Raw genomic sequence first — 287109 nt, 5'->3', positions numbered from 1 at the left:
ACTAGTGCACTCACTGTCAAGAGGATGTACTATTAAGCCTGAAATACAATGATGTAAATATTCAAATCATAATCATACTTCCTACGAGCTCCACCAGGGCGGCTAGGTTCTAGTTTTATTCTTTTGCCAGCTATGTCACACTTGTTCAATGATCGCAGGGCATTTTCTGCTGCTCTGACATCATAGAACTCAATAAACTTGTGGTGCCTCTTGTGAGGAGTTTCTCTAATCTGCTCCATATCAAAAAAGTAACAGTTTTTCATAAGCCCCAGTCACATGGAACAAGAATCATTTGGATATTTTCCTTATAAAAGAAAAAGATCCCACCTCTTTAACTTCTCCGTATGCCCCAAATATTTGCCTGAGTTCATCATTAGATACTGAAGAATCCAAATTAAATATCACAAGTGTTCCTTGGTTCATATCTTTGTCAGATGGGTTATCCTGAAAATTAGTGAAGAGGAGGATAACAAACAAGATGCAGAAAAAAGATTGTTTTATAGAAAATTCAAACAGGACGAGCAAAATATCTCCTTCTGACCTTTGGAATCGAAAAATGAATGTCAAGCTTTCTACGTCTTAATGGCTTGTTTTGTAATGCACGCATGGCAGTTCTAGCAGCTCGTATGTCATAGTACGATATCATGACAAACCCCCTGTGTTTGCATGCAGTATAAAGATTTCGAATATCCCCATATTGCTGAAAAAAGCACACAAAAAATCTCATATCAGGGGGGAAAACACAATCACAGTTCAAGAACTGGAAAAGAAACAGCAAGAAAATAGCTTTATAATATTAAAGAAAAATTTAAAGTAAGTCCATAACTTTTTACCATGTATATTATTGCACTACCTGACTTTCCTACTCTTGGAGTTGTAGCGTGTGTACATGTGCATGTAAATCAATTTTAAATTAGAAAATAAACTCTGATGACAATGACAACAATGATAATGAAGACAGCGATGATCTACATAACAGATCACTAGGTACACTAAATATTCACCGATCATTGAACATTCAAATATCTCAATGGCACACTCTACTGTTGCCTTCAAAAGTAGAAACAAGATAGTAGTATAAAATACTTCCAAGGTTTGCGGTAGCTCCTCTCAAAATTGTACTGACAATTTACCTTATCACATCACCCTAATTACCTCAACACATTAGCTCATTCTTCGAGCAGTCTTGTCAGGATGCAGGTCAAAGCATGCCATGCTTTCCATCCTCTAGCAGATTCCCAGAACTAGCATCTGGTGATAGAGCACCACATATAGTTGCAGATGAATTATCATAAGACCAAACTGAATTTACAGATTGACGCTACGAACCACAAACTTCCATATGAAATGGATTTGTGGTATCACTTACCAAATTCTCAATTAACTGTCCACTTTAAATCAACAGACATGCCTGTTTTGTAGCTACTTCTCAGCTTTTCAGTTGATTTCTTCATTCATCAACCTTTGAGATGTTAATACGGAATAAGACTAAGACTTCCATGGTGTTGGCTCACATGTACATTCTTTTCTACATCTGATCCATTCTTTTCCTACTAGCCTATTTCTTTACAGTTGTGTAGATTTCTTTCTCAGACATAAAACACTCTATAAAACTCTTTCACATCAGCAAGCCACCAGATTTAAAACCAAATGTTTCACATCAATTTCCAAAAGGACCACAAACAACATAGATGACCTGCAACTACTCAATTGGTTCAATTTTTTTTTCCATTTGTTCTCATTACTTATTCTCCTTTTTTCCCATCTTCAGAAGGTAGCACGGATTTCAAAACATTATGGCTTGTTTCGTAAGGCTGGAAAAGTTGACGATCGAAAAAGTGGAAAGGAAAAAGGCAAGGAAAAATTCCAGTGGCAAATAAAATCCCTCCAAATCAGCCGAAACCCGCCTTGGAGAAGGATATGGCCTTGTGACAAAGCCGGGAGTAGAGGTTGAGCGAGGAGGGATAAATCAAAATGGAGAGGTCATGGTTGCTATTGTGGATGCATGAAAGCCAGCACTTTGTTGATCGCCAACTCCTCCAAATATTAGTGGTGCCAAAACTTGGTTTTTCAACCTTTATTTTATAGGAAACATGTGGATTATTTTTTCTATATCATTTATTCCCTTAGAGGAAACACATGGAAGAGAATATTTTCAGTAGTTTTCTGCAGGTTTTCGTCTACTCTGCTAATATGTTTTTTTCACCTTATTTTCCTTCGCCCCTAGGAAATAGCCTAAAGCTTGGAAGCATTCTCAAAACTAGTTAACCTTGATAGAGCAACTTTATGTCTTTTCTTATAATCCTTTTAAGCTTAATCAGTGTTATGTTCAATCACACTTTTGGGTGCTGCTTGGATTACATTACACTGGAGAATGTGGGCAATGCACGTACCATACAAAACCAGGCACAGAACTACTATGGTTGCAAGCTAATTTCGCTATCTGTATTGCATCTCGCAACCTATCTAAAAATGATATCACTTGAACAGGATATTAATTAAATTTTACCACTATTTCATGTGTGTTACCAGGGCAATCATAAAACTGGTAACAAGAAGGGAAAAAGAAATAACATTCTTTCTAAAAGTGTACCTTATGATACTATGAAAGATAAAAATACTTTCAACTAAGAATCAAGCGACACATAATCTTAATTAGATAGGAAACTTACATAACCAAAGTAGAGATGCTTACCTCGAAGAGTGATCGAAGTTCGGAATCTTCCACATTACTATTAATGTTTCTCACAAACAATGTTCTTGAGGGATGCTCACCATATGGGTGCTCACCAGAAATAGTCCCAACACCATTAGGAATAGTATACTGATTAATCCCATTTCCTAAAAAGCCATCAGAGACGCTTGCCATTGTTGCACCAACTTTAGTGTTCTCTAGAGGATCAGAGTCCAATTCCAAGCCCCCCAAATTACCAAAAAGATCGTAGTCTTCCAAATCATCTATTTGATTAGGCAACCCACTCAGATTGAGATCATCCATTAGACCAGACAAAAGTGCTTCTTCGTCATCAGGTAATAAGACCCCACTCCCTAGAACGTCAAGATCATCTGCAGAAACCTTGCCTTCTACATCTTTGCTAGGATTTTTCAACTTGTAAGATGCATCACCGATTAATTGATCATCACTAAATGCATCTACAAAATTTACTGAATACAACAACACATCATTTAGAAAGTGAAAGAGTCATACATAGAAACAAGCAGCTAGTAAGTCAACAGCAACATACATTTATCATGACGAATAACCGGCAGTGAACTTGAGAAAAGGCTAACATCATTAGAACCATAAAGTGCTTTGGAGCTAGATGGAATTTCCCAGACATTTTTTGATTTATTTAAACTCTCACCTGAAAAAAAATATGAGGAACCTACAACGTAAGGTAAGAGATGTAAAATGCCAGCTATCAATGGAAGAAACTCAAGTCCCCAAGTTGGGCAATCATGATGCTAATTGACTTACGGATTGGATCCGAATTCTCCCAATTTTCCTCCATAGTATTTCTTCTGCAAACCATAAGAGAAACAACCTGTAAGAGAACCAGAACAAGAAAGGAAAGATGTGTGCAAATAAAGGGTAATTTTAACAGTAGTACTGCATACTTCAGCAATAGAGATAGAAACGGTAACTTCAGTTTAAAAGAAAAAGAAAGAGAGAAAGTGGCTCCTCTTGCTTTTCATTACTTGAGAATTGAGAACTCAAAACAAATGCAAACTCTATTACTCTTTCACGGTTTTACTTCAGCAAAACTACATGCCAGCGTCCACACTTGGAATTCAGAAGAACATAACACAATATGCCAACAAAGTAACCACCGCAACACATGGCATCTCACATCTGACACCCTTTTATCGTCTTCCTAACTCCTAATCGCAACCTTGAATAGTGCAAAGCTGAATAACGAAGTTAAAAAAAAATGATTTTGATAGTAAACCCAATATTCGTCAACTATACCTCAAAATAGTGCAATAATGAAACAACCAGAAACCAATAAGAAGAGCTGATGGGTAGAATTCAAATTATAACAAGACTTCAGTCTAACTACACCTCTATTCCACCTCCCAAGCGCCAAAGGAAGCAACTTTACCGCGTTAACACACCCAAAACCGACGAGCAGGCGAGGTAAAACGTAAAACAAGGGCGTCACAGCCGCTTACCCAGGGAGAGAACACCGAATCGCGCCGTGAACACTCCGAATTCCACCAAACTCGACACGCAGCACTAACGCGTGGCAAGATCTCTGCGTCCGCGGTCGGCTGAGCAAAATCACCGCCCGTCTCGCTTCCCTACGGCCACGCTCGCCGGCGCCGGAATGACACCTTCCCCTCCTGGCTGATACCCTCGTCGCGCAACAAGGTGCGATGATTGCAGAAGCAAATCAGAGAAAGCGATCTGAGAGACAGAGAAAGAAATAGAGAAAAAAAGGAGGATTTATATAAATATATATAGATATTCCGATATTCAACTGGATTTAAATGGTTTGTGGCGTCCGCCCTACTCTGGTTCTTTCTCTCATCCTTCTGAATGTTAATAATTATTAATTATTGCTAATCATTTGCCTAATGATGATTTGTGTGGATAATTTTTTTAATTTTGTTTTAAATATGATTTTAATGAAGGCAAATTTTCAAAGTAGTTCAAGAGTTTTAAATATATTTTTTTTTAAAAAATGAGATCACTTATGGGGTGTATTGAAATTTTCCTTATTAAACATAAAATAATTTGTGTAATTTCGAGGTGATTACGGATAATTGTCTTGGATGATGTCATGATGCAAAGCAACTGCCATAAATTTAAAAACAAAGGTCAAATTTTAATTTTTAATTTTAAAATTATACATTGGCATCAAACTTATATGTGGCAAAAACTAATTTTAAAAATAAATAAATGAAACCTTAATTTTTTAAAAAAATTAAACCTATGTAGTAATAATTAATTAAACACCCTATCAATAATTAATACAAATATATTACTCATAACATCTTTATCAATAATTAATAGAAGTAATTACTTGTGAAATTTTATGTAATTATTATATATATATATATAATTTATTATTAATAATGAATAAAAATTATTAAAAGAAAAATTATAAATTATATTCATTAATAAAAAAAATTCTATCATTAATAAAATTCTTACCAAATTTATAATAAACAAATAAATAAAATCAAAATAGATAAATAGATTTATAATATTAAGGGCACTAATAAATCAAATAAATTTGTATTATTTTAGTCGCTTTCATTCTATTTTTTTTATTTTATTATTACAAGTGTGTGTTAACGTAGGATGTGGAAACTTTGCCTTATCCATTCTAAATTTGACCCAATAAATTATAACATGTGTGTCCATCATGAACAATTGAAAATGAATATTATTAAAATAAATGGGCATATTGGAAAATTATGAGCTCAAGTCAACGCCTTAGTCAAGGTCAAGCTAGGCATTGTTGACATGGCACACTTCAATTGGCTGGTTTTTTTTTATAATTGTTTATTGTAATACAATTTCGTGGCAACTTAACTACTTCAAACGCGTTTTGAACTCTTAGATTTTAAAAATTATATTCGATATGAAATCTTCATCTCATTAGAGAAGTCATGCTAGATATTCTTTTGAAATCGTGAAAAAAAAATTTCAACATTAGTTTGAACTTCATCACTAGTTATACTTTTAGCTAGTGTTTCTTTTTTTATTATTGAGAATAAGTAGATATGATATTGGTGTGAGTAGAGGGTGTTGTATTATTCATTTATATAGGATTTTTTTATTATAATGCTCAAAAAGGTGTTTATTTTTTATTATTATCATATAACTGCTACGTAATTATAACAACATCTACATGATCATGTAATTACTGTATAATTGTAGTAATTATAATTCTATAATTGTTATAATTATACAGTTATAGAAGTTATTATTCTATAATTATTACAACTATATAATTATAACAGTTGTTACAATCTTAAAATTGTTACAATATAATGTAGACCCGTGCTGATTAAAAATATATCATAGTTATTATAATATAATATTAATCAGTGTGCATTAGAGATAGAAGTTTTTATATTGTAATGAATTATAACTACTATAACATAGTATCAATGATGTTAATCAAAATTAAAATATTTATCTTTAATAATTATGATCTTGTAGCTACTGTAATAATATTAAAAATAAGAATCTAATGAGATGGGATGACACAGTATTATAATAATAAATAAATAGTTCATTCTAATAAAAATAAACCTTCTTTCGATATTTTACTTTTATAAAATGTCATTATAATATTTATTTATAAAAAACAAAGGCATTTATATCCATGCATTTTGGAGTTATACCCTATTATTTTCTGATTAAGTCGAATATTTTTATTTTTTTTAAATTGACACGTGTAATTTCCCCAATAGTCAAAGGTTGGGGCGCCCGGGGGACGGAGGGGCCCATGATGGGCCAAGAATAATGGAAAGCCGAATCCAAGCATACCTGACCCGGTCCGGCCCAAACCGAGTTATTTCGTTTTTTACTTCCAGTATTCTGGACCGAGTCAATCTTAGACCAAATCCTAGTCCACGCCCCAAAGCTGTGGCACGAAATCAAGGCCCTACGATTCTCATCCGACGGCTGGAATTCAGCTTCATCAACTGCACGCAAGCCCACTGCACCGCGTGGGCAATCAAAGACCAATTCTTCTACCCGCCATTAAATGGAACTCTGCTAGCTCACACCTATAAATCAAAAGGCTCGCCCATCTCACACCAATACAACAAGAGCTAAACCACTAGATCGACCACACCGACATTTGTTTTGCCGCGCACATTCCCTACGAGAAAGCTGATCGAAGAACAACATACGCTTTCCATGGCGCTTCATGTCGGAGGGAAGCATACAATTCGCATACACCACCGTCGCCGATTGTCACAACAAGGAGGAACACACCCCCGTTACGTGCCAAAACGCGGTAGAGTTCTGAAGGGAATTCTAAAAACCCTATTTCGCCCGCTGCAAAGCTTGCGCGCACGTCACTGTGGATCCGTTAAGCCTAACTAAACCAAGGCTCCTTAGTTGATTGTAGTTTATGAATGTACCATCATTCTAATGTATGACATTCTTCGTACCATTATCGATAGTCACTAGTGATACGCGTAAATTATCTGAAGCTACAACAAAACAATGACTGATGAACCGTAAATAGAAGCACAAACCGAAGAAAGCCGAAATAGATGTTGAAACTTTAATAGCGATTCTAAGTGCCATCATCTATGTTTAGTACCTCTTTCTTCAAAACCAGGTGCCCCGATTCGTTTCTCGTAAATAGCCTATCTACCAATTCATCCCAGTTTGTCCTTCCACTCGACTTAGAACTGATGGATGGTAGTGTTGGATCCTGCAGTACCTCGGGAGCAGCCGCGTCGATGCTGGATTTGCTATCCTCTCCGGTTGCACTAACCTCTTCAGTTGTTGCTAGAGCATGCGCTATGTTTAAGCTCACTGCCCTTTCCAGTGCATCCTTGTGTTCCATTTCAAGGCTCTGTTTCCTACTCATTTGCTGCTGAGGCGGCGGCGAGGTGGGCTCCTCCTTCAACAACTGTTAAAAAACCATCTTCGATTTGAAAGTTGGAGATACACCAGTTGGTTAACTACGAAGGATGAGTCGAGGAGTATCTTACATCCAAGGCCTTTTGAGCTTCGCGTTCAATCCATACAATTCCGTGGTCGGATGTGGCACTGCATGATAGCACAATGTGTTCGAATCTTCCTTCGACAGGAATAGCAGTTTTTACGACAGGAGGATACCTTCCACATCTGCAACCAGTAATATCATGGAAGTTAGTCCTGCCTAGGTGTAAGGTTCATGGTATCGAACAAATGTTGCAACAGTCTAGGAAAGTTTAAAATAAACTGTTCTAGATCTCAAACTACTGAATTTCTTATTGGTATGTTTAAAAGACGAAAGTGTTCCTCGTATCAATAAAATGGAATACGTTTGTGTCAGCATATAGAATTGTTTCACAATCTGATTCAAGTATGAAATCGAATGAAATCATTTCTGTGAAATACAAATGATCTAGTACCTGCAAAACTTTCTCTCCACGATATGATACATCCGACCAGGAGCATAAAGCCTCCTCGGATCGTTAAGTTTTCTCTTTTCTGGAATAAATGTATCTCTCATGCAAATTAAAAAGAGCAAGCAGGGCAAGCTGTCCAAGTTAAGAACACCAAGTTAAAAAGAAACAGAAACTTTAGACAATAAGCAAATGATACTCACCAGAATATAGAACTAAAGATATACTCCAATGGTGTTGCTGTCCTTGGTAAAAAATCATCCTGGAAGACATTATATCGCAACAAGAGTAGTTTTTTAGATGCTACAATTTGTCTACACATAGCAGGTGTTGAAAGAGAGGAAGGATTGTAAAATAGGTGCAATTTATCTATTTAAGATGATGAAAGAAAGAAATTAAAACTAGAAAACAAATTTAAAAATAAGATAGTATTAGTTTGACTACACGGATAATAGTTTCAACCGCAAGTTGTTTCCATAACCATAATGTACTATGATGACTGACATCATGTGAGCCAATGATACGAATCAATTGAAGAACATACTGAAATTCTCTGAACTTTCTGAATGCACACACAGCAAAAAGATATCTTCACTCCCAAAATCGTGAAATCATGTTTCAAGAAATTTCAATAGCTATTACCACCAAATCACCAATTGCAAGAAATAGAATCACTTCAATATTATAACGATTAAAGCACTACATGAAATCAAAATTGAACAACTGATTCAATTGTTGATTTGTTTCCATAACCCATAATGTACTATGATGACTGACATCATGTGAGCCAATGATACAAATCAATTGAAGAACATACTGCAATTCTCTGAACTTTCTTAATGCACACACACAACAAAGACATCTTCAACTCCCAAAATCGTGAAATCATGTTTCAAGAAACTTCAATAGCTATTACCACCAAATCACCAATTGCAAGAGATAGAATCACTTCGATATTAGAACGATTAGAGCAATTGGGAGCACTAAGCGAAATCAAAATTGAACGACTGGTTCAATTGTTAATTGGGAAAGGAGAAAACAGTTGAAGGAGTAAGATGAGCACAAGTTCAACTACATGGATAATAGTTTCAACCACAAGTTGTTTCGATAACCCATAATGTACTATGATGACTGACACAATGTGAGCCAATGATACAAATCAATCGAAGAACATACTGCAATTCTCTGAACTTTCTTAATGCACACACAGAAAAAATATATATATATTCAACTCCCAAAATCGTGAAATCATGTTTCATGAAACTTCAATAGCTATTACTACCAAATCACCAATTGCAAGAATAGAGTCACTTCACTATTAGAACGAGAAATCAAAATAGAACGACTGATTTAATTGATAATTGGGAAAGGAGAAAACAGTTGAAGAAGTAAGACAAGCACCAGAGACAAACACTAGCCTGGAGGATGACGGAGTTGATGACATCGGCATACTTGACAGCGAGGTTGAGCGACATACAGCGAGCAGGGGCGAGGGCGTAGCATCGAATTTGGCTCCTGGAGATACCCCCAAAGCGGTCGAGGTGGTTGACCACGATGATGGTCATGAGGGCGACGATGCCGGAGCCGAGTGAGTGGCCGGCGAAGACGAGATTGTACTGGGGGCCGAGCTCGCGCAGGAGGCGGCGGAGGGTGTCGGACTCGCGGTTTAGGAGCCAGGTGGCAGCCTGGAGGAGCCCGTGGTGGACGTAGCCCCCGTCGAACATCTGCTGCCCAAGGCGGTTGTCGAGGAGCACCTTGTAGTCGCCCTCGCGGACGAGGTTGAGGCCGCGGACGGCGAGGATGACCTCCTTGTGCTCGCGGTCGACGTAGATGAGATAGGGCGGGCACCGTCCGTCGGGGATCTTGTCGTACGGCACACGCTTGACGACGTCAGCGGGATCCATCCGGTAGCCGCCGGCGGGGGCATAGAGGGGGTGGGAAAGATCCTCCTCGTATACGGCAAGGATGGCGCGGCAAATGCGAGGAATGGGCTCGATCTCCTCGGAGGAGGCCGGTGGCCAGGTCTCGCTGTCGTAGGCGCCCACGTAGGTGAGGCGCTTCCAAGCCCAGCGTGAGCAGCCCAAACAGACGACGCACTCCAGCCCGCAAGCCACCGACATGGCCGCCTAGCCTCCTACTCGCGTTTCTCTAGGTGGTGATGCTGGCGGCGACTGCGGCGGAAGCTCACGGCGGCGGATCGGCGTGATCGGCGAAGAAGACACCAGAGCACTCTTGACGTCACATGATTTATGGGGCTGCAATCGAAATCACACACAGTGGTAGGGACGGGGACAACTTCATTCCACCTACTAAATGTTATTATATTTTCTCAAACACCCTTGAGATCATCAGATAAACTTTAGAGGGGTCCATTTCAGAATTAGCTAAACTTATGAGGGTGACATACAAATTTCCAAAGGTAAGGGAAACTGGGGCGAATCACCTACCTTCTTTCGCCGCTGCTTTCCGGGTTCCTCTGCTGGCTGGGTGGGTCCCGGTTTCTGGATGATGAGCTGGATGGCAGGCAGGCAAGTACACTATTGAGTATTTTAATCGGACACTATTTGCCGGCCCTTAAGAATTCTATTTAAATTTCCACCGCTACTAAAAAATATGCAAGGAATTTTTTAAAATAATAAGTTAACAGGGGTCTAATTGAGTAATTTCCAATCGACAGGCGGTACAAAATTGTGGGTCAAAGTGAATATTTGCTCATTTAATCCCCCAATCATTGAAAATTTAATTTCTCAAAGCACGGTCAAAATTGGTCAAAGACGTAGAGTGCCATTAAATGATCAAATGGTCAAAAAAAAAATTTATGGATGAATATATATATGCTTCTAATAAATTAAGGGTTTCGAATTTATAAAAAAATTTACTTCAAATAAAATACGTAATTAAAGGATACTAGATTCTTGGCTATCCACTGTAAGTGTATTCCGATTTATTTTGATGGCCGATAAAAAATTTCTGTGGAATCGGATCAGTCACCCCAAACTCGATATTATCTAACCCGATTAATTATTTTTTTAATAAATTAAGGGCTTATTTGGATAAAAAACACTTTACATCCTTCTCTTTCAGACCGCCTGTCAAACCTTAGGTTTCAAGTTAATATTAGATGCACAACCATCTATTATTGTAGTAACATGAAAGCATGCATTTGCTTGTTCCTTTTCTTCTTGAGATTACATACGAAAAGTATCAAGAACATGATACATGCTATGTTTCATTCTAAGTGTCATTTTTTTTTTTGTCTATATAAAGTTTAACCTAAATTGTAGAGAAGTAAATGAAATGAATCCCGTGAATAAATTTAATATTCAACTATTAAAAATTTATGATACAAGATCAATTTAACATGATTGTTTAAATTTCAAACGATCATAACTTTTATTTTTAGACTCGGAATTAAACTTTATTACTATGTGTGTATAATTTAAAAATCTACACTAATTACTGGGGTAATCATAACATTAATTTTCAAACCCAAATTCCACTATTTAGGTTTTCATCCGAGCATCCGAAGATTTTATTACTATTTTTAGTAATTTTTATTTTTATGATATTTAGGATATTTTTAATATTCCTAGTAATTATGAATCATAGTTAGTCTAAAAAATCCTATTTTATTAATTTTTATTTTTATCAAGATTTTTTTTATAGAAAGATCTCTTTTCTTTTTCTACCCTATTAGAATTGAGATCCATATATTAAGATTTTTTTTTTCTTTGTCTTAAAGTTTAGAGTCTATATATATAAACATTGTTCGGTTGTATGAGGATCCATTCCTCAATTATTAATAAAGTTTTAGTTTTTTTTAGCAAACAATGATTTTTCTCCTTATTTTATTCGCTATCCTATCCAACAACAATTTGATTATGTTCATTCAATATACACAAGATTAATTAAACGAATAAATTTAAATAACTTGTTAAACTAAACGAATAAAGTTGAACACATATACATTTATCTTAATATTCATGAACAAATTAAAATTATGTTCATAAACAAAAAAAATAAGTTTAACTTTTAAAATAAAATTAATATTCATAAACAAAATTATGCATTTATCCACATACTAAATAAAAAAAAACTTTTAAAATGAACAAATAAGTTTATACTATCAAGATAATAATTAATCAAACAAGTTTAAAATATAAAAAAAATTAAAATATCAAGAGCTCGATAGCATTTAAATAAATCAAGCTCAAATCAAATTTGAACCAAGCTCAAGCTCATAAAAGAGGAACCAATTCAAACTTGAACAATGATTTCAATGGTTTAGTTCATTTTACGCTCGACTTGGCTTGATTCAATTATCTTATCAAATAAACTTGAACACAATGAAACTTGGCACGACTTGACTTCTATGTTTTTCTACAAACTAAGGCCTCCTTCTATGTTTTTTTTTCAAAATGAGTATCGCAGATCAACTTTGAAAACTTTTTTTTTATTTTGAGAGAATTTTTGTTCATGATTGATTGATTGCTAAAAGGTTCAATTAATGGAAAATCGTGGTTAGTGATCTAATGGTCCCTTCGGATGGGTTTAGTGGCTAGCGCATGAAATGTTGTCATCATAAGGTCTGGGGTTCGAATCTCGGCAAAATCGAGATAAATCCTCCCTTATATGTTAGTCATTATTTCAAAGACTAGTAGCTGTCCGTGATTTACCTCCTCCATATTGATCCTGGGACAGATTAATGTGAGTACTGGAGATGAGCGTATTTATATTTGTGCCACCGTGTTTAGTGACTGAATGAAATTGGTGTAATAGCTAGTCGGATGTGAATAGTAGTTGATCCTAAAAGTGGCAATTAATTCGATCGAGTCGCTTGCAAAATCGGGCACAACCTAAAGTTAAAAAGAGGTTGCCAAGTGTATTTATTATATTTATTTGCATCATTAATTACTTGCAAAATGGATTATTTGTTTATTTCTGCATTGTTTAATTTTTTTTATTAAAATTATTCCGGGTATTAATTTATTTAGGAGATAAGCTAATAAATGCAAATTGGAACGATGCGTTAATTTTTTAAAAGGAAAAAAAAAAAGAAAAAGGTCTTTTTCAAAGAATAAAAAGAATCAAATTATAATAGTTATTGAAGTTTATTGTCATAACTAAAATGTAAGAAAAGAGGAATTGTCACAGTTAATAATAATAATTTGTTTGTGATTAAAAAATATATATTTATTCTTAGATAAAAAGAACCAAAATTAATACCCGACAGGAAGAGTCAAATGAAAAATAAATAAGCCTTCAGAAAAAAAAAACTAAACGTTATATGTGAGTTTTAAGAATGTCACAACTTTAAATGTGACATTTGGTAAATTGCCAATTTTAATTTTTTTAAAAAAAAATTGAAAGCAAAATACTAAAACAGTAGTTTTGAGTGAATTTTCACTGAATTATCATTATTAATATTTTATAAATCACATGTGAAATTAGATCAACAGGTCTGGTACACAACATGGCATCCACTCGTAACCTAAAACTGCAAAACTAAAGAGATGCCTGAAGAAAACACAGCAGGTTGAACCCCTTCCCTCCAGGCTTCCTGCTCGAGTAAACACCTAAGGATTAAGTTAAGTTTGTCGATGATGAGAAGATTAGCCGAATAAATGATAGAAACATCGATGTATCACGCAAAGTGATTGCATCTGGGTGACTAGGAACACACTATACATGAAGTCTTCTTCTCTATTTTAACACCCAATGGTGATACATCATGAACGGGGCGACAAATGCTGGCTAGACCTGCGGAGTATTTTCTGGCAGCTTACTGAGTTCTTTATCGGCGTAATGTAGGAGCCTTCTGAGTCTGAGAAGCGTGTCGCAGTGAATAGGCAATGCTGTACGCCGTTCCAGGTAGACGGGGCTAACTGTCATCCAGGAAAGGGAGTGAAGCTCGGCTGCTACCGACTCCAAAACCATATGCGTCTCAAGTTCGTAGTCTTTGTTGCCTGCTGCTTCCGGAGTTGAGGCCCTAACTTGCTTTAACGCACTAGTGTTGCTACCTCCTCGGGTCATCCTCTCCTGCATGTGGTTAGTGTTGCTTCCGTAGTGATCGACAAGGCTGACTGAAAGAATAGAGGGCCAGTCTTCTCTCGTCTGCTCTCCCGAATCTTGCCTCATTGAAGGAATTGCTTTGGATACGACGTAACCCACTGCCAAGGGGATCGCAGATCCTTTGCTGTGCAGAAGGTGAGCAAGAGGCGGAGACTCGGAAGTAAGGCATGTCGGAAGATGCATGGGGAGCGGAGGGAGACAGCGCATGTTAGGCGACGGAATAAGAAGATACGATGCCTGCATTGATCCAAGAGACTTCACCGGGCTAAATCCTTCCAAGTAACTGTGGGCACTGGAGCTGCCGCTTTGTGGTGCACCTGCATAAACCATTAATGCATCACAATCAGTTTTATGAAAAATTAGGGAAATGAGTGTTATCGATATAAATATTTACAGCATTTTTTCTAAAAATGATTTTAAGTTTTATTTATCGCAGCAGCCAGCAGGTATTGAGTTTGACTACAAGCACAGATATGCTTGTTATAGACTAATCAACAACCTGAATCATGATCTTTAGAAGATGTTCCATGAAACCATTGTGAAACGTCTCTACAACTAAAAGTGACTCGAATAGGATACTCGATATGTAGATTAGGACCGAGTATGAAAGCCAAAGAAAAAAGAAAGATAAGGATGAAACTAATGGATTTGCAAGGATCTAGGTCATATGGACGCATTAAGAATATTAGCAGTATCAGTTTGAAACTTTCCAGACAAGGAATCATTTTTGCAGATTCATGAAAGTAGGTTCAATAAAAAAACAATTCTACCAATGCAGTAAGATGGACCATGCTATGATAATGTGCTTCTTTCCGGTACAAGTTTACCTACCTGATGAAGGAATATCTGACTGAAGAATCAGATGCAACGTGTGGTCAATAGAAATTCCGACTAAGCTGATGCTCTGTATCAGCTGCAGTGTACTCCTTGAGCTATCCGGCCCGGTTTGTCCTATCAAGAGCTGTTTTTTGGAATTAGGTTGTCCCATACCGCTCTTGTTAAAGCTGGACTTAGAATGAGGGCTGTACAGAGAAGGGCTAGGTGATGTAGGTAAATTCCTTTCTTGAATCATGACCAAATCATGCTGCTGTAGTGAAGATGAATTGTTGCTTGATGAAACTATATCAGGCGTGGCCCGTCGAAGTTGCAGTGGCCATTTCTTGATGTCATTTCCACCAAAGGAAAAAATAGCACTCTGCCACTCTGTACATGAAAGAAACAAGTTGCAAATATTTCTGAGTTAATAAAGAAGCCTAAGTTGTAAATATTTGAATACCTTGACATTCAAGCTCAAAGAAACATCCAAAACGTGTGATTACTATGTCCCTTGGTCGAGCAAGAACAGCATCAGAACAGGATGATAATATTTGACAGCCTTGTTGCAGAATTTGAACAAAAATACTTTGGAGAACCTTTGTGTCCTGACGGCTGCTGATGCCACCAAAAGGAAAGATGCAACTATCAAGAAACTCTCCTCTGGCATCTGTCCAAATGCAGACCAACCAGCGCCAATCCTCAGTCCACCCATAACAACAATGAAGACTTGGTGATTTATTGTCATGTTCTGATCCATCAACCACAGAAGTTGTTCCAGTGTCGGAACCGGAAACTGAAGTTGAACTTTGAGAGTAAATTCCACCAGCATCATCAGCAGTTTTCAGACTTGAAGACTCTGAAGCTGGACTGCCAAAAGTAGTAGGGATTGCTCCGTGCTCCACAGAGCCAGGTTCCGACAATATGAAAAGTGGTTCAAACATGTACCTAGCATCATCTACGCCACACATATCTAAAGATCTATTTTGTTCAAAATTTAATCCTCCAATCCTTGATGTTTGCCATGAATTATCCCATGAGCCAGGCCTCAATGCATTGTCAATTTCACCGTCTCTTGAAAGTGATGATCCTGACATGCGTGGAGCAAGGCAATCCTTTGAAAGTCCAGCTATGGAAGTCACATGCATTAGTGAAGACCTTCCCGAGAAAGATGTTTGAAACATGTCAACACTTGAAGTATACCGAGGAATCCTTCGAGCCTTGTTGTATACAGTAAAAGCTATGTCCTTCAGAATGGCAAGTTCACTAGTTGGCCGATAAATTTTTAGTAATGTTTCAACAGTAATAATTTGCAAAACAAGCTTGGAGACAGTAAATCCTGAGAGCATTAGGACATTCGAAGCTGATGCTTCATCAACAGCTGCAGTGGAGTTCAAGGCCTTGACAACTTGAGAATATAATAAGGATCGCCTATCCTTATCTGGTAAAAAAGCAACTGATCCAAGAGCAGCAGAGCACTCAACCAAAGTTTGGAGAATTGCCATAGGATCAGGGAAAGGACATACAACATACACCACCTACGAACATCACAGAGATGATCAAAGTGTCATCATCTCATGTAATCTAAAAGTTCCATTCCAATACATTAACACCAGCTAAAATGAGATAGCATGAATAACCAAAGAAAATACATTGCAATTAGTTCAAAGTTTATTTCACTTAACATTAAAAACTACAACATTGAAACACATTTCTCTTCCAAAACTATGAAGTTAGCCAAGTTAACCTGATGTAACCATTGATACATGCAAGTAACCATTGATGATTTTTTAGAGATGAATCCTAATTGTTATTTCAGCTGCATGTATCCAAGCAAGAAATCACATGAAACACAATCTCATGATAACTTCTAGTTGCGTTTCACATTTCATGGAAGGTACAGGAATGAGAAAAAGATGCATGAAACCATTTTTCACTATGCATATGTAATTTTGGATGGGAAACATGGTCAACAGTTAGATTCACCATGTCTTTGCTCACCAACCACCAAGGTAAATCCGGGAAGCGCGTATGGGTTCTGGCGGACGACCAGCATCACGAATAGTTCGAACACCGCGGGCATATAATATGTCCTGCGAGAGATTCGATCATTGCATGGGAACTTGTCCTACCTTTCACCATCACACCATGCCCCAAGGGCAAATATTATAATATCTTGAATATTGTCCAAAATATTTTTACCAATGATAGTGAGAAAAGGTTTACAAAAAGAAACACAATATCCTGCAAGAGATTCGATCGTTGCATGGGAGCTCATCCTACCTTTTACCATCACACCATGCCCCGAGGGCAAATATTATAATATCTTGAATATTGTCCAAAGTATTTTTACCGATGATAGTGAGAAGAGGTTTACAAAAAGAAACACAATATCACCAAATTTACATTATAACTTATACGACTTTTGACTAAAATATAGTGACAAGGGGAATCCATGTAACTGAGATTAACCAAGATGGTAGGGTTGGCAATTTATCATATTATACAATTCCAATGCTTTTAAAAGACACAATGTTGACTCACCTATACAAGAAGAGTTATTTTCCATATTATACCATTCTAATGTTTTTACATGATATATTATTACTAGGCTTTACAAGAACATGAAGCACAAATCTTAGATTGCCACTTATAATGCTTTAAACAAAAAGGTACGGGGAAAATAAATGTAATTGAGACATGAAAGCCAAGATGGTATTCACATGATACACTTTCTACTTGGCTTTACAAGATAGTATAATAATTTATTTTTAATTTTTTAGTTTATCCAGGTTCCTGGGTCTTCAGTCCAACTAGTGTTGGAGGTGGATGGTCCGACCCCACAGACCGACTATCAGGTAAATCCGAGAAGCGCAAGTGGTCCTGACATGGCACCCCAATGTCACCAGTGGTTCAAACTCCGCAGGAAATGCCCAACGTAAGATTTAAACCATCATTGCATGGGAATCATCCTTGCCTCTTACCATCACACCGTGTCCATGAGGCAAAGATAGTATAATAATATTTTTTTAATGATCCAAGTATCCAACTCTTCGAACAGACTATTCCTGGAGGTGACTAGCCAGACCCCACAAAAGTTTTCCACCGACCACCAGGGTAAATTATGAAGTTCTCATGGTTGTCCTATCCGGAGCGGCCAGCAATCTTAAGTTTGTCATCCTATTGGAGGAAAATGTACTACAATGAGCAGTAGCTAGGATTCAAATCTTAGATGCGCCGCTGGAGTATCTAACCACTGCACCATTGTCCCAGGGCAAAGATAGTATAATAATGTGGCATTGATCAAGATTGTTGGGATCCCATTATAGGGAGTGGAAGCTACATAATCCATTGATCAAGATTGAATCTTGACCTGATCATGTAAGTTTCATTCTCACCAAAAAAAAGCAATAGAAGAATAGAATATCAGATAATTTGATCTATAGAAATCATCAAATACGTTTAAGCACCAAAAAGGAATAAAAAATAAATAATAAATACTCACAGTACAAGATGTGCTGCATTCTTTTTGATTTGCTAATGTATTTGAAGAAAATTTTAGCTCCTTGATAACCTTTGTAAGGGAATTGATAAAATTCTTTGGCTTCCAACTTTTTGAAAGAGATAAGAAGTAATCATAAATTGAGCTGATAGAATTTATCTGATTGCTAGGGATCTTCACTTCTTGTGGACAATCAACAATGACAAGCCCAGAAGACAAACGGGTTCCAGGAGATGACTCTATTTGTCCCCCAGAAAACTGAGGTGAATGTGATCCTAATTTGCACATCTCATAAACTGTTGAAGAAAAACAAGAATGAGAAATGTATCAGTTACGCAAACCGTTAAACGGTTAAATCATAATTAAAGGTCCTGTCCTAATAAAACCTTTGAGATCTATATACACGTCAAACTTAAACTAGGCTAAGACTTTTCAATGCTTGGTTATAATCAGCACTACCAATCTTCAATATATCACATAGAGCAATAAAACTTCATATGGCTGAGAACCTCTTTTCAGACACAAATCATTAAGAGCTATATTTTGATTAATTTCTTTCTTTCCTTACATTAGCTTCACTCAAGTTATCCAAAGCTTCTTGCTTGTATACGAAACCTGATGATGACTAAACATGACTATCTTCAGATGAGACAGTTTTGGCAATCATGATTACTTAGCGATATATCAATTATATTTGGTTTAATGAAGGGATGATATTCATTTAGCCAACCTAAATAATTGACCTAACATGACTTTAGGATGACGAATGCACCAATTTAATTTATTTAACGTAGCAATCCTGATATGCGTTTTTCAAATACTTTGGCATAATCACATGCACATTTATCTTTTGTTTATTTGATCCTTTTTCATCCAAAAAGGGATACCAGCATGAAATTTCACGAGTCATGCAATATTATTGCCACATCATAATAGTGTGACTAATTTAAAGTAGATCATTTGTTAATGGACAATATAATTGTTAAAGATTCTTCCTAATGAAATTCATTTACCAGAAAAATTAAGCTCAGGTCTGCAACAACTTTAACAAAACAGATCATGTATATCTTCTATGTTCAACTTGTCACACACATCGAGTCCCACTAAGCAGCTTGAAAAAAGTACTGTTATTCAGAAGAAGTGTATGGCATGCTCAACACTTGCAGAGAGGGAGGAGGAGAAGAAGGGTCGTTGCAGCACAGAGTTCCCAATGACAGAGGATATACGACTATACACTAACAGATAAGGATATGAGACTATACAACTTATTTCAAACAAGACTAAGTTCATAGGCATGTCATATGCTTCCATATTCTCCTTGAAAACACATCTGGACCTCTCTGCTTCATATCTGATTGTTATGACCAAGTAACTGAATCTATGACCAATCGCCTTTTTCTTGGACAGCATTTCCATTAAACATCTTTCTAGATTTAGCATAAACTCTTTCTCAGGCAGCAAAATCACTCATAATGTCACAAATTTAATGACTCTAAAAATTGACAAGTGGATAAATGAAATCCATTGAAAGACCATATTCAGAAATTTATATCATTGGTAGTGACCTATGCTCAATGGACAAGAAAAACATTTCAACTAGTAAGACAATTAGGTTCACATGGTTATGTGGGAACACAATATTCAAACTAACAATTTGAAGCGCTCAAAGTGGATATAACAAGTAATATAGTCTCACATTGAGTTCAATGAATAATTTAGGATAAGATCCATGCAGCTGAAATAGTTGCAACAAACACGGGTTGATAATAATTGAATTACTCAAACCCATAGTTGATCCATGGATGAATTGTCTATTCAACCACGATTACCTGGTTTTTTTTTTATGAAATTATAACAGAAATTGCAATTGTTAAAGGATCCAGTCTGAGCTTAAAAAAAAATGAGTAAAAAAACTTACCACTGCCTAGCTGATGGAAAAAATCAACAGCTGCAGAAGTTAGGAGGTCTGTATCAGGACATATTGCATAGTAAGTAACCTGCAAATTCAATCATCCCTCAACATTTCAAAAACTTGAAGCATATAGCAATCTATAACATCTACAATAACTGCTACTGACTCACCGGCTTTGGTGAAGCGTAAGGTTCTAAAGGAGCCTTCTCCCATAAACGGAGAGAGTTTACCGATGTCTTAAGCCAATCATCCTGGTACCTGCGATAAACAATAAGTTTCCCAGTATGGACTCATAGATTTGCTTGAGATAAAATAAATTTGCCATATGCATCGAAGCTAGTCAAAAGCATACCCCACAAGTATATTTGGCAGTGGGAGCACCAAGGCTGTTGGCTTTATACGAGAAAAAATCTTCTGTTGATCAGACTCTGGGTTGTATGATTCTTGATTCAATCGCCGTTGTGATGACTCATCATTTCTTGCTCTCTCTATTTTCACAAATTTCAAGTAAGTGTTAAAGACAACACTGTGCATAAGTGAGATGATGAAGCTTACCTCTTGTGGAAGATGTAGTAGTTGATTGGGGAGGGCTTATTGGCTCTCCAACTAAAGAAAATGCACCAGAAGAATCTTTAGGTTCATTTCCATCCCCTGGAGTTCCTGAATCACTATAATGGTAACGACCTCTGCACCAATCAATTACAGATAATGGACCATCCAAACTTCCAAAAGCAGATTTCAAAGCTGCCTTTATATCCGACTGCAACAAACTCATAACAGAGGATGCTGGAATCTGTAGAAAGAGCATAAGTATATTAAAGCTCAACTTTCTGAATGACTACTCGCTCTATGTATTAAGGGAGCAGATTAACTACTTAATCTGTAATACCCAATTAATGACATATTGAATGCCTACAGGGCTTTAATCTAAAACAATTAAGTAGAGGATCAAAAGCTTCTAGAGAATTTGTTCATATGAGATCGTGTGGGTGGACAAATCACTTATTTCAAAAGCTCAGCTTGTTAAAAAGATATCCTTCTTAATATCATGACACCCACTTATGTGTGATCGTGTGGATGGACAAATTGGACTAATCTGACCTGAGTCAAATACCTGGATTGACTCAATTTAACTGGGGTTGTATTATTCATAATGGGTGTTTTGAAGAAAGAGGCTGCCATGCCATTCTAATTTGATTGGCTGACAGCTTGTCAATATCAGTTCAGTTGTTCAAAAACACAAAGACATGAATGTTAGTAAGAAAGGCAACTAGATCATCAATGCATGCATACAGAACAGAAGAATTATTAGTAGCAATGCAGACAAAAAAAATGCTGTGGAGTTTATCTGGAATCTTACATCAGCAGAAAGCGGATCAATTAAGTCTAAACCAGCAATATCCAAAGAATGGCATGTTGAAAGAAGTCCACCACATCCAGCATGAATCATGGATGGTCCACAAGAAAAATTACGCCTCCGTTGTTCTTGTATCCCGAGCCAGTAATAGGAGCCATAACCATCATTAGTATCAAGTGAGAAGTCTACAAGGGACACAGCTTGCTGAACTAAAAAGGTTATGGAATCAAGCAGATCCTGAAGAGGTTGCTTTTGCACATGGAAATTTATGCCTTCATCACCCAATGTATTAAGCGGCAACAAAGGCAAGCTCTCAGAGACACGTGAAGGTTTTGCAATTTTAGGCGCTCCAACAGAGCGCCAAACCCCTACTTGTGTAGTAAATGGTCCATCTTGCACCCCACCATCAAGATCACCAGCTAATCTCACGGTTATGTTATCCTTTTTCCTCAGCTCATGCTTTACTATATCTGATTTAACATTAGTGTCACCTTGGACTAGATCTGACAATGAATGTCTCAAGCCCAGGGGAATTCTGTTCTTAAGAGACAACAATGTATGTCTTAACTTGCACATGAAAGTTTGGTAGATCACACACTCAATATTTGTCGCAAACACTGTCTTTCCAGGAAACAAGAAACCACCAGTTTCCATGTCATTTTTCTTTTGGAGTGATATGACAGCAGTTGTTGGTTTCACGCCTGATATAGGAGACAGCCCTTCTCCATTGCTTGATGTCACATCATTATTAACTGGTCTTTTATTTTTATTTTCTGTTCCAGAGGCTACATGTATATATAACTTAGAAGATTTGGCTGAAGAAATAGCATCATGTCCCAATTCGCCTAATGGGAGATTTGTTGCTTTCTCAGACTTCTCTTCAGAAGAGTCCATGTAAATGGGAGGTGTCGCATTATATATATAAGAACTAGAACTAGAGCTGGAACTCTCAAGAATTTTTGATCTAGGTAAATATGGATTTTTGAAAATAGATGTGGCTAGCTCAATAGCAGGGGTCTCCACTGGAGCATATTCAGGAGCAAATGTCATTACAGCTTCTGCTTTCATCAGATAGTCAAATTTATCATTGGTCTGTACTGAACTTGCAAGTGGTGGCGGTCCAATATCCTTTAGAGCTTCTGCTTTTGTGGAAATCATGTCCTCTGCAGGGGTCTCCATCTGATGGTTCAAACCTTCTAAAGTTGGAATACTAGGATGACCAAGATTTTGTTCAGGTACTTCTGAAACTCCATTACAAGGACTACCAGTTATGTCTCCAAAGTCAGCAGCTGGAAATACAAGGGCCTGTGACTCTGCCGTACCTGGTGGCTAAAAGTTGAAGGAAATTATATGGTATCAAAAGTTCCCAATGTTAACAAGAAAATAATCAAAACAAAGGGCAAGACTTCCCCTTGCATAGAAATATGAATTTTGATTTACATAAAACAGAGACTGAATGCAAATCGTGCCAATTAAGCATGGCTCATATGTTACAGTAATAGGCCAACAATTGGCCCAAAGACATAGCCGAGTTAGTTATCACATGGTAGGTTTGCAGAATTGAGCAAGGATTGAATACTGACAAAGACCGAGGAATTACCCTCCCATGTGATGGCTAGCTTCGATTTCCTGATTTACTCCCTTCCAAGGATGTGGAGGCCAGGGTGACAGAATTGAAAATATTACTGAATTGAAAATATTACAATAAATATTTCCAATAAAAGAAGCATGCCTAGTCAAGAAATGTGCATAAAGAAGGGTTTTGGCTTCTATCCTCTATTTACCTAGGCAGAGGACACCCTTCCCTCAAGCACCTTCCATGGAATTTATTTGGCCCAATAAACTTCAGCTCAAATTCAGGAGGGTAGTCAGAAAAAGGCAAGATGAATTCAAGGGACAAGGTCAGAAGGAGAGGGCAAGTGCTGAGGTCAATGGCGACTGTGAGCCACGTAATGTGGGCAGTTCAAATGATGCAACTAAGGTCGCAACGGAGTTAGGTTTCAGTATCCAAGCATCAGTGCAAACTTAAGTTGGCATTGTGGAGGTCGGCAATGCTGGCAAGCATCTTGTGCAAGTCTATGATTAGGAGCCCATAGAGTGGGCGTCATTTGATACCGAGGAGATCGCAGTCAGGAGTGATAGGTGTCAAAAACTATCCTATCCTAGATACTAATGGTGATTGGTATAAGTGTTGCAAAAAATAATAATAAAAATAAATTTAACTACTACTTTAAAGAAGAAATTTTAGGAGATTAAATCTTCATTTTACATTGAAAGAAGTGAAGATGTGGCAAGAAATAAAGTAAGAAAAAATAACTTCCACCCCGAGAATAGATAGAAGTTGAAAAATCAGACAACCATCTAGATACCAAAAGATGAAAATTTAAACCTATAAAAAAAAATAAAAATTTAACAAATAAAGCATCTAAAATAGAACATCTACTTAGAGACAGGACAAAAGAGTCGAAATGTTGATGGCGAAGAATGAAAGTTTTGTATCTAATGCTTTTTACTACTGTCATCCTTTTTTATAGGAATATAATCTTTTTACGATCTAAACCCTCTTAATTTTTGATGTCGTCTTACATCTACTTTGGTCTGCATTTTTTGTGCTTACTGACCTTGATGGATAGTGATATTCCTTCAATACATACTGTAAGAAACACAAGAAAAACAACTCAGAGTCATCCAAGCAAATGTTGCAGAAAACAACAATGGAGGATAAGAGGACAAATGCATCAGCAACAGAGAAAGCCCACTTGACAAAGCTCACATCATTGTACTAGCAGCTAATATCAGAACTAGATATATTGATTTAAATTAAATCAAGCACATAACAGGACAAAGGATAATGAAGGAAATGGCCATTAAACCATACCTCACCAAAAGCCAAAATATCATCCTCAAAAAAGTCATCAAAAGCACCAAATTCGGATAGGAGAGCCTGGATATCCATGCCAATGCCTCTATCATCATCATCCCAATCCCACTGTGATCCAACATGTAATCCAGCAGCAGCCGAGTTGTCTACTTCAGCAATGCTATAATCTGATGCAAATGGATCCTGGATTGTTCCACTTAATAGTGTGCCAGTTTGAACTGAGGTTTCAGAGACAATAGTGCGGGGACGCTTAGAGGCCTAAGAACATATTGGCATCATCAAGAACAAATAAAGAAAACTCAAATAAATAATACAATTTAGAAGAAAACAAGAAAGCATGAAAAGTTACTTTGGTTGGACAATGCTTGATCTTTGAACATTATCAAATGGGGGTACAAAACATTGGTAATACACAAATAAATTCAAGGTTGAAATTTCTCTTCCTCATAACATGTCACATCGGCATGAAAATAGCATGTGAGGTGATATACATTCATGTGCCTTCAGATATTACTAAAGAAAAATACAAAAAGACTTGAAACAAGTTAGAGCTAGATCATCGATCTGAGATCAATGGTCATAGTAAAAGAACTGGTCCAAACAGTATCTTAAACCTTGAGTATACAATCTTCCTTCACCATTCCTAAAATGCCAACTTTGACAATTGGACTGGAAGTGGTATTTATGTGAAAATGTTTGAACAAAACAAGACTTAATTGTGTAATATGCATTGATAGAACCAGGTTAATATAGCTTAACTAGTTAAAAATCACATAAATTGGTAGAAGATACTTCGAACATAACAATTATAATAAATTCATTAAACCAGCAGAAAGTTGATAGTTATGACGGCATGCAAATGATGACAGAGACAATGATAAGTCATCCATGTGTGAACAGGTATCTAGATAAGAAAGTAAAAAGAGTAGTGATATCCAAGTATCACCAAAAGTCATCTAAATGAATTTTAACAAATATTAATTCCAGGTTATATACTATAAGTAAAAATTATGATGAGTTAAGAATACCTTTCTGTGACCATCATTCTCAATTTGATCATTGGTCGACAAGCCAGATTGTCTACATGTGACAGAGTCAGCATCAGCTTCAAGATCACCATCTCCAACAGCCATAGCATGCCCACTTTCACTTGATGTTCTACTTATGCTGCTTATGCTACTAGTTATGCTATTACTACTACTGTTATACTGTTTTTGTTGCGCCAAATGACTAAATTCTACTCCCAGCCCACTGAAAGGTTCAGCATTAGATGCATTTCCAATCGCCAGGCTAAGTAAAAGTGTACCAAGTTAGAACAAGCAGAAAAGCACATAAGAAAATATGTGAAGTAGCAATATATGAAGTTGTTTCAAAGTTAATTTCATAAATATAGAACAAGCAAAACTGAGGCTTCCATTCTACTAGTTCCTCCACGATTAATCTGAAACTAGTTGATACAGAATCTAGTTATAGCTCATTTCCACAGAAGATATATCTCTAATAAATACTAGAAAAATGAAAGCTGATCTGCATTAAGAACTCGACCCTACCACTTGTTGATTTTCCAAACTATAATTTAAATTATATTGAAAACATTAGACTGTAAGGCTGAACTGCAGAAGACTGCATCCAATTCCAAACCTAGATCCACATTACTGCTCCACAAAACTTTTAATCAATTAAAAAAAAACAGATTACAAAATATTTTTCTGGAATCATGATATCACCACAAATTACAAATGGTAGCCCCTTTTCAATAAAGGTGATTCAAGATTCATAAAATTTCACAACAAAATCACAATAGTGTTCGCTGCTGGTAATTTTGTATCAGCTATTGTACTTTTGACAATCACTAAATGGCAATGCCATTATATTACCTTTTCTATAATCATAGCATTGCTAGACATGGGACAAGGCAAGCTCTCAATTAACATTTTGAAAAGCTGTATATATCTAGACAAATACACCACATAAGTCTAACAAGTAAAGAAAGACACAACAGAGCTGATTATGGTTTAACCAATAAAAACAACAATCGATCTCCATAACGGAATCCACTGTCCCAAAGGAATGGTCAAATAGTGTGAATACAACAACAACAACAACAACAACCAAGCTTTATCCTACAAAATGAAGTCGGCTATATGGATCTTTTTATGTCATTGGACTCTATCCCTTACTATATCATCATCTATACTTAAATAAATTTTATTTTGTTTTATTGTTGCTAATCAAGTCTTTTTTTGGTTTATCTCTTCCCCGTTTGATGTGTGTATTTATCATAGTTTCACATCGTCTAACTGGAACATTTATTGATCATCTAAATACATGTCCGTACCATCTTAAACATGTCTCTCCGAATTTTCTCTGATACAACTTTGACTTTCTCTCTAATACTCTCATTTTTATTTGCCTCATCCTCGTATGTCCACACATCCACCTTAATATCCTTATCTATGCAACTCTCATTTGCTCTAGTTATAACTCAACATTCAAGGTCATATAACATAGCAGGCCTAACCACCATTTTATAGAACTTTCCTTTATATTTTAGAGGTATTTTACGATCTCATAAAATACCCGACGCTCTCCTCTATTTTAATCATCCTGATTGTATTCTATGTAAGACATCTCTCAATCCCTCCATCATTTTGTAAAAATGATTCTCAATACTTAAAGCTGTCAATTTTAGATAACTTGTCATCTCATATCTTAATAATTATCTCACTATATCTAATATAGCTAAACTTAAATTCCATATATTTTGTCTTTACTCTAGTAAACCTAAAACCTTTCACTTCTAGTGTCTCCCGCCAAGATTCTACTTTAGCATATACTCTTTCGCGTGTCTCATCAACCAAAAACCAAAATAATATCATCTACAAACAACATACAATAAGTACTGTCTTGAATGTGTTTAGTGAGTTCGTCCATAATTAGCGTAAAAAGATAGGGACTTAGAGTTGATTTTTGATGTAATCCTATTTTTCTTGGAAGCCCTTCAGTCAAATGGTGTGAATCTTAGTATCAAATTCAATAAACAAAACTGAAACATAGAATTTACATAAGCACATATGAAAGTTAAAAATAATGTATCCACAATAATAATTGAAGGCAGAAAACCTAAGAGAAAAGCTCAAACAAAAAAGTTTCTGATTTTGCAGATAAATCACTAGTTGAAAAGGAGAAATGCATGTTAAATAAGCAGTTTAACAATTCCATACGACAATTCATTAGTTTTAACAATTCATTTGACAAATAAATGCATGTTAAATAAATAGGATAAAAAGAAGAGATATAACAATCTGCATAGTTGGAAAAAAAAATTACAAAAACATGGCACCATTTATGTCATGCTGTATATTTTCATAGTAAAAACATTAACTAGAACACTGAAATGCAGTGCACCTATGCATTCAACAAGTTGAAAAGGTAGCAAAAGAAGAAAAGACTAACCAGAGTTCAAGTTGAGACGAATCAGAAAAATTCCATAAGTGCCACATCTCAGATAATGATGTTCCCACCCAATGCCTTAACCACAGGCTGCAAACAGAAGAAGATAATGGGACTGACTGAAAGCAAGTTTATGATCCCCCAAAAAAATGTGTTAGTAGTTAGTACCTCTTATTAGAGGATCGGGCAAAGGCCCTGTGCATTAGAGGGATCAACACAGCTTCTGCTGGATATATGAATGTCCTTTCAAGGGCTGGAAGTTGATCCACAAGTCCATTCTTCTGTTGGGTTCTACAGGCCTCAATAAGATGTGAATCTTCTTCATGAATATTGCAAGTATTGCTATTTTGATTGTTAGCTCCCATAATATTGTCACTAGACGAAGAACGGCAGCCGAGGGTAACTTCAACGTAAAATTTTTGCCCTCTGAGTTGATTGCTAGAAGATGGAGCCATATGAGACCCAATTGGAATGCCATTTGATGACTTTAGCTTGCTGACAATGTTGAAGGAGATTAGCGAACTCTGAAAACAAAAGTAAAAAAAAGCTAATCCTAACTTTATGACTATGATAACAGTGGCTTAATTGAATCATAACATGGTTATGCTATGTATGCCCCTTTCTACACTAAGGCTACTGTCAATTGCCATCTTTTCTACACATAAAAGCACAAAAGCATATAACTAACTTCCATTATATTCACTAAAAGTCTAGAAGACATACAAGAAATACTACAAAATCAAATGCACCCAAGTTATTCAAGAAATAAGAAAGAACATACAGCTTTTAAAGGCATATTTTAATTGTGTTTTGTTTTCCAACAGATCCCATGATTATAGCCATCAACTTCAACCTCCAACGGTATACATGATTTATCACGATGATTAATTAGTGGCCAATATGAACCTCTAAGACAAGCCATTTTAGGTCTAGGTAGTCAGTCACTTTTGATTTGAATTCATTTTAAAAATATTTCATCTTTGTCATAATTCCAACCATTTAAAAAGAACCCCATTTTAATGACTCATCCAGCAGCACCTACTATGTCATCTAATTTTTATAATAGCTATCCTACTAAGATTTTTTTTAAAAAAAAAATGACCTAATATGATATGCACCACAAGTAATGCTGAAACCTTTGCTTATTTGAGCCTAATTGGACATCTTTGAATCTACCTCTATCAATGACAAATTTTCATGCAAGTTGTGTACTATGACTTCTGAGATAGCATATATTTCATATAAGGTTTTAGATCAAATAATCCATTAGCCTTTAAATCAGATCATTGTCGCAATTTGGCTAGCTGGTTTTTAAGTTTTCATTAGTTCACACATTTAACTTGAGATATAAAATTTCAACTTGATCCAAATTCAATCAAATTAAAGAATTTTGAATAATACTTGCACAGTATCAACCTGTAGAAGGGATAGCCAACAAAAAAATAAACTAGAGATTTGGTGGCCAATGACATGGAATCCATGCTCGAGTTTTGTTTCCCAAGTATGCACAGCATGGCAGTCCAACAGTTGCAAACACCAAAACATGGCAAGATCAAGCATATGATCCCCTTAGTTGCAAACTTCCAATGAGTTTAATTATATAATCCTATTCCACGTACATTATTAATCAACAAATATAAGTATATAGAAATTAGGAAACCAATTGAATTAAAATCTAAGTATGTTCACTGTTCATTATAACCCATTAGGAAACCAATTGAATTTATAGCATTCTTCAAAACATGGGATTTTGTTAGCTTAGCATATGGTTAAAAAAAAGCCTTTAGCAGAATGGGAGGATGATGGAGAAAGCAAACTGCCCAAAATAGAGAATAGCAAACTACACAGTAGAAGAAAGTCTTTAGGACTTCTCAAATTATTTTAACCTTTCAATAAGACAAGATAGAACTTAAGGATGAAGTACCTGCCATATACTTGCTTTACCAGATCACTAGGACAGCATCCTGTGAGACTACCACGCATTCCAGTAGGGGAAACAATAACTGTCATGATTACCAAGTTCAGGCTAGCATAATAGTATCAGATTGGCAGATTGACAAAAATCATTCAAATAAATACTAGTGTGGCAAAAGGTGACTCGCTCACCCCAAGAGCCATTCAAATAAATACTAGTGCAACTATAATTGGTCATGAGCTGTGATTTACAAAAATAAATGGATGAAGAATGAAAGCAAGATGAAACTTCTGGAACAGCCAACTTATTGTTACATTTCATGACAAGGATCCCTCCATCAATATTTAGACCATAGATCTAGGGTCAGAAAAGGTTTTTGATCCTATTTGCCAATAAATACTTGAGCTTCCAGAAGAAAAACAATAGGTCCTTATCTCTCACTGGTCATCCAACTATTTGCATATTATAAGCTATCTATACCTGTCATGTTGACTGAATCCAGTATTTGAGATTTGTGGTCAAAATAAGAGGCAAAGGACAAGAAAACACAAGTAAAGATAAAGTAAAGTTGGGATAATGTCCTGAATCCAGTCAGGTCAAATTTTTAGATTTTGCTTCTCATGGAAGTCAAATGGCAATAATGCTAACCAAACAAGCACTGCTCTTAGATTGAATCAGAAGCACTTTAATCAGCACACACAAATAGCCGAGGTAAAGTGGTAAAATACCCATTCACTTGTCACTTTTAGCCAATAAGCAGAGTTGGAATAGAAAAGTATCACAATAAATGGCTCCTTGCTTTTAAGCTTGAAGTGGCTTTTGCATTTTGCAGTTTCTACTGAAACTTTGCCAACTGCAGTTTGATTCCAATTGTTACAGCCCAAACAAAATTGTGATTGAAGCTCCTTGTTATTCCAATCATTTCAGTCATTTTACTGGTAAGGCACTAATAATTGCCAGGGAAAATGTATAATCAAACACAAGTGAAAAACATAAGAACATAATTTGTAGATTTGGAATGGTTAAAAAGTTGGTAATCGAGGACTATTCTAGATTGGAAATAGTTAAGAAGTTGATGATATAGGATTGTTACCCGAATGTGCAATTAGCATTGGCAATCTAGAAGTTGTCAACAGCTGCCCATAGAAAGTCAAAATGCTCATAAACATTGACAAAGGAACCAAAGTGTATTAAAACCATATTAGATTGGTGTGTCCACAAATAAGACGTTCTTCTACTTAAGAAGAGAAAAAAGATTAGTTGAAAACTGGCAAATAGAAGATGTGTAAAGATTACAAGGAATAGAAGTTATCTAGCTAATATCCAAATTCTAAATTAGCAAAATGTGAACAGGTGAAGCCAGGGGCGAACACAAGAGAGGGCGAGCATTTTTTTTTTGAAAAAAATATTAATCATTTTTAGTACTTTCCACCATTGAAAAAAATGTTAATGAAATTTGACCCTCTCCTAATCTTGTGTCTGCCAGTGGTGAATATAAAGACAAATGCTAACTGCCTGGTTTACAAAAAATGAGCCAGTGCAAGTCAACAATGTGCTGATTCAACGAAAAAATATATAGAGAAAAGACAATCTGAAATACATGCCATGATGACATACATCAGTTTATTTTAAGAAAATATTATCACTCAACTAAGCAAATCAAATTAACATATTGTCAAATGAACGAAGATGGTATAATGCATAAGATAAACATCAAAATCACACCTGGTATCCCATCTTTGATTGAGTGAGAAGAGCAATGCCATAGCAATTTTTCAATGTCACTATTGCAAAGTCCTCGAATATGCCTTCATACCATGACAGAAACAATTAAAAAATCAATGTCAATTATATAAGAATTAAGTATCAAATAACCATGTAAAATGACAGTCTTGTGAGGCTAACTAACTTTGCAGATACAACAGCATGAACGTAGATTGCCTCTTCAGTCGCAGTGAAGGAGAATTCAATTGTTGGCTGCGGCCTCCTATAGAAATACTAGAGTATTAATGCAGAAGCATAACTGAAAGATAAGGATATATAGATATAGCAGAATCTAACTAGACAAATTCAGGAGCACAAGAAAACAGCACCAAATTCAATACTCCAAAAACTGTAGTATTTTACTAAAGAAGCAATAATATGTGAGCAAATATGATATTACCATCTGATTGTATTCAACTTTTGAAGGATTATAGAGAATCACAAAGTGCAGAAAAAATATGTAGTTGATTCTGGCAGATGGTGTTCCTCTGTCAAAAACTCAAAATGGAATAATAAACACCATTTCTGTTATTCTCTTTATTATTATGGAAAGATAGGTGAGTGATCTTGCATAATTTTCATATTGGGACAGATTGAAAAAATGGCCTGTTTGATTAAATGAACTGCTTAAATTGATTATCTTAAATCTATTACTGACAAGCAAGAGACCCCAATCAAAATCTTATGAGACATGATAACTTAGCTGACAAACCCGAGAAACTCAAAAAAACACTGCAGCAGTCAGGTATATACAAATACAAGCATCACTCTGCAAATACAATACAGCATATGACACCATTTTTTTTTCACCAACTAATGAGCATTTATGGGACCAATAAGCAGAAAAAAAAAATCACAGTGTGTTTGCAACTGCAGAAAGAGTTGCTGAAGGGTCACTAATAGATCTGGCCCCTTCATATCTCAAATTCATTGCCAAAAGACAACAACAAAACGGGTCCCCTCATTTCTTTTTTCTTTGAGCCAGGGTAATGGAACTCATCACTAATTCCGGCCATTGTAATCAAAGTAGTGGTGATAGAATCCAACATGAATCTAAAGTCATTGTAAACATTAATGAAATGTGAAATTAGTTATCTATTAATCAGATCATCATTTTGAATAGTAATTGTCTTCAAAAAAAAAAATACTTGTAAGGCTACATGTTTTGAATCCACAAAAAAATTCAGTCAAGTTAATTCTTCTACATGCAACCTTGAGCATTTGAAACTTCCTGTTACATACGATCTTCTGTACAGTATAATACTGTATTACCTAGGCAAAGAACAATCTGGCAAGTAGATTGTAGTTCATTGTAATAATCATGCTCAGCATCAAGAACAGCACAGTAATCAACAAAATGGCACTTTGCACAGTTATGTAGTGGAAGCTTTGTTAAGCTTACTAAGAGTGTGAGAAATATCAACTGATATTTCCACATAGTATAATAAAAATATAAAAAATATATATGTGGCAAAGGAATCCAGAGGTAGATCAGCAGAGTATTAAATTTCCAAAGAGCACAGACATCAGACCTAACATTTGATGTCAAAGGATGCAATCTGGTAAAAACATCTCCAAATCTCCCATAAGAAAGGCCTCCAAATGCTCTATCAAATAGAATGAAATAAGCATCAGGTCATATAGATATGAATGTAAATCTTACTAGTGATATAGATGTGCATAAAGCTCAATAGAGGAAGAAGACTCTTATAGCCAACCCCAAATAATTGGGAAAAACCATGGCTTGATGATGTTGATGGATAAATGAATATGCTTCCCAAACAAAACTAACAAGAATGACGAATAACCTTTCTATAGAGTTCCTTAAAGCCTGAACAAGTGCAACTCCAACCTCTTCTGAGTCACCAGGAGCCAACCAAAGTCCATTTCCAACAACTTCAGAGCAAAAAAGCATTGTATGACAAAAAAAATTAATAGACTGATCAAGATAATGGATTATTCTGACAGAAAGTAAGGAATAAAGATACTTAAGGAGGAAAAGAAATGTTAAGAAAACCTCTCAATCTGGAAACTGCAGCATGAGCACTTTCAGATATTGAAGAATGACGGCCAGGAAGGAAAAGCCAGAGTTTGATTCTTTCATCTGTTCACAACAAAACTTTTTTGCAAAACATGAAAAAACATTGATAAAAGTGCAAAACATATGGTTAAAAAACAACATAACACCAACCAGGGTTGTGTGCTCCTTGAGATGGGTCCCATGGACCAACAAAAGAGTTAGTCCATGTGCTAAGAAATCCTTCATTTTGTAGTTGTAAATGTGCAGACAGTATCAAATGATTTGCAGCATCTTTCTGATCCGCTTTCAACCTGAAAAAGGTTATGAAATGCAGCAAGAAAACATATGGATCAGTTCCTATACAACTATTAAGCAGTAAAATAATGATTTGACTATAACACCTTTTCTCGGGTAGAGAACTTGGTTCAAATTCACATGGTAAAAACTGGAACCATGAAACAGCTTGAAGTTCTCCCTGCAGAAAACAAAATAATAGGAAGGCATGAGTGAAAGTAGCTTAAGTAAAGCCTAGGAAGGATTGTGTACCATATCATAATACTATCTAAAGATCTTTTTTTTTTATGATACAAAATACCAGACACTTTTTATATCACCCATCAAATTAGCATCCAAATCTATTTAAGGGCCATATAACTCATTCTCACAATCCAGTGACAAAACAAGAAGATATATATGATGCTCAACTATATGCATTCCTAGTAAAGAATCATCAAGGATACAACAACAACAGGTGAAATAATAATCTTGTGTCCAACATTGGCATAATACACTAACTACTTCAAGGTGTATCCTATTAATCCAGAAGTTACAATCTACAAAAGCTCCCAACGAGTTTCCATTCTGTGTTTGGTGCAAAGCTAGGATTTTAATTTTATTCCATACTATTTAGCACAAGCGAAACATCTTGTTCCATCTGCCAACCAGCATGTGGAACCTCTGCAAAACTACTATCAGAAACCCAAAACTTCTAAGTATTTTAGTATTTTTCTTATTATCCTTCCTCCAGCAATATCATAGCAATATGTGCAATGTAGGACAGCAGGCTCTGTTTACAGGTGCAACACCCAAAATTGAGCAGTGGCCTACTGGCCACTTGTCGGATCAGCGAATAGTGGTTGTTAGTCTATTACTGGACATTACAGACTAGTATTTCAGTTTTGACTGAGAGCACCAACAGCTAATGTCTTTTTTCAAGGCAATAAGTAAATTTTTAATTAAAACACTTTATCATAAAACACCTTGCAATCCTAGCCTTCTGTGATAGGTTTCTCAAGTCATGGTTCAAGTACAAAAAAAGTTGTAGTTTAATCAAAAAATAAAGAATTTATAATCATTATTAGCACCGTAGCCCAACAACATAATTGTTCCAAATGAAAAAAAATGATATTCTACAGTAGTCATAGGTGAATATTTAACATAAAAGAGAAAACTAAGAAGCACAAGTTAAATACGTACAATCCTGAATACATTTGTCCACATCACTTAGTGATCATGAAGTTCAGCTCACAATTTTGTTTCTTCTATTTCAATGTGCATAATTATGTGGTTGCTGATTCCTGCAAAAAGAAAAATGGTAAACAATTTATAAGTGTATGGATCAAAGAAAACCCTTCCAAAGGAAATTGACATACAAATTTTTTTGGAGAGGTTACAAGAATAGAGTGCAGAAATTTTAGGAGAAAGAAATCAAAAGGGATTGTGGGATCCCTTCTATGGATGTACACATTTTCTTCAAGATGGCATATCACTAATTATTTGACGTATCGAACTTAGAACAGATGATTTTACTATTAGTCCAACAATGACCTTATCAAGCCTTATCAAGTGCACTAGGAGACCTACGTGTAGTTTACATTCAGATATGAATGGACCAATTATACAAGTTTATGCTACTGCTACGCACAATCCGCATGATGGCTGTTGTTGAGTTATATCCATTCCAGTTGAGAAGTTGGAACCAACCAAAAGGACAAAATAGATAGTTTTGACATTGAGCATAAAAAATTTCATAGTGAAGTTTGGCATACCACTAGGTGACTATTCAAACTGCCCAAGTAAACAGCATCTTTATAATGGCTGCTCCTTTGCAAAAATCAACAATTTCAATGGCATCAAAACCTCCTCAAATTGACTATACTTCATAGCAGCAATGCCCTGAAGAATCCATAGGAAGAAACTTATTGATAAAAAGGAACACATATATGTGAAATTCTCATTCGGTTTGTACTTGAATATTTCTGCTGCTTTAGCAGCAAAAAACATGGGGTTTCCATCCTCTCCAACTTCAAAAAGTTCACACAAGACAAAGCAAAGACTCAATAACAATCCCCTTAATCCCTGGGTTTCAGCCCTTTGGCTTGATCTGACACAGCTAAAAACACTAGACAAGAAAAATCAGTGAAGGTACATCAAAAAGTTTAACAAGAATATTAATACGGCAGATGATGAAGAGCCCCCAGGTGGGGTCCGAAGGTCAACAGGCCGGAGTAGGTGGCAGTCAAAGTCCAAGGTAGGTCAGCCTGAGTAACTTGCCCGGTACACTCCCCATGCCGATCGGCTAAATGCCGATCAGACCCTAGGGCCCAGCTCGCCACCCGATTCACCAATCAGGGCCCAGCTCCTTGCTCAACTATTTACAGGGCTCTGCTCCCCATCACACTCTGATCGGCTAATATCGATTGGACACCCTATGGCCCATTTCCTCGCTCAACTACTTACGGGGCTCTACTCCTCATCACACTCTAATCGGCTAATCGGAGGGGCCCAGCTCCCCACTCAGATACCAATCAAGGTCCAATTCCCTGCTCAGCTACTTATGAGGCAATGCTCCCCATCACATTCCAATCGGTTAATGCCAATCGGACACCCCAGGGCCTAGTTCCCCACTCATATACCAGCATCGTCCCACTCCCTGATCAGCTACTTACAGGGCTTTGCTCCCCGTCACAACCCGATCGATCAAACATCCAAGGAGCCCGGCTTCCTCACTCTTATGGCCGAATCACCCCTAACCCTAACGGGAAAATTGGCTCCTTGTCCAAGGGCCCATCTCCCTACTAATGGGATAGATAACCAGCGACCCATTAGGCCTCCTAGCCCATAGACCCATTTCGCAATTAATACCCCACGTGGACTTGTCATAAATCAGGGAGACAGTATCTCTACGAAGATACAAGATACTCGTTACACACATATACAATGTGACCACTTTGATACGGTGATAAGGGGAGATTAGAAATTTAGACATATTGTCTAGCAGTGATGTGATGTCTCATTAAATACAGAAATCACAAAGGCATTATAAAAGGTGTCCCTCTCTGCTGACGCAGGTACACGAATCTACCACCCTTCTTTTTAATATTCTATTGTTCTTCTTCTTTCTAGGATTCTGACTTGATTGTCGGAGTACCACGCCAAGGACCCCCTGCCTTCTTATAGCCAACCCCAAATAGTTGGGAAAAACCATGGCTTGATGATGTTGATGGATAAATGAATATCCACTTCCCAAACAAAACATAGAGTTCCTTAAAAAATACCCTCGGACACGATCTCCCTTTGCAAAACCACTAAGATGTTTAATTCACAGAGTTTTCTTTACAGTTAAAAATCACAAAATTTCACATTTTGGTTTAGTTAAAAAAAAAAATTCTAAACATAAATTCAAGTTTTTTACTGGCAATTAGAACATAACAAATTAGTGTATCCATAATGCATAGCTTACATACATGGCAATACATATTTGATATTTCATTCTAAAAAAATCGCACTTTGCATTATATATTAAACTTAAATCTACACAATCAACAGATAAACGAATTATACTCGCTACTATCCCCGTACCTTCTTACAGCAACCTTGGTCTACTAATTCGCTTCGCCAAAGACAAACCGCGCGGCTCCCTCCTCATTCGCAGTGACTGGAACGAGCCCCCACCGAGTGACGGAGGCGCGCGGCCGTGTGCTGCAGAGGAGACTCACGCCCAGGAGGGTAGCGCGTGTACGACGACTCAATAAGAGGAGGAAGTAGATCTTGCTGCAGGTGGAAGAGGCCGCGATAGAAGGGAGAAGGAGTTCGCCGTGCTTCGGCGGCAGCGGCAGGGCTCGAGCGAAGGAAAAGCGGAACGATCGTTCGATGAGCAGGGGGGAGAGAGAAATCGCGACCTAAATAACCAAAAGCCCTTTCGGGTTTCTACCGAGTCCAGCTGGGTTCGACTCGGTCCACTGATCCGGCCTGAACCGGAATTGTTTAAATGTCTATAAATTATCGAACTAAGTAACCGGAGTTCCGGAATATCACAATCAGGTTTTAAAATTAGCAAATCATGCATTCCATACCTATTTTACCCCTCCAAGTTTATCTTAATTGATTGATACACTAATACTATTCATATGAGGTTCCTAATTAATTATTATACTATAACAATCGATTAAAATTTTAAATTTATATTCAAAAATTACTATTTTCAATATAATAAGTCAAATAATATTTGAAGACACGAATTAAGATAATTAAACAAACATATTAGACTTGATTTCATATCATTCCGAACTCTCTAGGTCTATCAACCAGTTTTAGAATGATATGAAACTAGCTCATATGTGTTCATTTAGTTCTCCTGATTGTACTTATACCCTCAAACATCAATTTAACACACTATATTGAGAAAAAAATATTTTTTAAATATAAATTAGATTTTTTTGAACACATTCATGTTAAAAAAAATTAATGTTGGCATATGGAAATAACATTTGAGGACGTGGATATAATTAAGATAACTAGACGAACACATAGAACCTAATTTCATATCATTCCGAACTATTTAAGCCCATCAGTTAACTAAAACCAACTGAGGGACTTAAAAAATTTAAAATGACATAAAATCATGTCTTATGTGTTAGTTTAGTTCTCTTGATTATATCCATGATTGCAAATACCAATTTAACACATATATTAAGAGTAGTGATTTTTGAAATACGAATCAAATTTTTTGAACATATTTGTGTTAAAAAAATTGTTGCTATCAATATGACGTATGGAAATGACGTTTGAAGATGTGGATATAATTATGAGAACTAGACGAACACATAAGACATGATTTCATATCATTCTCAATTCTCTAAGTCTATTAGTCGATTTTGATCAGTTTCAGCCAAACTCGTTTAATGGATCTAAAGAGCTCAAAATGACATGGAATTATATCATATTTGTTCGTCTAGTTCTCATGATTATATTTATACTCTCACATATTAATTTGACATACTATATTGAGAGAGATAGTTTTTTAAACATAAATGTATCCGAAAAATCTGATTTGTGTTCAAAAAATCATTATTCTTAATATAGTTGGTCAAATCGATGTTTGACAATGTGAATATAATCAAAAGAACTAGACAAATATATAGAATATGGTTTTATGTCATTCAAAACTCTCTATATTCATGAGTTGATTTTGACTGAAATCGATCAAAATTGGTTGATGGACTTAAATAGCTCAGAATGACACCGAATCAAGTCTTATATGTTTTATCAATTCTCTTGATTATATTCATATTCTCAAATATTATTTTGACCCACTATCTTAAGAGAGTGTTTTTTTAAACATGAATCAAATTTTTTACATATTTGTATTTAAAAAATAATTGCTCTTAATATAGTGTATCAAATTGATGCTTGAATGCATTAATATAATAGGGACAACTAAGGTCAAAATTGACTAATGGATCTAGAGAACTCCGAATAATATGAAACTAAGTCTATGTATTTATTTATTTATTTTTATATTTATACCTTCAAATATCAATTTGACTCACTGTATTGAAAAAAATGATCTTTTGAACCGGAATCAAATTTTAGGATTTAGATTTAAGGTCGCATAATCATTTTTGATTGATTGCTAAATTTATCAATCAATTTATACAATGTAACAATTAATTGGTAAACCTACCAATATTGGGAACATTACAAGGGACAAAATGAATATGACATACCTAATTTAATAATTTGAAAAATGTTAGATATTCTAAAACTCCTAATTTACCAAAATATCGGTAATAAATTATTTTATTTTATTTTATTTTTAAAAAATAATTTAAACTGAAAAACTAAAATATAATTTGTAATATTGTTCATATTCGCGCTTATAAACAAATTAATATGTAACTAATGCTTCTTTAAATAACTTTAATAATTATAACGAATTTTAGTGTTAATAAAATTGAACTGACTCAATAGTTTTGATCTATTTTAATTCAGTTTATAGCCTTATTTAGTTCGATTTGACTTGAACTTAATGAACAGTCTGAAATTTTTTTCTCTTATTTCATAATAAATAAAAGATAAATAACAAAGAAAAGATTCAACACACAACGAATAAATTTTATGGGTTTGAATAGCTAAAAAAGTCTTAAACTTTCTTTCATGATGTGTCCGAAATTATGACGAATCTTCCTCTGCTGACATGGGCGAATCTACGAGAAATAAGACAAATAGAGATCCGACAAAATATTTTCAATGCTTAAGTTAGACTTCGATAGGAGAGCAAGTGCAAATTGTGCTGAAAACCAGCCTTCTTTGAAGAACTTACTTTCTTGATGATCTTCAATATGAATTGTTTTCTTATGATCCATTATCGATCGAGCTTCCCTGCAACTCTAGCTGCTGCTGAATCACCCCAACAATGTCAACAAATTGTATTCATTTATGTATCATTTTGAACTGATTTTGGAGATCAGCAGCTTCTTTTTTGCTGCTGCTGAATCACCCAACAATGTCAACAAATTGTATTCATTTATGTATCATTTTGAACTGATTTTGGAGATCAGCAGCTTCTTTTTGCTGCTGCTTTCATCAGTCACTCCCAGTTCTAATTTGGAGAAAGCAAGTCCATTTGAGTATCTAGATTAAGAAAATAAGCAAATCAGAAATATGAAGCGAGTTCATCAGAGTGGAATGCTTAGAAAGAGATGAGTTCAGAAGAATGAACCTTAACACTGACATAAGAGCTTTGCAGCTTCAATTCATGTGTACTTATGGAATAAGGTGTCCCCTTTGTCGATTCCTTACCAGTTCGATAACTAAATAGACTGCAACAAGAACTGAAGATGCTAAGAATACAGAGTAGAAATGCCATCTTCTACTAGATAAGCAGATAAATTTCTTAAAGCAAACCGAAGGATGTTCTGCTCAAGTAATTGTCTTCGGCTACTTGTATCAACTTTCGTCTTTAGAACCAATATTTGATTTATAGACCTATTAGATATACTTATTTGGACAGCTTTAATTACACCTGCACCAAAATCATTTACAAAAGTATGCAACAATCTCATAAACATAAATTTACTCATGGTAATATTTCATTAACGACCTCAAAAGCATTGGAAGCAGTTAACTTATCATCTATATTTACTGCAGAAATTCGTCAACTAACATATACTTATTGAAATCCAACCTTATCAAGTTTCTATCAAGTATGCATATTAGTAATTTGTCATATTCTGGACCATTTTCGGCTGGGGGACCAACCTCCCCTCTATTTTCGTAATGCCGGGAAGCTTCCAGTAGGGATCCTCTAGTCCGCAATTTGCGGACCAGGGGATGGTCCACTGTATGAGGACTATTGATTTAAATGGAGCCCATATTTAATTAGTAGGGTCCATCCAAATCAATGGTCTATAATAATGGACCATCCCTTGATCCGTAAATTACGGACCAGATGATCTATCCCCGGGAAGCTTGCCCTCTCAATGCAATTAAACCCATTCGTTCTCTTCTCCGCCGCGACTCCTTCAGAATGACTGCATTTGAAAGCCGCAGAAGGAATGATGATGATTTCCTTAGTTTGACAGAGATCACGAGTTTCAATGCTCCCAAGGTGTTTCATGTGTTATTGTTTATCTGAGAGAATTCGTATTTACATAATTGTTACACATTCCTATAAACCGTCTTGTTGCTCATGTGCTTAGAGGTCGTTTATTCTGGTTTTCCAGGCGGCTAGGAAATTTGAGCATTGCTTAAGCAACGAGTGTAATTATGTCTTCTTATATAGTATAGGTCTCGCATTTTAGGCAGTTATATATTTCTTTCTTATGAAGATCATGTTTGCTTCACGCTAGGTGAAATTCATAGTATTCCACGAGTTCGTTACAAAGGCTGTCAAGGCAACTTCCATGTCATCGTAATGTAATACTTGTTAACACAAAAGAATGCTAACTATTTTGCCTTTGTTTTACCAAAAAGTTTGAATGTAAATAATGTGAAATGCAAAGGTCATTGATATGTTTGGATCAAGTCTATGGAATGTATATGATCCTGTCTAGAAACAGTCAGGATGGCAAGCTGGGAATGTGACTTTGAAGTTGACGTGGTGAAGACTCCACGTAGCCCTGCAACACAAAAACGTCAGCATCGGGCTGGAGAAGAGTCCTCGGCGTTGGCCGTTCGGCGCAAGTCAGTCTCCGACGATCTCAAGAAATGATGAACTGTAGCTACAGAATGCAGAAGACGAAATTGCGCATACCTTTTTCTGTAGAAGGGAACCCCCTTTTATAGTGTCATTGTAGTGCTCGTGCACACATCCCAAAATGTAGACACGTTTTTCTAAGTGTCGTAGGAAAAGATAAGTCAAAAAGAATCACTGGCACCATTCCTCAAGCAGCCATGCAATTCTCTAATGTGACAGTCTGAAAACTTCTAAAGTACAATTGTCTGCTGGGCATTCCTTGCTGTCAACGACATAAACTCCCAAAATGATATGAAAAGATATTGTAGCGAGGTCATGTGCAGCTGACTGGAGTCTGCTCGTCTGGGCTGCCTCTGCTCGGCAGTGTCCTTAGGATCGGCTGACTAGTCTCTTTCCTTGCTTCCTAACCGTCATCGGTCCTCCCGCTCTGATCGGGCGTGGTACCCGATAGGCGACACCAGTTGTTGCTTACCTTTCTTTGTGGTCAAAGGGCAATTTTACCCGATCGGGGAGAGCCCGACTTAATTGTCTCTTGCGCTAGTATCATGCGCTCGGCCGTACCCAGTTCGCTCGAGCGTGCACCGTCCAATTGGCCGACTTGGATACCTCGCTTGACTCTACCTTCCACATTAGCTGGTCTTTCTTACTTTGATCTATCCCTGGTGGTACCCCTCATTATTATCGGATCAGTATAGAATAACAATTCTCATATGCAACTTACAGTTATGTCATTGTTACTTTGTCAGTTGTCTATCTTTATATGTACGGAATACCCATCGATATGGTTGTATGAATTGCTACTAAAGATATTTTTATCCTGAGAAATTTCACTCGAAAGGGTAAGTTCACTGGTAGGGGTGAGCATTCGGTTAATTCGGTCCATAAATTAACTGAATTAACTGAAAACCGATTTAATGTTGGCTAACCGAATCAAATCAAAGTTTTACTAAAACTGAATTAACTGAATTAACTATTTCAGTTAACACCAAATTAACTAAATTTATTTAAAATAATAATAATAAAAATTTATACAAAATTAATATTAAATTAATCGAATTAACCAAATGCTCACTCTTATTCACTGGGATGTAAAGCTAAAATACCTTTAACTTACTCCTACTAGAACTCGCAAGAAAAAGAACTCTTCCTAGTAAAGTAAGACTATGCAAAATGCATCTTATTGTTTGAGGACTAGTAGGTCTAGATGGATACATGAGGCCTATCGGCACACGAATTATGGTTGACACCGAAGTAACCCACAGAGGATTTGTTGTCACATAAGTAACCCACAAATTAGGGTTGAACTTCAACTTTGCATTAGTGATCTGCACAATTTCTACTCCCATCATTGAGCACAAGTGAATAAAAGTACAATGACATAATCAGTAAACAGAGAAAACAATTCTTGGAACTTCATTTAACATAATACGAGGCGATCCAATCGAAGACGGCAATTGGCCAAGCAATGGGGGAATACCATTAACCTGTAATTAGCATTATTCTTGAATATATATATCGTTGATAGATACGACTGGGCCTAATTTGAGATAGTAACGAGATGACCTAAGAATCGAAAGACACGATTACACAAGAACAGGATTTTTTTTAGAGCTCAACTAACCTGAACAGGGAGAGGGTTCGTATTAACGTATGAGATATGAAATGCCACCCTTGGAATGGCTTGGATCCATCTTCGAACAGGTTCCCGAGGATGATAAAGCTCTCTCTTCTTCGCCGTCGGATCGTACCAACGGCGACCGGATGTTGTCGGCGTGCTCGTCGTTCTCACGACGCAGACGCTGAGGAACCGGAGTGGCCGATGGGCAGGGATCCTCTGATCAAGAATCCCTGGACCATCCCTGATCCCTGTTCATTCATTGGTTAGATGAACTGGATCCCACCTGTTTAACAGGTGAGGTCCAATTCATCCACCCAATGAATGAAGAGGATATTTTTTGATCCAGAATTTTCTGGACCAGAGGATCTGGCCTCGTGGCCGATGCCCCTGTCCATTAAGGAAGGTTGAAATTTTTTTTTTTTATATTCAAATCTAAGAACAATAAAAAATACTTTAAAAAACAATTTTTTTGATAATTTAGTATATGTGAAAATTATAATATTTTTTTAATCCGAATATCCAGCTGCTCTACATAAATTTTCACCAGTCAACAAAGTAAATAATCCTGATACACAATCTAATGTTACAATAGATAATTGCCATTTTTATATATATTATGTATTCAAATTTTACCACTCAATTAATCTTGGATAGACTATTTAGCCCTATATTCTACCTTTCAAGGAAATTTAGGAAATACGATGACTCTTGACGAGGCACCCTGATTTAACTAGTAGTTCAATCATCTAAATGTGCATGTGTGAAAATTAAACAATGATTAGAAATGTATCTTTCTTTTTATCGTCACACTAAGCCTAAAAATAATAAATAATTGTCATCGTGCATTGTTAGTGTTGACCTAAGAGGTTTTTTTCCTTTTTTTTAAAATTTAATCCTATCCAGCTTAAATTGACTAATTCTAAAGGTGACTAATACGACCCTACAAAAATTTCTAACTAGTCATCAAGATAAATCAGGAAGATAGGAAGCGCTCGCGAACGCTCATCCAAACGGTGTTCTTTGATTTATCATCCCGCTAGAGAAAAATTTCTATAGTGCGTCAGCATTCGAACCTTAAATGTCTGATTAACCACTTAGAGGGCATAACCAAACTTAAGAGTCTTTTGTCGATTGCTAGATGTTGTTTTTTGATTGATGAGTTCAATTATCATTAAATTTATAAAGTTGAGTCTATGTTGATTTCTGACTAGACTTACATCGATATATTTTTTTTTGCCCCTGGGGCTAAGACATTAGTTGTCACCTAGACATTTACAGTTCGATCCTTAGCTACAGTATATTTGCAGAGATTTTTTCTCCAAATGGGATGTACAATTACGAGATGTTGGGTTTCTAGGTCGCACGTCGTAAACACGTCTCGATTTATGCTAACGACCGATGAGAAATTTCTGTGGGGTCGAGCCAGTCGCCCTAGATTCGGTGTTACCTTGTTCAACATTTTTTTTCCTATTGAGCTATATATATATATATATATATATATATATATATATATATATATATATATATATATATATATATATAATATGCTATGTAACTCATCTTGCGAGTACTCGAGTCACCTTTGTTAGGATCCTTTGTTCGCGGCTAGAGAGGGGGGGTGTGAATAGCCGCCCCAAATCGCTCGTTTCTTTCTATAAACTAGGGTTAGCGCAGCGGAAAAATAGATGCAGAAAGAATACAGGAGAAGAAAGACAAACCATATAACGAGGTTCGGAGATGAACTCCTACTCCTCGGCGTGTCCGTAAGGTGGACGAAGCCTATCAATCCGTCGGTGGATGAGTCCCCGGAAACCCGGCTAATAGATACTCCTTGTGGGTGGAGAAACCTCACCACAATCTTTGCAACAGCAATAGAAGTACAAATAGGAACAAGAAAACAAGAACAGAAATGTAAACAACACTTGCTTGCCTTCTTGAAGTCAGCAGGAACCCTGGTGAAGCAGCAGCTTCTGATCCAAGCCTAGCTAGAAAACCAAGAACGGGAAGAAGCTCACGCAAAGCTTTAGCACCCAACGAGCTCAACAAAGCTCAAAAGAAGAAGAAGCAAAAGCTTGAGGAAGAGTACTTCGAAAGAAGAAGAAGAAGAAGCCTAGAAGCCCTCACCCTTTATACCGCGAAGAAGAAATGAAGAAACTAGCGTTGCATCGCAACGCAGAACACCGATCGGTCCGGACCGATCGCCCCAGCGCGGCTTGTTTGTCACCGATCGGTCCCCGCATCGATCGGTGTCGCGATCAAGCCCCGATCGGCCTGTGGACCGATCGGAACCTCCGATCGGTCCATAGACCGACCGGTCTTCTCCTCTCCATCGGCCACTCCTGATCGGTCCGCCCGACCGATCCAGTTCAGCAGACCGATCCACGGTTTTCTTCTCGCAAGGTTGCGTTGCCTCGATCGGTCTCCGCATCGATTGCAACCGCGAGCCATCGATCTAATTCGATCGGTCACCGACCGATCGTGGCAAACGCAGATCACCGGATCGGTCACGGACCGATCCAACTCCTGCTTAGAGTGCCCTCTCTAACCTAGTTGAGAACGAGCTACCGAGCCCTCTCCGACTCCATATGCCAAGCTTCACTCACTTGGACTTCTCAACACCGGATGTCCGATCACCCTCGATCCATCTGGATTTTCCTTGCCCGGCTTCACTCACGGGACTTTCCAACTGCCTCACCAGGATTTCACACCGCCTAACATCCCGGTTAGGACTTTCTCATTCACCTAGCTTCACTCACTAGGATTTTCACCGCTTCACTCACCAGATTTCCAATCTGCCTGGCTTCACTCACGACTTCTTCGTCTGGCTTCACTCACCAGACTTTCCTTCCTGGCTTCACTCACCAGACTTCCAACCGCCTAACATCCCGCTTAGGACTTTCCACCGCCTGCTTCACTCACGGGACTTTCCAACCGCCTAACATCCAGTTAGGACTTTCCTTCTGGCTTCACTCACCAGGACTCTCTGCCAAGTCTTCATACTCGGACTTTTCCGTGCAAGTCTCCATACTTGGACTTTTCGCGTGCCAAGCTCCCTGCTTGGACTTTTCCAGTGCCAAGTCTCCATACTTGGACTTTCCGCGTGCCACGCTCCCTGCTTGGACTTTTCCGTGCCAAGTCTCCATACTTGGACTTTTCCCGTGCCAAGCTCCCTGCTTGGACTTTTCCGTGCCAAGTCTCCATACTTGGACTTTTTCCCGAATCAGGTCAACCAGGTCAACCTTGACCTACGGTTGCACCAATAATCTCCCAAACATCTATTCTTGTCCCATATCAAGAATAGAACTCTCTCACGAGTGTCAAACATCAACATGCAACACAACTAGGTCAACCTTGACCTAAGGTTGCACCGACAATCTTCCCAAGTCAAACATCAAAATACAACTCGAGTCAAGTCAACTCGAGTCGGGTCAACCAGGTCAACCTTGACCTAAGGTTGCACCAACAATCTTCCCAAGTCAAACATCAAAATACAACTCGAGTCAAGTCAACTCGAGTCGGGTCAACCTTGACCTAAGGTTGCACCAACAATCTCCCCCTTTTTGATGTTTGACAAAACCATAATCAAGTTAGGTTAACCCGATAACCTAACTTAGGTTTTCCAACCATCTTCCAATGTCCAATGTTCTTTCCTTGAACATTCTCTAGACATTCTCCCCTTAGGTTAACCTGATAACCTAACTTGGGTTCTCTAATAATTCTCCCCCTTTTTGACACACATCAAAAAGTATTCCAATGTTCTTCCTCGAACATTCCTTGACAATCTTCCCCTAGCTTAGGTTAAACCGATAACCTAACTTGGGTTCTCCAATAATTCTCCAATGAACACTCTCCCCTTTTTGACACACATCAAAAAGAATAAGGAGGGTATCAAGGTCAAGAGTTTCTTCCTAATGAAAGTCCCATACCTTTCATTGAAACTCTTATTTTCCCCTTGATACTAAGCTCAACAGTCCACTTAGTGATAATCCCATATCACTAATCCTCAAGGAGTAAAAACTCCCCCTAAAAGTCAACTCCCCTTGACTAATAGTTAAAACTCCCTAAAGGCCAACTCCCTTGACCATTGCACCAACAATGTCTTGGAGAGTTTCAAACCTTTAGAAATCTAAAACCAACTTTCAAGCTGAAATTTCAGACAATCAGGTCGAATATCAGCATTTGGCACGTACTGATCGGTCACCAGACCGATCCACTCCCTGGATCGGTCCAGTGACCGATCCAGCCCTCCCTGGATCGGTCCAGCGACCGATCCAGACACTGATCACAGGGATTTCTGATTTTTCCTCTCCCGAAATTCAGAAACCCCTAATAAATTCCAGAAAATTCGAAAAATTGTGAAATTTTGAGGATACATTCCTCATATCATACACTACCATGGAAAAATAATTTTCTATGAAAATAGTTTCCATTTTCAAATCTTGATACAAAGTTCAAAAACTTTGAAATAGTTCAAGTTTTAACTCAACTTTGTATCACAATGTTCAATGATGAATGCTATCACTAGGAAAGCTTCATCAAGGTTTTTCAAATCAATTTTAAAATGATTTTAAAACCATTTGAATTTAGGACCATAATCTTAGGGCTAAATGTACATGACTTGTACATAAGCTTTCCCTATGATCCTCCATTTCTTGAATTAGGGTCATCTAGGTACAAGAACTATGCACCTTGATCCTAACTCATGATCCTAATATCTCACACACATCTAAAGTGTATCAAACCACATTCAAGTCAATTTGATGTGAGATATGGGTTAAGGTCAACTTAGGCTAAGTTCTCATGCATTTTCTAAAAATCAATTTGATCTCAATATCAAAATGTGTTTTTCCTTAAATCAATTACATTGATTATAATGCAAGAGATGATGACATGGCATATAATGATATCATAAGTAAAAACATGTGCCAATGTCATGATGTCATGGCATAAAGTTTGAAAACTTAAATAAAGCATGACATATAAACTAGCCTAGCACTATCATGACATTTCAAATGATGATAAAACTAAACATGATGTCATGACATGTCATATGGCAAACAACCATGGTAAGTTAACACAAATAAAATACCTAGATTACCTATCTAAGTATCCTTAATCTCTTAGTTAACTTAAATTCTAATCCTAGATTGCCCATATATCCCTAAGAGAAAACCAAAATCCCAATTATGGTTTTTCTCTAGGTTTCCTTAAATTGTGCCAAATAAGATTAAAATATTCTCACTTTGGCACACTTTACTCTTCCAAGGAGTGAATGATAAAGATTATCCCCTTTCATTTTCAAAGGTTCCCAAAACCTTGAAAATGCTCCTTGAGTGTCAATTTCCTCAAAGTTGGGTTAACTACCCTTCTTATTGAGTTGACACTCTCTAACCCATCTATGGGTAGAGAAAATGCTCCTAGGAACCCAATACCTACTTGAGCTCATTGGGTTCACTAAAAATTCACTAGGATGACTTCCTAGCAACCTCCTAATGACCCTCTTAGGCTTTAAAGCCTTGGTCATTTGGGTCTCATCAAGATCAACTCTAGGGGTGACTTCCCTTGTGACCTTGGTGGTGGTCTTCCTAGCCCTAGGTTTTGTTCCATAATCGAATGGAACATTATGATAGGTGGGCTTGACCATTTGGGACTTAGGTTTGTGACCCAAACCTTTCTTGTCCTTGGGCTTTGGTTTTTGACCCTTAAACCCTAGAGATGACTTCTCCATGTTTTTAAGAGCCTTTTCTAAATTATCAAGTCTTGACCTCAAGACTTGATTTTCCCTCTCTAATACCTCAAGTTTTAATTTGTCATTTTCTCTTGAGATATTCCTAGGCATGTGTCTAGTCTTTTTGGGATTTCTACCTAGGTTTTCCTTAACTTTAGAAGCGTTAATCCTAGGGTTGGTATTTCTAGTGTTATCCTTACTTAGGCTAACATGTTTAGCTCCTAAGCACATGTATTGGTTCCTAAAGTTAACATGCTTATCATTATTAACAATTGCAACAAAACTACTAGCATGAGTTTTATTAGAATTGCAATAATGAACCTTAGAGGTTACCTTAGGGTTTGCCTTAGCTCCCCCTATCGATGTGCCCGGTCTCTTGCCCTTGTGAGGTTGCCTCCCCCTCGGACAATGGCTCCTATAGTGTCCCCTTTGCTTGCATTGGAAGCACACGATGTGCTCCTTGCCCTTGCGTTTCGGGACTCCGGCTTCCTTGACCTTTGGCGCCGGTGGAGTCTTTCTTACCCTCTTTGGACACTTACTCTTGTAGTGCCCAAATTCCCTACACTCAAAACACATTATATGCAATTTACTTGAACTTAAAGTGTTTGAGTTACCTAGGATTGAGGATGAATGGATGTTCTCTTCTTCATCCCTCCCGGAGGTAGAAGCTTCTTCTTCGTGCTCCGATCTTGAAGAAGAACTCACTTCCTCTTCTTCCTTGGATGTTGAGTAGCCCTCAACTCCCAACTCGCTCCCTCCATGATGTGAGCTACTTGGCTCACTAGGCTCCTCTTCATGGCTTGAAGTGGAACTCTCCTCATGGTACTTGGCCAAGTTATCCCACAACTCCTTGGCATTGTTGTATTCACCTATCTTACGCAAAATATTAGTAGGTAATGAAAATTCAATTGTTTTAGTTACCTCATTGTTGATCGTTGATTGATGGACTTGTTCCTTTGTCCACTTGTTCTTCTCTAGAGGCTCTCCTTCTTTATCCATTGGAGGAGTAAACCCTTCTTGTACACAAAACCAATTCCACATATTAGTCCTAAGAAAATACATCATCCTTACCTTCCAATATGCGAAGTTGTCGTTGTAGAAGGGTGGAATGGTGATGTCTTCTCCGAATTGATCCATCTCTAGCGCTTGTGCTCCCACGGGTGTGAATCCGATGAAGAGCGACCTTGCTCTGATACCACTTGTTAGGATCCTTTGTTCGCGGCTAGAGAGGGGGGGTGTGAATAGCCGCCCCAAATCGCTCGTTTCTTTCTATAAACTAGGGTTAGCGCAGCGGAAAAATAGATGCAGAAAGAATACAGGAGAAGAAAGACAAACCATATAACGAGGTTCGGAGATGAACTCCTACTCCTCGGCGTGTCCGTAAGGTGGACGAAGCCTATCAATCCGTCGGTGGATGAGTCCCCGGAAACCCGGCTAATAGATACTCCTTGTGGGTGGAGAAACCTCACCACAATCTTTGCAACAGCAATAGAAGTACAAATAGGAACAAGAAAACAAGAACAGAAATGTAAACAACACTTGCTTGCCTTCTTGAAGTCAGCAGGAACCCTGGTGAAGCAGCAGCTTCTCGGATCCAAGCCTAGCTAGAAAACCAAGAACGGGAAGAAGCTCACGCAAAGCTTTAGCACCCAACGAGCTCAACAAAGCTCAAGAGAAGAAGAAGCAAAGGCATCAGAGTATTTCGTAAAGAAGAAGAAGAAGAAGCCAGAGAAGCCCTCACCCCTTTATACCGCCAAGAAGAAAGTGAAGAAACTAGCCGCTGCATCGCAACGCTAGAACAATCGATCGTCCGCACCGATCGACCCCAGCGCTGAAGCTTCGCTTGTCACCGATCGGTCCCGGATCGATCGGTGTCGCGATCGAAGCCCCGATCGGTCCGTGGACCGATCAGGAACCTCCTGATCGGTCCATAGACCGACCGCCTTCGCTTCTCTTCCATCTCTTATCGGTCCACCGATCAAATGGGTGGATCGGCCGCCAGACCGATCCACGGTTTCTTCTCGCAGGTTGCGTTGCCTCGATCGGTCTCGACCGATCGATCGATGCAACCGCGAGCCATCGAATTACGATCGGTCACCGACCGATCGAGGCAAACGCAGATCACCGGATCGGCCACCACCGATCCAACTCCGCTTAGAGTGCCCTCTAACCTAGTTCGGAGAACGAGCCACCGAGCCCTCTCCGACTCCATATGCCAAGCTTCACTCACTTGGACTTCTCAACACCGGATGTCCGATCACCCTTGATCCATCTGGATTTTCCCTTGCCCGCTTCACTCACTGTGACTTTCCACCGGCTTCACTCACCAGGATTTCACACCGCCTAACATCCCGCTAGGACTTTCTCATTCACCTAGCTTCACTCACTAGGATTTTCACCGCCTTCACTAGGGTTTTCAATCTGGCTTCACTCACCAGACTTTTCCGCCTGGCTTCACTCACTGGGACTTTCCTTGCCCGGCTTCACTCACTGTGACTTCCCAACCGCCTAACATCCCAGTTAGGACTTTCCACCGGCTTCACTCACCAGACTTTCCAACCGCCTAACATCCCAGTTAGGACTTTCCATGCCGGCTTCCTCACTGGGACTTCTCCGTGCCAAGTCTTCATACTTGGACTTTTCCTGCCAAGTCTCCATACTTGACTTTTCCCGTGCCAAGCTCCCCGCTTGGACTTTTCCAGCCAAGTCTCCATACTTGGACTTTTCCCGTGCCAAGCTCCCTGCTTGGACTTTTCCAGTGCCAAGTCTCCATACTTGGACTTTTCGCGTGCCAAGCTCCCTGCTTGGACTTTTCCAGTGCCAAGTCTCCATACTTGGACTTTTCCAGTGCCAAGCTCCCTGCTTGGACTTTTCCGTTGCCAAGTCTCCATACTTGGACTTTTTCCCGAATCAGGTCAACCAGGTCAACCTTGACCTACGGTTGCACCAATAATCTCCCAAACATCTATTCTTGTCCCATATCAAGAATAGAACTCTCTCACGAGTGTCAAACATCAACATGCAACACAACTAGGTCAACCTTGACCTAAGGTTGCACCGACAATCTTCCCAAGTCAAACATCAAAATACAACTCGAGTCAAGTCAACTCGAGTCGGGTCAACCAGGTCAACCTTGACCTAAGGTTGCACCAACAATCTTCCCAAGTCAAACATCAAAATACAACTCGAGTCAAGTCAACTCGAGTCGGGTCAACCAGGTCAACCTTGACCTAAGGTTGCACCAACAACCTTAATATTTAGTACGTCACTTTTTTTAAATAAAATTTCTTAAATTCTAAATCCTAAATGATCCTGTCCGAATCAAGAGTCAGCGGATGCTGGGCACGTGGCGCTCTCTGCTGGATCCTCGAGTGCTCCGGCGAACCTGCAACAAAACCGAGCCGGGAGGGGTGTCCCGGCGACGGTCCTCCGACGCTCAAGTCAGGTAAGTGTTGGAGAAAGTGGCTGCCAAATTCGTATTCTGCGTACCTTTGGCGAAGTAATAGCCTCTTTATATAAGACGGAGAAGGAACCGATGCACGCCTACCGAGGTGCGTACGTGTCAGCAACCCATACCACGGTATGCACTTGTCAGAGAGCTTACCTGACTGCCACAGTCCGAGCATGTTCTTTGATGGGACGGCGGGACCACCCGTTGTCGACTAGAAGTATGACACACCATACGACTTGACGGAAGATGTCCCGCCTTTACCCACCGTCGACTGAGTCCGGTCGGCTTGCCCTGTCCGGCGACCCTTGATTCTTTGACCCACCCTCAGCGTTGACTCCTTACGGGATTACGCATTTTGACTACCGGTCCCTACCAGGTGCCTTTACTATCAGATTTTCCTTTCTTCTGAGTCCGGTCGGCTCGCCCTTTTCCGGCGAGCCATTGGACCCTGTGACCTCCTCACGTTGACTCTTATGGGGTTCCGGATTTTACGCCGGATCACTTGCCTTCCTCTCGAGTCTAGTCGAAGGAGGCAAAGTCCGATCGACTGGACCGCCGATCCGTCGAACAATGATCATTGCCTTAGGCCGCTCGGCCAGCATAAAGATGCTCATCCGAGCGGCGATATCTGTCCGTTCGGCGATACTTTGTCCATGCCTTGTATTTTCGGGAATCGATGTCCGTTGTTCTCCCATACTACCCATCACGTGCTCTGCGCGAGGTAAGGGGAGCTCATTAAATGCGGCTAGTACCCGGCTGACACGTGGCGACCGTACATTTGTCAGAGTATGGCGGTTACGTCACTTCCGATGGGACAGCCGCCGTTTGAAACGGACGATCCGATGACAACCTCGATATCGACGACCTGGATCGGACGGTGGAGGTTGCTTCCGGGCGGCCATATAAAGCTTGCGGCTCCGCTTCCGCCGCCGCCTCGCTGCTTCACTCTTCTCCGGCGCTTCTCTGCTCGTATTCTCTTCCGGCAACCTCGCCCCTCAACTCTTCGGCAAACCTCGGCCCTTCGTCGATCATCTTCTTTGTTTGTAAGGCCTTTTCTCTTGTTCCCAGCGCTTTCTTCTTTTTGTTACCCGTTTCCTTCAATCGGCTTCTTCTCCCTTCTTTGCTCACCCCTTCCCTCGGCATCCTATATTCTCGTCCCTTGACCATGACTAGCACTTCACAGTCGACTGGCGGAGCTCCAGGTCTATGGTACACGACCATGGAGAGCCGTTTTGATGAGGAAGACGCCTTGCGTCTCGTCCGGACTTATGACCTGCCGACCGACCACCAAATAGTGTTAGCCACACCAGCCGATCGGCCTCATGCACCGCCGTCCGACACAGTGCTTTTCTTCCGAGACCAATTTCTAGCCGGACTGCGTTTTCCACCTCACAAATTTTTCTTAGAAGTCTGCAACTATTTCCGCATTCCGCTCGGCCAAGTAGTTCCCAACTCTATTAGGCTGCTGAGCGGAGTGATAGTTTTGTTCAAGCTGAACAACATCCCCTTGGACCCAAAAATATTCCATTACTTTTACTATCCCAAGCAAGCCGAGTGGGGTACCTTTGTTTTCCAATCTAGGATAGGCTTCGTGCTTTTTGATCATATGCCGAGCTCCAACAAACATTGGAAGGAGCATTTTTTCTATATACGTTTTCCCGAGCGGCCGACTTTCCGCACCAAGTGGCAGACGGCTATGCCCGCGCAATCGGAGCTCGGCAAGTTTAGAGGTGACGCGGACTATCTCCATGCAGCCGAACGGCTAGTCGGTCAGCGCTATCATATTGACGAGATGCTCCTTCCGGGAGTAATGCATATATTCGGCTTGTCTTCTATCCCCGCCGATCTGCCCTACAGCATGAGTAAGTTTCCTTATCTTCCCATTTGTTTTGTTCTAACTGATTTATTTTTTGCTTCTGCAGCTGAAGTCATGTGGCGTGTCAAGGCTACCGAGAAGCTCAAACTGAAAGCTGCTCAGATTGAGGAGGTGACGAACAAGGAGGCCGCCGAGCGGGGCCTTGCTCCATCCGATCCGACCGGTGGAGAAAGTGAGGGGGCACCAACTGTCCCCGAAGCCTCAGATGTCCCTGCCTTTCACAATGAGGCCGCGGGTGACCAGGAACCTCCTACCGAGGCTAAGGTAGGGGGCCGTTCGGCCGATGATGTGCCGCTACGCACTCGGAAGCGCCGAAAACCAGAATCTGCCCCTGCCTCTAATCTTGATGAGCCACTGCCCGAGCGGAGCGCGGGCGCACCGGCGTTATCCGGGACGGTTTCCCTCGAGAGTACCCCAACTCCTCAGGGCTCTCCGAGGGCCAGCTCGGAGGTGCCGCCGTCCAGCCCTTCCAGAACTTTGCGCCGTATCAGGCGTATAGGTGAGCTTCCCTCCTCTTCTGCCGGTGGGCCGTCCGATAAGGCCGCTGATTCTCAGAGTGAGCCGAGCGGCCAAAACTTGATAAAGACCGTTCTGCGCCTCCCCTCAGAGGCGTACATGGCTGCTGCCGATAGGCCAGTGGTCCCCGAGCAGCAGATTACTCTGACGGGCCCTCTTGCCCAAGCTTGGCTAGATGCTCGGCGTCGCATAGCCAAGATGACTCCCGGGCAGCTCGGCGATAACAACCTTCAACAGGCCACCGGGGTATGCTCTCCTTTTCTTTATTTGCATATTCGAATTAGGTTTCTAACCTGTGGACATTTGTTGGTAGAACTGGGTGGAGCAGATCGCTATTAGCAATCGATTGGCCGAGCTGGAGGACGAGTTGAAAAAACAAAAAACCGTTGGGGGTAACGGGCAGTCGGCTGCCGCTCTGGCGAAGGCCAAAAAATCGCTAGATGCCGAACGGAAAAGGGCTAACGATTTGGCGAGCAAAGTCGTTCGGCTCGAAACAATGATCAAGCAACGAGAGAAGGAGCTCAAAACGGCGACCACTCAGAAGCAACAGGCCATCAATGATATGGACCGTATGAAGGTGGAGATCAGGGGGTTGGAACAACGCATCAAAGACTTGGACGCCCTGTTGGCCGCCGAGAAGGAGGGCCGCTCGGCGGATCTCCAAAGATTCGACGGAGATCTGGCCGAGCTCCAAGCCGCCAGCGATGCCGCCCATGCCGCGCTCAAGGAATACCAGGAGGGGGAGTTGGCCCGCTCTGACGAGGTGAGGAAAGCGTTCCTTTGTTCGGAGGACTTCGGAGAGAAGTTCACTGACAAGATATCCCTCACGTTCGAGGAGGCGATCAAGGCGGCGGTGGGATATCTAAAGACCAAAGGTCACTTGTCTGCCGAGTTGACCATCCCCCCCGAAGATATAGCGAGCGTGATGGACACCATCCCCGACGCTCTCTTTGATTTTGATGTCTGAGGAGCGTTTTTATAAACTTTTTTGTATTCCAGCCGTTCGGCCCGGACTATCTCTGTAATGACTTTTTTAGCTTGCGTAATAGATGATCTTCTGTTCCTTTCACCTTTTATTGTGGCAAGAACTTACTAAGTATTCTTTATAACCATTCCGCTCGGCACCTCGCTATGCCAGACAAACGAATTATCTTCAATGTCTCATTACGTGCCTGATCAACCGCTCAGCGCGCAAACTTGTTTGCCTCTTTAATTCCGATTAACCATCCTTTGCTCGTCTCTTGATATTTAACGATGGTGCTCGTCGGCGCGGATGTTTATAGTCGATCGGCGCGGCTCTCGATCTTTAACGACGGTGCTCGTCGGCCTGGAGGTTTATAGCCGATCGGCGCGGCTCCCGATCTTTAACGACGGTGCTCGTCGGCGCGGATGTTTATAGCCGATCGGCGCGGCTCTCGATCTTTAACGACGGTGCTCGTCGGCCTGGAGGTTTATAGCCGATCGGCGCGGCTCTCGATCTTTAACGACGGTGCTCGTCGGCCTGGAGGTTTATAGCCGATCGGCGCGGCTCCCGATCTTTAACGATGGTGCTCGTCGGCGCGGATGTTTATAGCCGATCGGCGCGGCTCTTGATCTTTAACGACGGTGCTCGTCGGCCTGGAGGTTTATAGCCGATCGGCGCGACTCTCGATCTTTAACGACGGTGCTCGTCGGCCTGGATGTTTATAGCCGATCGGCGCGGCTCTCGATCTTTAACGACGGTGCTCGTCGGCGGGGAGGTTTATAGCCGATCGGGCGGCTCTCGATCTTTAACGACGGTGCTCGTCGGCCCGGATGTTTATAGCCGATCGCGCGGCTCTCGATCTTTAACGACGGTGCTCGTCGGCGCGGATGTTTATAGCCGATCGGCGCGGCTCTCGATCTTTAACGACGGTGCTCGTCGGTCTTTATAGCCGATCGGCGCGGCTCTCGATCTTTAACGACGGTGCTCGTCGGCCTGGATGTTTATAGCCGATCGGCGCGGCTCTCGATCTTTAACGACGGTGCTCGTCGGCCTGGAGGTTTATAGCCGATCGGCGCGGCTCTCGATCTTTAACGACGGTGCTCGTCGGCCTGGAGGTTTATAGCCGATCGGCGCGGCTCTCGATCTTTAACGACGGTGCTCGTCGGCCTGGAGGTTTATAGCCGATCGGCGCGACTCTCGATCTTTACGGCGCCTCGGCACCGATGTTTATAACCGATCGGCGCGGCTCTCGGTGCTCGTCGGCCCGGTTTTTATAGCCGATCGGCGGCTCTCGATCTTTAACGACGGTGCTTGTCGGCACGGAGGTTTATAGCCGATCGGCGTCGCTCTTTAACGACGGTGCTCGTCGGCACGGAGGTTATAGCCGATGGGCGCGGCTCTTGATCTTTAACGACGGTGCTCGTCGGCCTGGAGGTTTATAGCCGATCGGCGCGACTCTTGATCTTTAACGACGGTGCTCGTCGGCCTGGAGGTTTATAGCCGATCGGCGCGGCTCTTGATCTTTAACGACGGTGCTTGTCGGCCTGGAGGTTTATAGACGCCGGCTCCCGGCTCGGATATAAACCTCCCGGCCAATCGACTCGGGGCCTTCGGTTTCGAGCTCCCGGCTCGGATATAAACCTCCCGGCCGATCGGCGCGGCTCCGGCTCGGATATAAACCTCCCTACCGATCGGCTCGGGGCCTTCGTTCGAGCTCCTGGATATAAACCTCCCGACCGATCGGCTCGGGGCCTTCGCTTACGATGATAATGCCTTATATTCGCTTTTTTGACTTTTCATCTCTGCATTTCAAGTATTTAGTCGAAAATGAAATACAGGGTGATCTGATGATACACCTTTCACCGCCGTAAGGAGGTGGTTCGTGCTCCACCTATCTAGGCCGTCCGCCCTCGCCCTCCGATAATACGCGGAGCTTTGAGCTGATGATTTTGAAAGGGCCTACCCATGGAGCTTCAAGCTTGCCGACGCCGCCGACCGGCTTTCTTCCGCACAAGATCGCCGACTTGGAACGATCTGGGAATTACGCTACGGTTGTAGTTTTGCTTCATCCACGACGGTATGCCATCACCGAACGGACGCCTTTGCCCTCTCCTCTTCTACCAGCTCCATGTTTCTTCGCTCGGCGTTGTCATCATCATAGCTCTGGATTCGGCCGACTCAACGCCGACTTCGACCGGTATGACAACCTCACCGCCATATACCAAATGGAACGGTGTGACTCCCGTCCCTTCTTTTGGCGTCGTTCGGATGGCCCACAAGACGCCCGGCACTTCATCCGCCAACTCCTCCCAAATGGTCGAGCCGAGCGCTGAATACGAAGAATTTCCCGGTTGGCTACTTCGGCTGCTCGAGGATAGGCCACGGACGTGAAATGTTGCTCAATGCCGTAGCTTTTGCACCAATCCTCTAACATCTTCCTGTGAACGCCGCCTGTTGTCGGACACTAGTCGGCGAGGGATGCCGAACCGACAAATGATGTGTTGCGGATGAATTTTTAACCATTTGTTCAGTGATCTTGCGGCCCGGCCTCCACCCACTTGGAGAAATAGTCTACCGCCACTAGTAAAATTTCCTCTGCCCATCGGAAATGGACCCACAATATCCATTCCCCATTGATCGAATCGGACATGAGATGGTTGATGCCTTCATCTCCTCTGCCGGTGGGAGAAGTTGTACTTCTGGCATGAAAGGCATGTAGATATTGTCGAGCGGCATCTGCTTGTAAAGTTGGCCAAAAGTATCCGCCAAGAGGATCTTCTTGCCAATGAGCGTCCGCCGGATGACCCCGCATGATCCTTGATGTACTTCCCGGAGGATATGCTGAGTCCTCCGAGCTTACACATTTCAAAAGGGCACGAAAGCTTTCTTGTAAAGTCGCCTCCGATGAGTAAACCGACTCTTCTTCCGAGGAGCCGGTGCATATTCATTGATGGTGTGGTGCGAACGGAGGAATTCTATAATAGGTGTCCTCCAGTCACTTGGAAACGCGAGGCCTTGCATCCGGTCGACATGCGCCACCAGCACGCTTTTTCAATTGGTTGCTGAATGGCGACCGGCGTTATCGAGCTCGCGAGTTTGGCTAACTCATCGGCAGCTTCTCCGTCCGGGGATCTTCTGAATAAGCACCTCTCGGAAAGTAGCTTTGAGTTTTCAAAGGCCTCGTAGAGTTTGAGCGAACACGCTTGATTTCAAAGGTGCTTAAAGTTGCCGAGCTGAACCGCGAATCGAATAGAGTGTCACCCGACCTCTCCCACATGCCGTCTGCCTGTAATCCGGCTAAGGGCCACATACTCCGCTTCATTGTTAGTAGCTTTGTAATCTAGCCGGACGGATAGGTGCATCTTTTCTTCCTGAGGTGAGAGTTGTAATATTCCGATCCCACTTCCAAGCCGAGTGGAGGATCCATCCATATATTCTCCACATAGCTTCCGGCTCCGCTTTTGCACTTTGGTCACAAAATCAGCCAAGGATTGGGCTTTAATCGCCGAGCTGGGCTGATATTGGATGTCAAATTCACTTAATTCGGTCGTCTTGATAAGCCGTCCGGACGCTTACGGATTCAACAAGACTCTTCCAAGTGGACTGTCCGGACAATAATGGTATGAGCCAAGAAATACGGTCGCAGCCGAGCGGCTAGAACTAAAGCAAAGGCCAACTTCTCGAGCCCAGGGTAACGAGATTCGACATCTTTTAAAATGTGGCTTAGAAAATACACCTGCTGCTCGTCGTTCGCCCTCACAAGTGCCGAGCCTACAAGATGCTCGATTGACAGATACATATAAAGTGACTCACCCCGACCGGCTTGGCTAACACGGTAGAGAATTAAGATATGTCTTCAACTCTTCAAATGCTCGGTCACATTCTTCATCCCATGGAATTTAGTAGCCTTGCAGATCTTGAAGAATGGCAGTTCGGTTCTCGAGATGAATCTCGATAGAGCGGTTATCCGACCGTCAACCTTTGCACTTCTCTTGTATTTCTTGGGGCGGCATGTCTTGCGGTGCTTTTGTTGGGATTTGCTTCAATTCCCGCTCGGTCACTATATACCCCAAGAAACGCCTCCTTTGGCTCCGAGCACTTTTGGGATTTAGTTTGACTCCATATTTGCGCTTCGGAAGGTTTCTTCCATATCCTTGAAAAGATCGGCCGCTCGGACGGATTTGATAAGAATGTCGTCCACATAAACTTCCGATTCCTCCCGATCTGCTCCTTGAACACCTTGTTCATCAAGCGTTGATAGGTGGCTCCGGCATTCTTCAATCCGAACGGCATCACATTGTAACAATATGTGCCGTCAGGTTACGAAGCTTACTTTCTCTTGATCTTCCCAGGCGAACTTGATGATATCCTTGGTAGCGTCAAGCATGCAACAGCCGGCCGTGAGTCCACCAATGATCTATCCGGGGCAGAAAAATCCTTGGGGCATGCCTTGTTCAAATCTCGAAAGTCGATGCGACCCTCCACTTGCCGCCCGCTTGAGACCAAGACTACGTTGAACTCGGACTCGCGTATGTGGCGGCCTTGAAGTTTTTCCACTTCCGCCGGATAATGGCATTCGCCGCGCTAAAGTCCCTTTTCTCGCTTCATCGCCGAGGCGTCCGGCGGACATGCAATTCATCTGCGCTAGGCTTGGGAAATTCTGTAATTCATGTGTCGACTGAAGACATCATGATTTCGCTGGAGGCATTGAATCGGCTTCTCCTTCGTTCTTTCTCCGGATCGAGGCGATAAAGTCGTGGCCTCCGATCGAGTCGGATGGATCGGACTTCCTCCTTTTCATCATAAATTAAAGCGGGAGGTTTCTCGGTTATGACCTCAATTGGGCGCCTTCCGAGCGGAACAAGCTTCCGCTCGGATCATCTCTATATAGCACCGCCGAGTTGCTAGATCTCCCCGCACTTCTCCTACTTTGTCCTCCACGGGAACTTTTATTCTGGTGGAAGGTTGAGACAACCGCCCGGAATTCGCCGAGCCCGTCGTCCCAAAATGACGTTGTAGGATGAGGGAGAGTCGACCACCACAGTTTATTGTCCTTGTCCTCCCGAGCACTCTTCTCCCGAGGTGGCTAGCCGGTTTGTCCGACCTATGAACTTCGTGCCGTGAAACCCGTGAGGCGGGTCGCTCATGGCAGCAATGGCTCGATCTATTTGCAAGGTGATCGAACGCCTTCTTGAATATGATGTTGACCGAGCTCCCTGTGTCAACAAATATACGGTGAATGGTGTAATTTGCTATTCCGCTTTAATGAGCAGCGCGTCGTCGTGGGGCACTTCTACTCCTTCTAAGTCCTCGGGTCCGAAAGTGATTTCCGGTCCACTTGCCCGCCGATTGCGTGGATCTGCAGCTGCCGGACGCCCGCCTTTCTGGCTCAGTTGGAATCTCCTCCGGTCGGCCCACCAGCAATAACGTTGATCTCGCCTCGGGAAGTATTGTTCTTATTTTCCTCCTCCGGAGCGGACGGTCGTGACCGTTCTCTGGACGTCCGGCGATTCTCCTGCCTTGGGGATCGGTGCCGATCGGGTGTCTACTGATGTCGCCCCTCGGTGCGGGTCCGGTCAGCTTCATGAGTCCTACGTCTCCTGTCGATGGGAGGCGACCGTCGTTCGGCTTTCCTGGGAACAGGATTGGACACAAAGGGAAGGCTTCGGCAATCCCTCGTGTTGTGCGTATCCGTCTGGTGGAATTTGCAGAACATAGGGGTCCACCTCTTCTTTGGCTTGGGCCGAGCGGCAGCCACTTCTTGTACGTGCGATCTGACGTCGAATTGCTTCTGCCCTCGGTCCTCTGGGTGGTGCTGAGCGGTGTGCTGCTTCCGCTCGGCATGAACAACGCTCGGCCGGAGTTTCCTTTTTCCGAGCGGCTTGCGCTTCTTCCACATTTATATATTCGTTGGCGATGTAACATGTGATCATAATCTCGGGCGGCTTTCGGAGCGACCGGAAGAAGTCCCCATCCACAAGGCCTTGCGTGAAGGCATTCATCATCGCCTCCGATGTGGTCGTGGGGATATCCATCGCCACTTGGTGAATCACGAATATAGCCTCAAGCGATTCTCTTGGCTCTTGCTTGATGGCGAATAAGTCGACACTTGTCTTTTGATAACGCCGACTATGGCGAAGTGGTGGAGGAAGGCCGCTCGAATTCCTTGAAGCTCGTGATGGATCCGTCCCAACCTCCGAAACCACCGCTGAGCCGATCCCGAGAGGGTGGTAAGGAAGACTCTACACTTTACTCCATCTGTGTACTGATGGAGCGTGGCTGTGTTATCGAACTTACCCGGATGATCATCCGGGTCTGTTGTTCCATTGTATTCGCCGATCGTCGGAGGCACGTAGTGCTTGGGCAGAGGGTCTCGTAGGATAGCCTCCGAAAATTGGCGATTGATCCGCTCGGGAGGAGTCCGGAGCTTTCCCTTCCTTTCATCCTGCCTTGGCATTTCATCCGAGGAAGATCCTCTATCTCTTCGGGCTGGTATGGCTTCGGGGTGCGAAATAAGGCCCGATGGAATGCGACGGTGGTTGGAGGTGCTTCCGCTCGGCCACCCGACGCAGATGTTGCTTGTTGCTCCGCCCGCTTGGCTAATGCTTTTGTTTTGCTCCATGAGTTTGGCGGCCTTCATCTCGACCAGAGCATCGAGTTCTTCTGCTGAAAGCGCCACTCGTGCAGGCCTGCCCTTGTTCTCCATGATTCTATTGATGCTAATACCTTGATCCTGTCCGAATCAAGAGTCAACGGACGCTGGGCACGTGACGCTCTCTGCTGGATCCTCGAGTGCTCCGGCCAACTTGCAACAAAACCGAGCCGAGGGGTGTCCCGGCGACGGTCCTCCGACGCTCAAGTCAGGGGAGAAAGTGGCTGCCAAATTCGTATTCTGCGTACTTTTGGCGAAGTAATAGCCTCTTTATATAAGACGGAGAAGGAACCGATGCACGCCCACCGAGGTGCGTACGTGTCAGCAACCCATACCACGGTATGCACTTGTCAGAGAGCTTACCTGACACCATGCTGCCACAGTCCGAGCATGTTCTTTGATGGGACGGCAGGACCACCCGTTGTCAGACTAGAAGTATGGCACAGCCATACGACTTGACGGCTGTCAGAAGATGTCCCCGTCTTTTACCCACCGTCTGACTAGGGTGCCCGGCCCGTCGAGCGGGCGATGAACGTCGTCCGGGCGGCCTTGATTCTTTGCGCCGTCCGGGTGGCACCTCCTTCCGCTCGGTCATTACGCACTGCTTTATTTGAGCGTCGGACCCCTGGTCCCTACCAGGGTGCCTTTTACTATCAGATTTTCCTTTCTTCTGAGTCCGGTCGGCTCGCCCTTTTCCGGCGAGCCATTGGACCTTGTGACCTCCCCTCAGCGTTGACTCCTTATGGGGTTCCGGATTTTTACCGCCGGATCACTAAATATTATATCCCAAATGTTGTACATAATTTTTTTGTTAGTTTGAACACTTTAACTCAACCCCTTTGTTTGGGAGGAGGTGAAGGAAGGAGAGGGAAGGGTAAACAAGAAAAAAGGAAATTTTTAACTTGTTTGGGAGGGGGTGAGCTAAGGAAAGGAAGTGTAAGGAAGGGTAAACTTAAACCTTCCTTACCCATGAAATGGAAGATTTGCTTACACCCCAAATTGGGGTGTAAGGAAGGGTAAGGGGAATCAAAAAAAATTTATTTCAATTTTATCCCTATTTCAGACTACTAATTCCTAAGCATTGTTTTAGGTATCATCTATTCGTCTTTGCGCCGTGCTTCATCCGACGAGAAATCACTCACACCACCCGACTAGGTGACTACAACTGCTCGCACTCCACGACGTCGGCGCTAGCGCCGACCCTCGTAGCGTATTTCTCCTCACAGAGTATCTCTCTGAAGACAAGTAATCCTAATCTTTTCTTCTTCTTCTATTCTATATTGTGGTAGGTTGTTTCTCGGTGTTAGAATCTGACCAAATGTAACCTAGGTTGTTTCTCAGTGTTCTATTCTCTTCTGTGCTAGGTTGTTTCTCAATGTTCTATTCTCTACTGTGCTAGGTTGTTTCTTTTCTATTCTCTTTGGATGTGTTTCTCAGTGCTAGGTTCTTTTCTTCTTTTCTCTAAAATTAGGTGCATGATTTTCGGCTATTAAAAACCAGACAGAATATGACAAATTCTACTATGCATGATCTTCTTCTTTTCTTTGGATGAATTTCTCGGTGTTAAAATCTGACAGAATCTACTATGCATGGCTTTCGGCTATTAAAAACCAATAAACATATAAAATTTAGGGTAATACTTGTTGGAACCCCAAGGTTGTTTTGGTGTGATCAACAAGTTAAGGTAGGTCCTGTTTGTTTTAACCTTGTGTCTAAGTGTGCAGGAGCTTAGGAACACAGGTAGTCGAGCGGAAGACGCAGCTAGCGAGAAGGACGGTAGTCCGAGGGACGAGGTGCTGCGGAAGAGTACACCGGCAGACGAGAAGGAAGTGTGCGGTGGTTCCGAGGGACGAAAGCTGGAGCGGAAGATTGCTCGGGGAGCAAGAGACGCAGCTAGCGAGAAGGACGACACGTGGTGCGTCCGAGGGACGAAGACTGCGGATGAGTACGCCGGCGGACGAGAAGGAAACACGCAGCGATTCCGAGGGACGAGAAGCCGGAGGGAAGCTCGCTCGAGAAGACCGGAAGTTGAGTTCGGGTGAGCCCTTTTCCGGATGGCAGAGATCACCCAAGCGAGCGGATCCGGAGGAGAAGAACCGGACCGAGGAGGGACTGAACCAGAGAAGAGGTCCCGGACAAAAAAGTCAACGCTGTTGACTTTGGGCTCCGGGGCGCCCGGAACCCTTCCGGGCGCCCGGACCCTGATTTTGACCAGATCGATTCACGACGCGATCCGAACATTGGGGATTTATCCTTTAGGCCCGGAACCCTTCCAGGCGCCCCGACCAAGGCTATAAATATAGCCTTGGTCCAGAAGCTTTTTATCAACTCAGAAATTTACATTCCAAACACTTGTGCGCTTCTGTTCTAGTTTAGCTTCTATATTTTGTGCTTTCACTGCTGTAAGAGGCTTCTCCGCCTGAAGGAGATATTTTAGTGCACGTTCATTCCTTGGATTAACAACCTCCTTGGTTGTAACCAAGTCAAATTGTGAGCCTCTTCTTTCTGCTTTTTATTTACTGCTAATTTACTTTATGCAAGTGTTCTGTTGAAAGGTCGAGAAGGGTCTTTTCTGTTTATTTTTTTTAGGCTATTCAACCCCCCCTTCTAGCCGGCCCAACGGTCCTACAAGTGGTATCAGAGCCGAGACGCTTCAGGAGGACTAACCGCCGAACGAAGCAACGAGATGGCCGAATCTAACATCCACCCACCAAAATTCGAGGGGGACTTTGCAAGCTAGAAGAAGCACATGGAGGTATTTTTCGGTACCGATTTTGATTTATTACTAACAATGGAACATGGTTTTGAAGCTCCCGAGGGCAAAGCGAAAAATCAATGGACAAAGAAAGAGCAGGCCGAGTACGTGGCAAACAAGAAAGCAGAATTCCATCTGCTAACCGTACTTCCGCCACAAGAAGTCAACCGTGTCGGCACCTACAACTCGGCAAAGGAGCTTTGGGAGAAGTTCCTTGAATTACACGAAGGAACATCCGAAGCCAAGCTTGCGAGACGGGACTTACTTCGCAACCAGCTCACCAACCTCCGTCTTGAAGAAGGTGAAACAATTGCACATCTACACTCGAGGATACAGGAGTTCATCACCGGACTTTCGAATCTCGGATAAGAGGTAAGTAACCGAGATTTGCTCCGGTACGCTTTAAATTCCTTCCCTAGAAATTCAAAATGGGCATCACTATTAGATGCTTTTTACATTTCGAAGGACTTAGAAAAAATTTCATTAGAAGAATTTTTTTCAACATTTGAAGTGCATGAGTCAAGATGTGTAGGAATGAGGGAGCCAAAGAACAACGTCGCCCTCAAAGCTTCAAGAGACGAACCTGAATCGGAATCTTCTCTCGACGACGAGGAAATGGTAATGATGGTAAGACGATTTAAGAAGTTATACAATTCTAGAAAAACTAATCATCCACGGGGTAGAAAGAAAAGAACTATCCGCTGCTACCATTGCGACGAAGAAGGGCATGTCAAGGACAACTGCCCCAAGCTGAAGAACAGAGACAAGGAAAAGGGTAAGAAGCCTATCCAAAAACGAAATGCCCTGAAGCCGACGTGGGACGATACCTCGTCCGAATCGGAAGTCGAAGCATTTTTCGGACTCGCACTGATGGCGAGTCATCAAGACGATGACTGCGATTCAAGCTCTTCCGAAATGAGCATCGAGAGCATCGATGAAGGGGGAGACACGTCGGAAGAAAGCAGCAGCTCAGGGGGAGAAACGGACAACGAGATCGACAAGGTAAGTCAGGTACGATCTCTTCCTCCCGATAAAATGTTCAAGTTCGTTAAACTTTTAACAAAAGATTGCTGCAAATTAGAAAGTGAAAATAAAAATTTAAAAGTAATTCTAGCTAAATCTTGTCCCTTAGAAGAATTAGATAAATTAAAAATAGCAAATGAAAAATTGAAATTTGAAAATGATGATTTGAAAATTCAAGTAGATAACTGAAAAACTATGCATGTTCATCTAAAACCAATTTTAAAAGATTTAATAATTTAAATTGGTACTTTAAATATCACCCGGGACAAATTAGGAACATTTCAAGAAAATATGTCCCTAAAAGCTTTTTAAATAATCCAGTAGGATGGAACCTATATTGGGTTCCTAAATCATGCCTAAACTAAATTGTAAAATTAGCGCTTTAAGTGAGAAAATTAAACAAAGAATTTCCTTATGATGCTTTGTCAAGGAAGTGGTTGTTGCTCCAATAACCAAGAAGGCCTAGTGCCTCGCCACGACTTGGAAGCCAAAATATTGAAATAAATGTTTAATCAACTTACTAATAAAGCATTAATACAAGAATTAATTAGTGCTTTAAAGGTTATTCAAAATATTTTTTTTCAGAAATTTACTTACTTAGAATTTTTTTCTTCCCTAAGTTTTTTTTGTGCTTAAAAATTCTCAAAAATTTAAGTTAGGATTTTTTTTTACTTAGAAAAATTCTCAAAAATCATTTCTTCCTAAGTTAAAAACTTTTTTCTGAAACGAGAAATCTCAGCTTAAATAACTTAGATTTTTTTTTTCTAAAATTTCTTAAAAACCTAGAAATTTTTTAAAAATATTCTTTCTATGTTTTTTAGATTGTTTTTTCTTGGAACCCCATTTTTTTTTTGTGATCAAAGGGGGAGATATAAGTCTAGGGGGAGGTAGATTTAATTTTTTTTCTATCTTTTTGCACTTAAATTGTAATTTAAGTTAATTTACTTAATTCAATTTTATGTCTATTTTAACCCTAGCTTAACTTGGGTTGATCACACCAAAAAGGGGGAGATTGTTGGAACCCCAAGGTTGTTTTGGTGTGATCAACAAGTTAAGGTAGGTCCTGTTTATTTTAACCTTGTGTCTAAGTGTGCAGGAGCTTAGGAACACAGGTAGTCGAGCGGAAGACGCAGCTAGCGAGAAGGACGGTAGTCCGAGGGACGAGGTGCTGCGGAAGAGTACACCGGCAGACGAGAAGGAAGTGTGCGGTGGTTCCGAGGAACGAAAGCTGGAGCGGAAGATTGCTCGGGGAGCAAGAGACGCAGCTAGCGAGAAGGACGACACGTGGTGCGTCCGAGGGACGAAGACTGCGGATGAGTACACCGGCGGACGAGAAGGAAACACGCAGCGATTCCGAGGGACGAGAAGCCGGAGGGAAGCTCGCTTGAGAAGACCGGAAGTTGGGTTCGGGTGAGCCCTTTTCCGGATGGCAGAGATCACCCAAGCGAGCGGATTCGGAGGAGAAGAACCAGACCGAGGAGGGACTGAACCAGAGAAGAGGTCCTGGACAAAAAAGTCAACGTTGTTGACTTTGGGCTCCGGGGCGCCCGGAGCCATCCGGGGCGCCCGGAACCCTTCCGGGCGCCCAGACCCTGATTTTGACCAAGATCGCGATTTACGCGATCTGAACATTGGGGGATAAAGTTTTATCCCCTTAGGGCGCCCGGAACCCTTCCAGGCGCCCCGACCAAGGCTATAAATATAGCCTTGGTCCAGAAGCTTTTTATCAACTCAGAAATTTACATTCTAAACACTTGTGCGCTTCTGTTCTAGTTTAGCTTCTGTCTTTTGTGCTTTCACTGCTGTAAGAGGCTTCTCCGCCTGAAGGAGATATTTTAGTGCACGTTCATTCCTTGGATTAACAACCTCCTTGGTTGTAACCAAGTCAAATTGTGAGCCTCTTCTTTCTGCTTTTTATTTACTGCTAATTTACTTTATGCAAGTGTTCTGTTGAAAGGTCGAGAAGGGTCTTTTCTGTTTATTTTTTTTCATGCTATTCAACCCCCCCTTCTAGCCGGCCCAACGGTCCTACAATGCTTTTTGTGTTCTAGATGAAATACTTGAGAAATTGACTAGAAATTACTAAATTATGAAATAATATCATAACCAAGTCAGACATACCATTTCTTAGATCTTGAAAACTCAACTGTTGTTGGATGTGGTATAAACTTCATTGATAGTTGATGCGGCGATAGGAGGAGGCCCACATGGCATAGGGTCAACCGCCAGGGTGGAGGTCAAAGTCAAGATGGTCAACGCCCAAGTGTTAAAGGGCCGAACGGAGGATAAATGCAACGGTCGGTAGGGACAGGTAGGGCTCGATCGGCGGGAGACATGTCTGAGCAGACAATCCTTCCGACTCAGAGAATACCATAGGCAAGCGCTCAAGTCATATTATCAAGACGCTAATGGAGATCGAATATTTTATTCAAACGGAGGAAGGCAGATTACTACACAGATACTGCACGGAAGGACAACTGAAGTTGATAGACTTCCGGCTGAGCAGCTACCCGCTCGGCCAAGCAGCGGGACCTGACTGTGGACGGAGCGTAGTCCTCGTCGAGCGACTCATTCACTCGTCCAAGCAGTAGGATGGTGGTCCTCGCGACATCATTTTATAGGACATAGTGGAGGACGTGGCCCCGAACATGTTGGAGAACATGGCCACGAATGTGTTGGAGAACGTGGCCATGAATATATCGGAGAACGTGTCATGCCTCGAGGAGCGTGTACGTCGCCCACCAGGGTTCTATATAAAGGGGGGGGTCCATCACCGACGAAGGTACGCGTGATTTACTTTTTAGGCATAATTCCACCGTTTCACTTCTTCTCTGTATTTTGGTGACTGACTTAAGCGTTGGAGGGCCAACACCGGGGTCCCCTTCCATGGCTCGGCACTGACGTCATCTGTTTTGCAAAGAGGAGCGGAATCCACATTCAGTCAGCAAAACCGCCATATCCTAGCTTTCCACTCGTCCGCTTTCGGACAGGATCATTTTGGCGCTGTCTATGGGAACATAGCCTGCATCCGAAACGAGGAGATGGAAGACGTTGGATGACACCACACGGTGACGCTTATGCAAGAAGAGCTCGATGCGTTGATACAAGACCGATCAACAAAGCTAGTGGAGCAACAACAACAATAAGCGCTGGTCGAGCACCAAGCACAAGAACCTGCAGCAGCAGCCGATCGCCATGCTGAGTGAGAAGATCGAGCAAAACGAGTATCCGTTCGAGGTCAGACCAAGAAACTGATTGGCAACTGTGAGGAAGCCCCTAACGCGCTAATCCCATTCCATCGAGCATTGTTCCGGACTCTATTAGAAGAGAGGAGCCGAACGGATAGAGACGGGGGATCTTCTTCGGATGATGCGCTCGTCAGGAATGCACGAAAAAGAAAAGCGCCAAGGGAAAATGATTCGCCCGAACGGGTCAATTAACAATTCTCGCAGGGGATTCTGGATGACCCTCTGCCGAAACATTACACCCTGCTGACGATCGGGGAATATAATGGAGCGACAGACCCGGACAACCATTTGGCCAAGTTCGATAACGCGACCACACTTCACCAGTACATGGATAGGGTGAAGTGTCGGGTCTTCCTCACCACGCTATCTGGATTGGGTCAACGTTGGTTCAAGCGGTTGCTGAGTGGCTCGATCCACAGCTTCAAGGACTTCCAAGCGGCCTTCTTGCATCACTTCGCCAGCAGTCGCTACCACTAGAAGATAAGTGTCAACTTATTTGCCCTGAAGCAAGGGCTCAAGGAAGCGTTGAGGTCCTACATCTAGCACTTCAATCAGGTGCCGATGGATATCCCGGCGGTTTCCTCGGACATGTTGGTGAACGCCTTCACGCAGGGACTCACTAAAGGGGAGTTCTTCTGATCGCTCATTTGCAGGCCGCCACGAGACTTTGAACATCTTCAGAGGAAGGTCACAGAGTACATTAACATGGAAGAAGCCCAAGCAGCAAGAAAAAGGGAGAGGCCTGCCGAGTTAGCAACCGCATTTGAATGGAGGCCACTAAGCAGCCATCAACCTCCGAAGGGGCCTCGATCGGGTGGACCCCAAGCCCACCAAAAGCCCAAGACTCACATCATACAGCATGTGGTAGCTGATCACCAGAAAGCTGCAAAAGGTAAGGTATGGACACCCCTCTTTTGCTCCTTCCACCAGTCGACGACACACAACACGCGGGACTGCTACGATCTGAAACCGATAGCTAGCAGACTATCCCCACGAGGATATCATCGTCGATAACCATCTCTTGATCGATGACATCGGGGACGAGATGCATGGCGAAGGGAAGAGGAGAGGAGGATGGCTAAGCCACGCCATCATTAATCCCCTCGGAGGACCGTCCGAGCTTCTCTCGAGTGGATCAGACCATCAGAACAGGATGAGGAGAACCGGAACAACGCCGCTCAGGGAGAAATAAAAATGATCGCCAGTGAGCCTACCGACGGTGATTCTAATCGAGTGAGGAAATCACACTCTAGGCGACTTGAGATCCATGCTGTTAGTTGCAGCAAAGAGAGGGTCGAAGGACTTGAGATTAGTTTCGGCCCGAGAGATTTAGAAGGAGTGGAAATCTCTCACGATGATGCATTGATCATCTGAGTAGTAATCGCCAATTACACAATTCATCGAACTTTTGTCGCAGGGAGTTCGGTGAACACTATGTTCAAGAAGGCGTTCGATCAATTGCAAATCGATCGGAGCGAGCTATTGCTGATGATGATCCCGCTCTACGATTTCACGGGCAATGAAGTGTTGCTGATCGGCCAGACCAAGATGGTTATCTCACTTAGAGATGAACCACTAAAGAGGACAAGGACCATAAACTTCATTGTGGTAAATGCACCGTCGGCCTATATATTAGGCCGACCGACCCTCAACGAGTTCTGAGCAGTAATATCTACTTACTGTCAGAAGATTAAGTTTCCGGTGGACGATAAGATGGGAGAAGTCAAAGGTGACCAATTGGCTGCTCGACGATGCTACGTCGAGATGGTCAGATCAGAAGCAAGGGCCACTCAGAAAAACCCGCGCCTGGAAGTAAACGCTATCACGGAAAAGTCTTCTATGCTGGTTTATGAAGAAAAGGAGATCCACCCCAATCGGTCAGAAGCAACTACCTTCATTGCTGCCAATCTAGGGAGCGAGAAGAAGGCAGAGCTGGCCACTTTCCTTAGGCGAAATCATGACGTGTTCGCCTGGTCGACCCATGAACTCCCCGGAATTTCACCGAGCGTGACGCATCACAAGCTTCATGTATGACCGGACGTCCGGCCAGTGAAGCAAAAGAAAAGGGACTTCAGCACAGAACAAAACTTGATCATTCGGGTGGAGATAGAAAAAATGTTAGAGGCCGGTCATATACGGGAAGTCCAATTCCCGAGCTGACTCGCTAATGTGGTGTTGGTCTCCAAGTCGGGTAACAAATGGCAGGTCTGCATCGACTTCTGTGACTTGAATAAGGCGTGCCCGAAGGATTTCTACCTGCTGCCAAGAATTGATCAGATAGTGGATTCCATAGTAGACTGCGAGCTGATCTGTATGCTTGCCATGTATCAGGGCTACCATCAAGTACCGTTCACCCGAGAAGATCAGGAGAATGTCAGCTTCATTACAACCGATGGAACGTACTGCTACAACGTCATGTCATTCAGACTGAAGAACGCCAACACCACCTATCATAGGCTGATGAATAAGGTGTTCTGAAGGCAGATCGGTTGTAATATGGAGGTATATATTAATGACATTTTAATAATTCCTCCAAGATGTCGACCTTTGTGTAGACATCAACGAGACGTGCCAAACTCTTAGGGTCTATGAAATAAAGCTGAACCCAAATAAGTGCTTGTTCGGCGTGAGGAGCGGTTGATTCCTAGGTTACATCATCACCAAGCGGGGGATCGAGGCAAATACGAGTAAGGTGAAGGTGCTGCAAGACATGCCTTCGCCACGCAGCTTAAAGGAGGCCCAACGGCTCATCGAACGAATCACAACATTGTCCAGATTCATATCCAAGTCATCCGACTAGAGCCTACCGTTCTTCAAGGTGCTGCGTTGAATGACAAAATTCCAGTGGGACACGGAGTACGACAGGGTGTTGGAAGAACTTAAAGAGTATCTTAACTCCTTGCCTATGTTAGCTAAGCCGAGCGCTGGGGAACCGTTTTGGATATATTTGTTGTCCATCGAGTATGCGGTCGGCTTGACATTAGTTAAGCAGAATGACCAGAAACAACAATCCGTGTACTTTTTAAGTCATATATTGAAAGACGCTAATGTTGGATCGTGACGCACGTGGGAGGGGGGGGAGGTGAATCACGTGGTTTTCAAAATGCTTCTTTTTTGTTTTAAAAACACGAGTATGCAGCGAAAAGTAAATAAGAAAACACCAGAAAAACATGAGTGGTTTTTACTTGGTTCGGAGCCTTCGACGACTCTTACTCCAAAGCTCAGGCTCCACGAACCTATCGATGGACAATCCACTAAAAACCTCTTCCTCTACCCCCGGAAGAGAGAATCGAGTACAAGAAAAGTTAGACCAAGTGCAACATACTACACTTGTCCTTTTATAGTAATTAATTACAAAAAGAAATGTTACCAACACTTCAAAGATAGAAATGACAGTGCTTTGTGTTGATGTCTATCTTCCGGGTGCGATCGGAACTCCTCGGAGTAGTCGTCGGACTCAGCAACTTCTCAATAGAGTTGCAACCGGAACTGGGAGCGGTCGGAGGCTCAAATATGCGCGCAGTAGCTTGTATATTGTTGTTGTTTCAATGCACACTCGAGACAACCTTATAAAAGGCTTGGAGGGCGCCTTCCATATGCATGGAAGGTGCCTCCAATGAGGTAAAATCAATCTGATCACTATGGCGCTTATCCAATACTTCAGCCAAGATTTATCCAGTGGAAGGCGCATTCCATAGCTATAGAAGGTGCATTCTATGAACAGTACCGAGTCACCTTCCATAGCCATGGAAGACGCCTTCGGGTACTATTCACTCGAAGGCAGATTTGCTTTCTTGCTTGCTTTCTTTCCCTGTAAACATGTGTTAGTCCAAATAACCTGCAAGACAAGTGTTAGCACAAAAATAGACAAATAATAAAAAGAGTAATTAGTTCCTGCCCTCCCAGGACCAGGAACTAGTCAAGGTCTCAGCTTAGGGATTTCAATTGGACTTAAACTGGATCGACGTCTACTATCCCTCAACTGGGACACATCCTCACAGTCACTCTCCTCTAGTGACTTATCTTTACTAACCTTTTGCCAGACATCCGGTCAGCTCGTCGATCAGTCTGGACTTCGTGCCAACTATCCTGTCAACCCGTCGACTTAGCCGAACTTCCCTGCAACACTGAGTTAGCATAGTAGATAAAATGGTAAGGTAAAACAGTGTTAACAAAATTCAAGATTCGCTAGTCTGGTCTACCGTGTGCGGTCCACCGAAAACTAGTCAGTCGCATATAACCTAGAGTTATCTCCCCCTAGGGTTGCCTAACTTCACTCACTCACCAGGACTTCCTCCACCTAACTTCACTCACTAGGGCCTGACTTCACTCACCAGGACTTCCACCATCTAGCTTCACTCACTAGGGTCTCGCTTCACTCACCGGGACTTCCACTACCGAGTTTCACTCTTTAGGGTCTGGCTTCAATCGCCAGGACTTCCGCTACCTAGCTTCACTCACTAGGGCCTGACTTCACTCATTAGGACTTCCACCACCTAGCTTCACTCACTAGTGTCCGACTTGTAACACCCCGCCCCTCTTGCTAAGGCGACGGGGGTTACTTTAACATACATACCTACTTACTACAGCGGAAGTCTTATTTATAGAAATTAAAAACTTTCCTTTTCTTTAAAATTCACCATGACTAATCACCTGGACATATAAAACCACATAGCATACTTGACATGATTTTTAAGTCATAATACCCAAACACATAATTAGATGTCATGGAGTCATAAAGTAGTAACATAAACTAGGCATAGTTCTTATTAAACAAAAGCAGGTCTTTCTCCTTTAGCCAAGCCACTACCACACACATCCTTCTAGCCCCTCTTGCTGCTCCCCTAGTTCATCCATTCCTTGCCTTTATCTGTGGTACAAGAAAGTAAGCTGTGAGCACTCATGGCTCAGTAAGTTCCTTTCCTACTCACAAAAACCGTATAGCATATCAAAATCACAAGACATAACGCATGGAGACAAATTCATCATATCATGCAGCATATCATGGCAAATCGTAACATAATCGTAAGGTATCATGGCATAACATAACATGATCATCAAATGCACCCTGACAAATCATAACATCATCATAAATATCATGGCATAATCATAAGGTATATGCAAGGTGAATTTCTAAACATGTATCATGAAAACATATGCAACATGTCTTTTGAAAACTTATAATATACATACTTAAACATAATCTCAACATAAGGGGGGCCCCGGCTTGTACCACATACATAAATGCACGCGTCCTATGTAGGTCCAAGGTAGCAGGTCTTGAACCCTACAAGGCATACATACTAGGCCCGTTTCTTAGTCCATCGACCTAAGGGCACTTAGGAGTCCATCCCTAACGAGGCCCGTTTCTTAGTCCATCGACCCCGGGGCGCTTATGGAGCCCACCCTTGGTACAAGCCTTAAAAGTAAAGTAGCATGTCATACATATCATAATTCTTAACCTATCATTCATGTCATATTCATATCATGAAGAGTGCTCCTAGTCCCAACTGATAGGGAGGCAACTCTTAGGCATAACATAAAGCATGTATAATTGGGCACACAGCATATCATGAATTTGGGCACACTGTACAGCACATCATGATCACATGCATAATTGGGCACACAGCACATCATGAACTTGGGCACATAGCATATCATAAATTTGGGCACATTGCATATCATAAATTTGGGCACATAGCACATCATCATGCATAGGTCATAAGCATACATAAATGAGTATAGTAGCATGGCATATTCTTATCATATCATAAAGCATTGCATGAGAGGCACATGGGAAATCATAATTAGGTCTCTAACCCTAATATCATGTAGTGGCCGAAACATGTAGTTGTAGCCTAGGTTAGCAAGCAACATAAAAGTATGTGAACCCTAAACCATTATCATATCCTATATCATAAGGAACACCTTGAGCATGCTTAGTTTGAGTTCTAAGCTTCCTAGGTCTTTACTTATATCATGGCCGAAACTCATCAAGCCTCAAATTAGGTTATAAGCAACATGCAAACATGTAAACCCTAAACTAATGTCATATCATATATCATAAGGAACAACTTGAGCATGTTTAGTTTGGGTTCTAAGTTCTCTAAGCTTTTAACCTTATCATGGCCGAACCCTAGCAAGCATGATTCTAGGTTACAAGTAGCATGAAAGTGTTGAACCTTAAACCAATATCATAACACATATCATGAGGAACATCATAAGCACATTTAGTTTAAGTTCCAAACTTCCTAAGCCCTTTAATCTAAGGTGGCCGAAACTTGTTAAGCATGGAAACTAGGTTTCTAGTGGCATAAGAGCATGGAAACCATAAACAAATTTCATAGCATTTATTACAAGAAACATCATGAGCATATCTAAGTTGGGTTCTAAGTTTCCTAGGCCCTTAAACTAATGGTGGCCGAAACATGTAAGACATAGACTAGTTTTCATGTGACATAAAAGCATGGAAACCCTACACAAATTTCATGGCATTTATTACAAGGAACAACATGAGCAAACTTAGTTTAAGTTCTAAGCATCCTAGGTCTTAAAACCTTGTGTGGCCGAAAGTTATAGAGCATGTAACCAAATTTCTATGCAACAAACAAGCATAAGAACATCAAGTTAGTTTCATATCATTTCATCAAGAAGGTCATGAGCATCTTAGACTTGTTTTAAACTTTCCTAGGCCTTAAATCTTAACATGGCCGAATCTTCATAAGCATGAAATAGAGTTCAAATCAACATATAATCATGGGCATATCATATTAGCTTCATATCTTATCCTAGGGAAATCATGGCATGCTTAGTTTTAGGATTAAAGCTCTCCTAGGCCCTTAGTTATACCATGGCCGAATGTTCATGAGCATGAAAATGAAGTTCCAATCAACATACAAGTAGGATAAAATGTTAACAACACCATTATCATAGAGCACATATCATAAGAACAAGGGAGCATGTTTAGTTTGAGTCTTAAGCTTACCTAGTTCTTTTGTTCATGCTTGGCCGAGAGTCTAGGATCATGAATCTAAGTTCTAACTAAACATTCTAGCATAGAAACATTAGGTTAACCTCCTACCATAAGATACATGTCACAAGAAATATAATGAGCATATCTAGTTAGGTCTTAAAATTCCTTAGATCCTCCTTTTTGTCTTGGCCGAAATTTCCATGAAGCAACCCTAGGTTTTTAAGCAATCTATCTTCATGAAAACCACATGAGCTATTGTACCACAGGTGAGGGGAAACTTACATAGTTTTCGCTTGTTGATCCTTAAGGAAGTGGTACCCTTGTGAGGAGGGAGGAGAAGTTTCTCTTCCTAGTTTCCCTTTTTGTTTTTCTTCTTCTTGTATGAGGTAGACCTTGAGACTCCTTGCTAGTATTTGTTTTCCCTTAGAGAGAAAACCTAAACTTGGATTTTGGAGATGAGGGAGGAGAGCTCTAGTTCTCGGTGGAGAAGAGAAAGAGGATGAGGAAGAAGAAGATTTAGAATTTCCCTTTCTCTTTTCTCCTCTAATCCTTTTTATTCATCATGGGAAGGATTCTTGTCCCCATTCATCCCCCCCTTTTAACTTCTCTTTAATTCCCACGAAAATGAGAAGGGAGAGAGGAGAGGAAGGCAATTCACCTTTTGCTTGCTTCTTCTCTTAACCAAGAGGAAGAGGAGGTAAGCCACTTGGTTTTCTCTTGCTCTTTTTCTTAGTTTTCTTTTATTTTCTCCTCACCTTTAACTAAATTTTTCATTCATTCCTATCCAAATATTATTCATTATTATAGTGGTTACTTCACACTAATTTAACTCTATCATTTGTGGGAGGTTCAAGGTTCAAACCTCAACCTCTCCTTCTTTTTATTTCTATTATTTCTTTTTGATTCCTCTTACTTTCATGCTCTAAAGAAAATACTATTCATATACTTATCTTATAATTTCGTAGGTGTTACACGACTTCACTCACCAGGACTTCCACTTTGCCTAGCCTTTCGTTAGAACTTACCTTTGCTAGTCATCTAGTTCTGACTAGACTTCTCTCTCACAAACATCAAGTCCTGTTTAAATCAACCCTTGGTCAAGTTGACAAAACTTAGGTATATTGTCAAACATCAAAACTCTAGAGCTCGATTGCATCAATAGTCAAGTTTGGCTACACTGGTTTTGAAAAATTAGCTTACGCATTGCTACTTGCCACGCGGAGGCTCCGCCCATACTTCCTCGTACATCCGATCATCATGATGCCCAACAGCGCCTTGGGGATAGTCCTCATTAACCCAGAGGCATCCGGACAGCTGATCAAGTGGACAACCGAGCTAAGTGAGTTAGACATTCAATACTAGCCCTAAATAGTGATCAAAGCTCAGGCATTGGCTGATTTCATCACAGAGGTCCAGAACGTCGAGCCTGAAGTTGTTTAGAGAATATATGTCGATGGTTCATTCACGCGACAAGGCAGCGGGATCGACATTCTTCTCATTTCACCTCGGAAAGATTAGATGCAACTTTCCGTTTGGTTGGATTATCATGTCATCAACAACGAAGCCAAATATGAAGCCTTGATAGTCGGCTTACAGGCAGCGCGACATGTCGGAGCCACAAAAGTCCTCATTCACTCGGACTCTTAGTTGGCCGCTCAACAACTATCGGGGACGTTAGAGATTAGCAGCTCCCAACTCAAGTTATATGCAGAAGCTTTCGAGAAGCTGAAGGCAAATTTTCAAGAGGTCACTGTACAGAAGATCCCCCGATCGGACAATAAAGTAGCGGACAAACTGGCTAAGTTAGCTAGTTTAGTATCATCAGTCGTGATTACCCAGTCGGTCGAACAAGTTTCATTGGTGGCGCCCATTAATCGAATGGAGGGAGTGATCTTCCCGAGCGACTGGAGAACGCCGCTGATTGAATTCCTCTAATCGGGTAGCACGTCGTCCGACCAGGAAGCAGCTCGACTACTAAAAAAGAGGGCTAGACAATTCACATTGATCGGAGACTAGCTTTATAAGAGATCTTTCTCAAGGCCGCTGCTCAAATGTGTGGGCTCGGAGGACATGAAATATATACTCCAAGAAGTACATCATGGCTCCTGTGGATTCCATCCGGGTGGCCGTTTGCTGACCCAAAAGATTCTTATTGCAGGATATTTTTGGTCCACACTCCAAGAAGATGCCGATCGGACAGTAGCCAACTGTCTATCCTGCCAAATGTATCACAACATTTCGCACCTATCCACCGAGGAGATGAAGACATCTACAGTGTCTTGCCTGTTCAACCAATGGGGCATGGACATCGTGGGACCGTTTTCCATGGCGATCGGTCAGCGGAGGTTTCTGATCATTGCGGTGGAATACTTCTCAAAGTGGGCGAAAGTCGAGCCACTGACAAAGATAAGTGAGCAAATGATCATCAAATTCCTCTGATAGAACATCTTATGTCGATTCAGCATCCCCCATCGGCTCGTCTCGAATAACGGAGGATAATTCGTCAGTTGAAGGCTCAGAGAGTGGTGCGAAGGCTATGACATCCAACAGGCTTTCACCTCAGTGGCCTACCCCCAAAGCAACAGCCAGGCGAAAGTCACGAACCAAGAGATCCTCAGGGGTCTACGGACTCGACTCGACCACATAGGAGGAAGTTGGGTTGATGAGCTCCCAATCGTTCTTTGGGCACTTCGCATGGTTCTAAAAGAGGTGACCGGCGTAACACCATTTTAGCTGGTGTATGGAGGCGAAGCAGTGGTCCCCATGGAAGTCGGAGTGGAGTCCGACCGGGTACAACTCTATAATAGAGGGAATGTCAAGCGGAGGCTAATAGAGCTTGACTAGGTGGATGAGGCGTGGGATAAGGCTGTCGTTCGACTCACGACATATCGGCAGCGGATGAGGCAGAACTACAACCGAAGGGTGATCCCGAGATCCTTCCTGGTCGATGATCTGGTGTGGAAGAGAACAAAGCAGGTCAGAGACGTCACTAAGCTCGAGGCTCCCTGGGGGGGTCCCTTCAAGATAGTGTTAAATTGTAAAGTTTGCTAGAGGGGGGATGAATAGTGATCGTTAAAACTTAATCAAGTAAGCAGCAGAAACAGAAAAATAAGAATAATGCTAACATACCAAGTTTTTACTTGGTTCGAAACCTACGTCGACTCTTACTACAAGGCTCACACTCGTCGAGTGATTTCGTTGGAAAATCCACTAATAGTTCATAAAAAGAGTTACAAGATTAGTACAAGAACTATAAAACTAAATTACCGATAATAAGGAAATTAAAATTGAGTCGCAGGTTGTCGGAGGTGCTTCGTAGAGTCGCAGGATCGTCTTTGGAGCAGTGATCAATAGAGCAATCATGGTAAAAAGTTTTTTCTCATGCTCTGGCGGAAAGCTTCTTATATAGGTAGCTCCGGGCGTCGAATCCTTTCCGGGTGCTTGGACTGTGACGTCGGTCCAGCCAATCAGTACGTTAGCTCCATGTTTCTGACGAGATAGACTTTTGTATTCCGGGCGCCCGGACCAGTTCTGGGCGCCCGGACCAGCTCCGGGCGCTCGGACCATTTTTTCCAGCAATGCTTTTTCCTATAAGAAAAAGATTAGTCTGAGGTAATAAACATTATACTACCCTGTAAAACGAAAGTTAGCACAATTATAAAAATAGAGTAGTAATTAGATTTTGTCTCTTTGAGACCAAAATCTAGTCAAGATCTCAACTTATATTTCTGAAATGGATTTAAGTTGAATCGACGCCTATTGTTCCCTCAAACGGGGAACGCGTCCTCACCAAGTCACTCTCCTCCAATGACTTACCTTAACTTACCATCTTGCCAGACATCCGATAAGCCTGTCAACCTGTCTGGACTTCATGTCAGCTATCCGATCAACCCGTTGACCTAGCTGGACTTCCCTGCAACACTGAGTTAGCACAATAGAAAAAAATAGTAAAGTAAGACAGTGTTAACAGATTTTAAGATTCGCTAATCCGGTCTATCGCACACAGTCGACCGAAAATCAGTCGGTCACATATAACATAGGGTCACCTCCCCTAGGGCTGCCCAGCTTCACTCACTAGGACTTCCATTGCCTGACTTCACTCACCAGGACTTCCACTACCTAGCTTCACTCACTAGGGCCCGACTTCACACACCAGTACTTCCACCACTTAGGTTCACTCACTAGGACCTGACTTCACTCACCAGGACTTCCACCACCTAGCTTCACTCACTAGGGCCCGACTTGGCGACTTCACTCACCAGAACTTCCACTACCTAGCTTCACTCACTAGGACCTGGCTTCACTCACTAGGACTTCCACTTTTCCTAACCTCCAGTTATGACTAGTCACTCAGTAGACTTCTCACTGTTAGAGTGTATACTAAAAGTCTAGCTTTTGGTATGAACATTTATCTAGAAATAAGAATCACATTGGTCAAATGTCTACATTTATGATAAATGTAGTTGCTCAATTAATTTATATTGTAGATAACATGGTGTGTGGTGTCACACACAGAAGATCATGTTATCGGTTCCTTATAAATTATAAACAGTGGCTCACGACCATGACGGAAAGGAACAAACCATTGGAAGGTCGTAGTGTAATTAGGTGTTAGTTTATCTTAACTATATAATTACACTAGTACACTTAGAGTGTATTGAGTAGGACCATTTGAGGTCGTTTCTTTTATACTGACTTTATAAAGAAACAAAGACGTCGATTATTATGGAAGTGTGTACTCTTAATCCTAATATAATAACAAGCACATATATTTGATATTTATTTCTTTAATTTATCAATGGGTGAGATTTAGTTCGATGAATCAATAAGCTCGATAAGTTGGGAAATGATATCACTTATAGTGTGTGTTGTTGATTATAGAAGGAAACTGTGTCCTAGTAATCTAGGTTGAGAATGTCCCCAAGAGGAGCTCATAAGGATTGTCATGTTAAACCCTGCAGGTGGACTTAGTCCGACATGACGATGAAGTTGAGTGGTACTACTCTTGGAGCTAGATATTAATTGAGTTGTCAGTAACTTACTTAATTAGTGGACATTTGTTATCTTAAAATATGGAGACTAACACACTCATAATAAGAAGGAGCCCAAAATGTAATTTGGGATTGGTGCGATAGTTCAATAATAGTTCTCTAGTGGAATGAATTATTATTGATAAAATTAAGTTGTGTGTTCGGGGCGAGCACGGGATGCTTAATTTTATCGGGAGACCAAAACCAATTCCTCCTCTCGGTCCCTATCGTAGCCTCTTAATTATAGAGTACTATACCCACCTATACCCACCTTCTTACCCATCCTATAGGGGCCGGCCAAGCTAGCTTGGAGACCAAGCTAGGGCCGGCCATGGGTATGTTCATGGGTGAATTCATGTGGCCGGCCCTATTAAAATAAAAAGGAATTTTAATTTTAAAATTTTTCTTATGTGGATAATATAATTTAAAAGAAAGTTTAAAAATTTAAATCATTCCTTTTATAAGATTCTACAAAAGATTAAGAGAAGAGTTAAAATCTCTTTCCTTATTTGTAGATTAAAAGGTTGATTTTAATTTTGGTAAAAACTTTCCTTTTAATTATATTCATGATTTAAAAGAAAGTTTAAAAATTAAAAATTCTCTTTTATTAGTTTCTACAAAAGATTAAGAAAAGATTTAATATCTTTCCTTATTTGTAGATTGAAAGGAGATTTTAATTTTTAGAGATAACTTTCCTTTTTGGAAATTATCCACATGTTTAAAAGAAAGATTTTAATTTATAAAATTTCTTTTTATTAACCAATCATGAAGGGATTAAAATTATTGGAGAAATTTTTATAAATTTCTAGAAACAAATTAGGAAGTTTTAATTTTTGTTTTAATTAAAACTCTCCTTGTTATAATTTGAAAAGAGAAAATTATTTTAATTAAATAAATTTTCCTTTTCAATGGAAAAAGAATTAAGGAAGTTTTTATTAAATTTTCCTTATTTGCCAAGACCAAGGATTATAAAGGAGGGGGTAGAGGAGGCTTCAAGGCTAAGAAGTCTATTCTATTTTTCCTCTCTTTTCTCCTTGGGTGTGGCCGGCCCTTTCTTTCCTCTCCTCTCCTTTGTGTGGCGAAATCTTCTCATGGTGGAGATAACTTTGGTGGCGGATCTAAGAAGGAGAAGAAGGAGAGAAAGAAGCCTCTTTTCTAGCATCCCTTGAAGCATGGTGGTGGTGGCGAACCTCTTCATCCTAGGAGAAGTTTTGATGGCGAAACTTGTAAGGAAGAAGAAGGTGCTTGGTGGTTCTCATCTCGGAAGATCGCTGCCCACACAACATCCGAGGTTAGAAGAGGAATACGGTAGAAGATCAAGAGGTCTTTCTAAAAGGTATAACTAGTAATTTTGTTTCCGCATCATACTAGTTATTTTTGGAAATAATACTAAATACAAGAGGCATACGATTCTAGAGTTTCGAATTTGTTTTCGATATAGTGTTCTTTTGTTTTTCTTTCCCTTGTGATTTGATTGTTCTTTTCGGTTAACCTAAAGTTATTTTAGGAAATTAAATATTAGCTTTCCATAAAAGGTTTTGTCTAGTCGGTGGTGGTTGCTCCCATATCCAAGAAGGTCATGTGCCTCGCCACGTCAGTACTGGGAACCAATTATGGAAATTAATATTTAATGGAATTAATAACTTAAGGTGATTTGGGTCGAACGTGTTAAGTTCCGCAGGAGACCCAAGTCAAAACCTAAAAGAACGAATAGATTAAGTTTTGGATCAAACGTGTTAAGTTCCGTAGGCGATCCAAAATTTAATTTAAAAGAACACATGGTAGCTAGGAAAAGGTTCAAACCTTTGTACGAAATTTTTGTACAGTGGAACCTCTAGGTTTTCCGAGTATCAACCAACACTCACTTGCCTATTCTTTGGTTAAGACTTACCTTTGCTAGTCATCTAGTCCTGACTAGACAATTTAACCCTTGGTATATTATCAAATATCAAAACCCTAGAGGTCGATTGCACCAACAGATAGTACAAAAGCTCTGCTCGGGATTATACTACCTGCAGGATGAAAATGGCAGACAACTCGAGTGACCTTGGAACTTGAACCATCTTCAACCTTGTAAAAAATGTAGATCCACTACATTAACGACCCCCCTAGTGTCAGCCCCACGAATATAGAGGGAGGTACATGCAGGTACATAGGCATCAGGTGCATGATGGGGAAAACCCCAGGTCGTTTGTTCTTGAGAATCGACCCTTGGCCATTACGCCAGAGATATCATGCGTCCACCATCTGTGCTATGCCCTGGGGGCACATTCAACCTTATAAAGTCAGGTGAGGTGCGTGAATGGATTTCAATGTAACTGCATGTGTGTGTGCCTTGTGAATGCTGGAAAACTATGAATGAAAAGTGCCAAAGTATTTCAAACCCTTGTGCCAATCGTCCAAGTCTTCATCAACGGTCGAGCGGCGATCTTAAACTCATGTCTACGTCATTAAGTGGTGGAACAACGACCTTAAACCCATGTCTACAATATTAAGCGGTCGAGCGACGACCTTAGACTCATGTCACAATCAGAGGTTTGCTAATCCAAGGCTGTTAAAATTCACTAAAAAAACTCCTTGGGTGGAGTAGCATTTTACAACATTGATAGCTTATAAACAAATAGTAGAACAGAAAAGAGAATCATGTACAAGTATTGTTCTGAACTACTGAGATCAGGGCTATATTTATAGCTATGCTCTGGGCGCCTATAAGGGTTCCGAGCGCCTGGGTGTGGATAGAATTTTATCCATATTGAACCTGCCCAGTCTTCTGTCCAGGTGCAGTCTATGTGGATCGAGCTTAGGTTCGGTTGACCGATCCTTTTGTTCGGTCGACCGATCGGCCAACGGTCTCCAGCTGAGTTGGCCCGATCAAGTTGCTCGACTTGGTCTCTGGATAACCTTGGGTTCGGTCGACCGATCAATAGGTTCAGTCGACCGATCAGCTTCACCAACGGTCAGCTTCTGACGTGGCAGTCGACGTGTCTGCTGCGGTTGACTTCGGTTAATGAAGGGTTCGGTCGACCGATCATGGGGTTCGGTCGACCGAACCGTTGACAAGTCAACTCCAGTTGACTTGCTCCGGTTCGGCTCCTTGGGTGATTGCGGCCATCCGGAATAGGGCTCACCCGAACCCAGTTCCCAGCCTTCTCCTCGAGCAGGCTTCCGCGCACGTTCTTCTCGCCCACCGGGTGTACTCTTCCGCAGCTCTCCCGTCCTTCGGACGCACCGAGCCCGTCGACTCCCTTCCCGTGCCGTCCTTCTCGCGAGCTGCGTCTTCCGCTCGACTTCCTGTGCTCCTAAGTTCCTGCACACTCAGACATAGGGATCAAACAAAACGCAGGACCTAACCAACTTGGTTGATCACATCAAAACTACCACATGGTTCAACAGTAACATATTGCGACATGTGGCTTGTTGATAAACTTTTTGGTATGGGCGCCTGGACTAGGTCTGGGTGCTCGGACCGGGCTGAACTAGCCTGCGACCAGGCTTCGCACCCCACTGCCTTGGCTACCTCGGGTCATCCAACTAGGTTTCCGCTCTAGTTTTTCTTGCTCGCATGATTTTGGCCATCCAAAATAGGGCTCACCCGAACCCATTTTCCGGCCTTCTCGAGCAACCTTCTGTTCTAGCTTTTCGTCCCTTCGAAACGCCACACGCTTCCTTCTCGTCTGCTAGTGCACTCTTCCGCAGTGTCTCATCCCTCGGATCTACGGAGTCTGTCGACTTTCTCCTGTGCTGTTCTTCTTGCTAGTTGCGTCTTTTGCTTAACTTCTTGTGCTCCTAAGTTGCTGCACACTTAGACACAAGACATTAAACCACAACATGATCTAACTTGACTTGGTTGATCACATCAAAACCACTATGGGATACTTACAATCTCTCACCTTTTAATGCGAATCAACCCAAGTTAAGTTAGAATAAAAATAATACATTAAAATAAATGAATATTAAAGTTTGAAATAGTAAATATGCAATATTTTTAAAGAATTTACCTCCTCCTTAAACTTAACTTCTAACTCTCCCCCTTTGATCACATTAAAAATGGGGGTATTGCTAAATTAAATAGAAATTCAAGTCTAAGAAATGCACAAACAGAAACTAACACTTAGGGAAAAAAATTGGAATTTATTATCGAAATTCTAATTTTTGTGATTTAAAAAGCAATTTTCAACAAAAAATAATTTTTAAAATTACTTTGTTTGTTGAAAAATCCTAAAAAATTTTATGAAGGTTAGATATATCTAAAGTAGTATAAAATTATCATAAGAAAATAACATTAATTTAAGCAGTAATAATTTGTTTACTACAAAAGGATGAATTTTGATAAAAAAAAAATACTCAAAAATAGTTTAGAGATTCGAAAAATCTTGAGAAATTTTTTAAGAATGCAATAGAGTACGTATATTTGTAAAAAAAAGAAATTTTCAAAAATTAAGTATTCAAGAATTTTTTATTTTAAAAGTTTGCATTTTATCTAAGTAATTCATAAGAAGTTAAATATTAGTCAAAATATTTCAAAAATATTTTAATGGACAGAGAATATTATAAGTTTTTACTAGAAAATATATTTTACAAAAACAACTCTATGAAATATTTTTAAATCGAAAATTACAATATCTAAAAAATAATACAATGGTAAAAAAAATTTTAATTTTTTTTTACATGTAAGAAATTAAATCATCTTTTTTGGAAAAATTAATAATAACTAATTAATTTTGCATAGAAATTGTACAAGGAAATTTATTTTAACATATTAGGTAATTAAAAGGCAGATTTTAAATCAAATTAAACTAAGTATAACTTTGTAATCCAATATAGGTTTCTTCCTACTGGATTGATCAAAATTTTCTAGGAATATATATTTTTATTATTTTTCTAATTTGCCTCTTGTAAAATCTGTGATACCAATTTAATCTTTGAGAATATCTAAAATTTGAGCATGCATAATTTTTTAAATTTTCTACTTGTGTTTTAGATTAGCACTTTCAATTTTTAATTTTTCAAGATTCTCTATTAAATAAGATTTTACCAAGATTCTTTTTATTTCTATTTTTTTTTTAAAAAAAAATTATTTTTAGTTTTAAATTTGTACATTAGTTTTGTCATTGATCTAATGTCAAAATATAGTTGATCAGGTGGTAAGAGACATACCTCATTTACCATATCGGATATGAAGCTCGATTCTCCCCCTGCTTTGCTATATTCGTCTGAAGTAGCTCCCCCTTCATCGATGCTGGATTTTGAGGTGCTTTGTTCGTTGTGGCTAGTCATCAGTGCTAGTCAGACGTATGCTTCTATTTCTGACTCAGATGATGAGCTTTCGTCCCAAGTGACCTTGAGATTCTTGTGCTTGTTTTGCTTGAGCCTCTTATCTTTTTCATTTTCGAGTTTCAGGCAGTCCTCCTTTATGTGTCCTTTTTGACACTAGTAGCATCAAACCTTTCTTCTATTTCTTGGATTTTTTTTTCTATTATGCATTTCTTTAAATCTGTTAGATCTAAAATTTTTTCTAAATTTCCTTACCATGTAAGCTTCTTGGTCTCCTTCCAGATCTGAGTCTGACTCAGGTTCGTCCTTTTGATGGCTTTTAGTACCAGATTCTTTTGTTGTACCTGCACATCTGGTTTCATATAATTCTAAAGTTAAAAAGAGTTCCTCTCGGGTACTTACCTCCAGGTTCTTCGAGATATAGTAGGCGTCGATTATCGAGGTCCATTCTGGAGTCTTGGGAAAAGCGTTGAGTGTGTAGTATACCAAGTCCTAGTTGGTTACCGTTTCGCTGAGGTAGACTAGTCCGATGATTAGCTCCTTGATCTTCGTGTGTAGTTTCACTACCTTCTCATCTTTTTCATGATGGATGTTCGTTAGCTTGTTCTGAAGAATGTCCCGTCATGCAAGCTTCGCTTCGGATGTTCTTTCGTGGAGTTCCAAAAACTTCTTCTAGAGGTCTTTTGCCAATGTGTAGCTTCCGATGTGCTTTACTTCTTGAGGCGGTAATACACTTAATAAGTGATATTCCGCTCTACTGTTGGTTACGAAATTGCTTTGCTCCTTCTTCCTCTAAAGGTACTCTTCTTTCTCTACACCTTGCTGATCTTTGGGAATTGCAAAACTGTAGGATCTTTGCGCTAGAGGGGGGGGGGTGAATAGCGCTCTAGGCTTTCACATTCATTTCAAAATGTTCGAGTAAGACGCAGCAAAATAAGAAAGACAAGACAGAAAGAAAGTAATCGTGAACACCAAGAGTTACTTGGTTCGGAGCCTGTGGTCGAATGCTGCTTATATAGGCTATTCCGAGCGTCTGGAACCCTTTCGGGCGCTTGGACCATATTTCCCGGTCAATCAACGCACTCCATGTAGGCTTATGGATGATTTTTTGGGTTCGGGCGCTTGGACTGAGTTTGGGCGCTTGGACCGCCTGAGCGCCCCCGCCCGCCCGAGGCGAGCCTGGTCCGGGCGCCCGGACCAACTTTTTTAGCCTCCCTCTTTTTCTTGCAAAACAAAGTTAGTCCAGGCAATAAACAATATATAATATGAATTTGACAGTATCTGACTGTCCGGTTCTAATTTTGAGTTTCGCTGAAACTCTAAGTCGAACTGATGCTTATTGTTACCTCTTCGGGGGAACGTGCCCTCGTCTACTTCTCTAAGGAGAGTTTACCTTTTGTCAGATCGATCTTCTAGACCGTCTGGACTTTTTCTCAGCATCCGAGACTTCAGGTCTTCATGCTGAACATCTACTCCATGACCCGTCCAAACTTTCACCTGGTCTGTGACCACCAGGATTTTCAACTAAAGTCCCCGACTTTAGGATTTCACCCAAAGTGCTCGACCCGCTAAGACTTCGCCTTGCCTAATTGTAGTTAGGACTTTCCACCACCTAGGGTTACCTCCTCCTAGGGTTTTCCACCTTCCTAGAATCCATTAGAACATTTACCTAAGAGTACTTAGGGTTTTCCTACAAGATCATTAAACCTTGTTAAACGATAAGTAACCTTAACTTTTGACCCTTTGCCATAATCAAAACTTAGGTTCGATTGTCTGGTGCTCCCTACACCAACAAAAATCATACTTAATTATTAAAAAAAAATCAAAGTCAGTTTTTATGAATACATCTATTTGACATTTCCAGTGTGCGAACTCACCCTCAAACTTTGGTGGGATGAGGCTTGGTCTGACCATTAATTTTGCTTCGGACTGTGATTAGTCCTTCTGAAGTGTCCTTGCTCTAATATCAATTGTTGGTCCCCTGGTGGCTAGCTAGAAGGGGGTGAATAGTCTTGAAAAATATAAAAGCAAACATTTCTCGACCTATAGCTTAATTAAACCAAACACTTGTACAAAAAGAAATAAGAAGTAAATTAACTAAAGACAGAGGCACAGAAAGAGTTACTTGTTTGCAGTAAGAGGATTGCTAATCCAAGGTAGCTAAAACTCACTAAAAAATTTCTTAGGGTGGAGCAACCTCTTACAATGTTGATAGCTCACAAACAAGTAGTATAACAGAAAAGGAAATCATTTACAAGTGTCGTTTTGAACTATTGAGATCAAGGTTGTATTTATAACTCTGCTCCGAGTGTCTGGGTGTGGATAAAATTTTATCTATGTCGGAGTGGATCGCGACATGTGGCTTGTCGATAAACTTTCTGGTATGGGAGCCTGGACCGGGTTCGGGTGCCTGGACCGGGCTGAACCAGCCCGTGACCAGGCTTCAGACCCGGGGCTCCTTGGCCGCCTCAGGTGATCCGAGCGCCCGGACAAGAGCCAACTCCTAGTTGACTTTTTGTCCTGGTCTTCCGCTCCGGTTCCGTTTGCTTGGGTGATTTCGGCCATCCGGAATAAGGCTCACCCTAAATCATTTTCCGACCTTCTTGAGCAACCTTTCACTCCAGCTTCTCATCCCTCATAAACATCGTGCGCTTCCTTTTCATCCGTTAGCATACTCTTCCGTAGTGTCTCGTCCCTTGGATGCACCGAGCCCGTTGACTCTCTCTCGTGTCGTCCTTCTCGCTAATTATGTCTTTCGCTCGACTTCCTGTGCTCCTAAATTCCTGCACACTTAGACATAAGACATTAAATCACAACAGGACCTAACTTGACTTCATTGATCACATCAAAATCACCATGGGGTACTCACACATGTCTCCAACGTCGTGCCTCCACTCTCCAAGGTATTCAGGTCATACATCTTGCCTCCAACATTGCGCCTCCAATTTCGAAGATTTAGTCCCAAAGTCTTGTGCTATCCGGCCAAGTTATAAGTAAGTTTACCCTCACGCCTATGTTCTAAACTCTTGCACCGCCTGACCGAGTTATAAGCGAACTTGCTCTTGCACTTATGTCTTAGACTCTCACTTCGCCCAACCAAGTTATAAGAGATCCTGCCCCTTGCACCTATGTCCTAGACTCTTGTGCCGCTCAACTGAGTTATAAGCGAGTCTACCCTCACGCTTATGTCCCAGACTCTCACATTGCTCGATCGGGCTATAAGCGAGTCTGCCCTCGTGCTTATGTCCCAGACTCTCATACCGTTCGGCCGAGTTATAAGCGAGCATGCCCTCGCGTTTGTCTCAGACTCTCGCGCCACCCAACCGAGTTATAAGTAAGTCTATCCTCATACCTTGTCCCGGACTATCATGCCGCTCGGTCGAGTTATAAGCGAGCATGCCCTCGTACCTATTCCAGACTCTTGTGCTTCTTGGCCGAGTTATAAGTGAGCATGCCCTTGTGCCTGTCCCTGACTCTCGCGCTGCCCGACCGAGTTATAAGTGAGTCTGCCCTCGTGCCTATGTAGACATGACAATGGACCAGAACTGATGGTTCGACAGTTCGGAACTGCCGGTTCGACGGTTCCTAACAGGTCGACCCTTAACCTTAACCACCCAAGACTGTTATGGTTCAAGGTTCGGAATCACCGGTTCACAGTTCACCACAATTCGTCACTGATAACCATGATTTTGGCTATATTATCTTGATTCATAATGCATGCTTTTGATGGTTTATTCATAGCTTAATCTCACATATATATTATATTTCATAATTGCATGTGATTTTGGACTTTATTACAAATTAGCTAATTATCACGGTATTTGATGCTAATATTTTATTATCATTTTGTAGGCATAAAAAGGGTTGTGGACCCAATCAGATCAGGCCTTACTTGGGCTCAAATCAAGGGCTAATCAAGTCGATCAAGCCTTAGAGTGTTTTGGACTGTCCATTGAAGATTAGAGAGATCTGAGCCATCCGTCAAGGATCTGGTCCATCCGAGCTACAAGGAAGCACATCACAGCCATAGATAAAGATCCAAGGGTTTTGATCCAGATCAGTGGCTGGGCTCGGTCGCGATTTTCTTGTACAGTGCTTCGTCTTCTTCGCAACGAACGACCGAGTTCTCATTCCTCAAATCAGATCCGATTTCTTCTTCTTCTTTACCGACGGCGACTTCCAGCGGCCAGCGTTCACTTTCTGGAGTTCAGAGAGCGATCGAGGGAGGTCTCCAGATCGCAATTGAATTCTGTTTCATCGCCGCAAACCCGATCGAGGGAGGTTCCAGATCGATGTTGTTCGCTTCCACTAGAGCTTCAAGGGAGGTCTCCGGGAGCTACTGACCCTTTCCCGATTTCCATACCACAGCAAACTTGGGTCGATTTGGCCGGTTGATCTGGTTTGCAAATTCATAGAATTCTGCTTTATTTCTTCGGATTGTGAGGTTACCAGCTAGATGTGAGCTTTGAGGGAGGTTTCCAAGAGCTGTGATCATTCCCTGGTAATAGTTGGAAGCTCGGGATTTGGTTGTTGAATGCTTAAGGGGTTCCGAGAGCATTTCTGTTGTTTCACAGCAGAGAGGAGAATGTTTGAAGCTCGGTTGGGTTTGTGGAATGCTAGGGTTTTGTTTCTTTTTCTTTATCTTTGAATCATGCTTAAACCTGCTCAGATCTAATGATCTGATAATTTTCTTTGCAATGTAGTTTTATTTGAATTCTCCTTCCTGTAATTTTCTGTTTGCAATTCTGATTTTGTTTGATATCTGCAATTAAAAACTAGATTCAGTTACTAACTTAGCTCTGCAATCTATTTCCTATTTTTCATTCCTTATTTCAGTTTAACCCAGCTAATGCTTAGTTACTAACAAGTGTTTAGTTAGTGTTTTGTATTTAATCTTTTTAGTTACTAACTTGGATTTCTTTAATTAGTGTTGATTTGATTTTTGATCTTAGTGACTAAGAACTCGTTTAGATGCTAAATGAATCACGTGATGATCTTCATTATGTTCCTTTGTATAACTTTGCTGATTGTGGGAATGACTCGAAGATTTGGATTGAACATTTAAGTTTAATTGTCAAGTTGATTTCTAGTTGTTCAATGAAGCTTTTGTTGATTGTTTACCTTGCTTCATTGATGCATTGGGTTTAAATTTAATTGTAGTTAAACTGACATTGAATTCTCTTTGATGGTGTAAGAGCATAAGTTGAATCGAATTCTAGAATCAACACACATTTACTTACTAGTTGCCCTTAGAAAAATACGACTTGGGACTCCTTACTACACGTGATTACTTTAATTACAATGAGTTTCCAATCTTTATTAATTTGGAGCGCCTCGTGACATAAAAAAAGGTTGACACCAGTCACTATTAAAGATTATTATATTAAAAAATTAAAATTTAAACTTTAAACTTTAAAATTTATTTAAAAAAGGGCTTGCATTCATTTAAATTGCTTACGTATCCCCTTAGGGTATAGGGAAATCAAAGTTCATAAGTTCTTTTATATTTTTACCCTTTTACATTTAAAAGTGGCGTTGTCACTCACTTCCATTTTCTATTACTGTTGTTTTCATTCCTTTGGTATCAAAATTTTCAACTTTGTCATCTGGAAATTATATTCCTTGGATTCTTTTCTTGGCTCTGGTCCAATTGTCGAGTAATGCTTGGGCTTCCAATGAGTTGGGAGATAAAGTTGATCGCCGTTCATCTAATATGTTACCGTCGACATTAAACGTCTGCTCCATAGCAACAATTGACACTATACAAGCTAAAATTTCTTTGACGATAATGGAGATGACGAGAAACCTTTGACCCTTTTTGTTGGTGCAGGAAGCATCAGACGATCGAACCCAAATTTTGATAATGGAAAAGGGTTCAAAGTTAAGTAGTGTTGTGATCTAACAAGTTCATGGAGCTTGCAGGAAAGTCCTAAGTGATACTTAGGCAAAAGTCCTAGCTGCGGTTAGGCAGGTGGAAAACCCTAGGGGGTGGTAACCCTAGGTCATAGGGGGTGGTAACCCTATGTGAAAAGTCTTGGCGGGTCGACAGCTTCAGGCAAAAGTCCTAGGGGGGTGGGTAACCCTATGTGGAAAGTCCTGGTGTCGCGAACCAGGTGAAAGACTGGACGGGCCGGGAAGCGGAAGTCCAGCAGAAAGTCCAGAAGCTTCAAACGCTGAGCAAAAGTCCAGTCGATCTGGAGGATCGCACTGCAACAGGTAAATCTCCTGAGTGGAGTAGGTGAGGATGCGTTCCCCGTAAAGGGAATAGTAGGCGTCGGGTCGACCTAGATTTTCCGGTTGGAAATCCGAAGTCAGACCTGGACAGTCCGTTGACTGTCGATATCATTTATCATATTTTTGTGCTAACTTTGTTTTGCAGGGTTTGTGTTTGGGACTAACACATTTTGCAAGAACAAAGGAGCACATTTAACCTCGGATGAACAGTGTCCGAGGCGCCTCCATGGGGCTTGGAGGCGCCTCGGGTGCTAGCCGAAGCCAGCTGTCCAGAGGCGCTGGAGACGCCTCGGAGGAAGTTGAAGGCACCTTGGACCAGGTGTTGGAGGCGCCTTGGAGCAGCTTGGAGGCGCCTTCAATGGGATAAGGTGCGACCAGATCAGAACTGATCCACGCGTGCGACTCGGAGGCCTGGAGGAGCCTCGGACAGGCTTGGAGGCGCATCCAACACTGTTTAAAAGGGGGGGTCGAGGTAGAGGCTCAGAACAAGAATTCTAAATCAATCTTTCATCAACCTACTGCCTACGTAACGACCTTGAAGTGTTATTTCAAGTTCCCGACGACCCGGAGCTCCGATATTATTTGATTCTGTCATCGGTATAAGTTTTCTTTAATTACTGCACTTATTGTAACTTACATTTGCACAAACTCTTTGCACGATATAGTTGTTGCCCATAGTAAGTGATCAACGATCGCGGGCTTTAGAGTAGGAGTCGCCACAAGCTCTGAACCAAGTAAACGACCTGTGTCTTCTGTGTTTGTGTGATTCTTTCTATTTATTCCGCTGCTTTATTACTCGAACGATTTACGATTCCAAAACGTAAAATAGCCACGAGCGCTATTCACCCCCCCCCTCCCCCCCTAGCGCTTCTCGATCCAACACTTTTGTGACCACCACTTTAAGATATCAACATTTTCACTATCTGCTTCATTAAAATCAAAAGAAGTCGTAAAATAATTTTCAAGTTCCTATGTGGAATTTGAGGATCCTTATGGACATTTTTTCTGTTTATTTAATAAAAGTTGTACTTTTGTAAGTTTTAAATTACTTCTAGTAATTTGTTGTATTTCAGAAATATTAGTTTGTGTTCCATATTTTATATAATATTGATTATAAATATTATATAAATAAATTCTAACTTTATATATAATATTAATTGAATCAGGAAAATAAGAAACTTTAATTAAAATTAAAGCGTCATAATATAAAATTAACATTTCTGGTAAAACTTCTAATTTAAATCTAGGGTTTAAAGTAAATGCAATTAAATAAATTTTAGGAATAAAATAAAAATATTTTTCCCATTTAGTTTTCATAGCTAATATGCAAGAAGATAAAGATTCATTATTAATAGGTTCATTTAAAACTTATACTATATTAGAAAATTTTTCTAAAACTAATTTAGCAGTGAGATAATAAATGCTAGAAAGTTGTTCGGTTGCATCATTAAATACTTTTAAAATTTCACAAATACTACTACAAATATTTCATTGTTATGAAAATAAATATATATTAGTATTAGTATTTGGTGAAAAAAATAAACATAATAACTCTTTATATTTAAATGAATCTTGTAATAATTAGTATGTTGAATTCTAACGTGTTGATAAATTATGTAGAAATTTTTTAGGTCTTATTCCATTAATTTTACAAAACCTACCCCATTATTTCATTATAGATAGATGTGACCATAAATAAAAAAATTAAAATTCTAATTACTTTAATATAATTTTCTAAAATTTTTAATCCATCTTGAACTCATAAATTTAAAACATGACATACACAACAAATATAAAAAAATAAACCACCAATAATAAGTTTAACAAATACTTTTTAGATCATCTATACAAGCAGTATTGGAACTAGCATTTTCTAATGATATTGAAAATATTTATGGGTTAATCCATATTCTTCTAAAATTAAACATAATAATTGTGCGATGTTATGAGCATTATTTGATTCATCAAAAACTCTATAAGCTTGCAATTTTTTTAGAAGTTCCAAGAGTTATCGATCCAATGGCAAGTCACATCCATATACGAATGTGTTTGCCAATGATTACTCCAAATATCAGAAAATAAAGAGACATTATTATCTAATTTACTAAATTTATCAATTAAATTGCTTTTTTCTTGTTTTACTAATTTTTTAATTATATGAATAATTATAGTCTTAGGAACACGTTTAGCACATGGATTAGCTAATAATTCTCTTAATTTATTATCCATATATAAAAATAAATCAAAATCAATACTACCGCTAGTTGAAGAAAATCTAGATAATTGTGTTTGAGAACGGTCGAGTCCATATTTTGTCTGGTGCTTCATTTCTACATGTCGTTTCAACGACCCATGACCGCTATTAGCTTGGAATTTGTAGGAAACATTGTAGTGCTTATATTTTGCATGCAATTATCCCAATAGAAGAGCGACATTCTCAAAATGTTTAGTGAAAATAGAAGACTTTAGAGGAGGAATTTCCCGAACCTTAGAAGTAATTGCATCGATACTTCCTTGTGTTTCGAGTGTCAAATTTGGAAAGTACTTGATCTCATCATCGGTGGATTAAATGTTGGGGTTCTCTCACGGATTCACTATTTCCTTTCCCTTCTGAGCTTCTCTACTAGGGGTGTCAAAATAAACCCGACCCAACGACCCAACCCGAGTCTACCCGAAAAAAACCAGGTTCGGGTTGGGCATTTTCGGGTTCGGGTTGGAGGGTTGAAGAGTTAAAATTTTTTGGGTTGGATCGGGTTCGGGTTGACCTGGGTTGACTTAAATATAGGATTTTATGGGGTTTTTTTGGGGTTAAATCAAATTTTATTTTAAAAATTTAGATGTTTTTATGTATATTAATATCATGTTTGTATGATAATGATGAAGTATTGAGATAAAAGTGAAGAATTATAGGAAAAATAGCTCAAAAAAATCGTTTTGAATCGGATTTTCGGGTTATATGGGTCGGGTTCGGGTTGATCGGGTTGGTCGGGTTCGAGTTTAGGTGTTTTGGGTTGAACTTGGGTTCAGGTCGGGTTCGGGTTGGGTTGAGTTAAAAAAAAAACTCAATCCGACCCAACCCGATCCGACCCACCCGAATTGACACCCCTAACCTCTACGGCCTCCTTCCTTTATAATTGAAAATTAAAAATGAAAGTGCATAGAAATGAAGACGAATGTGTATAGAGAATACGAAATTTAGATTAAGTGTAAAGAAGATGTGTATTAAAATGATGAAATGAGCTCTCTATTTATAGAGCTTGGACAGTAACGGATATTAAATCATAGCCATTGATCAAAAAATGATCAAATGATCTTAAACATTGAAAAAAATACCCAAAATACCCCCACCCCTTCCTCAACGGCTAGGAACCGTTGGCCAACGAGCAAAAATAAAAAAGAAAATTTTGTCAACCGACGGGTCGAACAGGTGGTTAACCGGCGGTCCACCAGTTCTTGACCTATGGAATCGGAACCGGCCCGGCAGGTTGTCAGGCTGGTTCCGATTCGGCCCGGCAGGTTGTTGAGCTAGTTCCAGTTCGGCCTGGCGAACTGGGTTAATGGGCAATCAACCCATTAACCTGGTTACAGGCTCGGGTAGTGTCTGGGCTAGACCCGATTCGGGGTCAGGTCTACGCCAATGTCCCAGACTCTCACGCCGCCCAACCGAGTTATAAGCGAGTTTACCCTTGCACCTGTCTCAGACTATCACACCGTCCGACCGAGTTATAAGAGAGCTTACCCTCACGCTTATGTCTCAAACCCTTGCCTCAATTGTGAGTTATAAGTGTACATTTCTCAAGCAAATCATTCACTTGAGCATGACTCCCAACACTAATTTACTTGGGCATGACTCCTAGCACCCATTTACTTGGGCATGACTCTCACCTGACTAGTACCCATCACCGCCCGCTTGGCACTCATCATATATATGTTAGAGTGTATACTAAAAGCCTAGCTTTTGGTATAAACATTAATCTAGAAATAAGAATCGCATTGGTCAAATGTCTACATTTATGATAAATGTAGTTGCTCAATTAATTTATATTGTAGATAACATGGTGTGTGGTGTCACATACAGAAGATCATGTTATCGGTTCCTTATAAATTATAAACAGTAGCTCACGACCAAGATGGAAAGGAACAAACCATTGGAAGGTCGTAGTGTAATTAGGTATTAGTTTATCTTAACTATATGATTACACTAGTACACTTAGAGTGTATTGAGTAGGACCATTTGAGGTCGTTCCTTTTATACTGACTTTATAAAAGAATAAAGACCTCAGTTATTATGGAAGTGTGTGCTCTTAATCCTAATATAATAACAAAGCACATATATTTGATATTTATTTCTTTAATTTATCAATGGGTGAGATTTAGTTCGATAAATCAATAAACCCGATAAGTTGGGAAATGGTATCACTTATAGTGTGTGTTGTTGATTATAGAAGGAAACTGTGTCCTAGAGATACTAGGTTGATAATGTCCTCAAGAGGAGCTCATAAGGATTGTCATGTTAAACCCTGCAGGTGGACTTAGTCCGACATGATAATAAGGTTGAGTGGTACTACTCTTGGACTTAGATATTAATTAAATGAGTTGTCAGTAACTCACTTAATTAGTGGACATTCGATATCTTAAACACAGGGAGACTAACACGCTCATAATAAGAAGGAGCCCAAAATGTAATTTGGGATTGGTGAGGTAGTTCAATAATAGTTCTTTAGTGGAATGAATTATTATTGATGAAATTAAGTTGTGTGTTCGGGGCGAACACGGGATGCTTAATTTCATCGGGAGACCAAAACCAATTCCTCCTCTCGGTCCCTATCGTAGCCTCTAGTATATAGAGATTTATACCCACCACATACCCACCTTCTTACCCATCCAATGGGGCCGGCCAAGCTAGCTTGGAACCCAAGCTAGGGCCGGCCAAGATCAAGTGGATGAGTCATGTAGGTGGCCGGCCAAAGCTTGGGTCCCAAGCTTAGGTGGCCGGCCACTAGAATATTAAAAGGATTTTTATTAAAATTATTTCTTATGTGGATATCATGATTTTAAAAGAGAGTTTAAAAATTAAAATTTCCTTTTATAACTTTCTACAAAAGATTAAGAGAAGAGATTAATCTCTTTCCTTATTTGTAGATTAAAAGGATTGTTTTAATTTTTGGTAAAAACTTTCCTTATTTGTAAATCATCTACATGTTTAAAAGAGAGTTTAAAATTTGAAATCTTTCCTTATTTGTTGATTAAAGGAGGATTTTAAATTTTAAGAAAACTTTCCTTTTTAACCATGTTCATGATTTAAAAGAAAAGTTTAAAAATTAATAATTCTCTTTTATTAGTTTCTACAAAGATTGAGAAAAGATTTGATATCTTTCCTTATTTGTAGATTAAAAGAGATTTTAATTTTTAGAGATAACTTTATTTTTATCCACATGTTTAAAAGAAAGATTTTAATTTATTAAATTTCCTTTTATAAACCAATCATGAAGGATTAAATTATTGGAGAAATTTTATAAATTTTGGAGACAAATTAGGAAGTTTTAATTAATTAAAACTCTCCTTGTTTGTAGCTTTAGTGTGGGCCATGTAAATTGAGAAAAGGAAAATTGTTTTTAATTAAATAAATTTTTCCTTTTCATGGCAAAAGAATTAAGGAAGTTTTTAATTAAATTTCCTTATTTGCCAAGACCAAGGATTATAAAAGAGGGGTAGAGAAGGCTTCATGGTGAACAACCTCTATTATTTCTCTCTCTCTTTTCCTTGGTGTTGTGGCCGGCCAACCTCTCTTCCTCTCTTCCTCTTGGTGGTGGCCGAACCTTCTCTATTTGCTTGGAGCTCTTGTGGTGGCCGGATACTACTTGGAGAAGAAGAAGAAGAAGGAGAGAAAGCTTGTATCCCTTGGAGCTTGGTTGGTGGAAAAAGATCTTCATCTTTTGGAAGCTTTGTGCTTGGCCGAAACTTGAAGAAAGGAGAAGAAGGTGCTTTGGTGGATTCTCCTCATCTCGGAAGATCGTTGCCCACACAACGTCCGAGGTTAGAAGAGGAATACGGTAGAAGATCAAGAGGTCTTTCTAAAAGGTATAACTAGTATTTTTTCTTTCCGCATCATACTAGTTATTTTTGGAAATAATACCAAATACAATAGGTTTACGATTCTAGTATTTCGAATATGTTTTTCGAAGTAGTGTTCTTTTGTTTTATTTTTCCTTGTGATTTGATTGTTCTTTTCGGTTAACCTAAAGTTATTTTAGGAAATTAAATATTAGATTTCTATAAAAGGTTTTGTCTAGTCGGTGGTGGTTGCTCCCATATCCAAGAAGGCCATGTGCCTCGCCACGTCAGTACTGGGAACCAATTATGGAAATTAATATTTAATGGAATTAATAACTTAAGGTGATTTGGGTCGAACGTGTTAAGTTCCGCAGGAGATCCAAGTCAAAACCTAAAAGAACAAATAGATTAAGTTTTGGATCAAACGTGTTAAGTTCCGCAGGAAATCCAAAATTTAATTTAAAAGAACACATGGTAGCTAGGAAAAGGTTCAGACCTTTGTACAAAATTTTTGTACAGTGGAACCTCTAGGCTTTCCGAGTAGCAACCAACAATATCGCTACTCGCTCAATGTTATGCGACATGCCCAATGGCCTAACTTTATGGTTGAGAGTGATCCAACCTTTGTGATAGGCTGTCTAGTTAGTCGGACTCCCCAAAGGTAATGTGGGGCCGATAGTCAAGATGATGTGGCAATAAAAGTCAAGGTGAGGTGGTAGTCAAAGTCAAGGTGTATGCATCTAAATGAACCGCCTCTCAGAAGCAAGGCTTCTAGGATAAACCCTAGCGGCTACAAAGTCAGTCGGACTCTACGGGACTCAGCTCCTCACTCCAAATATGTAGGGTTCCCAGCATAAACTCGGGTGGTCATAGAGCCATCCAGACCTATGAGACTCAGCTCCTCATTCCATATAGGTAGAGTTCCCAGCATAAACTTGGGCGGCCACAAAGCCATCTAGGCCTACGAGACTCAGCTCCTCACTTCTCATAAGCAGGGTTCCCAGTATAAACTTTGGAAGCCATAGAGTCGCCCGAACCTACGGGACTTAGCTCCTCACTCCTCGTGAACAAGGTTCCCATATAAACCTGGGCAGCCATAGAGTCGATCAGACCCTATAGGACTCAGTTTCTCACTCCTCATGGGCAGGGTTCCCAGTATAATCTGGGTAGCCACAAACCCGGTCCGACCTACAGGGCTCAACTCTCCACTCTACACACAGGCATGGTTCTCAGCTTAAATCCCATCGGCTTCAGGCTAATCGGACTCCCTCTAAGAGACAATATTGTCAGAAAATTACAACAACCTGTCAAAGAATATTCCATTACTGACATATACATATAATGGAACCTTCCTTTGCCTAAAGGAAGGTTACCGTACATCCTTCATTACCTAACATATTCTGACAACTGACATTGTCTGTCATCTCATTATTACGGAGGTTATAAGAGGTGGTAAAAAGGGGATCCTCTCTGTTGGCCAAGGACGGATACACACCTATGCATCCACATTTACTATTCTACTGTTCATCTTTTTCTCCATTTTCACTTGGCTTCTGTTCTGACTTGAACGTCGGAGTGTCTATGCAGGGACCCCCTCTCTGGTTCTCCCTCTAATGTTCCTGTTGGCTTTGTCTATGGTGTGTGTAGGTCTGCAGCTCTCTGCTTGAAGTCTTTCCTCCGTCAACACTCCTGCCAGCTCACCAGCCGCTCATTTATTCAGCTTCTAGACTGGATCAATGATATTTATGTTTATTTGTTTATCTCATGATTTTGGACAAATTCTCTTATAATTTGATGATTGTGAATGTTGACATTTTAATTTATTATGTTACTTGAATTTTATATCATATGACTATTTATGTGATTGTGTGTTGGATTATTATTATATTTTTATTTTTAAGGATACCAACAAAGAAGGACATGCAAAATGCTAATGCAAGCAAGACAAATAATCAATGTCTGGACTAATATAATGGATGATGCTCTTATTGATGTATATTGGAACCAATATAATATAAGTAATATGGTTGGTGAAATCTGTACTACAATGCATTTGAAATATTGTGAATGAATTGAAAGCGAATTTCCGACAAATTTATCGATAAGTACATGATACAAAATCACATGAAAGATTTAGATTATCATGTTATGATATATTCAAGAATGGTATGATTGGTTTTGGATGAGATCCCATCACATAATTCATCATTGTTGAACCTAAAGTTTGGCAATAACTAATTGAGGTGTGTTTTATAATATGCATTTGAAAACTATATTTGATTTTCATTTGTGACACTATTTATGAATGAATGTGATATGAGTTATGATAAGGGGGCCCCCTTTTTTCTCTCAAGAGAAGGAGAGAAGGATAACGAAGATGAGGAAGGCTGAAAAGGGCGAGAGGAAGGACCGCCCGGAAAAGGTTAGACCCGGCAAAAGGGAGTCGCTACGTGCATGCCCGACAGAGATAGGTCGGGTATGACAGACCGACCAAGCATGTAAGACCGACCTAGCAGGTAGGACCGACCGAGCGTGTAGGACCGACCAAAAAGACCGACCAAGTAGGTTCAATCGAGCAGATATAAAGGATCGATCCTATGTAAAGAAAGTTTAACCATGGGTGGTCCGGGACATAACAGTGTCGCTTAAGTACATGAGTTTAGTAAGCAAATAACGGGCGAGCATGGGTACTCGACCGGGAATACATGACTGACTCAACATAGAGAGTCGGACGAATGTAAAGGTTCTTGACCGTGTACATAATAGACAAAGATCGAGCGAACGTAATATGTCGATCAAGCCTATAAGCTTGGCGGGTAAAGGTTGACCGGGTTCCATAGATCGGACGAACACAGATACATTTGGTCTCATAAGACCGGCCGAGCATATGAGTTTGGTAAGCAAAGACCGGTCGAGTATAAGAGACCGATCGAAAGTAGAAACACTTAGCATTAAGCTATCCTGAAGGTCTATATACACCCGGCTGATTAGTCTCGGTCGATAAGGTAGGGCCGACTGAATAGATCGGTCGAGCGTAGAGGCGTTTAACGACATACGATCGACCGAAAGAAGAGTTAAAGGGCAAAGGCGTCCTCATACGTCTAACCGATCAATCTCAGACAGCCAGGTGTGATCGCCCAGGTTCACTAGATAGGCCAGGTATGAGAAGTAGATCAAACATAAAGGTCTGCTACCTCACATGCTTTTAATGAAGTTCTAGTCGAACATAAATAACCGATCTAGTACTGAACACCAACCGAGACTAGTACGAACAGAAGATATTCCTCATATATGCAAAATAAGCTTATGTGACTAACCAGGTATATGTAACAGGTGAACCATAACAATATACAATCATATGGCAGCTTAATCAATTTGACGATAAATATCTTCTAGAATTCTCCGCAGGTATGCTAAACGACAACGAAGGTACATCTGAGGTAAGAAAAAGATTCCTTAAACTATTATTATTGCAGTTCTAACTTACGTCATCTCTTAACAAACTTTAATAAATCGGGGTCCACCTCATGACTGTGGAGGTTAGATGAGGTGGAATAAAAAGGGGAATCCTCTCCACTGGCAAGGTACGCAAGCATACACATCGCATCCAAATCAAACCCTAATTTTCATACAGTTTCTGCTTCTTCTCCCTTTCGTCGGAGACTAACTTGATCGTCGGAGGGCCTAGCCAGGGATTCCCACCCCGGTCTTAGGTCACTAACGCTTTGTCGATCGGTCTCGTGGTGTACAGGGAGACAAGATTATCTCATTCACTGGATTGTAGAGTTTACACTGACCCCCGGAGCCATTTCATCGGAGTTCCCTTTAACGGGATATCATTCCTGCGGTCCGCTTTGGTTTTCTCGAATCGATTATCTAGTCTTCAAGTGTCAGTGAGGCCCGCTGTGATTTTCTCGGATCATCTCTTGTTCATCAGTATCAGAATCTGCCATCATCCATCGCCGCCCAGTGCTCCATCTCGCAAGCTCTCAGATAGGATTAGAATGTTTGATGCAATTAAATTGTACTTGTAGACAAAACCAATAGTTGTCAAATGGAAGAGCAAGTTTATTCGAAATTAAGAGATGTTAGTTCAATTGTTTGGAAAAAAATAAGGCTATGGGACAATATGTCAAAACTGTGTCAGAAATGCGAAAGAGAAGAGCTAGCATAGAAGTAGAGAAGAATGTTGGTGGATATAATTTTGAAATCATTGATAAAGTTGAATTTACGATATCTCAATGGGAGATTCATTTAGACAATTCAAATGGAGTTAATGATGATGCCCAAATTCCAACTCAAACATCTAAATCTTAAGCTAACTCTTTTGTTGTAATATCATCAAAGAACAAGATTGCAAAGAAAAATAAAGTTGACAATGACAGTATAAGAAATGCAATTGACCATGTAGCTCAAGTCATTATGAGTTCAACATATTAAATGGTTAAGTCAAATGAATTTCTTATTCCTGAGCATGAAGTGTGGAGTTTGTTGAATCAATTAAGCGTCTAGTAGCATATAATTTTTACATGCTATTTGTTTCTTGTTCAACGCCCGAAGACGTTGAGAGCTTTACTTGGATGTTCTTTTGAATATCACAAAAACTTATTATTCCAAATGTTGGCCGGAGAAAATCTATGACATGATTAGTTTTTTACTTGTTATGTGAGATATAAATTTGGATGATTATATTTGCATGCTATGTATTATGCATTTAGATGCTATGCACTTGGATGGTTTTGAATGTTTGTTAGACTATTATTATGTAATGTAAGATTCATTAGTTGATTTTGAATGATTTATTTGTTATGTTATATATACTTTGTCTTTTTTTTTTTGTTGTATGCTTAAGATCGGAAACCATTCAAAGGATTAAAAATAAAATGTCATTGAAATATGGTTCTACTGAAAGATCATTCAGATGTTATCTATACTTTGTCTTGTTGTTGTTGTTGTTGTTGTTGTATGCTTAAGATTGGAAACCATTCAAAGGATTAAAAAAAATGTCATTGAAATATTATTCTACTGAAAGATCAATCAAAGTTTTGTAGTATGTGATATTGTTGTACTATCGAAGTGTCATTCAATTGATTAGTTGATCTAGATAGTTGGGAAATAACATGACTGTACCTTTACTCCCGAGATGAAGAAGATTTGTTGCTAAAGGATTACTTAATTTCTCAAGTCGAGTTAGATAGAAATTACAAAGAACGTTGTTGAAGCATGACTCGATTGATGGGTTGAGTTTTGTAGGAAATGAATATGAAGCAGTGTCGTGAAAGAACAGCAGTTCTTTGATGCTATTATGATGACTGATAGCCAACCGCTTCGGGCTTTGCCAGGTCAACCTAGCATGGTTCTATCGACTGTCCAAGTCATCATTTTGGCATATGGAACAACTAAGAGCATCCACGGTGGGAGCTCCTTCTGAACTCCCACTGCGTGGTAAATTGAAAGAAGCTCCCACCCATAGTGGGAGAGAGCTTTTTCTCCATTGCCAGATGGAACCACTTCTTCATCATTTTTTTTTATTTTTTTAATTAGAAATTATTTTTAAATTAGGGAAAAAATATATATGATTTGGAGATTTTAAAAATATGGGATCATGAAGTTTCATGTTAGTAATTTATAAATTTAAATTTTATAAAAATTTAATGGTGTATAATGTAAAATATGGAAGAGAAATAGAAATTATATATAGTGAAAAGTGTGGAACCCATGAAGGAGTTGTTGGGAGGTTTTTTTATAGTGGAAAGAGATATGAGATTTTTAACTTTTGATGTGGCGCAGACGTGATAATGAAAGAACTCTCAATGGGCTTTAACCACTATGAATATCCTAATAAGATCACCTTCAACTTCTGTCAAGTCAGCCTTGTATGGATCTACTCAGTGTCCACATCACCCATTCATTCATTTGTTTGTATATATTGAAGGAAAAAATTGTAAAATGAGCATACTGAATAAATAATTTCTATAGTTCAAGTGGTATATTAAGGGGGTGTTTGGTTCTTTCCTACGAATATGAATTAGAATGAGAATCATTATATTGTGGAATGAGAATGAGTATGAGCATGAATATCACTCTTAAAAGCAATGTTTGGTTAGTTGCATATTTTCTATCGGAATAAATCAAAATTTCCTTTTTTATCTTTAAAGGAAAATAAGAGAAAAAATTAGATGTGAGAGAAAGATGAATGTGAGAGCAAAATATGATGAAAGAGAATGATGAGAGAGAAAGTATGATGAGAGAGAAAGTGTTATGAGAAAGAATGAAGAGAGAGAAAGTGTGATGAGAGAAAATGAGAAAAGAGAGTGTGATAGGAGAGAGCATGATGAGAGAAGATGAGAGAGAAAATATGATGTGAGTGGATGAAGAGAGAGAAAATATAATGAGAAAAATGAGGAGAGAGATTGTGATGGCAGAGAAAGTATGGTGAGAGAGGAAGTGTGATGAGAAAAAAAGAAAACAGTGAGTGTGATGGGAGAGATTGAGGAGAGAGAAAGTATGATGAGGGAGAAAGTATAATGAGAGAGAAAGTATTTTGAGGAAAAAAAAAGAGGAAGTGTGACAAGAGAGATTGAGGAGAAAGAAAGTGTGATGAGAGCGAAAGTCTGATGAGAAAAAAAGAGAAAAAAGAGTGTGATGGGATAGATTGAGGAGAGAGAGAGTATGATGAGAAAAAAAGGAAGAGAGTGCGATGGAAGAGATTGAGGAGAGAGAAAGTATGATGAGAGAGAAAGTGTAATAAGAAAAAAGAGGAGAGAGTGTGATAGGAGAGATTAAAGAGAGAGAAAGTGTGTGATAAAATGATGAGAGAAAAAATATGATGAGAGAGAACAAAGAGAGAGAAGTGATATGAAAGAAAAAATAAATAAATATATTTTGATATTTGATATTAAGGGAGAAAATTTTAGTTTTAGGTCAAAGGTATTTTTGGAATAAGAGAATATTTTGATTGATAAAAATAGAATAATAACTCATTGAAGGGGAGGTACATGAGAATGAGTTATTACCCAATTTCAAGGATTCATTTCCTTATTTGTATTCCTATTCTTATAATCCAAATATTAATAATGTCAATCAATAATTCTCATTCCAATTCTCCACTCCTATTATCCTAAATCAAACGCCCCCTAAAAAATGATGCATTGAACTTTTATTACTTTCCCTTTCCTTGCAAACAAGGAAATATATATTATGCTAATAAATTTTTCCTTACAAATAAGAAAATACATATTAAGTTAATAAACCTTCTCTCTTTTTAAATAAGGACAATATAAATACCTTACTTCCTTACTTCCTGACCTTTCCCTCACTTCCTTTTTAGTTAATGAATATTTCCTCAACTCATTCAAATAAAGAAAAAAGGCAAAAATTTATTAGTTTAAAATCAAAATAAAAAAAATAGGCTGTTTAATAATTGGGCCGCCTGGATCATATCCAAGCCCTCCAGTCACGGAGAGAAACACCGTGCAACATATATATAATCGAAAGGCAACAGGATGACATTATATTTACATACCAAATCAAAAATATAAATCCAAAAGAAATTAGAGAATAAGAAACAAACAACAAAATCCACCAAATGCTAATATTAATTTGGATAAGAATATAGTGACCAAATAAAAGGAAAAAAAATCCATCAAAATTGAAGGAATCTAATTAATGACTAGATTACAACAACATCTTTGTAAAAATACAAAACTCATGGATTTATGTGATCATATTGCCTATTGGTTATCAACTATGTCAACTCACCGTGGGATGTGATGATATTGCATAGGCCTATATTGAAGTGTACCCTGAGCAATAAATAATTTCTATTAAATTTTAATAATATTAAAAAATGTAATACTATATTATTACAAGAAATTAGTAGATTTATTTTATCATTTTTATGGTAAAAAATCCATATTATTTTCGAGAGAATGTTAACAATCGAAATGGACCTTTCTAGTCGGGCATGATACGGGGTTCGCGGTTGGAATGTTCATGTTAGGTCGAGCATAACATTAGCAATCATGGATCGTGTCAACCCGAGTTTATTATTTTTTTTAAAATAATAATAATAATAATAGTTATTATTATTATTTTAATAATTTTTAGGGTAGGATTGGGCACGCAAACTATGCCTATGAGCCTATCCGGCCCCATTTAATTCAATATGCGGACCAAGCCATACCCGACACGACATAGTCCAACCTCTATCAGATCATGTGATAGAGAGATGGGTTCAACCTGTTTGTTTTTGTTTTTTTTTCTAAAATTTTTTTTATAGTCATTTAGATATCCACCTTTTAAAACAATTATTCTCTGAGATGATTGATTGTGTAATACTTAAAGTTATCATCACATTTAAATCAAGTCTTATTGTACGTCCAAGGCCGGCTCAAGCCTATTTGAGATATAGACGAAATTTTTTTTTTAGGCCTTTGATCGTTGTTTTAAAAAAAATGTCTTACCTTTTTTTTCATTTAGATTTGATAGAAAACGGTGGTTTAATTTTTTTTAACAAATTAAATATTAATTTTATGAAAAAAAATTATATAATTTAATTTTCTTACTTTTTAGATGTAAAATTATTAATTAAATTTTTATATTTAAGATAACTTAATTAAGAGGAATATAAATTTTACGGTACTAAATAGAGTATTATTATTAGATATAATAATATCTCAAGTAGATAATAAGTTTATAATTCACTTAACTAAAATAAATGTTGGTTGCTACTCGGAAAGCCTAGAGGTTCCACTGTACAAAAATTTTGTACAAAGGTCTGAACCTTTTCCTAGCTACCATGTGTTCTTTTAAATTAAATTTTGGATCGCCTGCGGAACTTAACACGTTTGATCCAAAACTTAATCTATTTGTTCTTTTAGGTTTTGACTTGGATCTCCTGCGGAACTTAACACGTTCGACCCAAATCACCTTAAGTTATTAATTCCATTAAATATTAATTTCCATAATTGATTCCCAGTACTGACGTGGCGAGGCACATGACCTTCTTGGATATGGGAGCAACCACCACCGACTAGACAAAACCTTTTATAGAAATCTAATATTTAATTTCCTAAAATAACTTTAGGTTAACCGAAAAGAACAATCAAATCACAAGGAAAAATAAAACAAAATAACACAACTTTGAAAAACATATTCGAAATACTAGAATCGTAAGCTTCTTGTATTTGGTATTATTTCCAAAAATAACTAGTATGATGCGGAAAGAAAAAATACTAGTTATACCTTTTAGAAAGACCTCTTGATCTTCTACTGTATTCCTCTTCTAACCTCGGACGTTGTGTGGGCAACGATCTTCCGAGATGAGAATCCACCAAAGCACCTTCTTCTCCTTCCTTCAAGTTTCGGCCAAGCACAAAGCTTCCAAAAGATGAAGATCTTTTTCCACCAACCAAGCTCCAAGGGATACAAGCTTTTTCTCCTTCTTCTTCTTCTTCTCCAAGTAGTATCCGGCCACCACAAGAGCTCCAAGCAAATAGAGAAGGTTCGGCCACCACCAAGAGGAAGAGAGGAAGAGAGGTTGGCCAGCCACAACAAGGAAAAGAGGGAGAGAAATAATAGAGGTTGTTCACCATGAAGCCTTCTCTACCCCCTCTTTTATAATCCTTGGTCTTGGCAAATAAGGAAATTTAATTAAAAACTTCCTTAATTCTTTTGCCATGAAAAGGAAAAATTTATTTAATTTAAAACAATTTTCCTTTTCTCAATTTACATGGCCGGCCACACCAAAGCTACAAACAAGGAGAGTTTTAATTAATTAAAACTTCCTAATTTGTCTCCAGAAATTTATAAAATTTCTCCAATAATTTAATCCCTTCATGATTGGTTTATAAAAAGGAAATTTAATAAATTAAAATCTTTCTTTTAAACATGTGGATAAAAATAAAGTTATCTCTAAAAATTAAAATCTCTTTTAATCTACAAATAAGGAAAGATATCAAATCTTTTCTCAATCTTTTGTAGAAACTAATAAAAGAGAATTATTAATTTTTAAACTTTCTTTTAAATCATAAACATGGTTAAAAGGAAAGTTTTCTTAAAATTTAAAATCCTCCTTTAATCAACAAATAAGGAAAGATTTCAAATTTTAAACTCTCTTTTAAACATGTAGATGATTTACAAATAAGGAAAGTTTTTACCAAAAATTAAAACAATCCTTTTAATCTACAAATAAGGAAAGAGATTAATCTCTTCTCTTAATCTTTTGTAGAAAGTTATAAAAGGAAATTTTTAATTTTTAAACTCTCTTTTAAAATCATGATATCCACATAAGAAATAATTTTAATAAAAATCCTTTTAATATTCTAGTGGTCGGCCACCTAAGCTTGGGACCCAAGCTTTGGCCGGCCACCTACATGACTCATCCACTTGATCTTGGCCGGCCCTAGCTTGGGTTCCAAGCTAGCTTGGCCGGCCCCATTGGATGGGTAAGAAGGTGGGTATGCGGTGGGTATAAATCTCTATATACTAGAGGCTACGATAAGGACCGAGAGGAGGAATTGGTTTTGGTCTCCCGATGAAATTAAGCATCCCGTGTTCGCCCCGAACACACAACTTAATTTCATCAATAATAATTCATTCCACTAAAGAACTATTATTGAACTACCGCACCAATCTCAAATTACATTTTGGGCTCCTTCTTATTATGAGCGTGTTAGTCTCCCTGTGTTTAAGATATCGAATGTCCACTAATTAAGTGAGTTACTGACAACTCATTTAATTAATATCTAAGTCCAAGAGTAGTACCACTCAACCTTATTATCATGTCGGACTAAGTTCACCTGCAGGGTTTAACATGACAATCCTTATGAGCTCCTCTTGAGGACATTATCAACCTAGTATCTCTAGGACACAGTTTCCTTCTATAATCAACAACACACACTATAAGTGATACCATTTCCCAACTTATCGGGTTTATTGATTTATCAAACTAAATCTCACCCATTGATAAATTAAAGAAATAAATATCAAATATATGTGCTTGTTATTATATTAGGATTAAGAGCACACACTTCCATAATAACTGAGGTCTTTATTCTTTTATAAAGTCAGTATAAAAGGAACGACCTCAAATGGTCCTACTCAATACACTCTAAGTGTACTAGTGTAATCATATAGTTAAGATAAACTAATACCTAATTACACTACGACCTTCCAATGGTTTGTTCCTTTCTATCTTGGTCGTGAGCTACTGTTTATAATTTATAAGGAACCGATAACATGATCTTCTGTATGTGACACCACACACCATGTTATCTACAATATAAATTAATTGAGCAACTACATTTATCATAAATGTAGACATTTGACCAATACGATTCTTATTTCTAGATTAATGTTTATACCAAAAGCTAGGCTTTTAGTATACACTCTAACAATCTCCCACTTATACTAAAAGACTAAGCTGCCATATCTGCTACCATACATCTGATTCCCAACCCTTCAACATGTCCATCAAAAGCTCTTGCCTTAAGGACCTTAGTGAAAGAGATCTATAGGTCATCACCTGATGCAATCTAGGCAGCAAAAACTTTCCTCGTTTATACGATTTCTCGTATTGGGTGGTACTTGCGCTCTATTGTGTTTACTTGCCTTATAGACTTATGGTTTCTTCGAGTTTGATACTGCACCAACATTATTACATTAAATTGTAACAATCTTTGGACAAACCAGAAATCATATCTAAGTCTATCTTGAGGTTATTGAGTCATTCAGCTTTTATGGCTACCTCAGAGGCTTGCCATATACTAAGCTTCTATGGTGGAGTCCAGAAAAACACCTATGCTTATCACTCTTCCATAGTTATGACTATACCTCCTAAAGTAATCACAAAACCCCGAGGTTGACTTATTATTATCCCTATCCGATTGGAAGCCAAAATCCATGCAACCCACTAGGACGAAATTAACTGCCTTGTAAGCTAGCATATAATCTCTAGCGCCTCTAAGGTACTTTAATATATGCTTTACTGCAGTCCAATGTCCTTGTCAAGGGTTACTTTGATATCTGCTAACTATGCCCTTGGTAAAACAAATTTCAAATCTCGTGCATAGCATACATTAGGTTGTCTAACTGCCGAAGCATAAAGAACTGCCTACATGTCCTCAATCTCCTTTAATGTCATCGGAGACATCTCTTTAGATAAAGACACTCCATACTTAAAAGGTAAGAAACCTTTTGAGGAGTTTTGCATGCTTAAAACGAGCAAGGATTTTTCCGATGTATCAAGCTTGGAATAAATATATTTTTTCTTGTGATCCCTTGATCTTAAAAATATATACATTCTCCCAAGTCCTTTATATCGAATTATTTGGACAACCATACCCCTACTTCTGACAACATTTTGATATTGTTTCCAACTACCAAAAATGTTATCTACGTATAGTACAAGAAATACCACCACGTTTCCATCACATCTTTTGTATATACAAAACTTTATCCGTTTACTCAATACATCCATAGGTGTGGATTACTTTGATAAACTGGATGTTTCAAGACCTTGAAGCTTTGTATCAGTCCATAGACTGATTGAGCTTGCACACAAGATGCTCTTAGCACTTTGCAATGAACCCTTCTGGTTGCTTTATATGGATGCTTTCTTCAAGACTTCCATTAAGGAATGCTGTCTTGACATCCACTTGCCAAATAGATAAAAGAATCCGGATAGAATTAAGCATGGCTACCAGTGAAAAAGTTTCCTTTTTCATCAAGTCTTACTTTGAAAGTTACCACCTTCCTGTCTATCCCTCTTTTCCTATTATATACCTTTTTACACCCAATGGCTTTTACACCATTTGGTGATTCTATAAGCTTCCAGATTAGAATACATATATTCTAATTCTGTTATTCATTACTCTTTGCCAAGATGCTGCATCTTTATCTTGGAGTACTTCATCATATGACCGGAGATCAGGTTCATGTCCTCCAGGGATCGAATCTAAAAACTCTCCCAAAACATGAACCTATTTAGGTTGCCTAACAACCCTCCCACTACGACAAGGCATTTTCTGCAATTGTGTATCATATGTGATACGTGTTGCAGTTTTCTTGTGGTATCTCATCTTGTACAGTTGGTACTAGGTTAGACATGTCCTTTATTATTTCTTTAAGAACAAATTTACTTATGAGCACGTGGTTTATTATATAGTCCTTTTCTAAAAATCAGTCATTGATGCTAACAATGACCTTCTGATTTTTAAGACTATAAACCTATATTTTTTTTTTATCTAGGATAACTTACAAACAAGTGAACTCCTATCCAACTTATCATTATCTCTCTTTAACATATGTGCTAGATTACCCGAATCCGAATATGCTTCAAAATAGGCTTACGCCTATTCAGCAATTCTATATGAGTAGAGAGTTATGACTTGGAAGGCACTATGTTCACTTTCATTTTCAGAGTTTATCCTTAAAACAAATTTGGTAATTTTCTGAATAACTCATCATCTATCTAATTATTCCATAAGAGTTCTTTACCTTCTTTCTACTACACCATTCTGTTGGGGTGTACCAGATGCAGTTAGTTGGGATTGAAATCCAATTTCTGATAAGTGACTCCTAAAATCTCTCAAGAGGTACTTGCCACTACGATCTTCCATAGTGACTTTTTACTTTATTTCTCCGCATCAACCTTGTACTCTTTGAACTAATCAAAGTACTTAGTCTTGCGGTACATTAAGTAAATTTATTTGTATCTTGAATAGTTATCTATAAATTAGACAATATATTCAATAATACCTCTTGTCTGGATAGTCATAGGATCACACAAATCAGAATGAACCGATTTCAACATATCTTTGACTCCATACCCCTTGGACTTAAAAGCTTCTTGGTTATTTTTCTTCCAAGTAAGACTCGCAGGTTGGAAAGATTTCCACTACCAATGAACCCAAAAGTTCATCAGCTACCAATGAATCCTACTCAAGTATAACCTAGCTTTAGATGCCAAAGATATAATTGGTTCATTTCCGAAGGTTGCTTTCTCTTAAAATTAGAAGATGTGTTACTAATTTCCATTTGTTGCATCGTGGGAGTTATTGGATTATAAATTGTCAACCATCATACCAGAATAGATAACTTTCTTATTTTTCTTGATAACAACTTTGTTATCAAAATAGACACAATATCTATAATAGTTTAGAAACTGAAATCAGGTTCTTTCTAAACTTGGTACGTAAAGACAATTACTTAAAATCCATATTTTATTCTTATCAAAAGATAAACATCTCCCACTGCAACAGCTACCACTTTTACAGTAGTGCCCATGTGGACGGTGATTTACCTTTCATTTAGTTGTCGGGTTTCCTGGAACCCTGCAATGAATTGCAGACATGATTAATGGCATCTTGTATCTACACTCCAGGTTCTGGTAGATAACACCACTAGACATGTTTCAACTAATGAATTAAATACACCTAAATTGTTCTTAGTTCTAAGAAGACAGTCTACCTTAATGCCCAAGTCCTATTTCCAATCATTACAATTGGGACTACTAAGTCTTTTTCTATAGTATGACTACTAGGGATTGACAAACATCCTAAGAATCACAAAAACATTTGGTCAAGATCAACTCCTTAAAATCTCCATGAATTTTGTGTATACAAAATCGAAGAGGAGATTTTATTCATTAATTTTATTATCTCGTCAACTTTACTTTATGACGAATAAAATTAATAGTTGATCTATCTTTGATCAAATATTTGGTCAAAACTCTTTGAATTTAAAATAACATTGATTCCTCAAACAATATTATTTAAATTTACCAACACCTCAAACACCGTGAATTTTGCATGCCACGTTAGTGTGGACGATACAAATTCAACATTTGTAAAAGGAGGGTTTTACCCATTAACTATCTTGTCAACGTATCTTTATGACAAATAAAATTATCTCAACACCGTTAATTTTGTATGCCACGTTAGTGTGGACGTATACAAAATCAATCATTTGTAAGAGGGTTTTAACCCTTTAATTTTATTATCTTGTCAACCTAGTTTTATGACAAATTAATAGTTGGTTTCATTTGGTCACACAAATAATAGCAATGACTCCGATGGGAGGATACTATTAGATGTGTCTAAGTGTATACCATTACTTGACACTAAGTCCATTAATAAGATTATGCCCCTTCCGTTGGGGAAGATCACACGCTCTTAATTAACTTCCTATAGTCATCCAAAAATGGAAGTCTGTTCTAGTGATCCACAAACAAGCTCATCCGTTATGGAGGAAGGCACTCAGAGCCAACGCGCAAGCTTGTTTGCATCACTTACAAACCAGTAATGGAGACCATGGGATTTATTTAAAAATCCCTCTCCCACTTAGTTATTTATAAACGAGGAATTTTAACTATGCTAGCCTACTAATCATGTATACTAACATGCACACACAACACAATATAAAAGCAATAAATAGAAAATCTAATTTTCAACTATTATGGCTTTTATCTCTAGTTGTCCTCCGTGTGTTGTCATCCCAAGCTGCTGCCATATTTGGCCACCGCCACCGGGTCTAGCGCATCCATCTTGCTCCTAGTTCCATTGCGCCTCGGTCCTTAGAAGGTTCCACGCTTTGCAAGATTCGATCCGCGACATAAATAGAATTTTACATTTTGATCCTATATTCCATAAAAGGAATGTACATGTATCTAGATCAAAAATAAAATCCTAATAAAACTAAATACAGCTCCTGCTGTATTTTAATACAATCATGCACACACAGATAAATGCCCTTGACATGTCCAAGGGTCCAATCACACACATAATAACTAAAAGGCATAATAGTTGGATCCTGCATCCACAAAGTTAGCACATCCTACTATTAACCTGCCTAAATTATGTATGACATGTGCATAATTAAACTAATATCAAATACACAGAGGCAAAACCCTAGCTCTGATACCAATTGTTGGTTGCTACTCGGAAAGCCTAGAGGTTCCACTGTACAAAAATTTTGTACAAAGGTCTGAACCTTTTCCTAGCTACCATGTGTTCTTTTAAATTAAATTTTGGATCGCCTGCGGAACTTAACACGTTTGATCCAAAACTTAATCTATTTGTTCTTTTAGGTTTTGACTTGGATCTCCTGCGGAACTTAACACGTTCGACCCAAATCACCTTAAGTTATTAATTCCATTAAATATTAATTTCCATAATTGGTTCCCAGTACTGACGTGGCGAGGCACATGACCTTCTTGGATATGGGAGCAACCACCACCGACTAGACAAAACCTTTTATAGAAATCTAATATTTAATTTCCTAAAATAACTTTAGGTTAACCGAAAAGAACAATCAAATCACAAGGAAAAATAAAACAAAAGAACACAACTTTGAAAAACATATTCGAAATACTAGAATCGTAAGCCTCTTGTATTTGGTATTATTTCCAAAAATAACTAGTATGATGCGGAAAGAAAAAATACTAGTTATACCTTTTAGAAAGACCTCTTGATCTTCTACCGTATTCCTCTTCTAACCTCGGACATTGTGTGGGCAACGATCTTCCGAGATGAGAATCCACCAAAGCACCTTCTTCTCCTTCCTTCAAGTTTCGGCCAAGCACAAAGCTTCCAAAAGATGAAGATCTTTTTCCACCAACCAAGCTCCAAGGGATACAAGCTTTTTCTCCTTCTTCTTCTTCTTCTCCAAGTAGTATCCGGCCACCACAAGAGCTCCAAGCAAATAGAGAAGGTTCGGCCACCACCAAGAGGAAGAGAGGAAGAGAGGTTGGCCGGCCACAACACCAAGGAAAAGAGGGAGAGAAATAATAGAGGTTGTTCACCATGAAGCCTTCTCTACCCCCTCTTTTATAATCCTTGGTCTTGGCAAATAAGGAAATTTAATTAAAAACTTCCTTAATTCTTTTGCCATGAAAAGGAAAAATTTATTTAATTTAAAACAATTTTCCTTTTCTCAATTTACATGGCCGGCCACACCAAAACTACAAACAAGGAGAGTTTTAATTAATTAAAACTTCCTAATTTGTCTCCAGAAATTTATAAAATTTCTCCAATAATTTAATCCCTTCATGATTGGTTTATAAAAAGGAAATTTAATAAATTAAAATCTTTCTTTTAAACATGTGGATAAAAATAAAGTTATCTCTAAAAATTAAAATCTCTTTTAATCTACAAATAAGGAAAGATATCAAATCTTTTCTCAATCTTTTGTAGAAACTAATAAAAGAGAATTATTAATTTTTAAACTTTCTTTTAAATCATAAACATGGTTAAAAGGAAAGTTTTCTTAAAATTTAAAATCCTCCTTTAATCAACAAATAAGGAAAGATTTCAAATTTTAAACTCTCTTTTAAACATGTAGATGATTTACAAATAAGGAAAGTTTTTACCAAAAATTAAAACAATCCTTTTAATCTACAAATAAGGAAAGAGATTAATCTCTTCTCTTAATCTTTTGTAGAAAGTTATAAAAGGAAATTTTTAATTTTTAAACTCTCTTTAAAATCATGATATCCACATAAGAAATAATTTTAATAAAAATCCTTTTAATATTCTAGTGGCCGGCCACCTAAGCTTGGGACCCAAGCTTTGGCCGGCCACCTACATGACTCATCCACTTGATCTTGGCCGGCCCTAGCTTGGGTTCCAAGCTAGCTTGGCCGGCCCCATTGGATGGGTAAGAAAGTGGGTATGCGGTGGGTATAAATCTCTATATACTAGAGGCTACGATAGGGACCGAGAGGAGGAATTGGTTTTGGTCTCCCGATGAAATTAAGCATCCCGTGTTCGCCCCGAACACACAACTTAATTTCATCAATAATAATTCATTCCACTAAAGAACTATTATTGAACTACCGCACCAATCCCAAATTACATTTTGGGCTCCTTCTTATTATGAGCGTGTTAGTCTCCCTGTGTTTAAGATATCGAATGTCCACTAATTAAGTGAGTTACTGACAACTCATTTAATTAATTTATTAGTCCAAGAGTAGTATCACTCAACCTTATTATCATGTCGGACTAAGTCCACCTGTAGGGTTTAACATGACAATCCTTATGAGCTCCTCTTGAGGACATTATCAACCTAGTATCTCTAGGACACAGTTTCCTTCTATAATCAACAACACACACTATAAGTGATATCATTTCCCAACTTATCGGGTTTATTGATTTATCAAACTAAATCTCACCCATTGATAAATTAAAGAAATAAATATCAAATATATGTGCTTGTTATTATATTAGGATTAAGAGCACACACTTCCATAATAACTGAGGTCTTTATTCTTTTATAAAGTCAGTATAAAAGGAACGACCTCAAATGTTCCTACTCAATACACTCTAAGTGTACTAGTGTAATCATATAGTTAAGATAAACTAATACCTAATTACACTACGACCTTCCAATGGTTTGTTCCTTTCCATCTTGGTCGTGAGCTACTGTTTATAATTTATAAGGAACCGATAACATGATCTTCTGTATGTGACACCACACACCATGTTATCTACAATATAAATTAATTGAGCAACTACATTTATCATAAATGTAGACATTTGACCAATACGATTCTTATTTCTAGATTAATGTTTATACCAAAAGCTAGGCTTTTAGTATACACTCTAACAATAAATGTATTCAAAATTGTTTAAAAATGAAGAAAGATAAAAGTATGTCTAATTATTTAAATGTAAAGCATCTTTAAAAAATGAACAAATTTGAGAAAAAAAAGAATAATAAAATAAGATAATAATACAAAAAAATAATTCTCTCATGCTCAACTCATCATCATCGGCGAAGCACAAAAAAATAAATAAATAAAAAATAATATACAAAATGATAAAACTGAATACAATCCTTAGAAAATAAAGATAGACTAAACTAGTCATTATCATTTATCAAGAACTAAATGGAAGTCTTTTTAACCATGGAGTAAAAGAAAAAATAAATCATATTTTTTATTACCTAAACCAGAACATTTATAAATGATAGAATAAAGACAAAGGGAAAATCGAATAATTTATGACTGTAAATATATCTAAATAAAAGTTAAACTTAATGTCTATCAAGAAAACGAAATGGTAAAGATATCTAACTCGTTAGTGTTAAAAAATAATAAAATCTTTCATTTTAATCTGACATAATATGGATGAATGTATAACTATTTGAATTTAATCAAGTAAGGAGCATCGCAGTATCTGTTAGTGTTAGGTGAAAATGTGGAGTTTCTCTTCTTGAATCTCAATGAGCAAGAGAAACAAACATAAAGGGAGAGGAGGGAACTTAAAAAAAAATAACATTTATTGATTAAAGAGAAAGCATCACCAACTAATGAGAAATGTAACGAAAGTAGGATATAATAATCCCTTTATGACTCTATCTATTGGAACCATAATGAGATTTTTGTGAAATCTAAAGGTTTGATAGATTGAGATCATGTAAATATTTAATCATGCGACATCTATTCTTTTCTATTCAAGTATACATACAAATATATTTAATATATTAAAAAATAATGATTTTAATTTTTAGAGAATGAGATTGTATAATCTTTTATTATGTGGACCATATTTTTTTTCATTATCTTTAAAAAAATATATTTAATACATTAAAAATAATAAGTCTCAATAAAAATTGGAGTACTAGGTTATAAGTCTTAATAATCTATACCTAAAGCCGGCTATGTGTACGTCCTAATCCGAGAGAGCACGTAAATGACATGTTTTCTTAGTTGATATTATATATTTAATTTATACTACTAATTTCGGGATGATAGACCTAATCCAACCTATGATAAATTAAAAAGTATTTATAATGATCAATTCATCAGTACTCAGTCAACTACTTGTTATTAAAAATAATTCATCAATTTGATTTAAATAAATATGAAAAATATCGAGTTAGATTGGATGGACCGAAATCGACCTGATTATTTTTCAAATTCGGATTCACCTAAATTAGAGTTTTTGCTATAATTTAAACTACTAGAATCTTAAATTTAAATATTCGACTCATAAAAATATAATTATGTGTTATTAGGTGTTTGAATTAAATTATTATTATTATTATGTATTTTAATTTTTTATTAATTATTTTATTAAAAGCAAAAGAATAATATCTCATAAAAATGGAGATCAGGTTATTCGGTTTTGGATTTATAAATTTTAGGTTGATTTCCATTTTTGATTGAGATTTTTTTTAATATCTTTGTTTTAATCAACCCAAATATATCCTACTCATCCAATTTTATATATATATATATATTATGCACGATATTAGTCCAACACCAATTCATTGACTATTTTTTTTTTTTTGTTATTTTTGGTATATTATATTTATTTAGATTTTAAGATTTAGAGTAGATAAGATTTTCTTTCTAAGGTTTAAACTTTTTTTTAGATTATAGTGTTCCATATTATAAATTTTGATGTTCATGAATTATATTATATGTATTTAGATTTAAGATTTTCATATTTAATTGTTGAGTCATAATGAATTTAATCTAATAAGATTTTTTTTTTAATTCAAACTTTTCTCTTAGATTATAACGTTTAATATTAAAAATTTTAGATATTTATAGATATAAAATATAATATTTATCTTTAAAAAAATATTAATTAAAAAAAAAAAAAAAATCCAAGCGGCAAGATCGCTATTGCGCACACAATTTGTTTGGTCCGCAGAATAGCTAGCTATTAATACACTATTAGTCGATAAAGTTTTTAAAAAATATTGGCCAAATTCTATTTATCGACCATAAATTACTAGTTAAATCCTACAAAAATTTTGTATATTACTGGTTAAAATTATATATATATATATATATATATTATTTTTTACCTGTGAAAAGGGACAAGCATGTGCGGCCGGAGGTAGGGGCCGGAGGCGGAGGCGGCGACGGTGTTGGCGATCTGTGTACAGTGGCACTGCAGACAGGTGACATGGCCGTGGTACTATAAATATAAAAATAAATAAAAGTAGAGATGATCGATCGATCCGAGGCGGTGGTGGTGAGCGTGTGGTGGTGGTGGTTGTTCCAGGCGTGTCCGCCACCTGCCGGTGTCTGGTCCGCCGGCGCGGTGACAAAACTGCTTCACTTTCTGCATCTTCTCATTCTTTAAATTCTCCTTCCCCATCGCCATCATATCGCAGCCCACTCACTACTACATTAATATAACTCATCTTTAATTTATCTATTTCTAATAATTACTAATTAAAACTAACAAAGTTTTGGAGCTGCTAATCGATCGATCGTCCGATTGAAATTAACTTCACATGATCGATCATCATCAAATACTTTTGTCAAAAGGTTTAGTCGATCGATCAATGATTTATGGTAGTGAAAATATTAATAACCCTAAATACTAATGATCCATTTGGATTTTGTCTTGCTTGTTCAATCTATTGAGTTCAAGTTCATGGACCAGGGGCACACAATTTTTATCCTTATTTTTTCGGCGGTCCCTATGGTTTCAGTATCTTAAAGATGTGGACTTTGGACATTAGGAAATTTGCCTTTCAAGCGTGCAATGATTGCTTATGCTAGCAACTTTTGAAAGCTTGGTTATCTAGTGATTGCTCGAGTTGAAAATTTTGCATTGGATTTTACTCTTTCGAATCTTCTTGTTTTTGTTCGCGTCAATTCGTTATCGGTAGGTCAACTCGTGTTCGCACGACGACAACAAGCGTTCAACATAGATCTCAGTAAAAATCCTTGTTAGTACATATAACATTTGCTAACATCATCGCGATAACCTAACTAAAACCCCTTAACTTTTCGTCCTTAGAGTATTGCTTTTCGAATCAAACTACATAAGAATAAATCTCCGTAAAATGGTTAAATATTGCGACAACCTAACGAAAACCCGATAAATTGTCGCCCCTAGAGTACCGATATTTCGAATCAAACTATATAAAGCATAATTCCTCATACCCTACCACCCCTGAAAAGTTGCACAAAATATATGTTTTAGAGATATTTAGGGCAGGGAAAAGTGGGAACCAAGAATAAGGTCCAATAGTTTCATGATGTGCTTTCCAACTATGGTTGAAGGTTGTCGATGAATATGCCAAACAAGTCGTTTTCAAAGAACAAGCACTAGAACCCTAAACATTTCGGCTCCACCCCATCTCCGACGAACGTTGCATCGAAAACCCCATGGCCCATCCTCTATAGTTCACCGCCGATAGGGGAGTAATGGAGCGAAGTCAAGAAGAGTTTGATGGTGTTCGAGCTTATTCATCTTTTTATTAAGCTAGCTTGTTTAGTTTTTTTCACTTGCTTATATAGTCCTTCAAACTCTTCTTCTAGCTCTTTTTCAGTCCTTTTAGTCATCGTTGTCGGAGATCTTCATGGGAATCCTTGCGTTGTTCGGCCCAATTGCCAAACCGATAAACGCAAGATCCAACCAACAAAAGTCGAGTCGACTGTAAATGCATCGAGGAGTCGACCTATCCCTTGATTTCCTAGTGTGAAATCGAGTAACAGAGACATTCTATTCGATTTCAACTTTCATTATTCCCTTATTCCCTATAGCCCTTTTCAAATAAGAACTAAATGATCCTCGAGCCGTGTTACTTTTTCCGATCGAACCGGTTTCAAGAACATGGTTCTGTTGAACAAAATTAAAAGCAAATCGATCGAGAATTTAGATTGAATACAACACGCAAATTTCATAAGAAATAGAGCTAAATTTCTCATCCTTCTTAAGCTCTTGCTACTCGATCGATCATCAAGTCCCGTTCCTAGGCGTCGTAGTAAACATGCTGCAACTGGAGATCATATCCCCAAGGCGATATAGTAAACAAGGGTTATAGGCAAAGCAATTAGCATCCCAAATATCACCCTGAAAATTGATTAATGATGGTTAAATTAGTAGTTAAGTAAGTGATTAGTGAGTTAATTAATGGATGCTTACGCAGTGCTGAGGATGTCCGGGTGGACGTTGTACTCCTTGGCGAACACGAAGGGGACGATGCCTTGCGGAAGGGCTGCCTGGACAATGGCGACGTGGAGGAGGGTGCCTTGGAGGCCGATGGTGAGGGAGGCGGCGGCCATGACGGCTGGGCCGACGAGGAACCTCACGGCCATGGCGAAGGCCGCCTTCGTGTTCCCGCAAGCGATGATCCGAGGCTGCAACGCCATGAATAGGCCGAGGCTGAACATGGCCATCCCGAGGCCCGCGTCGGAGAGGATCGAGATGGAGTGGAGGATGATCGCCGGCATCTGAAACTTCCATCGGAAGCAGACGAGGGCCCATATGATTCCGATCAAGCTCGAGTATGTGTTGGGGTTGCGGATGAGCTTGCGCCAGACCATGATGAGGATGAGTCGAGTCATGACGCTGGTCGGTGGCATGGCCTTCACTTCTCTGAGTCCGACGGCTTTGCTCGCTTCCTCTGCTAATTCGTGAGGTGTCGGTGCCGTGGCCGCCGCCGTGTGGTCGTCTCTGTTCTCTATGAGGGAAAGCAGAGTTCATGGCGGTGGAAGGTAATTGAGTAATGGGCAATTAGGAAGGGTTGTGTTAGATTCTTGCCTTTTGGATCGGCGGCGAGATGGGCTTCGGAGACCGGCGAGGCGCTGGAGCTCCACACGAACATGTGGAGGTCTTTGGCCGTCGTCGAGGCGGCGTCTTCGAGCATTCTCATCTGCCCGTTGGCCTTCTTCTCTGGCGCCGGCGCGAACACGGAGGGGTTCGGGGCGGGGTAATGGGGCGCGGCGGTGACCGGAAGTTGGTACTGGAAACGTGGCTTGGATTCCTCGTCGAAGTTTGAGGCCCTCGGCGTTGTCACTCCGCCGAAGTTGGAGCTCCGGCCGGCCATGGCGGAGTAGAAGTCGTTGTGGTTGAAGCTTGAGCCGCGCGGGGTGGGGTTCCGCGAGGACTGAAGCGAGTAGATCTCTGCGTTGGTGAGGTCGGAAGGGCGCGGCGTCGCGCCGGAGAAACCCCCGCCTGCGCCGGAGCGCCGGGAGTAGACGTCGGAGCGGGAGGCGTTGGAGCGGCGGACGGTGACGTGGATCCGGCCGTCCTCGCTGACCCTGGTGACCTCTGTTTCGAGGGCGTCGTCGACGAGGGAGACGACGTCGGAGTCGACTGCGATGGCGGCGATGGTGGCGGCGGTGTCGGGGAATTGCTCGGAGATGAGGATCCTGGCGGCGCGGTACTCGAAGAGGAAGAGCATGAGGGTGTACCAGATGATGCACTGCAGAACCACGATCTGGACCATGAGATCGCCGGAGTCGGGGCCGTACATCCCCCGGAGCAAGGGGATGCCCATCACCAGCGTGTTTGGCAGCGTGGAGAGGGAGAAGGTGGTGATGGTCCAGTCGAGCCGGCGGCTGCGTCGGCTGAGGCTCCCCCACGCCGCCAGCCCCGCCAGCACCACCACCTTCTGCAGCGTGTCGGCGGCCAGGAACCGGAGGTTCATGGCGAACGGGTCGTTGCCGGAGATGAAGTGGAACGAAAGCAACGGAACCGCGAAGAGGGCCACGAACCGGTTGATCCCCGCGCACTGCGGCGGCGTGAAGATCTTCCACCACTTCACAGACCCGTACGCCAGGATCATCGCTACGTACAGCGGCACCACCGCCGTCATCACGCTGTAGAAGTCGCCGGCAGTGATCATCTCCGATATCCGGCGAACTTCACCTCAGTGCAACTACTGATCCTCAATTAAACTGCCTTCGATCGACCAAATCACAGAGACAGCAAGCAATTTATGCGATAAAAAAAAATCGAGCAGAAGATCATAATAAAGGCGTCGATCGATCGATGGTGGTGGAAATGATTATATATGGACATAAACTAGAATCTAATCGAACAGTTGGTGGCATTTGCTTATCTGAATCTAATCTCCTCATACTCCTTGCAGCTTTGCCTCCTCACAAGAGTTTAAGAGGAAGACGACACCCCTCGGAGACAAAATTTCCAATTTGGCCCTTATAATTTTCGACCTTTTTTTAAAAAAATTAACCTTCATAATTTTCAAATAATATTAATATTGATAATAAGTAATTTATATGTAGAAAATACCCTTTGTATTAAAATTTTTTTGATAAACTTAGTTAGCCTTATTGATTAGTCCTGGGTGATCGGTCCAGTCTCATAGAATGTTCCAATCGATTATTAAGATAAATCGGGAAGCGCTCACGGTGGACAACTAAAAAGTTCAACATCTTTTGGTTGCGTGCCACATTTGGAGGAAAAAGTACTACAAATTCACCATAGCTGGGGGTCGAATTATGGATACTTATGTGACAACCTGAATGTCCTTCCACTACATCATAACCCTGGAGGCAAAAATACCCTTTGTATTTTAGGACCTAGACCATGTGTTGTTATGTTGTATAACATTGCGTAAATGATTTACCCTAGACAAAAATTAAAAGTGCTTAACTTTTTATTAAAATCATCCACGAGACTATCCTTTTTTGATTTATTATTAAAAGGGCACTTCATCTCACAGTATATTTTTATTTTCAAAATTATCTTTTTTTCTTTATTCTATTGTAGCAGTTAGATGATCATAACTAGATAATTCAACTCTTATCAATAATAATAAATTGTGTTATAATAGTTATAATTGTAGTTGTTATCCTATAAAACTCTATCTCTAATCAATATTGGTCAATATTATGTATAGCAACCTTTCAACATTGATCAACACTAATAATATTGTGTTATAGCAATTACAATTCATAATCCTTGTGATATGGATGCTTCATCTCTGATCAACACTGGTAAATATCAGTCAATATCATTGTACTTACTTGAGATCATTGATGGGTGAGCCATTGTGAAATGTCTTATATACTTCATTGAATACCAAGAGAGAAAGGATTGGAAGAAAAGGATCAATAGGAGCACTCACGAAATCAGAGAGCAAGAGAGTTAGAATGGAGGTTAGGGGGTGCCCCACCTTAGCCACTCCAACGCTCAAATTAATCTCCAACAGGGGAGGTGGAGAAGAAGAATAGTGAAAGAATATATTAGTGGTTTGTGAGCGATTATGTGTCCGCATGTATGTATAACTTTGCATGGCGGAGTAAGCTCCTTCATATGTCATTGCTACAAGATGAAGTGTTATGTATTGATTGATGGGACATCATACCTAGTAGGGGAAGTGTCACATCATATATACATGTCACCCACATTTTGTACCGCAGAAGATCTTGTGGCATCACGCTATGTCGACCATGTTGCTCTATGTGCTTTGATAATCCATGTGCTAGATCACGTGCTACGCCAGTCCATGTGTCGTATAATATAGTGCACCATCACACAAGATGTTGAGATAATTAGGTCAAAGGGCCTGCTGACCCTTAAGAGAAGGGGTGTTAGATAGGGCAGGATAAAAGAAATGAGTCGGGTGCCCTATAGAAAGGAGTATTCAGTGGGTGGAGTTGACAAGAATAAGTAAAGTGCTTGGACGGTGGGGTCGAACGGGAGTAGCAGAATATCCAGTCGACGGGGCTAAAATGACTGAATAGGGCAGTCAGATAAGCAGCTGAGGCGACTAGGCAAGAGTGTCAGATATGTGGAACTAAGCTGACTAAGGAGTCTACTTTCATTGGGAAGACTAGGGAGTCAACCTTTACTGGGAAGACTAGGGAGTCGATCTTCGCGGGGAAGATTGGGAAGTCGATGTTCGTTAGGAAAACTAGGGAGTCACCCTTTGTTGGGAAGACTAGGGAGTTGGCCTTTGTTGGGAAGGCTGGGGAGTCGACCTTGATGGGGATGATTTGTGAGTCGACCTTCGTCAAAAAGACTCCTCTAGGGAAGTCAACAACTCAGTTGTTTGAGTCGTCTCAGTAATTGGGGAGTCTATATTGACTAGGTTAAGGACCTACCATGTGGACTCTTATATACCTTCGCATCACAAGTATCTCTTCAAGTCTAGTCAAAGAAGGCAGGAGTTTGATTGACTGGACTATTGGTACTGCATATAGAACCCCTGAGTGAGAGAGTTAAACATTTCTAGCTAAACAAGGCATCTTACACGCAAGATTGGCTATATAACACCAACTAAGAGTTAGTTCTAGAATTTGACTAAGGAGTAGGTGATAGACTTCTAATTGAGGAGTAGGTGTTGGATCGGTGGAATTTTGAGATGACTGAGCGGTGTGGTCAGATTGATGGATCCAAGAAGATTGAGCAGGGTGATCGAATCGATAGATTATAGATGATTGAGCGGATCGATCGGATTGTTGGATTTGAGATGATTGCGTGGATGATCAGATTGGCAAATTCGAGATGATTGAGCGGAGTCGTAAGATTGGTAGATTTGAGATGAGCTCGATTCGTTGATGAACGTTACTAGTTTGAGACTAGAGGATATATGAGCTCGATTCATGACTATGTTTAAATCGAGAAAGATTGGATCCTTGATAGGACAATTATAATTGCTAATGGACGTTGCTAGTCCTAGATCAAGGGATGTAATTCTGTGAAGATATGAGAGTGTGAGGGAGATGACCTTTTTGCTTGATAAAAAAGGGGGATATATTTTGAAATAAAATTTATAAAATTTAAATTCAGACTTATTTGTTGAGATGACTTAAGCTGATAATCTCAAGCTACCAAGCAGGGATGAATGAGTTACTTGGGATTACTAAGCTGCCTGAAAGACTAGACTGTCTTGTGTGACCGAGTCGAGCTACCAATTAGAGCTGCCAATTGGATGATTGATTGGAGCTACCAATTAGACAACCGATTGGAGCTGTCGATTGGAGTTGCTGATTGAATGACTGATTGGAGTTGCCAATTTATTCCTACCTTTTGGTGCTTTCAATTTGTTCTTGCCTATTAGAGCTACCAATTTGTTCTTGCATATTGGAGCTGTCTTTGCCTATCGGAGCTGGCAATTTGTTCCTGCCTATTAGTGCTGTCAATTTATTCTTTCCTATTAGAACAACCAATTGGATGGCCTATTGGAGCGATCAATTGAACGACCGATTGGAGTTGTAATTGGAGTTGTTGATTGGAGCGGTCAATTAAACGACTGATTCAAGCTGCCAATTGGATAATTGATGAACTTCAACTGAAGAGTTAGTGACGAACTTTTGATTGAGGAGTAGGTGCTGGATCGGTGGACTTTCGCTTGAAGAGTTGGGGATGGAATTTTCGATTGAGGAGTCGTTGACAAAACTCCAATTGAGGAGTTGATAATGAACTTCCAATTGAAGAGTCGACGATGGAACTCCGATTGAAAAGTTGGAGATAGAACACTAATTGAAGAATTGATTAGAAGGTAGTGATGAGACTTTGATTGAAGAGTTGATTTTGAAACTATGATTGAAGGGTTGGTGATGGAACTTCGACTAAAGAGTTAGAAATGGAAGTTCCCCTCTTGCTTGTTTATCTAAGTATTTGCAATTTGCAAATCTTGCACAACGAGTAGGGAGGGACATTTTACTCGTAACCGTGCCGAGAGGCCTTGGGACTTGAGGATGATAATTTCTTGAAGTTAACAAGAATATACAACATTTTCAATTGATTCTCTTTCGTTAGTGAGATTATGCTTCTTGGTAGTTTTTTCGGTGTCATTCATCTCAACGTCTCAATTTAGGACCTCAACTCAATGTTCCCATAGACAAAGTTAATTTATTCCCACTTGAAATCGTTGACAAGTAAGCCACTAGTGAAATGTCTTCTACATTGACCAAGTCGTTGAACACCAAGAGAGAGAGAGAGTGAAAGAGTCGGATAACATAAGTGACAATAAAACCTGAGGGAGAGAGAGTTAGAATGGAGACCAGGGGTGCCTCGATTAGCCACTCTGATGCTCAAGTTAGTCTTTGGCAGGGGAGGTGGAGAAGAAGAGTAGTAAAAGAAAATGTTGGTGGTTTGTGAGAGATTATGTGTGCGCGTGTATGTGTACCTTTGCGTAGGAACAAACTCCTTTATATATCATTGCTACAATAGGAAGTGTTGTGTATTGATTGATGGGATACCATACCCAGTAGGGAAAGTGTTGCATAATATCTACAGTCATATCACCCACGTTTTATACTACAGAAGATCTTATAGGATCACGTCATGTTGACCATGCTGCTCAACGTGCTCTAACAACACATGTGTTATACCACGTGTTATGACAATCCATGTGCTATACTATATAATATACCAATCCACAAGAATTGAGATAATTGGGTTGCAGGCCTAACCCTTTTAGTGAAGGAGCATCAAATCGAGAAGATAAGAAGGAATGAGCACGGTGTCCTGTAGGTGAGAGTATTTGGTCGATTAAGCTAACAATAATAAGCAAAGTGCCTAGACGGTGAGACCAAATAGGGAGTAGCAGAATGTCTGGTCAACAAACCAAGCATGGAGTAGTAGAATGTCCAATTGGCAGGGCTGAAACAACTGAGCTGGGTGATCGGATCGGTGCAGCTAAGTCGACTGAGATTGAGTGTAAAATTTGTGGAGCTGAGCCAACTGAGGAGTACCTTCGTTGGGAAGACTGTGAGTCAGCTTTTGTCGGGAAGACTGGTGAGTCAACCTTTGTTAGGAAGATCGGAGAGTCGACCTTCGTTGGGAAGATTGGAGAATCGACCTTCGTCGAGAAGATTGGAGAGTCGGCCTTCATTGGGAAGACTGGAGAGTTGGCCTTCGTTGGGAAGATTAGGGAGTCGACCTTCGCTGGGAAGACCGAGGAGTCGACCTTTGTTGGGAAGACTAGGGAGTCGACCTTCGTTGGGAATATTGGAGAGTTGACCTTCATTGGGAAGATTAGGGAGTCGCCCTTCATAGGGAAGATTGGGGAGTCAGCTTTCATTGGGAAGATTGAGGAGTCGAATATCTTTTGGAATATTGGGGAGTCGGCTTCATGGGAAAGACTGGGGAGTCGGCCTTTATCGGGAAGACTCCTCAAGGGAGGTCAATCACTCGGCTGGTTGAGTCGACTAGGTAGTGGAGGAGTCCATGTTGATCAAGTAAAAGACCTACCACGTGGACTCTTATTTACCTCTGTATCAATCATGTTGTAACAACTACGAATCATAGGTGCTATAATATAAACAATTTCAACCCCACGGGCTGACACAGTTGATATCTACATGTGGTGTTGCTACAATAGGTCACAAGGTGATCCCCAACGTGTGCATAATGCTTCACTAGTAACCTGCCCCCATGCAAAGGGTTGTTATGCTAGATGAAATCCCTCATGATTTACCTCCTTTCTAGACCGTGTGAGTTAGTCTTGGAAGGCCTATGGAGTGAGGGTTATCACTTTTTGCTGCAATACAATATAGAAAACTTTTTATCAATATTAGTTAGTATTATGTTATAACAATTATGAGATCATAGCTATTACAACTCTGTAGTAGATATGAGATCATAGGTGTTATGAAATCATAGTTGCTACAATTATATATCAATTACGGGGTTGTAGCTGATATAATTTCATAGTAGCTATAATCTTATAGCTACTACAACAATGTAAAAATAAGAGCAAATTTGGAAAGTAAAATATACAGAAGTGAAATAGAGAACCCTTTTGATAATAAATGAAAAAGGGATGTCCTCCCCTTTGACGATTCTAATAAAAAGGGACATCATTTTGATTTTTATATATCCATTTACCTTTAGTCTCTCCAACGCTATTGATGATGGTCTCTTTTGAATTTTATTCATTTACCTCTGGCCTCTCCAAGTCTATTGATGATGAGGCATACATTGTTGAAGTGATCTATAGGTTTTGGTTGAAATTATGGTTGTGAGCTTAAGACATTCTCAACGTAATCATTATTGATCATTGTAGAAGATTTGTTAACACTGCATAGAATAGTGATTATTCTAGAGGCAAAAGTTTAGAGAGGAATTGTAGACAAAATAAGACACAAAAAATAGACAAATGAAGAGAAACCACTATCTCTAGATTTTATCCAAAAAATAGTTTAATTCAAAAACAAAATATTATTCCAAAATAACTAACATATATTTAAATAGACCAAAATCTTAACTTGCAAAAGACAAAAATCCTCTCTAATCCTAAAATAAAAATTACTAAAAATAGTAATAAAAATATTTAGTGCCTATAAAAAGACCCTAAATAATAATTTTTGGGGCTCGAAACTGGCCGATTATGGATTTCACCTAATAATAAATATAAATCTGTAAACGAGCTTCAATTTGACATGTAGAATGTCTCACTCTAATATCCAAATAAAAAGTTATGACATATAAGAATTCACTCCTTCTGTATCAGTCCTATATTGTTAGTATGTTATTACTTAATTGACTATTTATATTTTTTTTCCTTTGTAAACCTAAGTTTTTACAATACAATTTGCTAGCCTCCTTTTGTAGCTACCTCTTTCTCTCCTTCTATTTGTGTTGCCTTTTATACTCTATTTGCATTCTTTGCTTTGTTTACATGGTATCAGAGCCAATCCATCTCCTCTCTTGGTGAACTGTGAAATAGTTTTATTTTCAGAATTCTTTGAGATGATTATAGAAGAATTATATTTTCTCGAGTTTCAACTGCTGGATCGCCTTGAAAATTTGAGAGAATGTTTCTTACATCCAGGGCTATATTTTGAAAGGTGGAAATCAGATTTTGAGTTCATTAAGCCCACCCGATGACTGAAAAACATGACTATTGATTCTGTCATCTCCATGGAAATCCGGTAGTCAACCACAATAATGATTTCTTAAACCTGGAACACCCAACATGGTAGTAGCAGTTCCTCTTATAAATTCTGGAGTGACTTAATCATCCAATGTCATAATCGCTGCTCTTATTGAATAGTGTTAGAAATTCCTTGCATCTCAGCCACATGCCATGTCTTCCTCTTCTCATATAGGTTTGCTCTCTAGTAGTACCTCAGATATACATTCCTCTATCTGGATCTTTGATTCTAGAGCTTTACATCATATGTTGCCTAATGTCAATTCTTTTATATCTATAAATTCATCTCCTTCTGTGTTGGTTATGGCTGTTGATGGTTCTCCCATGTCATTAGCTAGTGTCGACTCTATTTGTATGTCTAATTTATCTTTATCTAATGTATATTATATTTCTAATCTTACATTGAATCTTGTCTCAGTCAGTCAATTATGTGATTCTGGTTTCTCAGTTTCTTTTACTTCATTCTCTTGTTATGTGTAGGATCCACGATCCCAGAAGCTGATTGGGATAGGTCATAGGCAGGGGGCTATATGTATTAGAAGAGCTGAAAGTTTCAGATGTTGCAGCTTTTGGTGTTGATTTGTCATCCTTTCGGTTAAGCTCTACTTCTTTTATTTTTATTTGTGGCATTCTCATCTTGGACATGTTTCTTCTTCTTGTTTGAAATACTTAGCTTCTAAAGGAAATTTAGGAAAATTACAAACTCATGATATTTTAGATTATTGTGGTTGCAAATTGGCAAAATTCTTTGCTTTACCTTTCTATAAAAGTATCACTATTTCTCTTGCATCATTTGAGTTAGTTCATTCTTATGTGTGATATCCATCTCCTATTCGTACACCTAGTGGATCCCATTACTATATTTCCTTTATTGATGATTGTACTCGTTACACTTAGATTTATAAACATCATTTTGATTTCCTTGGTATCTATCAAATATTTTATGTCATGGTAAAAATTCAATATAATGCTGTTATTAAATGCTTTCGATGTGATTTGGATGGTGAATATACATCCAATTTTTTTCTGAACTACTTGCCTCAGATTGTACAGTTCGTCAAAATTCTTGTACTGACACTCCTAAACAAAACGGTGTTGCTGAAAAAATAGATATATTGTTGAAACTGCATGTTCTCTCTTGTTATCTGCATATGTTCCTAGCGAGTTCTGGGGTGAAGCTATTCTTACTGCAGTCCATTTTATCAATAAAATTCCATCTTCTATTACATCCGATTTGTCTCATTTTGAAAAAAAAAATATATGGTTCTATTCTTGATTATTTTGTCTTAATAGTTTTTGGATCCACATGTTTTGTCCTTCATCCTCATGTTGAACATAGTAAGTTTAGTTCTTGGTCCACTCTTTGTGTTTTTCTTGGCTACGACGAGAGTCAAAAGGGATATAAATGTTATGATTCAGTTAGTCAAAAACTCTATGTCTCACATCATGTTATTTTTCTTGAACACATCTCATTCTATTTTATTCCCTCTGACACTCCTAATCTTCAAAGATCTGATCTCACTCGTATTGATCCTTTTTGCACTGACTCCGATGATATGTTGTCTCATGTTTTCCCATAATTAGACCACCCTAGCACCTCTTCTTCTAATGATGCTACTTGTAGGATTGACACTCATATATATTCTGGTCATCAGCTTCCTGATGATCCCTTTGCTCCTACTGCTTCCCATGGTACTCTTGTGATAGTGGATCCTCCTTCTCGTTACCCTCAATGATCTCGTAAGTCTACTCAATTACCTGATTTTGTGTATTCTATTTATTCTGGTCTTTTTTAGCTTTTATTTACCAATTGTATGAGCCCTCCTCTTATAGAGAGGTTGTTCTTGATCCTCTTTGGCAGCAGGCTATGGCGAAAGAACCTTCTACTTTATGTTAAATAGGTATTTGGGATCTTGTTCCTCTTCCTTTAGAGAAGCGTGTGATTGGTTCTCATTGGGTGTATATGATCAAAACTTAATCTGATGGGTTAATTGAGTAGTATAAAGCTCATTTGGTTGCTAAAGGATTTTTCGAACAGTATGGTATGAATTATGAAAAAACCTTTGTTAGATTTTGAGGGATGTCATAAGTCAATTGCCTTATAGTTTTTACTAAATATAGATTTAATATTTGAGTGCATATTATATATTTGATTGTCTTAAACTCATTTATTGAATGCCCACAATACAATTCATAGCATGAGAGCAATTGTGATTGGATCACAACTAGTGATTATCTCTACATGAGCAATTATGAATGTATTAGAATTTCCCTAGTCGTCGAATTGATGCATTTAGACATCATCAATTCTGTAAGACTAGCACGGGTTATACTCCTTGATTCACCAAGCAGCTGTATTCTCATTGGTTGGAGACATTGGGATGTCGAGATTTAAACGTGGATACTAGTTATGGTAACTAGTTCATTGGAGTGACTCATTGTAAGACTTCATATGATTATCTATATATATGAATATGTCTGTGAAGCTCTTACTATAGCTCGAGTGTAAGTTTTTTTCGACTTGAGGTATACAAGTCATCTTGGTCATGGAGATTTATACTTTGACATCTTATGCAAGCACCTCATTAAGCTGTGGACCCGAGATGATTGAGTATAAGTCAAAATTCTTGAAGATGTTTGGATATCCCATAGAGGATTCACCGCTCCTTGCGAGGAGACGTATACCCTATGACCACTCGTTAGGATTATTATTCAAAGTCTTTGACGAAAACATCACATGTTATGAGTACGAGACTTTTGTACACTTGCACGAGTAATTTGAATCTGTAGAACGAGGAAGTATTACTTGGGCTAGGTGTGACGTAGTCAGTCTAGTGGGGATAGACACATAGATCATGTCTTGAACCAAGTGGGTATAAGACGAGTAAAAGAAACAAGACACGACTCACTATAGTTGCTGAAGGGTTTAGAATTAGTTTTAAAATCAATTATGATTTTTTGGCTAATTAGGGATCATGATGTACTGCTAGATACCACTCATGATCATTCTATAATTAAGTAGTTAATTATGGGTGACCAAGATAAACCGGGAACCTATTGGGTCACACGCACTAACGGGTCTCTAAAAGATGTAAAACAAGTTAAAGAATATGATTATTAGATCAAGAGATAAATGTTTGGTTGTACCATACATAAGACAAATATAAAAATATTTGTTATAATGGAAGCGTCGATGAGCTACATCTCTTGTGGTAGAGTTGGACCATATTTGATTTAATTATGAATTAGTCATGAACCAACTTGGTTTAGTTGTGAACTAAACTAAAGGGTTAATGTGTTAATTTTTTGGTTAAGGGATAATAGGTTGGATTTGGGCTTTCTAATCCAACTCACTAAAGAGGATTGATTATATATAGATGTAATTGGGAGAGAATTAGATAGAAGTTTCATTATTTGGTTGATTGACTTTTGGAGGCTCAATCCTCCTTTCCCTCTCCTCTCTCTCCCACCGCCAACAAGAGGGTGCTCCGTCTTGTTTTTGTGACCACCATAAGGGAGAAAAACTCTCCCTTGTGTGCTTATCTTCTTCTTTCTGTTGATCCCTCTTCTTCGCTCGTTGCTAGTAACTTCCGAAGGAGATGCTTGTACTCAAGGAGTTGTTTTGAGAAGCTCGGCGTGGATACAAATAGAGGTAAGGTTCGACAACGTCGCTATGGTTGATGCCCTTCTCGTTATAGGTTATTCGTAAGGTATACCTAATGTAAATTTATTTTCTGTAAAATTTTTATTATGAGATCATGTTTGACATGTTGTATCCTTGTATGCGTGTGGTGTAAAAATTAAAAATTATTATTATTTTATTTTTTACTATGCATGTTTACGAAATGTGTTCTAGCACGCACTTGCATCGGGCATATCCCTACAACCTTTGCTCTAGTTTCCAAGTTTGTTACTATCCATACTCTCATTGTAGTTGCATCAGTTTGTTAGTGGTCTATTTTCTAGATGGATGTTAAAAATACTTTTTAAAATAGAAATCTTCAAGAAAAATTCTATATGGTGCCTCCACCAGGTGTCACTCACAACCCTGGTGAAGTTTGCAGACTAAAGAAGGCTCTTTATGGCCTTAAACAATCTCCTTAAGTTTGGTTTGACAAGTTCTCCATTGGGATTGGATCTCTTGGCTTTCTTCCTAGCCAACATGACTTTGCTTTTTTTGTTCGTTGTACGTTGTTAAGTTGCACATTACTCTCTCTTTATATTGATGACATGATTATTAAGTGGAATAGAAGAGTTGAAATTGTATTTGGTTCATGAGTTTGATATGAAAGATTTGGGTCTTCTGTGTTATTTTTTGGGACTTGAAGTAGCTTATTCTCCTCGTGGCTATCTTCTCTCGCAATCCAAATTTATTGGTGATATTTTGGAGCAAGTTCATCTATCCGACACTCGTACTGTTGATACTCCGCTTGAGGTTAATGCTTGGTACCCTTCTATTGATGATGTTCCCTTGTCAGATTCCTCTTTATATGACACTCTAGTTGGCAGTCTAGTATATCTCACCATCATTAGACTTGACATTGCTTATGCTATACATATTGTCAGCCAGTTTGTTACTTCTCCCACATCAGTACATTGAGGAGCTGTGCTTTGTATCCTTTGATATCTTCAAGGTACCCAGTTTCATAGTCTTCTTTATCCTTCTACTTCTATCTTAGAGTTGCACGCCTATTCAGATGCAGATTGGGATAGTGATTCTACATATCATAAGCCTACCACAAGATTTTGTATTTTCTTAAGAGATTCCCTTATTTCTTGGAAGAGTAAAAAGCAAGATGTTGTCTCTCGTTCTTCTACTGAAACATAATATCGTGCTATGACTTCTACTACTGTTGAAATTGTTTGGTTACGTTGGCTACTTACTGATATGTGTGTTTTTCTCTCGAACCCTACCTCTATGCATTGTGATAACTCAAGTGTCATTGAAATTACTTGCAATTCAGTTTTTCATGAGCGCACCAAGCATATCGAGATTGATTGTCATTTCTCACTATCATTATCAAAATGATACTAGCACTTTGCTATTTGTCTCATCTTCCATTCAAATTGCAATCTTACTCATCAATGTGCATTCCACTGCACGGTTTCAATTTTTGGTTAACAAACTCTTAATGCTCTATGTTAGTACATCGTGAGTTTGAGAGAATGTTAGTATATGATAAATTATTATTATATACGGATAGATTAATCTTTTATTATTATTTAATTATCTATTTATATATATATATATATTTTTGTAAATCTAAATTTTTATAATACAATTTGCTAACCTCCTTCTATATCTATCTTTTTCTCTCCATTTTGTGTTGCCTTTTACGCTTAATTTATATTCTTTACTTTGTTCGGTCAATAATAAATATAAATTTTTGAACAAATTTTAATTTGACAAGTAAAATGTCTCATTCTAATAGCCGAGTAAAAAATTATGACATATACAAATTCACTCCTCCTTGTCGAGTGCTATTACGAATACTGGACGAAGATAGGTGGACTAAGGATGAACAGGGAGGGTCTTTTTTCACAATTCTAAAACTTTAGGCTTTATTTCAAATTATACAAACACATTGTCAACAGTAACTTCCCAAAGAAACATAATATTAAGAAATATTTCAAACTTTGCCCTGAAATATAACCATAAGCGCCCCCTATTTTCTTAGTATTTCTCTTCGCACACGGAATCAATGTTCGCTCTGGCGTGCACTTCCTCCATCATCAAACTCCCTCCATTACCTCCATTCTTTTAAGGCCAGTGTTTCCCTTTACTGTTACACATCACCCAACTTTATTTTTTTTATCAGAATGAAAATGTTCAGAAAAACCATATTTTATCAATTTCTTCTTCTTCTTTTTCTTCTTCTTTCTTCTTCTTGTCTGTAAACACAAAAATGATTATGACTGTTGGGTGAATTAGCAGTGGCAAAGTTTCACTGTAGAGGGATAAAGGCAATAAGCATCACGAGTAAACACTTCCCAATATGCATCTACTCATGCTTGTGGCCATCCCAAGCAGCCTTTTAGCCTTTTGATAAGTTTCCTAATGAGGATTTTGTCAGTGCAGCACATGCAGCTCCGAAGAACAACAACAAGCTTCATAGCACAAAAAATAATCACTTACTGAGAAAAAAATGTTTAAGTTTGTTAGAAGAGTATCAACTTGTTTACAATTAATTACTTCAGCTTTTAAAAGTTTTTGACCTGTAGTTTAGTTAATTTTAAAGATTAATTTTTTTATTTAAAAGATAAGGCATCACTTAATGAGAAAACACAAAAATAATGAAGAAGAAGAAATGTTTCTGAAAGGTTCATGTAGTAAAATTTGTTTCAGAAGAGTATAGTTTGTTTGTAGTATGAATGGTTTCTGGACATCCATCGATTATTACTTCAATTTTTTAAAGTTTTTGATTTGTAGTTTAGTTAATTTTAAATATTAATTGCTTTTATTTAAAAGATAAGGCATCAGTTAATGGGAAAATACAAAATTAATTAAATTAAAAAGAAGAAGTGTTTCTGAAAGGTTCATGTAGTAAAATTTGTATCAACTTGATTACAGTATCAATGGTTTTCTGAACATTCAGCACTTTTTAAAAGTTTTGGATCTGTAGTTTAGTTAAATTTAAAGAATAATTGCCTTTCTTTAAAAGATGAGGCATCACTAAATGGGAAAACACAAAAGATAATGAAAAAGAAAAGTGTTTCTAAAAGGTTCAAGTAAGTAAAGTTTGTTTCAGAAGAGTAACAAACTTGATTACAGTATGAATGGTTTTCTGTACATCTATCGATTACTTCATGACGTCGAACAAGATAACAATTATTTACGGGAGATTGGACGAGAAGGTAAGAAAAGAGTTCAAAGAAAACAAAGAGAAAATCTATCGTATGAAAAAAAAAAGAAACTTTGTTACTAATAAAGAATAATTTCTTATACATCCAATAGGTATTATATAGGAGAGCAGATCCTCTGGACCACTTTATACGGTCCAGAGGATGGTCCCTTTGTATACATTGGTGGGATAGATGCCCCCACTTATAAAATAGATAGAGACCATTCATCTCCATCAATGCATGTAAAGAGACCATCGCCTGGATCGCAAAAAGTGGTCCAGAGGATCTGACTCATTATATAGAGCCTGAACCTTAAGACTTAAAAAGAAAAGAAATCTTAAATTTTAGACCTCAATTCCAATCTAGAAAAGAAATAAATCTTACTAGAAAAGAAAATTTAAAGCAATTAATAAAATAGGATGTTGATATAGACAATCTTTAACCCCTAAATATCAGAAATATCATAAAAATGAAAATGACTAAAAATAGTAAAAACACTCCAAAAAAAAGATCTAAATGATGATAAATATAGATTTTTAAATTTTGCACGTATGATTGTTGACAGAGTTTGATTCCGAGTCCTTAGTCAAAAATTATACCTTCCAAAAAATTAGATCCTCCTATGTTGATGCTAGATCACTTCAGTTTAGTTAAATTTGATTCTTTAAAATTTAAAAGATAAGGCATCACTTAATCAGAAAATACAAAAGATAATGAAAATGCAGAAGTATTTCTAAAAAATTCAAGTGGTAAAGTTTGTATCAGAAGATGATTATCAGTTTGTTTATAGTATGAATGGTTTTCGGAACTCTATCGATTACTTCAGTTTTTAGAAGTTTTTGATTAGTAGTTCAGTTAAGTTTGAAGATTAATTTTGCCTTCTTTTAAAAGATAAGGCATCAAAGGCAGGAACAGTCCTGAGATAAGGCATCACAAAAATAGCAGCCTCTTTAGTGTTTTTTGCCTTTTCTTTCTTCCTTCCATCCTAATTCTTTTTTTCTCTAGAGGCATATGTCCCTTGCCATTATAAAATTTTAAACTAAAAAAAGGTCAATTACATTTTTGTTCATATATTTTTAGAAATATGCTAAGAGGAGTCTTGGTTCGATGATAAAATTATTATCATATGACCTTATGATCATAAGTTCGATTCATAAAAGAGTAAGACTTCATACAATAAATTTAATGTCGTTTGACCTTTTATCAAAATCTTGAATTAATAGGAGCTTCGTATACCGAACTATCTTTTTTTATATACATAATTTTAAAAATACAATATTATCGCTATCATCTTCCAGTTATATTTATCTCGACTACTTAAAATCATAATAAAAGAAAAATACACCCCTCTTATGCAATGACAGTCCTTTAGGTTGTATTTGACCTCATATGCTCGTGGAAATTGGCTGTAGATGCTAGACTGATATGTTTTAAGCATCTAAAGTAGACTCAATTGTACTTCGTGGTATTTATTTGTAGGATGCAAATTTTTTTCCTTTTCAAAAAAATTATTAATATTATAGTAAAAATGTGATTATGCTATATTAAGGTATAAATAAGACCTATCGCAAGGTGATTGATCTTGTCCGAATACTGGGAGGTGTAAAGTTGGGGATGTGGCTGTTGTGCTGACTGGCTGTAGACCGCGTCCCGCTCTACAAAACAAGCAATGTCAATGCCGAACAAGGGAAGGGGTCTCCGACGTTAGCACTCCGACGCTCAAGTCAATCACAGGAACTATAGAGGAAAGCGGAGCAACAGTAACACAAGCGCAAACAGTGAATAACGCATACCTCCGTCGATGCTTGAACCTCTTTTTATATAGAGTTCTGGTGGGCGACGTGCACGCTCTTCGAGACATCGACACATTCTCTAATGTGTCATGTAAAAGAAGTTGTCAGGAAAGTGCCTCTGACACCATATCTTACCAGGGCATGCATATCCCTGACAAGACAGTAGAAGCTTCCGTCATACGATCCGCCTGTCGATCTGCCTCGTCTCAGCGGCACTATCTCCCACAAGGATATCGAGAGATATAACAATGATCCCGCTGCTTGGCCGAGCGGCGACCCCGCTCGGTCGGGACTCCTCCGCTTTGTCGGCCTCAGCTGCTCTTCCTTGCGATGACTAGGCGTAGTAGCTTGTGCCTCCCGATCGGACAAGCTCTTCAGTCTCCTCAGCGTCTTGCCATTGCGCACTCAGCGTTTGACTGTCTTACCGTATTATTCCGAGCTAGACGGGTGGTCAGCTCGGATAAGTCTCTTGTCGATCGGACACTAATTACCTGACTGACCATAATAAGGTCCTCCACTCGGTCGTTGTAGGTGAGTCTTTTGACATCCTGACGTTGATCATCTTGACTTTGACATCCACCTCGACAGTGACCCGTGCCGGACAGGCCCCCCTTTATCGCCGAATCAGTGATCAAATAGAACTTGGTGGAGACTTGACGGTGTTGTTTCAAAGGCAAGGATTTGAAGCGATTTCTTCAACTCGACGATGTTGTTTCGTTGTCTAAGGTGGTGTCTAACGCAAAGATTTCCATGTTCATGTTTTAGAATGACGACTTATAGCCATTCTTTAATATTTGTTCGCATAAAGTGAACTCTAAAGAGATACTTTTGCCATCCCGCACATATCTCCAACTTTTGCCTCACATGGCCAAAAGGATAAACAACAAAAAAAATTTCGGTAAACCGAAAAACACCTAAATGATAGGAATAAGATTTCCATTAGATTCCTTTAAGGGTGATTCAAGAGAGAATTCACAGTATTCAGTAATCTACTATCGATACGAGTGTGAATCTACACGGTCCAAATCTTTGTAAAGACGAAGGGAAGAGGAACCAGAACAATTGTGTGACACAACATACACCTTCAAGCAAATAAGTGAAACTCTTCTAGCCGCTAAACTATATGTTTGTGCGTGTGGATAGATATATTGCTAAAAAGGAAGGGAGAGTTGGAATCTTATACGAACTAAATGTTCATGAACAAACTTGATGTTGTTTATGTTCGTACACAATGTCAATTAAACAAATAAACTTGGATAAGTTTGCCATGAACAAAATTGATAAGAACTTGCTTATATTTGTTGCCCCACACAAGAGTCTGAAGGGGACAAATCAAATGGGCAGTTGACTGTTGTCCAACCTTCTCATCCGAGAGGACAAATTGGTTCTTAAAATGAATCAAATGATTAAACTTGATATTCAACTTGTTATAAACTTGTTTATGTTGTACAAAAGGTCAATTAAACAAATAAATTTGTGAGAGTTTGTGAACTATATTCGTAAAAACTTATAAATAAATAATAAAAAAACTCTTAAAACAAACAAATAAGTGTGTAATATCAAGCTTACTAACCAAACAAATAAGTTTAAAACTTTCAAAAAAACCAAGTAAGAATTAAGTGTTTGATAATATCTAAAATGAACAAAGTCAAATTTAAACACCTATTTTAATGGTTTGATTCAATTGGTACTCGATTTAACTTGATAATTACTGATCCTGTTCAAAAATCATGGAGACGGAAAGTTAGGGATGTGACTACTATGTTGACTAGATGTAGACCATGCTCCAATCTATAAGCACGAGAAATGTCAGTGCCAGGTCAGGGAAGGGGTCCTCGGCGTTGACCCTCCGATACTCAAGTCAGTCACCGACATGAAGAAGAAGATGGAACAACAGTAACACAATCGCCAAAAATGAATTACACTTACCTGTGTCGATGTACGGACCGGACCCCCTTTATATAATGTCCTGGTGAGCGACATGCACGCTTTTCGAGCAATGGACACGTTCTCCCATTGGTTGCGGATATGTTCCTCAATTGGTCCTAGACACGTGGTCATAGACACGTTCTCCAATTGATCATGGGCACGTTCTCTGATTTGTTCGTCGTACGATTCGCCTATAGACCATGCCACGTGTCGGCGACGTCTTCTCCCAAAAGTATATCCACATACACGTTAGCGTGCCCGCCGATCGATCGAGAGGGATAGCCGCTCAACCGAGTACTCCTCTACTCGGTTGAGTATTCCTCTGTTCGGTTGTTCTTTCCTGTGATGACGAGTCCGGATATAAGTATGTTCATGCCCTACCGAAATAGCGATCCGGTCATCTATACGCGCCTTCGCTTGACTCATCCCATTGTCGGTCGGGTAAGTTATGCCGGACCGAAATAGCGATCCAGTCATCTATACGCGCTTTCGCTTGGCTCATCCCAATGTCGGTCGAGCGACTCATGCCTGATCGACTCTTAATGTAGGGCTTCGCTTGACTACCATTTAGTGAACTCATTGGTCTTCGATGTTGATTTTCTTAACTTTGACCTTCACGTTGATTATTATCTTCTTCATTTGACCTGCACTTAGTGGATCCTCTTTATCACCATATCAATTATCTTATCAAATAAACTTGAATAACACAGTTTGACTCGATATAACTCATTTACAACTCTATTCCCTGCTGTGAAAATGCAAAAATGGAGGCGAATGATTTGAGAGTTAGATTCTTTGCAAATCGAGTCAAAAAGAAGACGTGAAGTGGCAAGGAGAGATGATAATGGCTAAATAACAGAGGAAAGGGTACATGAAGGTGCATGCCCAGCAGAAGAGTTCTGAAAGGAGGAAAAGGACATGGAGGAGAATGCTCCATGAGCAGACAGATGGAGAGGTCTAAGTGCACTTTTTTGAATGGTCATCGCCAAAGGCCATCAACATATTTTTTTATAGCAAAAACTTCAAAAAGATGCTTCTTATTTTCATTATCGTGTGGAAAGATTATTAAAAGGAATATCTCATTCTACTTTTTTATTATTTACAAGTACTTTCTTTAATCTTACTGTAATAAAGTTGTTGAAATAACTTTTTATAATTCAAGATAAAATTACGTATAATAAACTTAATATCATTCAACTTTTCCCTGAAATCTTATATTAACACCAGCTTTCGAGACTATCCTTCATTGATTTGATGTTGTTTTAGTGGTTTTAGTAAAAACCACACTCCAATTTTGATCATAATTCATAACTACTCTAAATTGGGCCTATATTATTATAGTAGTTTTAGTTAAATCTTATGCTCATCAAAATTATTAAAAGTTAGTCAAAACTACTTCAATACGAGTTAAAATTGTTTTAATGCTACTCAAACTTACTATGTTGGTAAAAAAATTATTTTAATTTAGTCAAAATTATTTCAATAAGTTTTGGTCAAAATTGCATGACATTGTGATAGTTTGGTCAAATTTGCTACAAAAGTATTTGATAGTATTAAAAAAAATGAAAATTTAGGATGAAAGACTCTTTTGATATTCTTTAGGTGTGTTTTTGACAATAAAGAAAATAAAGGATACTCTTTTCATTTTAGTCCAATAAAAATTATATATATTTGCCATAAAATTTTTTAACATATCAAAAATAATATAACATGAGTTGGTAATTTTACCTTAAAATAAGTTATCATTAATCTTAAAATATCATTAATCTTACTATTTTATTAAAAATCTCCCCCCTTTATTAACTAACTTGGATGAAACTTAAAATGAATTTATGTTAATATCTTTTTTTCTATTCATACTAAAAATAATTCCAAGGTTTATTAGTAATTCCACAAGCGAAACAATCAGTGATATAGAGCTCGAGACTCGGCTGCGGCATATTGTTATGAATTTTTCTCATCATTAGTTTTCTCTGGTTGTTTTATATAAAAAATATAGTTCTCTTTAGTCCCATATCAAAGAAATTTCTATAAATATTTTAGGCCGACAAGGTTAAAAAATATACTTTTCTTAATTTTTTTTTACTAAGATAAGTATAATATTAAATTAAATTAATGTTTTTCATAGGGAAGCCGTAAGGATGATATTCGAAAATCCAAACAATTCAGATTTTCAAAAATCCAAATAATTGAGATTTTCAAAAGTCAGGTACTTTGGGAACGCGGACATAGGTGGTGCATGCTTGTCGTTAGCTCATGCCGTAAGATGTTAGGTTAAGTCCCGCAACAAAGTTGCCACCATTGAGTTTGGAACCCTTAACAGACTGTTGGTGATAAGCCGGAGGAAGGTGAGGATGACGTCAAGTCATCATGCCCCTTATGCCCTGGGCAACACACATGCTACAATGGCCGGGACAAAGGGTCGCGATCCCGCGAGGGTGAGCTAACCCCAAAAACCTGTCCTCAGTTCGGATTGCAGGTTACAACTCGCCTGCATGAAGCCGGAATCGCTAATAATCGCCGGTCAGCCATACAACGGTGAATTCATTCCCGGGCCTTGTACACACCACCCCTCACACTATGGGAGTTGACCATGCCCGAAGTCGTTACCTTAACCGTAAGGAGGAGGATGCCGAGGGGGGGGGGGGGGGCTAGTGACTGGAGTGAAGTAAATAATATAATTTCATTATAAAGGGTCAATGTGATTTCAATGTATTATATTACACACGACGACGTATGTGCACGATTAGTAGTATTAATTAATGATTCAGAAGCATAAATTTATATATATATATATATCACATAAAAAGTTTATTATGCTTTTCCTTTTTATAAATTTTATTATATAAAAATATAAAATTATTTTTCTAAAAAAATATTTCTAAATTTATATTTATAATGCAATTTCTAAGTTTTATATTTTACACATAAATGTTTTTTGAATTAAAAATAAAAACTATTAATTTTTTTAAATCCCATTTCGTTTCAAATAGATGGCCTGAGTCAATTAAACGGCACGGACTCGGCGGCGAAGTGCGACCACGGCGCGCCGGCTGTCGACCGCAATGGAAATCTTGCTCGATCTCCACGACTTACTCACAGCCTGAAGTCTCCGCCCCGCTGGAGTTCTGGCGGCCGGATATCCCAAACCGAAGAAGGACGCCAGCGAGACCTGAATTGAGCGGCGACATCGACCTTCCGAGAACTGGTACCGAGTCTCTTTCGATGTTATCCTATCCTCCCTCGAGTTGAATTTTTGATCGACTTGTTTAGATTTTAGGCAGAAATTCCTAAATTTCATTTTTTTTTTTGTGAAGCAACCCCTAATTACGATTACACAATTTGTCTTGGTAAGTAGGAAAAATAGACTCTTTCTTCTGCTATTCGTGCTGGTGTTTTTGGCTTTCCTCGTTTTGTGACTAATATTTCGCTAATACATTGCAAGTGCATTAGCACAATTTTGTTCCATCCATCTCGGAATAAGCAAGATTCCTGATGTCAATTCCCTTGTGAACCATAAAATGCTGGGAAATTAAATCTTTTGCAAGAAAACTCTTTCATTGTTGCATGGTAGACTGGTAGTAGTGGCTGCTCCAATGTAGCAAAAGGTGGAATCCATCACCCAGTGGCCCCACAAGGTCTGCCCTATGACCATATGTGAGGAGGTAAATCGAGAAGCTATAGTTGGCCAATGCAGGGGAAGTAGTGGCTGCTCCAGGCATCTACACCTTGTTGAAGCCTACATTGCAATAATTGGCTAGCAACCTGTTCCTTTGAGTTGTCTAGTCTTCACTCGATAAGGTTTTCGGTACACAATGTTTTTGTTGTCTTCGCCTACAAAAGTAATTTACTCTATCTCATGCTTCAGATTTATATCCTCCACTGTTCTTGTAATACCTTAGCTATTTCTTTCTGACTTCTGAAATTGATCTGTGTGAGTCTGTATCTAAGTTTGTAATATCAATCAACTTCCATATCAATTGCTCAGTAGCATGCACAATCCAGAGCATCTGGTTGTTTGATGGATAATCTGCTTGTCACACTGCTTTTGACTGATTAGAATAGAGATTGAATCATTTGATATTCAGTTGGTAATAGCACTTGCAGTATGAATATGTTATGCCGCCCAATTTAAAATTCCATTGATCCACTTCTAAATAGTGAGTGAATTCCATATCAAGATTGTTCTTTAAAAGCCTATTGTTGTACTAAGTAAAGCTCAGGTATTGACTTTCTGGTTTCCGCATCGCTTATGTTAAATATTCATTCAAGTATTAAATTGGATGTAGATGTTACATATCAAGTGCATTTTTTTCTGTTACAGTGACTTCTAATCTTGTCATTCCTTTATTTTTTTAATGATGGTTCCATCCACAATATTATCTCTGAAGTGTTTCTCCTCTCTTGACTCTTCTTGACTTTGTCATCCAAACGCCAAATTGAATTGTTTTCTTTCTATTCTGATAATTGAGGACTGCCCAATTTTTTGTTCCTCATAATCACTATCTACCTGTTAATGCTTCAACTCATAATTCTGTCTAGTTATGTTTTCTTATGCTCACAACTGGAAGTTTTCATAATCTGCCCAGTTTCAAAGCTACTATTCTTTAAAGATTCATTGGCGACTGGAATCTGACATGTTTAATTTCAGACTGACATGAATTTTTCTGTTAGAAGCACCAAAAATTTAAGTTGTGACCTTTGGTTGAACATTCACAGTGACACTAGGAAAAAGAAATTACTTTATGTAGCAATGCTAGTTGACTGACGTAATCTGTCGTTCTTCATTTTGATGGTGACAGTTTATTATGCAATCCTTTTTTCCCTTCTTATAATCTAGGTACATTACCAAACTAGATTTGCGTTTCCTTTCAGTAAATCACATCACTTCTTATCTAAAATTCATACTCAGCCAACTTTTGGAAAATCATCACACTCTTAATCAATCACACACCAGTGATTATCTAAGACTCAACAAAAGACTAATGATTACAAGTGCCTGCTATTAACTAATTATTGGGATGAAAAAAACTTGTGCCTAATTACTACTATATTAATTAGGACTGAGGATTATTCTTTCTTGCTCTTATGTCTACTGAACTATTTACTATGGCGACTGTTTGATTCAAGCTTCCTGGAATCTGTTGCAGCAACTGGAAGCTGAAGACTTGCACTTGTATCTGAAGATTGACTAGCTTGGTCTTTGCTCTTGCCCCAGATGAGAGCATAGAGGCCAATCACTATGATTACTGCACCAATGACACTGCAATTTTTCAAGAGAAAGTAAAGGTATCAGCATCTCAATCTAAACTATGTTATAGATCATTGTATTTACTCACCTCCCTAGAGTTATCTGCTCCGCTAAAATGATGGATCCTAATATAGCAGTAATTATCATGCATATGGGGTTGAAAGCAGTGACAAACACTGGGCCTCTCTCCTTCATCACTATGCCCTGCACATAGTAGGTAATCCCCGAGCAGATCACCCCCTGAAGCATGATAGGATGGGAACTAACATTAGTTTTTTTTCCTTTGATTTCTTAAAATATATGTAGTTAATCGATCAAACTTGATCTAACCGAGTAGACAGCAGTGGCAAGTCGCATGTCCCAGCCAATACTCCAAGGCTTTGCGTTGGCACCTTCCACAGCCAAAGTAACAACTGAGCTCATCATGGCACCCATAAGACATATCAAGGTGGCCAATGAGAGCTCTGCAGAGTATGACTCTAGTGTATTTGACTGCAAATATCAAAAATTTCTTTAGGCTTTGCTGAAGGAAATAGATTTAGATTAAGCTCAAATTTTGGGCAGAGTGATTACTTGTAGTACATAGAAGCCTGACCAACACACGCAACTTGCCAGAAGAAATAAGGTCCCTGTGAGCCAATTGCTGCTTTGGCTGCTTGATGCGCCATGGTAGCTTCTCCCTTTGGACCAGAAAAATTCAACTACTGGACCCTTGTACAGTATCATAAGCAATGCTCCAATTACAGTCACCACTGATCCAGCGATCTTGGCTTGGCTACGCCGGCTTTTGATGGTTAGCTTCTCAACTCTAGCATTGGTGTAAAACCGAAGATTAGCAAGTTTTAGTCTTGGTATAAGCGAGATTAGTAACTTGATATCATTATGTATTACCTCAGAATAATGGCCATGATGAAGGTCATCGCTGGGATCATGTTGTACAAGGCAGAGGCAAAGCTTGCAGAGGTCAAGTTCGCACCCATGTAGTACAAGTTTTGATCAAGCACAGGCCTGTTGTTGAAGATCATGATCAGTAAACCCTATCAATCACAGCTAGAATTTTAAGATCACGTACTCTAGAAGGGCAAGTGCTGCTATTTTGATGACTGTGGTGAGTGTCATCTTGGGTCTCACTTTCCTGCAGGTCAAAAAACCAGAGAAGAGAAACAATTCATAAGAATGCATGGATTTGTTCATCAATCACAGGATGGAGAGAATGGAACCTCTCAAAGTAGAGTGCGAAGGGTGCAATTACAATGGCAGCAATGACATTCCTGTACACCACCAACACAAAGTGGTTCATTCCGCTCTTGATGGATGCAACCGAGATCACAAACATCCCTGAGTACCCAAATTGAAGCAGCACCATGAATGCATAAGGCTTCAAGGTCGTTATCACCTCAACAAACCCCATTCTCAGATATGTAGCCCAACATACATGATGCCAAGAGTATATATAAGTAGAGACGCCATTAAACTCGTTTAGCATTTAAGCTAAAGCAATTAGTGGGGGCTTACTAGTGGTTTATTTGGATGGAAAGTGACTTATGAGCACAAGGCATGTGTTGATATAGTGAAGAGTGATGCAAGGGCTTGCAGTGGTGCCTTCATGTGAGGATTTCAACCTGGAGAACACAGATTGACTAGAGCCACTGATTTGCTTAGTGTAAAGCAAATAGTTTGATTGGGATAATTTTACCGTGTAGGTATTCTTCACAGTTGATCACGTGGAGACAGGAGAGTGATTGTTCTTTACATGTGTATGAATATTTAGAATAGAATGTTTATGAATATTAAAGCAGGAGTTTGCGTAATGGAATTGATTCTTTAATGAGTGAGTGCTTGGTAGAAGCATGCGGCTTCACGTCTATGTATAGTTTGAAGTTGCAAAGTATAAAATGATCAGTTGGTGTTAGATTTGAATGAATGTTTTAGTGGTGTACAGTTAGAGTTCCATATATGATGCAGGGTTTGTGTGGGATGTGTGTTAGAGGATTATGGTATTTTATATAGGGTTGCGTATCTGGTTTGTGTTTGGATCTGTGATATGATCAAATGGACATGCACGTAGGAAGCTAATGGATAAACTACTTAATTTAATACTTAGGAGACCAAACCTAACTTAGCTCCGTGTGCCAAATACCAGACCAATGTTTATGCAAACTCTATGTAAAGACATAAATAGGATCGCTTGCGACCCAGCCCAACCCAGTTTGACCCTGCCTGAGATGCTCACAACCATTCTTAACTTAGCATAACCCTGCTTGGGTCATTCATGATTCGGATTGACCTGCTTAACCCTGTCTGAGCCACTTGCGACCAGCTCTGACCCTGCTCTGGCTGTCCAGTGACCGCCCCCAACCTAGCTCTGTGATGGTGCTTACAGTTTTAGTAAAAGGTTTTTAATAACTTGAAAATGTTTGGAACATTGGAACTTAACTTCAAAAAGGCAGAATGGTTCTTGTGACATGTTTCCCAGAAGTAGACGGTGTATGTCTGGGACTCGAGGCTGGTAGAAGCTGTTAATTAAATCTATTGTCAGTTTAAAGAATAAATATATTACTCGAGAACTTGGAATGGAGAATTGGGCAATAATGACTGTTAGTAGATAGGCAAGTGTATGTCTATAAGTTTGAATGACTTGGAAAGTTGTTTTGCTGATATGACATCCATGATAGCAACATGTAATTGATCTATCAATTAATAATATCTGTGTACAAATGTTTATTACTAACAGGGCTGCTGTTGTCAGACACTATTGTGCAAAGAATGTGTAGTACTCATGTCAATTCATCTAAAATTCTTTAGGGTGCTTTAACATGTTCATCTGATCGAATACAATCCATGATCAATTATATGAAAATTGTAAATTAAGAAGAAAATAGGAACAATTTTGTCTCTCTTTTTGGTGTTTTTGTTTGTGGATTTATGTAGAGCTTTTTCCTATGTAAGAAACTCGAGAAATTTTTGCCGACTCGAGTATTTTGGTTCTTTTCTAGTCTTTTGAAATCAAATGAAAATGTTAATTTATTATTTATAGTTTTTCTTAGTATATAATTATTTATTGAAAGTAAACTCCATCATGCAATTCACTGTCAAATCCTAGTTTCTGATCTGAGCATCAGGTTGGCAAATTTATTTTTAAAATGCATTTTCTTGTGGACCTGCTGGCATTAAAATGCTTCCATATGGATGAAATTAGGCACTTCTTAATTGCTATAGTTCTTTCTCTTATTTAGTATTCAAAATGTGGCAGAGATAAACAAAAAGGGAGAGGGAAATGCTGCCACATGGATGAAATGATTGAACACTTCTTGAATTCTGTCAGTTGCCTCCACATGATATTACATATTTGATAATGAATAGCTGTAACCTTTTAAAATTCTGTAACACTCTGTGAGTTTTCAGTAGCAATTCTAGAAACATGAAAGGACAAGAGACTGCAAATTTTGGATGGCTGAGAATAAAATAGGGAAGAATGAGGTTAAGAAAGAAAAAGTGAAGCTAGAGAAGCCCTTTTCTTGATATGGAACCAGAGGGCTTGGTCACTACACTAAATCACAATAATGTAAGACATGCCTCCTAACAATTGGAAATGAGCAGATGAATCTCTTAGGGATTAAGTCAAAGTACTAAAATGGTATTCACTCTTTAATCTGTGGATGGATAATAGTAAACTGTCTTTTGTGCTTTCCTTCTCTAACTTCTTTCGTTTGCTCATTAATGTTAGGAAACAAACTCATTACTAAATATGTTGTGTCCGGATGAACCTACTTTACAGTTGCATTATTTGAGTAACAACTATTTGTTATTCTCCAATAGTGACACAAGATACATCTAGAAAATTGTTCTCTGAAGTTTACATTCTGCTTCTGTACAGATCACAAACAAAGTGGACTTCTCATTAGCCTCTGCTACACTCTGCAAAAGTCTCCATTAGTTCAGAAAGAAGAAGAGCTAGGGATATTGGTCAAGGCCAGAATAAAGTCTCTGTAATCCCCATCAGAAAGGCTCTCACAAATGGCATCCTGTAGCTTCCTTCCATATCTCCTCTCAAAGGACGATCTCACCTCTTTCATGCCTGCAGAGGTGCTTCCTATCATAACTCTGGTCAGAACTCTTTTATCAGTGGCTCCCATGTTTATACTTTTGTTAATCATCTGGCACAACAAACACGTAGTCAATATTTAGAAGTATACCATCACAATCTTATATGCTAGCAATTAAGGAACTGAGAACCTTAATAGAAATACCTTGGAGTAGTACTCAGAAGGATCGTAGATGCATTTTATGACTGCCCTTAGTGCTTGCTTGAATTCTCCACTTGCTTCTTTCTTCAGTGCCTATTCAGCAATCACAAACATAAAGTGAAGAACTTGCTTGGAGAATTTAATCTTGGAGAAATAGTAGCTCTTAGTTCTTTGCAGTAGCTTACTTTGCAATATTCATGCCCATAGATTTGTTTGTAGCTAGAGAGTGCCAACCTTAGTTGGGGGATGCTTCTCTTACTGAAAATCTCAAGGATGATAGATTCATCACTTGCCTCTCTACTGCAATGTCTTGCTTCATATAGCCTCTTAGCATCACATTTGGCAATGTGTTGACTTACATCGGTCTGGTGTGACTGTTGGGATGCAGCAAGAGCCAGCAAAAACTGTCATGAAGCCATAATACCATCAATTGATCTCATTCAATCTTTAGTCCACCCAAATGTATCAGACATCAATTCTAGGACTTGATCAGAAATTCAATGGGAATTTTAGGATATCCTTAGTCCTTACCTCGCTGTCGTTGAAGTAAAAAAATTCATAAAATTTATATTAATTATTTTTTATAGTAAGATATATACCTTCTGATATGAGTTAGATGGCTCAGAAATCATGTCCTGGTCCAAGTGCCTCTTGAACTTGGTTACATATGCTTGCTTGGTGAAGAAGAGATGGTTCATTTTTTGCCGAGTGTAGATCTCAACGAGGGCCTTGTAATCCAAGACTCTTCCCTCAAGTGCATCCTTTGCGACTACAGCATCTCGTTCATGCGGCTCGAGCATCCACAGATACAACACACGGCACATCTGGACACACCATCCACACAATTCATGCAGTTTTCCTTGCACAACTGAAAACTTCAAAAACAGTCATGGATCTATATCTAACCTCATTGGTCGAGTTGGCCAGGTGAGTTTCCTGAAGATGTTCAACCAAGTCCTGACCGTACATGGCTCGATACATCTCCTTAATCTGTCGCTTCTGCGTCAAAGTTCGTCGTGCCAATGATCGGCCGACGAGATCCAGCTGGTTCCACGTCGCATGGATCTCTCGACAGTCATTCTTGCAGGTGATGCTGGAGAAAGAGGCATAGCTGAGTTCCATTTCCCTCTGTAAGACTACTACTACCTCTTGAAACATTCATACATACATGCACACTTATATAAACACATTAAGCAGCTTGTAGGCCAAGGAAGAGAAGACTTTAGGTGTGTGTGTGTGGTCCGCAAGTTGTTTCAGAAAACATGATGGCAAAAGGTTGTGAAAAACACACCAACCACAATGGAAAGTAAGTGTTGCTAACTTTAGACTGAAGAGAAAAATGACATTGGAAATGACATTTGGGATGGTAGAATGAAGAGGAGCTTTTATAATGTGAATAATTGTTTCAATATTTTTTCTTTTATTTTCTTTTCTTTTGTGACTTCCTTGTAGGCAGTGAGTGTGATACCTTTTCCTTTAGCTGCTACTCAACCTTTTGCTCACTTGTGTGCCACTATGACTTTATCCTATTCATCTTGTTGTTGGCCTAAGTTAGGTCCCCCAGCTGTTGCCCATGTGGTTGGCTCTGTCATTTGGACCAAAAATCTGCCTCTCCACAAATTAAAAAAATATGAGGGAGTTAGGATTGTTTTTTTTTTTTTGGGTAGTTTTAGATCGTCCAGTCAGGTCATTGAGTGTGAGTTTGTAATTTTTTTTTTATATTTTTATAATTTAAATATATATATGGCCTTCGACTTACTAGTTCTAGAGGTGGAAGATCTGACCAGATACATTGGCCACAAGGTAAATTCAAAAAGTATAATGACTCATGGCTGACACTCAATTTCTATAGAAAATGCCCAGCGTAATATTCGAACTCTCGTTATATGAGAATCGTCTTTGCCTTGGACGGCATGAGCTCCTAGCTTGAGCACTAAGGAGTTGTTCTTATTTATTTTTCTCCCTTCAAATTTGAAAAGGTTAACCTGGAAAAAGTAAGATAAATTCAAGGATTAAGTTGAAACTTGGGTTAGATATTGGGGCAATCAAAATTGAGAAAAGGGTGCTCGTTTTACCAAAAAAATAAAAAATAAAAAATAAGAAATAAAAAATAAGAAAAAACAACACCTCATCCCATTTTTCATCTTGAAAATATTCTTGTTATATTATTGTAACAATTACGTGTAGCTATTGCAATATATTAAAATAAATCAATTTAACTTAATTAAAAATAATATATAGAGAGCAAATGACTATTAGGGTTAAATATTTAATTGAAATTAAACCCACTAAATTGAACTATTCAAAATTAAATTAATAATATTTTTTTAACCAATTGTATCGATCAAATTTTGTTATTAAAATCAAACCATCAGTTAATTTGATCAATAATTGAATTAATTATTTTTATTTTTTTATTTTAAAAATATTATTTTTTAATAAGATCTTAATCGGTTTTAATTGAATTGATCCATGTTTTTTTAAAAAAATAAAATTTTAAATAAATCAAATTGAAATTTTGAATTAATTTAGTTCTTTTTAGCAAAAAGGTTCATCCATGGCGTCTTTTCCAGTTCGTCTTTAGATTATGTGAAGAGAGATAAATAGATAATTTAGCTTATAATCGATTGTCTGGGAGAAATTTTTTTCCTAATCAATTCCTATTTCATTATAATAAATTTACTATCCTTTATTCAACAAGATATCCGTGGGATAAATTTTATTCATCCCCAATAGCTGGTACAATGGTTTTGATTATTTTGATCATGTTGAAATTAGTAATAATTTTTTTATATAATAGTATTTTATATATAATATTTTTTTATTAAATTAAATTAAAAAAGAATTTATTTTAATATCACAGTAGTTAATTGAAAAAGAGGTTTTTCCAAAATGAAAAATACAATGATTTATTTATAAATAAATGACTTGTAGAAATTAAATGAAGCTTATTTCATACAATTTATTTATTTATTTATTTTTGAATCATTTCTTTACCTATGGAAATGTCTATTACATGGTGTATACTACACAATCTTTTCTCTTGATGAAAAAAAATAAAATTAGGTAACCTCATTGACTAGTTCTAGGATACAATTTTCTCCTCTTGATGAACTGATGAATAGGAGTTTTGTCAACAAATATGACTCTTCCATCGGAGATTTGTGACACACATTGTCATACTGAATCAATAAATCACGATGCCCCTCCGAGCAATCCCCCCATGCTGAAACGCGTGATCGGGTTGTCTTGTAGTCGAAAATGATCAGTTTTAGGCAAGACTAAAGAGTGAGATATTGAAACATACATAACCCTTCTTACCGAAGCCCCGAGAATGAAACCCGATAACCTGCGGAAAATGGTAAGAAGAAGAAAAGGCAATGTACAATAACAAACGGAAAAATACAAATGCTAGGTACTAATCAAGTACCATATTTGCTAGGTACTACATCTAAATGGGTGTAAATTTAGCTACAAAAGATGCTGCCATTTGATTACGAGATATATCTTAATATTCTATTTAACAAGTCATTTATAAAGAAAATAGTGCCTAATTAGTATCTAAAACTAAACATCAAAAAGTCTTACCAACCCGAATATAGCACCAGATGCACCAACTAAAGACGATCGACTGAACATGATAACTCATGATTGAACCTAGTTTCCTTGCCAAGAGGGATTAGAGATTAAATACCAAACCAAGCACATTGACACACTGGACTTTAAAGAGTTTACAATGAAAAGAGTGTAAATGGAGTCTTATTGTTATTGCTGAAGAGAAGTACACAAATCGTCTAGATCCACTAAGTTGCTCCACGGTAGGACTGATTGAGTTCCAAGAGCTGATGTTGCCAACCTCCATGGTTGTCCTTTGCGAATCAAGCTATTCACCTATATGAACAACATATTGAATTCTATTGATGTGTTCCTCGACAATTTAAGATCCAGTCGATGTTCCAACCTTAGCTCCCCAAAAATATAAACCCTAAATATGAAGGTTTGAAATGCTACGGTTTGAACCCAGCGCGACACTGGCAAGTTAAGGAGGAAGGAGGAGAGAGCTAGCAAGTCCGTACGGACCTGGACTTGTGATGAGGTCGGATTGCAAGATTAAAACATAGTCCCATATTATAAATACATGAGAAAGATCATCAATTTATAAGAAAAAGATATCTAGATTTAAAATGGATAATATCATATTTTTCATTTAAACCCCTCTTCGTTTGGTAAAATGCAAATATTTATCTTTTTATTTCCATTTCAGTACCAAATATTTCTGATTTTTGAAATTAAAGCAGAAGTTGAACAGTCAGCGTTTTTATTCGTCACGGTGCTCAACGTCCGGCCGACGACCGATCGCTACTTGAGCAAGTTGGTGATGGCGTAACACAAGATCGACAAGTTGACGCCCTCGCTGTCGAGCTGAGCGACGACCGCCGGCGCCGCCTTTCCGGCTTTGGAGAAGCTGCTCCCGCACTGCGACCCCATGCCGATGGCCTGCGTCAGCAGCCCCTTCGCCAAGCCGTAGTCCCTCGCCCGGATGCCGTCGTCGGCCTTGGCCAACGCCGTCCCCATGTCGTCGTAGTTGGTCGAGCAAGCCTCGAGGAGCGCCTTCACGGCCGCGTCCCGCTCGGACGGCACCCGCTCGTCCATCTTGCTCTTCCCGACCTCCGTGGTGTTCAGCCCGAGCTCGGCGGCGATCTGCGCCAGCCGCCACGTGTCTGCCTCCGTCGACCAAGGGCTCTTGTACAGGCGGTTGACGCAGAAGTCGTAGTTCACCCGCCGGTCGCTCTTCGACGCGTCGCTGCAGGTCTGCTCGACGTAGGCGGAGGACGACTGGCCGTGGAGAAGAAGAAGCAGCAGAACCATGGGGAGGGAGGCGAAGGAGAAAGAAGAAGCCATTTTAGAATTTTCAATTATCGATTGACATTGTCGCTATTATATATAGCAATGGAGGAAATGAACAGATATTAAATTGTTTTACAGAAATAAAATTGGTATTTATTAAAATGAATAATAATTGTTTCAATTTAATTAAAATTTCTTCCAAGAAATTTTCTATATTAAAATATTTTTATTACTGATTTAATTAAATTAGCTTATAGAAGAATAATGATTAAGAAGCCATTTTTAGAATTCTTTATATTTATTTCCTTCAATAAATGTACAGATATATTTACTATATTATGATACGGTAACTAAAAATTAATATTACCTTGAATTATCGATCAACATTCTTGCTATTTAAGCGAAGAAATGAACGGACAAAATAATAAATAATATATTTTTAAAAATTGGTATCTTTAATCATATATTTTATTATTTAAAAAATTAATCCTATAGGTTAAATTGTTTCAATTTAATTAAAATTTTCTCTAAAAAATATTTTTTTATTAATTTAATTAACATACTTTTATAGTAATTACATTTTATTATAGCAAATATAAATAATAATTACTACCGTTATAATAATAGTTATAATTAGATTTAAATAATTTTAATTACATTAGAGCTAGTTAAATGATTTTTTTTATATATTATAGCAATTATACTGATCCGGCGGTAAGAATGGGGGACCCACTTCCTGAAGGGTCCTAGCTTGAGGACAGATGGAGGGCTGACTAAGCGGTTAATGGCCGCGCCGAGCAGTTGAGTAGGTCCGAGCGGAGCCAAAGATAACCCAGCCATAGGCTTGGGTTTCCGACGCCAAGGCGGGAAGACTGAATGGCCGAGCGGGTGTCCGCCCGGCTGGGACCGAAGGGCCGAGCGGGTGGTCCGCTCGGCCAGGATAAGGGCGAGGATACAAAGATTAGTCGAGCGGCCTATTCGTTCGGCTCAGGATATGGGATGTCAGCAAAGGCATGTCTGATGATTACGCCGTACACAAGAGTGCACGATGGAGGATCTCGCCGTCACATCATGGAGAGGTTGATACAGTAGCGGTATGACCTTATGGATGCCCTTCTGACAAACTCATACCTGAGCATGGTCGAAAGCAGGTGATTGCTTTGATTGGTGCGCCCAGGCTCCTTCGAGAGGTCTATATAAGGCCCCCATTTCTTCATCGGAGGGACGCGAGTCTTAATCTCTGAAGCCACCTCTTTGTTATTCCTCGCCTGACTTGAGCGTCGGAGGGCCGTCGCCGGGACACCCCTCCCGGCTCGGTTTGTTGCAGGTTCGCCGGAGCACTCGAGGGCCTAGCAGGGAGCGCCACGTCCCCAGCGTCCGTTGACTTCTGATTCGGACAGGATCAATTTGGCGCCGTCTGTGGGAACGCTCCTGCTTCCGATCGGAAACAATGGACGAAGCTGGACGACCTCACCGTGACACTCTCCCAGGAGAAACTCGACGCTCTAATTGAGGCAAGAGCAGCTAAGCTCGTGGAGCAACAGAAACAGAAGGCTCAAGCTGAGCGGATATCCGAGCAGCCCAGGAGGAACGACCGGAGAAGCATTAAAAATGGGGGTCCGACCGGAATTCAAGTGGGAGCAACGCCCGCCCCGATATCAGTCCGACGAGGAAGCCTTGATGAGTTTCGACAAGTATATATATTCTTCTCACTCCACGGGTATTCGGGAGTCAAGAAATTGGGTCAGATCCCCTGCTGGTCGGCAGGTCAGTTCTTCAATTATTTCTATTGCTCATAAATTTGTAGTTTCTTGAGTAAAAACTCCCGCGCCGCTCGGCCGGGAGTGTATTAGCCGAGCCAAAGGCTCGATGGGATGACCCCGTGCCGCTCGGTCGGAGGTAAATTATCGGAGCCAAGCGCTCGACGACGAAGGCCCCGAGCTGCTCAGCCGGAGGTATAGTATCCGAAGGCCCCGTGTCGCTCGGCCGGAGGTAAATTATCGGAGCCAAGCGCTCGACGACGAAGGCCCCGAGCTGCTCAGCCGGAGGTATAGTATCCGAAGGCCCCGTGCCGCTCGGCCGGAGGTAAATTATCCGAGCCAAGCGCTCGACGACGAAGGCCCCGAGCTGCTCAGCCGGAGGTATAGTATCCGAAGGCCCCGCGCCGCTCGGCCGGAGGTAAATTATCCGAGCCAAGCGCTCGACGTCGAAGGCCCCGTGCCGCTCGGCCGGAGGTAAATTATCGGAGCCAAGCGCTCGACGACGAAGGCCCCGAGCTGCTCAGCCGGAGGTATAGTATCCGAAGGCCCCGAGCTGCTTAGCCGGAGGTATAGTATCCGAAGGCCCCGCGCCGCTCGGCCGGAGGTAAATTATCCGAGCCAAGCGCTCGACGCCGAAGGCCCCGTGCCGCTCGGCCGGAGGTAAATTATCGGAGCCAAGCGCTCGACGACGAAGGCCCCGAGCTGCTCCGCCGGAGGTATAGTATCCGAAGGCCCCGCGCCGCTCGGCCGGAGGTAAATTATCCGAGCCAAGCGCTCGACGATGAAGACCCCGAGCTGCTCAGCCGGAGGTATAGTATCCGAAGGCCCCGTGCCGCTCGGCCGGAGGTAAATTATCCGAGCCAAGCGCTCGACGACGAAGGCCCCGAGCTGCTCAGACGGAGGTATAGTATCCGAAGGCCCCGTGCCGCTCGGCCGGAGGTAAATTATCCGAGCCAAGCGCTCGACGACGAAGGCCCCGAGCTGCTCAGCCGGAGGTATAGTATCCGAAGGCCTCGAGCTGCTTAGCCGGAGGTATAGTATCCGAAGGCCCCGCGCCGCTCGGCCGGAGGTAAATTATCCGAGCCAAGCGCTCGACGCCGAAGGCCCCATGCCGCTCGGCCGGAGGTAAATTATCGGAGCCAAGCGCTCGACGACGAAGGCCCCGAGCTGCTCCGCCGGAGGTAAATTATCCGAGCCAAGCGCTCGACGATGAAGACCCCGAGCTGCTCAGCCGGAGGTATATTGTACGAGCCAAAGGCTCAATTCCGAAGACCCTGTGCCGTTCGGCCAGGTAAACGTTGTCCAAATTAGGCTTAAAAGCCCGACGAGCTCCGTCGTTAAAGATCGAGAGCCGCGCCGATCGGCTATAAATATCCGCGCCGACGAGCTCCGTCGTTAAAGATCGAGAGCCGCGCCGATCGGCTATAAATATCCGCGCCGACGAGCTCCGTCGTTAAAGATCGAGAGCCGCGCCGATCGGCTATAAATATCCGCGCCGACGAGCTCCGTCGTTAAAGATCGAGAGCGCCGATCGGCTATAAATATCCGCGCGACGAGCTCGGTCGTTAAAGATCGAGAGCCGCGATCGGCTATAAATATCCGCCCCGACGAGCTCCGTTTAAAGATCGAGACCGATCGGCTATAAATGTCCGCGCCGACGAGCTCCGTCGTTAAAGATCGAGAGCCACGCCGATCGGCTATAAATATCCGCGCCGACGAGCTCCGTCGTTAAAGATCGAGAGCCGCGCCGATCGGCTATAAATATCCGCGCCGACGAGCTCCGTCGTTAAAGATCGAGAGCCGCGCCGATCGGCTATAAATATTCGCGCCGACGAGCTCCGTCGTTAAAGATCGAGAGCCGCGCCGATCGGCTATAAATGTCCGCGCCGACGAGCTCCGTCGTTAAAGATCGAGAGCCGTGCCGATCGGCTATAAATATCCGCGCCGACGAGCTCCGTCGTTAAAGATCGAGAGCCGTGCCGATCGGCTATAAATATCCGCGCCGACGAGCTCCGTCGTTAAAGATCGAGAGCCGCGCCGATCGGCTATAAATATTCGAGCTGGGAGCTCGAGAGCGAAGGCCCCCGACTGTGAACTTACTGGACGGAACTAAGGACGCCAAATAACGAGCGTTCGCAAGTACTAAATTGATTAAATCCGATCGGCCATCGGTTTGCCAATACTTCGCATTCACTTAATACAAATAGTGCAGCCAATCGCTAAACGATTTCGAGGAAAACAAGCCAATTGATTAACCTGATCGGTCGTCCAGTGGGAAACACGTGGAGCTTAACTGATTCTACGAATAAGCACCAAACAGACTAAAAAAGGGCAATGAAGGGCAAACAAAAATACAGGCAAAGGAACACAATTTGGCCGATCGGCACATGCAAAAATTTACATCAGCAGAGCGGATGAAATACAAGAAGTACTTGGAAGAACTCGCCTCACTCCGGGTCCTCAAAATTAAAAAAGGCGTCCGGGATATCATCTATCATGGCCGCTAGGTCGGAGGCAGGAATGTGCATTCCCGCAGGAAGGTGGCCACCCTTCTTCAAGTACGCCATGGTGACCTTGACCGCCTCGGCGAAAGTTGAGGAGACGTTGCCACCGAATTTTGTGCCGAACCGCTCCGAGCGGAGGTATTCTTGGCGCGCTGCTGCTAGGCGACTCGGCTCTCCCTCCTTATATTTTCTGAGCGCCGCCCGGGAGGCAATAAGTGAATCTTGGAGAACTTTCTGGTCGACCTCCGCTTTAGTACGTTCAGCCGAGCGCCCCTCCCGTTCAGCAGTTAGTTGAGCATCCAGTTTCTTAGATTGCTGATCTAGGGATCGGACTTCAACTTTCATCTTGTCCAGATCAGCAATCGCCCGCCTCTTCCGGCTACTGGCGTGCTTCACGTCTCCGTCGCGCTTCTTCACCAAGTCTTCGAGTCGAGCCACCTCTGTAGCCAGGTCGGCGGCCTTCTTCTGTTCGGCCTCGAGGGCTTGTTTCTCCCGCTCGGCTGATGGACCCCCCGAGACTTGAAGTTTTTCCATGAGATCCTCCAGCTCGGCTAGCCGATGGCTAGTGGTGATTTGCTCGGCCCAATGCTGTAAGGAAAATAATAAAATCAGGAACCGAACAGTAGCAGGGCATAAGAAGAAAAATGAACCTACCTGAGTGGCCTGCTGCATGTTGTTATCGCCTAGCTGCTTAGGCGTCATGAGGGCCACCCGAATCTGGGCGTCCTCGAAAAGCTTGGCGAGCGGACCCGTCAAGGTTATTTCATGAACGGGGCTTGATGGCCGATCAGCGGACAATAAATATTCCTCCGAGGGGAATCGAAGGGTAGTCTTGATGGTAGGGTGGCCGGCCGGCACTTCCTCAGACGCAGTCGCCTGGCCCGAGGACTCCCCTATGGTTGAAGTTTCGCCCAACCGTCGTAAGCGACGACGAGTCCGTGGAGGAGAGCCAGAGGGCTGTGCGGTGGGCGAGGCCACTGGGGTCCCGACCTGCGATGGCGTGCGATCTGGCGAAGTGACCCCGATCGACGCTTGTGGATCGCCCTCTTGGGTCGGCGGAAGGCTGGAGCCTCTCCGACGTTTTCGCCGAACTTCCAGTGGTGAATCCCCGGCCCGGGGGACTCCCAGCTCGGCTGGAGCGGAGGAAACAGGATCCGCCTCAACCTCCGTTGAAGCGGACGGGGCAACCTCTGTTTCAGGGGCGGACTGCGCCCCCCCTCTCCTGCATTTGCCGGGCGGCTGGGGATGAGACCCCGCTCGACGAGTTCTTTTTTGGTAGCCGCCTCGATTTCCACGGCCTTCAGTTTCAGATAATCGGTAGCCTTGGAGCGCCACATGACTTCAACTGCAGTGGAAAAAATTAAAATCAGTTAGATAAAAAAGGCGAAGGGAGTAAAGAGTCCTTACTCATGCGGTAGGGGAGATTGGCCCGAACGGGAGATAGTCCAAAAATGTACAACACCCCCTTGAGAAGCAACTGGTCGATTTTGTACCGCTGACCGGACAACCAGTTTGCCGCATGAAGGTAGGCTGGATTGCTTCTGAATTTGTCGAGCTCCGGCTGGGTCGGCACAGCGGTCTGCCGTTTGGTTCTGAATGCTGGCCGCTCGGGAAGTCGTATATAGAAGAAGAACTCCTTCCAGTGCTTGTTGGAGGTCGGCATATTCTCAAAAAATTTGAAGCCTATTCTACTTTGGAAAATAAAAGTACCCAACTCGGATTGTTTGGGGTAGAAGAAGTAGTGGAATATTTGGGGGTCGAGTGGGATACTGTGCAGCCTAAAGAGGACGATCACCCCGCTCAGCAGCCTGAAGGAATTCGGCACAAGTTAGCCGAGCGGGATGCGAAAATAATTACAAACCTCCAAAATAAAGGGATGGGTAGGAAATCTAATGCCGCCCTGGAATTGGTCTAGAAAAAAACAAACGGTGCCGATCGGAGGGTCATGGGGCCGGTTGGTCGGGTCGGCTATAACTATTTCATGGTCATCAGGAATCCCGTACGTCCGAACAAGGCGCCGAGCACCCTCTTCATCAAATCGACTCTCCATGGTCAGATACCAAGGGCCATGAACATCAACAGTGGGTACGGAAGTGCTTGCCATGACTAAAGTACCAAGAAAAAGAAAGAAGGAAGCCGAAAGAAACTCGGAAACGGAGGACAGATAAAAGTTCGCAAGCAAGGGAACGAAAGAAGTCCCACGCGAAAGGGAAAGGCCGAACGAAAGGAAGGGAGAAGCTTACTGAGGGAAGATGAGCGGAGAAGATCACCAGAAAGCCGAAAACCACCAAGAGGCAAGAACTAGGACAGCCGGAATGAGGCAGCTGCGGGAACCTTCGACGGAAGAAGCGGAATGAAACAGAGACTGCAGCGTAAAGGCGAAGACGAAGGCTTTATGCGAACGAGGCTGGTCGGCCTCGTCCGTCGGATGCAGGTCACGAGAGGCGAGGTCATCATCTAACCGTCCATTTCAAAGTAATCGGCGTCCCATCGTACGGATCATCACCGCCACGCAAGAAGAGCCACGTGGCGCTCTGTCACCAGGCGCAATTAATGCGCCCATACCGCGCATGCTTCGGCTTAATGAAGAGGATTTGTGTGATTTTCGAGAAGATTTAGACAAGCAAACATCCACGTTGAGCGACAAGACAACCAAAACGAAGAGCCGAGCGGCTGAATTTGGCATAACGGCCGAACGACTCAAGGGATATTATAAGCGACGGTAAGGCGACGACCGCCCGCTCGGTCCAGTCAGTCGGACTCACCGCCTCCTTCGACTAGACTTGAAGGAAGGCAAGTGATCCGCGGTAGAATGGGGACCCACTTCACGAAGGGTCGCTTGAGGAGATGGAGGGACTAAGCGGTTAATGGCGCAAAGCGATTGAGTAGGTCGGCGAGCCAAGATAACCCACCATAGGCTTGGGTTTCACGCCAATGGGAAGGCGAATGGCGGCGGGTGTCCGCCTTTGGGACCGAAGCGGGTGGTCCTTCGGCCAGGATAAGGGCGAGGATACAAAGATTAGCCGAGCGGCCTATTCGTTCGGCTCAGGATATGGGATGTCAGCAAAGGCATGTCTGATGATTACGCCGTACACAAGAGTGCACGATGGAGGATCTCGCCGTCACATCATGGAGAGGTTGATACAGTAGCGGTATGGCCTTATGGATGCCCTTCTGACAAACCCATACCTGAGCATGGTCGAAAGCAGGTGATTGCTTTGATTGGCGCGCCCAGGCTCCTTCGAGAGGTCTATATAAGGCCCCCATTTCTTCATCGGAGGGACGCGGGTCTTAATCTCTGAAGCCACCTCTTTGTTATTCCTCGCCTGACTTGAGCGTCGGAGGGCCGTCGCCGGGACACCCCTCCCGGCTCGGTTTGTTGCAGGTTCGCCGGAGCACTCGAGGGCCCAGCAGGGAGCGCCACGTCCCCAGCGTCCGTTGACTTCTGATTCGGACAGGATCATATACCATTAATAATATTTTCGAATAAAATAAAAAATATATTAAATTGGTAGTGACGATAGTAATGGTTTCAATTTAATTAAAATTTTCAACAATAATTTTGTTTATATTAAAATATTTTTATTACTATGTTAATTAAATTAACTTAAAATACTATTATAGGTTTATAGCGAATTAAAGACTAGGTTGATCTTTAAAAACCAACACTAGCTAATACTTAGTGTTGATTTTTAATTACTATCATCACTTCTCTAATGGTGTTGATATAATTAAGTTATGGTGTTAATTTTTAAAAATTAATACGATAATAATTGTTGCATTTAATAAAGGAGAGTCGAAAAAATTTTATTTTAATTTAATAGATTAAAAAAAATTTAGTCACGTCATATCTTATCCATGGCAATGTGTCGTATGAATGCTAATTGTTGGACCTCAGCTGTAACCACAAGGCTACGACCTTATTGATAATAATTATATTCTATTATAGCAAGTATTAAAGACAAAATAATAAATCGATTTATTACTTGTTTAATTAAAATTAATTAAATTAACTTAAAATATTATTATAGTTAGGGTTGACTCGGTACAATATACTAAACCGAAATCGTATATTGTATACCCTATCAAACAAAAATTTGACATAAGAAAATTCATAACTATAATGTATTGAAATTTTGGTATGATATAATTTTCTTACCATTTATTTTAAAACTTCGGTATCGGTATTGATCTTATTTGAAAGTAGGGGAGATGACACGCAGGCTAGGGGTGGCATCGAGGTGATTTGTATATTGACTAAGAGAAGATGACGCTAAGCGGTGTTAGAGCTAAGAGTTATGGACCTACACACACCACAGAGAGAGCACACGAAAGTGTCAGTGCAAGAACCAGGGAGAGGGTCCCTGGCACAGGCACTTCGACGTTCAAGTCAGGATCGAAGCAATGCCAAAAGTGTGGCAAGAAGAAGATGAACAATAGAACAGTAGTAGATGCGTGTATGTGGATGCGTATGTATTCATACGCGTACCTTGTCAACAGAGAGGACCCTTTTTTATATCGTCTCTCATAACCTCGGCATTAATGAAGTGTTAGAGAATGTTGAGTGCTAGAATATGTTAGGTGGTGGAGTATGTACGATGACCTTCCTATATGCAGAGGAATGCTTCATTGCATGTATATGTTAGAGTAATGACTATTCCTTGATAGATTGTTACGATTCTCTCACAATGTTGTTTCCTAGAGAGAGTTCAACTCGCTCTGGACCGGCCAACTGTAGATTAGGAGGCATGCTCATGTGGGGGAACTGGGCTCCAGATGTTCGACCGATGCTGGGGTCGGACGAATGTAAGCTAAAGGTCATGCCCATTAGTGGGAAGCTAAGTCCTTGAGGTTCGACCGGCTCTAGGGCCTAACGGATGTAAGTTGAGAGTCTTGCATTCGGAGAAATAGCGAGTTGAGCCCCTAAAGTGCGACTAACCTTTGAGCCGACCGAATATATATTGGTTGGAATTCGCTCGTACAATATGTCCGGTCAGACTTTATATCGGGGGGTTCATCTTGCACTTGGCTACTATACTTGAGTATATGTTGGTCCCGGTGCGGCCAGCAAGAGGAGGATGAATTGCGTACAAAATAAAATTCATATCCTTTCTCGATCTTTGACCTGATTAGATTAGCATGATTAAATTAAATAATAATAAAATTGAGCAATTAAAAAATGGAAAGTAAGAGGACAGTCTATTTACTTGATTACAAGTTAAGTGATTGTTAATCTAAGACGAAGAAAGCTTTACTAGAAAGTACTCTTTTGCTGAAGAGGGAGTAACTTGTTCTACCAACTGCTATCGATCCCAACTAAGACAGGGAGAAGAAATATACACCAGAACAAACTTGCTATAGAAAATTAAAAGGACACTTGCTTGCGCATGTATGTTTATGTCATTTAACCCTTGGGATCAAACCCTAAATCCTAAAACCAGAAAGAAGATCACGAAACTCTGAAAAGACAAGGAATCGTTTATCGAGATAAGATACCTGAATGTATCAATATAAATTGTTGTACGCTCTAAAAAGGCGATTTGATCCATGACCTAAATGATATGCCTCTCTTCTGGATTTGGAAATCGGCGATTTTAAGCAAGAGGGGCAGGGGAAGGAAAAAGGTGATATCTGAATGGGGTAGTCAGAAGACATCGATTGAATTTGAAACAAGGAAAAGAAAACATGAGTTTTTGGTATCAGATGCTTGGCGGCGAGAGAGGGGGCAAAATATCTCAAATACTATTACTTAACTACAGAAGAAGAAATAGTTTACCTGAAGGAGATGAGAGGAAAGGGGATGGAGGTGCAGCTTCTGGACGGAGGAGTGTTTAGCGGAGAAGAGACGGAGGGAGGAGGAAGTGGCGAATGCCAGTCGCGAGACGCAGGCAATCGGCGACGGCCGGCGTATGGGCGAAGGGAAGGACGGCGGCGGATTCAACTGAGTGCTATTAGTTTATTTAATTAAAATTAAATAAGGAAAATTTTTAAAATGTTCCGCGACAGCGTTTAACAGACTGTCAAAATTCGATTCACAGAAGTAAAGGTAATTCTCATACGCATCAATCAGAGTAAATCCCCATATTATAAATTGTATATTTTAAATAGGACAAAAATTAAAATATCACTTTTATAAAAAAATCATCAAATGAATACGATTAACTATTTATAACAATTAATAGCATTATACTACTATTTAGTAGCTGCCATAATTATTTAAAATTAATTTGGCCAACTTAAATTAATTTTAATAAAATGTAAATATTTTTGATAAATTAATAAAAAAATATTTTGATATAATAGTGATTAGGGCTCAACATTTTGAAATTCAACTGTATAGCAGTTAGGTAAGTTGTTGCTATAACGGTTTGCATGTGATTTTGATTAATTTAAAATAATTATTATAAAATTTTAATAGTTTTAATCAAATTATTAAAGAATATTGATATAATAATATTGAATACAAACATCAACAGCCACCTTTATCCTACTAAATGAATGAGGTGGACAAACTATAATGTTGCATAATCTGACATAATTTTTAGATATGCTCCTGGATGCCAAACGAAAAATTATGAGGCAAAATGGAAAATGAAGCGAGGCTCCAAATGTTTAGGAGTATGAATTTTTAATTACTATGTTAACTTAAATGGGCTTCTTCCTCATGCTTGGTTTCATCACAGGGCAGATCGGCTTCTATCTTGTCCAGGAATTCAAGCATTGTCTCCATGCTTTTCTCATCTGCGAAAAACCAACAGAATATACCCTTAAGAATTTTGGATTGTATATGTCATTTAATCAAGAACTCAAGCAGGCAAAATGAGGACTGACAGGCTCTTTTGGACATGAAAAATTGGTTGAAACAAAATTGTACAAACATGAAAAGATGGACTCACCCCATTTGGATGAAAAATGAATGTATTTTTTTTCACGTGTATAGATAAATCTCAGTGGGAAGAGATGCAAAATTATCCAGGGTTTTCAAAAGGGAATGAGATCCATGAGAATCTAACGGTTAATAATGATCCGGAAGCAAAAGTATCTCAAATGGATTGATAGAAAATTCTGAAAGATTAAATTTTAGTCTGATTCAACAAGAAAAATTGAGCACTAGAGGATCAACAGTTGGAAAGATCTTAAAGAGCTGGAACTACAAAGTGATAGGGAAGATGGGGAAGTGAGCAGACTCACCAAGTCTCGGGACCGTGTGGCCCTTCGGATGTCGGATGATGTAAGGATTCACAAAAGACTCCAACAGTGCTTCTCCAGATGCCTTTAAGAAGTCCATGTCACCTGAAAAAGAAAGATTTAGTACTTGTCATAGTTCAGTGATACTTGAAACTTTTTGGAGAAATTTTATCAGATTACGCCCTTTGTTTTCCCTTTAATCCAGATCAGTCATGCTGATTCCATTTTATCAGATTAACTTTCGCAGCCAATAGTTCATAGTTCAGTGAAATTTTAAATCTACCTGAGTCAAAAAACTGATTTGGATCCGACAAGCTGATTCCGTTTAGGTTCGATCAGGCAATTTTATGAATGGTTAAGCTTAAAACACATATTTCAGGTGCGATCAAATTGACATATAAGAGTTCGAGTATAATGACTCAAAAAAGTTGATATGGAATCCAACAAGCTGACTGTAGATCCATTACCATTTTCTATGACTAGTTAGACCTTAAAACACAAATGTAATATAACAAACACATAAGATGTCGAGTTAAAATTAGTCAACAAATTGATTTGGATCCTAACAAAGTGACCATCTTGGGTTATTTAAATCATTCTACTACCAGTTGGACACCAGGAAAAACACATTTAAGAGATAAACAAACTCACACAAACCATTTCAAGCCAAAATGAATCAGTAAGCTTGGATTTTGTGTATTAATGTGCCCCAAATGGTCCTGTGCCCAATTGAAAATGGAACAGAGTGATTTGAATGATTGCATAAAACAATTTGACAAAGCACTGCATCAAAAGAAAATAGCATGTGGGTATTTGTGGAACACGTGTTTGACTTTTCGATTCAACATTGACACACGTTCTGTTCCTTAATTTAAGATCCTAACAAATGTACCAATTCAATTCGACTTCGTTAGCCATCGTCTTCACCGACACTACTGTTAATTGTGAGGGATTGTTACCAGGAGAAGTGCAAATTATGGGGTGGGTTTTAAACTGTACCTAGAAAATGTAGCGACGTGCAGTCCGGCGGAGACGGGTACGCCTTCTTGACCACCGCCGGGGACTGGAACTTCGCCCCTCCGATCACGACCAAGTACTTCACCTTCGCCACCCTCGTCAACGCCAAACCCTATTGATCAAATCGATAGAAATTAAATATTCTGATCCAGAACCAATCCAAGATGAATTAGTACAAGGATCGGAAGAAATACCCGAGATTGAAGACCCACGAGCGCCGACGAGAGAATTGCGCCCTAAACACCATAAAAACACACTTCGATCAACAAATTTGTCAGTGGATGGTCGGATCAGAGCAGAAAAAATTACCTGGGAGAACCCCATCAGGCCATCGAACGGTCCGTGTTCGATCATCAAGTTCTCAATATACGCGAAGCATTCGTTCAAGTTCCGGTATTCCATGAAACTCTACTTAATATGATCGGAATAAATCAAGGGAAAAAAAAAAGAAACTAAGAAAGGATTTGGGGGAAAAGGGAGAGAAGGAACCTTATCGAACTGAAACCACTCGTAGTAGGGCGGAGGGAAGATCCCGTCAACGTCGGACTTGCCCTCGGCAGGGAAAGGGGCGTCGGGGAAGACGAGATCGAGGCGGGCGGTGACCTCCTCGGGCCACTTCCCCACCACCTGCGTCCGCATGATCTCGCCGCTGGTGCGGAAGCCGTGGAGGCAGAGGAACTTCGGCCTCCGCGGCGCACCGCCGAAGTCGGCGGCAACCTCCGCCGCGAGGCTCCCCATGGCGTATCTGAGGTGAGGACAGACGGAATATTCCCCGATTCCAAGAAGGCTGGGTGCGTGGTCTTCCCGTGGGGGGAGTAGTCCTTTTATAGGAAAAGGTTCGCCGTTGTGATGCCCCGTGGAGTATTGTAACAGCCAAACTATTAGCGAACCCAGGCTGAAGGGAATAAATTATTTGTGGATGACATTGTAACAGCCACACTAATTACGAGGGGCGTTCACCTCCGAGTCTTGGTTAAATTTTATAGTTTGAAATTTAGCTATAGTGTATTATTAAAAAAAATTCTTTTTATAGACAGTGGATTTAAAAATATTGACTATCAAGATTGAATTTTATATAGGTGGTAGAAAAACCTAATTGAATCAAAAATTTTCAAAATATATATCTAGAGAGAGAGAGAGAGGGGGGCAGAACAAGACAGGACGGATACAGAAATTAACTTAAGAGGAAAAGCTTTGAGTGTGAAATATATATACACCTTGTAAGTCTCTTTATATATATATTGATATTTATGAGAATTTAAAATTAAATTGTACTATGATCTAACTTTATAGATAGCTCAATCAAGAAAGATATGATAGATAAAACTGATTAGATATTAGGTAAATAGAAGTCTGTGAGATATGCGAATAATAATAATAATAATAATAAATGTTGTGGAAGAAATAATCATGTGAAAATTTTTAAGAATTTTTTAAAAAAAATTTGGATTTAAATGAAGCTCGTATGAGTCATTTAAGGGGATGGATATATTGAGCGGGAAAAAATCTGTTAAAATAGATACGCATTATTATATTTAATTGAAGAGTTATCTAGGGTTTAATTTTCTTAGCCCTAAGTGGATTATATAATCGGGCTTCGCCCCTCACTGGAACTCATTACCGACCCGATCTTCCTCTCTTCTTTCTCTTTCTCTCTCGCGCGCGGACAACCCGACATCGACGGAGAGCCTTCTCCACCTACGATCTCGGCTTCGTCGCATCATCGAAGGGAAAGCGGCGTCGGATCTTGACGGTACCAGCCATCTCCGGCTGAGTGGTCGACTCTTCGACCGTTCTTGCTCGCGGTCGGCAACAGCTCGGCGTCTAGGGCACGACGGGGGAGTTGATTCACGTAGTTCCCCGCCGATCGATCTCCTCGTTCCTCCTCCTCGAACTGTTCGTTGGAGAGCGATCTGCATCTCCACACCCGCTAGATTAGATCCGGCGATACCACTTGGAGGCAACCAATCGAGGTATGCTTCTTCTAGAATCATACAGCTTCAAAGATCTTGTCAAATGGATCTCCATTGTGGCATTCTTTCTGATCTGGATTAGTGGGTGGCATCAGACCAGCTAATTGGTGGATTTCTCCTCTGCCGATCTTTACTTCTCCACTTCTTGTAGCTGTTGAAGTCTCGGTGAAGAGGTGGAGGTTTGTTTGAGGTGAGTAAGGTTCTGTTTGTTAGGTTTCCAGCAAATTCTTTCTTGTACAATTGCTTTCTAGACTGATTCTAGAAAGATTTGGTGTAAGGGTTCTTGATAGAAGTAGGTAGGAGTCTTGTTGGCTGTGACATTCGGAATTTGCTGTCAAAACCTCAAGGTAAACATTTTTCTAGTGTATACTTCTGATTTTCTGATCAGTAAGCTACTTGATTAGAGTTTCTAATGGGTTGTAGAGTTTTGTTTTTCTTAAATTTACTGGTAGGTATTGTTGTATTCCCTGTTGATATTAGATTAGGGATTTTGGATTGGAAACTATGGGTATGGGTAAATATTTAAAGGTGAATCATATTTGAGCCTAATCCAATTGATTATGGAATATTAGGGTTATTCCATTTTGAACAATTATGAAAGGAGAAGTGGTTTTAATTTAATTAATAGAAGGGGACATTATCTAGGGTTAGCTGATGCATTAGGGATAGCTATTTCTTCTGATATACGATTTATACATCGTAGTATATGTATATACTTTGATAGATTATATGATACAGGACCTTGATCGGTGACAAGTCGCGTGACGTGAGTGGTTCTGTTGATACGAGATATATCGAGGTGGATATTTCTTTCTTGCTTCTTATTTAGTTCTTTGAACTTAAAGCATGGCTATATTTTTGGATGTTTAGGTTGCTTTACCTTAAATCTGTAAATTTGTCTTTTTCCTGCTTGTTACTTCTGCTTGATCTTGGAAGTAATCTAGTTTAATTCGATACAATCTCGACTTTTGTTATCTGAACTCTATAACATATACACATGTAGAGTTTGTATCATAGGGATGTCCGGTTTATTCGGTTAGCATGCTGATTATGTATATTGATGTTGAGTATACACATGATGGGTATGTGTTGTTGGAGTTGCATTATTGATTGACCATTTACATTGTGGTGTATGCATATACGTTTGTTGTGGCTATTGGAGGCGTTATTGGTTGTTGCATAATCGATGATAGTGTCTATATTGTGATTATTCACATCATGTTCATCATTCATTACATGCTGACGACTATTGTCTCACTTTGTGGTGGAGAGAGTTGTCAGTCATGTCGTACACTCGGCCACTCATGGGTAGTGGTAGCTGGAGTAGTTGTCGCTTGTCTTGTCGTGGGATGCAGCAAGGAGAAGGCCGATGGGCCCGAGATAAGCTTCAGCCCCAGCGACTTAGAGGGAGTGGAGATCCCTCATGATGATGCATTGATCATCCGGGCGGTAATCGCTAGTTACCCTATATAATGTTAATTTTAATATGTTTTTGTTGAATGATAATAATTCGATAGATAGAAGAAAAATTATATATATATATATATATATAATGTTAATTTTAATATGTTTTTGTTGAATGATAAAAATTCGATAGATAGAAGAAAAATTATACATATAAAAGATATCCAATCCTTTAATGGGTATGTGTATATCCATCGGATATCTTATACCTGATGGGTATGAATACGGAGAATATAGAATCCGATCCATTGCCATCCCTACTTTCTCCTAAACAAAGTTTTAAATTTCCCTTCCTTTTCTTACCCCTTTTCTCACATTTTCTCCCCTCCTTTAAAACAGTGTGTTAGTCAAGCTCTTGAAATTTGGAGGGTGAATGATAAAAAAAAAATCATAATTAGGTGATTTTTTTTTTTGGGGTTAAGTTTGGAATTTGTAGAGGCGTTTAGAAAATAGGTTAAATCACGAGGGCTTCTTTAGCCGCCGCCCGATCGCCATCGTTCTCGCGAGTCCTCTTCCCGACCTCGTGTCTTCCGTCCTCGTCATCTTCTTCGATCCGCGAGGGCTTCTCTAAGGTTTCCACTCTCCTCCGCGAGCTCCAGCTACCGATTCCTTTACGCCTCGCCTCATCGACCCAGCTGTCGAGCAGCAAAGTTGCCGCTTCTTCCCCATTGGTGAGCAGAGGCGAGAAGGGACGCGGTTTCCTCCCCTTTCATGTTCGTGAGCAGAAGTCCGCAGTGGTGGAGTTTTTTCTCCCTATTCTCACTCGGCACCAGCCTCGGTAAGCCACTGCTTGGTTGCCTCTTCTCATCCGCGGACTAACAGTAGACGAGGACGAGGGCGAGCACCATTACTTCACCTGAGGTAGGCGTAACAGCAATTACATTCATTTTTTGTGATTGATTGCCTTGTATTAGAGTTTTCGCTCATCGATCAGGATGGCACCCTTCTCGATTTAGAACAACAGTTGGAAAGATAGCGTTTTTAACTTGAAATTATTGAAATAAGCGAGTACGAAAATAGAATCTTTACCAGGAACATTTCTAATTAAGTTGCCTGGAAATGCCCAATTTTGGTTAGACTCCCAATTACATGAAAGGGGCACAGGCAAAAGAGAGTCAAAAATAGATTTTTTTCTATAGAATAAAATCAAATAAAACAAGAATTCCTAGTTGGTAAATCTAATTCATTTGAACACTAGAAGTCATCATCAATCATCATCATGCCATTTTTCATCCCAACCATTTGGGATTAGCTGTATAAATTTTGTTCCTTTATTGAGCTCTTTGTAGTGCCCCCTATGCCTTACCTTCTACTTTAATGGATGTGACTACAATACATGAGAAGAAGGAAGTTCATGAAATGGAGCTTCCACTTGATATTTTGTAGTTTAATCTAGAAAAGTGAATCTGAGATTGAGTTTCAAGCTTTGGGAAAACTGAATGCTGTCTTGAACTCTCAAACAGAAAAAAGGAGTTTGATCTCTGAGAATGAAAACTTTGTTTTATATTGGATGGAGTCCTTGTGAAGTACATGATCACACTAAGAATGGCGAAACATGAAAATTTTCATTTTTAGAATATTTCTTTGAACAGAATAAGTTTGAAAGGGACAAATTGCCATGAGCATGGCAAAGAAGAGTATTTTAGAGATCGCCCGAGGCAAAAAAGTGCATGCACTTTCCTTCCTGACCTGCAATTTTGCCAACTAAATAATATCACTTGAACTCTAGAAATAGAGCAAGAGCACCTTAGGGCATCCACAATGGGTTCGGAGCTCCCATTGCGGATGTGGCAATGGGGGGAGGGGGCTCTTTCGATTTTCACAAGGAGCGGTTCCCTGTTTAGAGCATCCATAGTTGTGGGAGCTCTCCAAGAGCTTCCTCGATGCCCACATATCATGTCAAAAGTAAAAAACCTCACACATCTTTCCACTATCAAAAAATCTGTCAACAACTCTTTTATGGTCCCATACTTTTTCATTATATATATTTCTCATCTTTCCCTTATATTTTACATTATATATAATTAATTTTTTATAAAATTTAAATCCATAAATTGCTAACATTGAATAACATTAATAATTTAAAAAAATTACATAAATATTACCGTACATCAAATAAAAAGTCATAAATCATAATAATATATAAAAATAAACTTAAACACATCTACACATATCACTGCTTTGTTTAATTTTTTTAACTATTTTCTCATGTATATGAAGTTGTCCTGATGTCATCTCGCTAGTATCCTTCATAATAATTTCATAATATTTATGAAAGATCTCGGCTTCCCACAAAGTCATTTTTTACATTTGATATTCTTTAATATCTTACCAATCTTTGTCGATGTTTTGTTTCATTGTGTCGCTCTTTCTGACATTGGATTTGCCTTTCCTCTTCACTGCCCTTTGCCTATTTGATGAATACGAACTTCAGAGTCATTCACATCAACACTCGTATCTGGATTTGATATTGAAGTGTTCCCTGCTGATTCATATGTCCTTACCTTCTTGCTAGAGTAATGATCAACTGATTGTGGAGTATGTTTCTCATACTCTTTGAGAATCCTCTACACATGCATATACTTGAAGTCCTTGTTGCAACACATTCTCGTCACTTCAATAGCTTTGACAATGAGTATAAAAATTATTGTAGGCTGTAGAAAATTCATTTACCATTGGCGCAAACTTATAGTAATGTAATTTTAGCCGCTGATAACTTCTTGTCATATTTCCAGCGGGCCGATGCTTGTAGTAATCAACTATACATTTCCAAAAAGTGTGATCCTTCTAGCCATTACTAATGATTGCGTCGGTGCTGATAGTTGCCCATGACTTCGTAAGGACCACGTCTTCATCGGGAGGCTAAAATCTTCGTTTCGAATAAGCTTTCTCTGATTCAACTTCACGCCCTTCTTGTGATGAGTGTGGTAGCGACTTGGTTGCTGGAATAGATGATGACATTATAAGTTCTTTGACGTTGATAGATGGGTCGATAGTAGCCCTTGATTCATTCGAAAGCATGACTTGAGGTGGAGAAAATAAGTAAGGCAGAGAAGACATCCTTAATTGGTTGCCCATGACTGACCAATCTTGGGGTGAATACATACCAAATGGAGATGGGGCGGTGTTACTCAGATTCGTTAAAAAAATTTAAAAATTTTGGGAATTTGGGAAATTTGTAGGATATTGTGGAACATATGAAATATTTTGAAAATTTGGAGGGTATTGTGTGTGAAAGACAAAATGAGGATATTGAAAATTTAGAGGTATGTGAGTATTTTTAGAAGATGTATTTTCTTCCACATTTGAAGAATTCAAAAGATTTGTAAAAGAAGTATTGAAATTTTCAACTATCTCAAATACAAATAGAGAATGAAAGAAAGAAAGAAGTAGAGAGTGAAGAGAATGATAAGATGGATGAAAAAAATAAAAGATTGGCGAAGTATATTTTTTTTAAATAAAAAATTAAACTTTTACCATTGAACAAGACATATTTATGGTTTTTTTAAAAAAAAACTTTTAAAAAATCAGTTTAATAAATAAAAAAAATGAAATCGAGGGAGCTCCCTCCCTCCCACTATGGGGGAGCTCCCTCCCCATTGCCACGTTAGTAATGGGAGTGGCGATGCCTTTAAGGAGCCACTCCTTCACTGTTTTTAATTAAAATGATTTTTTTAAAAAACAAAAACATGTCAGTGTTCAACAATAAAAATTTAATTTTTTATTTAAAAAATATATAAATACATCTCCAATCTGTTATTTTTTCATTCATTTTATCATTCTCTACTTTTTCTTTCTTCCTTTCATTTTCTATTTGGTATTTGAGACGGATGAAAATTACAATTTACAAATATTTTGAATTCTTTAAATGTGGAAGAAAATACATCTTCTCAAATTACTCGCATATCTCTAAATTTTTAATATACTCATTTTTTTTCACACACGATACCCTCTGAAATTTTAAAATATTTCATATGTTCCACAATATCTTTCAAAATTTTCAAATTCCCAAAGTTCTCAAAATTTTTTGATGAATCCAAGTAACACTGTCCGAGCTCTATTTGGTATGTATCCACCTCAAAGATTGGCCAATCGTAGCCTGCCTTCTGCCTTACATATTTTCTCCTTCTCAACAATTAGTCATGCTTTCGAATGAATCAAGAAGGGCTACTGTCGACCCATCTATCAGCGACAAAGAACCTGTAATGCCATCATCTATTCCAGCAACTTAGTAGCCACCACACGCATCACCAGAGTGTAAAGTTGAATCAGAGAAAGATGATTTGAAATGAAGATTTTGGTCTCCTAATGAAGTCGTGGTCCTTGCGAACTCATGGACAACTATCATCATCGACGCAGTCTTGGTAATGACCAGAAGGCTTACGCTTTTTGGAAACATATAGTTGATTACTACAAGCATTGGCCCGCTAGAAATATGAGGAGAAGTTATCAGTGGCTAAAATCACATTGCAATAAGTTTACGTTGATGGTAAATAAATTTTCTGCAACCTACACTAATTTTTATACTCATCGTCAAAGCGGTTAGAGTAACGAGAATGTGTTGGAGAATTTTCTGAATATGTGGAAACCAACAACAATAATAAGGACTTCAAGTATATGCATGTATGGAGGTTCTCAGAGAGTATAAGTAATATACTCCACAATCAGTTGATCATTAATCTAGCAGGAAGGCAAGGACATCCGAATCAAGAGGAACACTTCAACATCAAATCCAGATATGAGTGTTGATGTGGATGACTGAAATCTGCATTCATCCGATAGGGCAAAAGGCAACGTAGAAGAAGGGCAAATCCAAAGTAGGGTGACATAATGGAACAAAGCATCGACAAAGATTGACAAAATATTAAAGAATATTAAATGCAAAAAATAGCTTTGCGGGAAGTCGAGATCTTTCATAAGAATTATGAAAGATACTAGTGAGATGACACCAGGACAACTTCATATACATGAGAAAATGGTCGACAAAATTAAACAGAGACATGACCTGTTGTAGATGCGTCTAAGTTTATTTTTATATATTATTATAATTTATGTCTTTTTATTTGATGTACTATGATATTTATATATATTTTTAATTATTAATGTTATTCCATGTTAACAATTTATGGATTTAAATTTTATAAAAATTTAATTATATATGATATAAAATATAAAGAAGAATGAGAAATAATATATATAATGAAAAATGTAAAACCTATAAAAGAGTTGTTAAGAGGTTTTTTTTTTTTTTTTTTTTTTTTTTTACAGTTGAGAGATGTGTGCCGACCCCACCTAGTGGGAAAAGGCTTGGTTGTTGTTGTTGTTGTAGTTGAGAGATGTGTGAGATTTTTTATTTTTGACATGGTACTGATGTGGCATCGAGGGAGCTCCACGACAATGGATGCCTTAGAACCAAACCACTATAACAATAGTCATATAATCTTGCATGGAGCTCATTTGAGTGCTAAAATTCATGTCCAATGCAAATTTGATGACGCTTATAACTTGTATCATTCTGCATTTTAATTCCCTTATTTTTTCAGATGACCCAATAAAATTTTAAGATATTCATTTTTTTAGTCCAATTCTCAACCTATTGTTTAACATTGTAATCACATATATGCGTTGCATTTCTCTTCATAGGTTCTATCTATGTCGTTTCCCATAGCCGATAATGATATATAAGTTTTTTGCAGAGTTGTCTCTTTTTTTTTAATTATTATTTTAGGATTCAAGTTTAAGAACTTCTTAAGTTGCTTGTATCTGCTGAAAATGCTCAGTGTCCTATTTAAAGTCAGATGTCAGCCAAAGCGAGGAAGGTCACTGGAAGAGGTGAACAGACAGTTGCTCATTATGCTTTCCATCCACTGGAGGATGATGCAATAATCAAACATAGGCTTCTAACTCGAACAACAACCACTCGAGGTGAACCACCACTGAAGAAGCTGCAGAAAAAGTTTGTCGCCTTTGCACATGAAGTAGAAAAAGATGGAGATAATGCCGAGGACTTGGAGAAGGCTTACAAGGTCTTCTTACAAGAGATTATTACATTCGAGTTACCGCTTCTGAAAAGCAAAGCTGTAGTTGATGCAAATCTCCGAGAGAAGGAAAGTTTCAATGAGTTACAAACTGAAATCCAGCGGCAAATAGTCCAAGCCCAGGCTGATATAGAGGATCTTAAGAAACAACTCGAGCTAAGCAAAATTGAGAGGCAGCACAAGGAAGAGTGTGAAGTCATTCGGAAACTGATTGCCTCACAGCCCCCAAGGTCTGAAACACAGAAACTTATATCTGATCTTGAGAAAGAAATTGCTGCTTTGGAGGCGGAGAATCTTTCCTGTGCGAAGACGCTGGATCTTAGGAAGAAACAATTAACTCTTCTACTCCATGTGGTGAGTGTTTATCCAAATTTACAATCTTAGATACTACTTTCTTTTTGCCTCGAAAAGTCTACCTCCTTTTCCACATGTTTCTTAGATTGCTTAGCTACTCTTTCTTGAGTTTAACATCACGATAGATTTGTCACATGTTTCTGGAAATTGAGTTCTCCCATTACTGCCTTTTGTTCCATGGTCGAGTTATAATGTCCATCTTTTGAACTCGACTTCAATGCAGGTTGACGAATTGCAGAACACAATTGAAGATGAACAGAAGAGTCCAGTGGATGAGTTGCAAGCAGCTATTGAAGAGCATAAGATGAATGTGGAAGAAGACAGTGGCCCTGGATCTGAAGCTATGGCTGTTGATTAATTTATGAACTGTTAAGTTTCGACATCTATTTTCCCACCTTTTGTTTGGATTATGAAACTAGTAGAACAATGTTTTGCTATGCAATTTTCTTCCTTGGCAAGAGAAAATGGTAAAAAATAAAATATCATAGTATTGGATGTAAATAGATAAACTATATTAGTATCTCAATTGACTATTCACAAATTTAACCAGGCTTGAAATTTATGAGTTAAAAAATTTTAGGGAAAAAAATAAACGACGCTCCTTTTTTTCAAATTGTCAAAAGGGACTTCTATTTTGATTTTTTTATTAAAAGGACATTCTATCCATTGTAAAATGATGCAATTACTTTTTATTGTATTGTTCTCATTATTATTCTCAGTCTAAATCTGAAACTGAGGGTACGTTGTAATAGCTATGAATCAATTTTGTATTTGTTATATAGTTGTAATAATTACAATTTCAAAACTATTATAATTGAACTGTTATACAGGTGTAACAGTTACTGTTTCTTAATTGTTATAACTAGTTAAATTGACATTATTTTGCATCCAAATAAACACACCATTACAATTTTAAAAAATAAAAGTGAAAAAATTATAATGAACCGAATCTAATATATAAAGTAGAGTGATAGAGGAAAAATATATGAAATAGATGTGATTTCGTAATTACTACCATTCATCCAACTGTTTACAAATTAGATGGGAGATTTAGACGGAAAATAATAATACTCAAGAATGCTAGAGGACAATTAAATAATTATACAGGGCCAAGGATACTTTGATGATTTAGTAAAAAAATCGCCTTCTTAATTTCTACCCAAAAATTTATGAACATCCATGATGCTCTAGTGTGCTGTGCTCAAGTTCAACTTGGCAAAACTACAAAATTTAAAAAATCAGAGTTTGTCATTGTACTTCAAAGATTTACTGTTACTATCAGTCTCAACACACCCATTTCTAAAATTCTACCACAATAATTATCTAATAATTATTTAAAAAATTAAATGTTTTTTCTATTAATTATTTTACTCCTCTTATTGATCTCGTATTACTCAAATATCAACAGAAGTTTTCTTCTTTACATTAAAATAAGATAAAGTTTATAGACAAGTAAATCAGTGTGCATCTTTCAATTGTTAACCAGCACAAAAAGTTTACACCAAAACACTGGTCATCAGACCCTACACTTTGCCTGCAATGAACTGTCCAACAAAATCTGAAGGCAAACTTAGTGTAACAAAAAAAGGGGAGTTAAGAGTAAGCTAGTTCACAAAATTATCAAAAAACTACAGAACAGGCTGCAAATTAAACTTCATTTGCTCAGAATGGGGATCCAAGTGGAGCAATGAGTCCAAGAGTCTGCATCACTTTAGTTTTTCTTGAACTGACAATATCCAGTGCTGCTTCTGTTTCAGAGAACTTTGCCTGCAATATCAAGGGAAAAAAACTGAATATGAAGTTGAAAAGTGGAGTAGAAGTTTAAGAACATGGTAAAAATATAGGGCAAATTGTTGACAACAGGCCCTATCAGTGAAGCTATTCAATGTTCCAGAATTCTGCATTGACGGGAGTTTTGTGTTTCGTGTGCCGGGCTGTCCTTTAACCAGTTTATCCAGTTTTCAAAACATTTCTTCTGTATGAAACATGCTCAAATCTAGCTTCCCTAGCAGCCATTGTTTCAAACCACTTGAAGAATGACATTCTAGATCAAAATTATGCTAATCATCTGGATTAATTTTAGCACAATTTTAAAACAATATATTGTTCATAAAATATCCTTTTCTGATAATCAAGTCAAACCACTTGAAGAACAGTATGTTACATCAAAATTGTGCAAACATTCACCAATAAACTTAAGTCATCAAGTTTAATTTTGGCACAACTTTGATATGCAATTATTGTTCATAAAATACAATTTTCTGGCAATTAAACTAAACCACTTGAAGAATGTTATTTTATATCAAATTTGTGCAAAAATTTCACCACTACAGTATATTGCTATCATCTGGATTAATTTTAGCACAATTTGAATACAAAATAGTGTACATCAAATTGTTTAGATTTAAAATTGTCAATTTCATACTTTTGACATCCTGTCGTCATATTCAGTGTACTAGTATTATCTAGGTCAATTTTGGCACAAGTTTGACATAAAAGAGTCACCAAACAAATAGCTTGATGGTGAAGAATATTTTGGTACTATGAATGGACGGAAGACTTCAAATTGTAGCCATATTGGAAATTTGCACAAAAATATACTCACAGATGTGGGGGTCTCCAGTTTTGGGTCTTTATCATCTTCATGCTTTTGATTTTGTAAACCATTTTGCTTCGCCACAGATATAGGGCTCTCCAATTTGCGGTCTTTAACTTCTTCATGCTTTTGTTTTCTTAAACCATTTCGCTTTATGGTTTTGCCTCCGGTGGCACCGGATTCTATCCTCTTCCTTGCATATTGGTTTCCAGGTTTAACATGCTTCATCAGTTCATTTTGATGTACTTCTTTCCCATCCTCTTGTAAACTCTGTTCTTGAGGTCCACTTTGCTTAGTCCTTTTATAAAAGAGATTCTTACTCACTCCTTTTTCTTCCGAATGTAGTTGTTGCAACTCATGTTTCTCTTCCTTAAGTTCATCGTGATTCCTTTTTCTGAGAGTGTATTTCCTCACAATATCAGGTTTAGTAACTTTATCTCCTGAAACACCATTTTTGACTTGTTTTCCAGTTGAAGCTTCATTGAGAAAATTTTGCTGTGCCTGTTCCCAGTCCATCTGCCTCAATTGCTTAGAATCAAGATGCTTCATGTCCTCAACATCAGAAGGTCTTGTTTCCACTTCATCTATCACAATGACATCTCCATACTGACAAGTTCCTAAGTTTTGGTACTCCAAGTGTTCTGCTTTGTTCCTTTCTATTATGCCTACCTTACTGGCATTCCGCATTGAACGCCTCCTCATTGAACGTCTTAAAGATTGTAATTTTATGCTTTTGGATCCAGAAGTACCATCAGAGTCAGTCTTGCTGATATGTTGGTTTTCAGGGATACCTTGCTTTATATATTTCACATCATCTTTCTCCTCTAGCTTTGAGCTGCCTCCGTCTGGTGTTTTGTAAAGCATGTATTCAAAATAGCCGAAAGTAGTATAGTATTAAGCTTCATTCATAACTACGAGTTTTATAATATCCTTCTAACACACTCAATATCCAAAAGAAAAAAAAAATCGGATACAGAAAGTATAACAAATACTGATACAAGAAGTGATCTTAACTAGGTGATAAATAGATCAATTTGACTCATATAGGGCTTGGGAGAACCACATAGGCCTATTTTGCTTCTAGGAGAAAACTAAGTTGTTTAATTGTCTACCGACTAAATCCTTAGGATGACTTAAGAAAGATTTTCTACTGCTGTTTCGCAATAAAATGTTATAAGTGTCTCTTGTAGCCTTCTGTATTGAAGAATGAATATGACAAAGTCAACAAGTTAATAACATCATGAATTGTAGGTTAATATGAAATGTGGAGAAGAAATAGAAAAGAGAAGGCAAGAGGATAATACCCACTGCAACACCGATTACGAGAATAGAAGTATGAAAAAACACAACAGTAAGACCACACAATGACACCAATGAAAACATTATTAGTCAATATAATAAAAAAGATTTAATTAATTTAAATATCACTGTGATATAGTCTTGCATTGCATTGAGGGCAATGGAAGAATATAATTTATGTCGCTGACCTTAAAGAGTTGGGAGGAACAATATTGATAACGATCAAGGAATTCATTGCTAGATATGTTAGCATTGAAAATCCTCCTCACTGATCATGAATAGGAGAAACATTCGGTTCATCTATAAATTCTTTAAAACTTGCAGGAATGTGATTATGTACATTTATGAATATGAATAACAGGAGATAAAATCTGGATTAACCTAAACTACTTAACTACTACCTAAAATCTGAAAGATAAAACGTAGATTAGGTGCACCTTTGCAAGAAGAGGATATTGTCATCTAAATATCTATCCAAATAGGACAAGTTTATAGCACCAAAGCAAGTTTACAGGAAAACAGAAAATGGCATGTTTATCGTCCTATCTTAAACAGGACAAAGTGAAAATTCTGATTAACCTCTAAAATGACGACCTGTTTTCTTAGTTTTCCCCCTTGAGGATATTTGAGAAAGTTCCTGTCACATCAGAAAAGAATAATGAACTCATCTCTTTCAAAGATTATTTGAGAAATTAAGGATGCACAAATGACCTCTACCATATCCAATGATCTTCTGAACACTTCCTCTGAAGAAACATTATCTTGCTTGACAATCTGGAAGTCATTCACAAGACAAAGTCGTTCATTTTTTTTTCAGTAAATATGCTAACTAAGCAATCAATCAGCACAACGAGAGAAAAAAAAAAAGCCAAATGCCATTGCTGAACTCACTTTTTCAAACGCCATATTGCATTTCAAAGGGTCCACATACAAACTGAGCAAATGAATAAATAATCAATGACACCTGAAGATCAATGAGATAGCAAGAAAGAAGCAGAAACTCACTATTCATAACTTCCATATAAGCGAACAAGGATTTCATCCTTTGATTTCTTTTTGGGTCCAGAACCAACACTTTTCTCATCAACAACCTTTAAAGTAGAAGTGCAATGACAAAAAGACTGTTATGCCAGTACTTAAAATCTATCAAGCTACAATCATGTACTTAGGAAACAATAATCAACAAAGAAGATCTAGGTTCTTTGAAATTTCTTCAAGAAATAAAATTCAGAGGCACGCAACAGGTTACCATTTAGAAAATGTCTTGGCAAAAGGTTATCTTACAAGTTACTGATTCAACATTTCCTATTTCTGTTTTTCTCCAGCATTATATTGCTATTCTATTTTATTGTATGCATTTTGTCCCGCCATTGCCACCTCATAATTGAACCTAAAACAGGAAAATTAATCTTAAACTACTATATGACTGATTGCAATATTTTCAGAGATATGATGGCAAGATAGGTGTTGTGAGATGTTGAATGGTAAGGCATTACATGTTTCTATGACAAGGGCTAGTGCTAATGTGGAAGCCACGCTCAAGCAATTTGAAAGAACACATGTGTGCACACATACACAAGAGAAAAACACTAAGGTAAGCAATGTCGGATTGTTTTCTTGGTTCTCATAGGTAACTAACCTATAATTTACCCAACAATGAATTATTACCTGAACTATGAGAAGTCAAACTTTATTTGGCCTGACCAAAAATAAAGGTTTATCAAATCTAAGAACATAGAAGCTGCAATATCTGTAATTAATATAAGGAAATAAATCTTAGGGGTTTCCACATGTTTTAGCAGTGATTCAGGACCTACTAATAAGTAATAATTGGATTAAAAATTCATTTCATATTAAAACCTGATATGCAAAAATACCTGAGCAGGCCACCATATGTGGTTCTTGATTTTTGTCCATGCAATATCCCCTGGAACAAATTCTTGCTGAATTTGATGATCCCCAGAGGCTACCAGACCATTGCTCATACAACTTTCAGTACTTTTAAAAGCTTTTCCTCTCATTATACCTTCACCCAAGTAGGGAAGGATGAACCTAAGTGCAATTCAAGATGCTAAACAATTTAACTGCATATCCTATCTTTAGATTTTAACCAAAGAGATAAAAGACTGATACAAATAGCTAACAACAGACCATTGCATAAACAACAACCTGACCTGAGCCATGAGGAACATCATGCATGGAAGATTATTGAAGGACAAAATGTTCCTAATGTCACAAGTAGGGAAGGATGAACCTAAGTGCAATTCAAGATGCTAAACAATTTAACTGCATATCCTATCTTTAGATTTTAGCCAAAGAGATAAAAGAACTGATACAAATAGCTAACAACAGACCATTGCATAAACAACAGCCTGACCTGAGCCATGAGGAACATCATGCGTCGAAGATTATTGAAGGACAAAATGTCGTAACGTCACATTCTAAGAGAACTTTATGAAATAAGCAGGCCTTAAGAATTTGCTAAGTCACCTTTTCAGGACCAAGAGACAGATGACAGAGGAGTACTCAATGCAGAATCATATATGATACAAATGGATTGACAGACTTAGATCCTAACTTCACAAGACAAAGTACATTATGTTCATTAAAGAATGATCCAACTAGGCGCTAGTTCGATAGAGTCTGACAGTGAACAGAGGCGTGAATGATTTTCCAAAAGACTCATGAATTTCTGCAGCTTATCTCGCAAACTTAGAGGATTTCCACTTGCCATTATCCTTGGAGATCTGTTTTCAGCATCTTACAATATCAATTTAGCCCTAGGAGTTGAAATCTAAAACTGAAGCTTAATAACCTCTTCGAGTTCCTTTAACGGCTTCCCTTGTTAGATACGAGGGGAAGAAGGAGGAGTGACAGAAAAGAAGTATAAAATTGTGAGCTTTCCTCTCCCTCCTCCTAACCCTCCATCCAAGTGCTAGTACGAACGATCACAAGCCAAAAAGAAGAGAACAAAGCAAAAAAGAACAGTAGCCACAAACAGCATCAAGAAGAACACACAGAGAGTGATGATGAACGGCGATACCCTCAATCCACCACCTGAGGACTGCGTCGAAGTCGTCGCCCACTCTCTCTCTCTCACTCTCTCTGGTGGCTTTCGAGAACGGAGAGGAGCGCGCTCCCCCCTTTCTCTCTACACTCTGAAGACTGCGGATGGCGGACGGATTCCCGAAATGGCATGTGTCCCACTATTTTTTCAATCAGCTGTTGATGCTAAAACACGCAACACCATTTTTTCCGCTTATACGTGTCAACCATCGGATCGTATTACCTCCGGCCACGTGCGTGGCTCGGCCCAATAACATGTCCGGCCCATAACGGTCATCTAATAATTCAAAATTTAATTAATAAATAAAAATAAATATATTTTGATCTAAATTTGGATAATTTTTAAAATTATATTTAATATTTAATATTTAATATTCAGTTCAGATCGGAAGCCGAGGAAATTGGAAGGAAGATCGCGATCTTGCTGTCGTTCCACCATTCGTCGAATTGCAAATCTTTGGATTCGTTTTGATCCGCGATAGAGGGCGGTTTTGAGTTGCTGGATTCGGTTCGAGGGCAATCTTCGCAGTTGCAGCGGCAGCAGTCACCGAGGATGAGCACGTTTGGAGGGGATAGTTGGGGGAGGGAGGCGCATCACCGGAAGAGAAGAGTCGACGATCTCATGCTCTCGTCCTCCTCCGGTGATGCTGCATCATCTCCTTCTTTCAAGAAGCTCTCTAGCGGAAAATTCGTCTGCCTCGTCTGCCCTCACAATCCCATCCTCGATAACCCTCTCATGCTGTCTGTAAGTTTCTCAAAAATCCCCCTTTTCACCTACCCTAAGACAACTCCTATAGCACAATTTGTTTTTGGTTAGCCAAAGGAAATCTGATGCTTTATCGAATGTTTTTTTGGGATGGAGTTGGTTGTTATGAAAAGAACCAAACTTTTTTCATATGATTTTGGCAATTAAAGACTGAAAAAATATGCAATTCTCATCTGTCAATGTGTTTAGGAATTGCAAGTATTTTGGTGAAAATCATGTTAATCTGCTTTGCATCTGACGCATCAGGGTGTTGTTCAAAATTATCCTGCTGGTTAATGTGTTGTTCACAATTCAATCTTAATTGCTGTTCTGGTAAGCTTGATTTGAAACAAGAGAAACAGTTATAAATTGTTTTTGGTTGGCTAAAGAAAATCTGATGCTTTATGGATTGATTTGTTGGGATGAAGTTGGTTGTTAGAAGAAGTTGGCAGTATAATCAACTTGTTCTTTATGAAAAGAACCAAACCTTTTTCATATGATTTAGGCAATTGAAGACTGAAAAAATATGCAATTCTCATCTATCAATGTGTTTAGGAATTGCAAGTATTTTGATGAATGGAATAATCATGTTAAACTGCTTTGCATCTGAAGCATCAAGGTGTTGCTCAAAATTATCCTGCTGGTTGTTGTTCAAAATTCAATCTTAATTGCTGTTCTGCTATTGATTTGAAACAAGAGAAACAGTGCTTTTCTTATTGGTAATACAAAAAGATATGATTTATGTTTTTTTCTTCGTCACTCAAAGTAATTTTAGTGTCTCTCGGATCAAATCTCTTTATCCTTACTAAAACAACAGCCATGTTCCAGCAGTCCTTATCTACTCTGACCAAGGAATACCCATGCGAAACGAATATTATACTTTATGCATTTGTTCGTTATACTCTTGTGTAGTGCTCAAAGGAAGGATAAGATCTTTGTAATCAACCCTAATTACTTGGAACAAATATGGCCTAATTATGATGATGATGCATTTGTTTGTTGTGCTTGAATTTTAGTGGCATGATTGTTTTATTCTGTTTTGACTCTTCATCATAAATGACTTGGGTGGTGTAACAGATGCATAACAAGGGATCTCGGCATATTGCTGCAGAATCAAAGGCGAGGGAAAGTGAATTATCTAAACGGGATGAATCAAAGAAGAGACTAGCTCTATCAGCTGATTCTACTGGCCTGTCAAATTCTGGTAATTCAAGACAGCAAATCAAAAATGTAATGTTCCCTAACAAGCCACTGATCCAGAAGACAATCAAGGCGATTTCAGAATCTCAATGCAAAAATGTGGACAATCCAAATGCTGCAAATGCTGGGCATTGTTCTAATATAACAACATCATCTTCTATTGGCGATTCAAACTATACTTGCACTACTGATGGCATCAGTGTGCCACCCAGAAATATTACTGGAACGGCGAATAAGATACTTGCTGATTGGAATTCAGAACTACTTGAGCGTCGGGAGAAAGAGCTGAAGTTTACTGCTGCTGGTTGGAAGCGTGATTGTCATGGAAAATGGTACAGAGATGAAAATGTGAGTTCCCTCCTGTCTCAGAAATATATCTGAACAAATCTGGTTTAATTATAATTTTGTATGCTTCTTTGTTGCTTGTGAATTCTCCTACTTGATAGATGAAGTTACTTAAACATGATTAGAAAAGAGTTTATATAAATAGAACAAAAATTTATGAAATATAGAAGAATTGAACGAGTAGTTAAAATGAATGTACGTGAGATCTCAATAAGAGTTGAAGATATTTTGGATTCATTAGTCAATAGAATGGAGATATTGATTAAAGATATAGTTAATAGAATAAATGATGGACTATGAAAATGAAGAGAAGGTTCTTGAATCTTGTATGTTCATCATGCCCCCTTAGGCCAATAAGAAAGTTTGTAAGGCTGTGGTACAACTCATGAAGGTTGTGGACCGAAGTGGTAGGTTATTTGAAAACAACAATGATAAGGTTAATGCAATAGAGATGAGAATGCATTGATTCATGGAGTTACCAGTAAGATAAATTAAAATATACTAGATATTTGAAATTCTTTTAGATTGAAAAGTGTGAGGGATAAAAAGGAGTTCAATGAAGGGATAAGACTTGTAGCCGGCTATGAATAGTTGGGACAAAAACGAGTTTATGATGATAATATGATGACCTATGATCATGATGGTAAGATGAACATAATTTTGATCCAAACCTGTGTAAGATAATTACAGATCCTTACCTGGGTTCATGACTCATTTGTTCACAGTGGTGTTCCTACCTCTTATCTGAGAACACAAGCTTGTAACAATTTCTACCGATGCCATTGTTTTTAACAGGTGGAATTTGACTCTGATGAAGAAGATCCAAACATGGTCCTCGAATGACTTCATTTATCAAGTCATTAAGGATGCAGAAGTACTAGAAATGAATTCCCAAATATCCTTATCACCAGATAATTATATCAATCGTCGCTCAAGGTTAGTCAAGATTAATGTCACATTTTTGTTGGGCAAGATTAGTCAAGATTAATGTCACATTTTTGTTGGGCATATATGTCGTAAAGTGATCTACTCATAACTTACACTGCAAAGTACAATTTTTTTTTTTCCTTTTTTTCTTTTTGAAAAGAAGACAGTAGTTTATTCCAAGATGCTTGATGATAACAAGCCATATGTTCTAATAAGTAGGGGTGAGGAAAAAAATCAGATCCAATGAAAATATGGTGTGACAAAAAACAAACTGATCTCAAAAGTAGTTTAATTATATGGTGATGTACTTTAATTATAAATTTATATTTATATTTATAATGTAACTGCTATGATGCAAGCATATCTTCTCCCACTTTTTTGACAACATTTGTACTAAAAAATATGTGAATTATTCTTCAAATCTTTGATTTTTTTTTTCCATCCATTTTTTATTTTTGTCCATCCAAAGTTCTCATACAGCCGATTCCATCTTCAATCGCTATTTAAAGATACACTAGCAGTATTGCACATGTAATTTGGCAAACAAGCAAGGGTAGATCTTCCGCAACAAGAGAGTGTATGGACTTGAATGCATAAAACAAGAGGAAGGAGGAAAAATGATACAAAAGATACCCATAAATGGAGTTCTTTCATGTACGGTTCTACGATCTTTTTTTTCCTCTTTATTTTTCATTCAAGTAAACAGACCCTAAATGCCGCTTGGATGTCTTCCTCGACCACATTAGTAGTTCTAACTGGTACTGTATTCTGCTAGCAGTTGTTTTTTTGCTTCTAAATGTGACAAAGTAAACACTTCTTTTGTGTTTTTTCTTTCTTACAATGATGTTTACTTACAGAGAGTTCCAGCAATTTGATGGACCACTTTATATCTATTGGGCCAAAAGGTACCTGAATCTGAATTCATAAGGCAGAATCTGTATCGCCTGTCGACTGGCACTTACTCGGCTCGTCTCGAGGCATTCTACTGCTTCAGTCCTCAACGGCCGTGGTAGCTGTGAACATATCCAGTCCATTAATGACTCAAGATCCTTGGCAAAATCTGGCAGGTACCAGTGAAGCAGCTTAGGAATTGCTAACTTATTTGGTTTGGATATGCCGACTGCTGCTTGCAAATAATCCCTTTTCGCTGTCGCTAATTCCTTTTCGACTTGTGCAGCCGTGTACACTCTCACCTACATAAAGGCGATGGAAAATGTAACCCGAATCAACAGGAAGGCTAAACTTTTCTGAATGAAGTGTTTTTAGTACAACCAAGTGGTTCAGCAAACTCACAGCAGGCGAGGACCAACTTCCGCACGACAGAGCAAATGTAACTAGAGGTTCTGGCCACTCCAATCCAAAGACACCTCGTATGATTGTGCTCTCATTTTTTGGACCTTTCATCGAGACCTTTGCCTACATAAATGAGTGAGTTATCGATCCATCACAATCAAGTTCCTGAAACTTAGATAATAGAAAGACCTTACATCTTTTATGTGACAAGGCAACCTCAATATGAAATGCTCGATTGTCATTGCACTAAGCAAATGACCTCCCACATTTATCACTGCCTGAAATAAAAATGGTAGACATCGAAGCGAAAGTTTATTTCATAGACCGGGAAAAGGTAAAGAAAGGAAGTGAAGATCATACTTTTGGCATCAATGCGACAATCATTTCAGGGCTTGTAGGTATTCCTTGCTCCAGAAATGCCTATAGTTAATTCGATAAGCAAGAAAGGTGAATCAAACTAAGAGAAAGATGCTTTTGCAAAGACACATTCAGATCACAGAAGTCATAGCTAACACAATTTGGTTGAGAAACTTCATATGATAGAATATATGAATGTTCCATTGGTCGAGGCTTACATTCATCATGCATGAATTATATATGTTGATCCAGAAAGCCAGCTTCTGCCAGTGTGTAAGGTTTGATATGTCAACTGATTCGAGCTTTCTGAATAAAGGCCTGAAGTTAAACAGAGAAGTAGTTCTTACATATCTTGAAGATATTAAACAATCGAATCATATAAAGAATCTGATACTCACTTTAGCCTGTGCCTGAAAGTTGATGGCATGTTTGAGCTCACTTCAACCGATCGAAAATGCTTATACGGACCAATGTCTCGCTTGCCAAACCTAGCACATATACCATAAGGATCTCGAGAATCCATCTCTACGAAATTCTCGTAAGAACCTGAACTTGAAGAAGATGTTTCCATGTCATCTGGACTCTTCGAAGAGACAATTCGCAAGAAGATGTTCATCAGACACTTCAAGATATCCTCAGATAATTCGTTCGGGCCGCTAGATTTGTCGAACGACACTTCATCTGAGGCATCAGACAATGCCATTTCTTGCTGGATTAACAACTCTAGTACGATTAGCATAAACACTAGATTCACCTAAAGAAAACATGGCGAGTAGCATCAGAGACAGAGAAATTTACCCTTGCTTTCGGGACTTTCTTTACCGGCGATCGATTCTCTTTCCCTTGTTGATTCTCAGAGAAGTCCAAAGAAGAACTCCGTCTCGAATATCGCCTCAAATGAGGAGTTTTTGCTGAGACTAAAGATTCACATTGTTTAAGTTGTTCATCGAAGCTTCCATCAGACGCATTTGCTTTGATCTTCTTCGATATTGAAATGTAGATGGCTTCCTGATAAAGCCCTTGCCAAAAATTAACTACCTGTTCTTCAAGTCGAACCACTTCTTCTTCCAAAACAGCTACTTCAGCCAGAAGCTCTAGTGTCTTCAGTTCAGGCACGGAGACAGAGTAAAGCAATCATTCTTCTAGAGCAAAGTAAAAGGTAACGAGATCGATGGAATGCACGGAGAGAAGTTAGTTACTTGAGAAGGGAGATACGGAGGGAGTCGAGGAAGCACACCCAAAGGTCTGGTGAAAGCTCTCTCCAAAGCTCTGTGAACATTCTCTTCCTGTCTGAGCTTCTTCTTTAGCTTATCGACCTGCAGATGCGATAATGTGAAGAGAAGATTCAACAACGAGGTCGCAAGTGTGTGATAAAGAACTTTTACGTCTTGTTCCAAGGCGAGCTTTTTTTCGCTTTTGGATTGGCGTCTATTGAATCCTTCTTTCGTGCCGATCGATTTGTTCGCCTGCATCTCGAGTTTCTTCTCCTTGTTTGTTTCCTTGGCAACAAAAAGAAGATTAATTGGTAGGAGAAGATAAAGAAGGGCAATACTTCTGATGGATTCCACAGGCTTAGACTCGATCGGAATAAAGAAAAAGCTACGATTTCAGAAGAATCAAAGATAGACGATTCCGTCGCCCTAAAGGGGCGGACTTTCCCAAGGAAAAAAAAACAGGGAAAAAAATCCATTTGGAAAGCTCATCTGATTTCTGATTTTGTTTCGGAAGATGAAATCATCGAGAAATTGTAATCCGGAGCACATCGATTATCCCATTTCGCTTCCAAGGAAAGCAGAACGACGCATCAATAGGAGACGGCGAACGTACTTTAATTCGCTTCACAGGGACTTTGACGACCGGCGACGTCGTCCGTAGTCTGCTATTATTCATCGCCTCCTCCGCTCTCTTCTCCGCCAGCCGAAACCCACCAAAAGCGGTGCAGAAAAGGCCGCCGATGCGTGAAGCCAACGCCACTCCCCCGAAACAACAGAACTACATACGAAAGCCGCAGCCGCAGCCGCTGCAGATATGAAAAGGCCAGTGCGAGGCAGCGAGCGCCAGCCAATAGAGAATGCCTCCAATCAATTCTTCCCCGTGCGCCGGGAAGAAGACACCAAAAGGGCTTCCACAGAAGAGAGAATCGAACGCTATGATTGAAATTGAGAAGAAGAAGAAGAAGAAGAGTGACGTCGCGCTTGTCTTCTACCGTCGCGTGCGATGAGATCTTCGTCGAGCTGTAAACAACTGTGGAAAGCGAGAGGGGGACGGCGACGCAAATTTATTGCTGCGGCCTTAGGCTCACCGCGACGCAGTGGACCGCCGCGTCCGGCACGCAAATGGCTTGCGCTGGCGGCGCAAGATAGCGTGCCGCCTAGCGGGGGCAAACCGTGGGGCCGCGCAGGTTTAGGTGGTCCGGAGCCACGCGGTCACCGTTACCTAACTCCCGAGCTCATTTTAAGAATCTCCTCTGGCGTTCGCGCCTAGAAATTTAATAAACAGGGAAAAAAAAACCAAAAGGAGAAAAATAAATATTTATTTTTATTATTTTTATATAGTAAAATTAAACTACAATATTCATAAATTATATTTAAATTTAAATTAATTCAAAAATATATATTTTTTCAATCGATAAAAGAAAAAAAAATACTCTTACGTGTAACTCTATTTTACAAAAGATTATTTTTGAGATTCAAATTCACGACGCCTAAACCATACGACATAACTCTACCAGCCAAATTCCCCTTTTTCAATAGACATAAGTTTTGATATATCAAAATGGCAAAAACATAAAAATAAAAATATCAAGAGGTATTTTTAATCTTCAATGTGTCCCGTCTTTTATTTTTTTTATCAAAAACTAATTCCAACCTAGTTATTTTCAAATATATTATTCATCATTATCATTCCCTACCACGGGTATTAAATCTTGAATCAATTAGTCAGTTGTATGAATATTATAAATATATGTCGTTGCGATTCTAAAACTATAGTTAATATGATAGTTATATTAGCTACAGAGCTCTTACACTATCAACTTATCTTATTTAATAATATTTATATTATAACAGTTTTAAAATAATAATTACTGGATTATTTTACTACTCTAATATTACAATTAAGATTTCATAGTTAGTTTATATAATTGGTCTATCATCTAAAATTTAATATATAATAAAAAAATATTATTATTAAATAATGTACATTGGAATTTTTTTTTCATAAAATGAAAAGAAAGGATACTCTTTTTAATTTTTTTTAAAAAAAAATTGTGATAGAAATGTGATTCGCTCATGTTCAGTGTCCCCATCGATTAATTGTCGTCGTCGATGTTAATTGTTATATCAATTACAAACATAGACAAGGTAATCTTTAGATAATCAATGTAGATGTACATATATACTTCTTTTTAGTTTTTCACTTTACTCGATGATTATACATCTATCTAGTCCATCTATCACTTTGCTTCCACTTCACAAGGACCAACACGACTAAGCTACTCTCGACTCCGGCTAAGCTAACGAGCGAAGCATGAACATACCTCTTGGGCTAGGTTAAGTCTAGCTAGCATACCAGTTAGACCTGACCACGGTTCGGAACCGACGGTTCGACGGTTCGGAACCGCCGGTTCGACGGTTCCAGGCAGGTCGACCCTTAACCTTAACCGCCCAAGACGGTTACGGTTCACGGTTCAGAACCGCCGGTTCACGGTTCGGTTCACGGTTCGTCACGGTTCGTCACGGTTCAAGATTAATATGTTAATAAAAATTAAAAATTAAAAATTAAACATTAAACATTAAAAATTAGAAATTAAAATTTATTAAAAAAAGGGCTTGCACTTATTTAAGTTGCCTACGTATCCCTTTAGGGGAATCAAAGCCCACGTAGTTCTTTTACATTTTTATCCTTTTACATTTTCATTCACTTCCATTTCCTGTTCCTGTCGTATTTGTTCCTTCAGTATCAAAATCTTCAACTTCGTCATCTGAAAGTTGCATTCCTTGGATTCTTTTCTCCGCTCTGGTCCAATCGTCCAGTAATGCTTGGGCTTCCAATGAGTCGGGAGACAAAGTTGATCGTCGTTCATCTAATATGTTGCCGTCGGCACTGAACAACAGTTGACACTGGACAAGCTAAAATTTCTTTTGCGATCACGGAGAGAACGGGAAAGCTTTGAGCCTTCTATGACCACCACTTTAAGATATCGAAGTTTTCACTATCTGCTTCATTAAATTCAAAAGAAGTCGTAAAATAATTCTCAAGTTCCTGTGTTGAACTTGAGGATCCCCATGGACGTTTTGTCCGTTCTTTTAATAAGAGTTGTGCTTTTGTAAGTTTTAAATTACTACTAGTAGTTTGTTGAATTTCAGAAATATTAATTTGTGTTCCATATTTTGCATAATATTGATTATAAATATCATATAAATAAATTCTAACATTATATATAATATTAGCTGGATCAGGGGAAGAAGAATCTTTAATTGGAATTAAAGCATCATAATATAAAGTTAACATTTCTTGTAAAACTTCTAATTTAAATCTAGGATCTAAAGCAAATGCAATTAAATAAATTTCAAGAATTAAATAAAAATATTTTTCCCATTTAGTTTTCATAGCTAAGATGCAAGGAGATAAAGATTCATTATTAATATGTTCATTTAAAACTAATACTATATTAAAAATTTTCTAAAACTAAATGAGCAGGGATAATAAACACCGGAAAGTTGTTCGATTGCATCATTAAATACTTTTAAAATTTCACAAATACTACTACAAATATTCCATTGTTGTGAAAATAAATATATATTAGCATTAGTGTTTTGTGCAAAAATGAACATAATAATTCTTTATATTGAAATGAATCTTGTAATAATTGGTATGTTGAATTCCAACGTGTTGGTACATCACGTGGAAATTTTTTAGGTCTCATTCCATTAATTTTACAAAACCTACCCCATTGTTTCATTATAGATGGATGAGACCATAAATAAGAAATTGCAATTTTAATTGGTTTAATATAACTTTCTAAAATTTTTAAACCATCTTGAACACATAAATTTAAAACATGGCATACACAACGAATATGAAAAAATAAACCTCCAATAATAGGTTGACAAACAAATTTTAGATCATCTATACAAGCAGTATTAGAACTAGCATTATCTAATGATATTGAAAATATTTTATGAGTTAAATCATATTCTTCTAAAATTAAACATAATAATTGTGCGATATTATGAGCATTATGTGATTCATCAAAAACTCTATAAGCTAATAATCTTTTTTGGAGGTTCCAAGAGTTATCGATCCAATGGCAAGTCACACCCATATACGAATGTGTTTGCCAATGATCACTCCAAATATCGGAACATAAAGAAACTTTATTATCTAATTTACTAAATTCATCAATTAAATTCTTTTTTCCTTGTTTTACTAATTTTTTAATTGTACGAGTAAGTGTAGTCCTAGGAACACGTTTAGCACATGGATTAAGAGATTCTTTACAAAAATCTTCAAATGTGCATTTAGATCCAAAACTAAAAGAAAGATGTTCTACGGAAATAAATTTAGCTAATGATTCTCTTAATTTATTATCCGAATATAAAATAAACCGGAATCGGTACTACCGCTAGTTGAAGAAAATCTTGATAATTGTGTTTGAGAACGGTCGAGTCCATATTCCGTCGGGTGCTTCGTTTCTACATGTCGTTTCAACGACCCATAGTCACGCCGGCTTGGAATTTGTAGGAAGCATTGCGGTGCTTACATTTTGCACGCATTTCTCCCGACGGAAGAGTGACCTTCTCAAAATGTTTAGTAAAATAGAAGATTTTAGAGGAGGAAGTTCCCGAACCTTAGAAGTAATTGCATCGGTACTTCCTTGTGTGTCGGGTGTCGGATTCGGAAGATGCTCGATCTCATCATCGGTGGATTGAATGTTGGGGTCCTCCTCCTCGGATTCATTATTTGCTTTCCCTTCGAGCTCGAGATGATGCACCTCCGCGGCCTCCTTCCATTGTAATTGAAAGAAATGAGAGATTAGAGAATACGAAAATGAGATTAAGAGTAGAGAAGATGTGTGTGAAAATGATGAAATAAGCTCTCTATTTATAGAGTTTTGATAGTAACGGACACTAAATCATAGCCATTGATCAAAAACGGTCAAATGATCCTAACCGTTGAAAAAAATACCCAAAAAACCCTCCCAACGAACCGACGGTTCCAACGGCTATGAACCGCCGGTTAACCGGCGGTTCAAGCCGTTTAAAAAAAATTTGCGGCTGGACCGCCGGTTCAACCCGCCGGTTAACGGCGATTCGCCGGTTTGCAACTTGCCGGGCCGGTTCCGGTTCGACCCGGCGAACCGGGTCAACGGGCAACCGGCCCGTTGACCCGGTTACGGGCCCGGGCCGGGTCCGGGCCAGACCCGGCCCGGGGTCGGGTCTAATACCAGTGCATCTCGAGCTCGAGTACATTGCTCCTTTTCACCTTGAACATTAAAAAAAATACTCCTTATTTTTAGTAAAATATATATAATTACAATTAGAAAAAAAACTAATTTCCATGTGAAGTCAGAGACAATATTTTTTTTAAATATGTTTTTAGGTTTTTTTTTCAAAAACAAAAACAAAAAACAGAAAGTGGTCTGCCATGAGAGGACTTGGAGATGTCCCTAAAGTGTTTTCTTGTTCTTGGAATGCACCAAGAAAGATATAAAAAATTTAAAAGTTATGACCAAACATAAGTTGAAACAAATGGCCAATCATATCAAGATCGGCCGGATGAGTAAGGATGAAGAATTCAAGTGCTTTTGAGTTAAGAAAATCCCGAAGGATCTCGACAAATACTTGTTCTTCATTGTCACATACATAATTTGAAGAAGTGGTTTGACCTTCAAAAGTATTCACTAGGGCATTCAAAAGACCAATTGAGACGAGTTTAAACGTCTAAAGTCATACTTTCGAACGCAAGGAGGGTTCGGTTTATCGCTTTTTCAACGCGAAGGAGGGTTTGAATTTTGATATTTTTAAAAATAGGGGCTTACTTGCAAAAAAGGCGCCATGCTTTTTACAGCCTTTTTTTGTGTACCTCATGTTCCATAAAATGAAAACAGACTTGGCTGGCAACAAGAAGAAGACAGTGAGAAGAAAAAAAAAGTGTTTTCCAGTAACAAAACAAATAGCAAAAAAACAGATTTAATGGATCAATTTAATGTCTTTCTAAAAGAAAATTAATAAGAAAAGCAAAAAAACATAAAAGATGTTCCTTTTAGCAGAAGTTTCAGAGTCATAGAAGAGGCTAAAGTTCAACTTTAATCAAGAAGGCTGTCAGAAATGGGCACTATAAAGATACATTGATGTTTGCATGATTGTTTGAAGCTCAACTTTAAGTACAACTGACAAAGAACTAAAAGGTTGACTTCGATATGGATACATCTCTCGGTCGACACCGCTATAACTGTATTAGTACGTACGATACGATAGTGATATTTACTCATGTTGATACATTGTCTGACCAATTTGATGTTGTTGTTGCAATGTCACTTGGGATGCAAAGTCTACTATACAATGAAATCTATAGTTTGAAATTCCATTTGTATCGGTTGAGGCTTTTCTTTGATTCGGGGAGTGTCTTCTTCAATTTGGAAATAGCGCGAAAAAGAGTTGAAGTCTCAAACAAGTTCCATCATCAATCAAACAAGAAACCATAGATGCATAATTGAGCTTGAGTCAATTAGCCTAAGCAAGACATGCTCAACCGAATCTTGAGTCGAAAATATACAACCGAAACAAAAGCTCGTAGTGGAAGGGAGAAGTTTTTCGCCTTAAACAACTACTAAAATGCATGAGCACCACTCTTTATCGACCATGCCATCCTGTGATTTGCACAAAGTCTTCGATATGAATGGTCACGACATAAATAAGAGAAGGATCTTCCAAGATACCACTTTTGCAAGGGGGAATTGGATGGTCAAAGGCTTCTCCCACAAAGATCATAAGAGATATTGTTTTCTTTTGAAAAGGGTTAAAGATTCACTAGAATCTTGGCTTTAATAAGAGGAAATGGATGGTTAGGTTGGGCCTCAAGAAAGCTTTCTTTAATAAACTATATCATTCAACACTTCAAATACTATATTTGAGGTGATGTTCTTTATTCTCCCTTTTTTGTTGAATATGTTGGGTGACTTTTGTGGTTCTACTATTTTTAAATGCTCAAGTTAGAGAATTTCTTTGATGAGTTAATCTAAAAAAAGTTAGTGTATTCTTTTTTCTTTGATAACTCATGTGTTTGAACTTCGCTCAACTAATTCTAATTCGTCTAGTAGATAAATTTAGAGCACAATTTATGCATGCTCAAAGTCGACCTCCAAAATATTCATGTCATTTGAGATTCAAATTCTGAGTTTAACTACCTATGGAGGACAAGAATTAGTGAATTCTTTTTGGGAAAGAAGATGGTTTGATTATACAAGAGTTGAAATACATTTCTTCTTTACTTTATGCAAAATTTAAACCTCCTCACAAGCTCATGGCCGAGTCCTCGCGAATTCATAATCAAAGCCATTGTGAACTTACAACCTCCTCACAACGGTCTTCCTCATTTCTATCATGGATCTTTTTCTGAAGGATAATTCATCTTTCTTCTAATCGTGAGTAAACACACCATACAAGATAAACTCTATAAAACAAGCTTCTTATTAGGATATTACAAACTCGATATATAGTATTTAACTTGTCTTGTAACAGACAACATTTGAACATGAACGTAAGAACATAACCTTTATTCTTGAATTCAATCATAATTGGCAATTACACAGAGGGAACAATATGGAGCAAATTTACATAACATTGAGTTTACACATGATACTTACACTATCACACATGCAATCGACACTTTAGCATTCAGTGTATAGGTTTGTGGCCTACTCCGGGGCTATGACCGGGTGCCGACGGTCGAGCGTCTCCTGCAGTGGAGATGATCTTTGGATGATTAACTACCTCTGTTTTGATCTCCTTCAGTGTTGCCTCTCTGGTCAAGATCCTCTTGTATTGCTTGGATGTTGTCAGCTTGTACTTCCTCATTGCCAAATGCCTCGCCTCGCTTGAGAAGAATGATTCACTCGTGAAGATCAATGCGATGATAAGGACGGTAATTCCTTTCACTGCCTTCATTCTTGCAATCGCAAGAGATTACTGTCCTTGAGATTGAACTCCTCCATTGCACCTCTGCAAGGCTATTTATAACGATGTAAAGTGCGAGTTTGAGAATCCAAAAGTAAATTTTCATAAGACTTCATGGTGATTAATTCTACCTGAGTTCTTAGTTAATTCGCTAGTTGACCAATCGAAAACACTTTGAGAAAAGCAAAAGCCTCATGTAACTAGAAAGTGGGAATTTTAAAATATCAACTTTTCACTTTTGAGTCATCATTCATTACAACTCTAATTGTGACACCCTAGGCTCACATGGTAGATTGTCGAATGATCTAAGAGTTATCCGAAAGATTACTAATGATGAAGCTTAAATAAATACGCTATTATTGACTTGAAGATAACCATCATGATATTAATTTAGTAAATTCTATATATGAAATAGCCTTTTACTAATCACATTTCTAAATTCAGTGTGAAAAAGAATAATTAGTTGGACAGAAAAATATGATTTTGTCTACATTTTTAAAAAAAAAAAAGCTAACAGAAGTTGACCATTGATGCTTTTCTCTAATTTAATGAATCCATGATTTGGAAAAAGCAATGGAAGGGCTGATTTATACCAAGGAATCTAAAGAATCTCTCTAAGGAATATTGTTGGTACACAAAAAGATCAAACAATTTTATATTCTGGAGCAAAGAAACGAAAAAGAATGCTAGGGTTGGTGATTCATTTGAATATTGACAAAAGAATGAAGCTATTGAATGCCATGTTGTGGTGGAGATTGAGAAGACAACCTCCACCCTCCATTGATAGAATAGGTTTCCTAGCTAGGGAAGAACTTTGCCTTTAGTTTCACAGAATCTGACTTCCAAGAATCAATTTGGATGGATGTTACTTTGATTTGGCTCAAGGTTCATGGTCGACTAACTTGGGCAGGTTTTCGATGCTAGATTCTAGTCAATGTCTCGTGGTTGGTATGATATGCACGTCATGCCTAGAAAACGATGACACAACATGGCCCATTTTAAATAGAGTTCAGAAATAAAGTGACACAAAATTTTATTGAGCAACGACTGGTTGCATGAGTGTTCCAAGAATAAAGATCTGTTAGATATACTACAACAATAGAATCACAAGACCAGCCGATTGAACTACAGTTGAGATGCTGTGCAGTGAGAAAGGAATAATGGCTAAGTTTTGTAGGATGGAAAGATGAGCAGGAAAGAGAAAAATTCACAAAATTTTACATGAATCATGGATCACTTATGTGCGTTTATGCATTGTTATCCCCATTCCTTCCTTTCCCAGGGCTGGATTTACTTGGTGGAAAGGTAGGATGGAGAGGAGAGGAAGAATCATGATGTTACTTGGATCATGAATCAATCGTGTAAGTTTCAGTTTTGTTGGGTCGATTGTTCTAGTTTTCCATGCAATTAAATTCAAAATTGATATCCTTCAAGGTTCAGTACTTCGTACCCTGGTTAGAATTTCAGCTCCATTTTCAGTAGTCAGTATGGTATGTTCAAACTGTGCCGATAAGCTTCCATCTTCAGTCACTGCCATTCATTTATCATCCCAAATCATAGGTTTTGTGCTCCCAATTGTCAGCATAGGTTCTGCAAAAGTTGATAAATGAGATATAAGAGGAATAGCTACGGTTGACAATCTACTATCATTAAACATTTTACTCGATAGTGTTATCATCTACGCTACCTGCTTAAGCTGCATTATTACACACATAAACAGTCCCCTCGGATGGGTCTAGTGGCTAGCGCATGAGGTGTTGCCACAATGAGATATGGGGTTTGAATCTCGGCAAAGCCGAGGTAAATACCTCTCTTATGTGCTAGTCAGTATTCCAAGGCTAGTAGCCGCCCGTGATTCACCTCCTCCGTGTTGGCCCTGGGACGGGTTGGCGGGGGCGCTGGGGGCGAGCGTATTCGCCTTTTTGCCACAATTATTACACACGTAAACATAGGTTAACAGGGAAATTATCCAATTCGCAAAGCTAATTCATAATATACAATTTTTCGTATTGAACCATATGACTTCAAATACAGAAAGTATATGTCTGACTAGATCATTTATAGCTTTCACCAAACTAAATCACCTGCTCTACTTGCACGTCATTTTCTAAGTAGAGTTTTATGTCCAAGAAAGAATAAAAATCTACTGCATGAAGTTACCAAATGCAACAAGATACCAATTATTATCACTATATATTGATTGGCATTCGAAGATTAATAGTAGAAAGTACCTCTCGTAAATGTTTGACCCAGTTGCATACGTCCCCATTCACGATTTCCTGATAAGAATATTAATATCCTTTCAGTTGTCAAAAGCTATCCAGTAAAAGAGGCACATGCTACTAAGAAAAAATGTATTAGAGATTGTGATCCTTTCAAATATAAAAGTATAAAAAGTCCTAATGATCAAAGAGATATCAACAATAGTAGTAACCATTATACTTTAGTAATTACAAAATCACGGCATCTCAAATTATAGCCGATATGCAAGGACTTACAACATGTACACAAATATGAATTTGAAGAAAAAACTAGTTGCAAGCTATAGTCAAGAATAATGGTTGCAACTAGTTACAAATAAATCAAGTGACAGAATATGAAGAAACTTTAAATTATAGGTGAATTACTTCTATGTGCATATACAATTAGAAGACAACCTGATTATTTTGTAAGAATCTTGAAACTCAATATGCACTGTAATAAATTATGGGTCAAATGAGAAATTTTATGTGAGCCTTTACTAATTTAAAGACTTACTATAGTGAAGAATAGCAGGATTAGCATGAAATACACGTCCAATGCCATGACCAAAAAAATGCTGAACTACACCATATCGAAACTTATTTGCATGATCACTCTGCTAAAATATAATTTAATAGCCAACCCCATATACTGATTAGTACTTGAAAAGACAAGCAGAAAAAAAAATTAAATTCAACTTAAGAACAGTTTCCAATAATTCAACGCAAAATCTGTTGAAGATTAGTTCCCTCCCTGATACAGCTTGGGGTTTTGGGTTAAATGATCAGCCACTTATCAAAGTTGGAAATTTTGTGTTTGAATCTGCGTATATCACAACTTTTTACCAGAAATCTAGCTCTTCCATTACCACTGTTAGTTCCGATGGATGTTTCAAATGTTCACATTTGAACTTGATTATGACATTTACCTAGGTTCTATCAAACATATATGGACTCTTGACGAGGTACTACAGAATTATATTTTCTCTTGCTCTCCATTTTTAAACAGGATGTGTGCAACAATAAGCCCAAAATCGATATGCCAAAACTGAAGTTAAAGATACCATCAAATATCAAGTACATACTGTATTGTTTTTCCAATTCGATTAAACTCCACTCTAGGTGCACATATTGATATTGTTTTGAGAAGGCATTCTCTTGTTACCTGAAAGGCCATCATTAAGTACTACTAGTACTCTGCCAACTAAAAAATTTAAATTTGCAGCAAGAATCACAGTAAATGAATTTAGCTAATAAAAACAGGAATTATACCATAACAGGAATCTTGCAGGAGCATAGAAAAATTAAAAACAAGATAAACAAGCATAAAATGAGATTGAACGATGTGCTGAAATCCAAGCTGAACATGATTTTGTTTTTCATGATTGCGACTCTTCCACCAATTGATGAACAAAAAATGATTCTTGTAATTTACCTCAACGAGCTTGCATCCTCGTCAACATTCCCACAAAAGAATGTAGCAGAAGTATAGCCATGATGGCCCTAGACGGCATATTAAGCCTCTGTAAGATGAACTGAAGACTTATCTTTGAACAAGAAAACATGAAAATTACCAACTTGCCAACAAGATTTTATATATATATATATATATATATATATATATATAAAGTTAGCCTATTTGTTTGTGTATGTGCAGAAAATGAAATTCGTGATAATAAAAGTGGGGTACACTAAGTAACTATCACCTACAAGATCAGATCTTTGCCATTTATTAAAGAAACATCTATGTTCAATCAACAATAACTAAAAAATGTTGAAGTGTCAATAAATCATGGAACCGAGCAGACTTTTTTTTTGAACTAAACTATGATGATGATAGCTTAACATAAACTAAACTATTTTTGGTTTTATAAAAATGAGACACTATTATATCTTGTGAAATGAGACACCAACATGCCAACAAACTATCTGGTAACATAGAAAGCCTACGTTGTTCAAAAACTTACATTCAAAAATACTGTAACATCAATATTGATAATATCCCCATCCTGAAATCCAAATTAGAAGGTAGTTATAAAAAAAACTGAGGTAACAAGTTAAAGATAACATTAAATTGGAGCACCTCAAGTGGACGGGAGTCTGGTATCCCATGGCAGATACATTCATTTACTGATGTGCAAACACTCTTTGGAAAACCACTATAACCCAGAGGTGAAGGATATGCTCCATTTTCAATGATCATCTGGTGCACTTCCTTGTCAATATCATCACTCGTTGTGCCTGGCTGATAATAGAAGTGCATCTCAGTCTTCTAAAGGGTCACGAAAGTTTAAAGTGACAGTCATTCCCAAAGTTACTTATACAAGATAAGGTGGTTCAGTTCCAAAGGACCAAAGAAATATGGTCAAGTCTCATTCATGCAAATAAGACATTTTGAAATAATATAATTGCTAAAGCTTACCAAAAAGGAAAAAACTTTACTCATCCAAAAAGAGGCAACCACCTATTTCAATATAATGTTTACGCATTGAACTAAATAAGCTACCACCTCCTCACCCACATATTAGAACACTAGCAGCATCTATGCCATTCAAGGACATGCAACAGTTATTCCTAATATAATTTTATTAAAATAATTGCATCAAATTTATGAAAAAAATAAAATGTATGAAATATTTTAACAAGTTTTCTTTGTATTGACTCTTGATCAACAAAATGTAAAACCAAATGTGAAAGAAGCAATAATGTTTGTCTCAAACTTCTGGTGCAATCTTGCTCATAAATTAGGTTGAATATAAACAACAAAATATGAATGTGATAGATATACTATTCAGCATTAAATTAAAGGTTTTGATAACAATTAGTCTAGTTGTTTGGAGTATTTTATCTTTAAGCTGCCTTACCATGATGCAATAAAGTCTTATGAAGCAATACTCAAGTATATAAAAATATAAAGGCAACAAACAGATCCATTAGTTAACTGCATATAGTTGTAAGACTGTGGTTGTCAAATGATTGCAAAATTAGAAAAGAACCAAACCTTCCCTTAGTTGAAAATTAATGGAAATAACTTAGTTCGTATTAAGCATCATTTGAACTGATTCATAAAAATGACAGTATGGTCTAGTATCAAGGTAGGATATTTTAACTACAAGTTTGATAGGAATATTACAAAGGAACCTAACCTTTCCTTGGTTCAAGTCATTGGGAACAACTCAGCCTGTACCAGACTTCATTTCAATAGATTAATAAGGGTGGCGGTATGTTCTATTTATGTAGGCTGAATATATTAACTAGAAATTTGATAACTTACAAAACAGTTGTCAACTTCACCTGAACAAGTGTTCCAGAATATTCCAATACTTCTGCTGCAAGCCTTCAAGATGCCCAGATGAATTCCATTCCCTTTATATCGTGAATCTCTGGTCCACTAGCAATTTGAGGAAAGTGACGGGAGTTTACATATGGAGGCTTCATTATGTGATCTGGAACATCAAAACGTGGAGAAACTTTTCCAGGTTGCAGACGTTTGTGTTTATTGTTTACCATGTCATCTTCACTCCTGCTAACCATAATAAACATTGTGAAAAAATCCAATAATTTCAGACAATGAAATAATAGCTGCAGAATTTTCAGGCAACTAAGTACAATGGATAATTTTTTTTCTTGAATTAATCAAACAACATATGAAGCAAATTGTCCATTGTGAGTGCTTTTTAACCTTTCATTCATACAATTTTTTTGGGGGGAATATCTCCATATACACACTACATAGAATCAGTTAATATATCTACAGAGTAGAACTCAAACACGAGAATGCACTCATCAAAGTGCAATGCTCTTGGCTAAAATCAACAAATAACTGCACCTTAACCTAAATATAAATTCAAAATGGAACTTAAGCGTCTCAACTTGGATTGCACCTTGATTTAATATGCTTCCAGCTCAGTAATAGTCCAACTCGAGATGCAGTTATCTATAATATCTTCTTGGCAGTGTTTAACTTCACACAGAACTTTTTTAGTTAATGTGTCATCTGTAATTACTTAAACTGTTGGCATAACAAGTACAGTGCTTTAAAACGTAAATTTAAAAGTTCAGAAGCCAAACAAACAAGTTAACAAAATAAACTTGAATATTTAAATACAAGTATGTACATATATTGAGTGAACTAAAAATTAAAGCAATCAATAGTTACTGCTTCTTTTCTAAGATAACTATGGATATATGTAACAAGAGATACTGCACAATGAAAATGTCATCAGTCTATCCGACCACAACCTTTGGAGAAAAGATAAGCTTGCAAGAAGAAGTGAATCTATTGAAAGACAAGAACAGAAAAACAAAAAGTATCTGCTAGTTGTCACAAAGAAACTGAGACTTGTATTTATTTTGGTGGGATGAGACAGATGATAACACAACAGCAGTGACTTGAAGCTATTGAGTCTTAGACATCGATTTTCTATTTGCCTTGCAACAGAAAACACACACTGAGAAGGAGAAAATCAAGGAACTTTAGTATCAAAGGTAAAGAGGACCAATACAATACCTTTTATTGAATAGAATATAAGCTGAGTTGTACAGAGTCTTAGAGAATTTTGGATTGGTGTCCTTATCCCTGTAAATTATATTTAAAAATATTAGTCACAAAGATAAAACAAAATGGAATGTATTCACCAGAGACATAGTATCAAACATTGACACAGTAATAGATAAAGAACCAAACTTTCTTCTTTCAAAAACACATAAACCTCACAAATAAGTGTCATAACGATTTGCAAGCGAACAAAATGGTCCCATCGATCGGAGAAAGAAATCGCGTGAAAAAAAAAAATCAGGGAATAAAGGAGGGGTACTGACCTCCGTTGCGGCGGAGAAGAGGTGTGGAAGAGCAAGCGAAACGATCTACAAAGAAGGAGGAGAGACGACAGAGTTGAATTGGAGATGTGCGCGCCGGCATTTCTTCCTTCTCCGATCACGATTCACAAAGGGTACGGCTCATTTCGAGGGTTTATCTCACAGATTTGTCAAAACATAATTTAATAAAAAAAACCCTTTTTTTAGAAAAAATCATTTTTATACAACAAATTATTTATTTTGCAAAAAAACGCTCACTTGGTCGCCTATTATTATCTTATAAATAAATTACTCAAAATAATTATTAAAGGGGAAATATTAAATAATTTGTTATTAGTTTGTATTTTCAGTCAGTGAATTATTATATGGTTTTATTTAAAAATTTTATTCTAAACAATTATTATTATTTATCTATTATTAAAAAAATAATTAAAATTGTAATTAATTAGTAGTCATTTTAGCGGATGCACATAAATTATAAGGAATATTTATCTTAGTATAACAAATGTAAAAAAATTAGAAAACGAGATATTTTATATATAATTAAATTAAAAATTTATTAAAACAATTTATATATTTATATATATTCATCAGTGGGACTATTAAAATTGCAATTAATGCCACAGCCAATAAATTCCCTTGTCCCACTAGCAAATCAATAAGGTAACAATTGGGTAGTTCGCATGAATCGAGCTAAATTCGAGGAGAGCATGGGCGGAGTCACATTGGAGCGAATGTGGGCTCCAACTCATCAACTTTAGAAAAATAAAATAAAATAAATCATTTCTATTTTTTCTTAATTATTTCCTTATTTCTTTTTTCCCGCAAACACTTTCCATTAAATCAAAAATTTTGATTTTATTTAATTAAAATTTCAAAATACATTGTCAATTTATTAGGAATTTTAATTAAATTAAAATTTTATAAACTCCACGCACGCTACCTTTTATTTTTCCTTTTATCTACAGAGTCACAAGTACCGTCATTCCCGCACCTCCTTGTTTTTCCTATTATCCACAAAGTCGTAGGTGCGAAAGATTTTAATTTTAATCATCTTTTTCCGTCACTAGGTTCAAGTAGATTTATTTATTTTTAAAATAGATTTCCTTCAAGCAATAGAGTTCCTTTCTCGGCGACATAATCTCTCAATTTTTTTTGAAGATCTTTACATTATCATTCACATGATATTTTATATTCATGTCTTATACATGTGTTCGACGAGTATAAGCATGACATCCCTTCCTCGAATAACATACGATACGTAGGTATATTTCCTTTTGATATTATCTGTATGAGTCAACTGTTATTTTTAATTTTTAATAAATTGATTAAATTTATTAACAGATTTATTAATTATTTTGATTAATTTTATTTAATAAGTTTGTTGTACGGGAGTTAGTTGAAAAATTTGATAATGATATAATAGTTAATGAATTTGATTATAAGAAAAATCAAAGAGCGTAATTTTAATAATATTTTTTATTTTATGTTTTAATTTTAAATGTATTGAATATTAGATACTATTGTTCTATAATTTTGAAAAATTAATAATGATTTTTTATTTATATTTTTGAATCAATTAATTTATTATATTTTGATGATCAACCTCAGATAAATTTAAATTCTAACTACGCCCTTAGGAGAGGGTCTCCTCAACACGAGCTTGAGAAAATTAAACAGACTTAATTTGAGCTCGGATGAGTTTGAGCACGGCTCAAAAAATCAAATTAAAATGAAATCAGATTGTGGGGGTTCAAACCTCCGACTATAAATACCAACTTAATTTATTATTTATTTTTAAAATACTAATTAATTTAAATATTAAAATATTAAATTAATCTGATTCGATAAAGTTCGACAAGTCAGTATTAAATAGTCTTAGAGCGGCTCGAATATTAAAGAAATCGATTCGAACTCGGTTAACTCGGTGCTAAAGTTGAGATTTGACTGAGTCGGTCATGTGCGGATCGCGAGCAGGTGGACTGATTTAGTTCGGAGAGTTTTGTTTTTAATTTTACCGTCGGAGTTTTTATATTTTCTATAAAACACTCTATTGACATTTCAAAGTTGAGAAAATATCTTTTAAAATTTCACTTTTATCATTGGAAAAGTAAATATGCCAAAACTATTTTGATAATAGAGTTATTTTAATAATTTTAAAACTATAGAGGGTATTTAATAAAAAAAGTCAAAAATTATGGCGAAAATGATAATTTTCCGATCTCCAGTTACACTTCCAATAGCAGACAGGTATAGAAGCGGGTACTCAAACTACGAGTAAAACTAACGACCATCTTATGTGTCAACGCGGCTAAGATTTTCCAAATCACCGGAATAGTAGCTGTTATTTTCAGCTACACGAGCCCGTGCACCTTCGTGTTGGTTGGGGATAGCGGTGGGGACCGGAGGGTGCCCGTAAGCGTGGTATACAGTGTGCACAGTATGTTTTAATGATTTTTTTTTTAATAAAATTTCTGATTGTGTAATAAAATTTAGAATTAGTAAGTATATAAAAAATTTTAAATTGAAAAAACATTATAAATAGATCTATTTAGGTGGCATTTGATTTAGGGTTTTGAGAATTAGGAAATGAATTCATTCTCAAATCTTATATTTGGTTAATAGAAATAAAATTAAGATTTTTAATCAAACTTAAAAATTTGGATATGGATGAAACACACCTCTTCTCTTGGTTTTTGATGGAATAAGAATGTGAATTGAGTTTTGGACAAAAATACTCTTAGTATATTTATTCAATTTTTTCTTTCATTTCATACTCTCTCTCCTTGTTTTCTCTCATTATATTTTCTTTCTCCTATTCCATCATCACACTTTCTCTCTCATCACACATTCTCTATCATTTTCTCTCTATATTCTCTCTCATCGCACACACTCTCTCCTCATTTTCTATCTCTTCATTCTTTTCCATCATACTTTCTCTATCACTACACATTCTCCTCGTTTTTTCATCGTACTTTCTCTCTCCCCAATTTTTTTTACCATTCTCTTCTCATTTTTCTCTCATCACACTTTCTCTCTTCTCATTTTCTCTCATCACACTTTCTCTTTCTTCATTCTCTCCCATCACACTCTCTCTTCTCATTATCTCTAATCACACTTTCTCTCTTAGCATACTCTTCATCTCTTCAATATCTCATTTTTTTCTCATAACACTTTCTCTTTTCATTTTCTCATCACTCTTTCCCTCTCAGCTCACTTTCTCTCTAATCATATTTTCTCTCTCCTCAATCTATTATTTTTTCTTAGAGCTGTGATACTCATCTAGAATTTTCATCTAGATAGACACATAAATGATGGGACCCACCATTTCACTTTTTGTGGGCCCATCATTTATGTGTCTATCTAGATGAATTTTCTAGATGAAAATTCTAGATGAATATCATTTCTCTTTTTCTTATCATACTTTCTCTCTATTCATTTTTTTTCTATCACTCGTTCTCTCTCATTATACTTTTTCTCTTCGCATTCTCTCTTATCATGCACTCTCTCCTCATTTTCTCTCATCATATTTTCTCTCTCTTCATTTTTTTCCAACACATTTTCTTTCTCATAACATTTTTTCTCTTATCATATTTTTCTCTCACATTCAACTTTCATTCCCATATAATTTTTTTTCTTATTTTCCTCTAAGAATAAAAAAAAAATTAGATTTATTCCGATAACCAACTAAATATTATTTTTAAAAATGATATCAAATTCATATCCATTCTCATTTTATAATACCACATTCTCATTTGATTTTTAAGAGAAAATTAAACACCACCTTAGATTTGATGACAGCATATCTTTAAAAAAAATTAATTTGAATTTTTTTTATTTTTTTTCATAATACTATAATTCAATCTCTGATACCTAAACAAAATTTTTAAAAAACTTTACTGTGCTCAGTCGCGCACATACGTAAGCGTTGGATCGAATTAACTCCGGTGGAGCCCAAGTGTGGGGCTCCCGTGTCTCGAGTCACGAGGACTGTAAGGTAACGGGTATTTGACTAGGAGTCGCTGTGAACAAACTGTTCGTGCCACGGTGGCTCGTGCGTCGATCCTATCCAAATAATTTAAGGCTTTCCGTGGACGAAAGAGGGGAGGAGCGCTCGATTTTACTCCTTTGTTTTTCCCCCTCGTTTCCTTCTGATTTCGTCGGATTCGAACCACTGCATAATTAGGGGTTCTTCAAATCCTCGAGGAGGTTGGAGGAATCAGGAAATCTAGGTTTTAGGCCGCGGAATTTGGCCGGATGTGGGGCGAGGGAGGGCGGTTCTACTGGGGGAGGTCGGAGGGAGAAGGGAGGAGGGAAGCGAAGGGAATCGCCGTGCTCTTCTCTTGGCTCTCAAGCCAGGAGAGCGATCTGAAGCCTTTCCTCGATCTGTACTGGTCTCTAGGGTGGAGTCCCCTCGTTTGCCACGTCGACTTCCTTACGCTGTAAGCGCTGCTTCCTCCGTTTTTTGCTCGATTACTTGGATGTAGTGCCTTTCAGTTGATTTTTATGAAAAAAAATCTAGTTTTTGGTTGAAAATTTTGAACGTATTAAACTGGATCTGTCAAGTTTCGATCTTTATCATCTCCCCTTCATTTCTGAACAAATAAGGTTGCTTATTCTCCATTTTCGGTCAAGAGCCAACTGTTATTATCCTTCAACAGTCGCTCAAATATTCTTGACACAAAATTGCCATGTTTATTGGTGGAGTTTACTGAACAGGACTAGGAATATTACAGTATCTTATAAAATAGAAGAAGATGCTGGTTCTTTCCAAATCTTATTCAGAGATTCTGTTTCTTTTTGTATCTTAATTTTGTTAGTGAATGTGAAATAAATTATAGCCGTGGTCCACTGTTTGAGCTTTGAATTCATCAAGTTGTGTTTACCAATCACTTGTTTTGCTTTTAAGAATTTAAATATAACTGTAGTCTTTTTTTTTTTCTGTTTGTATGATGTTCAATTGTATCACTCTACATCATTAGTGGAAAGTTTGACAGTTACTCGAGGAGTTTGTTAAAACTCGATCAATCCTCTTTGTTCTTAATTAAATTTCCCTTCTCTTACATCCTTCAAATAAATTGTTGTCAATTGCATTTGAATTGCATTAGCTTATTGGGTGAGGAGTGCATGAGACATAGATATGAGTTTGGATTAATCTTGTTGGTATTTTCTACTTAGATTCTTTTGCTAGGCACTAGTTTTCTCTTCTTATAACAATCATCATATCATGGTTTCATATTTAGGATCATGTTCTGTTATGTGCTGCTCTTCCATGTCAGATGTCACATTGGTAGTGAACAAGAATAAATAATTACAATTTGTTTACATCAATAATTCATCAAACAGGTTTAATTACAAGTAACTCCCTCATCTTTGTTTCTCCTTTTCCTCTTTTAAGAAGACCAGTGTGTTCTTCTCTCTAAGTACGTTATTTCTTGTCATCCGTGCTACTCGAACATGGCATCTCTTTCATGTTTATCTCAGTTGTAGTGTCCTACATCTTCCTTTTGTTTCATGCATTGTTCTGTTAGACATCTATTTCTCCTCTTTATTCTCAAATTTTAGTTTTTATTTTCTTCTCTTAACAGTTTCTGTGCATTTACAATGTACCAAAGTTCACCTGATTTTGCTATTAACATTGACAAGATCCAGCAAAACAACATGTAAATAGTGTCGTGTTGTAAAAAAAAATTCCACAGATTACTATGAAGCATAAATTATTTAGTATGAAAAAAATCTTCATCTTAACTCCAACCTTTATGGGCCCTGTGAGTGTCCGATGTAAAAACATTTGCTTTGCATGCTTGTACATTGTTTTCGGTTTTCCTCTCTTCTCTAAGTATTGCAATCTTCTCTAAGGGTGTCTACTGAGTGTTTGTCATCTTTGTTAAAAATTCATAAAATATTATTGTACAGAGCATGCTGATATTATTTTTCAAGATGCAAGAATGATCTCCTATAAAATTTATGATATTACAACCCTGGATTATGTAGTTCCTATGAATTTGACACTGGTTCATTGCCTTGTCCAACATATCTTCTCATTAAGATGTTCAAGATTTCAGATAGTTTGAGTTTCTAATTTGCGATTCTTTTGTAGGTATTACCCTGACAAGGTCACTTCACTAGCCCATGGTGTGCTCGACGAACTTGTGAAAGTTAGTATTACTAATAAAAGGCAGTATATATATTGTGAAGTTATGGTCCATATGACAGTTGCTTTCCTTCAGTTAAAGTCATGTACCTTCCCAGCTCCATATGTCCACGATTGAGCTTCAATAATGCTTCTGTCATGACTTTCTTTTTATACTTTGTGTTCAATTTTTGCATTCTATTTTCCGACAACCATTTATATATTGCATGTCGAATTAACAGGTGATAAAGATCAAGCAGTTACCTATTGTGTTCGTTTGCTTTTCTTTGGGATCAAAAGGCTGCATGGATAGAATTCTTCAGGTTCGTGCAGTCATGCTCTCCCAAAATGCATACATATTCTCCTTTGAACTGGATGAACTGGATAACTCTTCTCCAATTATAGTTTAGGTTCTCTACTAATTACCTAATGGCATTGTAGAATTATTTTATGCTCAAATTTAGTTTTCTTATGCTAGGTTCTTGATGGAAAGTGGCAAGGAGGACATATACCGGTATGATTATATTTTTCTATAAAAAATCAATCTACTACATAAAAGAAAATTTTTGTTTCCAATTCTTTCATGAGAATTATTCAACATATTAATTCTTTCATGAGAAAAGTATTGTGTTATGACAATAGCTCTCTAACTCTATTTTGCTGTCTTTAAGGATGAATATCGGCTTATTAGAGACTGTGTCTGTGGTCAAATACATGATTCCGGTCCAGTAGACTTCACCAATGAATCGGTTGCTCGATTCATCCATCATCCGAGTGCTCAGCGATTGTTTAGACTGACAAGAATAACCTCATGGGCGGCAAGAGCCATGACGTCTGGTCTTGGTAATATTTTCGCAAGTAGACTTGAAGCACAGCGTGTTGAGTATTGGAAGACCTTATACTCATCAGCGGTGATGATTTGAATACTTAGGTTTTGGTTATTGCTTAATGCATCCGGAATAAGTACCTAATAATATATTGTTTCCTCGATTTTGATATGCCTGCAGAGTATGGGTGCTTTTCTCATATTTTGCTCGGAAGATGATGAACTCGCATCGTACCAAACCATTGTCAACTTCGGTCAACGGCTGAAGGAGCTTGGCGGTGATGTCAAGCTTGTTAAATGGAGCAATTCCCCTCACATAGGTAAGTTTTCAGCTCATTTTCTAAAATTTTCATCTCAACTTGATTGACAAAACATGATTTTGCAACTATCCCTACACATCGAGGCAAATAGTTTGACAAAGATAAGCTAAGTGAGCAAACATTCATTAAATTTTCTGACATATACCGAGAATCAATTGAGTATGTTTAAGGACTTGGGGAAACTTGATAAGGAATTGAATTTGAAAGTTAGAATTGAAATCCTCGATTGATTTGTCATTGCGCTTCACTTTTGTTGCTTTTGATAAATTTTTGAATTGCTTTGTAATTGCACATTCGACTGCGTAGGACATTACAAGCATCATCGAAATGAATACCTCTGTAATGTCGTCGAGTTGCTGGACAAGGCGGCCGCAACATTTTCCCAAAGATGTATCAATAACGGAGCAGCTGCAGATCTTGGAAGTGCCTGCAACAGCATCCTAGAGTCCATTTGCAGCCTACGCGAAGCGGCACTTACCTCAACCGAATGCCTAAGAAAAGTCATCGTCGAACCCAATGATCACTTCACCTTACCCAGCCCAAACGACAACTTCGAAACCAAGAACGGAAGCTCTTCAAGCAACGATCAAACCGGTAACTCATTCACTCAGCCCAGCATCAATCCACAAGGAGTTCTGAGCCAAATTCTGTTTGATTCATGCGTTCCTAAGAACGTCGAGGGCTGGGATATAAAGCCAAGCATCTCCTCCAAAGGGAAGAAGCAGTGCTTCGGCTCTGGGCACCTTAACCGTGGTCCCATGAATCCCATGCGATACATTAGACGCTCGAGATTGTGAAAGTTTTCGTTGCAACGATATCGTATGTACATACACTTTGATGTGTAAATACAAGGTGACTGCTGAGATTCACGATCGAGAAAGGGTTCATGCCACTTAGATTATGCAAGATTTTTTTCCCTTTGTGTTTTTCTCCTTCAAAATAAAATGTATGCCAGTGTAATTGTAATAAGGAAATGCTGAAATTATGTACATAAAGAGAAGTTTATGAGGTAGTCTCTCCTGTTAGATTTCACCTGTTGAGCTTCTGTGATGAGCTGGTCACGAGTGGGCACTCCGCGTTTGGGTATGTGGCACAGGCGCCCAGCGGACTGCAGCCGTGGATTCTGATGAGGCCTGGCGGCGGCCGGGGAGAGAGTGGGTTGCCGGCGAGCGGCGTACAGAGCTGTGTTTTCATTCTCTGGCTGGGTACTTGTGTGTAGAAGAGAGGAAAAAGAGGAAAAGGAGCGGCGTACAGAGCTGTGTTTTCATTCTCTGGCTGGGTACTTGTGTGTAGAAGAGAGGAAGAGGAAGCAACGGGAGGAAGGAGGGAGGATCACTGGAACGTGCAAGAACGTTGCCGGAGGCCTGACACAATGGGATCCAATTGAGCGTAGCGCGAGGATGTTGCCTGAGGCCTGAAGTTTCATCGCTGGAGACCTGATGCAATGGGATCCGATTGAGGCCTGATACAATGGGATCCAATTGAGCGTAGTGCGAGGATGTTGCCAGAGGCCTGAAGCTTCGTCGCCGGAGACCTGATGCAATGGGATCCGATCGGGAGTCTTAAGGGAGCATAGCCAAACAACTTGGAGATTCAATCGGGACTCCCTCAGATGGCCTCACGGACCTTGATCTTTATGGGTTTTGACCTCCACATTAGCAGGAGACTCAGACTGTTTATATTCTATGTGGGGGAATGGTCCCCTATATCCGCCGTATCACTCTGTTTATGAGAAGGAGCTCATCCTGATGTTCCCGGGAGCCGCCTTGTTCTACCATTTGGGGAGGTACCTTCTCCGGCCGACTAACTCCGTTCGGGGTCACATCAAATGGTACTACGATGCTTATCTAGCTAGCAACCGCAGAGGGAATTGTTGGCTTACAAATCAGAGTTTTCCTGTCAATTTCCATCTCTTTCGATCAAATTCTACCTCAAATCCTCAACTGTTCATGGCGCGAAGGGCTACTTCTGGAGGTAATAGCAGAGGCAGCCATGAATCCGAGTAGGTGGAGAGGGAATAAGCCGAAGGCGGTGACAAGCTGGTGACGAGAGGGCACTCTACGGTGTCAAAGACGAATACGTTCGCCCCCAGCGTCTCCGTCAATCCGTCTAAGTGCCAACACGGAGGAGATAAATCACGGATGGTTACTCGTCTTTGGAATAGTGACTAGTACATAGGGAGATATCCCAGAGGACACTGATGGTGGATAAGTGGCTAGGTTGCTGGGCGTCGAGCGAGGGTCTCTTCCGGTCGCCCGCTCCGAATCAAACTATAACCTGGTGGGTACAGTGAACACAAGAACGGATTACAACCAATTGTGATCGGTTCGCGACCACGATCCGACCTTAAATATGAGTGGTTCATCCTCTGGGCCATCAAAAATGGTTCAGGAGTTCCTGGCTCCTTGCTTTTCCATAAGACTTAAGTTATATAAATATGGTTTAAGAATGGATAGAAAATAATAATTAAATATTTTAATTTGAAACATTTAATTCAATTTAAAATTAAAGTAGTATAGTTGGGTTTTCACCTTTAACATCATCTATATTTTTTGAAAAAACAATTGAAAATTAATTCCTAAATTGATTTCCATTGACAATAATAATAAAAAAATTCATTATAACATACTAATTAGTTGTTTAGAATGCTCATGTATATAATAATTATTATTTTATTTATATATAGGAGCAACCACCATTTATATTTATATTTATGCATATAAATTCTCATTAGGATCTAAAAATATTATTCCCTTAATTTCTCTGGTTCACTTTTTAAACTTTTTTCTTCAAGGCGAAGACTAGAATGGTGTAATTGGCCTTCTCTTTGAGCAAGTGCTTTGAAACACGATCTGCGTATCGCTCAAATAGATCGTCAAGTATGACAGCTCCGAACTGATGCACAATTAACGGTTCAACTACTGCACGAATGTAATTCGCCACATTTTTTCCACTTCCGGTATGATTTGATATAGTATAAAGATCATCTTTGGAGTCATCAAATGGGTCCCAACTAGACTCCAAGATCTCTGCTCGATCCAAATCAAACAACCCTTCGTTACGAATCACCGACTCCACATCTTCGAAAGAAGCCCCATAACTCGGCAAATTAAAAGTATCAACCTTTTCTTCTGGAATAATCCCCTAAATTGATAGACACATGAAAAAAATAATACAAGTTTAACACAATCTACCTGACATTTTTATACATGTTAATAAGTATGTACGTACCTCTAGGACCATCGAGTTGAGAGCTTCTCTTAGCAGTCCATAAATATGGATTAAGTCACCATTCCCTGGGGTTCTGTTTCTTCGTCCGAGAAATACCAACACCATCCTCCCGCCAACATTCAATTCCGTGTGACGTGACCTAAGAAATATTGAAAAATCTTTTTGAAATTGCTCCCGATATGCTTTCTCTACTTCGACCAAACTTGTCTCTGTCCAATAAATATTTCCTTTGTTTAGTGGACCACCGTTTTCCGTCTTTAGTCCTTCGGGAACCTAATCAATAATTTCATATACAATAAGTAATATTAAAAAAATTAAGAGCTACATGCACTAATTAAATACCTGGGAGAGCCACATTAGACAGAAGGAAGAGTGAAACAAATGAACACTCGCACGAGGAAAAAGCCTTCCATAGAATGATCCTGCCACTCCAGCTACATAATACGGTACTAGTAAATTCCCTTTAATCTCCCTCTCCAACCTCTTCTTGAATCCCTCCAAGGATAGAAAGAGACTGTTAAAGTCATTCCCCGGGAGGTCATTTAAGAAGAATTGCAACTCCATCGTGGTAGGGAGTTTGGCTGCCACACTAAGAACATGAGAGAGCACGAGTAATGTGTTTGGGCCAGAAGAGCAGCCGAGGTCGACAACAACCATCTGATCAGGGTGCAAAACCTTGTACGTTTCTTCCACTGCAGTAGCTAACATAGACTTGGTTTGATGGATCGCCTTTTCCTGAGCAACAAATAATATATAACAGTCTAAATCTATCTACAAGGACATTAGAAGAAGGAAATATACAAGGTTAGAGGGTTGTGTTGATCAACTTGTATTCTCGAATTGGTGGCGTAGCTAGTTTCTCCGGTGCCTCCGACCATGTGAAGAGCTTGCTCTACCTTCAAACTCATCTCTCCCTCTATGGCTGTGGGATGGGATGATTTTGAGGGTTTAGGGAGCATGAAGAGGGTGGTTATATAATTAAGGATTAAAGGCTTGACCTTTTTTCTTTACACTATAGTTTCACATTGTGCAAAAGTAATAATAATGATGGAAAGCAACTTTGCACATTCTTTAAACATGATCGATTAAAGAGAACATCAATGGTTATTGAATCTAGACAACAAGACAAGCGTCAATCTTAATCATTGTTTAATTATAACATATGCCATGTTTTTATTTATTTAGTCATTTCAGGACATTACGATGGTTAAAATATGGGGTAATGAAATTCGGCACTTGGGACGGATTGACGTGTTAGGACAAGTGAATTACTTTTTTATTACCCCATGTTTTTATTATTTAATTAACTGTAATGTCGGTGCAGTCATTTAATTATAATAATTGTTTTCATTTATCTAAAAAAATATTAATCATAATTTAAATACATTTATTTAGTTAATATACTAATTAAGTGCATTTGTTTTTTTTTTAAAATAAATGGCAAGTGTTCCACGTATTAAATTTAGTATCTAATAATTAGAATCGATAGAAAAACATTTATTTGTTTTTAAATGTGATAGGTCACCAAAGTGATTTAAATTTTAAATAGCGGCTCCATATTATAAAAAGAAATAAATTAAATAGTTTTATTTGAGTAAATTAAATGGGCGTATTTTATTATCATTTTCGTCAAAAATACTAAGTCTAAAAAATATTAAAATAATATTTATTTTTATCTTATTTTTCTTTTTAAAAATATTCTTATTCTAACGTTAAAGTAACTTTTATGGGTGCAATCCACTTTTATGGGTGCAATCCACTTGTGGAGGTTTGACTAAATTGATTAAGCTCAATTGAGATTTTAAAATTTGACCAATATGTTATATTTGGTCAAGGTTATTTGATAGTTCATCAATATATTAAATTATTTGAGTAAAAAATTAAGTATAACAATTGATCGATATATTAACTTAATTGAGAGAAAAGTCAAATATATCAAGATTGATTGGATACTCGACAAAATATAAAAAGTTCAACTGGATCATGGTCGACCAGATATTTAGTAGTCAGAAGTCTAACATGGAGTTGATACGAGATAAAAAGTCCAAATGAGTCACGGTTGACCGGACACTTAGTGATCGAAAGTCCAATAGATAGTTGGTAAAAGAAAAGTCCAAGTGGATCATGATTGACTGGACGTTTATCGATTGAAAGTCCAATATAAAGTTGGCAGAGACAGAAAGTCCAAGTGGATTATAGTTGATAGGACACTTGATGATCGAAAGTCCAATAGATAGCTGGCAAGAGAAAAGTCTAAGTGGATCATGGTTGATATGATACGTAGGTCAAGGTTGACTAAATGCCAAATAATAATGAAGTCCCGGCAGATCAAGGTCGATCAGATGCAAGGCAAACAGAAAGTCCCAATAGAGCAAACTTATAACGACTATAACTTTTCACTGATATCAGAACAAGATGATTGTCAGTACGAAATGTAGCTTGTTTAGATATCTATTATATTTTTTACTCAATATCAATTAACTGATCATGGATATCAGTCGACTGATGACTTAGAACCGAATAGAAGCAAATTTAATTTGATTGTTCGACTCAACTGATGACATTAATTGATTAATGGTTAATTTCATTCAACCATTAACTTCAGAAATTGAATAAAAGTGAGTCAAATTCGCTTGATTCGATGATAGTTCACATTAGTCGACCAATACGGATCAAAATTGAACAAAGGAAGTCAGATTCGACTGATTAAATCAGTCGAATGATGATTTACATTAGTTGATTACTATTTGAATAATTGATAAAATCAGATAGATTTCAAGAAATTTTGAGGTCGTTCAATGATTGAAGACCATATTAATCAACTAATAGGTGTAAGACCGTTGAATTCGATAGAGGGGGGGTGAATATCGATTCGAAAATCTCGAGTTAAAACGCAGCGGAAAAGTAAAGAAGTAAAGAGATGAACACTGTTGATTTTTACTTCGTTCGGAGCCTGTGACGACTCCTACTCGAAGGCTCGTACTCCTTGAGTACTTTCGTTGGGCAATTCACTAGCAATTCGGATAATTACAATTTACGTACAAATATTGCTAATGAAAAGAAAGAAAACAAAGCTAACCGACAAACAATGAATTAAAAAGAGAGCCGGAGTGAGTCGTCGGAGCTTTGTGAACGTCGTTGGAGCGCAGAGCAGCAGAGTGATTGGACTCAGAGTTCTCAGAAGACTGATATATTGAAGCTCCTGCCTGGGGCTTCTTTTATATGCTGCTCCGGGTGCCTGGAATGTGACGTAACACTCCCAACCAGCATGCTCCAAGTGTCAACGTCGTCCTGGGGATAAAATTTGCGTCCGGGCGCCTGGATCCCTTCCAGGCGCCCGGACTTCCGGGCGCCCGGAGCCATTTCGGGCGCCCGGACCCTCACTGTTCCCTACCTGCAAAACAGTGTTAGTCCGAGGCAAATAAACCCTGCAGCACAGTTTGTTAGCACATTTTTACAGATACGCTAAGTGATAAAAATTAGCATCAAGAGTATGACTTAGATTCCGTCTTTCCGAGACCGGAATCTAGTCACAATCTCGACTTAGATATCCGAAATGGATCTAAGCCGAATCGACGCCTAATGTTCCCTTCCCGGGAACGCGTCCTCGCAGTCACTCCCCTTCAGTGACTTACCTTACTTACCTGCCAGACGTCCGGTCAGCCCGTCGACCCGTCTGGACTTCTTGCCAAGCGTCCGGTCAGCCCGTCGACCCGCTTGGACTTCTCGCCAGCTATCCGGTCAGCCCGTCGACCTAGCTGGACTTCTCGCCAAGCGTCCGGTCAGCCCGTCGACCCGCTTGGACTTCTCGCCGGCTATCCGGTCAGCCCATCGACTCGTGCCAGACGTCCGGTCAGCCCGTCGACCTGTCTGGACTTCTCCTGCACACTCGATCAAAGTGTCAGACAACAACACAACTAACTTAACCTATTTGTCATTCATCAAAACCTGGGTTAGACCGTTAGTGCTACCCGCACCAACAATCTCCCCCTTTTTGATGGAATGACAACCTGGTTAGGTTAGTGAAAGCATATGTACGAAACAACATGCATTTGTGTGGTTTTAAAGTTAGTTTGTGTTTTCAGATTGGTTTAGCTAACTTAACCACCTAACCCTTCTCCCCCTTTGGCATTCATAAAAAAAAACAAGGGTAAACAATCATAGCGTAGAGTTACTTAAAACAATAACACTTAATCTTGAAAAATAACTGAGTTTGGTTCAGGATTCAAGGACAAAAGTACACTTTTTAAATCCAAGAAAAGATCAAGTTGACTGGGGGGAGTATAAAGATTTGAAAACTTTTAAGTTTAATTTTCAAACATAAGTGTATAAGGTCTAAATTTCAAGATTAAATTTTCAAAACAAGTTTCAACTTTGAAACGCTTTTCAAACATAAGTTTTCAAAACCAAAATTTCAAAACTAAATCTGAAAAATCTATTTTTCAAAACAAATTTATTTTTCAACACTAAGTTTGTAAAAGATTCAAATTTCAAAATCAAGGAAAATGTTTTTGAGAAGCTTAGTTTGTAAAATAATTTTTGTAAAATTTAACTTTCAAATCAAATTGTCAAAACTAAGTAAAATCAAATTTTAAGAACTAGATTCAGGAACATTTTCAAAGTAAGGTTAAAAAAAATCTTTACTTTTTAGAATGTTTTGATAAAATTTGTTTTCCGAAATCAAATTTTTAAAGTTTAAACGTACTAGATTCAAAACCATGATTTAAAATACTTGAAAAGTTCAGTTTTCAAAGACTAGGTAACAAGGATAAAAAGTTTGTGAATTAAAAAATTTCACAATTTTAAACAAGTTGTTTTTAAATTTTGATTTTCGAGATTAAGTTTAAAATTCAATTTGAAAAACTAAAGTAGTTTTATTTCTCCCCCTGAATTTGATACTTAACGCTTACCAGCTGTCTAACCAATTAGGTACTAACTAACTATCAGAAGATAGTAGCTTTCACTTGGTTAGTCAGATTAAGTTAATTATGATCAGTCAGTGTTTGACTTGACTGATGAACTTTAATCTGATTAATATCTGAATTGTATTTAACGTCCAGACTTATGCTGATGCACTGAAATAAGCATCTTAAGTCCAGACAGTTGGCCTATGCATCTCACCCCTTTCTATGTTTATCAAACACAAGCAAGGTAAACCTAAGATGTTGGTGAGATGCTCAAGAACTAAACCTATGGGTACATGCTTTCTAAGGATTCAAAACTAGTCTAAGGCCAAAACTGTTATTGAAAGTCTAAAAATGGAAGGTTTGAAAACAATCACATTTAGCCTATAAGTTGATAAAATCATTTTTGAAAGTATTTTTGAAAGATCCTAGTCTATTAAGATAGAACATATTCAATGTAAGTTTGAAATGCCACTAGATAAGTCCAAAATATTTTACAAATAGTGTAGCTACAGAAGTAGGTCATCACTAAAGCTACTGAGATGATGAAGGGGGTGGTCCAGATCCCAAGGATCGAAGAAGTGCCATCAGCTCAGTGTGGCGGGTGTCCCCGGCAGCTCGTAACTCGGCAACCTCTCGCCGTATGTCCCGATGAAAATCGGAGTTCTCCTGTTGGAGACTCGCCATGGCTCTCTCTAGTCCGGTCATACGGTCGGCTAGGGTGCGGGGAGCGTGTCGTGGTGCTCGAGCTGGGGGTGGTGGTGGAGCCGGTGCGGCTTCCTCCGGAAATAGTGCGAGCATGAACTCGTCCATCTGTGTGTCTGGATCGGGATGGTGCTGTGCCCCCCTCCGCCAAGTCATAGTCCCGTCATCTCTATCTACCTGGATGCCGACTAGGGAAAAGTTCCGAGAGGATATAACATCGAACTCGGTCATATGGGCAACATCTCCTCTAGTGACATCAATGTGCAACGAGGACATATAGGCTGTCAGAATGTGACCAAATGGCATATGGACTCGACTGTCAGTCACGAATCCGGCTGAGTAAATGATGGTGGAGAAGATATGTAGGCTAATGTCAATTTCTAACCTATGAATCAGGGCATAAAGTAAGAATGAATGGAATGGGCGCATTACAACGATGTCCCGAGTAGTCAGTGGTAAAATGCAAAGAACTACAACCCTATAAAGAGCGTAGTCCTGGACTCTAAGTTCTACTGACCTAAACTGTGTCACAGTGGGATCTCTCTCTCCCTCAAAAAATACGAATACATCGTATCGAGAGTAATATGTGAGTAGGGATCGTCGAACGGTAGATCCCTCGGAGGATAGCACAAAAAGGAGCAAGTAGATGGACGCAACTCTAAAAACTCTCGGATAGTCGTAGGGGAAAATACGATATCAGTGCCTACTGCCCTAGTGGTATAGGTGAAATCGTCTACTTTTACTAGGTTATTGCAAAATTCGGCACATAGGCTTATGTTTATTGGACTGGTACATTCGACAAGGTTCCTTAAATTATAGTGGCCTATAACCTCTAAAGCAGAGGGACATGACCTAAGGAAGAACGCTCTATCTATGCAGGTAGTCCTAATGGCCTTATAAATGGTGGACTCAAATTTAATCCTAAATTCGTCTGTGGGAAACCTAGGGTCTGTACTAGCATTGGAGGGTCCAGCACCAGTATTTGTTCGTTTCCTACTGTATATAAAGAATATTAAGACAAAATTTAGAAGACAAAAAAAATTTTTAGAGAGGGGAAGAATGTTTTACCGAGGAGCCATCGAAAAAAAAATATAGATTTGACGACCTCGGTTGAATCGCAACAGCGTCTTCACCGCAAGAAAATTTTGATTTAGAGTACTTTCGCACTGAGGTTCAAAGTGAACCTTGGTAAAAGTGAGAATGAGTGGGGCAGAGGTTGGGGGCGCCTGCTGCCCCTTATTTATAGGGGACTCCGGGCGCCCGGATCCCTTCCGGGCGCCCGGGGTTGATGGGGCGGGGCGCCTGGAATCCCTTCCGGGCGCCCCCGACGAGAATACCAGGGGCGCCCGCCCCTGGTTTTTGAAAATTTTGAGATTAATTTAGATTAAAATTTTGAAATTGATTTAAGTTTTAAGATTAAAATTTTGAAATTGATTTAAGTTTTAAAATTAAAATTTAGAAATTAATTTAAGTTTTTAAAATTTTGAAATTAATTTAAGTTTTAGAATTAAAATTTTGAAATTAATTTAAGTTTTAAAATTAAAATTTTGAAATTGATTTTAAGTTTTAAAATTAAAATTAATTTAAGTTTAAAATTAAATTTTGAGATTAATTTAAAATTAAAATTTGAAATTAATTTAAGTTTTAAAATTGAAATTAATTTAAGTTTTAAAATTAAAATTTTGAAATTGATTTTAAGTTTAAAATTAAAATTAATTTAAGTTTAAAATTTTGAAATTAATTTTTAAGTTTTAAAATTAAAATTTTGAAAATAATTTTTAAGTTAAAATTTTGAAAAAAATAATTTTTAAGTTTAAAATTAAAATTTTGAAAATAATTTTTAAGTTAAAATTTTGAAAAAAATAATTTTTAAGTTTAAAATTAAAATTTTGAAAATAATTTTTAAGTTAAAATTTTGAAATTTTGAAATTAATTTTTAAGTTAAAATTTTGAAAATAATTTTTAAGTTTAAAATTTTGAAATTTTGAAAATAATTTTTAAGTTTAAAAATTTTGAAATTTTGAAATTAATTTTTAAGTTAAAATTTTGAAAATAATTTTTAAGTTTAAAATTTTGAAATTTTGAAATTAATTTTTAAGTTAAAATTTTGAAAATAATTTTTAAGTTTAAAATTTTGAAATTTTGAAATTAATTTTTAAGTTAAAATTTTGAAAATAATTTTTAAGTTAAAATTTTGAAAATAATTTTTAAGTTTAAAATTAAAATTTTGAAATTGATTTTTAAGTTAAAATTTTGAAAATAACTTTTAAGTTTAAAATTAAAATTTTGAAATTAATTTTTAAGCCTTATTCATCTCACCCGATCTATATTATCAATCAGGGAATCCTATGATTTTGTGAGATGAAATTAGATTTTTAATTATGGAGTTTTGGTTTAACGTGTGTTAGATTCAGATTTAGTTTTGGTTTCCACAAATAGACATTCTTCGGATAAATTTCTAAGCTTGGTGAGTCACATGGACATCATTAGAAGTAACCAACCTTTCGAAGTTTCCCGAATAGTCCTATCCACGGAACTTAGTACTAAATCTTGGTCTAACTGGTTAGGATTCGTTTAAGGGTAGCTTCGGTCAGTTCCACTTGGCCAAATGCACCAGATCGAAGCCATATCTTTCTAGACATGCGATGCCCAAGCTTCCCTAACGTACTATCATCCAAAAACTTCACCAGTACCATGAGTCAAGTTAAACTTGGTCTCTCTTTAACTAATCCTAATTACCCTGCCGGGTTAGTTTGTTTTGGGTTACCCTGTCGGGTAGGTTAGTTTTGGAGGTGCCAGCTATTCTGGAGCCTCCCCCTGAATTATTGGCCATTAATTTAGATTTTGGGTTTGTGTCAATTCTTTTTATAGTTGTAATCAACTTGGTGATAATCTAAATTTTGTTGAGTTTTGAATTTTGATTTTAATTTAGATTTATATTTTAGTTTTTGATCTGATTTATTCAAGTTTATATAATGTATTTTATCTTTAGGTATATAGAATTGATTAAGTCCTACTTGCGTGGTTAAGCATGCTTTCGGGACCCAAGCTTGTTTAGTTGCTTTGTGTTGGGTTAATAATGATTTAAAGGTTTTGTTTGAGTTTGACTTATATCCAAGTCCGGTTTTATTATAGCATGCCTTTTGGTTATTTAGAATTAAATCTAAATTTTTAGATCTTGTTGTGAATTTTTCCAACAATTCTTTTAACTTATTAATTTCATTTTTTAATGATAAATTCTCCTCCTCAAGTGTTCGATCTTGAGTTGGATTCGAATTTTTTAATTGTTCCTTGAGGTTTTGATTTTCCTCAAGAAGCGATTTATTTTTATTTTCCAATTTAACTAATTTTTTATTTAAACACGAGATAATTCTAAAGAATTTACGATTTAAGTTTAGGTATACCTCTTCGGAACCTTCGGAAACGAGTGCGGACTCGTGGCTTGATTCGGGTTCGGACCCGTCTTCCGATTCCTCTGATTCGTCTTCTGTTTCAGCTTCGCGAGCCATCAGCGCGAGGTGACTTTGGTGCTTTTGCCTTTCTCCTTCCGATTCGTCTGAGGAGGAATCGTCCCATGTTGCTTTCAGGGCTTTCTTCTTTGTTGACTTTGGTTTGTCAAGTTTCAATCTTGGGCATTCGTTCTTGTAGTGCCCCTTTTTGTTACATCCGAAACATGTGACATTTCTTGAGTCGGCTGGCGAACTGATCTTCTAAAGATCCTGTTTGCTGAAGCTTTTCTTTTTCCTGGTGAACATTTTCCTTATCAGGTTCACCAGGTGTTCTTCGTCTTCAGAGTCTTGATCGGAATCTTCTTCAGATTCGGGCTTGTTCTTCTTTTCTTTAGAGGAACCTGCAAATAAAGCTACACCTTTCTCGACCACGGCGTTAGTTTGCTCATGAAGTTCTAATTCACAAAAGAGTTCATCCAATTTTAATTTAGATAAATTTTTTGAAATTTTGTAGGCATCTACGATTGATGCCCACAAATTGTTTCACGGAAAAGCATTTAACGCGTACCTGATTAAGTCTCGGTTCTCCATTTGGTGGCCTATCGCGTGGAGACCGTTGAGGATATCTTTGACCCTCGCGTGGAGCTGACTTGCCGTTTCTCCTTCCTGCATTTTTATATTAAAAATTTTATTTAACAGCAAATCTCTTTTTGTTACCTTCGCGTCGCTTGTTCCTTCGTGCAGCTCGATCAGTTTATCCCAAAGCTCCTTAGCGTTTTGATGCGGTCCGACCCGGTTCAGTTCTTCTCGTGTTAGTCCGCAGTGTAGAGTATTGATGGCTTTGTTTTCAATTGATGCCTTTTTCTTTATATCATTTGTCCAGTCTTCAGGGTCTACTATGTTCCCGGAGTTGTCTACTGGAATTTTGTAAGCCCTTGTGACGCTCATCCATTGGTCGTAGTCTGTCTTCATGTAGACCTCCATTCTCCTCTTCCAGTACGAAAAGTCATCCCCGTTGAATAGGGGAGGACGTACTGTGCTGAAGCCTTCTTGTTGAGACATCTTATCCTGCACACACTAAATTAACTGGAAAAAAATCCCAAGACTTCGTCTTGGATTAGCAGTGCGGGAGAAATAGAAACTCTAAGTTGGTGTTGTACCAATTTAGATTTTAAATGCAACGGGAAAAAAAAATCTTCCAAAAAGATAATAATATCAGTTTGGAATTTAAAACCCACTTGTCTGATTGGTGGTTGCACCAAATCAGAGCGGTACCTGCTCTGATACCACTTGTAAGACCGTTGAATTCGATAGAGGGGGGGGGTGAATATCGATTCGAAAATCTCGAGTTAAAACGCAGCGGAAAAGTAAAGAAGTAAAGAGATGAACACTGTTGATTTTTACTTCGTTCGGAGCCTGTGACGACTCCTACTCGAAGGCCCGTACTCCTTGAGTACTTTCGTTGGGCAATTCACTAGCAATTCGGATAATTACAATTTACGTACAAATATTGCTAATGAAAAGAAAGAAAACAAAGCTAACCGACAAACAATGAATTAAAAAGAGAGCCGGAGTGAGTCGTCGGAGCTTTGTGAACGTCGTTGGAGCGCAGAGCAGCAGAGTGATTGGACTCAGAGTTCTCAGAAGACTGATATATTGAAGCTCCTGCCTGGGGCTTCTTTTATATGCTGCTCCGGGCGCCTGGAATGTGATGTAACACTCCCAACCAGCATGCTCCAAGTGTCAACGTCGTCCTGGGGATAAAATTTGCCTCCGGGCGCCTGGATCCCTTCCAAGCGCCCGGACTTCCGGGCGCCCGGAGCCATTCTGGGCGCCCGGACCCTCACTGTTCCCTACCTGCAAAACAGTGTTAGTCCGAGGCAAATAAACCCTGCAGCACAGTTTGTTAGCACATTTTTACAGACACGCTAAGTGATAAAAATTAGCATCAAGAGTATGACTTAGATTCCGTCTTTCCGAGACCGGAATCTAGTCACGATCTCGACTTAGATATCCGAAATGGATCTAAGCCGGATCGACGCCTAATGTTCCCTTCCCGGGAACGCGTCCTCGCAGTCACTCCCCTCCAGTGACTTACCTTACTTACCTGCCAGACGTCCGGTCAGCCCGTCGACCCGTCTGGACTTCTTGCCAAGCGTCCGGTCAGCCCGTCGACCCGCTTGGACTTCTCGCCAGCTATCCGGTCAGCCCGTCGACCCGCTTGGACTTCTCGCCAGCTATCCGGTCAGCCCGTCGACCTAGCTGGACTTCGTGCCAGACATCTGGTCAGCCCGTCGACCTGTCTGGACTTCTCCTGCACACTCGATCAAAGTGTCAGACAACAACACAACTAACTTAACCTATTTGTCATTCATCAAAACCTGGGTTAGACCGTTAGTGCTACCCGCACCAACAATAGATAGGATAGTCACTAATAGGCAATAATCAATTTCGACCTAAAGGTTTTAAAAGAGAGAGTTTCAGGAGTTTTTTCACACTGATTCTTGGAGATTCTAAGATGAGTGCTGGTACATTTTTAGATCAATAAGAGACATTCTCCAACAATCAATAACTATCAAAAGCAAGATTAATGTATAGTTGATTACATTCTGGTATTTGCTGGTACATTCGATCCTCCAACTTTTTTTAATAACCGTTACAAATTCATAAAAGAAATAATTTCATCAAAATTATTTATAATAATTTTAAATAACTCATTATGTAACATATGTAGTAGTTTTGCATAAAATTATTATACGTTATAATAATTTTGAATAAAATCTTCCACTTAGTTTTCATACATTAATAATAAAAGTTATTATAATTTAAGAATGCTTAATAAAATATCTCATAAACATAATATTCTAGTGTAGCTTGATATATAGCACCGAGTCTACAGAGATACTTGTATGGTTTGCTTAGATTTAAAGAGCTTTTATTTTTTTTCAATTTGACATTGGTAAACTACGTCTCTGTCTTTTTAAACTTTATTCGAAGGATTTTTAATTAACTGATTGTGTAATAACTTGAGAACAACTTAAGACTTATACTTAAAATATACTAGGTGAATATAATTTTCTATGTTTGAAGATTTAGAAAGTCTGATTAAAAAGATAGTTACATTGAATAAGGTAAGAATATAATTTTTTCATTGATATATCGTTTGATCGAGTTAGTGTTGGTTTTACAAGTTGCAACTGTTTATGTTGAAAAAGTTTTTTTTTGGTGAGGAATATTATCAAGACTGATTTACGTAATAGGATGGAGGATGAGTGGATGAATGACAGTTTGGTAATATACATCGAGAAAGATATTTTTGCCACAATTGAAAATGAACAAATTTTATAACATTTTCAATTGATGAACAATCGTAGGATACAAGTGCCTCCTCTTGTTTGTATGTCCAGACTTGGTACTAAGTATCAAAAAATAATTACTTTATTGGTATGTACATAGTTTTATATCTATATCATTATCATTATCAATTCAGTACTTTTATCTTTTGATATATTTATTTGATAGTGAAAAATATTTTTTTAGCCCCTTCTTTAAACACTCCTCTAAAATTTTATCTAGATTCGCTAGGGATATAATTGAGCCGAACCGAACCGAACTCTTGAATGTTTGAGCTTGACTCGTTTATAATCGAGTCAAGCTCGAGCTTTATTTAACGAATATATTCATGGCTCACAAGCTTATTCGAGCTTTTATCGAGTCTAAACAAATTTAATAAATATAAATTTAAATATTCATTAACAACTAGATTATACATTTAGAGAAAATTATAATATTCTTATTAAAATTTATAATTTTATTCTAATAAATAAATTTAATATATTTATCTATATTTTTCATAAGCTGAGTGTAAAATCTATAAATTCAATATCAAAACTATTATTTTTTTATTTAAAAGTTGATTCATGAGCTTAACGATTCACGAGCTAACGAATTGAATATTGTGAAGCTTGAGCTTGATTTGTTTATCTTAACGAACATCATTAAACGAACTTTTATCTAATCGAGTTTCGAATAGCTCATGAGCGGCTTTATTCATTTACACCCCTAAGATTCACCGTTGCATCAAGATCATCATCTTTGGAGTCTCCACTTGATCTAATTCAAACAAACCCTTTGTATTACTTTTATTCTTTTAGTTTGAAGAGCTCCTCTTTTCTTGTTTTCATTGATAAGATACATTTCAAAGCTAAAATGGAGCATAAACTTTTTGGAACATGGAGTTGGAGCAAGGAGCACGCTATAGCCGTGTCTTATGACAGGAGCATACTCCTATTATCAAAGAAAAATGAAGAATGGAGTGAAAAAAGGCTCAATATGAGCTGTCCATGCCTTATCATCGAGTTTCATCATCAAGCCAGACGGGGATCATATGGGAAGAAAAAGACATTCAAAAGATCATTAAACCGAAGTTTTAATCAAGGAATATACTTTAACCTTGTCCCATGACACGAGTCTCCAGACGAACTTTGGGGTAAAACGGAATTAAAATGGAGTTTACAACCTCTAGCACGCCTCGACCGTGCCTTTTAGGCACAACCGTGTTATTTCTGTAGGTTTTCCAAAACACGGGACGTCTTTGCTTCCTAGGCACGACCATATCAGCCTCGAATTCAAATTGCAGACCAAACTTCGAACGATCATAACTTTCGACTCGGTTTGAGCCACGGGTCGTACGACCTATCAAAATATAGATAATTTCAAGTTCTGCAAGTTTGTTAGAGTGAAGCCCAAGAAAACTAGGTCTAAGTGATGAAAATCGGAGGAGTCCTGTTGATTTAGGTGGTCCAATAGGTTTAGGAAGCTATGAAAAGGATGAAGGGCCATCTTGTTAGTGCATCTTTATATGGATGTTGTTTATGTTGGGGTTGCAAGGTTGCAAACATAGCCCCACATTGAAAATACATGGGAAAGATCATGAGTTTATAAGAGAAAAGATATCTCCATTGGGATGAGGCCTTTTGGGGAGAGCCCAAGAGCAAAGCCATGAGGGTCTAGGCCCAAAGTGGATAATATCATGCTATTGTGAAGATATCTAAATTCTTTTCGATCCTATAATTGGTATCAGAGCTCGTTTCCTGCCAGAAGTTTAACCGTCGACTGTGCACAAGAGTTATGGTCTAATTGAGCCATGTGGGTATGTTCGGATCAAGAGAACCGCTATGGCCTAATTGAGCCATGTGGGTACAATATTGATCTCGAACAAAGAAAGTGGGAGCTCCTATGTTCGGATCAAGAGGACCAGACAACAAACAGAAAGTTCTAGTAGGTCGGGTGGACCGAGGGGCAGGAAGACGAGGATCGGACATAGGAAGTCTGTGGTCCTTTGTTTGAGGCGGGGTTTAGGCCTAAAGTGGACAATATATATCATGCTATTGTGGAGATGTCTAAATTTTTTTCGATCCTACAGTTTAAACTGAATAACTCTTTTTTAAATCCCGAATCGATTGGTGAGTTATACCAATTGATTCGGTAGCTTCCAATCGATTGCCCCTACAATTCAGAAACTTAATATTTGCGAGAGAAAGCAGCCTAATCAATTGCCAATCGATTCTCTGTTCTCTCATGACAAATGCCCAAATTGATTAACCTTATTGATTGGGTAAGACTGAATCTATCGCCTCAATCAATTCATTAAGTTCTCTCGCAAATCTCAGGCCTAACCTTCTATTCACAAGAAACCCTACCCAATCGATTCCGACTCTCATTGTGTTTTCGCAAAACACTTCCAAATGATTAGGCACTGGAGAAGATCCTAATCGATTAGACACTGGAGTAGATCCCAATCGATTAGACACTCTACCTAATCGATTGATATTTTGCTTAATCGATTGAGCTAATCTATTGCCCAAGCCTAAATTATGAACTCGAATTTAAGGTTCCTTTGTTCAACATCCAGTCAGCCTGACTTCCCATCACTATGTGTTCAGTCAACCTTTGACCTATTTGGACTTTCTCTTAATTAACTTCTCATTGGATTTCTAATTATCAAGTACAGTTCTCCTTGATCGACTTGAGTTTTCCTCTTGTCTAATCTCCCGTTAAAACTAGTAACTTGGTAGACTTCTACCCTGCTTAACCTCAATCAGGGCTTTCTCTTTTCTAATCACAGTTAGCGTTTTTTTTTCTAGTAAAAAAAAGAAAGTGTTTGAGAGTTTTTTATGTAAAGAAAAAGAAAGTGAGGGAAGGGAAAATTTTCCCTTTATAATTAAAAGATTTTCCATCCAACTGATATGAAAGGTAATTTTTGTGGGAGGAAAAAATTATTTTTTATACCAAATATACCCTTCTAAAGTTGATACAAAATAAATTTATCTCTAACATATCCTATAATTGTTAAGTCTTCATTAAATTAATTTATTTTTTTATATTATTAGGAGCTTTAAATTTATAGAAATTATTTAAATTTTCTTGCAGTAAAATATATTTAATAAATTTGTAACAATATTTACATTGTAAATGTTATATACAGTGAATAATTTTAAAATTTTTCATGATGAATAAATTTATTAGCCGATAGTATCAAACATATAATTAGAGCTGTAAAAAATTAAAGATTATGAGAGTCAAGTAAATATATTTTTAAGTATTTTTTTATTACTTCCCTCTAACACCCAAAATAAAAAAATAAATTTTTTTTTTATCTTTCCTCCACTATCAGATAAAAAAAAATACATCATTTTTCTTCTCTTCCTTTCTCTCTCCTTCCTTTCTTTTCTTGCTTTTCTTTTCCCTTACAACTTTCAAACTAAGCCTTAGGTCTAGACAAAGACCTCTCTGGTCAGGACCGATGCAACTGAAACCTCAAGATCTAGAGACCAAACAGATCGGACAACCTAATCCCTATAGGGTAGAATTGACTTGATATGACATAACTCAAACTATGTCGAATATGACCCAACTCAAATGAGGCTGGATCAAGTCGTTGGTGGTTAGACATGAATGATACCTCTAACTTTAAGGGTACATTTGATTGGAGATTATCCTTATAATCTTAATTATACATCTTAAATTATTAACGAAAATTCTATTTGATTTAAGTAATTGATGATTCCTAAGTAATGTTCTATATCCGACACATCAACAAAAGGGACATGCAATTCAGAATCAGAAAATCTCATAAAATTAAGATGACGTTTGATTTATATTTTCATATTTTTTTCTATTTTTATTTTTTGAGAAAATAGAAAATGTGTTTAATTTATATTTTCTACGTTCATTTTCAAGACAAAAGAGGGAGCATTTTTTAAGAAAACGAAAAACACAAAAAAAAAAATGAGAAAGTACGGGATTAATGAGAAAATAAAATGAGAAAATACGATTTTCTAGAAAATGAAATGAAAAATCAAATAAACCAAACACACACTAAGTTTTTTCTTAATTTCGGGATTAATGTATTTTTTTTATTCAAAATACCTTCGGTTAAAAGAAAAATGTGAAAAAAAGAAAAACGTAAAGAAAAAATAAAAATATAAAAAATAAAATAAAAAAACTAAAACAAGCAAAGAAAAACGTAAAAAATAAAAAAATGTAAAAAATAAAAATATAGAAAAATATAAAAATGATTTAAAAAATAATAATAAAATGTAAAAAAATAAAAAATAAAAAACATAAAAATTAGAAAAAACGTAAAAATATAAAAAAAAATGTAAAAACAGTATAAAAAATGTAAAAAAGAAAAAAATGTAAAAAATATAAAAATAAAAAAATGGAAAAATAAAAAAAAATTAAAAACGAAAAAAATAAAAACTAAAAAAATTAAAAATTAAAAAATAAAAAATATGCAAAAAATAAAAAATATGTAAAAAAATAAAAATATGTAAAAAAATAAAAAATTAATGTAAAAAAATAAAAAAGGGAAAAATGTAACAAATAAAAAAATGTAAAAAATAAAAATAACGAAAAATAACAAAAATAACGGAAAAATAAAAAACTTAAAAAATAAAAAAAGTAAAAATTAAAAAGGGAAAAAATAAAAAAAATGTAAAAAATAAAAAAAGTAAAAAAATATAAAAAAAGTAAAAAAGACATTAAAAATAAAGAAAAACATGAAAAATGAAAAGAAAAAATCGTAGAGTTTAAATAATAATAATAATATTATTATTATTATTATTATTATATATGACTGAGGGTAATATAGTAAAATATTAAACTAGGTTATTCATTAAAACCTTTGAGCAAATAAATTTTTGTTGTATTACTTAGGTTGAACCAAACAATATTCGGTTGCGTTTTATTCCCCATAATCTTAGTTATGTGATTATATGATAACAACAAAATTATGACCAATCCAGTTTTCCACCTACTGTCAGCGACCCAGGATTTTCATCTAAAGTTCTCGACTCTAGGATTTCGCCCAACGTACTTGACCCGCCAAGACTTTGCCAGTTCCCGGGACTAGGACTTCGTTGCCTTACGCAACTAGGACTTTTCACCTGTCTAAAATCCATTAGGACTTTTGCCTAAGATAACTTAAAACTTTCCTGCAAGCTCAGTCACACTTGTTAAACAACAAGACAACTTAAATTTAAACCCTTTGCCATTATCAAAACACAGTTTTGGTCGTCTGATGTTTCCTGTACCAATAACCATGGCCTGTTAGGACTTCTTCACTAAGTGTTCTGTCCTCTATAATCCACTTGGACTTTCCCTTAACAACTCTCATTGAACTTTCAGTCACTAAGTGTTCAGTCAACCTTTGATCCATTTGGACTTTATCTCTTAGCTAACTTCCCATTGGATTTATGATTACCAAGTATGGTCCTCCTTGACCCACTTGAGTTTTTCTTTTGCCTAACCTCCAGTTAAAACTAGTCATTTAGTAGACTTCTACCCTGCTTAATCTCAGTCAGGGCTTTCCCTTTCCTAACCGCAATTAGAGTTTTCCTTTGTTAACATGTGATCCCCTTGATCTACTTGGACTTTCCTTTATCTAACCTCAATTAAGACTAGTCACTTAGTAGACTTACATTCTGCCTAACCTCAGTTGGGGTTTTCCCTTACCTAATTGCAGGTGAGACTTTTCATAGTCAATGTGTGATCCTCTTTGATCTACTTGAGTTTTCTGTTGTCTAATCTCTCTTTAGGACGTTCCATTGCACTACAACAAAAACCCTCATAGACATCGGTGGAACAACAACAGTTTTAAGCAAAAACCGATGTCTTTGAGTATTTTACACCGATTTTTCCAAAAACCGATGTCTATGAGCGCAGATTTTCGCTCATAGACATCGGTTTTTTAGCCGATGTCTATGAGCGCCCTTTTTTTCGTTAATAGACACCGATTTTAACAGCGATTTTTTAAAACCCGATGTCTATGAATCAAAATAAAATAATATAATTTTTCCACCAATACTTAGCCAATATTTACAACACTTCACTCTTCCCTCCAAACCTAAACCTAATCGCGCCGTCCACCGTCGCGACGCCACCACCACTTTTCTCCTCGCCTCATCTCCCTCTTCCCCTTCCTAGATCTACGAAAGATGACATCTTTTTCGTGGACGGAGGAGGATGTGCTACGGTGCTGCGGTAGCAAGCGTTTCGCCAAGGAGCTCGCCTCCACCTCTCCGTTTTCCGCCTCCTTCTGTTGTCGAATGCTTTGCTGCTTTTCTTAAAAATGCGATTTTGATCGCCTCCAACCAAGTCGTACAACCCCCGTCTCCCCTTCTCGTGCTCTATCAGAACTATTGCTACTCTCTGTAGCTTTTCTTCAACTTTGTTTGTTTGATGTTGGCAGGTTTAGGAGCTTTTCTGTGCTGTTGATCGTCAAAGTTCGCATCTTGAAGATGGGCGCGTGTTCTTCGGTCGATAGAGATGCCGATCCCTGCATCAGATACCGCCTGGCAGTGAGCTACAAGGGGAGAAGGATCTCCGTTTCATGGCCGGCAAAGGAGAAGCCTTTGGATGGGGAAAAGCCAGTCGGCGGATATGGTCCGGAGGTCCCGGCTCATGGTATGCTCTTTTAGGGCATTTCAATGTTTTTTGTTATGCTCCTGTGTTTAACTGCAACTGCGAAAGATTTGGTTTTCTTCATAGTTCACTGAGGGAATAATCCAATTTCAGAGTGGATTATGGATGAGGAACTAGGGTTTCAGTAAGCAAAGATTAAGAGTATTGTAGATTTATATGTAGAAATTGAATCTGTTTCTACTGTATTTGAATGATTTTGTCTATCATCTACTTCTTGTTCAAACCTAAGGGCATAGTTAAGGTCAAGATTGGCCATAGGAAGAACTTGAGATATTGTTTGTATAAGATTTTTAATAAGGATCTATAGAATCTATACTATTAGTTACTGCAATTTTGTTTTTTGTTATTTGGTTGGCTGTGTGAACTGCATTACGAACATTTATTTGGATATTTTTCAAGTAGAACTTCTTGTTCATGTTCATGTCCTCCAGCTGATTTGAACAGGTATTGTGAATTTGGAGTTTCTCGAGTAGAATTAACGATGATGAAATATGCTCTTATCATACACTTGAACAAGAATCATCTCTCAGGTCCAATTCCACTGAGCCTTTTCAGCTCTAGCATGAATGTTAAACATATGTAAGATATATCAGCTCTATTGCCACCTGAAGCTTCCTTGTAATAGGTTCTATTGCCACCTGTCGCTCGCTCGCTCTCCTGGCGAGATCTCTCCAGCCTCCTTTCTCTTCTCCGATATCCAGCTATGGATCTGGTGGCCCCAATCGCCGTGCTCCTCGTCGTCGCGACGGTGACCTTGGGGACGGAGGCCTCGATCCACGCCTATGACCTCGAGCCCTTCAGGGAGGTAGGGAACGCGCTCCTCCTCTCCGGCGGCAGCGAGGGCATCGTCGCGTCCCGCCTCGACGCCCTTGGTCCCCTACGGATCGGAGATGGTCGGGCTTACATCAAGTAACTACTTTATTTTTTTATTCTTCAGCTGCTTCGTGACTTGGTTTTTTCTCGTAGTTGAATTGCATTGTGAGGATCCGGCTGCAAATTCCATTTTTATACGTGATTTTAATGAAACCGGTCATTTTTAGCTCCTAGCACGTTTCCTTCCTTTTGTATTGGGCATTTGTCGCCATAAGTTACTGTGGATCTTCTGTGATCTATCAGAAGTTAGGGTTCATAGATTTTTGTAGATTGAAAGCGGTTGGGATTGCAAGATACCAGTTTGACTGGAGTTTACTTAGCTTTTAGTGCTGCTCGCTTTTGCATTGTTTCATTATTGGGATAGTTCACCACCTGCAGAGACCTATGTCATGCTGTTAGAGAGATTTTGAAAGGCTAATTCACTTTCGTAGCTTGTTTTGTTTAATTCTAGATGGATCAATCACTAACTTGTGCTATAGATAGAGATCAAACTATCGTTTTGCTTATGAATTTTACATATTTATAATATACTTCAACAGATATTAGCTTGACTAGGTGTACTAACCAATTGTTTATTTTTTTCAAACTGCATGAAATCATCTTTGATAGTTTCATTACTTTGGCATGGTGGTTTTGCAGATAATAAAGACTTCTCAGAATGTGAGACCATCTCTCCCTCAATTATGTTATCAACTCTTTCAGCAATGGATTCTTGAGCTGCAAGCAAGCACGCATGACTTATTAAATATTGAGAGCCAGGGGAAATCATCAGATTTAGATAATCAGTTCAGGAACTCTAACTGCTCCCTGGGATGACTTGCAGATTGGTAACCTTGGAAAGGATGTGAAGGTGGATTATTGAAACCTACATCAAATGCATCAGCTTCATCAGCAATGTTTCTAGGTTCCAAACCCCACGACAGTAGTGGTCATCTTCATTTAGGTCAGAATTGTGACCAGCATTCATAGAGTTCACTGATGATACTTGCGTAGCATCTAATTGCTTCCCTATGTTTGTTACAGGAAGTGTTAAATTCTCTTTTTCAGAAACGACATGCATACTTACTGCATGGATATGACTCAAAAAGGAAACATCATGCTGCTGCATGGTTGAACGAGGTTCATGAATGTGGGAGCTGATATGCTCATCCTCCATTTTTTTATATGAGAAACTATCAGCTACTAAATTCTTAAAAGTGAAGCTAGATAGAAGATATAGCTAGATTGAATTTTTATCTTCTTTGAATTTTTATATATGACTTGCGTGTCTAGCAAGGCTAGATAGAAGATATAGATAGAATGAGTTGGTAGGGACATACTACATAGCCAATAAATTCTTAAAGAATTGAATTTATCAGAGTGTGATGTGAGGATGGTGTAAGGAGTAAATTCTTGTGTCGGAGGGTTTTGTTTACTCGATTTTAGCCTCTCTCTTTTTCCCGATAGTCTGGGATGTGTTACTCTCTGAAGCAAAATTACTAGGAAACTGTGTATCTGCATTTTTTACTTCTCTTGGAAATTTGTTTCTTTGCCTTGGATCTACACTATTCGAATTGTATAAGGGCATGTTTCATCCTTGCCTAGTGCCGTCAGAATTTAATTTCCCATGACTCATCATTCAAGTTTATTTTGTATCTTGTATAACTTAGTTAATTTTGTTAATCCAGTGGATGGTGGCTGACTTTTACGGTGGAAAAATCTTACTAAAGTTTAATCTTTGTTCGTGCAGACCTAGTGGTTGCTAGTGCTGGTGACGATAAAAAGATATCACTTTGGAATAAAAATGGCCAAAGTATGGGATCCTTTCCTTCTCACGGCAGCGACCTTGCTGATGACATTGAGGTAGCTCATTGTTTGCTCATTAATTTGTTCTATTGTGATCAATACATCTGGTTTTCTGGAAATTTACAGATGTCCGGATGCCATTCAAATCATTGCCTGCATTTTTTCCCCCTCTATCTCTCTGGTTTACATCTTGTCTTTAGTTCAACCACTGTTAATGATTATTCTAGAGTGACCTGCGTGTCTCTGGTTTACATCTTGGCTCCTCTTGCTTATGTGCTCGAAAGGTTCAAGGAGCATGTCTCATTAGAATTGTTGAGAATAAGATATATGACTACAAATTGAATATTTTTAAACTCATCTCATGGTTGTAGGAATCGAAGACCCAGCTTCTCATTTGGTGTCATGCTAAAAATATTCATTCTTGCTATGTTGGGTATAACAATTCAGCAAAATGTATACTACGTTGGACTCCATCTCATTTCTCCAACTGTTGCCAGTGCCTTGGGCAATGTCATTCCTGCTTTTACTTTCTTATTGGCAATTGTACTGAGGTTGATTCAGATATTAATTCCAAGTAATTTTATAGTGAATTTAGTTCATTCAAATATCATTCTATATTTGGTCTTTTTTTGCTCAGGATGGAAAAGCTCAACTTGAAGACTGTAAGGCCATCTTCTGCATCACTGGTTCCCTGATCTTCACATTTTGGAAAGGTCATTTTGTTGGGGGCCTTTGTTACTTCACCTATGATCCAACTTCATTTCGAAAGTCCTGAGAAAGGCGATGGCTAGCTTAAAGGCTCTGCTCTTATGCTATTCGGCTATTTTGCATGCAGTGTATCACTTGTTCTTCAGGTATTGCGTCAATGGTGTCCCTTGTGTTGTCACATGTATCGCTTTTGATGTAAAAAGAATGTTTGAGTATTTTATGGATATTGTTGTAAGAAGATTATTTATATAATTTGTGAATATTTGTGTATTTTATGGATATTATTGAATGAAAAATATTTGTACAATTTGTGAATATTTGTGTATTTTTTTTTGTTATTGTCGGTTTTAAAATCAAATCTGTGTTGTTAAAATATATACATATTACATCGGTTTTCCACCGATGTAAAACCGGTGTTATAAAGTAATATTACATCGGTTTTACACCGTTGATGAAACGGTGTCGTTAAGTGATACTACACCGGTTAATAACCGATTCGAAAACCGGTGTCGTTAAGTGATACTACACCGGTTTTAACCCGATGTCTAAAATGGCAGATTTTTAACATCGGCTTCATAGACATCGGTCGAAAATCAAATAGACACCGGTGGAAAACCGATGTCTATGAGCGATTTTGTTGTAGTGTTGATTAACGTTCAGTTAGAACTTTCCGTTATCTAACCTCCAATTATAATTTCCTTGGACAAGTATTTGGTTATTCTTTGACCTACTTGACTTCTTGTTCATATATTGTCAAACATCAAAAGTTAAACTCGAGTCAACTCGAACTTAGTCAAACTGATTAATCTTGATATGAGGACGATTATACCAACAAAGACATTCCCATGTTGAAACACTCATTCTAACCATTCAACGTCCGTTCAGACGAACCATGGAAATAAATGAACAATTGCACAAGGAAAAAAAACCTCCCATAGAATAGAATGATCCTACCACTCCAACTTCTCGATACGATACTAGTGCATCTCCATCAATTTCCCCTACCAACTTCTTCTTGAACCCTCCCAAGATTGGAAGAGACCGTCAAAATAATTCCCTGGTAAATCCTTTAAAAAGAACTATAACTCCATTGTCACAATGGGAGTTTTGCTACCACACTATTCACATGAGAGAGCACGAGTAATGTGTGTGGCCAAAAGAGTAACCAAGGTCGGCAACAACCGTCTGCTCAAGGTACAAATTAAACCTTGTGTGTTTCTTCAAAAGCTATAGCCAACAGGCTTTCAATTTTATAATTTATTTATTTATATTTTATGCTCTAGTAAATCCAGTTACGAACCGAGCTTATGTCATTAATCAGGCGACTATTTTATCGGGATAAAGATCACAGCCTTTGATTTAGATCGAAAGGACCGATGCGACTGATAAGCTTCGAGATCTGACCGCCTAATCTTTGTAGGGTGGAATCCTCATAGCGTAGAATAGACTTGATATGACATGATAGCCTAATCCCTAAGGGTAGAATAGACTTGATTGACATAACTCAAGCTATCTCGAATATGACCCGACTCAAATGGGATTAGATCGAGTCGTTGGTGGTTAGACATGATTGATAAATGAGTGGGCGTCGTGCACAACTCAAACTCCCCCACGTAATTATGTATGTCTCATATCAGCCGTCCATTTTCCCAAACAACACTCTCCAACGTGGGCTTCACCACTCCTTCCTAGGCTGACGTGTCAAAAGCCCATTTGTTACCATATCCACCTGGAGCCAACTAGTTCGATTGCACCTTTAACATCACATTTATTTAAAAAAAAACAATTAAAAATTAATTCCTAAGCTTGATTTCCATTGACAATAATAAAAAAAAGTCATTATAGCTTACTAATTACTTGTTTATAATGCTCATGCACATAATTAATTTGTTTATATGTAAAAATACATACTAATAACCTCCATTTATATTTATATTTATGCATATAAATTCTCACTAATCTAAAAATATTATTTCCCTCAATTTCTTGGTTCACTTTTAAGCTTTCTTCTTTAAGGTGAAGACTACAATGGTGTGATTGGCTTTCTCTTTGAGCAAGTTCTTGGAAACAAGATGTGCATATCGCACAAATAGATCGTCAAGTTTGGCAGCACCAAACTGAAGCAAAATTAACAGTTCAACTACTGCACGAATATAATTAGTCACATTTTTTTCACTTCTGGTGTGCTTTGATATAGTATAGAAATCATCTTTACTGTCATCAAATGAGTTCCAACTAGACTCAAAAATCTCTGCTCGATCCAAATCAAATAATCCTTCATTTTGGATCATCGACTCCACCTCTTCAAAAGAAGCCATGTAAGTCGACAAATTGAAGGTGTCAACCTTTCTTCTGGAACAATCCCCTAAATTCATAGACACATGAAACAAACAATATATATCTAAGTCGTTTAGCACAATCTAGCTACTTGAATCTTTTATATATGTTAATAAGTATATATGTACCTCTAGGACCATCGAGTTAAGAGCTTATCCTAATAGTCCATAAAGATGAACAAAGTCACCATTCCCTGGGGTTTTGTTTCTTCGGTCGACAAACACCAACACCATCCTTCCCCCAACATTCAATTCCGTGTGACGTGACATAAGAAATATTGAAAAATCTTTTTGAAATTTCTCTTGATATGCTTTCTCTATTTCGACCAAACTTGTCTCTGTCCAATACATATTTCCTTTGTTAAGTGGAACACCATGTTCGGTCTTTAGTCATTCGGGAACCTAATCAATAATTTCATATACAATAAGTAAAAAAAAAAGACAACCCGGTGCACGAATCTCCCGCCATGCGAGGCTCTGGAGAAGGATCCATTGTACACAACTTTACCATGCTTTTTGCAAGAGACTGTTTTCAGGATTCGAACCCGTGATATTTTGGTCACATAGCAATAACTTTACAATAAGTAATATTTTAAAAATTAAGAAATAAGAGCTACATGCACTAATTAAATACCTGGGAGAGCCGCATTAGACAGAAGGAGGAGTAAAACAAATGAACACTCGCACGAGAAAAAACCTCCCATAGAATGATCCTGCCACTCCAGCTACGTAATACGGTACTAGTAAATCCCCTTTAATCTCCCTCTCCAACCTCTTCTTGAATCCCTCCAAGGATAGGAAGAGACTGTTAAAGTCATTCCCCGGGAGGTCATTTAAGAAGAATTGCAACTCCATCGTGGCAGGGAGTTTGGCTGCCACGCTAAGAACATGAGAGACTACGAGTAATGTGTTTGGGCCAGAAGAGCAATCGAGGTTGACAACAACCATTTGATCAGGGTGCAATGCCTTGTACGTTTCTTCCACTGCAGTAGCTAACATAGACTTGGTTCGATGGATTGTCTTTTCCTAAGCAACAAATAATACATAACACTCTAAATCTATATACAAGGACATTAGAAGAAAATATACAAGGTCAGGGAGTTGTGTTGATAGATCAACTTGGAGTCTCGAATTGGCTGTGTAGCTAGTTTCTCTAGTGCCTCCGACCATGTGGATGTGAAGAGCTTGCTCTACCTTTGAACACATCTCTCCCTCCATGGTTGTGGGATGGGATGATTTTGATGGTTTAGGGGGCATGAAGATGGTGGTTATATAAAAGCTTTTAGGTTTGGCCTTAACGAATAAAGGGCAAGATTATAGTCGTGCTTGTAGACGTCCTAAGGACTATAAATAAATAATTCTAATAAAATTATATAATCTAACAATGTCATCACCACTCATATCTTAATTTGGATAAGAATGTTGATGAAATAATTCATATAGGTGATGAATTAATTAGGGAAGGTGAAATGAGTCCATTCAAATTCCACATTTTTGGACATGATAAGAGCAAGTGAGCTTTGTAATCTTGCCCCCACCTCATTGAGTTTCATCACATGATGTGTTCATCGAGACTTTATATATGTGCAGTCGCTTGATCACGTATCTCAGTAGTTGAAATCATCAATAGTATTATATTTTGGAATGAATATATATTTTGTGCTAAATTTAGCAACGAATTTTGAGATGAATTAGGTGATGATTTTTTTTTTTGCCAAATTTGTTCCTAATTTTGCTACAAAAGTTTGCAACGAATTATATTTTCGTTGCCAAATTCTAAAACCTTTGCAATGAATACCTTTTTTGTTGCAAAATTTGCAACATATTTAGCAACGAAAATCAAATTTAATTTGCAATAAAAAAAATTTTGATCCAATTTTGATCCCAAATTTTGGGACGAATCTATGAATTCGTCCCAGAATCTGGGACAAATCAGTGGATTCGTCCCAGAATCTGGGACGAAAATTGGATCAAAATTATTTTGTTGCGAAATTATAATTGTGAATTTGGGACGAATCCACACATTCGTCCCAAAATCTAGGATGAAATTTGGAACGAAAATTAGATTCATCCCAAATTCTGGGACAAATCCACATATTCATCCCAGAAACAAATTTTTTTTGTTGCCAAATTCGTTCCTAAATCCCAACTATTTTTCCAGCAACAATTTATTTCTGTAATTCAATCTATATATATATATATATATACACACACAACAAAATCAAATAACTATATACATTCAACACATACTAATTAACAATATCACATCCTATTTCACATACATCAATTAATAATTGAAATCAAAGTAAAATATTTGGATACAACAAATTCAAAGATCTTAACAAGATATAGAAGCTCTAAAATATTAAATAAGGTCAACACTCCAAAAGATATACAAATGCATTCTCTAATGTCGGTGCACTCATTTAATTATACTAATTTATTTTTTATTTAGTTATAAAAAACTATTAATCAAAATTTAAATACTTTAATTTAATTATACAAAATGCATATGTTTTTTTTTAATAAATGGCAAGTCGCCCACGCGTTAAATGTAGCAACTAATCATTAGAATGGATGGACAAAGATTTATTTGTTTTTAAATAAAATAGGCCACTGGCCCATGTGATTTAAATAATGGCTCCATGTGAAAAAAAAGAAACGAATTAAATAAATTTATTTGAGTAAAAATTAAATGGGTACTTCGTATTATCAGTTCAGTCAAACAAGATAAGTATGATCTGTTTATTCATAGGTGTGCATTGAGAATAGAAAAAAAATCGAAGATGACAAACATTCCTAGGAATTGGAAGAAAACAATTATTATGTTACAAGACAAACCTATATCAAAAGATAGAGAAGAGCCATCCGAAAAATCTTAGAAAGATATGGGTTGTCACATGAGATAAACAAGATAGAACCACATGATCAGGTGATTTTTTTCTTTTTCATAAGTATCTCTTGTGCAGTAATTGTCACAAGCCGCCTCACCTATCAACTTTACATCCAACAACCCACCCACCTAGGCTGATCGGCCAACCCAAACTGACTAACCCACTCAAACTGATTGGTTATCATGGACAACCTGTCTCGGCTTGCCTAGCATCATAACTCTACTCGATTGTCAAACACGTGCAACCCATGAGCTCACTCAATTTGACTAGTCCACTGAGATTGACTGGCCTACCCAAACGTGAGTAGAGAGTGGCGGGCATAGGGTTTTATTAACCCATATTTTAACCATGCACCGTCCTAAAATAACTAAATAAATAAAAACATGACATATGTTATAATTAAACAATGATTAAGATTGATGTTGTCCAGATTCTAATACCCATTGATGCACTCTTTAATCGATCATGTTTAAAGAATGTGCAAAGTTACTTTCCATTATTATTATTGCCTTTACACAATGTGAAACTATAGTATAAAGAAAAAGGCTAAGCCTTTAAGCCTTAATTATATAACCACCCTCTTCATGCTCCCTAAACCTTCAAAATCATCCCATCCCACAGACAAAGAGGGAGAGATGGGTTTGAAGGTAGAGCAAGCTCTTCACATGGTCGGAGGCACCGGAGAAACTAGCTACGCCACCAATTCGAGAATACAAGTTGATTAACACAACCCTCTAACCTTGTATATATATATTTCCTTCTTCTAATGTCCTTGTAGATAGATTTAGACTGTTATATATTATTTGTTGCTCAGGAAAAGGCGATCCATCAAACCAAGTCTATGTTAGCTACTGCAATGGAAGAAACGTACAAGGCTTTACACCCTGATCAGATGGTTGTTGTCGACCTCGGCTGCTCTTCTGGCCCAAACACATTACTCGTGCTCTCTCATGTTCTTAGTGTGGCAGCCAAACTCCCTACCACGATGGAGTTGCAATTCTTCTTAAATGACCTCCCGGGGAATGACTTTAACAGTCTCTTCCTATCCTTGGAGGGATTCAAGAAGAGGTTGGAGAGGGAGATTAAAGGGAATTTACTCGTACCGTATTATGTAGCTGGAGTGGCAGGATCATTCTATGGGAGACTTTTTCCTCGTGCGAGTGTTCATTTGTTTTACTCTTCCTTCTGTCTAATGTGGCTCTCCCAGGTATTTAATTAGTGCATGTAGCTCTTAATTTTTTTTTTAATATTACTTATTGTATATGAAATTATTGATTAGGTTCCCGAAGGACTAAAGACTGAAAACGGTGGTCCACTAAACAAAGGAAATATTTATTGGACAGAGACAAGTTTGGTCGAAGTAGAGAAAGCATATCGAGAGCAATTTCAAAAAGATTTTTCAATATTTCTTAGGTCACGTCACACGGAATTGAATGTTGGCGGGAGGATGGTGTTGGTATTTCTCGGACGAAGAAACAGAACCCCAGGGAATGGTGACTTAATCCATGTTTATGGATTGCTAGGAGAAGCTCTTAACTCGATGGTCCTAGAGGTACGTACATACTTATTAGCATGTATAAAAATGTTAGGTAGACTGTGTTAAACTTGTATTACTTTTTTTTTTATGTGTCTATCAATTTAGGGAATTATTCCAGAAGAAAAGGTTGATACTTTCAATTTGCCGAGTTATGGGGCTTCTTTCGAAGAGGTGGAGTCGGTGATTCGTAACGAAGGGTTGTTTGATTTGGATCGAGCAGAGATCTTTGATTCTAGTTGGGACCCATTTGATGACTCCAAAGATGATCTCTATACTATATCAAATCACACCAGAAGTGGGAAAAATGTGGCGAATTACATTCGCGCAGTAGTTGAGCCGTTAATTGTCCATCAGTTCGGGGCTGCCATACTTGACGATCTATTTGAGCGATACGCAGATCGTGTTTCAAAGCACTTGCTCAAAGAGAAGGTCAATTACAACATTCTAATCTTCGCCTTGAAGAAGAAAGTTTAAAAGTGAACCAGAGAAATTAAGGGAACAATATTTTTATATCATAATAAGAATTTATATGCATAAATATAAATATAAATGGTGGTTATTAGTATGTATTCCTATATATAAATAAAATAATAATTATTATATACATGAGCATTCTAAATAACTAATTAGTAAGTTATAATGGTTTTGTTTTATTATTGTCAATGGATATCAATCTTAGGAATTAATTTTCAATTGTTTTTTCAAAAAATATATATGATGTTAAAGGTGAAAACCCAACTATACTACTTTAAATTTAAATTGAATTACATGTTTCAAATTAAAATATTTAATTATTACTTTCTATCCATTCTTAAACCCTATTTATATAACTTAAGTCTTATGGAAAAGCAAGGAGCCAGGATCTCTTGGATTACTTTTTATGATCCAGTATATAGACCACTTATATTTACGAATTAGATCATGGCCACTATCCGGTCATAATTGATTGTGATCCCTTCCTGGATTCACCGTACCCACTAGGTTATAGTTTGGTTCGGAGCAGATGATCGGAGGCCGCCCGGAGGAGACCCTCACTCGGCGCCAAGCAACCTGGCCACTTATCCATCATCGGTGTCCTCCGGCCACCTGCTCCGGACCAAACTATAACCTGGTGTGGACGGTGAACCGAGGAAGAGATCACAACCAATTACAACCAGATTGTGGCCATGATACGACCGTAAATATGAGTGGTCCATTCCCTGGACCACAAAAAAGTGATCCAGGAGATCTGCTCTTCGTCGAGCCTGGGGTGACTGGCTCAATCTCACGGAAGTTTTCCATCGGTCACCAGAATAAATCAGGAAGCGTACGTGGCGATCAGCCTAGAAGCCCAGTATCCGTTGATTACGCCTCCCATTTAGAGGAAAATTTCTATAAATATATCGTAGCTAGGATTTGAACCACGGATATCTAAAGATAATCTGGATGTTTTATTTAGTTAATATACTAAGTGCATTTGTTTTTTTTTTAAAATAAATGGCAAGTGTTCCACGTGTTAAATTTAGTATCTAATCATTAGAATCGATAGAAAAACATTTATTTGTTTTTAAATGTGATAGGCCACCCAAGTGATTTAAATTTTAAATAGCGGCTCCATATTATAAAAGAAATAAATTAAATAGTTTTATTTGAGTAAATTAAATGGGCGTATTTTATTATCATTTTCGTCAAAAATACTAAGTCTAAAAAATATTAAAATAATATTTAGTTTTTATCTTATTTTTTTAAAAAAATATTCTTATTCTAACATTATAGTAACTTTTATGGGTGCAATCGACTTGTGGGAGTTTGACTAAATTGATTAAGCTCAAGTTGAGATTTTAAAATTTGATCAATATGTTATTTGATCAAGGTTGATCGAATATTTGATAGTTGATCAATATATTAAGTTATTTGAGTGAAAAGTTAAGTATGTTAAAATTGACCGGATACTTGACAGTTGATCAATATATTAACTTAATTAAGAGAAAAGTCAAATATATCAAGATTGACTGAATACTCGACAAGATATAAAAAGTTCAAGTGGATCATGGTCGACCAGATACTTGGCAGTCAAAAGTCTAATATGGAGTTGATACGAGACAAAAAGTCCAAGTGAGTTACGGTTGACCGGACACTTAGTGATCGAAAGTCCAATAGATAGTTGGTAAAAGAAAATTTTAAGTGGGTCATGGTTGACTGGACGCTTACCGATTGAAAGTCCAATATAAAGTTGGCAGAGACAGAAAGTCCAAGTGGATTATAGTTGATCGGACACTTGATGATCGAATGCCCAACAGATAGTTGGTAAGAGAAAAGCCCAAGTGGATCATGGTTGATATGATACTTAGTGGTCGGAAGTCCAATATACAGTTGACATGAGGTGTGAAGTCTTGGTAGGTCAAGGTTGACCAAATTTCATATAACAATGAAGTCCCGGCAGGTCAAGGTCGATCTGATGCTAGGTAAACAGGAAATCCTGATAGAGCAAACTTATAAAGACCATAACTTTTCACTAGGATATCAAAACAAGATGATTGTCAGTGCGAAATGTAGCTTGTTTAGAGATCTATTATCTTTTTTACTTAATATCAATCGACTGATCATGGGTATCAGTCGACTGATGACTTAGAACCGAATAGAAGCAAATTTAATTTGATTGTTCGACTCAACTGATGACATTAATTGATTGATGATTAATTTCATTCGACCATTAGCTTCAGAAATTGAATAAAAGTGAGTCAAATTTGCTTGATTCGATGATAGTTCACATTAGTCGACCGATACTGATCAAAATTGAACAAAGGGAGTCAGATTCGACTGATTAAGGTGGTGTTTGGTTTAGATGTTTGTGAATGAGAGAATGGATTGATTCCTAAACCTTGTGTTTGGTTAATGGAAATGGAATCCAAATTTTAGAATGAAACCCAAAAACTTGGGTATGGATGAAACCCACCCCCTCCCTTGGGTTTTGATGAAATGGGAATAAGAATTAAGTTTTGGACGAAAATACCCTTAATATATTTGTTCAATTTTTCTTTCATTTCACTCTCTCTCCTTATTCTATCATCACACTTTCACTCTCAATATATTTTCTCTCTCCTCATTCTCTCTCATCACATATTTTCTACCATTTTCTCTCTATATTCTCTCTCATCACACACTCTCTCATTATTTTCTCTTTCTTCATTCTCTCATCATTTTTTCATCATACTTTCTCTCTCCTCAATCTCTATTACCATATTCTCTCTCCATATTTTCTCTCATCACACTTTCTCTCTCTTTATTCTCTTCCATCACACACTCTCTCCTCATTTTCTCTCATCACACTTTCGCTCTCTTCATTTTTTTTCCATCACACTTTCTCTCTCATCATACTTTCTCTCCTCAATCTCTCATTTTCTCTCATCACACGTTCTCTCTTTTCATTTTTTTCCATCACTCTTTCTCTCTCATCACACTTTCTCTCTCATCATACCTTTTCTCTTCTTAATCTCTCTTATCACGCCCTCTCTTCTCATCTTCTCTCATCACACTTTCTCACTCTTCATTTTTTCCTATCATACTTTCTCTCTCTTTATTTTTCCCACCACACTTTCTCTCTCATCATACTTTCTCTCTCATCATATGTTTCTCTCACATTCAACTTTCTCTTCCATATAATTTTTTCTCTTATTTTCCTCTAGGGGTAAAAAAGAAAATTTAGGTTCATTTCGATTGAAAATATTCAGCTAACCAAATATTATTTTTAAGAATAATACTCAAGCTCATACTCATTTCCATTCCGATTCCTAAGAGAGAATCAAACGCCACCTAAATCAGTCGAATGATGATTTACATCAATTGACTAATATTTGAATAATCAACAAAATCAAACAGATTTCAGAAAGTTCAGAGGTCATTCAATAGTTGAAGTCCATATTAATCAACTAATGAGCAAGATAGTCGACTAATAAACAGAAATCAGTCTCTCGACCTAAAGGTTTTAAAAGAGGAAGTTTTACGAGTTTTTTCACACTGGTTCTTGGAGATTCTAAGATGAGTGCTGATACATTTCCGAATCAATAAGAGACATTCTCAAACAATTAATAACTATCAAAAGCAAGATTAATGTATAGTTGATTACATTATGGTATTTGCTTTTATATCTTATTTTGTTATTGTATTATCATGTTCTTGTAAGAATAAAGTTATAAGAGGCTTCTCTGTCTTTGAAAGGTTTTTAGAAAGGAGAGAGTCTATAGTGGATGAAGATCACTAGAAGTATACCTTAATTAGTCACCACAAAGGCGGATAATAAGTAAATCCAAAAGTTATGCATGTGACATCGTCGATTTTAAATTCAAATTTTTACTACATATTCAAACGACAAGTATACGATCAAGATAAATTGATTGGAGCTATTCATCTCCTCTAACTCGATCCTACAACTTTTTTAATAACCGTTACAAATTCATAGAAGAAATAATTTCATCAAAATTATTTATAATAATTTTAAATAACTCATTACTTATGTAACATATGTAGTAGTTTTGAATAAAAATATTATACGTTATAATAATTTTGAATAAAATCTTCCTCTTGGTTTTAATACATTAATAATAAAAGTTATTATAATTTAAGAATTCATAATAAAATATCTATAAACATAATATTCTAGTGTAGCTTAATAAAATATACTTGTGTGGTTTGCTTAGATTTAAAGACCTTTTTTTTTTTTTTTTTCAATTTGACATTGGTAAACTACTTTGTCTTTTTGAATTTATTAGGAGAATTTTTTAATTAACTTGAGAATCAACTTGAGACTTATACTTAAAATATACTAGGTGAATTTTCTATGTTCGAAGATTTGGAAAGTCTGGTTAAAAAGATAGTTGAAACGGTAAGAATATAATTTTTCATTGATATATCATTTGATCGAGTTAGTGTTGGTTTTACTAGTTGCAACTGTTTCTTTTGACAAAGTTTTTTTTGTAAGGAAAATTATCAAGACAGATTTATGTAATAGGATGAGGGATGAGTGGATGAATAACAGTTTGGTAGTATACATCGAGAAAGATATGTTTATCACAATTGAAAATGAACAAATTTTATAACATTTTGAATAGATGAGCAATCGTAGGCTATAGTTGTCTCCTTTGTTTGTATATATGTCCAGACATTTTGATACTAAGAATGTTTGAGCTTGACTCGTTTATAATCGAGTCAAGCTCGAGCTTTATTTAACTAATATATTCATGGCTTAAAAGCTTATTCGAGCTTTTATCGAACCTAAATGAACTTAATAAATATAAATTATAAATTTAAATATTCATTAAAAATTAAATTACACATTTAGAGAAAATTATAATATTCTTATTAAAATTTATAATTTTATTCTAATAAATAAATTTATTATATTTATCTATATTTTTCATAAGTAGAGTGTAAAGTCTATAAATTCAATATCAAAACTATTATTTTTTATTTAAAAATTGATTCATGAGCTTAAGTGCTTAACGAACGTGTTCACGAGTTAACGAACCCAGTATTGTGAAGCTTGAGCTTTGTTTTTTTATCTTAACGAGTCTCATTAAACAAGTTTTTATCGAATCGAGCTTTGAATAGCTCACGAGCGACTTAATTCATTTACACCCCTAAGATTCGCCACTGCACCGAGATCATCATCTTTGGAGTCTCCACTTGATCTAATTCAAACAAACCCTTTGTTGTGGATCACTGACTTCACCTCTTCCATAGAAGGCCAGTAGATTGGAAAATTAAAGGTGTCGATCTTTTCTTATTCCCTAAATTCATAGACACGCAAAAAAATAATATAAATTTAACACAATCTTTTAATGTTTTCTTAAACACATCTATGTAAATATTTTTATTACATTAAAAATGATTTAGACAATTGTGACGTTAATCGATTTATTTGATCAAGATGAATTATACATGTGAAAAAGTATGAACTTGTCAAATACCATGGACAGTCAAGCCACTAATCGATGAGTGTAAATTATACATGTTTTTAAGTATTATTTGGTATACATTTTCTTACATTTCACAAACATATTTTGTATTCGCACATCCTCTTTCTATATATGTGTGTTACTTTTATTCTTTTAGTTTGAAGAGCTCCTCTTTTCTTGTTTTTATTGATAGTACACATTTCAAAGCTAAAATGGAGCATAAACTTTTTGGAACAAGGAGCACGCTCTAGCCATGTCTCATGACAGTGGCATACTTCTATTGTTAAAGAAAAATGAAGAATGGAGTGAAAAAAAGGCTCAATATGAGCTATCCATGCCTTATATCGAGCTTCAACATCGAGCCAGACAGAGATCATATGGAAAGAAAAAGACATTCAAAAGATCATTAAACTGAAGTTTAATCAAGGAATATGCTTTAGCCTTGTCCCATGACACGGGTCTCCAGACAAACTTTGGGGCAAAACAGAACTAAAATGTAGTTTACAACCTCTAGCATGCCTCGACCGTGCCTTTTAGGCACAACCGTGTTATTTCTGTAGGTTTTCCAAAACACGGGACATCTATGCTTCCTAAGCATGACCATATTAGCCTCGAGTTCAAATTGCAGACCAAACTTCGAACGACCATAACTTTCGACTCGGTTTGAGCCATAGGTCGTATGACCTATCAAAATGTAGATAATTTCAAACTCTGCAAGTTTGTTTAGAGTGAAGCCCAAGAAAACTAGGTCTAAGGGCCGAAAATTGGAGGAGTCCTGTTGATTTAGGTGGTCCAATAGGTTTAGGAAGCTATAAAAAGGAGGAAGGGCCATCTTGTTGGTGCATCTTTACATGGATGTTGTTTAAATTGGTTTGCACCTCCTAATCATTTAGGCTTTCCTCTAATCGATTATCACGTCAGCCGACTATTCAACAACTTGCAGAATAACTCTTTTTTAAATCCCGAATCGATTGGTAAGTCATACCAATCAATTCGACAACTTCTAATCGATTGCCACCAATCAATTCAGAAACTTTATATTCGTGAGAGAAAGCAGCCTAATCAATTGCCCAATTAATTCTCAATTCTCTGTTCTCTCATGACAAATGCCCAAATAGATTAGCCCAATTGATTGGGAAAAGACTAAAATCTATTGCCTCAATCAATTCACCAAGTTCTCTCGCAAATCTCAAGCCCAACCTTCCTATTCACAAGAAACCCTACCCAATCGATTCCCCAATTGATTCCAGCCCTCACTATGTTTTCGCAAAACACTCTCAATTGATTAGGCACTGGAGAAGATCCCAATCGATTATACACTGGAGTAGATCTCAATCGATTAGACACTCTGCCTAATCTATTGACATTTGCTTAATCGATTGAGCTAATCTATTGCCCAACCCTAAATTATGAACTCGAGTTTAAGATTCCTTTGTTCAACATCCAGTCAACTTGACTTCCCATCACTATGTGTTCAGTCATCTTTTGACATATTTGAATTTTCTCTTACCCATCTTCTCGTTGGATTTCCGATTACAAACTACAGTTCTCCTTGATCTACTTGAGTTTTCTTCTTGCCTAACTTCCAGTTAAGATTAGTAACTTGGTAGACTCTTACCTTGCTTAACCTTAGTCAGGGCTTTTCCTTTCTTAACCGTAGTTAGTGCTTTTTTTTCTAGGGGGAAAAAAGTGTTTGAGAGTTTTTTATGTGAAGAAAAAGAAAGTGAGGAAACGGAAAACTTTCCCTTTATAATTAAAAGATTTTTCATCCAACAATGGAAGGAAATGAGAGGAAATTTTTACAGGAGGGAAAAAATTAATTTTTATACCAAATATACCCTTCAAATATTGATACAAAATAAATTTATCTCCAACATATCCTATAATTGTTAAGTCTTCATTAAATTAATTTATTTTTTATATTATTGGGAACTTTAAATTTATAGAAATTATTTAAACTTTCTTACAATAAAATATCTTACTATTTTATTAAAAATCTCTCCCCTTTACTAACTAACTTTGGTGAAGCCTAAAATGAATTTACGTTAATATCCTTTTTTCTATTCACACTAAAAATAATTCCAAGGTTTATTAGTAATTCTACAAGCGAAACAATCAGTGATCTAGAGTTCGAGACTCAGCTGCAGCATATTATTATGAATTTTTCTCATCATTAATTTTCTCTGGTTGTTTTATATATAAAAAAAATATAGTTCTCTTTAGTCCCACATCTTAGAATTGACAACACTATGATCAAAGAAGCTTCTATAAATATTTTAGGCCGACAATGTTAAAAAATATATTTTTCTTAGTTTTTTTACTAATATAAGTATAATATTAAATTAAATAAATTTTTTTCATAGGGAAGTCATAAGGGTGACACTTGAAAATCCAAATAATTCAGATTTTCAAAGACCCAAATAATTCAGATTTTCAAAAGTACTTTAACCTAATGACTCTACTTTAGTATTTTAATGCTAAAATGCTTTAATTAATATAATTTTATTATAAAAGGTCAATGTGATTTCAATATATTATATTACACACGCGAATATATTTTTAAGTTTTTTCTTTTCACTTCCCTCTAACACCTAAAAAAAATTCCCTTTTTATCTTTCCTCCACTCCCAGGTTAAAAAATATATCATATTTCTTCTCTTTCTTTCTCTCTCCTTCCTTTCTTTTCTTACTTTGCTTTTCCCTTCCAACTTTCAAACTACGCCTTAGGTAATGACAAAGACCTCTTTGGTTAGGACCGAAAACCTCAAGATCTGGAGATCTCTCAGATCTGACAGCCTAATCCCCAATCCCATAGGGTAGAATTGACTTGATATGACATGACTCAAGCTATGTCGAATATGACCCAACTGAAATGAGGTTGGATCAAGTCGTTGGTGGTCAAATATGAATGGTACCTCTCTAACTCTAAGAGTGCATTTAATTAAGAATTATCCTTAATAATCTTAATTATCCATTCAAAATTATCAATGAAAATTTTGTTTGATTTATGTAATCGATGATTCCTGAGTAATGTTTTATGTCCGACACGTCAACAAAAGAGACATGCTAAAAAGTATAAGTTGAGGGGGAGTTAGGAAAATTAAAGTTTAAAATTTTAATATTTTTCTAAAATGGGTTGCAATTTTATTTATTGCAAAACTTATGCTTAACATGTAAGTTTAATAATTTTTCTTTAAAATTACTTTTTGTGTCTATTTTTACCCTAATTTGAACTTGGATTGATGCACATCAAAAAGGGGGAGATTGTTGGACCCCGTGGTAGTTTTGATGTGATCAACCAAGTTGGTTAGGTCCTGCTTTGTGTTTGATCCCTGTGTCTGAGTGTGCAGGAGCTTAGGAGTACAGGAAGTCAAGCGGAAGACGCAGCTAGCGAGAAGGACGACACGGGAAGGGAGCCGACGGGCTCGATGCGTCCGAAGGACGAGAGAGCTGTGGAAGAGTACTCCGGTGGAGCGAGAAGAACGTGCGCGACGTTCGAGGTACGAGAAGCCGGACGGAAGCCTGCTCGTGGAGAAGGCCGGGAATTGGGTTCGGGTGAGCCCTATTCCGGTTGGCCGCAATCACCCAAAAGAACAGAGCGTCGAAAGTTAAAGAAAGCAAGCTGGAATTTGAGCTGCCAGCTTGGAGGCACCTCCATCAGGCTTGGAGGGGCCTCCAGCTTGAAGGCGCCTTCAGCCTTGTTTAAGGCACCTTCAACAGGTCAAACTGACCGTTTCGAGCTGCGGATAAAGTTTTATCCGCTCACCACATGGAGGCGCCTTGGACCCCTATTGGAGGCGCCTTGGACTTTCGAGATCAGATTTCCAGAGGCTATTTAAAGGCCACTGGAGCTAGGAATACATCACAACTCAAGCAATCAATACTGTAAGCAATTCCTAAGCAACTAGTGAGCTTCCAAAATTGTGTAAAAGGCTTCTCCGCCTTCAGAGAAGGAGATTTTTGTTAGTGCACTTTTCATCGCCCTGGATTAACAACCCCTTGGTTGTAACCAGGTTAAATTCTGTTCTTGTTTCTTTTTCTGTCTCCTTAATTTAGTTGCTATTATTTTATTGCTGATTTTATTTCTGAATTGAAATCCGAGGAGGGTATAGTTTATTTTTGATTTCAGCAATTCACCCCCCTCTTGTCTGCCTCCGCAGCACCTACACATGCAACCCGGAATCAGAAAACCTCAAAAAATTAAGATGACGTTTGGTTTACATTTTTCATGTTCTTTCTATTTTCATTTTTTGAGAAAATGAAAAATACATTTGGTTTATATTTTTCACGTTCATTTACAAGAAAAAGAGAGAGCATTTTCTAAGAAAACAAAAAATACAGAAAAATTATTTTCTAAAAAATGAGAAAATGTGATTTTCTGGAAAATTAAATGAAAAAACAAACAAATCAAATACACCTTATTTTTTCTGGATTTCGGGGTAATAAATTTTTTTTATTCAAATACATTTGGATAAGAGAAAAATGTGAAAAAAAAGTTTAAAGAAAAAAATGAAAAATAAAAAAAAACTAAAACAAGAAAAAAAAACGTAAACAATAAAAAAAAACGTAAACAATAAAAAAAATGTAAAAAATAATAATAAAATGTAAAAAAAATAAAAAAAAAACAAAAAAAAATAGGAAAATAGAAAAAAACGTAAAAATAAAAAAAAAATTTAAAATGTAAATTTTTTTTAAAAAACATAAAAATTAAAATTAGAAAAAATGTAAAAAAATACAAAAAATAAAAATAATGTTAAAATTAAAAAATTTTAAAAATGTATAAAAAATAAAAAGTAAAAAAATAAAATAAAAAAAATAAAAAATGATAACAAATTTTAAATTAAAAAAACTTTAAAAATAAAAATGTAAAAAAATAAAAATTAAAAATTAAAAAAACTTTAAAAATAAAAAATGGAAAAAAAACGTAAAAAATAAAAAAAACGTAAAAAATAAAAAACGTAAAAAAAAATTAAAAAGATGTAAAAAATAAAAATGGAAAAAAATATTAAAAAATAAAAAAGGTAAAAAATACATAAAAATAAAGAAAAACATTAAAAAGAAAAAGAAAAAAAATGTAGAGTTTAAATAATAATAATAATAATATTATGAATGATTTTATTAGGTAATATAATAAAATATTAAAATAGATTATTATTTATTAGAATATTTAAATAAATAAATTTTTATTGTATTATTTAGATTGAACTAATATATTTTATTCTTCATAATTTTAATTATATGATTATTAAATAATCATATAATTAAAATTATATATGATAATTTAAATCAAATGCACTCTAAATATATATCACTGTGATAAAAGGTGATTCGTTTGTCCCTAGTATCTCTACCAACCTATTCCTACGCTAACAAGGAGAAGGTAAATCACGGGGGCTACTAGCCCGGACAATGACTAGTGCATAGTGGAGGACAGGAACCTGACTACTAGTCGAGATTTAACCTCAGATCTCATTATGACAACACCCCATACATTAACCACTAGTCTATCTCGAGGGGACCTCTAAGTATAGTAAAAGGCGAATACGCTCGCCCCCAGCACCTCCACCAACTCGTCCCAGGGCCAACACGGAGGAGATAAATCACGGACGGCTACTAACCTTTGGAATAATGACTAACACATAAGGGATGTATTTACCTCGACTTTACTAAAATTTGAACCCTAAATCTTATTATGATAACATCTCATACACTAACTATTAGATCGATCCGAGAGGACCCTCTAAATATATATGACAACTAAATGAGTTAGCGTCGAGTACAACACCGCGTAATTATGTATATGTCAGATCAGCCATCCATTTTCCCAAATAAGACTCTCCAACGTGACGTGTCAAAAGCCCATCTCTTACCATATCCGCCTGGGAGTCAACTAGTTCGATTGTCACTTTTAACATCACATTTATTTTGGAGAAAAAACAATTACAAATTAATTCCTAAGCTTGATTTGCATTGACAATAATAATAAAAAGTCATTATAACGTACTAATTACTTGTTTATAATGCTCATGTACATAATTACCTTTTTTATATGTAAAAATACATATTAGTAACCATAATTTATATTTATATTTATGTATACAAATTCTCATTAAGATCTAAAAATATTATTTCCCTCAATTTCTCTCATTCACTTTTAAACTTTCTTCTTCGAGGCCAGGACTAGAATGGTGTGATTGACCTTCTCTTTGAGCAACTACTTGGAAATAAGATCACACAAATAGATCGTCAAGTATGACAGCCCCAAACTAAAGCACAATTAACGGTTCAACTCTTGTACGAATGTAATTAGCCATATTTTTTCCACTTCTGGTGTGCTTTATTCAACATCCAGTCAACTGTTGTAGGATCGAGATGCACTAAAGGGAGGATGAATAATACTAGTGGTTTTTTCACACTTTTCAAAACAATCGAGTAAAATGTAGCGGAAAGAAAGAAAAGAAAAACAACGCTAACAATACCAAGTTTTATTTGGTTCAGAGCTTATGATGACTCTTACTCTAAGGCTCGCGATCGTTGATCGTTTTCATTGGGTAATCACTATAATTTCAGAAAAACTTTATAAATTGCAGAATTACAAGTGAAGAACTTAATTGTAGTAATATAAAATTATACCGACAACGTGGAATAATGAAAGTAGAGCTTTCGGTCGTTGGAGTAGCGTTACGGCTTCATCAGATCATTTTTCGAGCAACGTGTAAGAGAAACATTGCGAAGATGAGTTGTGTTTAGCCCTTTGCTCGAACCAACCTTTTATGGGCTGTTGAAGACACCTTCAACCCCCTTGAAGGCGCCTCCAAATGGGACACTTATCCCCTCAGCGTCGGAGACAATAACTTCGGCTTTCTACGAAGTTTATCCCTTCGAAGGTGCCTTCAACCACTGTTCATCCGAGACTCTTTTGTGTTTTCCACTTCCTACAAGGCATATTAGTCCAAATACAAAATATACCCTACAAAACAAAGTTAGCATAACAAAATATGATTAATGAAATGTTTGACAATCTCTGGGCTGTCCGGTTTTGACTTTCAAATTTTCCGAAACCCCTAGGTGGAACTAACGCCTACTGTTCCCTCAACGGGGAACGCATCCTGGTCTACTCCTCTCACGATAAATTACCTTTTGCCAGACTAGTCCTCTAGACCATTTGAATTTTTGCTTAGCGTCCGAGATTTCAGGACTTTATGCTGAACGTCCGATCCATGACCCGTCCAATCTTCCACCTGCTGTCAACGACCCCAGGATTTTCATCTAGAGTTCTCGACTCTAGGATTTCACCCTACGTACTAGACTCGCCAAGACTTTGCCAGTCCCCCAGATTAGGACTTCGTTGCCTAATCGCAGTCAGTGCTTTCCCTTTCGTAACCGCAATTAGAGCTTTCCTTTGCTAACATGCGATCTCCCTTGATCAACTTGGTTTTTCCTTTATCTAACCTCAATTAAGACTAGTCATTTAGTAGATTTACATCCTGCCTAACTTCAGTTGGAGTTTTCCCTCACCTAATTACAGGTAGGACTTTCCATAGTCAATATGTGATCCTCTTTGACCTACTTGGATTTTCTGTTGCCTAACCTCTCTCTAGGACATTCCATTGCTTAACCTTCAGTTAGAATTTTCCGTTGTCTAACCTCCAGTTAGGACCTCCTTGAATAACTATTTGGCTATTCCTTGACCTACTTGACTTCTTATTCATATATTGTCAAACATCAAAACTTAAACTCAAGCCAACTCGAACTTAGTCAAACTGGTTAACCTTGATCTGAGGACGATTATACCAACAAATATATTCCCATGTTGAAACACTCGTTCTAACCATTCAACGTCAGTTCTGACGAACCATGGAAATAAATGAACAATTGCACAAGGAAAAAAACCTCCCATAGAATGATTCTACCACTCCAACTTCATGATACGATACTAGTGCATCACGATCAATTTCCCCTACCAACCTCTTCTTGAACCCTCCCAAGATTGGAAGAGACTGTCAAAATAATTCCCTGGTAAATCTTTTAAAAAGACTTATAACTCCACTGTGGAGGGGAGTTTTGCTGCCACACTAAGCACATGAGAGAGCACGAGTAATGTGTTTGCGCCAAAAGAGTAACCAAGGTCGGTAACAACCATTTGCTCAAGGTACAAATTAAACCTTGTATGTTTCTTCAACAGCTATAGCCTACAGGCTTTCATTTTTATGATTTATTTATTGATATTTTATTATGAATGATACTTGAGATGCATGCTCTATGCCATCAATCAGGCCCCTATTTTATCAGGACAAAGATCACAACCTTTGATTTAGACTGAGAGGATTGATGCGATTGATAAACTTCGAGATCTGATTGCCTAATCCCCATAGGATGGAATCCCCATAGCATAGAATAGACTTGATATGACATGATAGCCTAATCCCCAAGGGTAGAATAGACTTGATTGACATGACTCAAACTATCTCAAATATGGCCCGACTCAAATGGGATTAGATCGAGTCGTTGGTGGTTAGACATGATTGATATCTCTATCTCTGAATGTATGTCACGGCTAAATGAGTGGGCATCATGCACAACTCAAACTCCCCCCACGTAATTATGTATATCTCAGATCAGCCGTCCATTTTCCCAAATAACACTCTCCAACGTGGCCTTCACCACTCCTTCCTAGGCTGACATGTCAAAAGCCCATTTGTTACCATATCCACCTGGGAGCCAACTAGTTCGATTGTCACCTTTAATATCACATTTATTTTTGAAAAAAAAACAATTGAAAATTAATTCCTAAGCTTGATTTCCATTGACAATAATAAAAAAAGTCATTATAACTTACTAATTACTTGTTTATAATGCTCATGTACATAATTATCTTTTTTATATGTAAAAATACATACTAATAACCGCCATTTATATTTATATTTATGCATATAAATTCTCATTAGGATCTAATAATATTATTTCCCTTAATTTCGCTTGTTCACTTTTAAGCTTTCTTCTTCAAGGCGAAGACTAGAATGGTGTGATTGGCCTTCTCTTTGAGCAAGTGCTTTGAAACACGATGTGCGTATCGCTCAAATAGATCGTCAAGTATGGCAGTCCCAAACTGATGCACAATTAACGGTTCAACTACTGCACAAATGTAATTAGCCACATTTTTTCCACTTCTGGTGTGCTTTGATATAGTATAGAAATCATCTTTAGAGTCATCAAATGGGTCCCAACTAGATTCAAAGATCTCTGCTTGATCCAAATCAAATAATCCTTCGTTATGGATCATTGACTCCACCTCTTCAAAAGAAGCCCCATAAGTCGACAAATTGAAGGTGTCAACCTTTTCTTCCGGAACAATCCCCTAAATTCATAGACACACGCATGAAACAAACAATATCTATAAGTCGTTTAGCACAATCTAGCTACTTGAATCTTTTATATATGTTAATAAGTATATATCTACTACCTCTAGGACCATCGAGTTAAGAGCTTCTCCTAATAGTCCATAAAGATGAACAAAGTCACCATTCCCTGGGGTTCTCTTTCTTCGGCCGACAAACACCAACACCATCCTTCCGCCAACATTCAATTCCGTGTGACGTGACCTAAGAAATATTGAAAAATCTTTTTGAAATTGCTCTTGATATGCTTTCTCTACTTCGACCAGATTCGTCTCTGTCCAATAGATATTTCCTTTGTTAAGTGGAACACCCTGTTGGGTCTTTAGTCCTTCGGGAACCTAATCAATAATTTCATATACAATAAGTAATATTTTAAAAATTGAGAAATAAGAGCTACATGCACTGATTAAATACCTGGGACAGCCACATTAGACAAAAGGAAGAGTGAAACAAATGAACACTCGCATGAGGAAAAAGCCTCCCATAGAATGATCCTGCCACTCCAGCTACGTAATATGGTACTAGTAAATCTCCTTTATTCTCCCTCTCCAACCTCTTCTTGAATCCCTTCAAGGATAGGAAGAGACTATTAAAGTCATTCCCCAAGAGGTCATTTAAGAAGAATTGCAACTCCATCGTGGTAGGGAGTTTGGTTGCCACACTAAGAACATGAGAGAGCACGAGTAACGTGTTCGGGCCAGAAGAGCAACCAAGGTCGACAACAACCATTTGATCAGGGTGCAATGCCTTGTACGTTTCTTCTACTGCAATAGCTAACATAGACTTCGTTCGATGGATCGCCTTTTCCTGAGCAACAAATAATACATAACACTCTAAATCTATATACAAGGACATTAGAAGAAAATATACAAGGTCAAAGAGTTGTGTTGATCGATCAACTTGGAGTCTCGAATTGGTTGCGTAGCTAGTTTCTCCGGTGCCTCCGACCATGTGAAGAGCTTGTCACTACAAAAAAATAAACCTTTAGAAGCGGTTTTAAGACACCTATAGCGACGGTTCAAAACCGGTGCAAATGTTGGCGACGCTAAAGCCAATAGATGCGGTAAAACTGACCGGTGGTGCATGACTAAGAGCCGGTTCTGATGGGTACCTATAGAAGCGGTTAATGACCGATCCTGATGCATACCTATAGAAGCGGTTAATGACCGATCCTGATGGATACCTATAGAAGCGGTTAATAACCAATCCTGATGCATACCTATAGAAGCGGTTAATGACTGATCTTGATGGATACCTATAGAAGCGGTTAATGACCGATCCTTATGCATACCTATAGAAGTGGTTAATGACCGCCTCTATAGAATTTTTCAATCTAAAAAACTGCCCTTTATAAGCAGTTATAACCAGTTCTAGAGGTCTAATTATAGGAACGGTTAAAACCGCTGCTATTATTGAATTACCAATTTTACAACAAAAAAAAATCTATTTTCTATTGTACATGTAGATTTCCAAATCAAATGCTCAAATTAAATCAATTGACAATATTCATATTTCATTTGACAAACCTAATTTATTTCCATAATACATACATATAAATTTCATTACCAAATCAACGCATAGAATTTGTATTTCATTTCAAAATATTCATAACATATAACATTTAACTCCACACTACAACACAAACACAATATCTTCTTCAATCTCCAAAATATATACAACTTTCAATAACAAGTTTTCTCTACCAAAAAAAACATCAAAAGGCATATGCTCCAAACAACAAAAGGCATGCGCTCCAAACGACAAAAGACCTGTGCTTCAAGCGACAAAATCCATTTGCTCCAACCTTCAATAGCAACCTTCAATAGAACCACCAAATTATATTCTATCAACATAATTCAATACATAATGAAAAAAATATTTAACAAAAGCTTGTACCAAATTAAAACATCAAAAGCTATGAAATTGTCAACTAGACAAGAAATGAAGATAATGTGTTCATTATGCAAAACTACGTGTAAATGAGCCCAAATTTCAAGAAGGAGAGTGCTTGAAGGAACTGTTCATGATAGCAAACAAAATGCAAGGAAATTCTTTTAACACATTCCAAGATAACTCTAACTGAGGAACTGATGTCATTCAAAATGAACTGTCTAAATATGTAACCAATGAACAAGGAATCCAATTGATTATAGGATCCTTACAGAGTCCTGTAGAAACAATATGAAGAATAACAAGACAGTATTAGTATTTCAAGAACATTGCATTGTTGCATACCATTTGAGGGAACTTTCAGTAGACCTAGAAGAACGAGTTCTTCGAACTCTTTGTTTACATGTTTAGGGCCAGGTATCACATTAATTTTCACTGAGAGCTTAAGCTCTAATTAACACAGTTTTATATACTCCTATAGGAAGAATTGTGTACAAAGTAAAAGCTTGGCAACAGTACAGTATATACTATATAGCATGTCCATATTACATTGGATTTTATTTCATGAAAAAAAACTAAAATCAGAGAGAAACAATTCATTAACAGATATACTACTTCATCAAGTTTGTTAGCCTAATCAGAGTCATTGGCGGCCACGAACATGACAGATTGATTACTTCTTAGTCTTCAATCTTCATGTGCTGATTTATCTTGCAAATTATTTAGATAAATACATTCTAATTGAAGCCTCATAAATTTATTTGGTACTACAGTCATATGTTTTTTTTTCAATTTGGATAACAGTGTGTTGATATTCAACTTGGTATGGCAACAAGGCAACACTTGCTGTCAAACGGCGCAATTATGAATTAACTTATTATATAGTTTTCAATCAATAGGATTATTGAAATGTAAGATTAAGAGGAACAAGCATGCAAGAATAGTATAAAAAAAACTCATATGCCTTATTTTAAACATAGATTTTAAAAATAAAAAAGAAAGTCAAAAACACTCTAATAAGAACATTTGTAATTAAAAAATCAACCTCTCTAGTTATTATCTGATTCTGGTGATGGGGAGGATCTACACCTATCTTCTTCTGCAGTGGATGGAACTTGTTATTGTATAATATTTGCAAACATAGCTGCCATCTACAAAAATAAATAAATTTGATATTAATGTACTTAACTATACAAAATAATTGTTAGTGAGAAATGTTATTACTTGTGCGGGTAATAATTCGGGTCCACGAGAGCCCCCAACACTTCCCGACATCATACTTAACATTACTCGTGCAAAATTTTGGAACTGATCATTTTCTTGCATTTGTTTTTTCATTTGATCTATTTCTGTTTGTCGTTGTGCTTCTCGCAACTCTATATCTTTAATTTTCTCTTTCATTTCCTTAAATTTGTCTGTCAAATCTGAATTTGAGTGATAATCTTGCCAATACATTGAGCTGTGTTTACATTGCTTTGGGAACACTTGGCTAGGCAACGCACCAGCTCCTAAACCACGTACCCGACCAGAATGTTCAGGTCCAAAAACCTCACTATATAAAGAATATAATTAAAATCGAACCATATGTAACAACTTTTACAAAAATAAAATGAAATTATAAGTAAATTGTTACCGAAATGCCTCCTCATGGACTTCCAGTGGTTGTTTTCCTTCAAGTTTATCTTGGAGGAGCCGATCTACAACCTCTTTAAGTAAATTCTAACAAGAAATAATTTGTTACTATAAATAAAAAATATATAAAAGTTAACTTAAAAAGTAAAATTTTATTACCTCAATTCGTATTTGCCTCATCGTCAATAGCGGCACCTCCTTTCTTTCTACTTCTCCGACTCAATTGTTGTAATTCAATACGACTTGGTTTTCTACCATTCTCTTGAGACTAACAAGATAAGAAATCCACATATAACACAAAATATTAATAGAATAAATTATTCTATATATGCAACAACTTATATTGCTAATTTACACATTCCATCAAAATCTAACTAATATACATTACATTGCTTGTAATCAATATTTAGAATCTCATAAAACCTTGGAACTTCAAGGATAAGAGCATTAAAGTGTAAAACAATAAATGAACAGTGAGAAACTACTTATAAAGAAGAAAATAAAAAATTTGATTCTTACAAATTTATATTCCAATGACGGAATATTAGTGCGTCCCTGTGCATGAGTCCCTTTCTTTTTGTTTGCATTTTCTCTATTGATTTTTGAAGTTTTCTAGCATAAAAATTTATAATGAAATTATAATATTTATAAACTTATATCAAAAAATAATTCATACTAGTAGTACCTCAGTAGACTTCCAATAGTTACATAAAACTTCCCAAGTTTGAGGTGTCAATCCATAGGAATGGGTTGTTTTGCAACAAGCTCTTCTAGTGGAGTATTTGAATCATAAGATGTAGCTTTCACTTCAATCCTCCACCGTCTCCATGCGGCCCCCATCATTTGCATTATAACTCTTCTATGGTGATTGGGGATATAGAAACGTGCCTATAAACATAAAATGAAATATGTTCATGCTTTAAATTTAAAATTGAAGCTAAACTCTTGTAAACTCACGGTAACAAGTTTCCATGCATCATTCAAGCGATTTGTCGGCATTTTTCTCCAATCTAAAAAGTGTAGGGGCAACACAAGTCCATTCCGTGCAATAGTTCCAATAAAATTTGTAAGCGTTGGTTGTAAATCACCGTAAGGTTGTCCCCTTTCATTGAATTGAACAACGAGCATATGATCAGGATGTAATGCGTGAATATCTCTCAAAATAGTCTTGCCACGTTTTCTTTGCTGACTTTGGGATGAAGACATGACCTCATTTTCAACTGAAAAAAGTAATTTGCATTTAGTGTTGCAAAAATAATTTATTGTTCATATCCAAAAAAAAATTTCACCTTGCTCATTAGCCTCCTCATTTTGTATCTCCAATGGTGAATGGGATGTTGTGTATTGTGATTCATTTCCATCATCAACTCCTCTGTTACTTGATTCTTCTCTCCTTGATTGTCTTTGGCTATTTTGGATTAGCTTTCGCATTCTTTTGTTTGCCATTTTCGAAAGTTACCTACATAACACAATATATAAATATGAATGAACTTTGAAGTGTAAACTCTAAAACTGTCATAGAGTGTACAAGCATAATAATCACATTTTATCCATCACTTTATGCTAAAACAAGCAAATAAGAAAAAAAAATTTGTTAACGTGAATCTCTTCTTAACTAAAGCTGTCAATTAGTATATTTATCTAAAGATACATACGTACTTAACAAATGCATCTTCAAATAAATCCAAGGCAATGTATGATGTAATAGTGAAAATGATGATTTCATGAAATAAGAAATAGAGTTACCTGTATATAGCAATGATTTAATTGTTCTAACCAATCAAGCTTTACAACTACTTGATCATCAGAGAATACATGGCTGTTTCTTTTTAAAATAGCTGCAATGCTATAGCCTAGTGCCATTAACCCACCAAGAAGACGCACACCAACTTGAAAAGTAATTCTCAGTGAAATGATGAAAGGGTTGTCTGTGACCCATTCCTAAGCATTCACCCAGTTGAACAATAATTAAACTTTACAGATTTAATCAGAATTAATACATGTTTATAGGCAAGAAGATCCATGTTATAATAACAATTAGAGAGATAGGTGGACATTCTGTAGAGTGCTTATTGAATGGTAAAAGTGACTGTTATTTATGGATCAATTCTTTCAGCTAAGTAAGTCATGATAGAACCTCTACCAAACAATGCCTTGCTTAAATGGAATTACAAAACTCAAGAAAATAAAAAGTGAAGAACCAAAATTTTCCATAAATGAGCAAAAACAATATAACCAAAGCCGAAAAATGCAACAATCTACAAAAGATCAAGAATCTGAAATTTTAACATGATGCAAGAGGTTGAAAGTACACGCACAAGCATGGATTTTGCTACAAAGATTAATTAGTGACAAAAATAACTTAGTTATGATAAAATGTCACAAGTACCACTTGGAGCTTGTCAGGATTGCAATTGTAGATACTCTTAATAGCAGATTGGAATCGGAGGTTCTCCTAGTAACTGGAAGGAGGCGTAGGTCTGAGGTCAGAGGTCAGGGGTGGAGGTCAGAGGAAGGAATCGGCGACGATAGCTAGGTCAAATAGCTTGAAGGAGGAGAGCTGCGTACATGCGAGAGGACGGAGGTTCTCCTAGATGTGTAACTGGAAGGAGGCGGAGCTAGGTCGGAGGTCAGAGGAAGGAATCGGTGATGATAGCTAGGTCAAATAGCTTGAAGGAGGAGAAGGTTATGCTAGCTGCGTACCTGCGAGGGGACGGAGGTTCTCCTGGATGTGTAACTAGAAGGAGGCGGAGCTAGGTCAGAGGTCAGAGGTGGAGGTCGAAAGTGACGACTCAGAGCGCAGCGCGATGAAGCTTCCTCGCATTTGCTCGCAGAATCGGGAAATAGCGGCAAGGAAATATCGGGCGGAGCTAGGTCGGAGGTTAGAGGTAGAGGGCGGAAGCGACGACACAGAGCGCAGCGCGATGAAGCTTCCTCGCACTTGCTCGCAGAATCGGGAAATATCAGGCAGGTCAAAGAGTTGTGTTGATCGATCAACTTGGACTCTCGAATTGGCTGCGTAGCTAATTTCTCCAGTGCCTCCGACCATGTGAAGAGCTTGCTCTACCTTCGAACACATCTCTCCCTCCATGGTTATGGGATGGAATGATTTTGAGGGTTTAGGGGGCATGAAGAGGGTGGTTATATAAAAACTTTTAGGTTTGGCCTTAATGAATAAAGGGTAAGATTATAGTCGTGTTTATAGACGTCCTAACACTATAAACAAATAATTCTAATAAAATTATATAATCTAACAATACCATCTCCCCTCATATCTTAATTTGGATAAGAATGTTGATGAAATAATTCATGTAGGCCCATTCAAATTACACATTTTTGGACATGATAAGAGCAAGTGGGCTTTGTAATCTTGCCCCCACCTCATTGAGTTTCATCACATGATGTGTTCATCGAGACTTTATATATGCGTGGCAGTCGCTTGATCACGTATCTCACTTAGTAGTTGAAATCATCAATAGTATTATTGGTATGTAATGTATAAACAAGTTTCATAATGTGTAAAGGACAACAAATCAATGAGAAGCTAAGAGGCTATCACATTCTTTATACACGATCAAGTAGAGAATACACCAATGGCCATACGAATCTAGACAACATCAATCTTAAAGCATATCTCATGTTTTAAGATTTCATTTAGTTGTATAGCATGCGATTTCATTTAGTTGTAGTAAGTGCATTATGAAAAGAAATAACTCTAGTGTCGGTGCACTCATTTGATTATAATAATTTATTTTTTTATTTAGTTATAAAAAACTATTAATCAAAATTTAAATACTTTAATTTAATTATCCTAAATGCATTTGTTTTTTTAATAAATGGCAAGTGGCCCACGCGTTAAATGTAGCAACTAATCATTAGAATAGAAAGAAATCGAAGATGAGAAACATTCCTAGGAATTGGAAGAGAAAAGCAAAAGAATCCTTCAAAGAAAAAAAATACAGCCAGCAAGGTCACCTCATAAAGAGAAGTTTAATTATGAGGTAGTCTCTCCTGTTAGATTTCACCCGTTGAGCTCAAATTCTCAACTGTTCATGGCTCGAAGGGCTACTTCCGGAGGTGATCGCAGAGGCGGCCATGAATTCGAGTAGGAGGAGAGGGAATAAGCCGAAGGCGGTGACGAGCTGGTGACCAGAGGGCACTCCACGTTTGGGTACGTGGTGCAGGGGATCGGTGGATATCGGCCGTGGATTCTGATGAAGCCCGGCGTCGAGCGGCGTCCACGGAGCTGGGTTTTCATTCTACTGTGGGGTAGTCGTGGGTAGAAGAGAGGAAGAGGAAGCAAGGGGAGGAGGTGATGAGACTCGTCGGAAAGTGCGAGGACGTCGCCGGAGGCCTGAAGCTTGTGAGTTAGTTGGGCCGCTTAATTCCAAAAAGTTATTGTGCCAAAATGGAAAATAATTTTTATAAATAAAACACTTGCTTTAGCCATGCTTCAACAAGCTCTTCCATAAGACTTAAGTTGTATAAATAGGGTTTAAGAATGCATAGAAAATAATAATTAAATAGATTAATTTGAAACATTTAATTCAATTTAAAATTAAGTAGTATAGTTGGGTTTTCACCTTTAACATCATATATATTTTTTGAAAAAATAATTGAAAATTAATTCCTAAGATTGATTTCCATTGACAATAATAAAAAAAAATCATTATAACTTACTAATTTCTTGTTCAGAATGCTCATGTATATAATAATTATTATTTTATTTATATATATAGGAATACATACTAATAACCACCATTTATATTTATATTTATACATATAAACTCTCATTAGGATCTAAAAAATATTGTTTTCCTTAATTTCTCTGATTCACTTTTAAGCTTTCTTCTTCAAGGCGAGGACTAGAATGGTGTGATTGGCCTTCTCTTTGAGCAAGTGCTTTGAAACACGATCCGCATATCGCTCAAATAGATCGTCAAGTATGGCAGCCCCGAACTGATGCACAATTAACGGTTCAACTACTGCACGAATGTAATTCGCCATATTTTTTCCACTTTGGGTGTGGTTTGATATAGTATAGAGATCATCTTTGGAGTCATCAAATGGGTCCCAACTAGACTCAAAGATCTCCGCTCGATCCAAATCAAACAACCCTTCGTTACGGATCACCGACTCCACCTCTTCGAAAGAAGCACCATAACTCGGCAAATTGAAAGTATCAACCTTTTCTTCTGGAATAATTCCCTAAATTTATAGACGCATGAAAAAAAATGATATAAGTTTAACACAATCTACCTGACTCTTTTATACATGTCAATAAGTATGTATGTACGTACCTCTAGGACCATCGAGTTAAGAGCTTCTCCTAGCAGTCCATAAACATGGATTAAGTCACCATTCCCTGGGGTTCTGTTTCTTCGTCCGATAAATACCAAAACTATCCTCCCGCCAACATTCAATTCCGTGTGACGTGACCTAAGAAATATTGAAAAATCTTTTTGAAATTGCTCCTGATATGCCTTCTCTACTTCGACCAAACTTGTCTCTGTCCAATAGATATTTCCTTTGTTTAGTGGACCACCGTGTTCAATCTTTAGTCCTTCAGGAACCTAATCAATAATTTCATATACAATAAGTAATATTAAAAAAATTAAGAAATAAGAGCTACATGCACTAATTAAATACCTGGGAGAGCCACATTAGACAGAAGGAAGAGTGAAACAAATGAACACTCGCACGAGGAAAAAGCCTCCCATAGAATGATCCTGCCACTCCAGCTACGTAATACGGTACTAGTAAATCCCCTTTAATCTCCCTCTCCAACCTCTTCTTGAATCCCTCCAAGGATAGGAAGAGACTGTTAAAGTCATTCCCCGGGAGGTCATTTAAGAAGAATTGCAACTCCATTGTGGTAGGGAGTTTGGCTGCCACGCTAAGAACATGAGAGAGCACGAGTAATGTGTTTGGACCAGACGAGCAGCCGAGGTCGACAACAACCATTTGATCAGGGTGCAAAGCCTTGTACGTTTCTTCCACTGCAGTAGCTAACATAGACTTGGTTTGATGGATCGCCTTTTCCTGAGCAACAAATAATATATAAAAGTCTAAATCTATCTACAAGGACATTAGAAGAAGGAAATATACAAGGTTAGAGGGTTGTGTTGATCAACTTGTATTCTTGAATTGGTGGCGTAGCTAGTTTCTCCGGTGCCTCCGACCATGTGAAGAGCTTGCTCTACCTTCAAACTCATCTCTCCCTGATCTATGGCTGTGGGATGGGATGATTTTGAGGGTTTAGGGAGCATGAAGAGGGTGGTTATATAATTAAGGATTAAAGGCTTGGCCTTTTTTCTTTACACTATAGTTTCACATTGTGTAAAGGCAATAATAATGATGGAAAGCAACTTTGCACATTCTTTAAACATGATCGATTAAAGAGAACATCAATGGTTATTAGAATCTAGACAACAAGACAACGTCAATCTTAATCATTGTTTAATTATAACATATGCCATGTTTTTATTTATTTAGTCATTTCAGGACATTAAGATGGTTAAAATATGGGGTAACGAAATTCGGCACTTGGGACGGATTGACGTGTTAAGACAAGTGAATTACTTTTTTATTACCCCATGTTTTTATTTATTTAATTAACTGTAATGTAGGTGCAGTCATTTAATTATAATAATTGTTTTCATTTATCTAAAAAAATATTAATCATAATTTAAATACTTTTATTTAGTTAATATACTAAGTGCATTTGTTTTTTTAAATAAATGGCAAGTGTTCCACGTGTTAAATTTAGTATATATCTAATTTGTTTGTTTTTAAATGTGATAGGTCACCCAAGTGATTTAAATTTTAGATAGCGGCTCCATATAATTATAAAAAGAAATAAATTAAATAGTTTTATTTGAGTAAATTAAATGGGCGTATTTTATTATCATTTTCGTCAAAAATACTAAGTCTAAAAAATATTAAAATAATATTTATTTTTATCTTATTTTTCTTTTTAAAAATATTCTTTTTCTAACGTTATAGTAACTTTTAGGGGTGCAATACACTTGGGGAGGTTTGACTAAATTGATTAAGCTCAATTGAGATTTTAAAATTTGATCAATAACATCAAGGTTGATCGAATATTTGATAGTTGATTAATATATTTAATTATTTGAGTGAAAAGTCAAGTATATTAAAATTGATCGGATACTTGACAGTTGATCAATATATTAACTTAATTGAGAGAAAGGTCAAATATATTAAGATTGACTGAATACTCAACAAGATATAAAAAGTTCAAGTGGATCATGGTCGACCAGATATTTGGCAGTCAAAAGTCTAACATGGAGTTGATACGAGACAAAAAATCTAAGTGAGTCACGGTTGACCGAACACTTAGTGATCGAAAGTCCAATAGATAGTTGGTAAAAGAAAAGTCTAAGTGGGTCATGGTTGACTGGACGCTTACCGATTGAAAGTCCAATATAAAGTTGGCAGAGACAGAAAGTCCAAGTGAATTATAGTTGATCAGACACTTGATGATCGAAAGTCCAATAGATAGTTAGCAAAAGAAAAGTTCAAGTGGATCATGGTTGATTTGATACTTAGTGGTTAGAAGTCCAATATACAGTTGACATGAGGCGTGAAGTCTTGGTAGGTCAAGGTTGACCAAATGTCAGATAACAATGAAGTCTCGGCAGGTCAAGTCGATCGGATGCTAGGTAAATAGGAAGTCCCGATAGAGCAAACTTATAATGACCCTAACTTTTCACTAGGATATCAAAACAAGATGATTGTCAGTGCGAAATGTAGCTTGTTCAAAGATCTATTATATTTTTTACTCAATATCAATCGACTGATCATGGGTATCAGTCGACTGATGACTTAGAACCAAATAGAAGCAAATTTAATTTGATTGTTCGACTCAACTGATGACATTAATTGATTGATGATTAATTTCATTCGACCATTAGCTTCAGAAATTGAATAAAAGTGAGTCAAATTCGCTTGATTCGATGATAGTTCGCATTAGTCGATCGATACTGATCAAAATTGAACAAAGGGAGTCAGATTCAACGGATTAAATTAGTCGAATGATGATTTACAATAATCAACAAAATCAGACATATTTCAGAAAGTTTAGAAGTCATTCAATGGTTGAAGACCATATTAATCAACTAATGGGCAAGATAGTCTGCTGATAAACAGAAATCAATCTCTCGACCTAAAGGTTTGAAAAGAGGACGTTTTACGAGTTTTTTCACACTGGTTCTTGGAGATTCTAAGACGAGTGCTGGTATATTTCCGGATCAATAAGAGACATTCTCAAACAATTGTTAGAAATTATAAATGGAAAAATAATCAAAAAGGTTTAAATTCCTTTTGGATGATTAAAGGTGCATCTAATGAAGAGATAGTATGCCTCTTAGTAAAGGATGCGATCTACATCACTCATTTTGAAATGGATGGATGAGATCTAATTGAACCAATAGGTTCTTATACCCTTTCATATGTATAACTAAAGTCTCTCACATACTCATTCATTCATTCACTCACTTCCTTCCAAGCAAAGCAGGCATTGCATTCTTGCATTGGAGAGTTTAAGAAGCTTCCTCGGTTCGGAGGTCTTGCGATTTGCAGTGCTACTATCGTAAAATAAAAGTCGTTGTATTTTGGGAGACGATTGCCATATTCCATGAGCACCGTGTGCGGGGCAAATTCAAGAGATAGAGTCTAACTCTAGCCTTGACTTAGCCGAAAACGGTAGTATACCATCATTCTGCCTGCGCTCAGTTTGCATCAGCAATAAAGGACCCAACATTTTTAAGACGAATTTTCTTCGTGCAAACTGATGGCTGCAATCAACGACGTTCCAACCGCCGTTCCAACCGGAAAGAAGCCGAAAAAGTTCAACGGAGTCGACTTTAAAAGATGGCAGCAGAAGATGTTGTTCTACCTGACAACATTAAACCTTCTACGGTTTTTGCATGAAGACCCGCCAGCCGCTACGGAAGGTAATTCCGATAGTAAGGCTACATGCTATGCGTGGTCGCATGGAGATTTCCTGTGTCGTAACTACATTCTCAACGCATTGGACAACACGTTGTATAACGTGTATTGTTCAATAGAGACGGTAAAATCTCTATGGGAGTCACTTGAAAAGAAATACAAAACCGAAAGCTCCGGATTGAAGAAATTCATCGTCGGCCGATTTTTGGATTTCAAAATGCTGGATTCCAAGAGCATAACATCTCAAGTCCAAGACATGCAACTGATAATGCATGATTTGGATGTCGAAGGCATGAAGCTGAACGAGTCATTCAAAGTAGTCATGGTAATCGAGAAACTCCCTCTGTCGTGGAAGGATTTCAAAAATTACCTAAAGCACAAGCAAAAGGAGATGGGACTTGAAGACCTAATCCTGAGGCTACAAATAGGAAGATAATCGAAAGATGTCCGAATCCAGAGGAACGAAGTGGGCAGTCGATGAGATGCCCAACCTGGTTGAGCCAAAAGTCTCGGCAAAGCCGAGGTAAATACCTCCCTTATGTGCTAGTCACTATTCCAAAGGCTAGTAGCCGCTCGTGATTTACCTCCTTCGTGTTGGCCCTGGGACGGGTTGGCGGGGGCGCTGGGGGCGAGCGTATTCACCTTTTTTGCCACAATGGTTGAGCCAAAAGCCAAAAAGCTGAAGCAATCCAAAAAAGAATGCTCAAGGCAAGAAATTAAAGGGCACATGCTACAACTGCGGAAAGCCAGGACACATGTCCAAGGATTGCAGACGCCTGAAGAAACCAACCAAGAGTCAGAAGGATGCTGCGAACCAAGTCGTAACTTCTTACGACATGGAATTGGATCTCACTGCGATCGTGTTTGAAGCCAACATGGTGGTGTATAACCCGAAGCAATGGTGGATCGATACTGCAGCAACCCGTCATATCTGATATGATAAGGCGATGTTCTCCAAGTATACTCCGATAAGTGGAAGAAAGCTCTATATGGGCAATTCCATGACATCCCCGATTGTCGAACTCGAGAAAGTTGTTCTGAAAATGACGTCTGGGAAGGAGCTAACGCTCATTGATGTGCTCTATGTTCCCGACATCAGGAAGAACCTAGTTTCTGGATCAGCACATGTTAAGGTCGGTTTCAGACTAGTGTTCCAGCCAAACAACTTTGTACTTATGAAAAATGGCGTATTCGTAGGTAAAGGGTACTCCTAGAACAAAGTCTGTTCAAAATGGTTATAATGATTGTACACCCTGAATTTGATGGTTGATCCTGTCCGAGCACTGAGTCGACGGACGCTGGGGACGTGGCACGCTCCGCTGTCTCCGGCTGGTGGTGTAGATCTCCGGCGAACCTACAAAGAAGCCGAGCCGGGAGGGGTTTCCCGGCGACGACCCTCCGACGCTCAAGTCAGGCAACGAGAAATGAGAGAGGCAGCGTAACTGTGACTACAGTGAGGATTGCGCATACCTTCGTCGACGTCTGGGGGTCCTTATATAGGACCCCGGGGAGGCGCGGGCACGCTTCTTGATGCGTGCACACTTCCCCAAACATACCTTAACGAGCCTATGTCAAAAAAGTACCTCTGGCGCCATTCCGCAATCGTCCGAGCATATCGCGGATGTGACAATGGAAGCTTCCACCGTATGATCCTGTGTACGGCTCGACCGCCAACTCTGCTGTCTGTCGGCGGCAGACGTCTCGAGGATGATGTTATCCCCTGTCTCATTTGTCCTCTTGCGCTTCCTGTCTGTTCCAGGGCCGAGCGGTTCGGCCGCTCGGTGGGCATATCACTTCTGCTTCTGTCGTATGCTCGGATGAGATTGCTCCTGCCGGTCTTCGTTGCCTTGTGCCCTGGCTGAACGGATAGCCCGCTCGACCTTGAAACCTTTTTACCTTGAGCCTCGGAAACCCGACCCCTAGTCGGGTTATCTTTTATTCGGCTCGGGGGATTCCCGGCCGGTCGACCATCTCATTCTGGTCGGTCGGATGACCGGTCGGCCCTCTCAGTCCTGTCGGTCGGGTCTCAGGGTTGAATCTCTTGACCTTTAACCTCCACGTGTCATTGACCTTCCGCCAACGAGGGTCCCCCATCCTTACCACTGGATCACATGCCTCCCCCTAAAGTCTAGTTGAAGGAGGCGCTAAGTCCGACTGACTGGACTGTCGGTCGGCCTGAGTGACACCGCCCTGCCATTTTGGAATGTTCCTCCTCACGACCGCTCGGCCTCTTCCGAGCGCTGGCTTTGCTGCCGTGTCCACGGTCAACGCTGACGCCCTTCGGATCTCCTCGGGATTCGTGCAAATCCTCTCCATTAAGACCGAGCACGCGCGCTGTGCGCCGTAATGACGCTTATTAAATGCGCCCCTATGACATGGTGCCACGTGGCGCCTCCGCTGGCGTCATCGTACGGCTCGGCGATGTGTCCGATGGGACATCAGCGGTTTGAAATGAACGGCCCGATGGGGGCCTCGATTCCTGTGACCTGCATCCAACGGTCAAGGCCAATCGAGCCCGACCTTATAAAGCCTTCACCTTCTTCCTCCACCGCACTTTTGCCTTCGCGTGTCCCACAACCTTCCTCGGTGCTTCAGCGTTCCGGCGATTCCGAGTCCCCGTGCTCCGACGATTCCCTGCCTCCTTCCTTTGATCCTCCGCTTCTTTGTAAGGTTCTTCCGCCTTTCTTCCTTTGATTCTTGTGTTTTCTTCGTGCTCTCGGCCGCGATTCGTCTTTTGGTTACTGCTTTGCTCCTCCTCTCGCTTGCTCATTTGCTCTCCCTTTCGATTTATGCTTCCTCCATTGCTCTAGCGATGGCAAGTTCTTCTCGACCTGCTGACCCGGCTCTCGGCCCATGGTATACCACCATGGAGTCGCGGTTCGATCGGCGCGATGCCGAGAGCCTGTTTAACGCTTTTGATATTCCTTCTGATTTTGAACTGATTTTACCTTCACCTTCCGCTCGGCCTCACAAACCACCGAGCGACACCTTTTGTCTTTTCCGCGACCAATTCGTAGCCGGTCTGCGGTTTCCACTCCACCCCTTCATTGTTGAAGTTTGCAACTTTTTTGGCATTCTGCTCGTCCAATTGGTTCCCAACACTTTTCGCCTCATGTGCGGAGTTGTGGTCTTATTTAAGATACACAACATTCCCCTCCGCCCGGAGGTCTTCTACTATTTTTATTATCCCAAGCAGTTCGAGCCGGGCACTTATCCGTTTCAAGCTCGGCCCGGCTGAGTCTTTTGTGACAAGCTTCCCTCTTCCAACAAACATTGGAAAGAGAACTTTTTCTACCTTCGTGTTCCCGAGTGGCTCCCCTTCCGTACGAAATGGCAAGTCGGACCGCCCGTCTCTCCCGAGTTGAAGAAGTTTAAGACCCGACCAGACTATCTTCAAGCAGCGAATCTGCTAGCCGGTCTGAAGCTCGACATCAACAAGCTCCTACCTGAAGGAGTGATGTACATATTTGGCTTGAGTCTGAGCCGGACCCCCCCTTCCGAGCAGCTTTGGTAAGAACTTCACTTGTACATTTGCCTTGAGTTCTAACTGATTTCCTTCTCTTTTCTTTGCAGCGAATATCGTAATGGAGTCTGTACTGTTCAAAATTTTGAAGAAGAAAGCGGTCGCGCTCGAAGCGGCAACGGCCAAGGAAATGGAGCAATTGGGCATTGCTCCGGTCGGCTCTCATGAGGATGAGAGTGAAGTGCAAGAAGGGGAGTCGGCCGCTCAGGCTTCGCCTATGGATGCGGCTGGCGGTGCAACTCCTAGCAGGGAACCGTCCGTTCGGGAGGAGGATTCCGAACCGGAGGACAAGCTCCCGCTCGACAGGAAAAGACGGCGAGTTGAGAAGCCCCTCCGTTCGGTAACCTCCGCGGTGCAAGCGTCTGGGCGGGTAGCCACCGCCTCTCAACGCGGCAAAGCACCATCGGTGGAGGCGCTCTCCTCCGACCGGACGCCCTCTCAGCTGGATGCGCCTGCGGCGCCAATCGAAGCGGTGCCGGTTAGCTTCCTTCCTCCGGTACCCCACCGAGTCCTCCGCTCGGGAATTCTATCCACCATGTCCAGCCCGGCCTCTGATCCTTTGGTGTCCGCTCCGACGACTCCGGGCCGGCGCCGCACTGTTAGGGCCACCTTGCATCTTCCTACTGAGGCGTTCATGGTCGAGTCCGATCGGCCTACGGCTCCCGAACACATGATCACTATGAAGGGGCCCCTTGCTGAGATGTGGGCGGACGCTTGGGCCCGTGTGGCCATGATACCTATCGACAAGCTAGCTAACAGCCACATGCAGCAGTCCACAGGGGTAAGGTTTATTTCTTCTTTATGTAGTTTTCCCGATCGGCCTTCTAACCTTTCTTTTTTCATCAGCGATGGGTGGAAGAGATTACTGTCTCCAACCGCTTGGCAGTGGTGGAGGACGAGCTGAAGAGTCAGGGCAACCCGTCTTCTTCTCGAGGCCCTTCTTATGCCGAGCTGCAGAAGGAGTTCGACAAAATCAAGGATCTGTTAGAGGCCGAGAGGAAGAAGACGGCCGACCAGGCTTACATGTTGGACCAGCTAGACAAAAAGGTCAAATCCTATGACCGCAAGATTGAGCTGGCCACCACTCGGAAGAACACTGCCATCACTGATCTGGAAAAAAAAGAATGTAGAAGCCCGAGCTCTGGAGCAGCGTGTGAATGAGCAAGCCGAACTGCTAGAAGGCAAGCAGAAAGGCCGCTCGGAGGAGGTGACTAAGCTCAAGGACGATTTGAAGGACCTGCAGGGGGCTCTTGATGCTTCCCGTGCTGCCTTCAAGGAGTACCAAGCGGGCCGCGTTGCTGCCTTGAGGCAAAACTACATCCGCTCGGTTGAATTTGTGGAGAAGGTGTGCGACCGGCTGGTGATCACCTTCGAGTTGACCATCACCGCCACGGCGGACTATTTGAAGTCCAAGGGCCAGCTCCCCGACTCCGTGGTCATCCCCGCTACAGAGCATGCGGCGCTTCTCACCACCATCCCAAAGCATATTTTTGACTACCTTGAATGAAGTATCTTTTGTAATCTTACTGATCAGCTAGACTTTCATTTTCATGTGACATCTGTAACTTTTAAATGCTATCTTTAAATGAATGCATGCTCTTGCTGTGTTAACCTTTCATTTCGGGTTTCTTTTAACTGTGCCGACAAGTCGCTTGACCTTTTCCCCGCAGGGAATTTTTAAATTTTGCCGATCGATAAAATGACCTTCCACTCTGCCTGGGATTTCTATGAGCTTTTTGCTTAGTGTTTTTCTTCACTATGCCGATCGGTCAAACGACTTTCCATTTTTCACGGACTTTCTGCTAGTGTCTTGCTGAAGTGCCTCAACGCGACGCTGCCTCATCTGGTGGGTTTATAGTCGCCAGTCCGACTCTAGAGTTTAACGTCGCCGCTCGACAGTCTTCCGTCCGGAGGATTTATAGTCGCCGATTCGACTCTAAGATTTAACGTCGCTGCTCGACGATCTTCCGACCGGAGGGTTTATAGTCGCCAGTTCGACTCTAAGATTTAACGTCGCTGGTCGACGGTCTTCAAGCCGGGTGGTTTATAGTCGCCGGTCCGACTCTAAGATTTAGCGTCGCTGCTCGACGGTCTTCAAGCCGGGTGGTTTATAGTCGCCGGTCCGACTCTAAGATTTAACGTCGTTGCTCGACGGTCTTCAAGTCGGGTGGTTTATAGTCGCCGGTTCGACTCTAAGATTTAACGTCACTGCTCGACGGTCTTCAGGCCGGAGGGTTTATAGTTGCCGGTTCGACTCTAAGATTTAACGTCGCTGCTCGACGGTCTTCAGGCCGGGTGGTTTATAGTCGCCGGTCCGACTCTAAGATTTAACGTCGCTGCTCGACGGTCTTCAAGCCGGGTGGTTTATAGTCGCCAGTTTGACTCTAAGATTTAACGTCGCTGCTCGACGGTCTTCCGGCCGGAGGGTTTATAGTCCCCGATTCGACTCTAAGATTTAACGTCGCTGCTCGACGGTCTTCCGGCCGGAGGGTTTATAGTCGCCGGTTCGACTCTAAGATTTAACGTCGCTGCTCGACGGTCTTCCGGCCGGAGGATTTAACATCGCTGGTTCGACTCTAAGATTTAACGTCGCTGCTCGACGGTCTTCAAGCCGGGTGGTTTATAGTCGCCGGTTCGACTCTAAGATTTAACGTCGCTGCTCGACGGTCTTCAGGCCGGAGGGTTTATAGTCGCCGGTTCGACTCTAAGATTTAACGTCGTTGCTCGACGGTCTTCAAGCCGGGTGGTTTATAGTCGCCGGTTCGACTCTAAGATTTAACGTCGCTGTTCGACGGTCTTCAGGCCGGGTGGTTTATAGTCACCGGTCCGACTCTAAGATTTAACGTCGCTGCTCGACGGTCTTCAAGCCGGGTGGTTTATAGTCGCCGGTTCGACTCTAAGATTTAACGTCGCTGCTCGACGGTCTTCCGGCCGGAGGATTTATAGTCGCCGGTTCGACTCTAAGATTTAACGTCGCTGCTCGACGGTGTTCCGGCCGGAGGGTTTATAGTCGCCGGTTTGACTCTAAGATTTAACGTCGCTGCTTGACGGTCTTCCGGCCGGAGGGTTTATAGTCGCCGGTTCGACTCTAAGATTTAACGTCGCTGCTGAATGGTCTTCAACATCGAGCCCGTGGCTCGGATAATATACGCCCGGTCGAACGGCATGGGGTCTTCGACGTCGAGCCCGTGGCTCGGATAATATACGCTCGGCCGAACGACACGAGGTCTTCTCCGTCGAGCCCGTGGCTCGGATAATATACTCCCAGTCGAACGGCACGTGGTCTTCGACGTCGAGCCCGTGGCTCGGATAATATACGCCCGGCCGAACGGCACGGGGTCTTCTCTGCGCCTTCATGCAGCTACCCGCTTGGCGCATAATGCTCATACCTTTGCTTTGTTCTTATAACTTTCATTCCTGCAACCAAAAGCTACAGCCAAACGAAATATTCATGAAATATATTACATCAGCGCACCTTTCATCTAGCCTGATAGGGCTGGAGGTGGTTTGCACTCCAGGGTCTCTCCAGCCGCCATCCATCCTCATCCTCATCCTCCAAGTAGTAGGCTCCCGATCGGAGCTTCTCGACGACTTTGAAAGGTCCTGCCCAGGGGGCCTCCAGCTTGCATACGTCCCCGACCGGCTTTACTTTCTCCCGATCAGCTTTTCCTTCTGGTTCTCCTCCAGGTCGGATGCTATGAAGGTGGTTTTTCGGTTATAGCATTTACCTCGACTCGCGGCACTTTCCGAGCGGACTTGGCTTCGGCTCGGACCATCTCCACATAGCATCTTCGAGCTGCCAGCTGATCTCCCCGCACCTCCCCTGCTTGATCTTCCACCGGGAACTTGATTTTCTGGCAGAAGGTAGAGACGACCGCCCGGAACTCGTTGAGAGTCGGTCGCCCCAAGATAACGTTGTATGCCGAAGGAGCATCAATCACGATGAAGCTGGTGGTCCTTGTCCTTCTGAGTGGCTCCTCACCCAACGAGATAGCCAGTCGGACCTGGCCGACCGGCAAGAGTTCGTTGCCAGTGAACCCATAGAGGGGGGTTGTCATTGGCAGTAGTTCGGCTCGGTCGATTTGCAGTTGGTCGAAGGCCTTCTTGAATATTATGTTGACCGAGCTGCCTGTGTCAATGAAAATGCGGTGAATAGTATAGTTAGCTATTACCGCTCGAATGATCAGGGTGTCATCGTGCGGGACTTCGACTCCTTCGAGGTCCCTAGGCCCGAAGCTGATCTCAGGTCCGCTCGCCTTCTCCTGGCTGCAGCCGACCACGTGTATCCTCAGCTGCCTTGCGTGTGCCTTTCTGGCTCTATTGGAGTCTCCTCTGGTCGGGCCTCCGGCGATGATGTTGATCTCGCCTCGAGATACGTTGCCCCTATTCTCCTCCTCTCAAGTGGATGGTCAAGGTCGCTCATGCGACGCCCAATGGTGGGACTCGGGCTGCTGACGATGCTGCCGCTCGGGGGATCTCCTTTCTATTCTTTGAACGGGGCTCCGTTGTCGATGTCACCGGTCTGGTGAAGGTGATCGGCAACGATAGCTCCTTGGCGCGGGATGAGTGATGGGGGGGGAGGCTCCGACAATCACCGGTATTGTGAGTAGCTGACTGATGGAGTGAACAAAACATCGGGGTCCATACCTTCCCCTTGGGCTTGGGCCGATCAGCCGCTACTTGTTGGACGGCGTGCGACCGAGTGTGCTGATGAGGACGGGCGGCTTCGGCTCGCGGTCCTCTGGGGGGCTGGTGACTGACGGGCTGCTTCCGCTCGGTGGAAGCTGGTTGGTCATTCAGGGCTTCCTTTCATCTCGCCGCCTAGGCTTCCTCCACGTTGATGTACTCGTTGGCCTTATGCAGCATGTGGTCGTAGTCCCGAGGTGGCTTCCGGATGAGCTAGCGGAAGAAATCACCGTCCACGAGCCCTTACGTGAACGCGTTCATCATTGTTTCCGAGGTGACCGTTGAAATATCCATGACCACCTGGTTGAAGCGTTGGATGTAGGCTCGGAGCGACTCCCTCGAGCCGTTCGGGCGACATGTCCGTTCGGGGCGCTTTTCCTTTTCTGACGTCCCGGACGGGTGCTTCGTCCGATGAAGATCCTTTATCCTGATTAGCTTGCGCGATTTCTAAGGGCATCTGGAACAGAGCCCTATGAAAAGGTATCGGGGCGGGAGGCGCCCCCATCTGAGTTTCGGTCGGTCCCTTATTTTGCCCCAATATTGAGAGCTGCTCCGGCCGCTCTTCGGGTGGCGCTCGGCCCCCCGATGCTGATGTCGCCTGCTGCGCTGCCCGCTCGGCCTGAGCTTTCTGCTGCTGCTCCATGATTTTTGCTGCTCACGCTTGGATGAGTGCTTCGAGCTCCTCAGGAGAGAGCGTTACCAGAAGTTGACGTCCAGCTTCTTCCATCTTCTAGGCTTGGATGCAGGTGCGTTCCCACAGACGGCGCCAATTTGATCCTGTCCGAGCGCTGAGTCGACGGACGCTGGGGACGTGTCACGCTCCACTGTCTCTAGCTGGTGGTGTAGATCTCCGGCGAACCTGTAAAGAAGCCGAGTCGGGAGGGGTTTCCCGGCGACGACCCTCCGACGCTCAAGTCAGGCAACGAGAAATGAGAGAGGCAGCGTAACTGTGGCTATAGTGAGGATTGCGCATACCTTCGTCGACATCTGGGGGTCCTTATATAGGACCCCGGGGAGGTACGGGCACGCTTCTTGATGCGTGCACGCTTCCCCAAACATACCTTAACGAGTCTATGTCAGAAAAGTACCTCTGGCGCCATTCCGTAATCGTCCGAGCATATCCCGGATGTGACGATGGAAGCTTCCACCGTATGATCGTGTGTACGGCTCAGCCGCCAAGTCTGCTACCTGTCAGCGGCAGACGTCTCGAGGATGATGTTATCCCCTGTCCCCTTTATCCTCTTGCGCTTCCTGTCTGTTCCAGGGCCGAGCGGTTCGGCCGCTCGGCGGGCATATCACTTCTGCTTCTATCGTATGCTCGGATGAGATTGCTCCTGCCTGTCTTCATTTCCTTGTGCCCTGGCCGAACGGATAGCCCGCTCGGCCTGGAAACCTTTTTACCTTGAGCCTCGGAAACCCGACCCCTAGTCGGGTTGTCTTTTATTCGGCTCGGGGGATTCCCGGCCGGTCGGCCATCTCATTCCGGTCGGTCGGATGACCGGTCGGCCCTCTCAGTCCGGTCGGTCAGGTCTTAGGGTTAAATCTCTTGACCTTTGACCTCCACGTGTCGTTGACCTTTCGCCAACGAGGGTCCCCCATCCTTACCACCGGATCAATGGTAATAAAATAAAAGCGTCCAGCTATGTTGTTGAGTGTTTTAATTTGTGGCATGATCGATTTGAGCATGTCAATAATAATACTCTGAAATGTCTCGTCAAGTTAAATTTATTACCAAACGTCAATGCTGACGAAACACACAAATGTGAAGTGTGCGTGGAAGCAAAATGACGAGACTACCTTTTCATTCGGTGGAAAGGTTAACGACTCCTCTAGAGTTAATACATAGTGATCTACGTGACTTAAAATTCGTGCAAACTAGAGGAGGTAAAAAGTATTTTATTACTTTTATCGATGACTACATGAGGTTCTGTTATGTCTTTCTTTTAAGAAGTAAAGATGAAGCCTTAGAAGCTTTCAGAACCTATAAAACAGAAGTTGAAAATCAACTTGATAAACGAATTAAAATAATTCGTAGTGATAGAGGAGGAGAATATGGTGCACTGTTTGATGAGTTTTGTTCAGAATCTGGCATTATCCATCAAACAACAGCGCCTTACTCACCTCAATCAAATGGTGTTGCCGAACGTAAAAATCGGACACTAAAAGAAATGATGAATGCCTTGTTGATAAATTCAGGCTTACCCCAAAACTTGTGGGAGGCAGCTATACTATCAGCAAACCACATTCTCAACAAAATCTCTCACAAGAAAAATGATAAAACACCATATGAACTATGGAAAGGCCGCGAGTCATCATACAAATACCTAAAGGTATGGGGGTGCTTAGCAAAGGTTGAAGTACCTAAGCTAAAGCAAGTAAAAATCGGACCTAAAACGTACGATGCGATATTTTTCGGATATGCCCATAACAATAGTGCATATCTATTCATAGTTCACAAGTCAGACATTCCTGATATTCATGTGGGAACAACCATAGAATCTCGGAATGCGATATTCTTTAAAAACATATTCCTAAATAAGAAAGGAAACGTTCAAAGTGATAACAACCGAAGTTCTAATGAAAATGACATTTCTGAACTTAGTTGTCGTAAAAGGACTATTGACAATCAAAGCGAAGAGCCACATCGGAGCAAACGAGCTAGAGTTGAGAAATCGTTCGGGCCAGACTTTATGAATTTTATGTCGGAAATGGACCCAAGAACATTAAGCGAAGCTCTCTCTAGTCCCGACGCCCCAATGTGGAAAGAAGCTATCAATAGTGAAATCGAGTCCTTCATGAATAACCATATTTGGGAACTAATAGACCTTCCTTCTGGTACCAAACCATTGGGTTGTTAGTGGATACTAAAACGTAAGTATAAAGCTAATGGATCAATTGACAAGTATAAAGCCAAACTTGTAGCCAAAGGATACAAGCAAAAGGAAGGCCTTGATTACTTTGATACCTACTCACCGGTGACAAGGATTACATCCATATGAGTGCTGATAGCCATCGCAACACTATATGGCCTTGAAATACACCAAATGGATGTTAAGGCTACGTTCTTAAATGGTGAGTTGGAAGAAGAAATCTATATGGAGCAACCCGAGGAGTTCGTAGCTCCAGGAAAAGAGGAAAAAGTGTGTCAACTTGTTAAGTCATTGTACGGACTTAAACAAGCGCCTAAACAATGGCACGAAAAATTTGACAAAATAATGTTGTCAAACGAATTTAAAATAAATGAATGTGACAAATGCATTTATGTCAAAAATACACCTAAAGGTCATGTAATGATCTGTCTATATGTAGACGACATGCTTATAATGGGCAGTAATCATGAGTACAAAGAAAATGTTGACCAAGAATTTCGATATGAAAGACATGAGTCTAGCAAATGTTATATTGAGAATTAAAATTCTCAGGACATCTGATGGGATAATTTTAAAACAATCTCATTATGTAGAGTCAGTATTGAAAAGGTTCAATGCGAACGATCTCTCTACAGTAAAAATACCTATGGATCTAAGTCAACACTTAGCGAAAAACCATGGTGAGCCCATATCTCAATTGAAATATTCTTGGATAATAGGCAGTTTGATGTATCTCACAAACTACACATGTCCGAATATTGCTTGTACGATCAACAAGCTGAGTTGTTTTACGAGTAATCCAAACGACACCCATTGGAAAGCACTGATGCGAGTTCTTAGATACTTGAAATATGCTATGAACTATGGATTACATTATGAAAAGTATCCCGCTATCTTAGAGGGATATTGTGATGCTAATTGGATATCAGATACAAAAGATTTCAAATCCACTAATGGGTATGTATTCACAATCGGTGGAGGAGATGTATCTTGGAAATCCACAAAGCAGACATGCATATCTCGGTCAACTATGGAATCCGAGTTTATAGCATTAGACAAAGCAGCTGAAGAAGCTGAATGGATGTAGAATTTCTTGGAAAATATTCCGAGCTGGACGAAACCTGTGCTCGCCGTATTTATGCATTGTGATAGTCAATCGGCGATTAGAAGGACACAGAATAGTATGTATAATGGTAAGTCACGACATATACGTCGTAGACACAATACCATTAGGCAGTTGATCTCGAACGGAGTGATTGCAATCAACTATGTCAAATCCAAAGATAATTTGGTAGATCCTCTTACGAAGGGGCTAAGTCGAGATCAAGTATACTGCTCATCGAGAGGAATGAGATTAAAAATCTACAACTAAAAACGACTATAGTGGTAACCCAACCTTGTTGATTGGAGATCCCAAGATCTTGGTTCAATGGGACAACGAAGTTACAGAAGTTGTGTTACAGCACATGAGATATATTATCATTTTCTCTATCCCAATCCTAGGATGAACTTGTGTTGTCCTACCACATGTAGTGAGGTTAAACTTATGCTTTTAATGTCTTCTATACCTTAATAAAGTGGAGTATGGTATGATACTCTTGATAGAAGTGTCACCTATATGAGTGTGAAAACTAACCATTTCAATGAAATACTCATGAATCCAAGATGGTATCCATGGCCAAAATGGAACCAACCATGAGAACCCAAAGTAAGTGAGATAAATCTTTGTGTGGATGTTATTGTTTTAGTATACACAAATAACTGAGCAGTTCAAGACATCACGTTCACTGCGCAGCCTAATATGCTCGATAACATTCCACTACGGAAGGTTCAAAGCCACAAGCTACCTCTTCCGATGCATTGACTTATCGATTGAACTCTCCGTATGAGATAACATGCATGCATTATTTTTCATTTATGTGGGGGATTGTTATAAATTATAAATGGAAAAATAATCAAAAAGGTTTAAATACCTTTTGGATG

General features: G+C 38.6%; 18 protein-coding genes, 2 long non-coding RNA genes and 3 pseudogenes across 57 annotated transcripts in view; 6 read left to right on the top strand and 17 right to left on the bottom strand.

The window, feature by feature from the left end:
- Positions 1-4435, bottom strand: part of LOC122022660 (protein MEI2-like 2) — a 7836-nt gene extending 3401 nt beyond the window's left edge. The window contains exons 1-7 of one of the 2 annotated variants that reach the window (XM_042580710.1): positions 4174-4435; positions 3479-3522; positions 3246-3386; positions 2696-3165; positions 542-700; positions 328-444; positions 79-230 (exon numbers count right to left, since the gene is read on the bottom strand). In XM_042580710.1, coding sequence (XP_042436644.1) covers positions 79-230; positions 328-444; positions 542-700; positions 2696-3165; positions 3246-3386; positions 3479-3512 — 1073 coding nt within the window. In that variant the 5' untranslated portion in view covers positions 3513-3522; positions 4174-4435. The remainder of the gene's footprint in view (positions 1-78; positions 231-327; positions 445-541; positions 701-2695; positions 3166-3245; positions 3387-3478; positions 3523-4173) is intronic. The other variant, XM_042580711.1, reaches the window with a different exon arrangement.
- A 2786-nt stretch (positions 4436-7221) lies between these two features.
- On the bottom strand, positions 7222-10331 carry LOC122024125. The gene is made up of 5 exons (XM_042582675.1): positions 9507-10331; positions 8292-8350; positions 8095-8223; positions 7690-7825; positions 7222-7607 (listed from the first exon to the last, which is right to left on the bottom strand). The coding sequence occupies exons 1-5, from the start codon at positions 10206-10208 to the stop codon at positions 7266-7268; spliced, it is 1368 nt and encodes a 455-aa protein (XP_042438609.1). The 5' UTR covers positions 10209-10331; the 3' UTR covers positions 7222-7265.
- A 3340-nt stretch (positions 10332-13671) lies between these two features.
- On the bottom strand, positions 13672-37954 carry LOC122023377 (mediator of RNA polymerase II transcription subunit 13-like). Of its 2 annotated transcripts, XM_042581449.1 has the most exons (24): positions 37639-37954; positions 35826-35952; positions 35254-35354; positions 34179-34252; positions 33949-34088; positions 33775-33861; positions 33566-33653; positions 33290-33364; positions 31903-31980; positions 31719-31801; positions 30003-30081; positions 28247-28573; positions 28082-28168; positions 25654-25915; positions 24623-24883; positions 21748-23073; positions 20943-21180; positions 20740-20875; positions 20558-20645; positions 20394-20472; positions 18479-18771; positions 15437-16511; positions 14992-15363; positions 13672-14477 (listed from the first exon to the last, which is right to left on the bottom strand). In XM_042581449.1, the coding sequence occupies exons 3-24, from the start codon at positions 35275-35277 to the stop codon at positions 13843-13845; spliced, it is 5907 nt and encodes a 1968-aa protein (XP_042437383.1). In that variant the 5' UTR covers positions 35278-35354; positions 35826-35952; positions 37639-37954; the 3' UTR covers positions 13672-13842. The 2 variants fall into 2 exon arrangements, with proteins under 2 accessions (XP_042437383.1, XP_042437384.1); XM_042581450.1 differs by lacking the exon at positions 35826-35952.
- Positions 37955-41634: 3680 nt separating this feature from the next.
- On the bottom strand, positions 41635-43965 carry LOC122023449. The gene is made up of 2 exons (XR_006123143.1): positions 43878-43965; positions 41635-41691 (listed from the first exon to the last, which is right to left on the bottom strand). It is a non-coding gene; the product is annotated as an uncharacterized LOC122023449 (long non-coding RNA).
- Positions 43966-122257: 78292 nt separating this feature from the next.
- On the bottom strand, positions 122258-124502 carry LOC122025124 (annotated as a pseudogene).
- A 20326-nt stretch (positions 124503-144828) lies between these two features.
- Positions 144829-152072, top strand: LOC122025440. Its single transcript, XR_006123712.1, has 4 exons — positions 144829-145033; positions 146976-147114; positions 150954-151183; positions 151949-152072. It is a non-coding gene; the product is annotated as an uncharacterized LOC122025440 (long non-coding RNA).
- On the bottom strand, positions 146718-148487 carry LOC122025438 (WAT1-related protein At1g21890-like). Its single transcript, XM_042584243.1, has 7 exons — positions 148297-148487; positions 148149-148211; positions 147968-148084; positions 147650-147884; positions 147407-147568; positions 147165-147316; positions 146718-147088 (listed from the first exon to the last, which is right to left on the bottom strand). The coding sequence occupies exons 1-7, from the start codon at positions 148485-148487 to the stop codon at positions 146926-146928; spliced, it is 1083 nt and encodes a 360-aa protein (XP_042440177.1). The 3' UTR covers positions 146718-146925.
- Positions 151015-152481, bottom strand: LOC122025439 (annexin D8-like). Its single transcript, XM_042584244.1, has 5 exons — positions 152230-152481; positions 151923-152147; positions 151509-151727; positions 151327-151416; positions 151015-151233 (listed from the first exon to the last, which is right to left on the bottom strand). Exons 1-5 carry the CDS (start codon positions 152479-152481, stop codon positions 151015-151017), a joined length of 1005 nt encoding a protein of 334 aa, XP_042440178.1.
- Positions 152482-155542: 3061 nt separating this feature from the next.
- Positions 155543-166391, bottom strand: LOC122025796 (pectinesterase inhibitor 8-like; the record flags this gene model as incomplete). Its single annotated transcript, XM_042584677.1, has 2 exons — positions 155543-156159; positions 166212-166391. Coding segments are annotated over 2 exons (657 nt in total), but the record flags the coding sequence as incomplete, so codon positions are not given.
- A 500-nt stretch (positions 166392-166891) lies between these two features.
- LOC122025795 (esterase AGAP003155-like) lies at positions 166892-169485 on the bottom strand. The gene is made up of 6 exons (XM_042584676.1): positions 169130-169485; positions 168950-169048; positions 168835-168876; positions 168623-168752; positions 167627-167728; positions 166892-167176 (listed from the first exon to the last, which is right to left on the bottom strand). The coding sequence occupies exons 1-6, from the start codon at positions 169376-169378 to the stop codon at positions 167076-167078; spliced, it is 723 nt and encodes a 240-aa protein (XP_042440610.1). The 5' UTR covers positions 169379-169485; the 3' UTR covers positions 166892-167075.
- A 758-nt stretch (positions 169486-170243) lies between these two features.
- On the top strand, positions 170244-178927 carry LOC122023792 (THO complex subunit 7A-like). 12 transcript variants are annotated; one of them, XM_042582127.1, is made up of 6 exons: positions 170244-170613; positions 170709-170803; positions 170892-170960; positions 171352-171412; positions 177876-178469; positions 178693-178927. In XM_042582127.1, exons 5-6 carry the CDS (start codon positions 177876-177878, stop codon positions 178825-178827), a joined length of 729 nt encoding a protein of 242 aa, XP_042438061.1. In that variant the 5' UTR covers positions 170244-170613; positions 170709-170803; positions 170892-170960; positions 171352-171412; the 3' UTR covers positions 178828-178927. The 12 variants fall into 12 exon arrangements, with proteins under 12 accessions (XP_042438061.1, XP_042438062.1, XP_042438064.1 ...); XM_042582128.1 differs by having other exon boundaries at positions 177872-178469; XM_042582130.1 differs by having other exon boundaries at positions 177858-178469.
- A 943-nt stretch (positions 178928-179870) lies between these two features.
- Positions 179871-185565, bottom strand: LOC122024039 (PC4 and SFRS1-interacting protein-like). The gene is made up of 8 exons (XM_042582542.1): positions 185408-185565; positions 184242-184390; positions 183370-183455; positions 183256-183298; positions 183076-183138; positions 182944-183001; positions 181075-181910; positions 179871-180236 (listed from the first exon to the last, which is right to left on the bottom strand). Exons 2-8 carry the CDS (start codon positions 184383-184385, stop codon positions 180132-180134), a joined length of 1335 nt encoding a protein of 444 aa, XP_042438476.1. The 5' UTR covers positions 184386-184390; positions 185408-185565; the 3' UTR covers positions 179871-180131.
- A 250-nt stretch (positions 185566-185815) lies between these two features.
- Positions 185816-189639, top strand: LOC122023819 (sodium channel modifier 1-like). Of its 2 annotated transcripts, none has more exons than XM_042582186.1 (4): positions 185816-186175; positions 187253-187723; positions 188516-188656; positions 189505-189639. In XM_042582186.1, exons 1-3 carry the CDS (start codon positions 185984-185986, stop codon positions 188561-188563), a joined length of 711 nt encoding a protein of 236 aa, XP_042438120.1. In that variant the 5' UTR covers positions 185816-185983; the 3' UTR covers positions 188564-188656; positions 189505-189639. The 2 variants fall into 2 exon arrangements, with proteins under 2 accessions (XP_042438120.1, XP_042438119.1); XM_042582185.1 differs by lacking the exon at positions 189505-189639 and adding an exon at positions 189117-189253.
- On the bottom strand, positions 189447-192799 carry LOC122023818. 3 transcript variants are annotated; one of them, XM_042582184.1, is made up of 11 exons: positions 192125-192797; positions 191683-191796; positions 191497-191613; positions 191096-191398; positions 190696-191006; positions 190516-190615; positions 190301-190360; positions 190135-190218; positions 189941-190063; positions 189746-189840; positions 189447-189660 (listed from the first exon to the last, which is right to left on the bottom strand). In XM_042582184.1, exons 1-11 carry the CDS (start codon positions 192185-192187, stop codon positions 189645-189647), a joined length of 1386 nt encoding a protein of 461 aa, XP_042438118.1. In that variant the 5' UTR covers positions 192188-192797; the 3' UTR covers positions 189447-189644. The 3 variants fall into 3 exon arrangements, with proteins under 3 accessions (XP_042438118.1, XP_042438117.1, XP_042438116.1); XM_042582183.1 differs by having other exon boundaries at positions 189746-190063; positions 192125-192799; XM_042582182.1 differs by having other exon boundaries at positions 189447-189840; positions 192125-192796.
- A 6170-nt stretch (positions 192800-198969) lies between these two features.
- Positions 198970-206700, bottom strand: LOC122023851 (annotated as a pseudogene).
- A 3929-nt stretch (positions 206701-210629) lies between these two features.
- LOC122024611 lies at positions 210630-214825 on the top strand. The gene is made up of 7 exons (XM_042583266.1): positions 210630-210976; positions 212635-212692; positions 212910-212990; positions 213146-213181; positions 213339-213578; positions 213675-213813; positions 214120-214825. Exons 1-7 carry the CDS (start codon positions 210792-210794, stop codon positions 214608-214610), a joined length of 1230 nt encoding a protein of 409 aa, XP_042439200.1. The 5' UTR covers positions 210630-210791; the 3' UTR covers positions 214611-214825.
- A 1593-nt stretch (positions 214826-216418) lies between these two features.
- LOC122024817 (anthranilate O-methyltransferase 2-like) lies at positions 216419-217972 on the bottom strand. The gene is made up of 4 exons (XM_042583531.1): positions 217872-217972; positions 217387-217779; positions 217045-217317; positions 216419-216957 (listed from the first exon to the last, which is right to left on the bottom strand). The coding sequence occupies exons 1-4, from the start codon at positions 217950-217952 to the stop codon at positions 216589-216591; spliced, it is 1116 nt and encodes a 371-aa protein (XP_042439465.1). The 5' UTR covers positions 217953-217972; the 3' UTR covers positions 216419-216588.
- Positions 217973-235497: 17525 nt separating this feature from the next.
- Positions 235498-239725, top strand: LOC122024053. Of its 18 annotated transcripts, none has more exons than XR_006123306.1 (8): positions 235498-235765; positions 235857-236071; positions 236715-236998; positions 237602-237905; positions 237986-238091; positions 238692-238804; positions 239119-239298; positions 239385-239725. XR_006123306.1 is itself a non-coding variant. In XM_042582571.1 (8 exons), exons 5-8 carry the CDS (start codon positions 237857-237859, stop codon positions 239520-239522), a joined length of 480 nt encoding a protein of 159 aa, XP_042438505.1. In that variant the 5' UTR covers positions 235498-235765; positions 235857-236071; positions 236715-236998; positions 237602-237622; positions 237786-237856; the 3' UTR covers positions 239523-239725. The 18 variants fall into 18 exon arrangements, 6 of the variants coding, with proteins under 6 accessions (XP_042438505.1, XP_042438507.1, XP_042438501.1 ...); XM_042582571.1 differs by lacking the exon at positions 237986-238091 and having other exon boundaries at positions 237602-237622; positions 237786-237905; XM_042582573.1 differs by having other exon boundaries at positions 237602-237622; positions 237786-238081.
- Positions 239726-241452: 1727 nt separating this feature from the next.
- LOC122023316 lies at positions 241453-243009 on the bottom strand (annotated as a pseudogene).
- A 2236-nt stretch (positions 243010-245245) lies between these two features.
- LOC122024384 (anthranilate O-methyltransferase 2-like) lies at positions 245246-246862 on the top strand. Of its 2 annotated transcripts, none has more exons than XM_042583001.1 (4): positions 245246-245401; positions 245500-245892; positions 245965-246237; positions 246328-246862. In XM_042583001.1, the coding sequence occupies exons 1-4, from the start codon at positions 245270-245272 to the stop codon at positions 246694-246696; spliced, it is 1167 nt and encodes a 388-aa protein (XP_042438935.1). In that variant the 5' UTR covers positions 245246-245269; the 3' UTR covers positions 246697-246862. The 2 variants fall into 2 exon arrangements, with proteins under 2 accessions (XP_042438935.1, XP_042438936.1); XM_042583002.1 differs by having other exon boundaries at positions 245278-245427.
- Positions 246863-261143: 14281 nt separating this feature from the next.
- On the bottom strand, positions 261144-268240 carry LOC122023315. The gene is made up of 12 exons (XM_042581370.1): positions 267836-268240; positions 266821-267015; positions 266618-266637; positions 266364-266506; positions 266032-266294; positions 265837-265962; positions 265250-265342; positions 265076-265161; positions 264733-264994; positions 261967-262359; positions 261618-261890; positions 261144-261512 (listed from the first exon to the last, which is right to left on the bottom strand). Exons 1-12 carry the CDS (start codon positions 268202-268204, stop codon positions 261144-261146), a joined length of 2592 nt encoding a protein of 863 aa, XP_042437304.1. The 5' UTR covers positions 268205-268240.
- Positions 263110-267836, bottom strand: LOC122023798. Of its 4 annotated transcripts, XR_006123237.1 has the most exons (12): positions 267778-267804; positions 267643-267676; positions 267464-267554; positions 266364-266533; positions 266032-266294; positions 265760-265962; positions 265594-265686; positions 265234-265342; positions 265076-265161; positions 264667-264994; positions 264488-264593; positions 263110-263369 (listed from the first exon to the last, which is right to left on the bottom strand). XR_006123237.1 is itself a non-coding variant. In XM_042582148.1 (10 exons), exons 6-10 carry the CDS (start codon positions 265252-265254, stop codon positions 263235-263237), a joined length of 624 nt encoding a protein of 207 aa, XP_042438082.1. In that variant the 5' UTR covers positions 265255-265342; positions 265594-265686; positions 265760-265962; positions 266032-266294; positions 266364-266533; positions 267464-267836; the 3' UTR covers positions 263110-263234. The 4 variants fall into 4 exon arrangements, 3 of the variants coding, with proteins under 3 accessions (XP_042438082.1, XP_042438083.1, XP_042438084.1); XM_042582148.1 differs by having other exon boundaries at positions 264488-264541; positions 267464-267836; XM_042582149.1 differs by having other exon boundaries at positions 264488-264541; positions 266163-266294; positions 267464-267836.
- Positions 268241-269835: 1595 nt separating the features above from the next.
- LOC122024825 (anthranilate O-methyltransferase 1-like) lies at positions 269836-271316 on the bottom strand. The gene is made up of 4 exons (XM_042583542.1): positions 271209-271316; positions 270724-271116; positions 270375-270647; positions 269836-270282 (listed from the first exon to the last, which is right to left on the bottom strand). The coding sequence occupies exons 1-4, from the start codon at positions 271287-271289 to the stop codon at positions 269914-269916; spliced, it is 1116 nt and encodes a 371-aa protein (XP_042439476.1). The 5' UTR covers positions 271290-271316; the 3' UTR covers positions 269836-269913.
- Between the last annotated feature and the right edge of the window lie 15793 nt (positions 271317-287109).

This window comes from Zingiber officinale, chromosome 9B, assembly GCF_018446385.1.
Source record: "Zingiber officinale cultivar Zhangliang chromosome 9B, Zo_v1.1, whole genome shotgun sequence".
Taxonomy (NCBI): Eukaryota; Viridiplantae; Streptophyta; class Magnoliopsida; order Zingiberales; family Zingiberaceae; genus Zingiber; species Zingiber officinale.
Note: the sequence above shows the minus strand (reverse complement) of the source record. Positions and strands in the feature narration are given on the sequence as shown.

Bases quoted from the DNA above. Each gene is read 5' to 3' on its own strand.
- LOC122024817 (XM_042583531.1), bottom strand. From the start codon at position 217,952: ATGAGTTTGAAGGTAGAGCAAGCTCTTCACATGGTCGGAGGCACCGGA. The intron at 217,780-217,871 runs GTTGATCAACAC...TTTGTTGCTCAG, and splicing joins CCACCAATTCGAGAATACAA to GAAAAGGCGATCCATCAAAC. The intron at 216,958-217,044 runs GTACGTACATAC...CTATCAATTTAG, and splicing joins TCAACTCGATGGTCCTAGAG to GGGATTATTCCAGAAGAAAA.
- LOC122023792 (XM_042582132.1), top strand. From the start codon at position 177,876: ATGTCAGCCAAAGCGAGGAAGGTCACTGGAAGAGGTGAACAGACAGTT. The intron at 178,470-178,692 runs GTGAGTGTTTAT...ACTTCAATGCAG, and splicing joins TAACTCTTCTACTCCATGTG to GTTGACGAATTGCAGAACAC.
- LOC122023819 (XM_042582186.1), top strand. From the start codon at position 185,984: ATGAGCACGTTTGGAGGGGATAGTTGGGGGAGGGAGGCGCATCACCGG. The intron at 186,176-187,252 runs GTAAGTTTCTCA...GTGGTGTAACAG, and splicing joins ATAACCCTCTCATGCTGTCT to ATGCATAACAAGGGATCTCG. The intron at 187,724-188,515 runs GTGAGTTCCCTC...TGTTTTTAACAG, and splicing joins AATGGTACAGAGATGAAAAT to GTGGAATTTGACTCTGATGA.
- LOC122024825 (XM_042583542.1), bottom strand. From the start codon at position 271,289: ATGAGTTTGAAGGTAGAGCAAGCTCTTCACATGGTCGGAGGCACCGGA. The intron at 271,117-271,208 runs GTTGATCAACAC...TTTGTTGCTCAG, and splicing joins CCACCAATTCAAGAATACAA to GAAAAGGCGATCCATCAAAC. The intron at 270,648-270,723 runs GTATTTAATTAG...ATTATTGATTAG, and splicing joins GTCTAATGTGGCTCTCCCAG to GTTCCTGAAGGACTAAAGAT.
- LOC122023798 (XM_042582148.1), bottom strand. From the start codon at position 265,254: ATGAGGCAAATACGAATTGAG. The intron at 265,162-265,233 runs GTAATAAAATTT...ATTTCTTGTTAG, and splicing joins TGAGGCAAATACGAATTGAG to AATTTACTTAAAGAGGTTGT. The intron at 264,542-264,666 runs GTAATAACATTT...CATCCACTGCAG, and splicing joins CCGAATTATTACCCGCACAA to AAGAAGATAGGTGTAGATCC.
- LOC122024125 (XM_042582675.1), bottom strand. From the start codon at position 10,208: ATGTCGGTGGCTTGCGGGCTGGAGTGCGTCGTCTGTTTGGGCTGCTCA. The intron at 8,224-8,291 runs GTGAGTATCATT...TAACTTGGACAG, and splicing joins ATCTTTAGTTCTATATTCTG to CTTGCCCTGCTTGCTCTTTT. The intron at 7,826-8,094 runs GTACTAGATCAT...TACTGGTTGCAG, and splicing joins GTGGAGAGAAAGTTTTGCAG to ATGTGGAAGGTATCCTCCTG.
- LOC122024611 (XM_042583266.1), top strand. From the start codon at position 210,792: ATGTGGGGCGAGGGAGGGCGGTTCTACTGGGGGAGGTCGGAGGGAGAA. The intron at 212,991-213,145 runs GTTCGTGCAGTC...TTCTTATGCTAG, and splicing joins GCATGGATAGAATTCTTCAG to GTTCTTGATGGAAAGTGGCA. The intron at 213,814-214,119 runs GTAAGTTTTCAG...TCGACTGCGTAG, and splicing joins GAGCAATTCCCCTCACATAG to GACATTACAAGCATCATCGA.
- LOC122025439 (XM_042584244.1), bottom strand. From the start codon at position 152,481: ATGTTTCAAGAGGTAGTAGTAGTCTTACAGAGGGAAATGGAACTCAGC. The intron at 151,728-151,922 runs GTATATATCTTA...GCTTCATGACAG, and splicing joins CATCTAACTCATATCAGAAG to TTTTTGCTGGCTCTTGCTGC. The intron at 151,417-151,508 runs GTAAGCTACTGC...ATTGCTGAATAG, and splicing joins ATGGGCATGAATATTGCAAA to GCACTGAAGAAAGAAGCAAG.
- LOC122023377 (XM_042581449.1), bottom strand. From the start codon at position 35,277: ATGTGGACAAATGTATTCAGGATT. The intron at 31,981-33,289 runs GTCTGATGTCTG...GTATTTCTATAG, and splicing joins CCTTTGACATCAAATGTTAG to GAGGCCGCAGCCAACAATTG. The intron at 20,646-20,739 runs GTATGCTTTTGA...TGTTTATCGCAG, and splicing joins CTGCCAAATATACTTGTGGG to GTACCAGGATGATTGGCTTA.
- LOC122023315 (XM_042581370.1), bottom strand. From the start codon at position 268,204: ATGCCCCCTAAACCCTCAAAATCATTCCATCCCATAACCATGGAGGGA. The intron at 266,507-266,617 runs GTGATTATTATG...GGCAAACAAAAG, and splicing joins CATAAAGTGATGGATAAAAT to AATGCGAAAGCTAATCCAAA. The intron at 265,343-265,836 runs GTTGCAAAACAA...TTATCTTGTTAG, and splicing joins ATACTCCACTAGAAGAGCTT to TCTCAAGAGAATGGTAGAAA.
- LOC122024039 (XM_042582542.1), bottom strand. From the start codon at position 184,385: ATGAGAGGAAAAGCTTTTAAAAGTACTGAAAGTTGTATGAGCAATGGT. The intron at 183,002-183,075 runs GTCATTTGTGCA...CTGATGTGACAG, and splicing joins GATCATTGGATATGGTAGAG to GAACTTTCTCAAATATCCTC. The intron at 180,237-181,074 runs GTGAGTATATTT...TTGATATTGCAG, and splicing joins AACTGGAGACCCCCACATCT to GCAAAGTTCTCTGAAACAGA.
- LOC122024053 (XM_042582567.1), top strand. From the start codon at position 237,857: ATGTTTCTAGGTTCCAAACCCCACGACAGTAGTGGTCATCTTCATTTA. The intron at 237,906-238,691 runs GTCAGAATTGTG...TTGTTCGTGCAG, and splicing joins TAGTGGTCATCTTCATTTAG to ACCTAGTGGTTGCTAGTGCT. The intron at 238,805-239,118 runs GTAGCTCATTGT...TCATGGTTGTAG, and splicing joins ACCTTGCTGATGACATTGAG to GAATCGAAGACCCAGCTTCT.
- LOC122025795 (XM_042584676.1), bottom strand. From the start codon at position 169,378: ATGGGGAGCCTCGCGGCGGAGGTTGCCGCCGACTTCGGCGGTGCGCCG. The intron at 168,753-168,834 runs GTATTTCTTCCG...TTTGATCAATAG, and splicing joins TCGTGGGTCTTCAATCTCGG to GGTTTGGCGTTGACGAGGGT. The intron at 167,729-168,622 runs GTACAGTTTAAA...TTTCTTTTTCAG, and splicing joins CACGTCGCTACATTTTCTAG to GTGACATGGACTTCTTAAAG.
- LOC122024384 (XM_042583001.1), top strand. From the start codon at position 245,270: ATGCTCCCTAAACCTTCAAAATCATCCCATCCCACAGACAAAGAGGGA. The intron at 245,402-245,499 runs GTTGATTAACAC...TTTGTTGCTCAG, and splicing joins CCACCAATTCGAGAATACAA to GAAAAGGCGATCCATCAAAC. The intron at 246,238-246,327 runs GTACGTACATAC...CTATCAATTTAG, and splicing joins TTAACTCGATGGTCCTAGAG to GGAATTATTCCAGAAGAAAA.
- LOC122025438 (XM_042584243.1), bottom strand. From the start codon at position 148,487: ATGGGGTTTGTTGAGGTGATAACGACCTTGAAGCCTTATGCATTCATG. The intron at 147,569-147,649 runs GTAATCACTCTG...TGATATTTGCAG, and splicing joins CAGGCTTCTATGTACTACAA to TCAAATACACTAGAGTCATA. The intron at 147,317-147,406 runs GTTAGATCAAGT...ATCATGCTTCAG, and splicing joins TTGCCACTGCTGTCTACTCG to GGGGTGATCTGCTCGGGGAT.
- LOC122023818 (XM_042582182.1), bottom strand. From the start codon at position 192,187: ATGAATAATAGCAGACTACGGACGACGTCGCCGGTCGTCAAAGTCCCT. The intron at 190,219-190,300 runs GTATGATCTTCA...TTTTTATTTCAG, and splicing joins TTGTCGCATTGATGCCAAAA to GCAGTGATAAATGTGGGAGG. The intron at 189,841-189,940 runs GTGAGTTTGCTG...GCCTTTATGTAG, and splicing joins GAAGTTGGTCCTCGCCTGCT to GTGAGAGTGTACACGGCTGC.